This window comes from Crotalus tigris, unplaced genomic scaffold (genome assembly GCF_016545835.1).
Source record: "Crotalus tigris isolate CLP2741 ecotype Arizona unplaced genomic scaffold, ASM1654583v1 scf7180000017576.4783729, whole genome shotgun sequence".
Taxonomy (NCBI): Eukaryota; Metazoa; Chordata; class Lepidosauria; order Squamata; family Viperidae; genus Crotalus; species Crotalus tigris.
The window spans coordinates 208929-452721 of record NW_024096487.1 but is presented as its reverse complement, the minus strand read 5'-3'; the positions used below and the strand labels follow the sequence as shown (position 1 = coordinate 452721).

The 243793-nt window shown below is 39.2% G+C and overlaps 9 protein-coding genes across 26 annotated transcripts; 4 read left to right on the top strand and 5 right to left on the bottom strand.

The window, feature by feature from the left end:
• Positions 1-4368: 4368 nt before the first annotated feature.
• On the top strand, positions 4369-32754 carry LOC120314412 (transmembrane protein 178B-like). Its single transcript, XM_039357480.1, has 4 exons — positions 4369-4864; positions 25944-26057; positions 28952-29089; positions 31778-32754. Exons 1-4 carry the CDS (start codon positions 4471-4473, stop codon positions 32020-32022), a joined length of 891 nt encoding a protein of 296 aa, XP_039213414.1. The 5' UTR covers positions 4369-4470; the 3' UTR covers positions 32023-32754.
• A 3024-nt stretch (positions 32755-35778) lies between these two features.
• Positions 35779-51239, bottom strand: PSMC3 (proteasome 26S subunit, ATPase 3). The gene is made up of 12 exons (XM_039357466.1): positions 50925-51239; positions 50661-50741; positions 48874-48999; positions 47922-48026; positions 47117-47179; positions 46227-46364; positions 45918-46061; positions 45078-45226; positions 36930-37026; positions 36514-36659; positions 36020-36101; positions 35779-35889 (listed from the first exon to the last, which is right to left on the bottom strand). The coding sequence occupies exons 1-12, from the start codon at positions 50949-50951 to the stop codon at positions 35779-35781; spliced, it is 1269 nt and encodes a 422-aa protein (XP_039213400.1). The 5' UTR covers positions 50952-51239.
• Positions 51240-56062: 4823 nt separating this feature from the next.
• RAPSN (receptor associated protein of the synapse) lies at positions 56063-88544 on the bottom strand. 2 transcript variants are annotated; one of them, XM_039357418.1, is made up of 8 exons: positions 83286-88544; positions 78850-79188; positions 77110-77268; positions 76384-76482; positions 76186-76308; positions 74653-74706; positions 69982-70181; positions 56063-57338 (listed from the first exon to the last, which is right to left on the bottom strand). In XM_039357418.1, exons 1-8 carry the CDS (start codon positions 83499-83501, stop codon positions 57266-57268), a joined length of 1263 nt encoding a protein of 420 aa, XP_039213352.1. In that variant the 5' UTR covers positions 83502-88544; the 3' UTR covers positions 56063-57265. The 2 variants fall into 2 exon arrangements, with proteins under 2 accessions (XP_039213352.1, XP_039213360.1); XM_039357426.1 differs by having other exon boundaries at positions 77110-77235.
• Positions 88545-88797: 253 nt separating this feature from the next.
• On the bottom strand, positions 88798-147165 carry CELF1 (CUGBP Elav-like family member 1). Of its 16 annotated transcripts, none has more exons than XM_039357389.1 (16): positions 146845-146950; positions 135640-135743; positions 119116-119229; positions 117011-117142; positions 107153-107340; positions 105779-105861; positions 105256-105304; positions 104560-104694; positions 104274-104353; positions 103396-103557; positions 102226-102307; positions 100765-100893; positions 98933-99046; positions 98609-98794; positions 97414-97557; positions 88798-96671 (listed from the first exon to the last, which is right to left on the bottom strand). In XM_039357389.1, the coding sequence occupies exons 5-16, from the start codon at positions 107328-107330 to the stop codon at positions 96544-96546; spliced, it is 1470 nt and encodes a 489-aa protein (XP_039213323.1). In that variant the 5' UTR covers positions 107331-107340; positions 117011-117142; positions 119116-119229; positions 135640-135743; positions 146845-146950; the 3' UTR covers positions 88798-96543. The 16 variants fall into 16 exon arrangements, with proteins under 16 accessions (XP_039213323.1, XP_039213239.1, XP_039213230.1 ...); XM_039357305.1 differs by lacking the exon at positions 117011-117142 and having other exon boundaries at positions 88798-96394; positions 96504-96671; XM_039357296.1 differs by lacking the exon at positions 117011-117142 and having other exon boundaries at positions 88798-91564; positions 96504-96671; positions 146845-146948.
• PTPMT1 (protein tyrosine phosphatase mitochondrial 1) lies at positions 147150-152350 on the top strand. Of its 2 annotated transcripts, XR_005558426.1 has the most exons (5): positions 147150-147421; positions 149431-149511; positions 150747-150938; positions 151162-151492; positions 152214-152350. XR_005558426.1 is itself a non-coding variant. In XM_039357449.1 (4 exons), the coding sequence occupies exons 1-4, from the start codon at positions 147185-147187 to the stop codon at positions 151333-151335; spliced, it is 684 nt and encodes a 227-aa protein (XP_039213383.1). In that variant the 5' UTR covers positions 147150-147184; the 3' UTR covers positions 151336-151812. The 2 variants fall into 2 exon arrangements, 1 of the variants encoding a protein (XP_039213383.1); XM_039357449.1 differs by lacking the exon at positions 152214-152350 and having other exon boundaries at positions 151162-151812.
• KBTBD4 (kelch repeat and BTB domain containing 4) lies at positions 151589-161216 on the bottom strand. The gene is made up of 4 exons (XM_039357266.1): positions 161048-161216; positions 158338-158982; positions 154301-154407; positions 151589-153096 (listed from the first exon to the last, which is right to left on the bottom strand). The coding sequence occupies exons 1-4, from the start codon at positions 161064-161066 to the stop codon at positions 152236-152238; spliced, it is 1632 nt and encodes a 543-aa protein (XP_039213200.1). The 5' UTR covers positions 161067-161216; the 3' UTR covers positions 151589-152235.
• A 58-nt stretch (positions 161217-161274) lies between these two features.
• NDUFS3 (NADH:ubiquinone oxidoreductase core subunit S3) lies at positions 161275-173010 on the top strand. Its single transcript, XM_039357437.1, has 7 exons — positions 161275-161428; positions 162306-162371; positions 164607-164704; positions 165186-165335; positions 168443-168568; positions 171628-171747; positions 172747-173010. The coding sequence occupies exons 1-7, from the start codon at positions 161386-161388 to the stop codon at positions 172918-172920; spliced, it is 777 nt and encodes a 258-aa protein (XP_039213371.1). The 5' UTR covers positions 161275-161385; the 3' UTR covers positions 172921-173010.
• Positions 173011-175952: 2942 nt separating this feature from the next.
• Positions 175953-186335, top strand: FAM180B (family with sequence similarity 180 member B). The gene is made up of 3 exons (XM_039357254.1): positions 175953-178706; positions 182110-182177; positions 183983-186335. The coding sequence occupies exons 1-3, from the start codon at positions 178586-178588 to the stop codon at positions 184430-184432; spliced, it is 639 nt and encodes a 212-aa protein (XP_039213188.1). The 5' UTR covers positions 175953-178585; the 3' UTR covers positions 184433-186335.
• Positions 185971-207624, bottom strand: C1QTNF4 (C1q and TNF related 4). The gene is made up of 2 exons (XM_039357244.1): positions 207106-207624; positions 185971-187751 (listed from the first exon to the last, which is right to left on the bottom strand). The coding sequence occupies exon 2, from the start codon at positions 187747-187749 to the stop codon at positions 186628-186630; it is 1122 nt and encodes a 373-aa protein (XP_039213178.1). The 5' UTR covers positions 187750-187751; positions 207106-207624; the 3' UTR covers positions 185971-186627.
• Between the last annotated feature and the right edge of the window lie 36169 nt (positions 207625-243793).

Below are 243793 nucleotides of genomic sequence, written 5' to 3'. Positions count from 1 at the left end.
AAAAGCCAATAGGAATTGTCCAGGCTGTCTCTGCCCTGCTGAGCCCACCAAAAGTCCCATTCTGCAAACGGTGCTGCACCAGTTGAGTAGTCTTCGACTTACAACCGGTTGGGGGTCGCAGCATTAAAAAGGTTGAGAACCACTGATCTACAATGACAAAACAAGCGAAACATCTTATAGAAAGTGAGGATATTCTCCAGACCATTAATATTCTCAGTAATGTTGGAGTGTTGACATCCATTAATTTTAATTCTGAGATGAAGCAAACAGTATCCGATAGTATACATAATTCCAGACTATCCAGTGAGATTAACTTTATTGGGATTTAACTCTGAAAGAAGCAAGTGGGTCTATTAATAACAACGAAAATTACATGGCTGAATAGTGGAGGTAATCTTTCTACATTTAAAACTATCAAATCAGCTTGTTTTACATGAGGCTTATTTATTTTTTTAATTTTATTTTTTAAAAAAAGTAGATCTAGTGATTTTGATTAGACGTTTGGGGAAATTTATGCAGTTTCCATGCGTTCTTTCATGCAGGATATAAAAAGAGCACTGCTGGGTTAGACCACAAAATTGCAAAGTTCATTGGATGTAATTTAGTCCAAATCTCTCCTGATATAAAAATTGTTCTGCTTCAGAAGAAGCAGGCAATTTAAGGCCACGAGTCTTTACGTGGTTCAGTCCCTTCCCCTGCTTTTGAGGCTCCTACAGTCCTCACCAATTACACTTGCCAAAAAGTTGGTGTCATCTTTGCTTCTATTTGGAGATTATTTAGCAAACCTTTAAAAAAAATAACCTCTCCAATTTCCCTAGCTTTCACTATAGGTGCGGCGTGGCCCAATTCACTTTATATAATGGGTGGCCGTTTTTCTCCAAAAAGGACTTTATTTTACCAATATGCCACAAGGATAAATTGACCACTTTCCAAAGCTGGCAATTCTCTTGCTGACCAGGACACCTTTTTACCATTTGGACATTTTTCTCTTTGGGGTAACTCAGATCTATTTCTCTTCGTTTTCGTCCATTGATTTTATTCCTGCCCTCTAGCTCACTGAAGATCAAATCCATTTAGCTGAATATATTGCTTCTCACTGAAGGCAACCAGATGGTTGGAAACATTGGCGCCTTCTTATTATTGCTCTCTAGAAACTAGTATTCCTGGGCATTGAGCCTCTAAATGCAGAGATTCCATGTAGCCAATATGGCTAATAACCATTGATTGATACATTTGTTGGCAAGGTCTCCAGTTTTTGTTGCAGAGAGACAACATAGCATTCATGCAATCGGTGCTATTACATGTTTTACTGCAGTGGAATCCACCATAAATCATCCATCTCAATGAGAACAAGAGACCATGATGGATTGTACATAGCTTTTTACATACTGTTTTTCCTATTTCTTTCTGCATTCAACTATTGCCTTCCTCTGTTTATTGAACCTTGTGCTAACTATGAGAAAATGCAGAAGTTTCAAAATCTGCAAGCACATCCTTAAAAAAAAAAATGAAATAGAACCTCTGCAATTTCAGAATATTTCAAGAATTCATTGTCTCTTTCTTAAACATTTCTGTTATGATGCTGCTCTTCTATTTGACAATAGTTAAAGAAGCTTTTATTGCAAATGCACCCAATAGAATTCATAAGACTAGCTAATGAAGTGCAATATATAAAGGAATTCTCTCTAAAGAGTAGTGGTTGGTATTATTTGCTGCAAGGGTGGTGATATCTTTTCCCTTTTCAGAATTAGTGCCATATACAGGAATTATTGTTATGATGCATTTCCACAGAGACTCCAATGTCCGCAATTGTATACAAAGAAGAAAACATTAATTTTGTACTGGAAGGAATGGCCCAGATGAGGCATGGAGGAAAATTCAGACCAGCAGACTTGGAGTTTACTGACATTCTAGACTTGTGCTTTAATTTTTTTAAAAGTTGTCCATGCAGATGGATGAAATAATTGCCATAGACCCACAACAATCACTGCACAAATACAGGGCTACAAGAGCCATTGCATTTCCTGAAGCTCCTTCCTCATGAAAATGAAAAGACCAAACACCCACTTCTTCGAAGGATTGTCTTTTTAGATTGGTTTTCATTGACTTAGCAATAGCAATAGCACTTAGATGTGTACGCCACTTCATAGTGCTTTATAACCTTCTCTAAGCGGTTTACAGAGTCAGCATATTGCCCCCCACAATCTAGGTCCTCATTTTACAGACTTCGGAACGAGGGAAGGCTTAGTCAGCCTTGAACCGATGAGGCAAAGAAAACAAAAAGGAGGAAAAGAAATAAAATTGGTTTGATGATTTAAAGGAATGGCAGTAACATCTGGATATCTTACAGAATCAGTGATAGGAATCAATGTGCAGATACTGCATGGGGCAGTAAGCAGAGACCATAAGGCACTTTTTAAAGTCACTACAAGATTCTGAAATAGTAAACTTTTGTCTGATCAGAATACTGTTGACAATACTTAGATATTAAGAGAGAGGGAGAAACCCCTTTCTGTATACAGTACATTTTTGCCATACCATGTATAATTTCATAACCCCTTATTTTATCTCCTCCTCCTCCTTCTCTTTCTTCTTCCTCCTTTTTCTTCCTCCTCCTCCCCCTCCTCCTGAGTGGGATAACCAAAATGGTCAACTATTTGGGAGGATACTTCCAGGTACCTAGATCTTGGAGGTTTCACCTACATATGCACACATATGGAGATACACACATACACGCACACATATCTATCATACTTCTCTTTCTCCTCACACATACACTTTTTCCTGCTCTGGAGAGCATCTTTTCTAATGGCTGAAAAACCACTGATTTCTTGCTCCATTTTGAGCCCTTTTCCCTAGGAGGAAAAAGGAAGCCATGACGTTTTCATCCCCTAGTTCCCTCCCCCAACAATCAGGAGCACAGTGCTGTAGTTCTGCTGCCATTAAAAGCAGCACCAGAATTATTTTGACTGTTGAAAGCACCTGTTTAGCAGCATTTTGGCACATTTCCAAAACTCAGAGCTGCAGCTCAGTTTTAAATACAAGACAGCACGAGAGTCTAGGGTAATGTGCAGTTCAAAGATCCCTGCATTAAGCATTGATCATTTTAAGTATACCCAATTTCCAGCTTTAGGTCCCTGAGACTATCCATTTGCTTTTACACCGATGGGGTAATGTTGTAACAGTGTCCTCTTCCTATTACCTATAATAGTTATGGTGGTATTTTGACGTCCAGTGTTCCTGCTTCTCTGCTTTGCTCAGTCTAAGAAGGACAATGGAGCAGCTTTTCAGAGTTATACTCTACCCACTCCACCTCTTCTTCAAGTCTCTACCAAATGGTAGATATGGACTCGGAGAAGGAAATCTAACCCCTCCCAACCCCCCCCCCGCCCCAGTGCTCCAAAATCTCCAATAACCCAGCCAGAAAAACTGTTGATGGAGCAGCAAGGGCAGACCCAACTGAGGAAGCCAGGGATTGATACAACTGGCTGACATGTGTCCATTCAACAATTTCCACTGGAGCTGAGTGCAGTTCCTATTGATGAAAGCATATGCTCTGTTCCCCCCCCCCTCTCCCATTGCAATTCCCTAGTTGCTCTGAAGGTCAGCTTTTCTGCTTCCCTCCAAAAGGGCCATTCTCCCTCCTCAAGAAAAATAAATGTAAAGGGAGGAGGATGGATTATTTTGGGCTGCTTTTTTTTTTTTTTTTTTGCACTCTTGTTAGCAGGTGAAGAGAGTGATGCCAGGGCAAGGGAGTGCTTATATGGGAAGACAGAACCCAGCACATGGGACACCAGCAAAATGGTGCCAAAGAAGCTGAAGGGCAAAGGCTGTCTGAAGCTGGCCTTGGTGTTCTTTGCATATAGTGAGATGAAGAGAAAGAAGCCATTTTTTTTTAACCCCCTTCAGAATATTTTCCCATTCAAAACATCCTAGAAGTGTGTGGGCCTGATACTCAGAGGTCAAAATCAGCAGCCTGTAGCAATTCTGACGACGTCTTTCACACTCACACCACTGGGGCACGCGCACGCACACACTTACACACCTCGATTTGAGCAACATGAGCCTAAAATTGAATCCTGTCAGTCATATATTTAAACAGACATTTCAAACACAGAATAAAGACTACTCGGGGATTCATTAAGCAGAAACTCGTCCCCAGGGTTGAAATAGCCTGGATCCGAAGTCTACTTTTTGGGTGGGAGGGAAGGCGAGGGGGGATTTCTCTTTCTCTTCGCCAGCCGTCCCTGTCTTGCGCAAAAGAAGCCTGGCACTGGTCCCGTCCCATCCCACCCGGTCCCGTAATTTAAGCCCGGGCTAAGGAAGCCACGAGAGCCTGCAGGGGCGGGCGGGGAGGAACGGGTCCGGTGGCTGACTGGTTGGCGCTGTGGCCCCCCGGCCGGGCTGCAGGGGGAGCAGCGGTGGCGGGCGGCGCGACTCGGCGGCGGCGGCGGCGGCGGCGCGGGGAAGATGGCGGCCGCGGCTCAGGCGCTGAGCTGCTCGGGGCTGCTGCTGGCCGCCGCCGCCCTGGCCCTGCTGACGGTGGCCATAGGTACCGACTCCTGGTATGAGACCGACGCACGGCGACACCGGGAGCGCTGCCGGGGCTTTGGCCACAAGCGCAACGCCAATAGCAACGACCCGCCGGGTTCTATGTCAGCGCCCAGCCCGCATCTTCCACTCCGCGCCCGGCAGCCGCGGGCCCTGGTGGCCGGCCAGACTCCGCCATCGGCTCGGCTCCCGGTTATTGCGGCTGCCCTGGAATCGCAGTGCGGCCGCCGCTTCAACTCCACCGTCTCCGGCTTGTGGCGGCGCTGTCACCGCGCAGGCTTCGAACCCGAGAGCGAGGAGCTTATCCGGAAAGGTGCGGAGGGCAGGAGCGAGCGATGCGCCCCATTCAGTGGGCAGGTTAGGCAGGCTGAGCTATGGGCGAGGGGCTCGGGCGCCTTTCCCTTCGAGCTACCCTTTAAGGCGCCCCGGGAATGTCGCTGGCCAGGGTGCTGAACCGCTGAGGGAGATGCCTCCAAGTGTCGCTCTTTAGCTTAGCTGTTGAGCTCGCTTGTGATATGATAACGATCCCCATCCCTTTATTTGGAGGGTACCCTCTTGATCCCTCCTCCCGGGGATTATCCTCGAAATATCAGATTTCCGAGGTCCTGAAGCCTTTTCTTTCATCAGATAGTGGCTAGAAGGCTCAGGAAGAGCTGACCATAGAACGGACTCTTCACAAGTAATAGGATTCATAAAATGGGTCTACTTCCTTTGCTCCGCGTTTCTAGTGTTCAGACTCTATAGAATTTTCTGTTGCTATGTGCATGCACACCCCTAGCCACCTATAGAGTTGCCATGAACGTAAAAATAATTACAGTACAAATTCTGTACAAATTCTTGTGACTTTAGATGAACCCACGGATTGTGGATAAGATTGGCAAGGTTTTCTGTGATTGCAGCATTTGGGGGAAGCACTCCTGGTGCTGGATGTATATATGATAAGCTGATTTGATTTTTCATATTTTTTTTTCATATGAATGCATCCTTTACCAAACGTCTTCCATCTGCTTAGAATTAGGAGTCCTTATTTGATTCAGTATACCCTTGGAAACATTACCCTTCTATTAAATCAAAACCAAAGTCTTCTATCATCATGTTCAGCAAATGTACTTATTACTGCATAAACATTATGGAATACAATCCATCTCATCAGATCCTTAGAATATAGTCGTGGATCATGTCTATGTGATTTGGAGGGGAAGAGAGAAACTAAATTGTAGAGTCATAGAGAAATGAAATACAGGAGTTGTAGAAAATGATAATTGCTTATTGATAGGAACCATTCAGAAAACAATTGCTGAGTCTGGCATGCAAACATCCTGGCATTGGAGAGTTCCCATCATTTAATCAATTTTAATTAATTCTAGCTCGGATATTTTATAATGAAATAAATCTTTGTTATTCTTTTGCTGCAGAATTACTATTTTGAGATCAGTCACAGATTGTTTCCCTCATGTTTTTAAAATAGTGACATGTCTGATGTCAGATTTCTATCCATTTATTCCTCTATCCAGGCATTGGATACTTTGTTCAATATAGTTAAGACAGGGGCTTGTGGTGTTTTGTATGTAACAGGTTAGTTAGCCTATGCAAGTCTCTTGACTCATGCATATAGGAATATGACAATTTATAGGAGATTAATTTGCCTGACTAGGTGGGGATATTCTTTCTGCACAGTAAACACTGAGATGAGATTATTCAAAGAAATCTACCTGCTCTTCTGGTGTTGAACATCAGATTAGAGCATCAGATCCAAACCCTAAGCAGTTGCTGTATTATATAGTATATCCAAAAAGTAGTTTTTTGATCTGGGAGAGACTCCAAGGGGTATGGCTAATGATATTATGATATCACTGACCCAGCTAGGTTGAAATTTTTTTATACCTGTTTTCTGTGCTTCTCAGGGCTTGGAAGAGTTTTAAGGGGCTACGTGATTCATAAGCTTTTGCAAAGCTGTATGGCAGCCACTTTGCTCAGTAATCTTCCCCAACCCCTCAGAATGGAAAACTAACCCAAACTAGGGAAAGTTTGAGAGATTTTAGGGATGCGGGGGTGCCTTACATCTTCATTCCTAAACATCTGAAAATACAAGTTTTCCAAAATTGAAAAAAAGAGTAAAAAATAGTATCAGTTGTACACCCACCTTGGGGACTGGGAATTAGGGCATTGTGTTGCAGTGGTTCCCCTCCTTCCCTCTCCAATTGATATTAATGGGGGAAAGATCTAACCCTAGACCTGTTTGCTTAGGTCTCCATGCTCTCTCTGCTCTGAAACTATTGAGTGACATGATCAATCAGCATGGGGTTAAATATTGTCAAATGCTATGTTAATTAATGATATATATCTACCTAGGTCAATCAACTGATGCAATAAAGGGCTTTACCCAATATCTGGAGGCTGTGGAAATCTGGATGGGGACGAATAGGCTTTAAGCTTAATCTAATAGTAAAACCAAATCACTGTGGCTTATTTTTTATACATTTGCTTGTTAATTATGCAAATTTATATGCCCCTCCCATGTCTCTTCTATCAGCCAAAGCAAAGACCCTCAGCTGGACTCTATTATTATCCTTGCCTTATGGTCTGATGGAAGAAACAAATTTTTAGGCCTTACAAAGATTCAACACAGTCAAAGCACCTAGAACTTCAGGACACAGGCTCTTCTTTAGGGCAGACACAGCCACAAGACAACAAGCTTCCTAGATCCCATAAAAGGACTCTGTTCTATAGAGAAGACCTGGAGCATGCCCCATCCTGCATGTTCCGGGGAAGATTGAGGGAGTGCAAACCTAATTAGATTTAATTATGGAAACTCTCCATATCTAGGACTCCCCAAAACCCAAAGCCATTCAGTCTTCCTGGGGTTCAGATGAAACCTATTTCTCCCATCCAGACTCTCCCAGACTCCAGATACTGCGAGAGAGCATCCTTTGGGCAGCCCAGGAAAAAGATGTATAATGAAATATTATCAGTACACTGATGATACCTAATGTGCTGGTGCATGATCTAACCCAGCAGTTTGATGTAGATGTTATATAGAAGTGGAGACAGAATTGAGCCATGGGCTACTTCACAGATCATAGGCCTAGGACTGTACCTCTTCATCCACCAACACTGATTGAAACCAACCTCAGAAAAAGGAAGAGAACTGCTGAAGGACAATGACCCTCATTACCAACTTCCTGGGGGCCAGAACAGAGACACAATCCCTTGCTTTCCACAAGCATGATTAATACTACGTTGGTGCTATATTCTGGCCTGAATCTACACTGAATGATGTCCAGATAATCCATTTCCTTCAAGCTCCTTTGGTATAATGAGCTTTTCAACTTTACAACAACTTTCCTGAAAAAAGGAGGGTTGGAAATGGGATGAAAATTGTCCAAAATTGTTAGATTCAGTAATGAGCTTTTGAGGAGAGGGAAAACTGCAGCTTCCTTCAAAGCAGGCAGCACTGTTCATTCCCACAAGGGAGGGACCACTACCAGCTAGACTCAATGGCATGTTTTCTCAGCTTTAGTCAACCTGAAAGGACATGAGGTGGCATGCAGGTGGCAGGGCTCAGCTTTCTAGGACCCTGTCCTATACCTCAGGATCATATAGATGTTAAACAGTAGTAATGAGTATGTGGAGCCCCAAGCCTGCCTCCAAACATGGTCTCTTTGGGCTAGATTGCTCCTAATCTGTGAACATGACTGTAATCAGCCACAAAGAAAGGAGGAGAATCACCAAAACACTGTGCTTCCTATTTTCATACTCCATAGCTGGTCCAGGAGGATACCATGATCAATGGTACTAAAAGTCACTGAAAGGTCAAAGACAGCTGTCTGAGAGAATGGGTTCACCAGAAGTTATCAATAAGTGTGATCTTTATACTATGCATTGGCCTGAGCTGAAGGGGTCTAGATAATAGATTTGCTCAAGAAGCCTCAGAAGCTGTAGTCTGACTATCTTCTCAACAGCCTTATCCAAAAAGGGAAGATTGGAAATTGGATGAAAATGTTCAGAACCATTGGATCCATCAATGACGTCTTGAAGTGGGGGTGCATCACCATGTCATTCAAGGAAAGCACAACTGCCCCCTCTCTCAAAAATGTTTACACTGCATAGATCCAACCATGTATCATATCCCCAGAGGCTTTAACTAACCCAAAGGCTGGGGATCTAATTAAACAAATGACTGGATTAACAGCCTCAAGCATCCAGTCCATTTTCTCAGAAGTCATAGGACATATTAAGAGTGGAAAAATAACTGTTTTATTAATTCAATGTAATTTTAATGATGGGTCTTACACATGCTCAGTTGGATTTACTGTTTGTCATTCTCCAATAGTGCTTTAGGAATCTATTTTGGTGTTCATCTTCCAATATCCCAAGGAAAACTAAACATTCCTACAGAAGGCCACATCAAAACTCCCAGAGCTGGGAATATTACAACTTTAATTTTTAATGGGACAACACTCCTCCAGAATGCCATTATGCAATTTGGGAAGCCTGTTAGATTCTGTTATCTTGTTTGAAGAGCAAATCCACCCTATGCACCAATCTGTCTTGGGTACAAATTCCACATTTTCCTAGTTTAGGAGACTCTACTGAGGGTTGCTCATGCCTTGGTCACTTTTCATTTCTACTATTGTAATACTTGTACATAATGCTGCCCTTAAATATTATCTAGAAGTTACATTTGGTGCATAACTAGAATGAAGCTTCTAGATCAGTGATGGCGAAACTTTTAGAGACCGAGTGCCGAAACTGCAACCCAAAACCCTCTTATGTATCATTGGGTGCCGGGTGGGTATGGCCTATTGGATAGGTGTGGCCAATTGGGTTGACGTGGCCCATTGGGTGGGTGTGGCTTTGGTGGTAACGGCAGACTGGGTGGGACTAAAAAGTTCAATCAATCAATTCCAACTTTGTGAGATTTTTTTTTCCTGCAAGAAATTGAAATTGATTGATTGATTCTTTTTTTTTTTTTTGCACACGGTATAAAGTGAAAAGGTTTTATAAAACCCAGCTGAAGGCCTATGACTGGAATGATGGCATACGTGCCCACAGAGAGGACTCTGCGTGCCATAGGTTTGCCACCACGGTTCTAGATAGTTTTGTGCATGTATGTGTGTTAACTAATTAATTAACTCTGGTATACCCATATGGTATATCCACCACTTAGTCAACTATTGTGGCTCTCATAGGCTAATATGTGCAATTCAAGGTACTGGTTACTGTCTATAAAATCTGTCATACCACAGGTTGGACTACCACCTATCCCTGATGACTTATCTCATAAAATCTGATTGGGTAGACATACTATGTGTCCTTTCTATGAAGGAATGCCATGTGATGGAACCCACAAGGCACCCCTTCTTTGTTGAGGCACCTGCTCTTTGGAATAGCACACTCCCCAAGATTCAGATACTTCCAATTTTATTGGCCTTCTATAAAGCCCTGAAAATATGCCTTTCCATTGGGCATTGTGCCAGGGTGTTGGGTGAATCCATTCTGCAATGGTTTGGGATTATGAATATGTTTGTGGTTTGGCCTTTGTTGTATTCTATTTGTGGTTTATGCCTTTTATTGTTTTACTGTTGTAAATTATTTTTTGCTTTTTGCTTTAGGAGCCAATTGCAAGTTGAGTGGCTATATATAAGTCACATAAGTAGTTAAATAAATGAATGGCCTGCCCACTTTCAGGCCCACTTGGGGGCCAGTGAGGGGGTTCTTGAGTTGCATGTTCTAGCTATAAGAAATAATCCCAATTATGATAGTGGGCACCATTATTGATTCTTAAATCCAGATACAGCTGTAGGCCTTTTCCAGAGGACTAAGTAGTGGAGACTTAAACAAAGCATTTTTGATGTACTGTCTGGCATTTGTTACTAAGTGATTTGGTTCTGACTGTTAAATAGTAATGGATGTGTCTCACAGTCTATTTTCTTCTTTTAATTTTTGAATTTTAATGTTTTTGCTATCCAATCTTACTAAAAAAAGAACATTTTTCCCTCAATCCTGTTATTCTTGACATGCCCCCAGCAGCTTTTTATAAAGCACGGCTATTACCTTGTGTTACTCAAAGGAGATAATGGTTATCTTCATTTTTCTACATCACTGACTCAGGAGCCAAAGGCCGAGACTGTTGAGCTTCTTATGATAATCACTGAATAACACAGTTTTTCCAAAGGATATCCTTCAGATGAAACAGATGTGGAAATTGCAAAAATAATGGATTGGTTATGATAAATATAATGATGTGTTAGTCTGATATAAACAGAAATTTCACTTGATCTCCTTACCTTTCTGGAAAGTACAGATAATGAGAATGAATAATTCTTCTGCTTCCTAAAATATATATCTTGCTCTTCAGCATTACCACAGGTAGTCCTTGCCTTACGACCTCAGTTGGGACTATAACTTCCATCTTTAAGTGATGCAGTTGAGAAGTAATAATAATAATAATAATAATAATAATAATAATAATAATAATAATAATAATAATAAAGAATCAAGATGCCCCACGAAAATAACATTAAGAGTCTGGATGAGGAAGAGTACTACAAATACTTGGGTATCCTTCAAGCTGACAACATCAAGCACACTGAAGTCAAGAAAAAGATTAGAGGTGAATACATCAAGAGAGTGAAGAAGATCTTAAAATCCAAACTCAATGGAGGAAATACCATAAAGGCAATCAACACCTGGGCAATCCCAGTCATTAGGTACACAGCTGGAATAGTGGACTGGACTCAAGCAGAACTAAAAGCAATGGATAGGCAGACCAGAAAAATAATGACAATGAATCATGCCCTTCATCCACGCAGTGACATTGATAGACTTTATCTACCAAGGCAAATAGGTGGGCGTGGAATGCTACAAGTACATCAGATGGTTGAAGAAGAAAAAATGGCTTTGGAAGAATATCTGAAGAACAATGATGAAGATGCACTGAAATTAGTATATCAGGAAGGCTTACTAACTACTGGAGAGACCAAACTGGCCTACAAGAAAGACCAAATGAAGAACAGAATAGAGGCATGGGAAGACAAAGCACTACATGGCCAATACATTAAAAAAATAGCTGGGAAAGCAGATAATAACAAGACCTGGCAATGGCTAAGAGCAGGAAAATTGAAGAAAGAGACCGAGGGACTAATTCTGGCTGCACAAGACCAAGCCTTAAGGACAAATGCATATAAAGTCAAAATTGAGAAGACAGCAACAGACAGTAAGTGCCGCCTATGCAAAGAAGCTGAAGAAACAGTGGACCACTTGGTAAGCTGTTGCAAGAAGATTGCACAGACTGATTACAAGCAGCGGCATGACAAAGTAGCAACAATGGTGCATTGGAAGATCTGCAAAAAATATCATTTGCCTGTAAGCAAAAACTGGTGGGATCATAAAATAGAGAAAGTTATAGAAAATGATAAAATTAAACTGCTCTGGGACTTCAGAATTCAAACAGACAAGCACCTGCAACGTAACACCCCAGACTTAACAATTGTCGATAAGAAAGACAAAAAAGTCTGGATAGTGGACGTGGCAGTGCCTGGAGATAGCAGAATAGAAGAGAAAGAACTGGAGAAGATAACAAAATACAAAGACCTACAAATAGAAATAGAAAGACTGTGGCAAAAGCAAGCAAGGGTAGTACCAATAGTAATAGGCTCCTTGGGGTGCAATCCCAAAACAACTGGAGCACCACTTGAACACCATTGGCATTGACAAATTCGCTATTAGTCAATTGCAAAAGGCGGCCTTATTAGGAACTGCTTCCATCCTGCGACGATATCTGTAATACCATCAAACATCCACATCTGCCTATCCCAGGTCCTGGGTAAGGACTCGATAGGTAGACAAAATGCCAAATCCAGTCTGAACATCTGGCTGACTATGCAATGATCGATAATAATAATAATAATAATTATGGATCATCGCACAGTCAGCCAGATTTTTCTTCTTCAACCATCTGATGTACTTGTAGCATCATCATCATCATCATCGTCGTCGTCGTCATTATTATTATTATTATTATTATTATTATAGTTGGAAGAGACCTTGGAAGTCATCTAGTCCAACCCCCTGTTGGCAGGAAACCCTATACCATTTCAGACAAATGGCTGTCCAGTCTCTTCTTAAAATCTTCCAGTGTTGGAGCATTCACTCGCTTCTGGAGGCAGAATTGTTCCACTGGTTAATTGGTCTAACTGTCAGGAAGTTTCTCCTTAGTTCTAGGTTGCTTCTCTCCTTGATTAGTTTCCATCTGTTATTTCTTGTCCTGCCTTCAGGTGCTTTGGAGAATAGCTTGACTCCCTTCTTTGTGGCAGCCCCTGAGATATTGGAACACTGCTATCATGTCCCCCCTCATCCTTCTCTTCGTTAAACTAGACATACCCAATTCCAGCATCTGTTCCTTATATGTTTTAGCCTCCAGACCTCTAATGATCTTTGTTGCTCTTCTCTGTACTCACACCTGATTTTACTACCTTTTTTGCTACAGTCATTAAGCAAATCTGGCCTCCTCCATTGACTTTGCTTGTTGGAAGACCCCTAGGGACATCACCAGTGGAGATCCCATGTCCCTGTTATGCTGCAACTATTGTAAATGGATACCAGTTGCCATGAGCCCCAATTCTGGTCACAGAATCACAGAGGAGCTGCAGTGATTATAAGCCAGGAACCGTTGTAAGTCATGTGTATGTGTTGTCATGACCTCAAATGGTTGTTAAAGGAATGGTCATAAGTAAAGAACTACCTGTATGTATAATAGCTAAAAACTAATTCACAATAGAAATAATTTAGACAACAATTATGGACAGAGCACATGCAGAGCTGCATATGTATTGCACTATTGGTTACAACTATTCATTTTGGTTACAATAATACTGAAAAAAGTGACTTATGATCACTTTTCACACTTACAACTGTTGCAGCATCCCCAGGGTCATATGATCAAAATTCAGATGCTTGGCAACTAGCATGCATTTATGACGGTCACAGTGTCCTGGGGTCATGTGATCACCTTTTGCGATCTTCTAACAAGTAAAGTCAATGGAGAAGCCAGATTCACTTAACAACTCTGGCGAGAAAGTCCGTAAAATGAGATAAAATTCACTTAACAGCCATCTTGCTTAGTAATGGAAATTTTGGGCTCAATTGTAGCCATAAGTCAAGGACTGCCTGTACATGGCCTTTGATCTTTACACGTCTTGTCTCTTTTTTTCTTTTAAGATCCAACTGATTCCATTCAACCACAATTTTTGAAGTCTTCCCCTTTCAACTTTCTACAAATGTAAACTTTCATCAACTTGCTCTTATTTTTATCCACTTGTATATAACTCACAATTGTTCTCTGCATTTTTTTTCTGTGAGCACAACTACTTCCATCATTTGCTAAGCGTTCCATTTATTCCCATTTATGCTTTACTTCATATATGGTTATATGATTCTTCTTACGTTCAGAAATCACCCTTCTACTCAATACCAATGAAAAATATGTTTTCTCTAAATCAACAGTCATATACTACTTGATGAGCTCCTGGAAAGCAAAACATGGATCTCGCTAAAGCCATAAAGACTTGTATAAAGCCATATTGCATTTACCAAATTTTCCTTGTTGTTATGTTTTATAGTCCTTTGATTAGAATTCTACCAAAAACTTTCCATGGCACATTTAACCAATTGATTCATCTATAGCTTTTGCATTGGGTTTTGTTACTTTTTGCTTTGCTGCTTTGTGGATCAACAGCGGCATTGTCAGGCACCCATGTAGCCTTCAGGCACAGACATTAAGGAAGCTAAATTGCATAAGCATACTATACCACAGTTGTAGAAATTGGGTATATCTAGTCTAGTGAAAAGATGGAGTAGAGGTGACATGATAGCAATGTCCCAATATCTAAATGGCTGCCACAAAGAGGGGGGGGGTGTCAAGCTATTCTCCAATGCACCTGAAGGCAGGACAAGAAGCAATGGATGGAAACTAATCAAGGAGAGAATTAGAACTAAGGAGAAATTTCCTGACAGTTAGAACAATTAATCAGTGGAACAACCTGCCTCCAGAAGTTGTAAATGCTCCAACACTGGAAGTTTTTAAGAAGAGACTGGACAGTCATTTGTCTGAAATGGTATAGGGCAGTGATGGCAAATCTTTTAGAGACTGAGTGCCCAAAAATTGCCCTACCCACCAGCCTACCCCCCACCCCACACACTCTGTCCCTGCCCCGACTCCACCCCTGCTCCACCCCCCACCCAGGCCCTGGCCTGCCCGCCCGCACGAGGGCCACCCACCGCCTCCATGGCCCACCACAGCAGATCGCCGAGGTGGCCCTGCAGTGCCATAGCAGCCACACCCTCCAGACACGCCCCGCAGCATCATCTGCGCGCGATGGGATGCAAGGGTAGAGTCTTGTCCCCGCTGCCTGGCTGCCATGTCCTTGGCTACGCTGCTCCCCGTGGGCCATGCCCAGGGGTGACTCTCCTCCAGGGGGGTTACTGGTGAGGAGGGGGCCACAGGGGAGGCGACCTGGGGCAATGGCACACATGCCCACAGAAAGGGCTCTGAGTGTTACCTCTGGCATGCGTGCCATAGGTTCGCCCCCATTGGTATAGGGTTTCCTGCTTGAGCAGGGGGTTGGACTAAAGGATTCCAAGGTCCCTCCCAACTCTATTGTTTTGTTATTCTATTACTTCTGCATTTGAACAGTTCTCCTGTTATACCTTCTGCTCCTAAAGCTTTACCAGTTTTCAATGTTCTACAGCATTTAGGACTTTGCTTCCCTTTTTTTTTTTTTCTTGGACACTAACATTGATCATATTTATTTCAATTGTTTGGAATTCCCATTCAAATCTCCAAAATACTTCATCTAGCATTTCTTCCCTTCAGTTTCGTTCCACATTAGTTTTCTTAAATCATTCATTCTGATGGCAACATTTTCTTTAGCCCTTTTCATCCGCTTCCAAAACTTTTTCTCCCCATGAAAATCATTCTTGAACAATAAACTATATGGCACACATAAAAATCTGAAGAAACTTGGAAGAAAACTGTCTGAGGTGCTTTGGGAATAATTCACAATGGATTAGAGTGCAAAAGTATTGCTGGTTGGAACCACTTGAAAAGTCCTCCAATTCAGCATTGCCTATTGCTTCGCTGGCCGAGTAATTCATGCCATTGGGCTGCCTGTGAAACACTCCACCACTAGTGCCATTCCACTGGAGTGGAAGAGGAAATTGAAATATGCTGGGACCAATGCTGGAGAGGGTGTCATTTTCTCTGGGATTGGTGTAGTACACTCTGTCCTATTACATTAAAGTGGGGGGGGGCAAAGTGCTTCTATTATGGCATCTATGAAAGAGCAGAACTATAAGTATGATTATGTTTTACCATAGAATTTCTTGCAGGGTCTAGTTTGGTAAGCTCCTCCGTAGATAGCAATTGCACTTAGACTTACAGTATATACCAGTTCACAGTGCTTTACAGCAGTTTATAGAGTCAGCATATGGCCCCCAACAATCTGAGACCTCATTTTACCAACCTTGGAAGAATGGAAGGCTGAGTCAATCTTGAACAGGTCAAGATCGAACTCCTGGCAGTCAGCTGAATTAGCCCGCAATACCGCATTTTAACCACTGGGCAGCACGGATGATTGTAAAGAATTCCAGTTCTCGTAAACATCAATTATATTTGTAAAGAAGCCATATATTATTTTCCTTTTGTAAGGTATGTGCCTTCAGGTCCTTTTTTTTTTTTTTTTTTTTTTACTTCTGGCACCTGCCCGGACAAAACCTTGCAGATTCCATGGTACAATTTCAGAAATGGTTTGAGAGAGAGAGAGGCTGACTTTGGGCCTAAGGTGGGACTTGAATGCCTGGCCTCTCCTTTGCTTTCCCTTAAATTTGGAATTCACACACATACACACCCCGCCTCCCAAAATGCATCTCTAGAATCCTTTCTCAAATTCATCCCTTTAGATCAGTGGTTCTCAACCTGTGGGTCGGGATCCCATTTGGGGTCGAACGACCATTTCACGGGGGTTGCCAAACAATGCAGTCTGCCATTTTTTCCCCCTTTTCCTTAGCTGTGCTATTCCCTTTTATTCTATTGGCTTTCGAAAGCCAATAGGAATTGTCCAGGCTGTCTCTGCCCTGCTGAGACCGCCAGAAGTCCCATTCTGCAAACGGTGCTGCAAGTTGTCTGCAGCGAAGGCGAGCTGTCTGGAAGTTTCCACCCCTCCCTGCTGAGCAACTACTAAAAATGTAAGTAAAAGAGAGCCAGGGGTGGGAGGTGGCAGGCCAGTGGGCGCAGAGAGGGTTGCTGGCGCGCGTGGGGCCCGGCAGGTGCCTTACCTCCCTTGGGCTGGGCCAGCTGGTGGCCCAGCTGGTAGTCGGCCTGCGCCATCTCTGCCGCTTGCCAGCTACTCCTCGGCCGGCACAGGGGACAGCACCACGCATGCGCGGTGCTCCCGGGCAGGATAAGTCCTCGACTTACGACCGGTTGGGTAGTCCTCGACTTACGACTGTTTGGGTAGTCCTCAACGTACGACAGGTTGGGGGTCATGGCATTAAAAAGGTTGAGAACCACTGCTTTAGATCTTTCTGTCTGGAAACAAATACAAGACATCAGCATTTGATAGAATATTGTGTATTCCATATATTACTCCTCCCTCCATTTTCCCTTTCCTGTTCCTGCCTGCTTGTATTTTGGGTTGTTTGTGTTTTGGGAAAGGGATTTGTCAAACGCTGCCTTTGTTAAGCCCTGTGGCGCTAAATAATGTTGAGATTCTTCTGTTCCTACCTTTGTAGCGAAGGTAAAGCTGCAGTATTCTGTTTCCAGAATCTATTAGAAAACCATCAGCTGCTCTCCTGCAATTAATCCTCGCACATACAGTATGTATCTTCTGCCTTTGTTAAGTTTCCATGCTGATTTTATCCACTGAAAGGCAATTCATTTATTTTATTAATTGATTTTCCCCAGCATAATATTTTCTTCTTACTGATATGCCCTCCTCCCTTCTAGCTAAAAGCTTTCTGTGTCCACCAATGATCTCAAGGAATTTAAAACCAATTCTTTTGGTCGCCCTCTCTCTCCATTGTGACTCTGCCAAAGCTAATGCACATATTAGATAATAGAGCTAAAATCCGATATCACATTAGGTGTGTATAAGCCCATTAAACCCAGCGTTTTAAACTTAACTCTATTTTGGATTGTGACTTCCATTTTGTGAAATAGATTTTGGAGGGTAACATGCCTTCAGATTCAGTCCTCCCAATAAAATATCACATCACTTTAGCCATTGTGGCTTTTGGACAGGAGGAGAATGTACGGATCCATGTTCACAGCAAGTATAGTAGAGTCCTGACCTCACAATTTGTATCTGGTCTCTTGGCTACAGTTTTTTCTTCTTTTCCTTGCCTAATCTTAGCACAGACCACAATATATCGCTCACCTTAGGCATACAGGAAGCAGTTTCCTGAGTGACATGTAATAAACCAACTTCTCCTGGCTAAAGGCACATTTTTAAAAGACAGTAGTAAGCTTCACTCTTAGGTTACAACTCAAAATAGTTAATTTTTAAATTAAAATTTACTGTTATTGAATTTTAGTTGCCAGCAAGGGAGCACAATCTAAAGCCCCAGAACTGAAGATGGTTCCTTGGGTGCAACTCCCAGCACGCTGTGGTAGTTATTGCCACTTTGTACTTTTTAACAGAATCCTGTTGGAATGGAATAGCATAGAGGTCCCAGTAAACGAATGAATGAATTAAAACAGGACAGGAGGGGGAAATCGTTAAAGATATGGGAAGAATAATACAGATAGTTCTCAGCTTACAACCTTGCATTTAGTGACGATTCAAAGTTACAACAGCATTGAAAAATTGACATGCATCACTTTACACACTTATGACTGTTGCGGCGTCGCCATGGCCACATGTTTAACATTAGGACACTTGACAACTGGCATGTATTTATGACCATTGTACTGTCCTCAGGTCATGTGATCACCATGTGTAACCTTCCCAGCCGACTCGCAACAAGCAAAATCAGTGGGAGAAGCCAGGTTCACTTAACAACTATATGATTCAACTGCAGTGATTCATTTAATAATGGTGGCAGAAAAATGTCATAAAATGAGGCGCAACTCACTTAACATCTGCCTGCTGAGCAATGGAAATGGGCTTAATTGTGTTTGCAATTTGAGGAGTACCTCTATTTATTCAACTTAGCTGCATTTAAATTTTAACATTAATCCGTTTTAGTCTTTCTTTTTCTTCCTTACATAGAGAGTACTCTGCCCTGCTACTTGCCATTCAAATTCTAAGTGTGATTCTCTGGTCAAAAAGGTCAGATTTCTTTGACAAATATCAATCCGATAAAGACAGATTTAATGTTAAAAGGCAAGCTAAGGGAAGACAAATGGGCCAAGGGAAGAAGAACATGATTCTGGGTAAGAATTAATAACTTCCACATTCCGAGGGTTCAGTTTAAATGAAGTGACATCCCTTCACACTGAGCTGGACATTACTGTGGGTATCGGCCTGATAAAGAAATTGACAGACGTGTGATATTTATAATGTATGATATACACTGAGCAAGGATGGTTTTCAGTTGAGTAAACTGGATTTGCTTTCCTGATATTACAAAACAATAGGTTTGGTGGACAGCGTTGATTAATCCATGTCTTGTTGTGATAAGATAATGCAGTTGTGAAGTATCCTCTCAGTGCTCTGGGAATATTATATTTATTTTTAGTTCCAGGTTCCTATGGGTAATGATCTTACTGAGCATTGAAAAACCACAGACAGAGCCATCTCATATGCGCTCCTATTATTTTAGTATCAGCGTTTCTGCCATAACCACCGATCTAGAATTTAATTCATAAGGTGCGGATTCCCAGCTTTTATTTTATACGTATCACGTGTAAAAGGTTTATAAAGGTAAAGGCAAAGGTTTTCCTCTCTCTAATCATTTTGGGGCAGTGATCATTTCCGTTGCTTAGCCGAGGGAGCCAGTGTTGCCCAAACACCCTACTGTGGTCGTGTGGCCAACATGACTACACGTATTACCTTCCCACCAAAGTGGTACCTATTTATTTACTTGAATCTGCATGCTTTCGGACTGCTAGGTGGGCAGGAGCTGGGGCAAGTACCAGGATTCACCGGGTCATGTAGCACTTGGGTCCAGCTGACAAGTTCAGGGTTTTTAACCACTGAGCCATCACTAATCATATAGCAACCACTGTAAGGTTTAAGGCCTATCGTATAAATTTGATACATAATAAATGTACTTCAAGAGTCAATATTGCAGATAACACCTATGTTTTCTCCAATATCCCCAGTAGCATCTGCAGATTGTCCCCAGTTAAACAATAAAAGAAATAATTAAAAAAATAGCAGAAATAATGGCAAGTTGCTAAACTTCATGACATATTGGTGGATCCACCTAAAATCCCTCAAACTTCTGAATAAGAAAATGCCCAAGATTTTGATAATTTTTGATACTTATTTTTATTTTGACACTTGCAATAGGGACCACCAGAGCACCAATGGTCCTTGGATCAGAAATAGGAAATCATGATACTACTACTACTACTACTACTACTACTACTACTACTACTACTACTACTACTTAATAATAATAATAATAGTTGGAAGGGACTTTGGAAGTCATCTAGTCCAACCCCACTAGTTAATTGTTCTAACTGTCAGGAAATTTCTCCTTAATTCTAGGTTGCTTCTCTCTTTGGTCAGTTTCCATCTGTTGCTTCTTGTCCTGCCTTCAGGTGATTTTAAGGGAAAAACTGTCCTCAGAACAAGATGATGTCCTGAATGTGTCACATCTGAGGGCAAATTACTCCATTACATCTCTGTACCAGAAACACTGAAGACACTTGAAAAACTCAGTAAAGAACGATTCTGCAATTCAGGACGAAATATGCAGAGAAGAAAAAATATACAGTATATTTATGTTTTGAAGTCCTGGATCCTCTGTTTTGTTGAAGTCAATCAAAAAGAGCACCAGAGCAGATAATTATTTTCCTTTAAAACACAGAATGTGCTTCTGCTTTTATCCAGAATTTGTAATTTGAAAGATAGAGAGACAGGCTGTCAAAAGAATTATTACTTCTTTCTGCACAGATGGGGAAGGAACAAATTATAACATTGTACCTAACAATAGCAGGAACCAGGCTAATCTCTCTATAATACACAAGCACCATGTCATGTTTAGCTACTGGTTGAAAATCAGACTAGGAGAACTGCAAAGAAGTTTCAGAAAGGTAACTAAAATGAAGAAATTATAGATAATCGGTTAAATAGCAGATGGGCACCCTTAGGCGGATGAAGGAGATAAAGGAAGGGCATGACATCTAAAGTTATAGAATAACTATTCTAAAGTTATTATTCTATTTATCACACAAATGCTGTGACTTAAATCCATGAGTCAAGTGGCAAGATGTAAAAATGCAAGTGGCGTTTGTATGATGATGTCAGCACATGCCTGTGACACCACTTTGGCAGAGCTGAGGACCACAACAGAGGCTGCTGAAGTGGCATTTTAAAAGAAATCAAATATCAGTAGACAATCTTCAACAAACTATGTAGGAGTCTTCTTTAAGTTACAAGAAAATAACCCAAAAAGGAAAGAGAAACATGGTAGGAAGAACCCTAATGTAAACAACTGGGTGACACTTGGAATATTGCATCCAGTTTTGGTCACCACGATGTAAAAAAGATGTTGAGACTCTAGAAAGAGTACAGAGAAGAGCAACAAAGATGATTAGGGGACTGGAGGCTAAAGCATATAAGGAACGGCTGCTGGAATTGGGTATGTCTAGTTTAACGAAGAGAAGGACGAGGGGGGACATGATAGCAGTGTTCCAATATCTCAGAGGCTGCCACAAAGAAAAGGGAGTCAAGCTATTTTCCAAAGCGCCTGAAGACAGCACGAGAAGCAACAGATGGAAACTAACCAAAGAGAGAAGCAACCTAGAACTAAGGAGAAACTTCCTGATAGTTAGAACAATTAACCAGTGGAACAATTCTGCCTCCAGAAGCAGTGAATGCTCCAACGCTGGAAGTTTTTCAGAAGAGACTGGATAGCCATTTGTCTGAAATGGTATAGGGTTTCCTGCCTGAGCAGGGGGTTGGACTAGATGACCTCCAAGATCCCTTCCATCATCATCATCATCATCATCATCATCATTATTATTATTATTATTATTTCAAAAACTGAGAACATGTCATTTTCTTTTTACAAGCAGAGTCTGGGCAGCTATCAATCCTGGATGCTTTAATTTGGATCCCTGCACTGAAAAACTCAACAGCACAAAGGCCTTTTCTAACTCTAAAATTCTGATTGGATTCCAGCCTGATGAGATTGAGGCTTATGGCTATGTAATGGGGCTGCATTATATCTGCATAGAAAGGTCTTACTACCATTCTGATGCTGAAGTATATCTATATACTACTAAAACTCTTGCGTCTATAACCTTTAACTGGCAGAAGTGCTGCATCAGAGGGCAGAGCTTTTTCAGCAAAGGCAACGTAAGTGGGCTAACTTACAGAATGCATCCAAAATCTGAAACCCATGGTCCCAATGGAACTGAAATTCGGCAATTTTTATAAAACGTTTTATGACATAAAAAATTACTATTAAGCATTTTATGACATGATACAAAATTTCATAAAACATTTCCTGTGGTCAACTGCTGATGTTTGACTGCTATACACTTTGTCTTGGGCTACTTTCAGGGCAGATGCATCTCTTCATAGCTCCCTGAATTTTGCAGAACTTTTACAGTACTTTAGAAGTTCTGGCATTGTTAAAAGCACTGAAAAATCTAGTGAAGAAATAGCTCTGAAACAATTTAACAAATCATGAATTATCTAGTTTAATAAAAACGCATTATCGTCACCATCGCCACCACCACATCCATAATTTAATCATGTTTGGAAAGGCCACTTATTCACATCTGAAACATCCATTTTCTGTCATAATTTCCCTTTGTAAAAAGCCAGCAAAGATGAATTTTTATACCTTTAAACTAAGAAGCAATGTAATTATGCCGTTTACTGATTTTCATTGTTCTCTTACAACTGAGAAAAAGCAATACCGCTTGCCTAATGTTCATTAAGCAGATATTTTTCTAAGTTTGCAAAGACTACATTAGATTGGACATCTCATGACTCAAATAAGTTAGAATCATACTTTGGAACAAGGCAAGAGTGTTGGGTGCGATCGTTCTAGGGCCAAACTAGGAGCCAGGTTGTTTCTAGTTCTGAGTTTTATTGTAACTGAAACAAGTGATGACAAATTAATCAGAAACAATGCTGGGAAGACAAATATAAGGAATTAATTCATGCCAGAATTTTAGATGCCTGAATCCTCTTTGACTTGCCAAAGTCAGTAAAATTTGTGCTAAGAGGAAAGCTGGGTTATGTAATGTACTGAAATTACACGATTAACAATAGAGTCACGCACTGCCAGTTCTGTGGTTTGGCTTCCTAATGATTATCTAGTGCAAAATAACTTATAAAAGGCCACTTATGGGCAGATTTAATAGAAGACCTTTGTGAGTCACATTGTATACAATACAGTTCCATTCAAAAGTGCTCAAGAGTGAAATCACAATATTAATTCAAAAGCTTCTTGAATTTTGCTCTTTTCTTCTAAAGCAGACATCATTTTTGCTCTCAATGTATTCACAACTGACAACCTAGCCCACTGCACATCAGTAGTTCCAGAATAGAATAGAATAGAATAGAATAGAATAGAATAGAATAGAATAGAATAGAATAGAATAGAATAGAATAGAATAGAATACTTTATTAGTCAGGTGTGATTAGACAGAAGGACTTTGCCTCTGATGCATACATACGTTCTCAGTGTACATACAAGCAACAAGTGATAAATCATGATCATAATCATCATAAAACACATTATGGGAGGTAGCAGCACAATAGCAACATCAACTTAGTATACAGGTAGCCCTCATCTTTCAACCTTTCATTTAGGGATGTTCCAAGTTACAACAGCATTGAAAAAAAGTGACTTACAACCCATCCTTACATTTACACTTATGACCATTGTAGCATTCCCATAATCAATTGGTCAAAATTCAGGCAGCTGGCAGCTGGCATGGTATTTAGGATGGTTGCAGCATCCTGGGGTCATAGGATTGCCATTTGTGACCTTCCTAGCCAGCTTCTTACAAGCAAATTCAACGGGTGAAGCCAGATTTGTTTAACATTAGCATGATTCACTTAACTGCAGTGATTCACTTAATAAGCAGGGCAAAAAAGTCATGATTCACTTAACAACTCCCTTAGTATGTAACACAGTGGTTCTCAACCTGTGGGTCGGGACCCCATTTGGGGTCGAACGACCATTTCATGGGGGTCGCCAATCAACGCAGTCTGCCATTTTTCCCCCTTTTCCTTAGCTGTGCTACTCCCTTTTCTTCTATTGGCTTTTGAAAGCCAATAGAATAGACTCTCTTGAATAGAGTCTAATTCTATTGGCTTTCAAAAGCCAATAGGAATTGTCCAGGCTGTCTCTGCCCTGCTGAGCCCGCCAAAAGTCCCATTCTGCAAACGGTGCTGCACCAGTTGAGTAGTCCTCGACTTACGACCGGTTGAGTAGTCCTCGACTTACGACCGGTTGGGGGTCGCGGCATTAAAAAGGTTGAGAATCACTGATGTAACAGAAACTCCAGTCCCAACTGTGATCATAAAATGAGCACTACCTGTACAGTAGCATAAAAAAAATGGGGTTGTTTGTTCTGTATAGTATCACAAACTTCTGAACCACTGCGGCTTGATTATAGCTAATGAAACAGGATATTATGGCTTATTTAAGAAACTAAAATCAGCTTGATTCCTCTCCCAACGGCTGCTGTAGGGTGAAAGTTTTCTTCTTCTTACCCATGATCTGTCATGTCTGCTGCCAGAACTGGGTTTGATGGGGGCACGTAAGAAAGACCCAAGATGAGTTTTGGACAGCTGCAGACCCACCCAAGGAGGGGAATCTTGAAGATTGCAACTCCTTGTGAAGGAGTAGCTGAAAAGTCAAGGGCCTTTTTTTACACCTCTTCTGACCAGCAGATGTATTCCTAAGCAAGCCAGGACTTTTAACTTTCACTTTCTGAACTTTTGCTTTTTATTTTTAAAATGTTAACTGACTGGTTGAATGCTGATTTGTTTCGACCCCTGCTGGATTCTTTCTGTTCTCCTTTTTTTGTTTTACTTCTTTGATTTATTTGACTGTTCCCATTCATTTCTGTCTTCCATACGGAAACAGGCAGAGGACTTTGGGTTTGTACTTTATTAACTTGCAAAAACATTTTGGATCAAATGGCCAGGAAATATTTTCCCTGTCTTTTTTCGCTGCCTCCCTGTTCCCTCCCTGCTTTGAGCCAACAACAGATCAGATTGCAGAGAGAAGGAGGAGGCTGACACCCAAGGGGGAAAACAGACTCTGGCTAACAGGGATGCAATCCTTGGCTGACTTTTTTTCAAAAGAGTTTAATGAATTTATAAACTTTGCGCAAAACATTTTTTAAAAAACAGACATCACATTTTTTAAGCCTATAAGAAGAATTTGTTTTTAAAACAGCAGATTCGTTGGGAAGAAATACAGATATGGGAATAACACAGATGGTGGAAAACGCTGAGAAGAAGAAATGTGATTTCCCAGTTATAAACTGTCCAGGAAGAAATATAGACTCAGAATATTTGATCCAGAACCAATTAAGATTATATTTGGGATGATTAGGGATTGAAGTGTTGGTAAATTTTCTACAAGTTGATTACAATAACAGCTTGTTAACAGAGGGTTCTGGAGTTTCAACTTTGTCTTTCTCCTATTACTGTTCACAATTTTTATTATTTTCATGTTCTTACATAATCCTGTTCATTATTATTGTTCTTTCTGTTAACTACTTGGTTATTAATATAGTTTATCAATGACAGGCTAAGAATTTGTAAGTAGATTTAATAGTTTAACAGTTTAAAATTCTTTTGGCCTGTTTCGCAAGGAGCGGGAAGCCAAAGTTGTTATACGATACCAATCCGCATTCAGCAAAGGAAGATGCTATGTGTATATGTGTTTTTTTAAGATATTTTTTTGTTAATATCCTTTCTGTTGTGGTTTTAAATATTTTGGTATTTTGTATTTTAATCTTTTTTCAATACACTAAAAAAATTGCAAAAAACTCTCCCTAAAATTAAAACTAAAATTAAAATAAATAGCGGTTTAGCATGGGGGTGAATCTAATCAGTAATTTCTTAATTCAGTTTCCTGGCTACAAAAGAAGTTTAATCTGATTTATGGACAGTAAAGGGAAAGCAGTGTTACAAATGTCATCGTTCAGAATCCCCAACTGCACACTGAATTTGTCTTTGCAGGAGTCATTCAACGATGCACAGCTGTGAAATATCACTACACATCATCTTCCCTGCCTCGCAACTTGCCTATTAATGTTACCAATACCATTCGCCAGGATGAATGGCATGCTCTTCGTAAGTGTCCCAAGCACATCCTTGTATGTGCACTATCAGAACCAAATTGCTATTTGGGGGAATTATCTTCAGGTCTCACCTAGAACTTTCTGCTCTCTCTCTCTCTCTCTCTCTCTCTCTCTCTCTCTCTCTCTCTCTCTCTCTCTCTCTCTCCCTCTCCCTCTTTCCCTCTCTCCCTCTCTCCCTCTCTGTATTTGCATGTTTTGTTTCTGTAGAGAATGATAAACATGAACATTAGCATCTCAATGAGAGATATATTCTTCTACTAGATGTATTAGTTTGCCATATGTGCCAAAAGCTAATATATGTGTCAAAAACAAGCATATTCCATATTTGCTCAAGGATGGTCTGCTGGATTGTTTACATATTTAACATTTGAATACCTCAGCAAGAAGTAGGTGGATATAAGTGGAACAAGTTGCTTGCAGGGGAATAGTTTGGATTCTTTTAGAAGCAAGGAACTGAATCAGACGTTTACCATCTTTCTTTCCAGATTTTTCCCCCAGAATTTCCAATTATTCAGTTGAAGAGGACTGAAATAAATATATGGTACTCTTTGATGGCTGAAAATCTACATGTTTACATCTAAAACGACCAGAAGGCAAAACCTCAAAAAGATGGTTGTAGGGAATTACAGTTCTTAATCATCTAATGGAAGTAGAGAAAAGAGCATCAGCAACAATTACTTATCTAGATTGAGTGAATCTACCTGTTCTGCAGTTACCATGTTTCCCTGAAAATAAGACCTATCTCGAAAATAAGACCTGGCTTGATTTTTACGCGTGTGCCTAATATAAGCCCTACCCCCAAAATAAGCCCTAGTTAAGACCCTGCCCACTCTGGGGTAAAAAGCCAGGACGAGAGTGGGCGGGTGGCCCCACATGCTCCACACCCACATACCTCAGGGCCCCCACAGCCAGGCCTCCCATGCCCCGATACTTGCCTTGCCTTGTGGCAGCAACACCATCAGCAGCAGCCCCATCCAGCAGGAGCCTGTGTGGCCACTGCTGGCCCACTTCTTCTCTGGCTGCTCGCCGCCGCTCATACGTATTGCTCATGGCCTCCATTTCGTTGGCAGAGGCCTTCAGGAAAGGCCTCTGCAGCCCAGAACGGAGCTCTAGGTTGACACATGCATTGCCCCCCAGGCTCTCTTTCACTGGCAGAGGACTTCAGAAAAGGCCTCTGCCAGTGAAATAGAGGCTGGGGGCAAGGCACGCTTGCAAGCAGCACCAACCAGCCACAGAAGAAGTAGGCTGCCGGTGGCCATGCGGACTCCTGCTGGACAGGGCTGTTGATGCCGCCACCGCAAGGCGAGATAGTGGGAGAAAAAAGACATTCCCCAAATAAGACAATGCCTTTTTTTGCAGGAAAAAAAAAATAAGACGGGGTCTTATTTTCGGGGAAAGGCTCTGAAGAGATAAAGCAATTTGGAGGAAATTCTGGCACATATTTCATTCTGGACTGAAAGATGCAGGAAGAATCTTGCATGTTTTTGTTCAAGTGTTCCTGACTTTCAAGCCAGCTATACCCATACAATGCTTATTATACAATGTTCAAGAGCTTATTTTTCTAGGATCATCATTTTGAGTTAGTTTATACCTTATACCAGGAAGGGAGTTAGTTTATACCTTATACCTGAGGCTGAATCATGATTTCATGCAGCTCTGCCAAAACATTTTGGCAGCCCTAAAACCACCTGAGTGGTTTCCTACTATTTTATGGTCACAAATCTGTAGAAATTGTTATGTAAACTCTAAAATAGCCTTGTCTCATGTGGTGAAAAAGGAAATCCTCCTTCTTCCAATCAGTGTTCTGATCCTATCCAATTGTGTGACACAACTTTATTTGTTGCAACACCTGCCTCTCAAAAATTAGAAAAAAGGTCAAAAGTAAAGTTCTATCCTGACTAAGCAATCTATTTTTTTTATATATTTTTGCCAAGGAAGCAATGGAGATATGATCAGAAAATCACTAGAACTCTAATTTCAGTGGAAGGATCATCTACCTTAATTCAGAGGAAAGTATTACTCCAACTTGTTGCTCTCCAGCGCAAATGAAAATCCTTCATGGTGGTTGAAATCCAATATATTTGGAGAGCATAAGATAGGAGAAACCTTAGCTTGCAATGCCTCCCCTCGTCTTCACTGCCACAATCCCGATCATTTATTAGGCCACTCCCATTATTCCTCTCCCATTTGCCTGGTCTGTTTACCTTCTTGAATCCTTATGAGCTCTTGTCAAGAGACAATCAGACTGAGACAGTGGCAGCATTACATCATAACATAGTGTCCTCTGAGACTATGGCAGTATTACATCCTAACATAATGTCTTCTGCGACCAATCATAGATGATCCCATATTCACAGCCTGGTTGCTCTGTATTGCACTGCACTACAGAACAGCCTGACTGCTTGAACATTTAAGGAAATTGCCTATTCATAGAGTCATAGATGATCCCAGAAAACAGAACAACACTAATCAACATATTTTCAGTGGGGCAGATTTACAGAGGTAATCCCTCCCTCTTTGCAAGATAATGATTCAGTTAAGAAAGAGACCTTATATAAGAAAGAGACCTTATATATTATAGGAAGTGCTAAGGCTTGGCTTGGCTGGCTTTCTTAATTGCTTTATACAGTTCTCAAAATTCACAAATATCCTGCCCTAATGTGTTGCAGATCTGTAAAGCAGCCTTTTCCACACTCATCTTTTCTATTTGTGTTGGACTTAGAACGCTAATCGGCTCTTGCAAGCTAGAAACCATAGTCCACATCAGTCTAGAGGGTGCCAGCTTTGAAAAAGACTGTCCTAAAGTTGCCCACATGACTCTCTGTGGGTTTTCTTCCTCTATTGTTCTCCTTCTTTCTTCCATGCACCAACAATGCCTCCTCTCAGACCTGCGGAGAATGACAGCTGGCTTCATTGGTATGGCGGTGTCCATAATCCTCTTTGGATGGATCATTGGCATGCTGGGTTGCTGTCAACAACATGAGCTCATGCAATATGTAGCTGGACTGCTCTTCCTTATGGGAGGTAATTTTTTTAAAAAATATTATTATTGTTCAAAATATTTTCGGATATAATCCTGGCCTTTGTATTATGCATTATATGCAATAAATCCATGCTTTAACAGAGGAATAGAGCCAGGGGTTCTCAACCTTGGCAACTTTAAGACTTGTGGACTTCAACTCCCAGAATTCCTCAGCCAGCTTTGCTGGCTGAGGAATTCTGGGAGTTGAAGTCCACAAGTCTTAAAGTTGCCAAGATTGAGAACCCCTGGAATAGACGAAAAGAACACGGAAGCAAGAATGCCATTATTTGTACTATCGTCAGTCATGACCAACCCTTGGCCACCCTATGGTACTTGTACCAACTCAAATACTTTTTAAGCAACTCGGCTTTAAAATGTTTGGAGAATTTTCATAGGAATGAATGAACAAAATAATAGTGTTCACCTATTAGGCTGTAACCTAAACTTCCCATACCGGTTAAATATGTAGAAAGCTCGCGCAATGTTGATTCGCGAGTATGAAGAGAGTATGCTGCGGTTTCTTTGCTAGATACAAGATTTTCCTCCCCTTATATGGGCATTGTTTAACTCTTCAGATACTACCGATCTCTGATTTTCACTAGCCCTTGCTAACGTACAGTAGCTAGTTTGATGGATGCTAGGAGTTGCCGTGCAGAATTAACGGAGCCCCCACATCTAAAGCAATCTTTCAGAGCTCTAGTAGTATGGTTTGCAGGAAGAAGTAAAGGCCTCAGGGTTTTCTATGGCAGTCTAGAGGCCAGTGTTGGAAGGCCACATTTCATTGAAACCATAGCTGTAAATTTTTTGCATCAACTGAACAGCTTGCCTCTGTGATATAATTTGTTTCCTGTCTCCCTTTCTAGGGCTGTTAGCTTTTCAACACTCCCCTATGGCTGTGCCATAAGCTGTAGTTCAGTGTTTCTCAACCTTGACAATTTTAAGGCATGTGGACTTCAACTCCCAGAATTCCACAGCCAGCAATGCTGGCTGTGGAATTCTGGGAGTTGAAGTCCACATGCCTTAAAATTGTCAAGGTTGAGAAACACTGCTGTAGTTAGAGGCAGGAATTAATACGTGAATAATCTTTCTCTTGTATGAAGATACATTTTAGCCAGAAGGAGGACTATCTTTTTAAAGTGCTGATTAAAATGTCTCCTCTTATTGCCTCTCCTTTGCATTAATTCAAACTTCAAATTTAGAAAAAAATTCTGTGCTTTGTTCATTGCTGACAGTCTGAGGGTTGCTTTTTTAAATATAATTTTATTTTTCCCAATTTATTTAAAAATGATGGACAAAACAATGTTTGTTTTTTTAAATGCAACCAAAAACTAAAAATACAAACTAATAAAGAAAAAACAATCAAACTTGTTTACCTATCAATAGTCACTGGTTTAGAAATTAACCCACTACTTTAATACAAACAGAACAATCTGATGATTATTAAAAAGGACAGCTATGGGGGGGGGCAATTAAAGAACTGATAGCTCAAAAGGAAGAGAACAAGCAAACTAAACTTCCTTCCTTCCTTCCTACCTACCATTTTCATATTGATAGGATTGGATGGTTAAACCTCTTAATAGAAAAAAATGAAGCAATGCTTGGCCACTGTTGTATTTACTTACCTGAAAGATAATTACAAACAAAATGATTTGTCTGTGTCGATTGGTTTATAACAAAATTACAAACAGATCACATGCATTTCAGGCATGGCTCAAAGCAGTAACTAAAGACTCTTATTTTTGTATATTTTAATATTAGTGCGAATGCATATTTATGCATAAAGTACATTTTGAGTTTTACAACATCAAAGCATATGAATATTTTTTTTTAAAAAAAAACAATGGTGTTTTAGCTGGCCAAAATTACATGGGACTGATGTCAACAAATACTACTAACTATTGAGATGTAGGAATGATTACTATTTACCAAGATAAGAGAGAAACACCACAAAGACTGTGTGTTTCCCTTCTCTGTTACTAGCATTTGGATTGTCAGATGATACAGATGTTAGTGGCTTTTTATGAAATTGCTATTTATAGGGTTGTATAGAAGCAGTGCAGTTCTATCATATGCTCAGTCTTTTTCCTTGAAAGTTTTACGGTAATCCCCAGAACCATTATCTAAAATCTGAATATTACAGTGCTTTTACTGAGTGTATTATGGTGCAGTTTTTGTGTGGCCAGATTAACACGCAGCCTGACGACAGTTGATAGAAGAGTTCAGACAAGCAGGGTGTCTACAGAATATGGTCCCAAAAGTCAATGGTGACCACAACAGTATGACTGAGGCTCCACCTTTTATTTATATGTCCACTGCATGTGCAGCACACACAAAAAATGGGCGAGATTCCACTGTGCCATCACAGCCATTTTGACTTTGGGGACTACACCCTGTGGCTCTCCTTGCAGATAAGTATTCAAAATGTAAAGATCAAAGAATCCAAAACAGCAGTAAAAACACCCAGTCAGTCAAGACAGCTGCATGCCAAGGAAGAGACAGGAATCAAAGAGTAATGAGCCTGAGGAAAAATCAGGAATCTGCCTGTACAAGAAAGTTATTTCATTTCTGTATTTTTGTGCGCTGCTGACAAAGATAAAAACTGGCAGCTTCACATGCCTGATTCTGCCTTTGGCAGGAAAGACATTACACATTGCTCTTGTTTTTTCTCTCTCTCTTCTCCTCCTTTTCAGGGACATGCTGCATCATTTCCCTTTGCACGTGCGTAGCAGGGATAAATTTTGAGCTGTCTCGCTACCCTCGGTACGTTTACGGATTACCAGAGGACATCAGCCATGGCTATGGCTGGTCCATGTTCTGCGCTTGGGGCGGCCTGGGACTGACGCTGCTGGCCGGATTCTTATGCACCCTCGCTCCTTCTCTCAATACCCCTCGGACTGTTGTACAGAAACCCAGACAGGAAAATGGAGCTGTGTGATGTGAATACCAGAGAGTCTTATTAGCCCACCGCCCGTTACCAGAACACAGTGTGGACATTTGAGATCTGCAAACCAGATTGGAACTAAGGGGTTCTATTGCTCTGGCAAAGTCGTGGAGGAATGCAGCCCGTGATTCTTCTGTCTGCCTGTTTCTGATTCACATCAACCGTCTGGGTTAATTCTTATTCCTGTTTTTTCTAAGAGGCAGTTTTCTGTTAAATAGGCTTGTGGTGCTATAAGACCTGTTGATCGTTTAAACGGCATCAGCTTTTTCTTAGGAGCAGAAGCCAATGTGAATTCTGTTTGATGCCAAGGAGTTTTATTTCCAAGAACTGGAAGGTCAATTAGAAGGGAAAGCCAAGGAAAAATCTGCCCAGTCTCAGAATTGATTCTCTTTTGAGCAGAGACCCAATGCTGGAATTGGCCCATTACCTTGCAGTAAACCTTGGTTTAGATGAAGGCTTTAAACATTCAGAGAGGGAAATATTCTCAGTCCAGGCTGTTCACTATCTGTATCTTGTTAGCACTGGAAGTCAATTATGCACTAAGTACTTTGGAGTAAAGTGCGTATTAGATTTCAGATGCTTGAAGAATATTTTCACAAGGGGGCAAGTTGCAATGATGTAATCACCCAAACTGACCAGTTCAGGGTTGCACAAATCTGATGTGGTTCTTTGCTCCCTTGCAACAAATCTTGCTGATTCAGTAGGAACCCTATGTTCATTTGCAAAGAAAAAAAAAATCACAGGCAAAGTGAGCAAGGGAGGCACGCCCACTCTTCAAATCATGTAGCTTCTCTAAAAGGCAACCTGAGATTTCTGGTCCACTTTCAATCCTTCCAGAATACAGAAGAAACTTTGTTTTGGAAAAGGAGCACAGACCCTAAAAATCTGACATTATCTTTTAACACATAAAGAGGCATAACTCATAAGAGGGGTCCACAGTATACAGATGATTAACAAGCTGAGCCTAACTCAGGAACATCAACAATGGTGCTGAAGGGAAGCCCTGGTCTTTCCTCATTGTAATTCTTTACCGTCTCCCCCAAAGACTGCACAGAACCCTTTGTTGAAGGGCTGTTTACATTGTATTTTGAAGTGGCATGTAATTAATTACTCAGTGCTAAAGTTAATGTATTCATGGCAAGTGTGATTTTTAAATGGAAGTTGTACATTTCAAGAGGCATTAAATTAAAAGGCTTGGTTACGTTAAAAGGAGAGAAATTCTCTGGCTTTAGATTTCTTCTACGTGTTATAGCTGCAAAAGAAAACCTGTTACATCATATTTAGTATCTCTACAGGAATAAGGAAGCACCATCTGATGAAAAATATCAGTCCTGGGAACCAAATCTCAAAGTAAACAGGCATTTGGAATCAGGACCAATTTGGCAGCAAAATAAGGAGCTGTTGACTTTTCCTCCCCCTTACTATTTTATATAATTTATCTAGGTAAGCAAACTGTTGTCTACCAATTACATATGTAGCCAACCTAACAAATGAACAGAAAGGAAGCAGGAATTGATAATTATTTACTGTAATACATTGGAGGCTATTTAGTGGCAAACTGTCAGCCTACTTATCAATGATAGCATATATTCCAACAAATCAGCAATTTACAGACTTGTTATATGCAAGAGGCCCACAAACAAATTTAACTCTAAGAACTTATTAATGCTTTTTCTAATGGAGTGATTTTCAGATAGGCAATGAAATTCAACAGCACCTATAAAAGAAGACCTTAATCTAAGATAGGGGTCTTAAAACTTGGTCCTTTTGACTTGTGGACTTCAACTCCCAGAATTCCTCAGCCAAGCATGCTGGCTGAGGAATTCTGGGAGTTGAAATCCACAAGTCATAAAAGGGCCAAGTTTGAAGACCCCTGATCTAAGAGAACTGTGGTGGCACAGTGGTTAAAATGCATATTGCAGGCTAACTCTGTCAACTGCCAGCTGTTCGATCCTGACCGGCTCAAGGTTGACTCAGCTTCTATCTTTCCGAGGTCAGTAAAATGAGGACCCAGATTGTTGAGGGCAATATGCTGACTCTCTAAACCACTTAGAGACGGCCACAAAGCACTATGAGGTGGTACAAAAGTCTAAGTGCTATTGTTAATCACTCTATTATAAAAACAGATGTTACACATGTTTTATATCCTTAAAGACAATTTATGGGCTAACCATAAAAGGAATGATTGTAGACTTAGAGAATATTTTCAAAAGGCAACTGGATTTTCTTGTTTTTTTCCCTTGAAAACTTTTCACTTCTCCAGTTTGTTTTTAAGGGAAAAAAACCAAGGAAGTCCAGTTGTCTTTTGAAAAGTACCTTTGGGAGAACCATGATCTGGACGACTGAGAATCTCCACAGAGACTTAGGGAGTACTAAGGTCCTATCAAAAAGTGATTGAACTGATAGGAAAGGGCACCCACAAAGCTACTGATAGGAAAGGGCACCCACAAACATACATGATTAAAAAAAAACTTTCTAAAGAAAATGAGATCATTTGTTCAAGAAAAAGGGAGAATCAAGAGGACAAGGGTCTCCAAAATGCCACAATATTACTTTAAAAATGCAATACATATTAGAATGTATATTGTGGATCAAATCTGAGAAAGTGCTATCAAATTTAAGAGGATAAGTTATCAAATCACATCAGAGAGAACATTAGAGTTAAGAAATTTTCTTCAATGAATAAGGGAAGTTTTATCCAAATAGAAAACTAGTGCAACTGGGGTGGGGGGGAGAATACATCCTTTAACAACACACAAACAAAATAAAAGATGAGTGAAAGATATCAGTGGGTATATATCAAATTAATAAACTAAATGACATTAACACTGTCAAGTGTATGTATGTGAGTGTATTCATATTCAAAGCAGGAAACTAGCTACAAAAATGGTTTGAGTCTTGGACAAGGGTACTAAATGTGGTCGAAGTCCAATTAATTCTTCACACTGGTCTTTACCAATGAGGATGCTCAGGCATCAATTTGTTTTTTCACAGCCAAACGGGTAACAAAGGAGAAAATTTTGGTCTGTGGTGACAGAAATAGATACATCTCTTGTTCTAGATCGGGGTGTCAAATTGCCGGCCTGCGGGCCAGTTGCATCATATGGAGGCCACGCCCACCACAGCTCTGGCAAAGCAAAAAAAGTTGTGATACATTGTGACACGTCATGTGATGCGGTGAGTTTGACACCTGTGTTCTAGATGGTATCTACTTCAGTTATCGTGTGTGTGTGTGTGTGTGATAAATTGAGATATTCCCAATCCCTACAGAAATCTTTGGCTCCTTGTTGCTCCTCCACCTTCAACTTAAATTAAAAAAAAAACCTAAGTTTTACCTCAGAGTTAAAAACAAATATAGTTTCATATCAAATGGTTTACAGATTTTGCCTTTAGTTGAAATTTTATATAGGTGTCTTCAGAATCCATATAGGTAAGAACTGAAATGCTTATTGTTAACAACCAAAGACAAATTGTGAAAGTGTACCAAAAATTCAAGCACAAAAGCAAGAGGGTTGTACACATGTTGGTGTTCAAGGAGATTAATGAGAGATGTTTCATATACATGAATATCCTGAATAATTAATATTTGTTCTCCATCTCCAACCAAATATAATAGCAGTCTCAGTCAGAGGAAACACTTATTAATTTTATTTTTTTCATAAGTGAAAGAAGTTCATATCATTCAGTTGCAAAAGTTACAACACTGAGCTTTTTGTATCAAGGCTTTACTATCCCATTCAGGAGCAAAAATCAGGCATAATATTGCAAATTGGCTTTCTTCTTGGCCTGCACCTCCAAAATTCCTTCCATGTAATCTTCATGGGTAAGTTCTGTTGCTCCGTGCCGAAGGGCAATCATTCCCTGACCCAAGGAAGTAAAAAGCATTCAGCAAAAGTGCAATATAGTTGACATAAGAAACTATAACTCTTTTGTTGTCCAAAGTCTCCATAGGTCAGCAGACTTCCAATGGAAACTGGCCAAACCTACTTACCGCTTCCACACACACAGCCTTGCACTGTGCACCATTGAAGTCATCCGTGCATCGCGCCAGCTCTTCGTAATTCACATCAGGACTGCAGAGAACAGAATTTCATTTTTTTAAAAAAAAATCTCAATGGGAAAGATATGATTTAATGTTGAACATAATCCACATAAACCATACCAATTTGCTCTTACTTTATTCTCATTTTTCTTGGAAATAGGGAAGGACAAGAAATAAAGACCTGACCTAATTCTGAAACTAAAATTCAACCTTTGTTGTGACATCTCGGATTTTACTACTGTAATGTTTTAGTACTATCTTCACAGTCATACAGATTAGAAACTTGCTTTTCACAAAATAGCTAAAATTCTGAAAAAGTGTAATAGTTTTTAGTTAACGGCACATTCTGAGGTAACTGATTGTTGCATACACTGAATAAAAATGATTCCATAATTCATAGTTCACCAACGTCATCCAAATTACATTCCCCTTCTGTTTAATACCTGACATTCATTTTGCGTGAATGGATCTGCATAATCCTGGCTCTGGCCTCTTCATTGGGCATTGGGAATTCAATCTTGCGGTCTAGCCGTCCTGAGCGTAGCAAAGCAGGATCTAGGATATCAACACGATTGGTTGCAGCAATCACCTGGATAAAGGACATCATTTTGTGGTTGGGCAGACACAGATTCTATATACCACAACTATCAAATCACGGTAATGGATGCGAGCAGTCCATAGTTTTCATGTATCCCCCAGATCAATTATGATACGGTGCATATTTTCATTTCACATTAAAAATAATGACTTAAAGCTATTAAAAAAACTTCAGTTTGGTCACCAATCTGATTTCTAACGTTACTCTATAATAATTTGATCACAGAACTGCTTCATATATTAACGACAGGCAAATAGTTACCTTGACTTGTGTGTTGGGTTGAAACCCATCAAGCTGATTAAGCAATTCCAACATGGTCCTCTGTACTTCACGATCACCAGCTTTTTCACTATCAAATCTGGTGGGAAAAACAAACTTTTCTTTTTTTATTATGCATTTTCTCTTTTGTTACTCATTTTCTGTAGAAATCCTCTTTCTACCTTTTGATATATATGTACAGATTTAATTAAAAGATTGCTTTGAAGTATAATCAACAAAAAAAAATCATTCCATGTTCTCACAGCCCATGCACTTAGCATACCATGTTATTATGTAAATATTGTTTCCTCCTATATCAGCAGTAATGGACCAATTGAGGAAAAGAATTTAATCTACTGTATTCTTCTATGCTGAGGCAGCTGAGGTCATAGAGTTTTGTTCTTCAGTTGACATCCACTGAGCCAAATACAGTTAATTTTACATAATTTGTTGCCAATGTACATTTAGAATCGTAATTGAAAACTATAAGGAAAAAAATCTCAAATACTGCCTTCTTCTACCTGAAAAGAAATACTACTAGGAGCCATGTATCTGGATTTCAGCATAGAGCCACAGCTGTAGAACAGAGGGCAAAATGCAGGGACTCTTCATAGTTTCTATCCTTTGCTCTTCCATCCAAGAGCATTACACAAATTTGAACAGAGCAGCAAAGAGCAACCAATAAAATCAATTTTAAAAAGAGATAACTGACAGATAAAAGTAGCTTCAAACTTTATTTTGACAAATAAACTTCATCTTTATTATGACAGAAAAAAAGGTAAAAGAACTTATCAAGATAAAACCGATTTGACTCTCTCTTATGTAGCCTAATCTAAGCCATTATCAGAATAAAAAGAAAAACATACATTAAGAAGCATGCAGGAAACTGAGCCTTTTCAAATACCTTGGAACCAGATATTAAGATCTATCAGTTCTTCAATTTATGCCGAGAAATGAGCTGGAAGTCAAGAGTCTTTACAGAACAGCTTCTAGAATCACATGCTCCCAGGGACAACCAGTTCACCAGACTAACCATTCTGAACAAACTGAAATCTAAACAACCTTATCAAAATGTGTCCCACATATATGACACTGCAGTTTTCTGGCCTATAAATCATACAACACCGGAGCTTCCGGTACAGGGCGACGGCGATGGTGGCTACTTAGTAGCCATCCAGCTGGGAAGGTGTCAGAATCGCGGAGCACAGCGTGTATCAGCTGGCCCGCGGTTCGGAATCCCCTTCCCGGGCAAAGGGAAGGGGTAGAGAACGCAGGAGTAGAGGTAGAACCCCTGAACCCCCTCTGGATTTATTCCTAGAGGGGGTAGAAGGAGTGTTCCCTCGGAGCTCCTGTTGATCTCCGCCTCCCAGCTGTTTTTGCTTCCTTTTGAAGCAAAAGAAACCGCCGCCTCTATCTCCGCGACTACAGCGTCTTGGTGAGTAATTTCCGAAGCGGACAGAGCGGTTTAAAGGATCTTTTTTTATATAGTTTAGTGTTTTATTTCTTTCTTTTAGTTAGTTTTGATTATCTCTCCTTTGTTCTTTTTTTTTGCTGGTATGGAGAGAGGAAATAAGATGGCGTTTTAAAAGTGTCGGAGTTTTTTTTTTTTTCCTTTTCTCTTTTGTCTTTTTGCTTTTAAAGTTTTGGACTTAAATGACTGCTTTTGATCTTTTTGTTCCTGGTATTGGATTTTTTCTCCTTTTTTCCTTGGACTTTTAAGGATTACAGTGTTTTGTCCCTTTTTTTAAAAAAAATTCTGTTTCCCTCCTCCCCCTTTTTTTCTTTGGGGAGAAGGGAAGAGAGAACTGCGATATATAAAATGGCTTCAAAGAGACAGCCGCCTTCTATAACATCCAAGGTGGTCTCCTCTCCCACAGCTTTAATTGCACAACCACAACAACAACTTAAACATGTACCACCGACCCAGCCACCACCCTCCCCTCCTTTGCCAGGCCCGTCAGTACAAGAGATTAAAGGCATAATGGGAGATGTTGTATCTCAAATTAGAGATGAAATGAAGCAACTAGTTACACAGATTAAATCTGAAATTAAGGAAGAGTTAAGTGGGATGAAGGTCTCACTAGAAGATAATAACACCATCTTGCGGCAAGATATAGTTGCAGCTGTATCAGGCTTGGCTACGGTGGTGGAGGAAGTGGCAGATAAAGTTGACTCTTTTGAGGAGAAATTCCAAGATATGGAAAGGAAGATGGAGACTTCACAAGAAGATATCCTTATGTTCCAGTATAGACAGATGGAGTATGCCCTGAGGATCAGGGGCCTTAAGGAAGATATGAATCAAGACCTGATGGAGGTGGTGCTTACTGACCTAGCTATTGCTCTGAATATGGATAAAGGAGAATTACGCAGAGAAGTGGAAAAAATTTACAGAGTTAACTCTTGGATTGCCAAGCAGAAGAATTTGCCTAGAGACGTGGTGATTTATTTTACAAAGAAGTCTCTGCGTAATGAAATTATACAAGTTTTTTATAATAAGAGATTCCAGATTGCTGCCCAAGATATCATCATTTTAAAGGAAATCCCATCAAAAATTTTAAGAAGTAGGAAAGATTTTGCTTTTCTAGCTAATGAGCTTAAAGCCAGATTGATGCCATTTAGATGGGAGATCCCGATGGGTATTGTTCTGAGCCATGCGGGGATGCGTTATAGGTTGAATATGGTTGATAAAGCCAAAGAGTTCTACAACACGGTCCTGGGTGCAGGCTCAGTTCCACCTGTTCAGAAACCCCTGAGTGGCAAAGAGTTGGAGCAATCTGAAGCACTAGGTCTGGTTTCTGCTGGGATGCTGCAAGCTGAATGGCAACGTCAAACGGAGGTCAAAGAGCAGAGAATGACCCGTGCAGCTTATAGACGTAAGGAGAAAGAGCAACGCAAGAGAGAGGCTAAAGAATCTTCTTCCGAAAGTGTTTCATCGCCGATGGGAGGAGCAAGACCCAAGAGTTCTGCAACACATGAAGGAATGGCAGATCTCCAGGGAGTCTTCTCCAGGCTCCTGGCCAAGGGAGATGGCAAAGTTCCTGACCTGGAATGTTAACGGATTGAATTCTCCACAGAAAAGAAAGAAAATCTTTTACTATTTGAAGCAACATAACAATGATGTTATTTGTCTACAGGAAACTCATATTTTACTTAAAGATCAGAAATACCTAGTTAATGCCCGTCTGGGATCTCACTTTGTATCTTCTGCTCCTGGGAAAAAGGGGGGAGTGGTTATCTATGTGAAGCAAAATTTACCAGCTTGTCTGGTAGAATCAGATCCCCAAGGAAGATATGTGATGATTGAACTTGGTTTGTATGGTAAGAAAATACTCATAGTGGGACTTTATGCATCAAATCAGCAACAGGAACAATTTTATAGATTGCTACATCAAAAAATAACTTTGCTGGACTATAGATCCGTGGTATTAATGGGTGATTGGAATGGCGTCTTAGATATACAAAGGGATAAGAAAGGTTCTTCTCCTCTTTTTAAACAGGCAAAACTACCTAAAGCTTTTTTTGATATGAAGGAGGATTGGGAACTAAGGGATTATTGGCGGGAATGTAATCAAGAGGAGAGAGATTTTACCTTCTTCTCAGATAGACACCAATCCTTTTCAAGAATTGACTTTTTTTTAATTACAACGGACTTATACAATAGAGTAAAGAATGTAAAGATTTTTCCTAGGTCGCTGACGGATCATAGTCCAGTTTGGATGGAGCTGACTCAAGAAAAAGAGGAGATAAGATCCTGGAGGGTGAATGAAAACTTATTTAGACAAGAAAAGAATATTCAAAAGCTAAAGGAGTCTTTAAAGGATTATTTTGCTTTAAATATGTATAAGGGGACTTCAATGTCAATGGTATGGGATGCAGGTAAAGCATTTATGCGTGGGATCTTGATAAAAATGAATAATTCTCATAAGCGAAGCCAGATTCAAAAACGTAAAGAATTGGAGGATGAAATTAAGTTAAAAGAAAAGTCTTTGATTTTAAATCCTTCAGATGAAAGCATTAAAGAATCTGTAAAGTTGTTAAGAGCACAATTTAATATGTTGCTGGTGGATCAAACTGCAACTAACTTATTGTTTATGAAACAAAATACATTTTGTAATGCCAATAAACCAGGGAGATGGCTGGCCTATCAATTAAGAAAGAAGCAGAGACAGAGGATAATAGATAAAATAAATTATAAGGGCAAATTAGTCTTTCAGAAGGAATTGATTAAGAAATCTTTTTTAGATTATCAAAAATTATACAAATCTACTAATGTGCAAATCCTAGATATAAATATTTAAGTGAGGCTAGTTTTCCCAAACTGACAGAGGATCAGAAACATGAAATTAATGGCTTAATTACTAAAGAGGAAATTGCGATAGCAATTAAACAATTGAAACTAGGGAAAGCACCGGGTACGGATGGGTTGACAGCTGTTTACTACAAAGTTTTAATGGAGGAGATGATCCAACCACTAGGCGATCTTTTCAATGATATCTTACAGGGCTCAGAGATTCCTCCTTCATGGCGTAGTGCTTTTATTTCTTTGATTCCAAAAGAGGATCAAGATCTTACTTTACCAAAGAATTATAGACCTATATCTCTTTTAAATGTGGACTATAAGATATTTGTAAAAATCTTAGTAAATAGGTTTTTGAGGGTTGTGCATCATCTTGTGCATAAAGATCAATCTGGGTTTATAACTGGTAGGTATATGAAAAATAATGTTAGACAAATCATTAATTTATTAGAATACTTAGACAAGAATAACCAAGTCCCTGCAGGGCTGATATTTTTAGATGCTGAAAAAGCCTTTGATCAATTGAATTGGCATTTTATGTTAAGAGTAATTGAAAAGATGAATTTTGGTGAAAAGATATTACAAGCTCTTACGGTAATATATCAAAAACAAACGGCACAACTTATTGTTAATGGAGGTTTGTCAGAGGTATTTACAATAGAAAAAGGTACTAGGCAGGGATGTCCACTATCACCGTTGTTGTTTGTCTTAACATTAGAAATATTGTTGATCAAAATTCGAGACTCGCAGGAAATTAAAGGAATAAAAGTTAATAAAAAAGAATATAAGTTAAGAGCCTTTGCAGACGACTTGGTGGTTACTTTGTCGCAACCTATTAGTTCTGCAGTAAAGTTATTACAGTTAATTCATCAATATGGTTTGGTTTCGGGTTTTAGGATTAATGTTAACAAGACTAAAATCCTACCTAAAAATATGACTATTCAGGAGAAGCAGACTTTGGCTAACTTGACGGGTTTTGAAATTGTTAATAAGGTAAAATATTTGGGGGTGATGCTATCTGTTTCTAATGCAAAATTATTTAAAAATAATTATGACAGGTTGTGGGTTAGTGTACAGAAAGACTTGAAGAATTGGGAGAAGCTGCAACTATCTCTCATGGGAAGAATTGCAGTGATAAAAATGAATATTCTACCCAAGTTTCTTTTTTTGTTTCAAATGTTACCGATTTTGAAGAATGAGACTAATCTAAGTGAATGGCAGAAGGGTGTTAATAAATTTATTTGGGCAGGGAAAAAGCCAAGGGTTAAGTTTAAAATTATGCAAGACTTCCGTGAAAGAGGTGGACTCAAGGTACCAAATTTGAAATTATATTATGATGCGGTGGTTTTAACATTAATTAGTGACTGGGTAAATTTGACAAATCTTGAGATACTCCATCTAGAGGGATGGGACTTACTTTTTGGGTGGCATGCCTATTTAATATTCAATAAAAAAGTGGATTGGGCTTTTAAATCTCACATTATAAGAACTTCTTTACTTAGGATTTGGAGAAAATATTATAAAAGTGATTTTAAAGTACCATTATGGGCTATACCCTGGCATGCGATAGAAGGAATAAAAAGAGGTGTTAAAATGGACATGGTGTCTTATAGACAGCTACTCAGATGGGATGGACAAAATTGGCAATTAAAATTACGGGAGGAGTTAGCACAAGAAAATATTATTTATTCTTGGTTTCAATATAGGCAATTAGCAGACAGATGGAAGGTGGATTGCAAGGTGGGTTTTCTTAGAGAAGATGAAAATCTTATTAAGCAAGTGAAGGATCAAAGACAAGCCCATATTAAGAGAATTTATGGGGTGCTAGTTGAATTGGACTCAGAAACGGAATTAATTAAAGATTGTATGATTAGATGGGCCCAAAACTTTGGTGAATCAGTCCCATTGGATACATGGGAAACCATTTGGGTAAGAAATGTCAAATTTACACAGGCACAGAATTTAAGGGAGAATTTTTATAAAATGTTTTATAGATGGCACCTTGACCCACAAAAAATGTCTTTCATGTACCCGGACTTACAGCCTAAATGTTGGAGATGTGGTTGCTTGGATGCCACCTATTACCACATTTGGTGGTCGTGCAGAGAGATAAAAGCATTTTGGATTAAGATATGGTGGAATATTCAGAGAATTTTTAGAAGGAGGGTAAAATTTACTCTGCAGTTATTTTTGTTGGGTATAGTTACTGATTGTGATACAAAGGAGGTTATATTGATGTTAAATTTGATTACAGCCGCAAGGCTGTTAGTAGGACAATATTGGAAGAAGGAATCCTTGCCTACACTGCAGGAATGGTTTTTTAAAGTGTCTTATTTGGCGGAAATGGCAAAGATTTCGGCTTTTTTAAAGGAACAAACGCAAGAGAAATTTCTTGCTGTTTGGGATAAATGGATAGAATTTATACAATTTAAATTGGATATAAAAAAATATCACATTGCCTTTTCATAATTCTTATTTCTATATACATATACATATATTTCAGTCTTATTTTTTTTTCTCTTTTATATATAATTTTTTTAATTCTTTTTTAATTAAGCCTATATTCTGCTCTGGGAAGCTCGGGGGGGGGGAAGGGGGGTGTTTTGGGGGGGGATGGGGAAGGGGATGTTATGTTTAGTTTTTTGTATATGTTGTTTTCTGTTTTTGTATTGTTCTATTTTTTTCTGTTTTTTTGTAAAAACTTATAAAAATTTTCAATTAAAAAAAAAAAATCATACAACACCAAGGCTGGATCTGACTTACCCAGGAGCAGATATACTTGGTGTTTAAGGCAGAACTGTGCAAAAGCACATCTGGCCTCGGTTACCACCTAAGACGACCAGAAATAAAATGGATCTAAGAGAACTTATAAGATAAGCTTGATTTTTAAAAAGGAAAACTATTCCTTGATTATCAGCTCTCCTGATAAACAGCATTCTTTAATTTACTCATGCTCGAATTACACATTGTAAGACTCATTTCCTCAAAAAATAAATTCTCATGAGTTTAGAGCTATGTATCTACTGTTCATAAAAGATGTAATACTATATTTATATTTAATAGTAAACACATTGACTGTGTGACTTCAAAATGACAAAACACGCACAAGAGCATTTGTGTTTGGCCCAGGGCCCGAGGGGAATGATTACCACTGGAGGAAGCTGATGGGGTAAGAAGACCTCATCCCTGTCCCATCCATCTCTTAATTCTGGTTTCAGTATAGTTTTTGTAATCTTAATCTGTTTAAATGTTTTAATATTTTAATTATTTTTCAACTTCTTTTATAACTTGTAAGCTGCCCAAAGTCGCCTTACAGGAGACACAGGCAGCATAAAAATTTAATAAATAAACAAACAAGAGAATATGCCAGCAGGTGAGTGCAAACCTAAGAATTGCAGGGGTATAATATAAATTAAAGGGGAAGAAGCTAAGCAAGAAAAAATCTAAAAGCATCTCAATCCGATTTGAACATGTTCAAAGCTACAGAACACTGACAGATTAAAAATGAAGTTGGCAGTAACAGAATGGACTGTCTCATAATTGCTCATAAATGCTTGCTATTCAATAGGTACACTTCACACTAGACTTTACTGCAAACAAAAAACTTCTCAATTATTATCTGGTTTTACTACTATAGTAGCCAGCATACAGCATGTGTAATCCTCTGAACTTTGTTCCCTACCACATGCTAATTGTAGGTTAGATAAAAAAATGTATACAGTATATATTCTTGAAGAGTTGGGAGTGATACTAATTAAGAACCAATCTCCAAAGGAACACCATTGCCATAGTTGGGATATATGAAGAGAGCCGGCTCTATCTTAAAACTTGTAGACTGAGAATACAGCTCCTACCTCTTTGTGCCAATGGCATCAAGTTCATCGATGAAGATGATAGAAGGTGCTTTCTCCTTGGCCAATGCAAAGGCATCGCGGACCAACTTGGCTCCGTCACCAATGAACATCTGCACCAATTGTGGACCAGCTAATTTCAAGAATGTAGCCTAAAACAAGGCAAGAAATAGGATATATGTTCTCTATGTTCTGCCATAGTGCAGTACTCTAGTTAACAACAGAAATGGTATTAAAGATAATATTTTGCAATCTATAATGTCAGAGCAATTTCGTTCAGCCCTATATTCAGTGTGGAAATCATTAAATCACAGGTAGCCATCCAACTCCCAAACTGAAAACATATGGCAAGAGGGAATCTACCACTGTTTTAAACAAATCTTTCCATTGCTCAATAAATCTAACTATACGTTCATCTTAATAGACTCGGGTTGGTTCTTGTCTTGTTCTTAATTAAAACAGAAAACATGTCCATTTTTTTTGGGCCATATGCTTTTTGTGGATTGCTAACACATTTCCCATTACTCTCCTCTTTTCTGCAAGCAATCATCTGCAGTTCCCTCAACTCCTTCTCCTGAAGTTTGGTTTCTAGGTTCCTTATTGTGTTGGTTACCTCTCTGTTTCTTTATAGCCATTTTAAAGTGTTGGAGAACAAAATCCAAGAAAAACTAGCCATGCAGAGAATACATTTTCGTAGACCACAGCAGAGCTATTAGAAATCTATCAAAGACACAGAATACTAAATTAAAAATTAGGGGAATAGGTTCTCTGTCAGTACAATGTCTTTAGTAACAAAACTCCCCAGAAGCATTACATACACCTTGAGAAGCCATCAGGTTTTACCTTTGTCTGTGCAGCACAAGCCCTGGCCAAGAGAGTCTTTCCTGTTCCGGGAGGTCCATACATGAGCACCCCTTTAGGAGGCTGGATTCCCAGGTTTTCAAATTTCTCTTTATGATTCATTGGCAGAACTATCGCTTCTACCAGCTGTAAAAACAAAAAGTAAACGAAATCATCTTCGTAACTGCTGAATTGACGCTGGCTCAGTAATCCTGATTACAGAACAGGTTAAAATTACAAAGACATCTAAAATGTTTTCAAAGCTATGCAAATATTAAGCCAAATAAATGGAATTAGTTAACATCTCCTTACCTCTTGGATTTGTTTATCTAGCCCTCCGATATCACTGTATTGTTCTGTAGGTCTCTCATCCACTTCCATGGCTTTCACCCTTGAATCGTATTCTGTGGGCAAGGTTTCCAAAATCAGGTAGGAGTCTTTGTTTACTCCCTGCAAAAAGAAATCCACAAAAGGGCTTTTTTTCTTTTTTAATTCTACCTCTCCCCCATTTTTCTCACATCTTACTTATGCAGTTATTGAGAGGGTGGAGGAGAGAAATGTACTACTATTATAAATGAAATAGACTCACTACATAGTAACATGAAAAAGCAGGTGAGGAAAAAAGAGGGCAGAATCCATTATTTTCAGTAGCGTAAGAAATATTAAATTTTCCCTTAACATTATTATTTCAGAACATTAAATGTGATAAGCACTGCTGTCTCTATTTATTCTATTAAAATGAGAAAGAAGATGTAAGCTTTTTTGTTATTTTATGGCACTAAACAGCTTTGAGATGAGAGAAAAGCAATAGATGATACAATACAAAATGGTAATTTAAATTACAGCTGAAATTAACTATACCAAGATTTAGCCTTAGAGAAAATACATATTATTAAATATATATTATTAAAACAATATTAGGCCATTTTTCTGTTAAAGAACTATAGGTGTTTGCAATCTGAATTCATTATCTATCATACTTGAAACTACTGGTCAGCATAAAATACTTCCCAACCACATTGCAAGAGAGACCTACTAAGGATTGAATAAAGACTGCATAGTCATAAGGATTAACTGGAATAAGCAAACTTACAAATATTGTGAAAGTGATAGAAACACTGGGTTATCAATGAACTTGCTTTGTTTTTAAAAAACAAAGTATGTTTGGTTATTCATTCTTAAACAGCATAGTAACTACTCACCACTAGATCGCCAGGCTTTAACTTTTCAGCATCAACTAACCCAATCACAGGCAGAAAGTAAGTCTGTTGAAGAAGAGGCAACAAAAATGTTCAGCTTGACCTAAATCTTATCAAAATTGTTCATATACCTTATTTTGTGAACTAGCAGCGATTTTCACTTTAGATGCAGCATGTGCTGGATTAAAATTGCAGATGCTTGTTAAGAACAAAATAGTTTATCTTAATTACAGTATTTATTTCAACTTTGCCTTTTTATGCAAAGAGGCACAAAGCAGTTAAAATATATTCTGCATCTAACATATATTCTTAAAATGACAGAAATCAAAGTAGAAGAACATTTCAATTTAAAACCTTAACCTCAAAAATGTCTGAACTCATACATTTTAAACATGAGTGGGAACATAAAAAGAGAAGGCTCTTAACAGATCACACTATGATCTAGACTAACCTTCTCCAAACTGGACTTCTAGATATATGAACAACTTTAGAATTCTCAAGCATGGCCACTACTGAGAAATCTGGAAGCTGAAAGATGCATATCTGGAGGACATCCATTTGGAGAAGATTAATTTTGAATATCATGAGATTTACCAAATCAGACCATATAGGAGTATCACTCAACTGTTTTTTCCACGTTCAAGAAATTATATTCAATTCTAGGTATCATTAGTGAGAAGGATGTCAAGCACCACACATTGTTGAGAGCCTCTGCCAGTGGAATGGTCAATATTGAGCTGAATTTTATTAATATAAGGCAACATCATGTATTTATATAATTAAAAACATTTTATTATGCTATTTTCACCTGTCGAGTAGAGGTTTTGATGACAGCACACTTGCCCTTCCTTTGTGAATCAAGGTCAATATTTGCTCCATCTTCTTCCTGGTCATTGGGATCAACATCCAGCAGCTAACATGCAAACAGATCAGATGTAAACATAGTTACATTGGTCAAGCATACAATGCTATCGCAATATGTATTCCTATCATTCCCAGCAGCGGATAAAAGCATTAGATATTTAGTCAGAGTTAATGCAGAAGTTCTTCTATACAGGGTCTTCAAAATGTTATAGACCCACCTCTCAAAAAGTGACAGTTTTCTTTTATTGAGAAAAGCAGGGTCCTCACAGAAATAGGTAAAATAAACTATAAAGTAATAAAATAATCTATTTATTGTTATAAATCCTAGTTGGTGTAATCAGGCAGTAGATCATTTATTTTAGCCTAGCAAGCAAATTATGGCAGTGATCCTGTTTCTTCCTGAAAGGCAAATGTTTATGGAATCAACTTCACCTATAACAACCTAACTGTACTAAAAAATATGCACTTTTTATATTTACCTTTCTATGAAAATAGCCAGGTTAGCAAAATAGAAATGAATTTGACTCTTGTATTTGCAACCTGTCATCCCATAAAACACTTCAAAAATAATTTCTTCCAGCATTTTCCTTAGTTTTTTTTGAAAAACAGGATTCCTGATTTGATTGTAATCACTGATGTATACATGCTTACTCTGAAATAAGACTCATTATTCTCTTTTACAAATGTTTTAGATTGCACCTGAGAAATTATATCAAGAAAGAATATCAAGTCAGATTATTAAAAAGTGACTTCTTTTTTAAGCAGGGCCAAGTTATAATAATCTTCTCAGTTTTGCCTACCCCATTTCCTATTCTTTTCTTCAAGGAATTCACTCATACCAAAATTACAATATTTATAGATGCTATAGGCTATATATTTTACTGTAAGAAACATACCTCTATGACATTGGATACAAGGTATGGCAGAGTTTTATTCACTTTGATCTTTTCGCTGTTTTCTTTAATCTTGTCTTTCATTGCCTGTAACTCATGAGTTACTCTTAGAACTTCACTCTTCATGATCTGAAAATCCAGAACAATTATTTTTTAAAAAATATTTCCTGCAAATCCTGAAAGAGATAATAAAAATGGGGAAAAGGCTAGGAACTGAATGAGAAAATGAAATAGCAAAATTACTTGGCTTTAATAGAGGTAATTGGTTTTGTAGAGTTTATTTTCTTGGGGAAAAAAACCAAATCAACAATTATTTTTAAAATGCGGTGTAGCAAGTCCCTTTGAAAACTAAACAAGGAGCAGTATATGGCCATCATACATTCATGTGATAACAAGGGAAATAAAGGCCACTTTATTTCATACCATAACACAGATGTAATGTTGTATAAAGCTAGGAGACACAGCTTGTGGGAATATACCAGAATGGGCAACTTTCCATGAGTCAAGTTAAGCTGTGTATCTGTTATCTCAGTGAACAAATTTAGAATTGGATTGAAAGGTTGACTTTTAAATGGTAGAAACAGATTGCATCAGAGATATGCAACCCATAATCCTGGCCTGCACAAATGCAGCCCACCAGCATTTTTTTTAAAAAAGTAATCTGTCCCAAGAAACACCCTGCCGAGTGCATTCAAGCCTCACTGCTACCACCAGTTCCAGCACTGCTGCCATCCCACTAGTCATCTAGCAGCTGATTGACACACCAAGTATTTCTTTGCAGAGCCAGTTAATTATCTTTATCAATGTGGCACTTTCTCCTCTATGAGTTATGCAGGCCTGCCATAGTCCTAACAATGATTTCTAGAGAACATGGTGTGGCCTCACAAAGAGCTCTGGTAGTACTGACTTGTCAACATTGTAACAGGGGCCACACCAAAGGTAAGCTGGGGAGAGAAGTCTCCAATCTGCCTTCATGTCACTTGGCTACCTCCAGAAGGTTTGGGCATCTCCTAGTTGCCATTTCTAACATTTATAAGACTGAATCTTTTGCTCTCTCACCAGGATTGCATGCTATTGCTTACCTCCCTGTAATCTTGTTTAAAAGCCTAAATCTGCCCTTGAGCAAGCTATAATCAAGGCATTCTTTCTCTCCAATAAGTCTGCTTAAGAATCAGCACCAAGGTTACAGAACAGCCTCCCCACAAGAGGCTTTGCCCTGGAGCAGAGTTTCTCAACCTTAGCAACTTGGATGGACTTCAACTCCCAGAAAGCATTGATTCCCAGACAGCGCTGCTCGAGTCAAAGGAGCCTCAACTAGCTGCTTTTAAAAAGGCGTTGGGAGCACTTTGGGGTCAGCCCGTTTTAAAAAACATTTGCTTGTCCATTCTGTCTATAAAAGCAGATCAAAAGAAAGGCCTGCTAAGTGTAACTTTTAGTGGTGGAGGAAAAAAATGAAATACTCAGATGCCCCGAATCACAAAGATAAGATAATCTTTATTGTCATTTTTCACTATGAGCACACTGGCCAACGTTAAAAATGAAATTCTGTTGCCTGCTCTCAAAAGTATATATCTATCCATACACATGCATGACACACATATACACACGCTATATACATACACACACACGTTAATCACTGTCCATTTTGAATACATAGTGGAAAAAGGAAACTTCACAAGGCTGATGCTATATGGAACAAAAAGGCACCCATACAATTTGTAGGCACCCTAGAAAGAAGAGAAACTTTTTAAGTCCAGGCCTCCAAGGCGGGAACCCCCGGCTAAACCTACCTTGATCTCGCTATCCAGCAGGCGGGTACGCTGGACGATCTCTTCCGTGGACATCTTCAACACCTCTTCCCCGATGCCATCCTAGAAAGAAACAGCCAGTCATGGCAAAAGGCAACACGCAGCCTCTGCCGACCACGGACCTTCCCAGCCAGGCCGGTTCCTGAGGGAATTTCTGCAAGCCTCGGCCACAAGGCAACTGCTCTCACGACTATTGCCCACCGGCCTCTCATTCTCGGCAACAATCCCGTCCCCGGCTTTACTTACCTCCGCCTCATCCCAAACTGACGCCATTTTTTCTCCTCAGGAGAAGGCCTGACGTTTGAATTCCGGGTAGCAGATACCACACGCTGGACAAAAACAGCACCAAGGGTCCTGTTCTCTGCCGTGAAAACTAAAACTTTTCTGTTAGTGCCGCCACCACGTTGGTCTCCGGCGCCCTTTCAATTGATCAGTTAGCTTGAGCGACTTGTCGAATCTACCAAGTTTGCGGTGTCCTGATCACGTGATCGCGTCCAAATGAGCTGAGTGATGGCATTTTCTCAGTTCCGCGGCGGTGATCTCGCCGCCATCTTAGTCAGGGGCAAGAGCGGAAGCCCGCCTTGAGTCAACAGAGATAAAAAATAGACAGAGTCGCACGTGGCTCCACATAGGCCGATTTTCTCGGGTATCCGGAGGAAAACGTTACCCGTGTGAGCGGAGCTCGGACGCCTTCAGTGTTGTTCTGAAATTTCACCCATGGTTTTCAATTTTTCAAACCCTTTTCCTTTCACAAACAATTCCCACATGCTGACTGGGGAATTCTGGGAGTTGAAGTTCCCACATCTTAAAAGTTGCCAAGTTTGAAAAAACACTGATTTAGACTAAGAATACCCTCAATTTAATCTGGCGTTCTTATAGGTTTCGAATCTTAGGCCTGGATAGCTGTTGCAGCATGTATTCAAAGGGAAGAAATGTTTTGCAAAAAACTAACTTTGCCTTCTCGCAATAGTGCCTTGGTGGTTTCTTTTATCACCATTTATCTCCAGACAGCGTCTCGTCCCTTAATTCCAGAAAGTATGGGGGGGGAGGGAGGAGAGAAGGCTGATAACCTGCAATGCTTTACTGCCAATGTAAAGGTAAAAATGAAATCACTCATCTAATGGCTTGGTTTTATAGTGTGAAGGCTGTAAGAAGGCCATAGTGTTATAAGAGGTTTCAGCCATTCTCCCCTTCTGTGAGCTAAATCAATCTTACTAGAGAAAAAATAATAATCAAACTATAACATATTTTTAATTTTAAAATGCAAAGGCTTTTTGATGCTGCAGAAGTTAGATACAATTGTTTTAATTTTTTAAAAAAATCCATTAAAATCTAATGCTCCCAGTAGATCAGAAGATGGTGCTATGTTAAGTAGAATTTCTCCAAGCTAATTATTAAGGTGACCAACTGTCCTCCTTTAGGGAGGACAGTCCTCCTTTTGTAAGTTCTGTCCTCCCTCAAAAAGTGTCCTCCAGGATGAAGGGATAGAATTAGAATGGTGGGCATACCTGCAACTGCAGGCGAGATATCGGAAAGACAAAAAAGAGTTAGGCATTAAATTAGAACCAATAGAATTGGATAAAATAATTTTGGGGTCGGAGGATAAAATTATTAAAAAATTATACTACTATTTGTTAGATCAGGCAATGTACGAAGAACAAGTAAAAGTGACTATGTTGAATTGGAGCAAGGACTTTGGTCTTAATTTTGATCTGCACATTTGGCAAGAACTATGGGCAAGAAACAAGAAGCTTACTTTGGCCACCTCTTACAAAGAGAACCTTTACACAATGTTTTATAGATGGCATCTCCCACCCACAAGATTGGCTAAAATGTGTACCAATGTCTCCCCTAAATGTTGGAAATGTAATTTGACAAGTGGAACTTACTATCATATGTAGTGGGAATGCACGCGAGCTTGTGATTTTTGGAACAGGATTAAAGTATGGTTGGAAGAAATATTAGAGCAAGTGGTAGAACCAAAACCAGAACTCTATTAGGTTTAACTACGCAAAAGCATGACAAAGGCATACTTTATTTAATGCTACACATTTTAACGGCTTCCAGACTGGTTTTTGCTCAAAATTGGAGGAATAAGGGAACCCCAACGGAAGAAGAGTTCCTGCATAAAATTCTATCATGTGCTGAGATGGACAGGCTTACAATGATTATGAAAGACAAGACAGAACATGAATACTTCGAAATCTGGGGCAAATTTTACCGTTGGTATGAATTAAGAACTGCTCGGACTTTAAGTTAATGGTAGAATTAAAAGATATACATAACTGTACATATAATTGTATATATAATTGTATTGTATAGAAGATGAGGCTTATATAGAGGTTAAGAACGATGTATTAAACTTTTGTACATGATAGGAACTGATAGGAAAATGTATTCCTGAATGTCATGTTTGTCCACTGTTGTTTTAATTGTATTATGAATAAAAATTTAAAAAAAGTGTCCTCCTTTATGTCCTCCTTTTCGATATTTGAAGACTAATCTGCAGGGCTTTTTTTCCCCCCTCATATAATGCTCAGAACGGCATTCCGGCACCTTTTTTTGATGGTTTTTTTTTTCAACTTTTGCATGAGCTGTGCTACTCCCACTATTGGCTTTCGAAAGCTAATAGGAATTGCTACTGAGTGCGCCAAAACACCTGGCTGGCAAACTTTGTACATGCAAGTTGTCTGTATTATTGTTGCAATGAATAAAATGTTTCTTTTATTTAGGATATTTTTTTCTTCAATTTGTGTCCTCCTTTTCATTGTAAAAAAGTTGGTCACCTTATAATTATGGTTATTATAAGATGTTAAAGAGAATACAAGGACATGCCTCATATACAATTCCAGACTGTTACAAAATGCACTTATATAAGGATAGAACAAATATTAGATGTATCAAAAGAAGTAGAACAGTTTCTGTGGGTAATTCCAGCTGCTTATCAGAGCTTTTGAAGAGAGAATATTTGTAGTTTCTTTCCAGCTGACACAACAGCATACTCTTGTTTTCTTAGGGCTTTGCCTTCAGTTTTAAAATAACAAACCACTTTATCTACAAAAAAGAGGGGTAGTAGAGGATCTCCTGAATTAAATCTCATGCCCGAGAGGTGTATATACAGATTCAGGTGCTATTTGGCATTTAGAAATACTGAGAGGCTACAATCTTTCAAATGCAGACAGGTTCCAGGTATTCCTAGCATAGGCATTGCAAGTCATGCTCAGCTTTTCAACCATTGTAGGTGGACCATGGCATACTCTTATGGTTTCCACACTAATCTGCATCATAGGACTCATAACTCTGAATTCTACTGTACAGAGAGGTTTGCAATAATTCCTTCCCCAACTATCAGGAATTTGTTTAAAATCACTGTCTACTCCACTGACTTTTTCTATGAGCAATGTCATGTATGCTAATATTTTTCTATGTTTCAGTATTGGAGTAATGGTAAAATTAAGCACGCATAAGAGAGATTACCAATTACAAGGAGAATCTGATTGCAGTTACTCCAGCTAAAGGTGGTGCAACTGAATGTAAAGAGATTATTATTCTGTTACATGGAGATTTCACACAATTCATAACTTTATGGAATATATGAAACAAGCACCAAACTTCGTTTACTCACATCCCCTTTTTAGATTGGTAGGAACAAGATAAAGCTGATAGTATTTAGTAGCAAAGACATGCAAAAATCTGGAAAATCCAGATAAGAGAGGTAAATATGTTTCCATAGAACTTTATCAAGAAAACTTTTATTTTTAGTAGTCTTGGAGGTGTAGTCCCAATAAACCTAGAGAACACTAGATTGGTATCTATGTTTTTATAAAGTATTTTTCAGCTGTTTAAAGAAAACTGATCACAAAAGCTGATAGTTTTGTCTTAAAAATGCTACTGTTTACAGGATTGGAGACAGTTTATGTAAAAAAAAGTATGTTTATTAAGTAGTTAAACGCAAAATGCTATTGGGGATTATGTTTTCATTTTTCCATTAACAAATTAACAATACACATACTTGCTTTTCTACTGCATTACATCAGTAAAAAGATGGTCAGCTCAAATGAACAAAATGGCTGCCTACTTGTGGAATTAGAAAAGAAACTGGAATGTTTGTGCAAGTTACTAGGCTCTCTTTATCATGATGGGAGCATTACTAAGATTGTTGTAGTTCAGGGTTGGTACAAACTTAGGAAAAACAAAGACAGTGGTTCATTAGAGAGGAGGCAAAGCTTTTTATAGGTGGTGACTGATTTCTGTTCTTTCCCTTTCCCAATAATGAGAATTGTGTATTGTTAGACATCAAGAATCAGAAGAGTGAGTATATCTGTTAGAGCAGTTTAGTGCTGAGTAAACTTGGTAGTGATAAGTTCACAGATGTTCATCCACAACTAGGTTACAGAAGGGCTGGATTTTCAACAAATTGACGAGTACGTGTCAAGTAAACTTTGAACTTTTGCTATACCTTTTCAGCTACACTTTAATCATTACGCCATTGCTCATTCCATAGCTTTTATTATCTTTCATACATTTGTTCTTTATACTATATAATTTTGTATTTTTATTTCTATATTTTGTTTCTCTGCTATCTTATTTCTAGCTTAATATCTCTGCAGTGATAACATATCTTAATTTATGAGACTAGCAGTTTACTTTTACCTAGTTGGATTCAAACTAATCTATGGTCTATTAACTCTTTATTCTCTTAATTTTATAATCTCTTCTAAAGCTGTATTTTTTATTTTTCTATCTCCTATTTATATCCATGACCCTTGTATCCCAGTTGCTTCAATTCACTTCTGCTTTTATTTCATACTTCTCATTTCCTTTATATTGGCATTTTATCTCCTTCCTCCTCTTAAATCCCTACTGATATCTCTCTCCCACACTCCTTCCTCCAACATCCAGCCTCCTGAATTCTGCCTCCAACATATAATTCTCTAAACTATTCTGGCTCCCTAGTATATTGTAGATTCTAAATCTGCCTTTATCTTGATGTGCTCTGGGCACACAAGCATCCATCCTTGACCTTTCTCTGCCAGTGCCTTTGGGCCATCTTTCAGATGACTCACTCATATATATCCTCCACAACTCATATATATGTATCTCCCACAACCAACATTTAGAATTTCTTATAATGTTCTTCCCACTCTTCTAAAACAGCTTCTTCACAGAATGTTATATTGTATTTTTGGTCAGGGTGACACTTACTAATAACACCTATATTTCTTAGTCAATATACATCTTTCTCTTTCTTTCTTTCTTTCTTTCTTTCTTTCTTTCTTTCTTTCTTTCTTTCTTTCTTTCTCTCTCTTTTTCTTTCTTCCTTTCCTTCCTTCCTTTCTTCAGTTTCTAAAAGATGAAAACATAGCTACAACTTTAGAAAACACTGACTTACAGGCTGCGATTTTATTTATTCCAGTATAAACAGTTTACAGAAAGTATAAATACATTGCTGACAATTCCATGATTGGACCAATCACTGCCCATATAACATTACAAGATGATGGCAAAGGAATACAAGGCAAGAAACATTCCCTGGGACATTGTAAGGCTTCCCCCCCCTAGTCCCATGCAGAAATTGAATGTTCTGTGAGAATGTAAGCAAACTAAAGATATCAGATACTTCAAGAAGAACCTGAAGGATACAGCTGTACAATGAAAACAGAGACATACTGAAATAATTACATTGCTGAGAGGCAGTCTCTTAACTCTGACATATTAGTTAACCAATCTGACTCCTTCCAGACAATTGGACTTTGAATCGCAAAATTTGTTACCTAAAAATTCTGGAAATCATTTGAAAAGCATCAAGTTGAGAAAAGTTCTTTGGAAATGGAAAAAGACGCATTATGAATGGCTTAGTTGTTTTAAACCATAAACAGCTGTTAGGTACCAATATAAATTACGAAAAATATCAGTCAGAATGTTAAGTCGAAGTAACTTCAAGCAATGTCTGGAAAAGAGTAGCTGTCACTATACCTACAAGAAAGTAATACTGTGCCAGTTCAAGAAGCATTATGTAGGTAGGATCAGTATGCTTCCCATGAGGAATGAATAGAATAGAATAGAAAAGAAATAGATTAGAATAGAATAGTTGGAAGGGACCTTGTAGGTCATCTAGTCCAACCTTCCGCCCAAGTAGGAGACCCTACACCATTTCTGACAGATGGCAATCCAATCTCTTCTTAAAAGCTTCCAATGATGAAGCTCCCACAACCTCTGAAGTGAAGTATGAGTGTCAGAGTTGGCCCTGAAGGAAGCTAGCAAAAGAAGCAGAAAATTAAAATTAAAATCAAAATCAAATTGAGATTGTGGAAGATCAAGCTAACAAGTTGTTGAAGGAGCAAAGGTGGCTTATTCTAGCTGGCTTTGAAAGAGGAGATGATACAGAATTCCTGGAAGAGGTTCACAACTCAGATGTGTGAAAGGAGATGACAAAGATCTAGGTGTGCATTTTCCATCAATCCTGCAGGAGATTTTGTATCTATATGATGGGTTTCATCTCTAGATCCTGTAACAGAACTGCTCCAGTGCTCTGTCTTTTCACACCTAATGGATGAATTTTCTTAAGTCATCAATTCATCAGCAGTTCACACAAACCCTGGTTTAACTGATGAACGCCGGCAGTTGGGGCAACCTCGTGTTCCGTTAGTCTGCAGGCACCTGCAGTGGGAAAAGACAGTAGGGGATATCTTAGGCAGGAGTCTGAGTAATACTCAATTTTATATTCCAAATTCTGATGGAGAAGGTCATGATTTTTTCTGCTATGATTTCCTGCATTTTTCATTGAAGTGATTGTTTTAAATACTGTAACATATTCCTTAATATCAGTATTTTAAGGCTATCTTACCTTTTTGTTCCTATAAAGAAATGCAACATAAACAAATATAATTAAGACATGCTTAAAATAAACAATGATAATTGAAACAATAATTTAATTGGAATTTCACTCATTTAAAATTATTTGAAGAATAAAGACCTTCATTGAGGTCTTTTGCAATGATTACTTCAAGAAGGGAACCAATAATACGAATATCATTTTAACTGCTGCTTTTTTGTGCTTTGAGGATAATATATAAGTATTGCTATAACATTTGGTCTCTGAAAGATATTTAGGTACTTATATTTTTAAAAATTAATAGTTATATCAGCAATAATGAATCCTTCCTTTCTCTCTTCCACCATCCACTATACCCGTGGTGGCGAACCTATGGCACACATGCCACAGGTGGCACGCAAAGCCCTTTCTGTGGGCACTCGCGCCATTGTCCCAGTCCTAGGCCTTCAGCTGGGTTTTATAAAACCTTTTCACTTTAGGCCTCCGCCGTCATGTGCCCCCCCCCAAAAAGATTCAATCAATCAGTCAGTCAATTTCAATTTCTCGGGAAAAAAAAAGATCTCGCAAAGTTGGAATTGATTGATTGAACATTTTAGTCCCACCCAGTCTGCCGTTACCATCGCAGCCACGCCCACCCAATGGGCCACACCCAGCCAATAGGCCACGCCCACCCGGCACCCGACGACACATAAGTGGGTTTTGGGCTGCAATTTTGGCACTCGGTCTCTAAAAGGTTCGCCATCATTGCACTATACTATATATTCACAAGCTACTTGGGGATAACCCAGCTCTCTGTGCTTAGCAACATGACTTGTTGCAATGCAGAATAAAATTTGATGAATGTTAGTCTCTGATTGCAATAGGACTAGAATTATAAACAGTTTGTTCTGATTTTAAAGAGACCTAGTACAAAGCACATTAGATCCAATTTATTTTCTTCTTGCATTACATTTTCTCACCACATAAAACGATCTGATTAACACTGGAACCGTATACCAGCCAAACTAGAATGGAAACATAATCTGGCTTGAAGGGGTTCAATTGCTCTCCAGGACATCTCTACAGGCTATATATCAATGAGTGGGTCTTAAAGGAAAATAGCCTCCTCCCCTTTGTCAATGCCCCCATCCCTGATTAATTTATTTATTTTACCATATTTCTACAACATCCATTTTGTGAGACTCACAATATAGTGAGCCTGATCAAAAAAATCCTTCAAGGCAGTCATTTTTCTCTGCAGAGAAAGAGAAGGAAAAGAAAAAAGAACCACTACTTTTTATTTCTACCTGTAATGGTTTCCTCTGACCCCAGGGGAAAGAGTGGCTTGCAGTTTGCAAAGTATTACAAGCAGAAAACATCTGCACATTTCTTCTGTAGGGAGTGTTGAAATATGGCACTGGTGACTAGTTTGGTTGCCATGGTGTAGAAAAACATTTCCGGCTTTGTGGACCCCGGGGGGGGGGGGCGGGGGGAGGGATGGTTTGTGCAAGCGGCTGGCAAGCACGTGTGTGCAGCTCCATTTGCGCGAGTAGCATGCATACCGTCTGCCACTCACACAAATGGAGCACGTGCGCTTGCCTGCTGCTCATACAAATGAGCATGCATGTGCGCTCACTGGCTGTTTCCGCGGCCAGTTGCAAACCCCTCACAGCACACTAGTGGTCCACAGGTTGGGAACCTGTGGTCTAGATTACTAACATGAAATTATACAGATAGGCAGAGAGTGGTTGTTGATAACTTTCTCTTCTTATAAGGCAGGACCTCTTTGGGGCCATGTACAACATGTATAAATTCACAGATTTTCTGGAGGGGAATTTAAACTAAACAGCGGGGACAGGAAGTTAATTGATACGGAACAATCCTGTCCCCGGCAATCTAAAAATTATAGGGCTATCAGTGCATGTAGCATAGATGTGTGTGTGGACACGAATACCAACCCTGCTATCAAGCAAAATGAAGCCTCTAATAGCGAGTGCTACACAAAGTGCACTAACCAAATAGGTGGTAAGACAAAAAGGGAACTCAGGCACCACACAGGTTATGTAGAAAGGACTCAAATGTTTATACACCAATGCACAGAGTATGAACAGCAAACAGGGTGAACTAGAAATTCAGGTTAATGAGGGCAGATACGATATTGTTGCCATTACGGAAACATGGTGGGATGAAACCAACACATGGAACACACAGCTAGAGGGATTTAAATTATTTAAAAGAAACAGACCAAATAAAAGAGGAGGTGGAGTTGCTCTCTATATAAGAAATAACTACATCTCTACAGAAATAGAGTACAACAATGATAAAAACTGTCTTGAATGCATTTGGGTCAATATAAAAGGGGGGGGGGGGAATGACATTGCCATAGGTGTATACTACAGACCACCCAACCAAACAGAGGAAATAGATTAACTTTTTGTTAGTCAGCTAATTAAGGTATGTAGGAAGCACATCAAAATAGTAATGGGGGACTTTAACTACCCTGACATCAACTGGGAGACAAACTCCGCACCAAGTGGAAGATCAAACAGGTTCCTGGTAAACCTAGCAGACAACTTTGTCTCCCAAAAAGTAGAGAAGGGAACTAGGGGATTAGCCATTTTGGATCTAATTCTCACTAACAGAGATGAAATGATAGACGGTGTTGAAGCCATAGGACCCCTGGGAGGAAGTGATCATGCAATATTAGAATTCAACATTATAGAAGCACAACCAATAGAACACAGTCAAACTAGAGTCTTGGACTTCAAGAGAGCTAATTTCAATAAACTTAGAGAGGGCTTGGGAAGGATTCCATGGATGAGAATCCTCAAGGGGAAAACAACTCAAGGAGCTTGGGAAATTTTGACAAATGAGATAATAAAAGCACAGTCTAGCACAATACCAACAAAGAGGAAAAACAACAGCTCTCAAAAGAAACCAGCATGGCTGCATAAAGAACTCTCTGACAAATTGAAAGATAAAAAGGACAAGTATAGAAAGTGGAAAGAGGGGAACATAGCTAGGTCAGAATATCGGCAGGTGGCCCGAGCCTGCAAAGATGAAGTAAGAAAAGCCAAGGCTCAAAATGAATTAAGGCTTTCGACCAAAGTCAAAAATAACAAAAAAAGCTTCTTTCAACATGTAAAAAACAAGAAAAAAGTGAAGGAAATGATTGGTCCATTAGTGGGTGGAAGTGGCAAGAAGGTGACAAGCAACAGGGAGAAAGCAGAACTATTTAACTCATTTTTTGCATCTGTCTTTACACAAAGGGAAAAAAAAGACCAACCTATCAAAAATAGTGCCACAAAAAACAAAACAGAAACACAAGTTAAGATAGGCAAGAAAATCGTTAGTGAGCACCTGTCCAGCCTAGATGAGTTCAAATCGCCAGGACCAGATGGATTACACCCCAAGGTTCTCAAGGAACTGGCAGATGTGATATCGGAACCACTGAACTATATTTTTCAAAGATCCTGGAACACAGGGGAACTACCAGAGGACTGGAAAAGAACTGATGTAGTTCCCATCCTCAAAAAAGGAAAAAAAATGGATCCAGGAAATTACAGACCTATCAGCCTGACCTCAATACCTGGGAAGATCCTGGAAAAGATAATCAAACAACGAATCAACGAACACCTAGAGGCAAACAAAGTCAAAAATAGATCATGCCAGACAAATCTTATTGCATTCTTTGACCAAGTGTCAAAATTAGTGGATTAGAGGAATGCTGTGGACATAATTTACTTGGACTTCAGTAAGGCATTTGATAAAGTAGATCACAACCTACTACTTGATAAGATAGAAAAATGTGGGGTAGACAGAATCACCACCAGATGGATCTGTAGCTGGCTTACCGGCCGTACTCAAGAGAGTGGTCCTCAATGGAACTGCATCTATATGGAGGGAAGTGTGTAGTGGGGTGCCCCAGAGCTCTGTTCTGGGCCCAGTGCTCTTCAACATCTTCATCAACGATTTGGACGAAGGGATAGATGGGGAACTCATTAAATTTGCAGATGACACCAAGCTGGCAGGAATAGCCAACACTCCAGAAGACAGCTTAAGATATAGAAGGATCTGGACAGACTGAACACTGGGCACTAACTAACAAAATGAAATTCAATAGTGAAAAAAGCAAGGTTCTACATTTAGGCAAGAAAAAACAAATGCACAAGTACAGCATAGGTGGTACCATGCTCAATAGTAGTAACTGTGAGAGGGACCTCGGAGTCCTAGTAGACAATCACCTAAATATGAGCCAGCAGTGTGCTGCAGCTGCCAAAAAGGCCAACACAGTGCTAGGCTGCATTAACAGAGGGATAGAATCAAGATCACGTGAAGTATTAATACCACTCTACAATGCCTTGGTAAGGCCACACTTGGAATACTGCATCCAGTTTTGGTCACCACGATGTAAAAAAGATGTTGAGACTCTAGAAAGAGTACAGAGAAGAGCAACAAAGATGATTAGGGGACTGGAGGCTAAAACATATAAGGAACGGTTGCTGGAATTGGGTATGTCTAGTTTAACGAAGAGAAGGACAAGGGGGGACATGATAGCAGTGTTCCAATATCTCAGGGGCTGCCACAAAGAAGAGGGAGTCAAGCTATTCTCCAAAGCACCTGAAGGCAGGACAAGAAGCAACGGGATGGAAACTAATCAAGGAGAGAAGCAACCTAGAACTAAGGAGAAACTTCCTGACAGTGAGAACAATTAATCAGTGAACAACCTGCCTCCAGAAGAAGTAAATGCTCCAACACTGGAAGTTTTTAAGAAGAGACTGGACAGCCATTTGTCCGAAATGGTGTAGGGTTTCCTGCCTGAGCAGGGGGTTGGACTAGATGACCTCCAAGGTCCCTTCCAACTTTATTATTATTATCGATCATCGCACAGTCAGCCAGATGTTCAGACTGGATTTGGCATTTTGTCTACCTATCGAGTCCTTACCCAGGACCTGGGATAGGCAGATGTGGATGTTTGATGGTATTACAGGTATCGTCGCAGGATGGAAGCAGTTCCTAATAAGGCCGCCTTTTGCAATTGACTAATAGCGAATTTGTCAATGCCAATGTGTTCAAGTGGTGCTCCAGTTGTTTTGGGATTGCACCCAAGGAGCCTATGACTATTGGTACTACCCTTGCTTGCTTTTGCCACAGTCTGTCTATTTCTATTTGTAGGTCTTTGTATTTTGTTATCTTCTCCAGTTCTTTCTCTTCTATTCTGCTATCTCCAGGCACTGCCACATCCACTATCCAGACTTTTTTGTCTTTCTTATCGACAATTGTTAAGTCTGGGTGTTATGTTGCAGGTGCTTGTCTGTTTGAATTCTGAAGTCCCAGAGCAGTTTAATTTTATCATTTTCTATGACTTTCTCTGTTTTATGATCCCACCAGTTTTTGCTTACAGGCAAATGATATTTTTTGCAGATCTTCCAATGCACCATTGTTGCTACTTTGTCATGCCGCTGCTTGTAATCAGTTTGTGCAATCTTCTTGCAACAGCTTACCAAGTGGTCCACTGTTTCTTCAGCTTCTTTGCATAGGCGGCACTTACTGTCTGTTGCTGTCTTCTCAATTTTGACTTTGTATGCATTTGTCCTTAAGGCTTGGTCTTGTGCAGCCAGAATTAGTCCCTCGGTCTCTTTCTTCAATTTTCCTGCTCTTAGCCATTGCCAGGTTTTATTATTATCTGCTTTCCCAGCTATTTTTTTCATGTATTGGCCATGTAGTGCTTTGTCTTCCCATGCCTCTATTCTGTTCTTCATTTGGTCTTTCTTGTAGGCCAGTTTGGTCTCTCCAGTAGTTAGTAAGCCTTCCTGATATACTAATTTCAGTGCATCTTCATCATTGTTCTTCAGATATTCTTCCAAAGCCATTTTTTCTTCTTCAACCATCTGATGTACTTGTAGCATTCCACGCCCACCTATTTGCCTTGGTAGATAAAGTCTATCAATGTCACTGCGTGGATGAAGGGCATGATTCATTGTCATTATTTTTCTGGTCTGCCTATCCATTGCTTTTAGTTCTGCTTGAGTCCAGTCCACTATTCCAGCTGTGACTGGGATTGCCCAGGTGTTGATTGCCTTTATGGTATTTCCTCCATTGAGTTTGGATTTTAAGATCTTCGTCACTCTCTTGATGTATTCACCTCTAATCTTTTTCTTGACTTCAGTGTGCTTGATGTTGTCAGCTTGAAGGATACCCAAGTATTTGTAGTACTCTTCCTCATCCAGACTCTTAATGTTATTTTCGTGGGGCATCTTGATTCCTTCAGTTTTCACTATTTTTCCTTGTTTGATAGTAAGTGTGGCACATTTGTCCAAGCCAAACTCCATTACAATATCTTGGCTATATATACGGACAGTGTTGAGCAGCGATTCTATTTCAGATGATGTTTTTCCATACAGCTTCAGATCATCCATGTAAAGGAGGTGGGATAGTCTAGCAGATGTTTTTGATGTTTGATAACCATGTCCTGAGTTATTCAGTATTGTTGACAGAGGAAACAGTGCAATAACAAATAGTAATGGTGATAATGAATCTCCTTGAAATATTCCTCTCTTGATATTAACCTCTCCCAGCCTCTCACCATTGATCTGCAACTGTGTCTTCCATTGTGCCATCGATCTTTGCACAAATTTTCTGATGTTTCTACTGACTCCTGTTATTTCTAGGCACTTTATTATCCAATCATGTGGCAGAGAGTCAAATGCCTTTTTGTAGTCAATCCATGCCACATTCAGGTTGGTCTTCCTTCTCTTGCAGTTTTCCAAGATCATTTTGTCTATTAGGAGTTGATCTTTTGTTCCTCTGCTATTGGGGCGGTTTCCTTTCTGCTCAGGTGGAAAGAGATTGTTTTCAACTAGATGCTGTTGTACTGCATCAGCTACCACACCAGTTAGTAATTTGAAAGTTGTTGGTAAGCAGGTAATTGGCCTGTAGTTACCTGGTGTTGCCCCTTTTGCTGGATTTTTCATTATTAGGTAGGTTTTCCCAGTTGTTAGCCACTTTTCAATTTCTCCTCCTTGTAGTATATTGTTGAACTGCTTGGCAATGAGTGGGTGTATAACAGTTAGATGTTTCAACCAAAACCCATGCAGTTCATCTTCACCTGGTGCTGACCAATTTTTGATTTTCCTTGCTCTTTTTTCTACCATTTTTGTTGTTATTACTAGTTCTTTCATTTCAACTTCTGTTTTATTTGCATCCACCTCTTTTAACCAAGCCGCATCCTTGTTGTATTTCTTTGGGTTATCCCATATCTGCTTCCAGAACTGCACTGTTCTTCCTTGTCAGGTACTGACTGATTCCTTGCAGTTTCTCCATTGATGGATTGGTAGAAACGTTTCTGATTGGATTGAAATTGGAGGTTCTGCCTATAGTTTGCAATTCGAGCTTCATATCTACTGATTTTCCTGGCTATAGCTGTTATTTGTTGCTTTATTATTTCCAGTGCTTCCTTGATCTTCTTGTTTCTAAGTGGTATTTCTTGATTAGGTATTCTTTGGTCTTCTTGTTCTTCAGCTTCTTTTCTTTCATCTGTTCTAGCTTGCTTGCATGTGATCTTAACTTGCTGATCTTATTTTCTAGTCTAACCTTCCATTTTTCTGGTGCACTGTTTGTTTGTTTTTCTTTTTTGTTGATTTTGCATCCCAGGTATTCTGTTATAACTGCAGCTGTGCTGTACATTAGTTGGTTTGTTTCTTGCAGTGAATTGGTGCTTATACTTGATATTGCAGTATTTGCATCTTTTAATGCTTGTGCTAGCTGTTTCTTTGGAACAAGCTTCAATGCAGGTAGCCTTATTCTGTTGTTTTTGTGCTGTTCTAGATGCTCAGTTATTCTTTGTTTCAATTCTTTTATTTCTTTAGTTAGAGGGTTTTGTTCTTCCTGAGGAAGAGGTGCCTGGTTTCCAAATGAGAACAGTTGTATATCTCTGCTGGATTCCTTCACTGCCAACTCCCCCTGGTTTGCCTCTACATTCTGAATTACTTCTGGTAAGGCTTTGATTTCTTTGCCCTGGGTAAACCTTTGCAGTTCGTCCAATTCTGTTTCTGTGAATACTTTATTTCGTGTTATAAATCGGCGTTGATCTGCTAGTCTCTGTTCTGTTATTTCTGATTCTGGATGTTGTTCTTTCCAGAACTGGTGCATTCGTTTTAGATATCCTCTTCTTGTTGGACTTGATCTGTAGTAACAGATCATTATTTTTTTGTTTTCCATCACTGTGTATCTGCGACGGGTAAACACCTTTTCTTCCAGTAGTTCTGCAGCTGCTGGCCCTGGTTGCTCAGCCAACAGTCCTGAGTCCTGTAACCCATTTTTCACCAGATATCCAGGAACTCCAATATCTAGTGAGGACCTTGTTAACCCGGGCGACGTCCGAGCCGGTATGGCATTCTGAAATTTACGTCTCACCATATTTTTTATGGGAGAGACACTCTTTGTCTGACTCCTCTGATGAGACCTGTCCAGTATGGTTGAACCTCTAGCATAGCTCTCATCTTCCTCAGAGTACACAAGCCCCACAACCACGTCAAGGTAGTGCCTCACTGGGGGTTGTTATTATTATTATTATTATTATTATTATTATGAGCTGAAGATTCCTTATCCCTGAACTAGATCTTTTACATGGTTCTAATCTTCTTTCCTTCATTTTTCTCAATAGGCAATGATTAACATGTTAAGCAGTGAACATTGTTCTTAGAGCATCTAACTTTTATTTTAAAGATAGCAGTTACTTGTTTCATTTTGCTATTTTCCAGAAGTATTGCAGATCCTGTTTTCTTTATTGAAGAAGTCTAAACAACTTTGCAACAATAAATGCTCATTCACTCTTTGTCATGGCCAGTGCAACATGTTCACAGAAGTATTTTTGTTTTGGAATATTTGCCATGCTACTTAGTGCACTCTAAAGTTAACCTCACTGTAAGACATTGGCTGCCAAAAACACTTATCCATGAGTTCATTTGCTATTTTCCTTGTAATGTAGGCCATGACAGCTCTTCGTTTACAAAAGCCTGTCCAAGTTTCTCTCTTCAGAATGAGTGCTCTGTTTGAACAGAAAACAGGATAAATACATCAACACTTTTCTAGATCTCATGCATACTTATTAAACATTATGCTTCACCTATTTGATCTGCCAACGTGCATCATTTCTCATGATGCAGCAGAGTTAAATCTCAACAGATTATTTCTTGCCATTAATTTTAGGCATTTCGTTTGAAGCAATTCTTTCAATCCAGAGGTTGATTCCGAATCTATTTATATTTTGCGTTTATGATTCTACATATTTATTTCAGTTGGGGGGAGGGGTAACACAAGTTATCAATTCTTAACAATATTTATTGTGCACAGTACAAATTAAAACCTATTGTAATTTAAAAAGTCCATCCAATGAAATTAGTCTATAACTTTAAAGTCAAACCATTAAATAAAGATTATCAATGAAAACTGCCCACCATACATATTTCAAACAGTACCCTTCAATAGTGTTGGGTATATATAAATCTATAATTAAATTAAAACAAGTATTAACTTACAATAAGAATCTCAAAAGCTAAGGAGATAGGGTGAGATGACCAGGCTCTATGCTACTGTAACTAACTACTCAAATAAAAAAAGTTTTTAAAACCTCTAAAAGCCATTAAACGTTCATGAAGAGGAGGAGGGAGCTGATCTGAAAGTGCACAAGGCTAGGCCCCTGAAAATTGGAATCTGGACACCATAACTCTGGAGGGAGACCTTGTTCAGAAAAACATCTGGAGCAAGCAGGACTGTCAAGAGAAGTAATGAAAGACTAATACTGGCAGGCTTGTCACCCAAGAATTCCAAACAGAAAGACCAGTGGTTAAATTGGGCTCTGGCTCAAATGGGGAACCAGCAAAGACCCCTGAGTTATAATGAGATATGAGAATAGTCTGGAAGGTGCAGAACAACCTGAATGGCGCTGTTCTGGATTAAGATGAAGGGACAGAAAGAGGACTTGTGGACATCTAACATGTGACTATAACAGCAATGTAGGTGAGAAGCTACCAAAGCATGAACAAATAAAGCTATAGTTCTCCCTCCCCCACCTCTTACAAATAATAACCAGATGAAAACTAGGAACCCTCACTGTAAATTCAATTAAAGGGCACAAAGTCAGCTGATCACAACTCAAGACCTTCCCTTGTTCTAGTAGTGCTATAATAGGTGCCCTAGGTGCAGCTATGTACTGAACTTCAGTATTCTTCCTTGTCTGCCTAATTACCATTTTCATTAACAGCAATAATAAAATATCAATTCACTCATTAATAATGGGATTGAATTATTCAAGGCTTGAAAACATTTATTTCCATTCAAATTAATTGTTCTTTCCACTGGTGTTTTAAAATCTGTTTCTTAATGAGAACCTAGCTCTAATTGACTTCTGTTACATCACTGTTACCAGACAAGACATTAATTGCCTTGCTTTGTTCATGAAGCTTATGGGGTGGAGGTGGGCAAATGAAATATTTGTGTTCTATTTGGGGCATTTCTATATTTTTTTGCCTTATTTGCATCATGTATGTAGCAAGTTGAATAGTGGGTAGCAGGCTAACTTCATTTTCTACAAAGCGTGTGCCAGTGAAAATGAGTATGTGTGTTTTGGTTGCAAGGAGGAATGAGGTTATTCTATCAGTTGAGTGCATGCAAGTATAGAAAGGATGTTGCAATAATAATAGTATTACATTGAGATGTCGCCTTTTCTTAAGAATTGATGGTAGTGTACATGGCAAATCTCCCCTATTTTATCATAACAGCAGCCCTGCATGGTATGTTATGCTGTTAATACCACTTTATAATGCCTTGGTAAGACCACATTTGAAATATTGCATCCAGTTTTGGTCACCACAATATAAAAAAGATATTGAGACTCTAGAAAGAATGCAAAGAAGAGCAACAAAGATGATTAGGGGACTAAAGGCTAAAACATATGAAGAACAGCAGCAGGAATTGGGTATACCTAGTTTAATGAAAAGAAGAACTAAGGGTGCCACAATAGTAATATCTAAGGGGCTGCCACAAAAAAGAGGGGATCAACCTATTCTCCAAAGCACCTGAAGGCAGGACAAGAACCAATGGATGGAAACTAATCAAGGAGAGAAGCAACCTGGAATTAAAGACATTAGAACAATTAATCAGTGGAACAACTTGCCTCCAGAAGTTGTGGGTGCTCCAACATGGGAGGTTTTTAAGAAGAGACTGGACAACCATTTGTTTGCAATAGCAATAAGACTTATATACTACTTCACAGTACTTTACAGCCCTCTCTATGTGGTTTACAGAGACAGTGAATTACCCCCAACAATCTGAGTCCTCATTTTACTGACCTTGGAAGGATGGAAGGTTGAGTCAACTTTGAGCTGGTGACAATCAAACTGTTGGCAATCAGCAGAATTAACCTGCAATATTGCATTCTAACCACTATGCCACCACAGCTCTTTCCCAATGGTATAGGCTTTCCTGTTTGAGCAAGGAGTTAGACTAGAAGACCTCCAAAGAGTGTGCGTGTATGTGCATTTCATGGATCCAGTGAGTTTTTGAGATTAAACTAATCTCATGTGTGCAATACTTTCTAATAATGATATTTTAACATGCCTTATAGTTTTATATCTTTATTGTAGGATGCCACTTCTTGTGAGGCAGTTATATAAATTTGATAAATATTTTAGCATGGTACATACATGTTTTGTATATGTAATAGTATTAGTTTTGACTGAATATTACATCAAATGCATATTTTAAATGAAAACCACATTTGTTAACATCTTTGCAATTCTAACTTGGTTTTTTTTCCCCCTAGCTCTCAGCTTTCTAATGCAGAGATGACTGAATGAGAAAGCACCAGGAAAAAAGGGAATAATCGCAATACACATTCAATCACATTGCGTAGCACAGGACTGGACAACTCGTGATGTCTAATTAAATTCAGCTTCTAACCAAGTTAGAACATTCTGCTGCATGCTTAATATATACCTGGTTTTTCTATTTTAGGATAGGCAGTGTAAACAGGGCTGCTGGCAAGTTGTTAAGCCACAGCTGATAACTGTGTTTGGCTCCATGGGTCATGAGTTTTGTGACTCTCAAGCTTGTTCCCCTGATTCAGCACGCTAAAATTTACTTCTAAGTACACAGATATTATGCCTAAGTCAGAACTCATTAAAATTGGATTGTAAGGATATAAGAAACCAGCTAAGATGTTGATAAAATAATGTATTCTTGAGAAGGAAATCTAAGTAGCAGATTAAAAATCAATTTTGAGAAAAGTATCCCAGCCTCAAGGATAAAAACTTTAGAGATAAGGAGTTGTTTCAATGGAGTGGTAGAAAGCATTTTAAAAATCATGAATGCCAATATAGAATGTCCTTGTTTCATTCATTCTGGAGGAATTACCTCCCCTTTTTTGTCTTTAGGATTTTGTTTTTTCTTATTCCACCATGGTTTGCGTTCATCCCTTTTGCCCCTTACTTTAAATGGAAGACATGGGAGCAGGGCAATGCCTGGAGCTGGTGGTTTCTGTCACCAATGGATTCACCACACATGCCACAGTAGAGTTCCATTTCTTCAACACATTCATGGAACTTCACCACATGATTACGAAGTTCCCTCTGCTGACCCTTTGTGCGATAGATCCCTTCACACAGGCAATGAACTTTCAGCAGGCAGAGCTGCATAAAAGAGAAGACAGAGAAAAATAATCACATGAAAAGAATATTACAAAGGAGGCAATCTATGGGCCCAACACATTCCTAGTTCCTGATTACCCAAAATATGGCATCTTTTAAGCTTTTGAAATGTGATGTTCTTTTCCATCCCTTCTGCTTCTTTTTATTTTACTTAGCAGAAGCTCACCAACTGTCAGACAGATCCTTCTTTTCTTTGGCCATCTGTTGCCTCCTCTTCCCAAATTGTGCTTCTTACCATTCCTATTTGTACTGCTCTATAGCACTTTGGGGGAAAAATGGGTGATTTCACTCTTTGCTTACCATTTTATCTTATACATTCAGCAATCACTTCTTTTTTCATAGTTACATAATTGTATACCCTGCAAAATTCCCCCTTCTGAAGAATTTCACGTGAATAATGCTAGCAATATAGAATGTTTAAGGCTTGGATTTCTCAGTGCAAGAAATTTTGTGTGGCTATCCCTGATACCCCCAAAACCATAGGTTCAAAATGTTTCAGGATCTTTGGGTTAAGATATGGTCTTTTCTAACATCATCTTTCCAAAGCATAATTAAATACCCTACCACTCAGAAAAGTCAGGAGCTACACATATTCCACTTTAGGAGATGCCCCATTACCCCAGAATCAAAATATCTGATGCTAGCTTTACACTCTGCTATGTAACCCCCACAAGAGAGCTATTAGTGACAGAATCTCATCAACAACGTCTAAAGGATTGGAACACAAATATGGGCCATCACTGTTTACCCCTCCCTCATGATATTAATGGGTTATTAATAATTCAACCCCCTTTATGGATTACTGCCTTGTCATGGCGAAGGGGCTTGTGTAACTCAATGAAGCTATAAGCTATGCCGTGCAGGGCCACCCAAGACTGACAGGTCATAGCAGAGAGTTCTGACAAAATGTGATCCACTGGAAAAGGAAATGGCAAACCACTCCAGTATCTTTGCCATGAAAACCCCATGGACAGTACTAAAAGGCAAAAAGATATGACACTCATTGACTATGCTAAAACCTTTGATTGTGTGGATCACAACAAATTGTGGCAAGTTCTTAAAGAGATGGGAATACCAGACCATCTTATTTGTCTCTTGAGAAACCTATATGCGGGTCAAGAAGCAACAGTGAGAACTGGACACGGAACCACTGAAAAGGAGTCCGGCAAGGCTGTATTACTGTCGCCCTACCTATTTAACTTATATGCAGAGCACATCATGAGAAAGGAAGGGCTAGATGAAACAAAAGTTGGAATTAAGATTGCCGGGAGAAATATCAACAACCTAGGATAAGGCAGAAAGTGAAGAGGAACTAAAGAGCCTCTTGATGCGGGTGAAGAAGGAGAGTGCAAAAGTTGGCTTCAAACTCAACATTAAGAAAACCAAAATCATGGCATCCGGCCCTCTCAATTCCTGGCAAATAGATGGGGAAGAAATGGAGGTAGTGACAGATTTTATTTTTCTGGGCTCCAAGATCACCTCAGATGGGGACTGCAGCCAAGAAAATAAAAGACGCTTGCTCCTGGGGAGGAAAGCTATGGCAAATCTAGACAGCATACTAAAAAGCAGAGACATCACCCTGCCAACAAAAGTGCGTATAGTCCAGGACATGGTTTTCCCAGTTGCAATGTATGGCTGTGAAAGTTGGACCATAAGAAAGTCTGAGCGCCAAAGAATTGAGGCCTTTGAACTATGGTGCTGGAGAAGACTCCTGCGAGTCCCTTGGACTGCAAGGCATTCAAACCGGTCAGTCCTAGAAGAGATCAACCCCGACTGCTCTTTAGAAGGCCAGATCCTAAAGTTGAAACTCAAGTACTTTGGCCACCTAATGAGAAGGAAGGATTCACTGGAGAAGAGCCTAATGCTGGGAAAGATTGAGGGCAATAGAAGAAGGGGACGACAGAGAATGAGATTTATTTATTTATTTATTAATAAAATTTATATGCCGCCCAATCCCTAGGGACTCAGGACGGCATACAAAATTAAAACAATAAATATAACAATAAAACAGTAAAATAATTGCATTCATACAGCATGTCCCAATCGTATCCCGGCCCCCCCAGGGACATCAACCCTAGGCCTGCTGGAACAGGAGAGTTTTAATGGCTTTCTTAAAGGCCGGCAAGGTGGGAGTAGTTCGAATCTCGGGGGGAAGTTGATTCCACCAGGTCGAAGCCACCACAGAAAAGGCCCTTCCCTGAGGGCCTGCCAGCCGACATTGTCTGGCCGACGGGACCTGAAGGAGGCCCAATCTGTGGGACCTCACCGGTCTCTGGGAACTATGCGGCAGTATGTGGTCCTGTAAGTAACCTGGTCCTAAGCCATGAAGGGCTTTAAAGGTGATAACCAACACCTTGAATTGCATCCGGAGACCCACAGGAAGCCAGTGCAGCTCGCGGAGGATAGGTGACACGTGGGTGTACCTTGGTGCACCCACAATCGCTCTCGCGGCTGCATTCTGAACCAACTGCAGCCTCCGAACGTTCTTCAAGGGTAGCCCCATGTAGAGCGCATTACAGTAATCCAGTCTTGAGGTGACAAGGGCATGAGTGACCGTGAGTAGAGCCTCCTGGTCCAAATAAGGCCACAACTGGTGCACCAGGCGAACCTGGGCAAAGGTCCCCCTGGCCACAGCTGATAGATGTTGTTCCAAATTTAGCTGTGAGTCCAGGAGGACACCCAAGTTGCGTGCCTGCACTGAGGGAGGTAAATTTACCTCCCCCCCGGACTAATGATGGACCATCAGGATGACCCTTGGGGGGCAAGACCCAGAACCACTCGGTCTTGTCAGGGTTGAGTCTAAGCCTGTTCACCCCCATCCAGACCCTCACATCTTCCAGGCACCGGCACATCACGTTGACTGCTTCACTGAAAGGGCACGGGTTGGAGATATACAATTGGGTATCATCCGCATACTGATGATACCTCGCCCCGTGTCGCCGAATGATCTCACCCAGCGGTTTCATGTAGATGTTAAAAAGGAGGGGGGACAGGACCGAGCCCTGAGGTACCCCATAATCGAGGTGCCTAGGGGTCGATCTCTGTCCGCCCGCCAACACCGACTGCGACCTGTCAGAGAGGTAGGAGGAGAACCACCGCAATACGGTGCCGCCCACCCCCACCTCTCTGAAACGATGCAGAAGGATACCATGGTCGATGGTATCGAAAGCCGCTGAGAAGTCAAGAAGCACCAAGACAGAGGAATGACCCCTATCCCGGGCTCGCCAGAGGTCATCAGTATGATCAAAGCAGTCTCAGTGCTGTAGCCGGGCCTGAAACCAGATTGAAAAGGGTCCAGATAATTCGTTTTGCATAAGTTCGCCTCTTGCACCAGTTGCGACCCTACCTGGACCGGGAGGCTCTCCTTACAGTCACTCACGCCCTTGTCACCTCACGTTTGGACTACTGCAACGCGCTCTACATGGGGCTACCCTTGAAAAGTATTCGGAGACTACAGTTGGTCCAGAATGCAGCCGCGCGAGTGATAGTGGGTGCTCCTCGATACACCCACGTTACATCTATCCTCCGTGAGCTGCACTGGTTGCCTATTGGTCTCCGGGTCCAATTCAAGGTGTTGGTCATTACCTTTAAAGCCCTATATGGCTCAGGGCCAGGTTATTTGCGAGACCGCCTACTACCTCATAGTTCCCTACGTCCGGTTAGATCCCACAGGCTGGGCCTCCTTCAGGCCCCGTCGGCCAAGCAGTGCCATTTGGCGGGGCCGCGGAGGAGGGCCTTCTCTGTGATGGCGCCCACGCTTTGGAATCAGCTCCCCCTGGAGATTAGGACCGCTCCCACCCTGTTGGTCTTCCGTAAGCTACTTAAGACCTGGATTTTCCGGCAGGCCTGGGGTTTATAAAACCTTACCCCTGGATGATTGTTTTTGTATTGTTGTTTTGTTATGTTTTATGTGTCTTTTATTGTTAGCCGCCCAGAGTCCTTCGGGAGTGGGGCGGCTTATAAATTTTAAAAATAAAATAAATAATAAATAATAATAATAATAAATCCAAGGATCGCAAGAGTTGGGACGCCACCACCTTCTCTACAACCTTCCCCACAAAGGGGAGGTTGGAGACAGGACGAAAGTTCTTCAAAACAGCTAGGTCCAGGGAAGGCTTCTTGAGGAGGGGCCTCACCACCGCTTCCTTCAAAGGTTGAGGGGAGATGGCTGGATGGAGTCACTGAAGCAGTAGGTGTGAACTTAAATGGACTCCAGAAGATGGTAGAGGACAGGAAGACCTGGAGGAACGTTGTCCATGGGGTCGCGATGGGTCGGACACGACTTCGCAATTAACAACAACAACAACAATGATTCAACATAATATTTGGGCATGTAAGTACATTTTCAAAACCTTGGAGGTCTGTTATCAGGCAGAATTATGACATACATATATTCGCACACATTACAAAGAACATGACTAGAGTAAAAAAAAATGCAGATGAGACAACTTACTTTGTTTCCTAGTCCCTCTGCCAGCTCATGAGCCCTCTCGATATTTTCTAATGCCTATAGAAAGCAGAACATATATGTATTTGAGTCAACTCCATAAGACTTAGGGCAGCTTACAACGTTAAAAGATAATACAACAATAAAACAGTATGAATAGAAATCATGTGCATCCCGGAAAAAAAACCCAGACACATGAAATCTAGGGCATCATCAGGGCAGGAGCCATGCAGGTCTAAGGAGGGATGCTATTTAAGAGTAAAGTGCTACAACAAAAAAGGTATGCTTCCTGGGTCCTGATATACGACATTGTTTAACCAAAGGAATTTGGATTGTCAGTCCAATTGTATAGGACAAGCAAAAACTATAGTCCATCAAGTAATCAGGCCCCATGCCATGAAGTATTTATAGGTGAGGGGAGTGAGGTGCCAAAGTATGCAAGATGATGTCTTGAAATACGTGGTGGTTCTGAAGACCTTGTTGCTTGAATCTATGATAAGTACCTGAGGGTGCCAAGATAGGGAAAACTGCATTAACCTAATCCCTGGAAGTCTAGATAATATTAGGAAACATTTACTCCCTTTATTTTATAATAGCTACATACTATGCATATTCAAAACTATTTGTGTATATACTCTATAAAAATACATACACATATATACATATACACATACACACATACACACGTACACAAACACACACAAATCAGTTTGCTGCAGTAATTAAAGACACTGGACTAAGAGCAGGAAGACAGCAAGTTTTCATTGTCTCACAGGAATAGAGGCCAGATAGATCATTTAGTGTCAGTCACTCTCAGCCCTAGACCTGAGAGTCAGCCCTAGGAATTTGAAAAACACCCTGGAAGAAAAAATGTCAAACTACTTCCACAATGTTTCCCAAGAAAACTGCCAATGTTTATGAAATTGCCAAGAGTCGAGATTTCATGGTACCCAAATTATACATAACTGTTTATATTTATATATATTCTATCAGTAGACTCTGGGCAGTATACAAACCATAGTTAATTAACCTAATAAAGGTTCATAATGTTCTTCACCCATATAAAAACAACTTAGCCATAAAGCTAGCTGGGTAGCCCACAGGTTCTAATTCTGGGCCTAAACCCTGCTTATAACCAATGTTTTTTAGTGTCTTCCGCAATGTCATAAGGAAAACAGCATATATACTTCTGGGGGCAGCATATCTTATGGAGAAACAATTTTCAGTTGATCATTTCTAGATGCTCAACTACAACAAGTGAATCCTAAGGTAATCCATGATGAATCCCAGCTACTCCATTTATTTAACTGCTTAGAAATAACTGTCACACACCTAGTGTATTCATCTTGCAGATCAAAAGGTACATTAGATAAACAGCCTAAAATACATGCTGAATACTCATTTCCTCAGTATGGATGTTACTATGTGGATCGAAAGACTGTCCATAGGAAAAAACATCATGCATTTTTAGAGCCTATTTTGTTGGTTCATAACAATGCAACTGTATCTAATCAGTTTCTTATACAGCCTATTACTGACCTTGTCGAGGTCCTTTTGAATCAGCCAGCACTTGGCTACACCAAGCAACACCTGAACTTGTCCCAGACGGTTTCCAATCTCAGTCATGATGCTCATGGAGGAATCATAGCGGGGAAAAGCTGCCTGGGTTGTAAGAAAAGGTTGTCAGTCGCTGTCCACTACTGCCCTCAGACAGCCTGTCATAGGAGAGGGTCATACCTGTACATCTTCACGGCTGCGATGGATATCAGCAAAGCAAAGCAGGCACTGTGCTTGCAAAGGACGATCTCCATGCTGAAGGGCAATCTTCATTGACTCCTAGCAAGATAAGCTTTCAGAATCACAATTTGAACTTTTATCACATATTAAGTTCTAAATTCTGACTATTCTAAGAAACGGGTGCCTGAGTGAAGGAAAAGGGGTGTCTTGTCCTGTTTGCAACCCACATTAAAGACAGCATCCCTTCTTTCAACAAAATAAATGACTGAAGGAAGAGGTAGTTTATGCAGTTTGGATCTTCCTCAAACAGTCAAAAATACTTTGCCATTGCTTTGGAGTTTTATTGGGTTCCTTTGCAATTCAAAAGCCACTTTCTTTCACCAAAGGAAAGAATCTGTGTTCTTATAAAAATAGTGGTGTGTACTGATACTTATAAAGATGGCTTTCAACTTTTTTGCCCCACACCGGGGCTTCATAACCAAAAACAACTTGAATTGGCAGTTGCTGCAAGATGGCTGTAGTATGGCCAACAAAACACACCAAGAACTAATCAGTTTGCTGCAATAGTCTAAACAAAAAAAGTTATTAAAGTATGACTCAGAGTGGTCAAATCTGCCTTCCTCAGAAAGTGATGCAACTGACATACCCTCCCAAACTGGATAGCCCTTTAATTTTACCCAGCAGACTCCCCCCACACACACACACTCCAAGAAGCCATGCTTGTACCTCACAGCATTCCATAGCATCTGGCAAGCGCCCCAGCTTCCGATAGGCTACAGCCATGTAGAACTGGCTCATGGCTCGGTACTTCAAACTCCAGCCTTTTCCATAATCATTCACCAGCTCTGCTGCCTTGCATGGGAAAAACAGAGCTTTTTCATGGTCCTTGAAAAGAGGAGTGAGATTGAGAAGAAAGAAAAAGAAAGGCTGCAGAAAAGCTATGATTGTTTGAAGTTATGAAATCTTTTAAGCTGTTTTGATTGATTCTGATTTTTCTATGGTAAACTGTGGGATGTAAATAAGGTTTATGACATAATAAGGTTTATGATAATTTGTAACCTAGATTGATTGATTTAAAAATTATGGTGAAAATAGCCATGGTTTCAACCCGCTTTTACAAGAAGCACCCAGTATGGAATTTGGAATGGTGAGCTCTTTGGAATATACTGTAAGATTACCACATTAATTATATTTTTCTGGTTAAAAAAAATGAATTGGTGATAGTACTGTAAACACGTGCATTATACATGTACACATTGTGAAATACATAATGAGAGTTTAATATGGCAAGTTTCCACTAAGTAGTAAAACTATAGTCTATATATCCGAAGTCTTTGTTAAGATAAGGCTTGTCCTCGCACTTCATTTGAGTTCACAGTGAGAAGATTGAAAAATGATTATTGTAAGTAAACTTGTCCAAATTTACACCAAAATAAGCAATGTTAAAACTGATAGTATGTATTTTCCTAGAAATAGCAAAATGCTTTAACTTTCATGTTGAAAACATTATCAAAATAAATATTACTGTTCAAGAGCTTTACATACTTCAATATATAATAGATATTAAGTTATACATTTGATAATCTTTTCTCACAAATGAATCTATAAGCATTAACATAGAATACTTTGCATGTGATAGCAGATAACATATTGTGTGATTCCACCTTAAGTTATATTATGAAAATGATTGTGTGATTAAATCCTTGAAATTAGCAGAAAGGCTTTTTCCTTTCTTTCATTTATTGTTAGACTGTTGAAAAATATTACTGGTACATACTGTGATTTCTCAGTGTTTTTTTTGTTTCATGATATCCAAAAATAAATAGACTTTAATAAAATAGAATGATAAAATTAGATGGCCAAAATGTATAAAAAAGACTATTTAAGTTTTTCGATTAGCTAATCAACATTTTTCTGACAAATAAATAATACCCATGTCCACAAATGGCAGTTTGTGATACAACAACTTTTTCTGGAAGATTTTCACCATCTAAATATATGAGTTGAAACAATAGTTTCACTGAGGCAGGATATTACAAAGGGTTGTATCTAGGACCTTGTGTGAGCACTGAATAGCCAAAATTCCACAATATTACAAAACCATGTAATATTTTGGTATGTTTTCCCTAATGTCTCAAGATTTTAGCTCATAATTCTAAAAAGTTGAGAAACTAAGCAAATTTGCAAGATTTCGGGCCTCACCTAAACAAAACATTATTTTTTATTTAATGTTGACATCCCATAGATACCATTTTAGAGGAGTCATGTATGTGGCATATACTTGAGCTCTGATTTATGTGATGGTCCTGACAAGCTTCAGATCACGAAGTTAGGGTTCACAGAAAACAGGTGGAAACCACTGCACTCAATCTACCATCTGTACAATCTTTCACATAGTTGGAAAAGTTGCATTTTTTTAAACTTCTGATCTACATTCTCTTCCATTGGCATTTCTGCAATACTCACTTTGAGGTGTGTGTAGAAATTTCCTAGACTGCAACAGACGCGACACTCCAGCATCTTGTCATCATTGTTGTGTGCGTACCGTAGAGCTTTCTCAAAACACTCCAGAGCTTTTTGGAAGACACTGAGGCCAAAGTAGGCATTGCCCATGCTGAGGTTGACTTGGCCATTCAGTTGCAGGCCCAGTGTTGTACCTCGCATGTTCAGGCAAGTCTTACAATAGGAGATAGTTTTGGGGAATTCACAGAGCTTCTCGTTGCTCCGTGCCAAATTCAGGTAGCTCTCAGTAAGGTAGTCAGGATCCTCCAGTTCTCGGGCAGTGTCAATCTGCATGACTGCAAACTTTTAGCAAAAGAACACAATACTTAAGAATCAACACATCTAATCCTAAACTTCAGTCATAATGAATTTGTGTAATTTTATTGATGAATTTTTTAACAAGATGCAGGCATTAAAAAAGAAACAAAATAACAAAGAATAGTGAATAAGTAAAAGAAAATAGAAAAAGAAATATTATAAAGAAGTGGCTTCTGATCTTTTGGGCAGCAGTTATAAATACATTTATATTTTACACTTTTTTCTCTAAGGTTACTTCATAATTTCCTTCTTTCCCTAAGCTATCCATAAACCTGTAAGACATAAGTTCAGTTTTTTTCAGCAAAAGGTTCAAAGGGGGTTTCCAGTCATTGATAAATGTAATTATTAATCTCTCTCTAATCAAACTGGCTAATTGTGACACTTTTACCAACCATAATGAATTCACATTAATCATATCAAGACTGGAGTTGACAATTTGGACCTACTCTGTGGCAGACAAGGCTCAGGGCTACAAAACTACCTTGGTTTTTGCTATAAAGTTAAGCTCCACCAAATAGTGCCATGTGCAAAATGGTGGCTCAGGAAAGCAGTCAAATTCTAAAGAATATGGTATCCTATTTGCACATGCTTTTGATAAAAAAACCATCTAATTTTTAATTTAAAAAATCCATAGAAAAAAAGGAAAAGGATATGGTCTTTTTTTTTACTTAAATGAAGTTTAGAAATGATAAAAAGAAAACGGTGTAAGCAAGCTAAACAACTATAATGCAATCTATTACATTAAATAACTTGTTATTATTTCCTATTGATGTGTTTTTACAGAGTCTTGTGCAAAGCCAATCCTGGTGATTTTGTTTCTCTGCACATGATCAAGAAAGAGATTAAATGCATCTGGACTGCAGATGCCTGATATTCATGCTAGACAAAACTACTTCCACAGCATCCGGATATTGAGGAGTCTCTCTTTTGGTATAAACAATAAAATGCTTTTAAAACCAGTCTTCAGTTAACTTCTGGCAGAAAAATGAAATGCTGTCCTGAGTGGAGAAGGTTTAGAAGAAGCTCCTTCCTCTAGACATCTCTAACCCTGATGAACAGTTTGTTTCGAAGACAAAGGGGAAATCATATGAAAAGAGGTCTGTTGTACAGTATTTCTGAAGTACTATTTAACTCTTATTCTCATAGCACAGAAGAAAATGCAATTTCTTCTCTTTCCTAATATCCTTTACCGATTAAAGTAAAGCCTTATATATTTGCATACTCAAACCATATTTTATTTTCTTTCCTACAGGCCTTCTAATTCCATATCATCTCCTTTCATATCATAGTCAGTTTCTCGCTGATCTGTTCTTGCCTTAGCACTCGGGGTGATTTACAGTTAGTGCCGCTATCTTGTATGTATGTTTGTATGTATGTATGTGTTTCTGAATTAGTGCTGTTTTGTGGCAACTGCCTGAACAAGCCCTTTAACCCCAAAGATAAAATGTATTTTGTAAACCAATTACTGAACATTAGGGTTGTGCAAAGCATTTGAAACAGGCATTTTTGCATATGAGTTAGTACTAGTAGGATACCTGTGTGCAGAGTGTTGAACGAGCCATATTCTTTGGAATGTGCTTTGCGAAGGGCCTCTTTCAAACGCTTCCCATAGCACTACTAAGCAATTGTCTGTGATGAAATCACAACTGTCTGCCAGAATGGACTAAAGAGCTAATTCAGCACAGAAAGTACTGTTATACCAGAATTGTGCAGATATGGACTGAAATACTCAACTGGCAATGGAGTTCACAGAACAAATTTCACTTGAACACTTTGGAGGAAATAAGGATAAAAATAAATTATAATAATCAGAAAATCCGTTTAAGATCCCAATAGATTTTTCTCCTTCAATCCCATTTAACCTGTTTACTTTAATATGTTACCAATTTAAATCTTATAAAAGCTGTATAGATATTCTGAATATATACAGTCCCCTTCAATGCACCTGAAACAATATCTACTTGCATATTATATTTTTAAGAGTGCCATCCATGGACTTTATCCTAACAGTTTTGAGAGGAGTCAGATCATCATATCAGGTTCAAACTACTGCGAAGATGGAACTTCGGAACTTACATTTTATGAACATGCAGATATACTGACTTCAACATTAAATCTTTTTATTCTTCTCCCCCAGCTTTTTGTAACATCTTATTAACAAAGAGAGTGGAGGATTTTAAACACTTGCCTGAAAGTTAGCTTGATAATGCAAATTTGCAATCCAGGATGCTCCTCAAAATACACATGGATGGATGAACTCTTTTCTTATAAAATAATGTGGTTTTTTTTTTGTCATCCAATCAGCATATGGTATTCACCGTTCAAACAATACTCTATTCTTTTGTTCTATGCATGATCTCTCACGGCTAGTTTAAAAAAATCTTCCCATAAATTGAAAAATTAACATTAGAAATCTCTAATCAGCCCCTCCAAAAATAGTTGTACATCTCTCCTTTGCTTACTGTTTATAGATCCCATTTGAATGTATATGTAAATCCTAAAACCCTGTTCTACAACCTAGTTGTTACTACATCTGCAAGAAATACTGTTCCTAAATGTTTTCGTCAAGGGGCCCATTAACACAAATGTTCCTTAACTGAAAGCCCACGGGCTTATCAGTCTCGATCCCTTAATAAGCTTCTTAAAACCATTTACAACCCATATTGTACAGTATACATATAGTAGCCTATATAACTTTTAACCAAATATGGGGATGTTTCTAAACTGCAACTACAGATGGTCCTTGATTTACGACCACAACTGAGCCCAAACTGAGACATTGGTTAAGTGAATTTTGCCCCATTTTACAACCTTTCTTCCACAGTTGTTAACTGAAAGACTGCAGTTGCCGAGTCAGTAACACGATTGTTAAGTGAATCTGGCTTTCCCATTGACTTTGCTTGTCAGAAGGTTGCAAAAGGTGATCACAGGACCTTGGGACACAGCAACGGTCCTCAATATGAGTTGGTTGCCAAGCATCTCAACTTTGATCACGTGACCATTGGGGATGCCGCAATGGTTGTGTGAAAAAGTCTAAGTTATTTTTTCAATGCTGTTGTAACTTTAAATGGTCACTAAATGAATTGTTATAAGCTGAGGACTACCAGTAAAACACCAATGGGGGTTCAGGGTTCTAGCTCAGTACTACAATACTGAGATTTTCCACAGGTTTCTTTTTCCTGTTTTCCAGAAAATCTAAAGTTGCATCTGCAAGAGATTAGGAAAATCCTAATTCGCATCTCATTTCAGCCATGGCTCTCTGGATTGCCTCATAAAAACCCTTCTCACCCCTCAAGCAGAAATAATAATTAAAAAGAAAGGACTTTTGGAATCAAGGCCATGTATAATGAAAATGATGAAAGATTTCCACAGTATTTCCCCAAAAGTTAGATCTTAAACTTAAGATCTTCCAAAGCAACATTTAAAAGAAAACAATGTCTCAGTGAATTTGTTTATTTATTAGATGTATATGCTGCCCATCTCACTCTGAAAAGCAATCTGGGCAGCTTCTAGGCGGACAACCATCACAGTTTGACAGTAGTGATTTGAACAGAAAAAAAAAAAGAGAGAACGTTCCATTCAAATAAATAATACTGAAAAAAATCTAGTGATGTGCCATTTGGAAACATACCTTCTCTAGCCATCACAGTACAAACTTTGTGTGCACGTGTGTTTGTGTACACACATGTGCACATACACATATTGTTTAACCTACAGTTATCTTATACAGCTGATAATTCTGCGAAACAAAGGTGCGCCACAGCATCCCGCGTCTCAGCTTTTTTGCAAAACCACACAACCCTCAGGTAGGCATGCAAATGGCTAACATTGTTAACACCCATCATTACTTAATTCTGTAGATAAGAAACATGTAAATTGCTCATTAGGTCTAGGACTGCAGGTGGAAATGCAGAATGGCAATTTTCAAAGGTAAAAATTTGTCAGTATCTGCAATTTTAACCAGTGCTACACTTGCTGTTTGAGTGTGGCCGAACTGTAATCTGGAGCCCTACTTTTCTATCCACCACCCTGTCTGTAACATAGTAAGAGAAAAAGACACGCAGCCAATCAGAATGTTTTACCTTTAACATATCTTTGTACCTGCCCATCTCCGAGTGAGCAGTGATGAGGCAACCGAGGACTCGAAACCTGCCAGCTGGATCTGTGCTCTTTTCCAAAACCCGCAGCCAGACTTGAAGGGCCTTTTCTGTCTGACTGGACTGATACAGCTGGAGTCCTTTTTCTATCTGCTGCTTTGTCTGGTCCTGTCCCATTGCCTTCGTGCTCTGGAGCTGCATATACCAACTTGTCGGAAGAGCAGCAGACCTGTCAGAGTGGCTGTATAGATGGGCTAAAAGAAACGGTGACAGTGAAGTTGGTGCTCAAACAAGAGGATGGACTGCTTGGTGCCAAAGCAGGGGGCCCACCAGGATCTCAGATGGCTCAGCCTGGAGGAATGTCCATCGGAGATGGGAAGAAAGGCCCACCCAAATGTTGAAGCAACCACCCTGATCGTCTAGAATAGCATCCTCGGTGCTGCTATCCTATCAGAGCTTTTCTACAACCCAAGTCACAAAGAAAGTGGAAGACAAGAAAAGCACAGCCAGGAAAGAAGGAAAGAGCCTAAGTGGCTGGAGTGAAATTCAATCGGAATGGCCCCTCCCGAGCCCCTCCCTTCCATTGGGGACAGCTGTGCCCGCCAATCCTTGTCATGTGATCTCACAGGAATGTCAGACTTGGTAACCCCCAAGGTCAGAAAGCAAGCCTGAGCAACCAATCTCCTTCCCTCTACGCTGCCTTTATATAAATACATCAGAGAGGGCAAATGGAGCCTTTCTTCAACGAGTTGTTGTACAGTGGCAAACGCAAAATGAAGGAAGTTGGAGCTGAACTTTCAGAGCTTGAAAACGAAAAAGCTTTTCCTCAATCAATTAACAGAAAAAACATTATTCACTAGAATTATTTCTAGTGGGATGACCACTAGATAGAGCTAGAAACAAGCCTTTTACGTACAGTATTTTGTTTCAGTTTTGACAACTGGATTTTTTTTAAAAAGGAATGCTATATGACTGATAAAAATGCAAAAAGGAACAGTCAAAACAACCAGGAGATTGTTCTATCTACCTTACAAGGGAAGTTGCAACCACTGGGAGATTTTTTAGCTAAGAAACTACTTTTGGGAGACCATGACAGAGATAAATCAAGAACGGTTTGAGAGAGAGAGAGAAGAAAGCAGGCTGTTTCTTGGCAACCAAGGATTGGGGGAAGAAAGAGGAATAGCTGAAGAACTGCTGCTTGTCAATTTTCATTATTCTAGCTAAGTATTTCCGCTGTTCTCTGTGTCAAGTCACCTGCCAGTGACTTGACAGTCATCCTAAAACCCCATCCTAGCATGGTGTATCTTACTCTATAATGTGAAAGAAAAAAAAAGTATGCCATTTCCTTAAGACAGCATTTATTCCAATGGCTGAACTGCAATCAGCTTTTTCTGAAAATGTGAGCCCAAAGAACATTATTTTCAGAATGCAAGAGGCTGTGAGAAGCTAGATAATTTATGGATACTTCATTGCTATTTCTGTTTTCTTGGGGGAACAGAATGTGCAGAAATGAACATAGGAATATATGAAACATGGAAGCGTAAAGGAAAAAATGAAAAGGGAACTAAGCAGAAATAAAAAACATTGACACTTGGAGTGGAAGGGATTAGAATGAAACAAAGTAATATTCTTACAGTATCTTTGAATCTACCAGCAGATCTACAAGCCACTGTGACTTGTTTGCTAGGCATTTTCTGGATAAAATTGCTCATGTAAATTGGATACATCACGGGCAGAAAACAATGAAGTGACTGAGGCAATCTCTTGTGAAGTCACCTGGCACTCTTTTGAACCTGTTGAAGCCAAGGAAATGGACAGCTTTACATTGTGTTAGCTCAGCCTCCTTGGGAGTTTATTGAAGATACCAGAGAAAAGAACAGGCAACTGCATTTTAGGAGTAGTAAATGCTTAGAAAAAGGGGAGTCATACCAACAACCTGTAAGGAAGTTGTGATGCACTTCTTCCTGAAATCATCAGTTGAACTAGCAGTGTTGGACAATGTTTAATAATATATATCACGGGTGTAAAACTTGATTGCGTCACGTGACGTATCATGAAATACGTTTTTTTACCTTTGCGGAGCCGGGGTGAGCGTGGCCTGCGCATGACACATCCAGCCTGCAGGCCACCAGTTTGACACCCCTGATATATATATATTTGCTTTTAAAACAAAATGGTGCTATTTCTTCCTAACAAAATGGGGCCTTATCAGGAATGCTGGAGGAACGAGAGGTTAAGTACCTGACCACCCGTCTAAGATACCGCAGGGTTTGTCTCTTTTCCAGTTAACATTATAGGAAACAACTATGAAAGGTCATCTATTGGCTTGGGGTGAAGCATAATTGAACCATTTTTTGAGGAATGGGATCCTTCTCTGCCAGATTTACAAAGTGTAGGTTGTTAAGACACAATGTCTGTCAGGCACAAGCAGCTAGGTCCACACATGTAGAGTTCAAGCTAACTACTTTATTACATTCTGCCTATTATACAGGAATCTTCCCAGATTGCTTGCCTTCTCTTGGGAACTGATAGATAAAGTTCTACGGAGCCTGGGAGGAGGGTAGTGGTGTCAGTTCTGGTTCTTTTGTGGCTCTGCAACAATTCAAGGCTAACCCCCAGCGTAAGTCCTTCCTGCTTGGGCATTTCTCAACATCTACAATATATTTATGCAGTTGTTGTAATTTTAACTTTATTGGATTTTATGCTGAAATGCTGCTTTATGTGTTTCTCTATTTTTATAGTGAGTCACTCAGAGTCTGTATCTGGGGCAGCATGGAAATAATGTAAATACACGTATCATTTTATTGGATATCACCCTTCCAAATTTGTTAAAGCAGTCCCAGTACATTGGAAAGACTGATACTGGGAGACAGAAGGTTTACTTGACAGTAATATAGAATTCCCAATTGAGTCAGACTGAAAATCGGATTTATGGTATCTAATTTATGCACAAATGTTAGTGATAATGCTGTATTTTCAACTTTGTATTAACTTTTTCTGCAGTGTATTGGAAGAGCAGCTTACCTGCAGGAATCAAGTTAACATCACCTGAATGTGATTTAAAAAATTCTGCATATCAAGCTAGTTTATATGTCAGCTGGCAATCCAAGTTCCTTTTCGTTTCAAACATCAGTAGCTGTAGAGGTGCTAAGACAGTTAATGACACCTATGTAAGACAATACTCTAAAACTGCCACTGCAATGTTTTATTTTTGAGACTAGAGAGAAAAAAATTTCTCTTGGAATTTCTTATTATTACCTTGCATTATATCAAACATGTCAAACTCGTGATGTCACGTGACATCGCACAACGTATCGGAGCCTTTTCACCATTGCCGGCAATGACGTGCCCGGCCTGTGGACCGACAGTTTGACAACCCTGCATTATACAGCTCAACCCTCAGAGCCAATTAGAAATGTGAAATTTGCCTACTTTAAACATTTAATTCTAATATAATCTACTTAGAAATGCTTTTAATTACTCTAGGCATACAGCATGAGATTACATCCCAGATTAGAAATAATCTATTTTCAATACTTCTCTGTATTAAAAAGGTAGTATTCCATAAAAATTATACTGTAACCAACTTCATTTAATTTGGAATAGAATTAAAAACCAGAAATTCCTTCACCTGCAGTTCAATTCACTGTTATCTCATTTTGTTGCAAGTGAGGACCAGGCTAGAGTTAGTATGTGATAAAATGCCATATGATTTTTTTTTTACACATGATGGCAATAGTAGCTAATAAAAACTTTGGGAAGAGATGGAATTTAGTAGCTATGTAAATACTTATAAAATGTATGAGATCCGATTCCAAATCAGATACATCCCTGTCTACATTCTTAATGCCAATTGAACCACATGGAAAATTATTCATCTCAGAATATGATAAATACTTATAGTGGTGCTGGGATTTCAATGGAATCAAATTTTTAATTCTTAAAAATTGTTTATTAGAATTCAAGCATCTAGATCAGGCTGGAACTAAAAACTATAAAAGTACATTTAATAACCATATTATGTTTTAAGGGATCTGTGTTCCTATGCTGGCTTTGTCTGAGCATCACCTTTTATTCAAAAATACAGCATGAAATCTTGAACTGTGTCTTTGATTGACTGAAGTTGTATGGTTTATCTAAAGATTGATTAGTTTTTTTAAACATTTAGTTGGGGGAAGATAAGAAACCAATAGCACTCCAGAGGCTTTTCTTACACAGTTCTTAACCTCATTCAACATTGGTTTCACTTTAGTATGAACTTATAAGAACTATGTTTGTAATAATCTTTTATCAATGTCAAATTGATTGTTCAAGTGTTTCCTCAGTTTCCACTCACGCTTACAAATGATTTCAAAATAACTTTTCAACCTTCTGCTGTTTAATGTACCACAAAACAGGTGATGCAGAATTTTGTTATGATCCAACAGATGGCTGTTGACTGATGACTAAATACTCACCCGATACATTTGAAATTAAAAAATTTAAAACGTTTCCAAACTCATTTATAGGGATTATTCTAGCAGGAAAAAAAATTGCAGAAATGGTTCATGCACACTCATAAAAAGTTATTGTAAGAACAAATATGACACCTTTCTCATTTTAACTTGATCCAAGGAGGAATCCAAACAATTATTATTTTGGTAATTATAAGGTGATAGGATTTAGTGCTTATTAGAAGATAAAAGTTAAAAAAAAAAAATTCCAGTTAGCTGACTTTTAAATTAATTTCTGCTTAAATGTCATTATCTTATCTTGTAGGATTTTGCTTCCTTTATTTGGTAAAAAGTAAAAACAATTTTAAGGAACTATATTCTGCAATATAGGCCTTAAGATTTATTTGCTTGTAGTACAAATAATTATAATCTATATTCAATATAAATACCTATAATAAAGTTATAATAGGAAGGGCACTTAAAAGACGCAAATATAGTTGCAGGAATTAGGAGAAAGAATCTATCAAATTACTTATATTATTTTTATGCTGTAAAAAATATGGCAGCTTACTCAAGGTGATTTAAACAAGATAAACTTACCAGAAAAAAACTGAATGGAGAAGCACTTTTCTATAATAAATTATTCCTCATGTGTATATTTATATTTCATATACTAGCTACCAGAAAAATCTTTGATGAAACTGATCTGGGCCCAGCCAATTTACATCAAGTGTAGAAAGAAAGTAAACCTTAAAGTAAAATCCTCAGAAAAATAATTTAAATTAAGAGAGGGGGGGGGGGAAAGGTGAGCTTTGTGTTTGGGGAAGCAGCATGCCAGTGACAGAAAAAATGATGTATATATTCCTCATACATTTAGACTAAGCAACCCTTTTTTCAAATACCCGGATACCAATTTGCCTGTTCTGTATAAGTAAATACAAGGATGACACAAAATTTCTTCTCAAACAGTTTAATAGCAAATAAACAAAGGGAGATACCACACTTGGCATATACAAAATGACTTCTTGTCTGTGTGTCTGTGCAATTAAAACAGCTTTAAGTTCCCCAGTGGGACAAAAAGAAACCACACACAAAAGGAAGAAAATTCCTTAATACATACTCGCTCGTTCCAAACTTGTAACAAAACTTTCATTTTTAAATCCACTACACAAACTCCGTGATCAGAAAAGCAACATGTGCTTCTTTTTTAACCACTAAAGTAAAATCCATAATTTTCTACAGAGTACAACACAATTTCACACAAAAAAGACATTTTGTTTTGCAAATCAAACAAGAAAAAGGAACAGTTCAAACAGGGTAAAGAAAAGCATTGCTACAACAGAATCACGACTTTGAGTTGATTAAATCCTGTTAAACTGCAGAACAGATTCTACATTTGGTCATAGTGGCAATTTGTTTTCTTGTCACATTTGTGAATCACTTTACATTGTTTTCTAGTAGAAAAGGCAAAAAACTGTACAAAACCCCTAGTGTTAAATACAATGTTTGTACCAATAAAAAAGCCCACAGGTTTTTTTTTCCAAAATGTAAATTTTCTTTTTTTTAATTATTCACAAAAAGCAGCTAGAAATAAAAGGCAGCTGCTGCTTTACTGTCTCAATTCCATTAAAACCACCACAGAATTATTAAAACAATCAAAGGAAAGAAAGGAAAGGAACATCTAATGTTTGGCATTTTGGTTTTCTCCGGAGATTTTTTTTTACCACAGGATTCTCCAGAGTTTCTCATGAAACAGTATGCACATTATAAAGAAATGTATTGGCAAAATTAATTAATACACTGCAAGGCCTTGACTTCCCCGCCATCAGACACCCCTGTGCATTGTGACTGTGAGCCCAAGGTCAATCATCTCACAGCTGTACCCCAAATAACACAATGATATCCCCTTTCAAGTCACTCTCATCCTTAGAGATGCTGATCACAAGGTTGAGAGAAAAGCAAGTACGGAGAGAGATGACCCATCCAGCAAGAGAGTTGGCAGCTGGTGTTTGCCAACAACAGAGTGAAAGCTTCCTAAGGCCTAGATAGATCTCTTAGATGTTTCCACTCTCCAAATGTTTTGTTTCACATTCCTTCCTCCTGTTAAAATTCCTTCATAGCTTCTCCTCCACCCCGTTGCCTCTTGTGCTTAGGCACCTACCACAGGACTTTTTGCAAGGTGCTGTGAAGTCCTGGACTATATCTCAGCTTCTAAAGCAGATCATATGTGCAGCAAAGCTGAAGCATGTTTCCCAGAGAAGGATAATCTGTCCTGTTTTTCTTCATCAGGCCAGAAAAAAAAAAAGAAAGAAAGAAAGAAGAAAGAAAACTGCACGTCTCCTAACCCAATTAAAGAACAAAACTTTTTTTTTTTAAAAAAATTCTCCACAGAGGAGATTCCCCCAGCTAAGGCCCCTGAGAAAAGGAGCCGGGGTTGGTACCCTGTTCAGGTAACAGCCAACGTGCTGTTATATTGTGCTTGTCACTTGGAGAAAGAGCCAGCAGTTTTGTGCCTAGGCTTACAGATTCCTTCTATGGGATATATACGACATGCTATTTCAAGTGTAAGAACTGGAGAGCAATCAAGCTTCCATTCACTGAGAGTTAGTGGTGTTAAAATTTCACAAAGCAAGTCGCATATTAAACAAGAGGTACAAATTAAGGCTAACCCAAAGGAGCCTGAGCTCCAAAGGATTTCAGAAGCAGTATTACGCAAACATCCCACATCTTTCTGTTAAACTTGTATCCCTGCCGCTGCCACCATGACCATCTGAACAGTGCAATCAAGCCCCTGAGACCTTTCCATAGCTGTGATAATAGAGCAAGGTGCAGATACTGTGTAAAGCAGTCTAAATGCACAGGAGATGTCCTTCCATGACATATGATCACAAGTCTGGCATCCCAAAAAAAGGACAGCTTTGAAACCTAATAAATTGCTCAGTTTTTGCACCAACTATAGAAAACAGAGGTGAAGGGTGTATATATACAGGATTGTGAAGAACACAGCAGGAAACATGCAAAACATTTACAGGGGCATTATTTGAAATTTTAAAAGAAAAAAAAACAAAACAAAAAGAAAAACTCACATTTTGTTGAGGAGATTGTAGTTACAAAAAACTAAGCATGCAAAGGTTTAACAAAATACAACACCAACTTTGATTAAATTCTCACTGCAGACAAAGGCTGATAATCACACAGGAAGGAAAAAGCGGTTAAGTGCCAGGGCAAAAATGCAGCTACAATCAGGAAAAAGTGTAGTTCAAGTGTTTTCTGCTGAAGCTACTCAAGTCAAAGAACGCATGCTCTCTTCTCAAGCATGGCAAGTAGGTTCAGCAAAATGTGACCAGAAGCCTCCTGAAAGCTTTGAGTTGCATCCTTTTACTTTTTCCTTCAAAGGTTTTTGTTGAAACTAAGCACACAGAAAAAACTAAGCCTAGAAAGTGATTGGCTGTATGTTCACAGAAATACAAATACTCCACGAGGTATGCTAGCAAGGCTGCTCTGAAGACAATTACAAAGAATCAGAATCACAAAATCAAGTGGTTATCTTATGAAGTTCTAGAAAAATAGAATTCTTTTATATTCAAATGCAAGTTTAAATATTCCCCATCAGCAGTCTTTCTAGCAAAACCAATTTGGCAGCACAAAAAAAAAGAAGGAAAAAAAAGAAGAAACAAACATAATAAAATACACATCAGCATCAAAAGTCAACACAAGGTCAAAGGGTGAGAGTTCAAGCATCAGAGAAGCTGAAGAGACAAGGATTTGGACGATGTACTTGAACGCCACATCGACATGCTTTAGGCACAACGATGAACAAACGGCAGGAATCTAGAAAAAAACAAACCAGAAAGAAGGAGACCTACTGAGTTACACAGAACAGTACATCCAAACAGAGAGAGAAAGAGAGAAGAGAGTGAAACAGGAATGGGCACTGTACAATGAGACCTCTTGGGGAGGGGAGCTGACGAGGAAGGGCAGCACATGCCAACAATGAACAAGTAAAAGTTGAAGTGCATAAGACACCAAATAAATGTAAAAACTGTCAGAAATTAAATGGAACAGAGGCCTGGGATTCCCTTTAGACTCTGGCTACAGAATGGAGTCTGACTTAGCGGCATACAGCTGTGCATTCAACACAGCTCTAAGTCAGTGTTCCTGTTACCTTTTCATGAGGAAGGTAGCAGCCCCCTCTTCCACGAGAACCTGACTTCACAAAATGCAATTGTAGGACAGTTCACATGACAGGTGGGAGGACAAAGCAGAGATCACTGGGCAACTGGGCACTGAGAGTTTAACACTTTCTTCTTCTTACTATGGGGCATACTTAGGCAATTGGAACTCATATGTATGCGTATGTATGCACATGTATGTAGATTCTGGCAGTAAATGACATTAAACACGTTTTTACAATGTGAGTAAAACTGATGCCCTCACAGAAAGAATTAAGACTTGATTGCAAGTTAAGACTTGCTGCAGTTGAGCCCTTTTTACTATGATACTTGCAAAAAAAAAAAAAAAACCCACCACCCTCATTTTGCAACTCTTTTCAATACATAAATCTTGCTCTTTTGATTCTGTGAGGAGGAACTCTGGACTCTCAAAAGTTCTATAGTCACCTCTGCCAGTTTTGAAAGGAAGGATTTTTATCTGCAGAGACTGGTAAAGAGATTTTCAAAGTGACAGAATCTCTAACAGGATCACAACACAAGAGGCCTAAATATCAAGGACAAACACATTAAAGCATTCTCTTAACATAGTGTTCATAAGAAATTGTCTGAAGCAGCATACGATTATTGGAAAAAGTATTGTTCTTAGATTTGCCCTCACTTCCATCCTAATTATAATAAATGCATGTTACAATATTTTGATTTAAATACAGAGATCTATTTCAGCTGAGTAATACGAATGAAGAATACATTTGTGTGAATATAATTTACTTTTTTTTAAACAAATGTCAAGCTACACTATGTTATTTAATTTTAAACTTACTTAGTTTAACAACACTGGCTTGGAATCAAAATGAGTGAAACAAACCATCCTTCCGTTAGTTGATGTTTTGGATCTAGGGCAACGCTTCTTCAGCTGAAACAAGGGAGGGGTAATCCTTGTTAACTTTCCTTCTCATTATAATTCACTATACCCCTGAATATCCTAGGACTGGGGAATTCACTGGAAGAATTTGATAGTAACACTAAGAGAAGTACATTAGTAAAGCCACTTCCCTGAAGTATCCTTAGTGAACCCAAGAAGACTCCCACTGGCAGAAAAATCTCTAATCTTAACTATAGGTGTGCAATGTTCAGGTTCAAAGATGCCAAAGATCTGACTTGGGCACCCCTCCCTACTTCTCAACCTTCTCCTTTAAGAAGCAGTGTCTTTTGCCCAAATATGTTTGAATTAAGGAAACAGCAAAGATTACACTTGCAGGAATCCTACCTTTGGGTGTGTGTGTATGAGATTATGAAAGTTAGTTTGCTGAAATAAAATATGAGAGTCTTTATTTTTATCATAAAATACATACCCAAAAACTTGAATAGAACATTTTTCTCTTTCCCAGAATCCATCCATTCACATGAATTAACAAAATACGTAGTTAAAAAGCTACTTGCAAAACCATGATGACTATTTATTTTAAAGTTATCCACCCTCCCTCCCAATAACTAACTCAGGCTCTTGTTGTTGCACAATTTGGTTCATGAATGCCAACTCTGGTCAATATAATTTTCAGTATAACTTGGGAGTTCTTTATCAATTTCAGTGTTCTGCATATGTATTACCAAACTCACTATTTTAATCTGAGAATGTATGTATAAGCAATTATGATATCAAGTAACTAAATGATTAGGTTCCAATTTGATTGGCTTCACTGATTTTCTACCAAAAATTGGGCGGAGGGTGAAGGCAGAGTAACAATCTGTCCAGAAAATAGCATGATATGTGGAAGCAAAACCTCAGAGGGGCATCTATATGTATCCTTGTATAAACCAGATTCATTTTCTTGCCAAGTGGGACTCTCCCTGGGAAACAAATCTTCATTATTTGTTTTGAAAAGCATTTGTGGCCAGGTCACGGGAAATTGAGAAGAAACAAGTATTTTGGTTGAAGCATACTATCTTAAAGTTCAGAATGGCACCACTGAAGGCACAGGAATTCTGCCAATCTATTCCAAAGATCCCATTTTTAGAATTTAACCTGCATTTTAAACTTTGGTAACTCTGACAGTGGAATTAGGGCACTTGCGCTGATCATACCTATGAAAGGAAATACTGTATTATAGGATAAGCATAACACAAATATTGTGTTGCTAGTTCAACAGGAGGAAAGTTGCCCCATAGCGGTCATAATGGAAACATACAGAAAAGTTACAAAGTATATGGACATTGAATAAATAGCAACAAAGTATTTAGAAAAGCTAGTAATAGTGACTGAGAAGAGTAGTGGTACTGGGAGGAGTGACTATAGCAAAAATTGAGCACAGCTTTCCTCCTCCACTGGTTCACAGCATTAATTCTTATCCTATTTAGCAGTTTGCCCCGTTACACACAGGCCACTGAAAGTCAGTAGTTTCAATCATGCACATTGTTTATGTATGCATTACACAATCACATTCAGGATTATGCAAAACCCTGGTCTTATCCAGTGAAATAATTTAGATAATAAATATTCTCCACCCTGGAGCAGTATAAAACTTCTATAAAAATAGAAACAACATTCTTGGTTATATCAGGTTGCAACTGGAGCAACTGCTCCCAACCATGACCTCTTTTTTTTTTCCTGAAAGTATATTTTTATTTTAAAAAATCCCTTGACAATTCTGGGACCCTTAGCACTCCAACACTCCCTCATCCTAATAATATCAGGATAAAATTTCTCCTAGTGCACAAACAATCAAATGGTATACAGTTATCTAAGTGTATGCATATGCTTCTAAATTAGACCCCAAATATTCAACACTGAAGGATACCACATGCCAGCACAAATGGAAAATTTGGCAATCTGACCATTCCACCTTTTTATCACCACTGTACAGTATATGCTTTTTTTAAATAAACGCTGTTTAAATTTTTACTATGCCATTCATCAAGTTATAAATCTGCAGTGAGATTCCAAATTCATCAGAAAAACAACTTGAATCACAGATGGGTAGCCTTACACAAATTATAATGCCTCAGTTTTAGTAAACAAGGGGACCCAGTCCCTAGTAAACATCTGGTTTTCCCACTGAGTTTTATCTTATACAATGGCATTCCAAATTTGATGAGCTTTTGAATCTTCATTGGAGATTTTTATCTTATACAATGGCATTTCAAATTTGATGAGCTTTTGAATCTTCATTGGAGATTTTTTCCATCCAATGTAGCAATACACTGAATCTATATATAACACTGTAAACTTTCCTAACAATAGGAGTAGCTTTTTGTAGCCTCAAGACTAGATTTTACATAATTTCTTGCCATGGCTCAACTCATACTGTTAAAAATTCCCTTTGGACTCAGACTTACAGTGTGTATAAAAATTTAATGCTTTTGGCATACACCCACGTGAAAAAAAGGATGTGTATTAGAAGGGAAAGAAATCTGACTTTGAATTATTAGGCACTAGGCTCAGGCAGTATATAGACCAGATCCAAATCCTGCACAAATTCAGACCTTTGAATTTATTCCTTTGTACTGGCACACACTCAAAGGAAAACTGCTATGTAATAAGCTGACAATATTTGTGAAAAATAAATCTATATAAGCAACAAGAAAAAATCTTTGGGCCAGTATTATTCTGACACACGCTCACACAAGTTGAAAAAAAAAAAAGAATGTCAGAAATCAGAGCAATAAGAGCTCATTTTAAAACCAACTGTCAGTTTAACACTAAGGAGGTTTTAACTTGTACTTTATGAGCACCATTTCTAGTTACACCTTCATGTACAATTTCTAGAACGGGGAAGAACAAATTTTATCATGAAACATTGGATTTGTAGTAATAAGATTGTAAATTAAATCCAGGAATTCCTGGATTACAGCCTGAAGTGTAGATAGCTGCATTAAACCAACTAACTTCAAGTGTAGTTTCCAAGAAATTGAAACACTAATTCATATTATCCAATTTTAAAAAAGATTGTTCTGTCCAAAGTGTAAACAGCTGATCAGAAAACATCACTGGATACTTTTATAAGCTGCAACCACACACATTGCACTATACAAACGTATTTTAGCATTATAATTACTGCATTTTTCCTTTACCACGTGAATATTTTTGCCCAACTATTATCCTCCAACTGACTGATTCTGTATACAGTTCTCACATAAGGCATTTACTAAATAAATCTAGCAAATAGCTTGGCAAAGTTCCTTAGGGGTTGTTCATTAACCAACCACCATATGATTTGGATTCAGCTTCCTGCTTCACCCTTTCATGAGTATCATTGGGGTCTCCTCATATCTAAGTCATGCAGTGTCATTTCCAATTGCACTTACTATTTTCCTTTGCTCTCCAAGGTGGCTGGCATTGGTCCTTCTCAAAAACACAGTTACAAACACAGCAAACTTTTTTTTTTAAAAAAAAATAGTGATATGGCACCTAAGCTCCAAAGTAAAACACTGGAAACAAAAGCACAAAGTTGTCCTCCATCCGCAGAATTCCCAGTAGAGGCTGCAGCTGAGTCTTCAGGAGAAGATGTGCCAGACAGAATGGTATCAATCAGCTTCTGTGACTGTAAAAATACAGCCTTAAAGAGTTTTTGAATCCCTAAGTGGGCTCCTCCCCAACTTACCAGAAGATCCTTCTCACTCCAGTTCCAGGGGGAGGGGCACTCAATATGGCTTGCTGTCATTCTTAGAGCGCTTGAGCTGAACTTTCAGTCGCTTCATGCCAATTTGAAATCCATTCATTGACTGGATGGCAGCTTGTGCAGAGACTGGATTGTCATAACTTACAAAACCTAAGAAAAGAAAAACTCAACAGTTAAGTGCAATTAGAGGATAAGAATATCTAAGTACATCATCATCATCATCTCTACCCACCATCACCACAGCTTGCATTTTTGCTTTTAATACAAAACCAATCTTAATCTTTAGTGTAATTACAGATAAAGCATATGAGATAGAACTTTAAAAAAAATACAACTGAGGCAAAATTTCCCTACTCGACTCAAACAAACTAGCAGATGTTAGTGTCTTTTTAGAGATACAATCTGTAAATGTCAATTCTTCTACTGATGTTTAATTTCTTGGAAAAGAAGGGCTAGAATATTCCAGATGCCATCCAAACCTGTAATTTTTAGTGAGTATAATTGTTAAATATATGACTGAGCAATCATACTAACTCTACTTTTAAGTTTAGAGTCATGTTGCTTTATTTACCTATGTTTTGCTTACATATAACTTGCTTGCACAAGCAAGTGGATATATTTTCAGCTAAAAGATTTTAGTTACTTGAAATACTACGATGTTTTTTTTCAATGCATCTATTTACTTAAGCTGCTAGCTACAAAACAGCAACTTACTGACTTAAATGTTTCACAGTAAGTTTCTGTACCAGTTCATTATACATCAGCTGGTTATTGTTTTCTGAGGGGAGAAGCTGAGAGAAATAATTAGAGGAAGAAGGTGGGACAAACCTTCCGAACAACTGCTTTGATATGAATATTCTTCTTTTACGAAAAACAATGTAACAGAACATACCAAAACATTTGCTTAGATTGGTCTGCTTGTCAATGAAAACCTTGGCAGAGACAACGTTCCCAAAAGGCATGAACATCTGTAGCAGGTCTTGGTCCCCAAATTCCTGGGGAAGATGGTAGATGAACAGATTGGCTCCTTCTGGACCTTTAAAATATCCATTTAGAAGGAAATTAAAAGAAGTAGAACTTCTTGGATTTTAATACAGAAAATAAAGGAGAGGTAAAAGCATGTTTAATTAACAGTCAAAACTCATGATATTAGTGAAAAATCTGTCTGCAGAAATTAATTATCTTGCGATGTTAAAAATGATACCTAGTGTTCATTTTTAAATAAGAACAAATAACAATAGAGTAAAAATAAAAAAATACTTAAAAAATAAAGGACCATTATTTGTAGTTTCAGTCAAAGACCAGAAATACAGAAACAAATCTTGATAATTAAATACGTAGGCACGATAAATTCTAGCCCACTTCAGGAAGTTGTGATGCTTTAACGTTGATAAGATGACCAGGCTGTACTTCCTTAATACAATTCAAAATAAGGATGCAGAGCACCATCACTCTTTCCATTTTAAAGCCTACACCTTCAGATTAATGTTTCAATAAGGTTGTCGTGTATTTAAAATGTGATACAACCACAATAAATATATGACCTATGAGACAATATGATCCATAAAATAACAGCACTCTCACATCAGGTAAAATTAATTAGATAACCTTTCACTAAACCATTTTTTTCCCACTAAATCAAGATTTTGGCAATTTCAACCCTCCAATTAGCAACAGTTAACAGCACTGGCCAAATAACTTGCAAAGCATCTGTATAGATTAAGGATACTGTATGCAAAAAACTGCTACGTACTTTCTCATAAATAAGAAATGATTAATGATGGTCCCAAAATGTGACTGAAAATATTAAAAATAACACACTGTATATATCAATTTTAAAAATGAATTTCTTGGTTGGGTGAAAGATAAAACTAAACAGGATTTTAGAATTAGATGTTTCAGAGTAACCACAATATTCTGTAAAAATGTCTGCAAAATGCACTATAACATGTTTATAAGTCCCATGTTTTATCCTTAACTTCAGATTCCGTATCACTGGAGAAGAGTCTTTTGAGTATAATATGATACCCAGGGCTTAGTACGACACAGCTAAAGAACAAACTTTCTCAACACTGCCTCCTACTTACCTTCCTTCTGACTTCCTGCTGCACCAATACTCTGCTGTGTTAAAAGACTCTGATTGTAAAGTGTGGGCAATGCAGCAGCAGCATATTGCTGAATCCCAGAGTATGCCTGAGTTAGGGCCTCCATTGTGCTCCCTGTGCCGTTTGAAAGGCCACCGCTGCCTAGCCCTCCATTTAAGGCTGCCATTCCTATACAGAAAATATGAATAAATATTTTTTCCCATAAGGTTTCAAGTAAGATAATGGATCAAGTAGGGGAAATTGAGGCATGTGTATGAAGCAAACAATGATGGAGTCTGACTTCTGCTTACAATGTACTGGACTTGCCTGCTAAAGAGCCAACATTCAGGCCTGCAGTAGCCCCTGCCAGTGTTTGCAGCGCTCCAAGAGAAGCCATTGGGTTTACTGAGGAACTGCTACTGGAACTGGGTGATGAACCTGCTATTTAAAATGAGAGAGTTAAAACATCAGCAAGAACTTTCAACAGCATCAAAATGACCTAGCACTATCTCTGAAAGGCCTAAATAAAGCACATTCAAGATTCTTCTAAAATATCAAGTGGAAAGCGGCATAAACTTTCCTTTTTCTCTCTCTTCTATTTTCCCAAAAGAATTTTCAGTGAACAGCAATCCCCAGTCTTCAGCCTTGTATCCTCTAGGTTCCAAAATGTATCTTTTAATTTGTGGGAAGTATGAGTCAAGTAAGAAATAGCAAGACTTTTTACCAACATTCAGAAGCAATCCTGCTATTTTTTGCCTAGATGAAAATTGCAATGAAGAAAAACCTCTGGAGTATCCATGTAGTATCCAATGAAATGCTCATCCAGTGAGCCAGAATCATTTGCTACTTACAGACTCTCAATTTATTACTGTTTAAGCAGAATGACCCAGGCCACAGTATTCTTTCTTTTTTGCCATCTCAGAATACTCAGTAACTAACCCTGTTCCATATTATGGGTATACATACCATAGTCTGATATCATACCTTGGTATGGCAACAAAAAGAAGAGGTGCAAGAGGTCAGTCAAGCACAGGCAAGTTTAATTTTAAATTCTAGTGATTTTCTTAAGTTTCATTTATTTTATTCCATATCTAAAATTACCATCATTTAGTTCCAATCAGCAGAAATAAAAGAAATTTCCAATATCAAGCCAAGCAATTGTGTGGCTTGCTTTTTGCCTACTATGATATGTAAATAATATTAGAAGTAACAATCCCTTGTTTTACAGCAATAAGCCACACGTTAAAAGAAATCTGCTACTGGCTTGCTGTGATTTCTGCAGAGGCGCCTCATTTGTGATTTTATGTATTATTCTTGGTAGGTTTTTCTGCCCCATCCAGTTCTGAGATCTTCAAGTTAAAAACTACTAAATGGAAATAAACCATTACTACATTTATCTGTAAGACCAACTGGCTTGTTCAAAAAGCATGATTAAAGCAAGTCGTAGTATAAGGTACAAATAATGTCACTGTAAAACCAAATTTCTCCAAATTCTATCTCAATTTTCAAAAAAATTGTATCTGCAAAGAAAATTCAAGAGAATGTAGTAAAACATTTCAGACAATGTGTTTCATTGAACAAATGGATCAATTACACTTACAAACAATAAATATCCTCTTGTGAAATTTAAGTTTTCTGTGTGTCCTTGTAAATATGAATGCATGTATACATGAGCCATGGTGGTGCAGTGGTTGGAATGCAGTACTGCAGGCTACTTCTGCTGACTGCCGACTGCCAGCAGTTTGGCAGTTCGATTCTCACCGGCTCAAGGTTGACTCAGCCTTCTATCCTTCCAAGGTTGATCAAATGAGGACCCAGACTGTAGGTGGCAATATGCTGACTCTGTAAACTGCTTAGAGAGGGCTGTAAACCCCTTAGAGAGGGCTGTATACTGCACTGTGAAGCGGTATATAAGTCTAAGTGCTATTGCTATATTCCTGTAATTACGTAGCAAAATCACATAACTATTCAGCAAATCAGAAGCACCTGCTTCCTTGTTTTTTTCAATCATAAACACATGTTTTGGGATGTAATTTTTATCTTCATATAGGGCAAGGTTTAATAATTAAATCATGGCAACTGGTTCTATTGTTATGTATGCAAAGAGGCAAAAATAGGTCAATTAATCAAAAAACACATAAATAAAACAACTCCCTTACCTGAACTGGTGAGAACACTTAATGGACTATTGGAAGAGTTGAGTGCAGTTGTTCCACTTGGGGTATTCTGAGCTGCGCTAGCTGCAGCTGCTAATGCAGCTAGATTCTGCAACTGCATTGCATTCAACCCTGAAATACATCAATTAATGCAGTGTGTCTGCCATTAACCACTGGTGGACCCAGCATCATCATCAATTAGAAATGGGTTTTGATGGAAGAAGAAGTCCAATAATCTTACCCCCTTTCTTCCAAGCTAAATAACTCTTACTTGCTGATATCTCTAGCCCCTCTATCATATTGACTGATATTTTTTGCTCTTTATTGTATCAACAATTGAGCCCAGGTGGCGCAGCGGTTAGAGTGCAATACTGCAGGCCACTTTAGCTGACTGTGTTCAGCAGGTCAGCGGTTCAAATCTCACCGGCTCAAGGTTGACTCAGCCTTCCATCCTTCCGGGGTAGGTAAAATGAGGACCCAGATTGTTGGGGGCAATGTAAATATATATATACATTGCTTACTGGTGTACACCGCTTAGAGAGTGCTTGCACTTAAAGCGGTATATAAGTCTCACAAATAAATAAATAAACAATTCTTCTTTCAATTCTCTTCCTAATGATTCCTTGCATGAAATTCATTCACTCTATTTTTTTTAACAGCAGCTCACATTGGACTGATTTTTTTTTACTGAGCTCTCCATTGTAATTTCAAGATCCCTTTTCTGGTCAGCCTCTGTCAACTAGGATCCAATAAATATACAAGTGAAGTTTGGATTTGTGTGCCAATTTCATTTTACGCTTATTTACGCTGAAGTACATTTGCCATTTTGAAGCCAATTTACCCGCTGTGGAGACCTCCCTTTGTACTTCAATGTAAAGTTTAAAAAGATATTGGCACACAAATCTTTAAAAACACCACCAAGCATGTTCATAATAATTCTGTATCAAAGACTTTATTTATAATCCAGTATAAAGTTACCTATGGAATCAGCCTTGTCCCCGCACTTGCTTACATCCTAAAATAGTCTAGAAAAATCAATGAAAAAGACTAATCTTTCTGAAAATCATGCTGATTTCTTTTCAGTAAGTCTTCTACATATTTTTTTTAAAATTCTAACAATACTTTCAACCATTCTTCTTCGGAACAGGTGTGAAATTAATTGACCCATAATTTTTCTTTAGTATTCTTTGATTCCTTTTTAAATAGTGAAGTCAGATTGGCACCTGTTCCCATAAAGTAGAACATAGCAAGTTTTAAAGAGAAGGTGCTTACATTTGTGAAAAGATCAGCTATTGCATATTTGTATTCAAGTTAAAAACCTGAATATGTCCTTGAGTTCTTTTGTATGGGCAACCAAGATCTGTCTTCACTAATATTAATATATCACAGCACATCAATCATTTTTCACTTTGTTACTGACCCTATTTATCAGATCCCAAGCGGAAAGAATAGAAAGAAACTTACCTCCCATTGGATGAAGGTTGCCCAGTGTGTTCAAATTCCCAGAAGAAGCAGCTGCTGTCTGCTGAAGGAGCTGTAAATAAAGCTAGACATTACACCAAAAACAGAACAAGAGTGAGAATGAGGGCTGGCTCCACTTCTGGGAGACACTGCACTACACCACAGCCAAAATGCCGTTACAAGCACAATTCTTACTGACCACACATATCACCAATACACACAAAGCAGCAGTGAATCCATACCAAGAAGGATGCTATTAAAAAAGGAACAATCCAATTGCTCATGCAATTCAAGATGAAATATTCTTCATTTACTCATGGCTAGTGTGCCACCAACACTGGCTACAAAGGTTTCTAACACTGGTGAAACATTTATCTGCTAACTCCTCCCTACTCAGATACCATAAAAGTATTCTGAGAGGAGGCAAGGTAAATAAAAACAAGGGAAGAAGGCTATAAGGGCAAACCCACAGGTAACAGTAATGTCTTCTGTCAAGGTAATGACTTAATAGCTAACCAGCTCATGTAAGATGTAATGAAGGGAATGACTCAGCAGGGTCTGTATCCCTTTAAGAAACAACTAGGTCTGTGTCTCTTTAAGAGCTTTTGTAAAAAAGGAAGGCTCCACAGCTGTGTTCTCTCTTCCATTTTCCTATTGTAACCATGGTGTGTTTGATCCTGCTGTATTAGCACATATATGTATATTGTTCCTGGTGTATGATATTGTGGGTAGTGTAAGATAAACCACCCTTTACTATAGACCACTGTTTACTGTGTTTATTCCTGGGTTATCTCGCACAATTAAGACTATGCACGTTCTGACATCTTCATATTGTGTATATGGCAGGGTACTGTGCAAATTGGTAGAGTATTGTATATTGGTACTGTAGTAAAAAGAAAAATAAACGTTCATTTCCCTATTTACTCTATAAATGCATAAGTTCTACAACATAAATCCTCAACTAAGTGCCACATTCCTTCTTACAATAGAAATCCTAACACATGGCAATACTTCAATGTTAAAAAACATTTCAATCATCTATACTTACCACTCCTACCACTACCAATTTTTGAGCTTGTAAGAGAGTCTCAGAATGAGAATACTTGCAAACAAGAAATGTGTGTTAAATTATTTAGAAAATAACTCTGATCAGAAACTGTCAAATACACTCACTGCCAAGTACTGGGGTCCAAGTGTGTTTAGTCCAGCCAAATTTCCCCAAACAGAGGCAGCACTAATCTGTTGCATCTGTTGCTGGAGTTGTTGTGCGATTCGTTTCTGTTCTTTATCTTTCTGAGTATCTGCAAATTTCACTACGATGGGAGAAGAGCATCCCTGCAATACAATTCACACAGCTGTAGCTTTTGTCATCTTTCCAAAATCCTAACAATTTACATTCTTTAAATAATTGCTTTAAAAAGAACATACATTCTGAAACTGTCTGCTTTTTAAAGCAACCTGTCACATTCCAGAATTCCAATGCAGATTCATGTATCTTATTTATATTTCCTATTTTGCACAGAAGTGGAGAAAAGTATGGTTATGTGCCATGCAGGGGGTATGAATGAAGAGATGTTAGCATAGTAACTAGAAAGCTTAAACTAAACATTTGTGTATTATGATTTGGATGTGTTATTACCACTCATTGACGTTATCAATACAATTTTTAAAAAAACCTTTAAAACTCAAAAACAGTTGAAAATATAGTGCTTTAAGTGTTTCTACAAGAATTTTAAGGGATTTTTTAATATAAACTAAAATATCTGGCTGTGATGGGAAGTATTAACTCCTTTGGTAATACTGCAAAAGAGAGTCCAAGTGCATTCTTGGAAGCTAAACATGAAGAGAATCTCAAGTGAAAGTATCTTTAAGAGGGTGTATTTTGTTGACTTTAATGGGTGTCAATAAAACTCAATCATCAGATAGTAGGCCCTAAACGGTGTAGGCTTTAAAAGTTACAACTAACACTTTAAATTGTCCTTAGAATACCATTAGCAATACTTAAATACAAACATAAAAACCTCTCAAAATTGGTTTGTTTGTTTTTTTACCTCCATGGTCTGTGCTTGATGCATTGCTTTGATTGCTGTTTGTGCCATTGCTCTTGTGGTAAAAGTCACAAAAGCACAACCTAGAAGGGAATACAGTCAAAATTAAATAGTTTATCCAAATTATCTCCTGAACAGAAGAAACATCTTGCCCATTTCTAAAACTTCCCAATTAAATATAAGGGGCTTATATGTCTATACAGATGGGGAAGACAAGGGATGGGGAGACAGGAGGAGAAAGAGAGGTCTGAAGGGAAGAGTTATCAGTTGCAAACAGGTCTGTGTGTACCTCGGCTTAAGCCATCAGGACCCCGTAGAATTCTGCATTCTTCAATTTGGCCAAAAGAGGAAAACATCACTCTGATATCATTTTCATTGCACTTCTTTGAGATCATCCCAATGAATAGTTTCCTATCTTCCACCGCTAAGATGAAAAACAACAACAAAAGTTGAAAAGTAGCTTGACTATTTTACCTGATTGGGTAAGTTTCCTTGTTCCTTTTATAGAACAATCCAGAAAAAATTATCAGTAAGTTTCCCCAAAATGAACATTATCATAAGCATCAGAATACTTTCTTTACCCTCCCACCACCAATCTAGAATCTTCAGTCTAGAGCAAGAGTCAGAAAAATCTATTCTCTCTCAGTTTAGTAGAAGAGCTGTGTGCAAAAAGCAATGAACTGAAAACAAACGTTTTGAGTTTCAAACAATCTATTTTAACATTATCGGAAATGTTTCAAACTTCTGAAGCTGTCTTCTTTTGAATATGAAATAAAAATGTCTGCATTTCTTATTCTGATTTTCAACAGAATAACATGAAATTGCGAGAGGATGTTTATTTCATTGATGGCATTGTTGGGATCTGAGCTTTTAATATTTTTTTTAAGTGTCCATAAGTTGCAATTTTGGCATATAATGCAATGAATGTTGCTGCAACAATGTGATAGGACATACCAAGGCCAAATAATCTTTTACACACACTCACCATTATTCTTTTCACTGTCAGCTGGCTTCATTTGAATGGGATGGTGCATCTGTGATAAGAAAGTAATGGAGGAACATTTTATTTTATAAAGTAAACTGTTTGGAATATGCAAAACAAATTCAAAATGTTTTCAATATAAAACAATCATTTCAAGCTCACAATGGCCTGTACTGTCCATTTATAAACTATTTTGAATTTGTGCTTAAATCACTTCCAGGAAGGTTTGGAACTATTTAGTGACTAAAATGGGACATTTCAATCTTGAAAAATGTTGAATTCAAAGCCCTGAGAACATCCTACAAAGCATCACCCATCACTTATACACAAAATAACTGTATTAATTTGAAACATGTTATAGTCAGGTACTTATCATTTTATTTGTAAAAAAAATTGTTCTGAACAAAGAGATACAAAATAAGTCATAAATATACAGTAGGACAAAGGATTCCACACAATCTACTAGGGAAAATGTAGCATTTCCAATGTGGTTTTGCTGATATAGAAATTATATAATTTGTCATACCCCTGGGAGGATCTTCATGTTATGAAGAGCATTCTGTGCTTCTAGTGCAGCTTTACGGGTATAAAATGTAACAAAACAGCACCCTACGAAATAAACACATTCTGTAACACATACTAAAAGCCACTTCAAGCTTAAATTACTACATTAGTTAATTATCTAAATTGGGCATTTTTAGCATCCTAATTCTGAACTTTTTTGAGACATGTAATATACATTTGAATGCCACATATTCCAGGTGTAGCCTTCACATGACCACCAACAATTTTTTTTATAAGACTGAAAGCTGTTTCTTTCAAGAATCTTGACTAATTAGATGTTAATTTACAGTAGAATGTATGATATGAAAACTACCTACTTACAGACTATGTTTAAACAATCTAGTTAGATCTAGAGATATCCCACAAAAAGGGGACAATTTTATTGGAGGAAGGGGAGCTTTATTAACTCACTCTGTCCTATGCAGTTTCCTATGCTACAATGATTTCAATCTTCTACTAATAATGTTTCAGGGAATGAGAGAATAAATTTGTTCTGCACATGAATTCCTTCTAGATCAGACAGTATATTTAAAATGTTATATGTTTATTAGGTCTTGTTAATATATGCTTCCCAGTAAGTTCGTAAAGCAAATAATATAATTATTTCTTCTGATTTTATGGGGGGAAACCCCCCAAATATCCTACAAGTAAAAAACAGAACAAGATGGCTTACTATATTTTTCTAAAAAAAATTCCCAGTATTACCTCTTCCCCAACACCCTCTGCCCACCATCTGAAGTGACACAGATTCTATCATTCTACTATATAAGACCACCAAACTGTAATTCCTAGAATGTATAACTGGCCCAATAAAAACTCATCTGCTCTTGAAATAAACTGCCCACACACCTCATTTATGACTCACATATTTTAATAATGTCCTCGTCCTCCTAATAAATTAGTAGTTTATAAACTGGACTGAAGGTCAGGATAATTTTCAGTCTTATAAAATGATTCGTTTGAGAGCCTTGTGTATATTATGAAACCAGTATTATAGAAGATGCGCATTGGATATTAAATGGACAATGATTATTTATAAAACTTAATTAACACATATCATTGTGGATAACAAAATTAAAAATGTTCAATTTACTATTATTAAATATTTACTATTACTATAGTAATTTACTATTATTATTAAATATAGAAATGAATGACACCAGTAGGTGCCTGGAAACACTCATGTTTGTATAAATAATGGAAACAACTGGGTGAAACTTTTAATGTACACAACGCTTGATGCCAATCATTAAGTCACTTGGTTCTATCTGTGGCCCTACGTGCAGCCAAATGTTGCCTTTCTAAAACTTGATGGGAAGAAAAAAAAACCTCTCACCTTTGCTCTGAGGTGGGTTTTGGCTTCTGTCTCGCAGGACATTAATTTCATAGACAGCACCATACTGTTCAAATAGATCTCGCAAGTCTTTTTCAGACCAACTCCGTGGGACTTGGCCCACAAACATCTTGATAGCATCTAGGTCTGGTTGGTCAGGATGATCCAATGTGCCATTCATTTTCTTTGAGCTATATGAGTCAATGAGAAAAATGTGATAAGCGATTTTACTGGCAAGGTCCTGATCAACCTTTTACTTGATATACAGTATTTAAATTGCTAAAATTCAATGTATTTAAATATAAATATAAATATAACACACACATTTGAAATACTAAGGGAAAAAAGTTCAGGGTAATATTTTTCTATACAAAAAATATGGTTGGCTGATGACTCACTACCTTCTCCCAAATATACCTGAAAGTTTCTAATTTTATTTAGCAGCTTATAAATGAAAATGTTTTAGGATAAATAATCATCTGAAAACAAGTAAGAGCTGGGCACATACTTTAAAGTGACTGTAACTCTCTCTAAAAGTGCACAGAAAGTCAATATTATTTAATGTACTGTAATTTAAAAATCAGTGATGGTTGTTTGAGCACATCATGAGAAAATATATTTCAAAATAATTAACTTAAAAAGAATTAGAATTCGGTTCCTCATAATTATTTTTAAAGTATATGCCTGCTTTTTAGGTACTTAATTCATTGTTCCATTTTTTTAAAATGTAAATTAATCTGAAAAAAATATAGTTGCTCTATATTTGTACTTCTAAAAATGAAACTGCCTCTGGATACTGAAGAATAATTATCCACAAGGATGAACTCTCAGAAAGCTTTTCCTCTTGAAAAAATGATTTAAATTAGATTCATCCTAAAAATGCTTCTAATTTGGCAAAATGTACCTAAGAACTGATATTCTTTTAACCTAATTGAATAAGAAAAGTAATCAAATAGAATGAACAGAAAGATTGCTTTATAATGACGAAGGCCGAATAATGAAAATATAATGAATGCTGACCCAATTAAAGCTAAAGGTATTACATGTGCCTGAATCCTAAAGTTAGAAAAGACATATTTAAAAACAGAAACCTAAAGGGGAACCACAGAATGCAGCCTAGTATCTATAGGTCAGGGGTAGGCAACCTCAGCTCTTTTATGACTCATGGACTTCAACTCCCAGAATTCCTGAGTCAGCATAGCTCAACTGTGGTCATAAGTCAAGGACAACGTGTATTGCAATAGCAAAATGGAATGATCGCTCCAGAGCAACGGGCAGCTGAGCTCAGCAGAGTGATACATCTTTGTAACATAGGAGATGGCCAGCACCCATTGGACCCTTAAACCCAACGCTGCTGTTCAACGCAGGAAACTTGTGATCACCAACTCTGGACCTGGCAAAGGTGGACCGTATCATTCACAGAAGATAATGGGAATATTTCTAACTGGTGAACTAAACAAATAAATTAAATAGTATTAAGGGAAATGTCCCAATAATTTATTTCAATTTATGAATCTTATACTTCTTTCTACAGTATTTAGACCACAAATTTTCTAATGGAAGGTCCTATTAAAACTGAACAGAAACTTAGGAAAAAGGAAGCCATATTTAATTCCAGAAGACCTAGATTTAACATATGGTATTGCAATCCTACACTGATGGACAGATACTGACAACTGAAATGTAGCAAAGTTGAGAATGACTACTAATCACTTAAGGATAAGCATTAACTTCAACAACAACAAACAAATTCTAAAATCCTGAAGAGAAAAAGACTTAGAGAAAACTAAAGAAGGAATGCATAATGAAAGATAAAGCAAAGTACTCTCCTTAATTTTTCCTCCATTGTAGGAACGGACTTTATAAATTGTGTCAGAAAGATTAAATCTCGGGATGAGCTGGAGTTACTTAGAAATAAAAGATAAGTCAAAATGCTCCTCTGCAAAGAGAAAGCATCATATTGGTAATAAGTGATGAGAAGGCAGAACTTTTAAACTCCTATTTTATGCCAAACTTCTCCCAGAAGGGGAATATAGCTCTAACTGGTCATTATTATTCCACAAGAGGGAAGGAGGGAACGGAAGAGTAAACGAACATTTAGCTAATTTAAATAAATTCAAATTTCCAGGGTCAAATGGATTGCATCTTAAGAGTAGTGAAAGAGTCACAAAACTACTCTCAATAATCTTTCGGAACTCTAGATTAGAAGACCGATAAGGCCCAGCAAATGTTACTGACATCCTTGAAAGGGAGGATCTGGGAAACTACAGTTCTGTTAGCAATTTCATGTATAATACTCTAACACAGGGGTAGGCAACTTTGGCTCTTTTATGACTCCTGCACTTCAACTCCCAGAATTCCCAAGTCAGCATGGCTCCGCTTGGAAACCTCTCGCTTTCCCCTCAGCAGGGCTGGCTCAGGAATTCTGGGAATTGAAATCCAAGAGTCATAAAAGAGCCAAGGTTGCCTGCTCTAACAGATTGTTAAACAGCATTTTGGTGAGTATGCCCTAATTAACAAGAGTAAGCTCACATTATATGCGGGTCAAGAAGCAACAGTGAGAACCGAACAAGGAACCACTGATTGGTTCAAAATTGGAAAAGGAGTCCGGCAAGGCTGTATACTGTCGCCCTGCCTATTTAACTTATATGCAGAGCACATCATGAGAAAGGCAGGGCTAGATGAATCAAAAGTTGGAATTAAGATTGCCGGGAGAAATATCAACAACCTAAGATATGCAGATGATACCACTCTAATGGCAGAAAGTGAAGAGGAACTAAAGAGCCTCTTGATGCGGGTGAAGAAGGAGAGTGCAAAAGTTGGCTTGAAACTCAACATTAAGAAAACCAAAATCATGGCATCCGGCCCTCTCAATTCCTGGCAAATAGATGGGGAAGAAATGGAGGTAGTGACAGATTTTATTTTTCTGGGCTCCAAGATCACCTCAGATGGGGACTGCAGCCAAGAAATTAAAAGACGCTTGCTCCTGGGGAGGAAAGCTATGGCAAATCTAACAGCATTCTAAAAAGCAGAGACATCACCCTGCCAACAAAAGTGCGTATAGTCCAGGCCATGGTTTTCCCAGTTGCAATGTATGGCTGTGAAAGTTGGACCATAAGAAAGGCTGAGCGCCAAAGAATTGAGGCCTTTGAACTATGGTGCTGGAGAAGACTCCTGCGAGTCCCTTGGACTGCAAGGCGTTCAAACCGGTCAGTCCTAGAAGAGATCAACCCCGACTGCTCTTTAGAAGGCCAGATCCTGAAGTTGAAACTCAAGTACTTTGGCCACCTAATGAGAAGGAAGGATTCACTGGAGAAGAGCCTAATGCTGGGAAAGATTGAGGGCAATAGAAGAAGGGGACGACAGAGAATGAGATGGCTGGATGGAGTCACTGAAGCAGTAGGTGTGAATTTAAATGGACTCCAGAAGATGGTAGAGGACAGGAAGACCTGGAGGAATGTTGTCCATGGGGTCGCGATGGGTCGGACACGACTTCGCAATTAACAACAACAACAAGCTCACATTTGTTGCAAACGTTATCATGCTACACTATTTCCTTTCTTTCTTTGATAGAGATTACTAGCTTAGCACATCAGGGGAATGTTTTGGACACAGTGTCCATTGACCTCAGTAAAGCTCTTGAAGAACTATCTCATGATGCTTTCTACTTGGAGTGTAGTTATCAAGTGGATGGTTAAATGCTGTGTCCTAAGCCCTATGCTGTTTAACACTTTAGTCAATGATGGAGGAGGGAGTCGAGAGGACACCTATTAAGTATGACACAAAGCTGGTAAAGATGGCTAGTACAGAGAGGACAGAAGATTCAGAGAGTCTAGAAAAGATTAGGTAATGGGCTGAAATGAACAGAATGGAATTTAACAGGGAGGAAATAAAGCTCTATATCTGGCAGGAAAAATGAAAAGTACAAATATGGAATGGGAGAGATAGATACGTGATAGTAATATGTATGAAAAGAATCTGGGAGTCCTTCTCAATCACTAATTAAACATGAAATAGCTGTGTGATGCATTAATTAGAAAGGAAGATAGTATTTTTTGGGGGGTGGGGAAGAGATTAATAGAAGCACAAACTCCAGATCATGGGACTTGATTTTTCCAATTACACTGCCTTGATCAGACCCCATTTGCAATACTCTTTTAGTTACCAAAGGTCGTGGGGGTTTTTTTGTTTTTTTTTTAAGGAAGTGACAAATAGAAGCAGTTTCAAAGACAACTGAAGTAGTACAATGTCTGGAAATTAAGACTTGTAAGGAGCAGTTAAAAGATCTATGTTTAGCCGATAAAATAAATGATGTTAGGGTCAGGGAGATGAGACAGATAGTCTTCAAGTATCTAAATAACTATTATGCAGAAGATGGAATAATCTTATTTTCTATTGCCTCAAAAGTCAAAATCAGAATCACTGTGTTAAAAACCTTAAGAAAGCAGGCTCTGGCTACAGTCAGGAAGAGTTTTTTGATTCTATGAGCTGTCAGTCAAGGCTGCCACAAGAAAATTGTTATTTTCTTTTGCTGGAAGTATTTGGCACAAGGTAGATGTTAATCTGTTAGAGATGATTTAGAGCAGTGGTTCTCAACCTGTGGGTCGGGACCCCATTTGGGGTCGAATGACCATTTCACGGGGGTCGCCAAACAAGGCTGTCCGCCATTTTTTCCCCCTTTTCTTTGGCCACGCCCTTGGCACCCGGTGATGTATAAGTGGTTGGGGGTTACCACAACATGGGGAACTGTATTATGGGGTCGCAGCATTAGAAAGGTTGAGAACCACTGATTTAGAGAGAAGGACATTAGACTAGATGACTTCTAATGTCACTTCTAATTCTCTAATTTTATAAAAACAATTCTTTTTTTCGATAATGATTATATACCTATTTTACAAGAGCAAATATCCATTCAAGGGCTTAGGGCCCTGTCTTCCTAAATGTTTAAAGGCCACTGTCTTCCAAACTGTGCATCTCATAAACCATAAAGTCTTTCTCTATGGTTGAATAATAGGAAGGCCCAACTTGATTGCAGTAAGAGAAAGAACCTTAACTTAGCATATCTAAAAAATGAAACTTTTCTCCAATATGCTAGACTGTACCCTTTTTATTTAGAATAATCTTTGTAAGAAATGTAAAACACATTTAATATATTATTTCAGATGCTACATCTACGTGCTTTTTGTCCACTGTCCTTTTCCTTCGTTTTACCTCCTTAATAAGTAGAGATTTGAGAAGTATTTATTATGATTTAGTATTAAGATTTGATAAATGTGCAAGCACCAGAATAGCAGTATAAGTTTGAGATTAAATAGAGGAAAAGATTACTTGTATTCATAAATAAGTACTCCAAATACACAAGTAATCTTTTTCCTTGTATAAGAGCCAGAGATGGACAGCCATATAAATTGGATAAATATTAATGAAATTTCTGCTGGTTTAAACAAAACAAAACAAAAAGGATCTTCCATGATTTTATACAGATACAGTAGCTATAGAAAGTCTACATACCCATTAAAATGCCAGATTTTTGAAATGTAAAAAAAAAAAATCAAAATAAATCACTTCAGAATTTTTTCCACTTTAATATAACATATAAGCTGTACAACCCATTGAAAACCAAACTGAAATCTTTTTGGGGAGGGGGGGGGAAATAATTAAAAAACTTACAATAATGTGGTTGCATAAGTTGCGCACCTTAAATATACTTTGTTGAAGCCCCCACTGATTTTATGGTAGCAGTTTTTGGAGTAGGAGCCCATCAGCACGGCACATCTTGCCTTGGCAATCTTTGCCCACTCTTCCTTGCAAAGGCACTCCAAATCTATCAGATTGTGAGAGAAACTCCTGTGTAAATCCCCTATTCAGGTCACCCCACAAATTTTCAACTGGATTCAGGTCCAGGCTCTGGCTGGGCCATCCAAAACTTACTTATCTTCTTCTGGTGAAGCCATTATTTTTTTGTTGATTTGGAGATATGCTCTGGATCTTCATCATGTTGAAAGATAAAAATTCCTCTTCATCTTCAGCATTTTGAAGAGCTGTGATGGTACAGTGGTTAGAATGCAGTGTTGCAGGCTGACTCTGCCCACTGCCAGGAATTCAATTCTGACTGGCTCAAAGTTGACTCAGCCTTCCGTCCTTCTGAGGTCGGTAAAATGAAGACCCAAGTTGTTGGGGGCAATATGCTGACTCTGTAAACTGCTCAGAGAGGGCCGTAAAGCACAATGAGGCAGTATATAAGCTTAAGTGCTTTGCTATTGCTATTTTAGCAGAGGCCTGAAGGTTTTGGGCCAAAAATTAACTGATATTTGGAACTATTTATAATTCCTTCCACCTTGACTGAAGCCCCAGTTCCACGTGAAAAAAAAATTAATCCCAAAGCATTATGCTGTCACCACACTTCACTGTGAATATGATGTACTTTTGGTGATGTAGTGTTGTTTTTGCACCAAACATACTTTTTGCATTTTTGACCAAAAAGCTCAACCTGGATCTCATCAGACAGTAACACATTTTCCCACATGCTTTTGTCAGACTTGATGTAGGTTTTTGCAAAATGTAACCAAGCTTAGATTTTTTTCTTTGTAAGAAAAGGCTTCTGTCTTGCCACATACCCTACAGCCCAGAGACATGAAGAATACGGGAGATTGTTGTCATATGTAGTACAAAACCAGTATTTTCCAGAAATTCCTCCAGCTCCTTTAAGGTTGCTACAGGCCTCTTGGGAGCCTTTTGGAACAATTTTTTTCTTGTTTTTTCATCAATTTTGGAAGGACATCCAGTTTTGGTAACGTCACTGTTATGACATATTTTCTCCACTTGTTGATGACTGTCTTCACTGTGTTCCATGGTATAGCCAATGCTTTGGAAAGATTTTTGTACTCTTTTCCTGAATGATATCTTCCAACTATGAGGTCCCTTTGATGTTCTGAAAGCTCTTCGCAGATGATGGTTTTTTGCTGTAAGAGGCAACTGCATAAATATTAGAAAAATCCTACTAGAACAGTTGAACTTGATATGGGCTTCATCAGAATCACTTTAAACGATGAAAGATGTGTTACTATTTATTATCACTTTGAATGTGACTGGTTAATTCTGAACACAGCCATATACCTACTTATAACAGCATGTGAATACTTATGCAGCCACATTATTCTAGTTTTTAATTTTTATTTTTCCTCCTAAAATATTTCAGTTGGTTTCAAATAAATTGTACGGCTTCTATGTTATATTAAAGGCAGAAAAAAATCTGAAGTGATTTTTCTTGGTCTGATTATTTTACATCTCAAAAACTGGCACTTTAAAAGGGATGTGTAGACTTTCTATGTCCACTGTAGTCCTCTATTAATGAGCACTTGTTCAGCGACTGTTTGAAGTTACAATGGCACTAAATTACAATTTTTCCTTGAAATTCCAGCTGTCCCAGTATCCCTGCAATCATGTGATTGTGATCCCGATGCTTGGCAATCAGTTCACACTTACAACAGTTGCAGCATTCCATAGTCATGGGATCAGTTTGCCAGCTTCCCACAAGTCATTGGGGAGGCCAGCAGGGGAAGAACGCAAGTTGCTTGGATAAGTCTCTTCCACCCAGGCACCTTGCTGGCCACCCATTCTCCTTGAACTGTGTTGTACTCACTACTCTGGCACTCGCGCACCCTCTCCCACCCGGCAGCAACCACCTCAAGCCCTGCTGCACTTGCACTGCATCTTCCCTGCCACTTGTGCATCTTGGTGCACACTCCCCAATTCTTACGGCACTCACACTGCACCTCCCCCAGCCATTTGCACATCCCCTCTCAAGTGCAGTAGTACTTCAAGTCCTGCCATATTAGAGCTGTGCCTCCCGGGCCACCCACACACCTCTTTTCTCATTCTCTCACCTAACAGCAGCTGCTTATCTGTCTGTCAGCCTCCTGTAAGTCATCTGGGACTTCCAACTTCCCGCTACCTTCTCGACCTGGTAGTTGGAAACTGGCAGGAAGTTGCTGTCACTAAGCAATACAGTCATATGATGTTGCGCTTTACAACTGCATCACTTAGGGACAGAAATTCCGATATCAAATACCCTGGTAACTTGAGGGCTACCTGTATATCCTGCAGTTGTATTGGTGCTAGTGAAATTTCTCCAGAGAAATGTTTAAGAACCTAAAAAAGACTACCAATGCAAGCAGAACTGAGCTTCAGCAAAAATAATAAATTATTTTTAAAATATAATGATTACAAATATGTTATCTTTTGATTTTAAACTAGAAACTCTGGATTTTAGCCTAGAGATAACATGAAAAAAATCACAGAATCCACATTGGTATTCCAGCTTCATGAAATGTTTGTTTATGATAAAATAGGGAATCAACTAGCTGGCATGGCAGTTGTAATTTCAGAGAAAGACACTGTTCAGAATATCAAACACAAACAGTAAACAAAGTTGATTATTAAGAGATCCAGTTTCTTTCCATTTTGGGGAATTTTACATAAACATCCTAGTAAGGTATTATTTCTACTGTGGACAAACTGTATCATTTATTCTAAGGTCTTAATTTCAAAACCGTTAAGCATCTAATTATAAATTATATAATGGCCTACAAACAATTGGCCTTCAGCCATGAACTTTTCATCATACAGAACACTGAATGACTAAGTCTATGTGATTTTCTCCTTTTGGAGAAGTAAGTAAAAAAGTTTGAGGGGTAGAATGCAGGCACATACATTTGATATGGGAATTGAATTACAAAGGAATCTTTGTAAAAATGTAAACCACCCATTTTTAATTCATCAACTTTGTAATTGGTAGAAATGATAAAAATGGATGTACTTTAAGTAACAATTGCCTTAAGACAGGGGTAGGCAACCTCAGCTCTTTTATGACTCATGGACTTCAACTCCCAGAATTCCCGAGTCAGCATGGCTCAGCTTGGAAACCTCTCCCTTTCCCCTCAGCATGGCTGGCTCAGGAATTCTGGGAGTTGAAGTCCACGAGTCATAAAAGAGCCGAGGTTGCCTACCCTGCCTTAAGACAATCATAATAAGACTCTACTAAATAGATTCTTCCTCAGATACTGCTAGTAGCAAGATGCTAAGCTGCCATGGATACTATAAAGTACTCATTGTGGGTTGCACAGCTTTTGATGACAGCTGTCTCCTTAATCCGTTTATATTTTTCAATCAATAAAAGACATTTTTAAAACTCCTATTTTTCTTGGAGACAAAAATAAAATTTGAACTGGATATACAACATTCATTCCCTTTTTCTTGACAGCTCTCAATTCTGACAGTTCTCAATTCAGGTTCCATTTCTATTATGTGCTTCAACAGGTTTAGCTGAAAATCATGTTATATATGAATCCCACTGTGATGTTAATCCCAATATTCTACATCTAAAAAATAGTGAAATAATTTAGATTTATTTTTTAACTGGATATTCTTTCGATATGTACTCACTCTTACTGAAGTCCAACCTTCACCTCATGGGATTAATGTGAACTACCAAAGCCATCCATCTAGCTAGCAGAACTTCATCTGGAGCAGGGGTCCCCAACCCCCAGTCCCTGGACCGGTACTGGGCCGTGGCATGCCAGCAACCAGTCTGCACAAACAAGCAAAGCCCCATCTGCGGGATGCAGGCAGCACACAAAACCACACGCCCTCTGGTCCACGGAAAAACCTTTATCCACCGAATCGGTCCCTGGTGCCCAAAAGATTGGGGATCTCTGATCTAGAGCCTCTTGTACGCCTACCTGGGAGAATGTTTCAGAGTAGTGTTACTTCATGGCTCCCACCTTGCTAGGCTTTCTTTCTCAAATATATATGGTAGGACATGTCAGATACAAAGATGTAAGGGGTGACAGCAAGAAATACCTTCAAGTATGGCTGTTTGGTGCTTCATCCATCTTAGACCATTCCTAAAGATATTATTTTTCTGGAAGGAGCTGCTCTAGAAGTAAGTGTCTGAATGAGAAGGGTAGTGTTTATATTCTTTGCTCCTTCAGTCTACAAGAAAGAGAGGACTTAATCCAGCTATGGGGCTCAAGCCGGTTTTTATAACTTCTTTAAATAGCCACCTCAAAGGAATAAAGTATGCTAAATTTTATTTATTTATATTTATTTATTTATTTAAAAGCATTTTGAGAATAATTTTAACTAACAATTTCCCTTACATTAATCCTTAAAAGTAACAAAAGACTGCAAAGGCTAAGAGTCTGAGCAAAAATTACTTAAGTATTCTTCTTTAATCCTCCTATATCGTACATGATCTTCCTTCTCTTTTAAGGTATATATTTCATATTTGAAGTTTAGAACTGAAGTAGAATATGCATATGGGGCATTTTTTTAAAAAATTATCTAAGGAGTATGCAGCATAATTTCCAGGGAAATGCCAATTTCTACATCTTTACTGACCATCAGGGTAAAAAACAAGGATAATTCAAGTGAGGTTTGAAATATAATTTTAATGCTACTTTCAATATGTTGTCTAATGGCTGTTATCATCTTATGCCTAATTTGTGAAACTCAATGGACAAATTTAATGTACTGTTATGAGTTCTTGTACTTTAAACCTCAAATTTTTCAACTGAAAAATATTTACTTTTTAATTAATTCAAAGCTTAAGAGATATATTTAAATAAATATGCATCTTATTTAAATGAAAATATGGGATAAGCTCTACCAAATGGAGAAGCAATTACATTTGATATTGAACATAAAAGTTTAATATCAGCGAGGTATTTCAGCGAATCATGGTGGTACATACAATTAACACTGACAGCTTAACAAAAATGCCCTCTGGAACATTCTCCCTTCAGAGATTAGGATAGCCCTGACCCTTTTGTAAGATCTTAGACCCAGTTATGTGCTGGGGCCCCGAGTGTGTTAAGAGTCCCATTTTCTGGTTATGTTAACATCTATGGATTGTAATTTCTTGGCAGCTGTATTTATCTTGTGTTGTGCTTGTAATTTGGCTTTAATTGATTTTATGATTGTTCACCACTCAGAGTCATTTGTTTGATATGGGAGGCCCTACAAGCTGAATAAATAAATAAAATGCATGCCTGAGAATTTATGCCTTAAACCATTACCAAGTAAAACTAAATACATCTATAATCGTTGACTACTATCTGATAGGCAATTTATTTAGCATATAAGTGGATAGACACATTTCCATATCTGGTGTGATTCATTCTAAATATTTTCAACTGAAGTAAAGCATTATTTCCTATATAATTCCAATTCTTCTTCCCCTTCCCAGGTTTTCTTTCACTGAATTAAGATTCCTCAAGATATTTGAGGAAGGGACTTGATCTCTTATATTCTGTAAAGCTCTATGGACACACACAACCATGTCAAACTACTAGTTCAGAGAAGTTATTATATACTGATAAAGATTGAGGGACCCTAATGTACTTTACATAAAGCATACTGAGAGTTTATCTGAAGAAAAATAAGTCAACATACTTTGCACACTTACCTGAAGCCAATTTATTCCAATGTAGTGAATACTTCAATAATAAATCATAGATAACTGAAATGCTTTGATAACTATATTACCCATAGTAAATTAATTTTACAACATTTTGAATTTAAAATATAATAAATTATGAAGAAATATAGTACATTAAATTGCATATTTAATGTGCTAAATATCAAGCTATAGAGATTTACATATATTTAGGGCATTACTTCCTAGATTAGAATGACATGCCAATATACAGCTTTATTACTATTAGCTGTATATTTTCAAATAAAATGTACCTCCCTAGAATTAGCCCACTATGGAACAATTGGCTATTTTGCCCAATATCAATCTAACTAAATATATTTCAGGCTCTATTTTTATAATCTAAATACATGTATTTGCTTTTTTTTTTTTAACTCATTGAGCAAATTTCCCACCCCCAAACCCTTCAAAATAACAAACTCAAAGCAATCAGTATCAAGGTAGATGACTTTGAAAACAAAATACTTACATCGGGCTGGCATTCAAGGAGCAATGATCCACCATCATTTCTGGGAGGAAATCCAACTTAAAAGCAGCCATCACTTCTCTGCTTACCACAAACCACTAATGCTAGATCACTGTCCTGTCGAACCAATTGAATACCACCACTTAAGTTCTGCAGGTCTTAACACACTGAGCCACATAGAAAAACATTCAAACCACAAGAACATAAGCTCAGAGAGACCAGCAACAGACACCACAAAAACAGGCTGGACTGGGAAAGAAACATGAGGACCAGGATTAAAAAGGGGATGTGACCATATGAAGAGACTCAGCTCGGTATACAATGAAAATGCTGATGCACTGGACTTGTTTTGTGCAATTTCCCCTACTCAAGCAGTATTGAGTGCACTGTTAGATAAACAGTGTCAGATCCACAACGATGTTTGTGTGCAACAGAGCAGAAGGAACACTAACTTACTTCATAATTCTAATCATGCTTTCTAGTAAAAAAAAATGATAGTAAATATTTCAATTTTAAATGGAACAATATTACAAGACTCAGTAATACATCGAGTTCCTGATGTGTTACTCATTACATTATGCTCCTGATATGAGGCAAGATAATATTATAAAGCAATACATGCTGATTTGATCCAGGAAAAAAAATAATATGTACCTAGTCTCACCATACCTGCTATTTCTCAGTAAGATTTATAAACCCAGATATAAGGAGCTATAAGGGAAATGAGTGGCTTAAAAATGTGAACAATAACTAAATAAACACTGTATTTCTGCCTTGAACCTATAAGTATATGAGAGACACTATATATACAATTTGCAACTGTTTAATGATATTTTAAAGTTATGATGGCCTTGGAAAAAGTGACTGATGACCCGTCTTTGAACTTTCAACTCTTGTACCACCTCCACAGTCATGTGATCAAATCTGGGTGCCTGGCAGCTGATTTGCATTTATAAAGACTTCAGTATCTTGCAATCATCTGACTATAATTTGCCATTTTCCAAGCCAGTTTTAACAAGAAAAGTCAATTGGGGAAGCTAGATTCACTTAAGGATCTTGATGTTTTATTTAATGGCTGTAGTGATCACCCTAAAAACCATGGTAAAAAATAAAATTGGGTCTAGTCTAGTCTAATGATGACTTGCTTTAAACTGCACCAAGTGACAATGGAAATTCTGGGCAAAATTGTGACTGCAAGTCAAGGACTAGCCAGCTCCCCAAATTCACTATTAAAGAAATTCAGAAACGACTGGAATATTCTTGAAAATATAAACAAATTACTAGTATGGTTTTTCCTCCATAGAACTGAGCAATACTAATATTATGTTGAAATTATTACTTTGCGTACTGAATGCTTTTCTCAAGATACAAGCTCTATTGGACTCAAATTCAGGGTTTAGTCCTGTAAAAACAGTGCAGCCTCTAAAAATGCTGTTGAATAAATAAATCTCTGTAATCTAACTGTCTGCAAATATTTTTGAGTATATAATTGTCCTTATTTATCGTGTAGCAACTAAGCTGTGTAGATACTAACTAAATAAAAACATGCCATAAAATGTTCTATGTAAAAGGCTTCCTAGCAACAGGAGCCATGGTTGCCTGTCTTATATCTACTTCCAACTCCCCTTTGCCACCATGAGATAAAGAGATACACACACACAATTCTATCAAAATACATGTTGTGTACGCTACCTAAGACAGTCTAATTTTAAAACCCTGCAAATTTTCCGTTTTTTAAAATTATTTTCATTAGAACATTCAAGGATATAATTTTATACTTTTTTTTCCCAAAGTGAACTGCCATACACATTTAATGCATTAATCTCTATCTAGTTCAAATATATTTACTTGTTTACAACTGCGTTTTATATTTACTGATTCTGGATAGCATCGCGATAAGTTATAATTACTGATTCAGTTGCAATTTTACTCCACAACATCTTAGGGCAAAAATTATACTCACATTATTTTCTTCTTTTTTCCCCCTTGGTAAAATGAATAAACATCTGCATTTAACATGGCAAATACCAAGATGTTAAAATATATTTTTAATATCACTCATGTATTAATTCTTATTGATGTATTATAACTATGGTTTTCAAATGTAGCTTGATTCTATCTCCCATTAATCTTACAAATAAAGAAGAATGATTAACTGTGAATCCAATAATCTGGAAAACTGGAGATAACACAAATTTTCTTCCTACTTCTACATAAATGAGAAGACAGAAGATGCCCCTATAAAAGAGTATAAGAGGGATAATCTGAGAATTTTAGGTAACAAAATACATCCAAAATTTGGACTAGGCTTTTTCACAGCTGGGGTTATTTATGAGTATATATGTTTTAAAATTAGCCATATATCCTATACTCATAGTTAATTCCATCCATGAATAAGCAATCCCTCAAATTTTTACCATGAAAAATTTGCCACCCATGGATAAACCAATTGTGAAAATTAAATACAAAACTTTTCCATGGATGACATTTTTATGACTTTTTTTGTTAAAAATCAAGGATCAGTTTATACATAAATGGGCTTATGTGAATATACACAATATTTTAAATTCACAAGCAGAATATTAATATAACAGCACTTTCCCTCAGGTTTCTCTCTATTATTCAATGGCACACTGACCTTTAATGTTGCAGTAAATGCCATTATGTACTGATAACTACTAGTAGAAATCTGCCCTCTTAAAGCCATGAACTAAGTGGTTATTATCCTGTTGTAGTAAATGCTGTAAAATAACCACTTGCTTTCCTAGGTGCTTCTTGTCAACTTCCCAAAGACACTGAGAGAAATGAGACACTGGGCTATATATAAATCCTAATTCTGACATAATCTAACTAAGAACTGAGATTTAGCAGAATTCAAATGCAGAGCTTCTTCATATAAACACTCTTATTGTACAGGTAGTTCTCAACTAACAACAATTGAGACAGGAATTTCTGTTGCTAAGCAATGCGGCTGTACAGTGCAATGCTTAATGACAGCAACTGCTAAAATCCCAGTTACTATTACTTGAAATCCACATTCAATAGGGGTGGCAAATTCCTCCAGCTTCCCACAACCAAAGTGGGCGAGTGGGCAAGCCGGCAGGAAATTGCATGTCTCAAGCCCATAAGCAATAGGCTGATGCTGCTGGGTGGAAGAGGGAAAGGGAAGGAAGTATGAGAGGTGCCATAAGACCTGGTCTTATATATATATATTTTTTTTGCCTCCAAAAGAGGCACTAGGTCTTAATTTTGGAGAATGTCTTACCTTAGGAGCAACACGGCCAGGCCTCCCACACCTCGACACCTCTCGCGCCGCTGCTTGACCTCTTCTGTGGCCACTTGCTGCCGGACACCATGTGGCGCATTGCACCGTTGCCGCTCCTCCCGGAAGGATGCTGCATGGCTCTTTGGGCCATTTCTGCAGCGGAAACAGCTTGAAGTCCCAGGTGGCTTCCTGCCGCAAGAGAAGCAGCCCAAAGCGTGGCACAAGCAGCAGAAGTGGCCCGAAGTGCCATATGGCGTCCTGCCGGGAGGAGTGGCAATGACACAATGTGCCACATGGCATCCGGCGACAAGTGGCTGCAAGCAGACGCAGAAATAGTCAAGTAGCGGCATGACAGGTGTCGGGGTGTGGGAGGCCTGGCTATGGTGATCCTACTGGTAAAATAAGCGGGCGCGGGGCACACGAGGCAGCTTCACCCCGCTTACCTCCATCCTAGCTTGATTTTTAGGGGTGCCCATCACCCCAAAACTAGGAGTAGACCTTATATTAGGCCCACCCCCAAAAATCAAGCTAAGGCTTACTATTGGGCTGGGTCTAACTTTCGAGGAAACATGGTACATCAAGAAGTGTGTGGGGTTGGAGGTATGTGGTTTGAGAAGGTACACAAGAGACGCCATATGGCTTGGGGTGTACAGTGACGCAGTGCGTATTGGGGAGTGTGCATGGGAATGCATGAGTGACTTACGCAGAGTGAGTGCACAGGGGATGGGGAGGGTGCATGAGTGGGAGACATACCTCAGTGACCTTCCCTACCAATTTCCCTCTTGACTTTCTGGGGAAGTTGGCAGGGTTACCAAATGGCGATCACATGATTGTGGGATATTTGGAAACCAGTTGTAAGTGCAAATAGTAATCACATGATCATTAGGATGCTGGTACAGCTGGAATTCTGAGGACCAGTTGTAACCCATCATTCATTCATTGTTGTCTTAACTTGGAATAGCCAGTTCATAGGTCAAAGGTCACCTGTACAGACATGCAGCTGTTTGGATCTTTAGAAATAGAAGTGTAATACACTTTTTAAAAGGCTGTGCCTTTTTGGGGATTTACAGAGTAACCCCCACAATCCCACAAAAATAAATGTTACGTCCCTTACTCAAACACTCATTTTCATTAAAACTGCTTTGCACTTTCTTTTAATTCATGTTTCTGACCTCTTAATACCTACTTTACAACTCCTTTTCTCTATATGCTTATTATACATTAACTTTGATTCTTATTTTCCAATGGTCATTTTTCTTTGCCTCCTTCATCTCATTTTTCCATGAAGCATTTTTTTCATAATTCTTATTTGCATAACTCTACATATGCAAATGTAGAGTTCCACAATTAGCAAAGTAGTTCCACTTCTGTGGACGTATGTATTTGCTCACTCTGTTCTAAGCAGCTTTTACATTCTCTTTCCTGATGTCCATTTTCTTTCATTCAATTGAGTGATGAATCTTCTAATTTCTTTTTTAAATAGAACTTCTTGTCTAATAGTCACTCTATGCTTGCTGCCATCAAATAATGGATTTCCTAAATTTGGAACCTCTTAGTACCTGTCTATCCTTTACTAATTCTCTAAATTGTTCATCGTAATAAAATCACATTATGTTCATTTGTTTCCTTCTTTATACATGAAAAGCCTGTTGGTTAGTCCACGTACTTATAATGGAGATTTAAAAATAAAAATCTAACATCCATCAAATAATTATTGTTCGTATTCATTTCTGGCTTTCTGAAAGGGCGTTGTCTTACCTGAACGCCTTTTCTCAGCATACGATGGAGAATCCACCAATGGGTTTTGCTTGCCTTCTGCCCGTATAGACTAAGTCAGCCAAATTGCCACGCCCCTCTTCCTGGGGCCATCCCCCAGTCTCAACTGAAGCGAAGCTGTTGGCTATGATTCAAGTGTGTTGGGCTCAATCCTTTCCCAGAACAGGAGCTGACTGGCCCTAAGAGTGGGAGTGGATTCGCCATTGTCATGCTGAGAAAAGGCGTTCAGGTAAGACAACGACCCTTCTCCAGCATGACGAATGGAGAATCCACCAATGGGACGTACCAAAGCCTCACTATCCCTGTGGGTGGGAAGCCGTCTGGGCCTGTGTCCCACTCTCTGACACAACGCATTGGAGGACCCTCCTGCCAAATGAGGCCTCTGCCGATGCGAACCTATCTAACTTATAGTGTCTTATAAAAGGGAAGGCGACACCCACGTCACTGCCCTACATATTTCCTCAATCGGTGCCTGAGTCGCCCACGCTGCTGATGTTGCAGCGCTGCAAGTGGAATGGGCAGTGATTTGTTTAGGAACTGAGAGTGATTGCCCTTGGTATGCTTCTGCTATGCAATTCCTGATCCATCTGCCAATTGTGGACGGTATGACCCTTCGACCCCTTGAGTGCGAATGGAAGGATACAAACAGGGCCTCAGATTTGCGGAAGGGTGCAGTTCGCTTTATGTATTGCCTTAAAGCTCTGTGAACGTCTAAGGTTGCATTTGCGCTCCAATTCATGGGAGGGCTGAACGCAAAAATCTGGTAGCACCACCTCTTGTGTCCTGTGGAATAAGGAATTGACCTTGGGAATGAAGGAGGGGTCCAGACGTAGGACCACCCTATCCGTCTGGAAGGTGCAGAGATCTTCCATAACTGGTAGTGCTGCCAACTCTGAAATGCGTCTTGCCGAGGAACGGCGACCAGAAATGCGACTTTAAGTGTCAAGTACTGTAAGGTGCAGGTCCGGATAGGTTCAAATGGAGGTGAGGTGATGGCCTGTAGGACCTTGGACAGGTCCCAGGAGGGATATCTGTGGACCACGGATGGTCTGTTGTTTGTTGTGCCCTTTATGAAGGATCGCACCACTGGGTGCTTGGCCAGTGGTTCAGAGTTGCCATATGTAAGTATAGTGGACAGGGTGGCCACCTGTCTGCTAATTGTGTTGGGTGCTAAACCCCTGTCAAGTCCCTCCCACAAGTAGTCTAAGACCCTTGGGATAGCAATCCTAAAAGGGTCTAGCTGCTACTTTGCACACCAGCTGCAATAATTTCTCCACAGATTCTGTTAGTTGTAGGCCTTCTTGATGCCTGGATCGTCTTGATGACCTTTTGTGAATAAGCCTCCCCTTCTAGGAGGCTCTGTTCAAGTGCCAAGTGGTTAGTTGGAGCCACTATGGCTCTGGATGTTGTAGGGTGCCCTGGCTGAGGGAGATTCGGTCATGGGGAATCCTCCAAGGAGGAGATATAGAAAGGCTTACGAGGTCCGCAAACCACGGCCGTCTTGGCCAGTGTGGCGCAACAAGTATCACCTCTGCTTTTTCCTGCAATATCTTTCTGATGGTTGATTGCATCAGAGGAAGAGGTGGGAAGGTGTATAGCAACCCCTTCGGCCAGTGTCCCTGAAGTGCATCTGCTCTCTCTGCCCTCGGTGATGGGAAGCAGGATAAGAACCTCGGGAACTGGGCATTCCTGGGGCTGGCAAATAGGTCCAGCACTGAATGGCCGAACCTCTCTGATGCTTCCCTGAAGAGAGCTGGGTGTAGGCTCCACTCCAAGTGGTCTACTGTTGCCCTGCTCAGAAAGTCCGCCTGCTGATTCGCCTCTCCTGATATGTGTTCAGCCTCGAGGGAGACTAGGTTGTTCTCAGCCCAGGCTCCCAGCGATTGGGCCTTGGTAATGAGGGCTCTGGACCGTGTGTCCCCATCGGTTGACATGGGCTTTTGCCGCCACGTTGTCCGTGAGAACTAGGACGTGCTGATCCGCCACTGCATTGCAGAAGTGGTGGAGGGCCAGGTGTATGGCTCTGAGCTCTAACCAGTTTATGTTGTATCTTAGATCCTCTTTGGACCATTGGCCCTGTGCCAGTTGTGATTGTAGGTGTGCTCCCCAATCGAATAAGCTGGCATCCGTGGTCAGTGTGACTCGGGTGGGTTCCTTGAACATGTGCCCCTTTCCCATGTGCCCTTTCGCTGGGGACGACCACCAATGGAGCGACATCAGAACCTTTGGTGGCACCCTTACCCTCTAGTTGGAAGAGCTGGTTCCTATTTTCTGAAACAGAAGCAGAAAGCATTGCAGGTCTCTGGAGTGTAGCCGTGCCCAGGGCACGATGGCTAAGTATGAGATCATCTTTCCCAGCAGGTAGCAGAGTATGGCCAGTGTGGTAGCCTGTTTCCTTCGAATCTGCCTGACCAGGGCTCAAATGCTGTCTTGATGTTCTCAAGAGAGGTAGACCTCGCACTTTAGTGTGTCTATCGCGGCGACCAGATGAAGAAGATGGGTCGATGGGACTGTCTGACTCTTTTGGAAGTTTACTGAGAACCTGTGGTCCTGAAGGGCTCTTAGGGTCAGTGTCAGATCTGACTGTGCTGCCTGAACTGACGAAGATTGGATGAGAATGTCATCCAGGTAACACTGGATGCGCACGGGGATGATTCGTAGATGTGCGGCGAGTATCGCCAGTACTTTTGTGAATACTCTGGGGGCCGAAGAAAGTCCAAAGGGAAGGGCCCTGTATTGAAAATGCTGGCCTGCATGGCAGAACTTGAGAAACTTTCAGTGCTCCAGAGGTATGGGGGTGTGAAGGTAAGCCTCCGTCAGATTTATGGAAGTCAGGAGGTCTCCCCTTCTGACACCTGCTAATATTGACTGGAGAGTCTGCATTTGAACTTTCTGTATGCCAGGTGGTTGTTCAGCCTTTTTAGGTCTAGAATTGCTCTCCATCCCCCCGAACTCTTTGGGACTATAAATAAGATGGAGTAGGATCCTTGTCCCTGTTGTCCCGTCTGCACCAATTCTATAGCCTGGATGTCCAGGAGGTGCTGGATGGCCTCCTTGATGAGGCTCCTTTTGGTCGGATCCTTGGGTAATGGGCAAGGGACGAAGTGGTTCGGGGGCTTGGAGATGAATTCCAGTGAGAGGCCGAATCTGACAGTATTTAGGAACCAAAGGTCCGTGGTGGTGGCCTGCCATCTGTGTGCGAAGACAGCCAGCCTACTACCAATGGGGGAGCCCTCCCCGCCATCACTTGCAAAAGGGACGGCCCCTGCTTCTCAAAAGGGCCTCTTTGACTGGAATTGCTGTCTGAATCTGTCCCTGTTACTGGTTCTGTCGCCTTGTCGATCTGATCTGGGCTGATAGGGACAGGAAAAAGAAGTAGGCTCTGGGCCTGCTTCTGATTGGAAAGGCTATCTGCGAGGGAAGAAGGAGACTCTCCTCTCCACCCTCCTTGAAAGGTGGGCCAGGACCATGCGTTTGTCCTTGTTTTCTATCAGGTAAGAGTTGAGGGCCTCACCAAAGAGTAGACCACCCTTGTTAAGTCGTAACCGCCAACTTCCACTTTGCCTTACTGTCGGCTCGCCAATGTCTGAGACACAGTAATCTGCGTGCTGCAGTGTTGGACGCTATTGCCCTAGCAGAGTAGTTTGCTGCGTGTAATGATGAATCTGCCATGAATTCTGCTGCCACCACTAACCTCCTTAAGTCATGGTAGGTTCTCTCCTCCTCTGGGGAGATCCTGGCCTGGAGTTGGCACAGCCAGAGCAACGAAGTCCTAGCGAAAAAGGAGTTGGAAATGGCTGCCTTGATCGCCCACGCTGACGCCTGGTGTGTCCTGCGGAAGGTGAGTTCTGCCTTCTTGTCTTCAGACTTCAAGGCCTCCGCCGCATCCCCGGATACCGTGGATGGTGAAAAAAGAGCTGCTAGAGGCTCATCTACTGCCGGGACCTCTATTACCTCTGATAAAGCCAGATCTATGTTGAACAGCTTCTTGTCTGTCTCCCCCCCCCATTGGAGGGAAAGACCCCAGTGCCCCCAAATTATTCTGAATTATATCAAAGAAGAGAGGGGGGCAGGGAATAAATTGTTGCGTGTAAGTGGGCTGCAAAAACACCCTGCTGTTTGTGTCCTGACATGTTGAGGGTCCCTCCTGGGGAAGCCTTGGTCTCTTAACTTTTGCGGTGCTGCTGGCCTTGTGGAGCAGGGATATGAATAGAGTCGGGATGAAGAGACTCACGAATGGTGGAGGATCTGGGGATATATCATCATCCTCTGACAGCCCTTGATCCATTTGCTCATAGTCCCCCGTGGGGGACTTCCTGCTTCTGGAGGAACAAGATGGAAAAATTGATCCCTGGTATGCTGAGGCTTCCTCTTGGGAAAGGTAGGATCGACCTCTTGAAGCCACAGACCCGGCTCTAGAAGAAGAGGCCATGAAGAGCGACTGCCTGAGATATCAGGGATTGTAAGTGTTCTAATGACAAGGCTCCCTGATTGTCTGAGGGACGAAGCCCTGCTGCTGCTGAGTGTGCATTGGGTACCCCTGGGCTCTCAGGCCCCTTGCTTAGGGAGGATCTGTCTGCCTGGTCTGCGTCAGCCTCTGTTTCCAGAGGTTCCTGACTAGGCTGCAGCGGGCCAAATATTTCCTCCTCTATGTAAGCAGGTGGGACTAGACCGTCTCCTGCTGTGTTTTGCCTATTTTCGGCTCTAGATGATTGTTTCTCCAGAGCCTGGTGGCAACGTTTGGCCTCCTGATCCACTGCCTTGGAGGATCTTTTGCCAGATATTGCTTTGGCCTTGATCCTGCCCACTGCTTCCTGGTTGGAAGATCTTGGCCTCTTATGTCCAGGACTAATGGTGGAGTCCTGCACTGCCTGAGCAGCGTTGGTATCTGCCATTGGCAGAAGAGATATCTCAGCGCTAAGACTGGACGAATCTCGTGTTAAGAGGCTTGGTAATGCAATCTGGTAGTGACTGGAAATAGTTCCGGTGACAATGCCAATTAATGGTACAGACACCCGCTGTACTCTCCTGTATCAGCCTCTGTTGTGTTGCTGGCAGAGGTATATCACCCTTGAAGATACCTCCCGCTCACATGTATTGGTCAGACAATTCGTCCTCTCTCTCTTCTCTTTCTCCTTTTATTTTTATAATAACGTGGTACGTTGCCTATGGGACGGGCAGTGACTAGGTAGGAGCGAGAAATGGCCTTAATCTGTTGAGAAGGCACTGTAAGTGAAGCAGGGCGGCATTCCCTGCCTTTTCCCTCCAACATTCAACCACTTCAGCCCTATTCTCTCTATTAGGGAAGATGAAAACTTAGAATAGCTCGTCTAGTGCCTGTTCGAGCCAGCAGCGGTTTACCGGCGTCTTGCTTTGAGGAGTCTGAGCGGGGCTGGCAGCTGCAGTTTGAAAAGCACGGCCTGAACGCTCGGCTTGAAATGGCGGTCGTGAACTAGTTCTATTAATTGCAGCCGCTCCGCCTCTACGGTTGGGGTGCTGAGCCCTTGAATAGGCGGTCCAGCTGTTGCCGTGGGCTGGAACTGTCTGCCTTCCACTCAGGGATAGGATTTGTTCCCCCCGCTCCGGAGGTCACGCGGAGCTAAGAAGGCGACCGGCCTCTTTGTCTGCTCTCCGCAGATTAGCTGGGCTTCGGGGAAGCCTCGCAGTCGCTCCACTTGGCTGGAAAGTAGTGATGAAAGTTAGCCCAGAAGGAAATATTAAAAAGGGCAGAAAAATATATGTTTCCTCAAGCCTTAAGTTACCAGGAGGGATTGTTTTAAGTTTATCTGTTGGAAAAGTTTCACTTGCATTTACTGTATGTGTTTTATCTATCCTTTCCCTGAAAAATGTGTGTCTATCTACAAGAGCCTTTTGAAGTTCAAGTCTGCTTGTGTGGGGAAATAATTTCCTTAAGTTACTTTTCGTATCCTATCACTTATTGGTGATGCTACTATGAAACTTTTCTTATCCCAAATATATAAGCATTTCTCAATCTCTAAAACGATGTGGTCTATTTTAGAATAAATGTTCTCCTACCCTTGGCAAGTTGCACATCTCAAAATATTAGGCTTTTAAAATTATTTGGAGTTTTCAGCATTTTCAAACTGCCTGCAAGCTACCCCCCTTCCAATTCTTTTCCTGCCCTTTGTTCTCCATACCTTTTGTCTGCCTCTCCTGGTAGAGTCCACCCAGAAAGCGGGGGGGGGGGAGACCTTGTTCTTGTATCTTTCAGCCCTGAATGGAAGCAGAACACACAGACCCAGATGCTGTCTATTGTGCCATGGAATTGAGTTTTGAATCCAGCCATCCACTAAAAAGCCACCATGCAATCTGAGTGGGGAACATCTTCCCAAGTCCTACCATTTACCCAGATGCCTGTGAGAGCTGCAGAAGGAAGGTGGTGCCATGTGAAGCCTCAGAAGAGAAAATTCTGGGGGGAGGGTGGAAACTCATTGTAAACTTTTCTTTCTTGCCCCATTTGTATTGTAACAAGCCAGTTGAATGTATTAGTGGAGAGATGGCATTTAGGAATAGGTGGCTGAACAAGTATTGAACACCTTGGACTTCTATCTGGTGAGAGGGAAAATTTATCCAGAATGTTTGTATTGACTATTTTGTAAAAGTAGCTGCATATACATGCACACACACACAGACACCATTCAGAATCACACTTGAGTCTATCCCCTTCACCTACCTTTAGTAAAGTTCCTCAGGCTGATTTTTGCTCTATTGCACCAAAGCTTTGTGGGACCAACTTCCAACAGATTCCAAGGGGGAGGGAACTAGGCCCCCTCAGGTGATTTGCAATTCGTATGCCCTGACTAAGGAAGCAACAGAAAAAATCCCAAACTTATGCCCTGAATATTTTGCACTGTTGAGCTCAGATTGGGATTCCTAGAGCTCAGTATGTGTAATTTAAAGAAAAATTTAATAGCCTGGCATATTGGACATTACAAACCTGGATGCACTGAATTAAGAGCTAAGGCAGGAAACAACCCTTGAAATTGGGCAGTCAGTGGTCATGTAGTAAGGAAAACCATGGCTGTGAAGAATTTTGGGAGGTATACAAACCTGACTGAAAGCTAAAGGTGATATCCAACATTTGAAAATGATTGGCACAGAATATTGGACACTATAAATTTCTTTTCCACTTAACAAAATTTTGCCCTGACTTTTAGAACTTTATGGGTGCAAGCTCCCCTTTTGGGAGCCACTAAAGGGATCTTTTTCTGCTGCCTCCATTAATGTCCTTGCTTAACACTACCAAGTCTCCCTGACCAGATCAATTTTAATGTTGTGCCAATAAGTGTGTTAAGGCACAAAGCGGGGGATTGATGAAAGTTAGCCCAGAAGGAAATATTAAAAAGGGCTCCTCAAAAGGACTTTTTAAAACCAAACTTGGCCCCAAATCTATCTCTCTGCCCCAAGCAAGACTTTAGCCCTATACAAATGCAAATGTAAAACCATCAGAAAGTTGGAGCTAGAGCAATCAAGAAGACAAAAGAGAAGATCTGCTCTCTAGGAGTCAGCCCCATCACCTGGGAAGCAGGATATGATCTAAACCACAGATATCAAGGCCTAGACAAACACTCAGAAACAGCCTCAAGGTTCATGCCACAGGAACAGGAAACTATTCCAAACAAGGCGGTATAAAAGCCTACTGCCCCATGTGCTCAGCCCTTCTCCTTCGCTCTTCTTCTCTCTCCTCTGTACTTTCCTGAAGACCATCTTTCTGCAATAAACTGTAACCTTCTTCCCAAAGCAGTCGCCATGTTTGCTTATTTATTCCCGGCTTGGATGAACCAGGATGAAGACTTTACTCCTAACAGTAGCTAGCAACACTGTCTGCTTTACTACCCCCCCAGCCGCAGAAAGGTTAGAAATAGAATTTTTTAAGAGTTTTCAATACGACCTGATTTTTAGATCCAAGGTGTGTGTCCTGTGGGGCGAAAGACTAAGTCAAGACTGGGGGATGGCCTCAGGAAGAGGGGCGTGGCAATTTGGCTGACTTAGTCTATACGGGCAGAAGACAAGCAAAACCCATTGGTGGATTCTCCACTTGTCATGCTGGAGAATGGCCCAATCACTTTTTTGTAATTAATTTGTTTCCATCCTTCCCTCTTGTTACAAAATAACTTTGTACTCAAGCTGATGTTCATACATCATGCATATATGAATTTCAGAATAAAACATTATTACATATTTTTTGATTGGGCAAAGTTAATAAATCTTGCATTCTTTCTACTCCTCTCCCATATGTGCCCATTGATCTTCCAAGATCTGTTTTTCCTTTACCAGTATTACACTCATTACTGGAAAAACGTCTATCCAGAATATGCATTTCAGTCCAAATAGAGACCACCAAACTCTATCTGCTCTATGCTCAGAACAGCATATGCATGTTATGTTCTAGACCAGCATAACCTGAAAATAGGAAAATTATAGAGTAAATGGCACTGGAATAAACTACCTTTAACTATGTTTTCTTTCCTTTTTCTGATCTTGAGCCTTTAATGTTTTTGTAATACTTACTCCTTTTCAAAGATTCACACAATGTTGCTTATCTTGAAAGAGGATAGGAAGATGAATATGTCGGGGGGGGGGGGGAATTGCACAATTTTTACCAAAACTCAGCCTTGGTTCTTCTAATATCATCATTTATACTCCCATAAAAATATACAACATATAAATTCCTACAATCTAATTGATATCAATCACATGTTCTGTTATTTTAGTCTTTTCATTCATAATTAAATAAATCTTTCACTTCCCTGTATGCATTTATCAACTCTGCTCCACAGAATCAGAATATTTTAATATTTATTACATCTTTTTTTAAAAAAATTGTTTCATATACCTGGCTTTAGTAATCCATGACCTTTTCCATTTCTTACATTCTAAGTCTCAATCTTCCACATGTGTGGCAATTATTACCAGATAGGCCAACAGTTCTTCCCACCCATCATGATTTTGTTCAATCAAACATTTAGTTAACAACATATTTTACTGAGATAAAGAACATTTAACCTTCTAAAACAGACATGTCAAACTCGCGATGTCACATGACATCGCACAATGTATTGGGACAGTTTTGCCATTGCCAGCAATGGGGTGGGCACAGCTTCCGCATGATGCATCCAGCCCGTGGGCTGGCAGTTTGACACCATTCTAAATTATTTGTATTCATACTACATTCAACACTCTTTGAAAATATCAAACAATTTTGAATATTTTGGCTAACATGCCATATAGTTATACTATCTAGAAATTGTCTTGTGATTGTTGTCCATATGCTACCAAAACTTGTACAGGAGATAGAAATAGTCCTCGACTTACAACAGTTCATTTACAGTGAGAGAAGAAATTATTTGATCCTCTGCCGATTTTGTATGTTTGCCCTCTGACAAAGAAATGGCTAGTCTATCATTTTAATGGTAGGTTTATTTTAACAATGAGAGACAGAATAACAACAAAAATCCAGAAAAACACATTTCAAAAAAGTTATAAATTGATTTGCATTTTAATGAGTGAAGTAAGTATTTGATCCCCTATCAGCAAGATTTCTGGCTCCCAGGTATCTTTTATACAGGTAACAAGCTGAGATTAGGAGACTCTCTTAAAGGGAGTGCTCCTAATCTCAGCTTGTTACCTATATAAAAGACACCTGTCCACAGAATCAATCAATCAATCAATCAGATTCCAAACTCTCCACCATGACCAAGACCAAAGAGCTGTCCAAGGATGTCAGGGACAAGATTGTAGATTTACACAAGACTGGAATGGGCTACAAGACTATTGCTAAGCAGTTTGGGGAGAAGGTGACAACAGTTGGTGAGATTATTTGCAAATGGAAGAAACACAAAATAACTGTCAATCTCCCTCGGTCTGGGGTTCCATGCAAGATCTCACCTCGTGGAGTTTCAATGATCATTAGAACAGTGAGGAATCAGCCCAGAACTACATGGGAGGGCCTTGTTAATGATCTCAAGGCAGCTGGGACCATAGTCATCAAGAAAACAATTGGTAACACACTATGCCGTGAAGGATTGAAATCCTGCAGTGCCTGAAAGGTCCCCCTGCTCAAGAAAGCACATGTATAGGCCCCTGTGAAATTTGTCAATGAACATCTGAATAATTCAGAGAACTGGGTGAAAGTGTTGTGGTCAGATGAGACCAAAATCAAGCTCTTTGGTATCAACTCAATTAGCCGTGTTTGGAAGAGGAGGAATGCTGCCTATGACCCCAAGAACACCATCCCCACCATCAAACATGGAGGTGGAAACATTATGCTCTGAGGGTGTTTTTCTGCTAAAGAGACAAGACAACTTCACCGCATCAAAGGGACGATGGACGGGACCTCCTTCCCTCAGCCAGGGCATTGAAAATGGGTCATGGATGGGTATTCCAGCATAGCAATGACGCAAAACACATAGCCAAGGCAACAAAGGAGTGGCTCAAGAAGCACATTAAGGTGCTTCTAGCCAGTCTCCAGACCTTAATCCCATCGAAAATCTGTGGAGGGAGCTGCCAAACGTCAGCCTCGAAACCTTAATGATTTGGAGAGGATCTGCAAAGAGGACTGGAACAAAATCCCTCCTGAGATGTGCACAAACCTGGTGGCCAACTACAAGGAACGTCTGACCTCTTTGACTGCCAACAAGGGTTTTGCCACCAAGTACTAAGTCATGTTTTGCGCAGGGGTGAAATACTTATTTCACTCATTAAAATGCAAATCAATTTATAATTTTTTTGAAATGCGTTTTTATGGATTTTTTTTGTGTTATTCTGTCTCTCACTGGTAAAAAAAAAAACTACCATTAAAATTATAGACTGACCATTTCTTTATCAGTGGGCAAACATACAAAATCAGCAGGAGATCAAGTACTTTTTTTCCTCACTGCAGTAGCCATTCAAAGTTACAGCAGCACTGAAAAATGTGACTTATGACTGTTTTTCATAGTTACAACCTTTGCAGCATCCCCATGATCATGCAATGAAAATCCAGATGTTTGGCAACTGACTCATATTTATGACGGTTGCAGTGTCCTGGGATCATGTGATCACCTTTTGCACCCCTCTGACAAACAAAGTCAATGGGGAAGCCAGATTCAGTTAACACCCAGGTTACTAACTTATCAACTGCAGTGATTCACTTAACAACTATGGCAAGAAAAGTCGTAAAATGGAGCAAAACCACGTAACAAATGTCTCCCATAACAGAAATGTTGGGCTCAATTGTGGTTGTAAGTCGAGGACTACTTGTACAAGTTTTAATAAAAGATACAGAACTCTTTAACTGAAGGATTCCAGCCTTTCATACTCAGAATTTAGCTGTTGTGACTGTAACTTGCTTGCCAGATACAACATACATTCCCCCCACCTCCCCAGGGAAACATGGTTCTTAATCATGTGCAGAGTCGGATTACCTGAGCCCCTCCCTCTCCTATAAATACAAAAGGTTGATCCTTTTACAACAAAGAACTCACCCGAAGTCTGTGGACTGTGGCTGGAAAAGAGCAAGGTTTTCCATCTCTTCATCAATCTCTGAGTAACAGTTTGTATTTGCAAGAAGCTGGAAAAGTCTAGGAAACTGAGGTAGAAATACATTCGCTTCAGAAACCTGCTATTCTATTTGAAATCCTTAAATTTTTCTGAAGATTGTAAATTTAAACTTTTTCAAATAGTGTGGCTGATGGTGAAATCTGCAGGGAAAATGGCTAGAGCAGGGGTTCTCAACCTTGGCAACTTTAAGACATGTGGACTTCAACTCCCAGAATTCCTCAGCCAGCAAGGCTGGCTGAGGAATTCTGGGAATTGAAGTCCACAAGTCTTAAAGTTGCCAAGGTTGAGAACCCCTGGGCTAGAGGCTTCTTCAGGAAGCTTTTTATGTCTTTGTATCCTTGTTTATTTACTATTTTTGGGACAACAGTTTGGTAGTCCCTGTTACCACCACCTATCCAGCTCCTAAACCTGTTTTGTGTGAGAGGTAGGACTTTTATGCCTTTTGCTATTATTCTGGCAATTAAAAAGTCATAATGCAAAAATTTCACTCTGAAGCTTAGAGGCACGGGGACAGGATTTACCCTTTCCTATTGACTTTTGTGAGCTAAGCCAGTTTCACAAAGCGTAAGCAAAATCAAACTTTTTAAAGGAAAAGTATAATGTAAGTAAAAAAAAAACCTCTCTTAAATTTAAGTAACAAGGTGTTAACATTCACTGTTGAAATAAATTGCAGAACTGTCCGGATCAGATTATACAGACATTGGTAAATTGTTCAAAAGGAAAAATCTAAAATACACATGGTGCTCTTCTATTAAAATTGGAGGTCTCTATACCCAAGTTTCCAGAAAAAGACTAGCAAAGTTACATATTATTGTTATGGATTACAAGAATTTCCAAAGAAAAGCACGTCTCTTCATGCAGGCAGCCTAAAATATAGATAAAAGGTCAAATAAAGCTCCAGATATCATTCCCTATGTGAAATTGAGGCACTCAGCACCAGATAAAAACATTAATACATAAAAAAACAGACACAAATGCCTGGCTTGAGATTTTTGCTATTTACTACAGAAAAGGGTTGTCACTCAATAATAAAGCACATATTACGACAGCCAAAGGTCCCAAATTTACTCCTGGGCATAAAAGAAGGCCTGCAAGAAGGAAAGTGTCTGCCAAGCAATGTCAATAAAAAAGGCTAGATAGACCACTAACCTCTCCCATATTAAGCAGCGTACAATTTTAAGTTAAATTCAGTCTACAATAGCAATATTGCTTGTTCAAATAATTTATTTATATACTGACTTGTCTCCAGGAACAGTAGAGATATTACTCCCTCCGCCCATTTTTTCCTCACAATAAAACCCTATAGGCAAGTGGACTGAGAGGGACTGATTTACTGAAACCTACCCATAAAGCAACCCTGGTTGTGGTTAAACCTAATTCTCACTTTCCCCAATTTTAATTCAACTCCCTAACCATTACATCTCACTGATAATTGAGACACGGCTTCAAAGTACAGCACATACAACCTTTTATCCAGTACCCCTGGCATTCCAGTAACAAGTCTTCTAACCTTCTGTTTAATCCAGGACAAAATGAAGCAAATTAAGCCACATGGGTGGTCTTTCATCACCATGGATAAAGATGCTTCCTCTAACAATTTAAGAGCATAGCTCAGGGGTAGGCAACCCAAAACACTCAAAGAGCCACTTGGACCCGTTTCCCACCGAAAACAAAACACTAGGAGCCGCAAAACTCTTTTGATATCTAAAATATAGATATACATATACATACACACATACATATACACACATATATATATGGTATATATATATATTAAAGGTAAAATTATATTATAAAATTATAATATATATTATATATTATATAATATATATAAAAGGTAAAAAAGGATATATGCAGTGTTATCTTCATTTTAGATGTCAAAGGGGTCTCTCTCTCCCTCCCTCTCCCTCTCTCCAATCTTCTGCCCACTTTTTTCACACACACACACACACACACACACACACACACACACACACACAGAGGGAGGCAGGGAAGTGTAAGTGCCTCTCTCTGTCTCTCTCTGCAAATGGCAGAGGAGGCTGGGAGCTACAGGGGAAGGCTCAAAGAGCCACATGCGGCTCCGGAGTCGCAGGTTGCCGACCTGCGGTATAGCTAATCATGCCAATACAGTACAATTCTATGTTTTTTGCCTTTGTAATTAGCAGCAAGCTTAATCAATTGGTGAATATTTTTCAAAGACAGCAGAAATTATATTGCCTTGTAATTGAGAGGACAACAGATGAGAGTTAAGTGCAAACTGATGCTAACTGAAGCACATCTTAACTTCATACTTACAAAGATGCAATCTGAATTAGCTATAGTTACTACCGAGATGCTAGGGCAGAAGTAGGCAATGTGTCTTGGTATCGGTAAAGTTCCCGGCCCTACGTGACATTAACCTCTTGGCTGGCTGAGACTGCTGAAAGTCCTGGGCTTCTACTTCAACCTCCACACCACTCACCGAGGAATGCCACTGAGCAGAGTGGCCACAAGGGCAGAGATTGTCGGGGAGGGGAGATAGGTTGATGAGGAGACATGAAGTTGTAAGTGTAAGTGGGCTGCCAAACGCCCAAAGTTTGATTACGTAATCATGGGGGAGCTGCAGTGGCCATAACAGATGTAAGTACCATTCATTCAGCAGCACTGTAATTTTGATCAGTCAGTGAATGAATGGCAATTAACTGAGGACTACCTGTAATTGAAAGGAAAGGACTGTTATGTGACAAACATAACATAAATATTACTCTGCACTGTACTTAGAAAGCAGTAGAAGCAGCATAAATTTTGTTTCTGCAGCTACAAAGTCCAATGGAGGGGGAAAAAAAACTGACTGCCTCTTCTAAATGTGTATTTGCTATGCAGTGTTTCTCAACCTTGACAATTTTAAGGCATGTGGACTTCAACTTCCAGAATTCCACAGCCAGCCACCGTGCTAAAGAATGCAGAGGAAAGCTGATCTCAAAGTGGAACAAAACTTGGCTGTTTCAACTAGCACCGTTCTAGAATTCTGGCTGTTCTGAATGCTGTGATGTGGTTGCTATTTTACGACTCATTATTGATTTTCTTCCCTTTCAAAGTATTTGTATTTGTTGTCTGTTGAGTCTGGGATAGGATAATGAGACTCTAGAATGCCTTGTAATGCAAATTCATGCAGCATAAATTGATAAGTTACCTTGCATTTTGAAAATGTTGAGAATTAAAATCTAGTCTAGTATGTTTAGTGAAAGAAATATTCAGTTTACATAACCAATAAATGTATCAAATATAAGTGCAGGACAGCAAAATGAAAGTATTAAGGTCACCTACATTCCAAATTCAATTCATGAGAGGTAGGCTTCTGATGTTCAGACAGGATATAAGGCTCTGTCTACATGCCATCTCAGTAACATATAAACATGGAATAAGATGACTGACAAATTCCAGGAAACTGCCTTCACTTGTCCATAATAGCAACATGAGAAGAATTACTAAAGCACTAGATTTAATGAGAATGCCATGGAGATTTTATCTTCCAGGACAAAGGAAAAAAATAGCAAAGAGCCAGGTATTAAGAAAAATGTAGCATGTAGTAATAAGAAACAGTTATTTAGTAATACATTTGTGAGAAGTACTCAGGAAACACATCAGCGGTAATCTGAGAAAAGATATTTAACAAGTAAAATAAAAATTAAAGGAATGGGGGTATCTGTTATGCTTCTGCCTCAAAAAGCTGCCTGGTATTTTCTATAATATTTGATTCCTTCTTTGTTTTCCAAGGGGCTGTTTCTATTTTGAAAAAGTAGAAACAAGTGACCATGAAAACAAGTGAAGCAGAAATGGACAGAATGACATACAGTAGTTTGGTATAAGCCTAAAATTTGTGTTTTAATGGAAAGTTTTAGACTAGAGATTGATAAACTGACCATCATAGAAATCCTCATTATTGGCATGCTGGCTACACTGGAGGGAGTTGAAATTCAGGAGAATCTAAAGTAGTGGTAGTACACCTATGACACTGGTCTCAATGGTGACATGCCACAATGTTTTGGGAGACATGCCAGCATTCAACAATACACCTAACAACTGCTGTTATTCTTGAAAGTATGATCTGTCCCAGTGTGATTTTTGGAGGCTGCAAAGGCCACGCGAGAATGGGATATGCTCTGTGGACTCTGGACTCTCTGAAAATTGTGTGAGAACAGGGCGTGCTTTCTTCCAGTTTTCAGAGGCTGCAGAAGAATATTCTCTGAAGCCCCAAGCACTAAGGCCTCGGGTAACCCGCAGCAGCCTTGGATAGGTTACAGGGGCCTGTCAACAAAAAGAGAATACTGACTGAAGATAACCAGCACACAGCAGATTGGGGAACACACCAGGTGACCTTTTTGAGTGGCAGCAGTGAGGTTAGGGCTAAAACTGAGCCCCGGGCCTCTATTTGAGGCTTAGCATTAGCACTGTCTCCACATGCTACTGTTAAAGGTGGCCTAAATGGGGAGAATATAATTATGTCTGTCTGTCTGTCTGTCTGTCTGTCTCTCTCTCTGTGTGTGTGTGTGTGTGTGTGCACGCGCACATGCCTGTGTAACATGCCAGCACAGCAAAGTTTGGCATTTTCTGAATTTTTGACATGTCAAGCCTAAAAGGTTCACCAACGCTGATCTAAAGGATCATGAGTTACACATCACTTTCTTTCAAACTGATTGGGCCAGTTTTAGCAGGTGAGACTCAAGTGAGACCAAACATTAAGAAATCAGGGTAACTTCTTTTGACAATAGGTAACTTAAATCATGCGAAATCTGCTCAGATAGTTTAAATATAAATGGAATGGAATGAACTATATCTAGAGAAAAAAATATCAAAACTCTAATCACTAATGTCATCTAGATACTTGAGAAAATAAAACAAACTTCAAATTAGTCTAATTCTTAACTCCAAAACCCAATTCCAATTCTGTAACATTTGTGGCAGTTCCAAAAATATATATAAAGGATAAGTGCATATGGAAAGGACTAGATTTCACAGGCTTTAATGTCTGTCAAGGACTTTATGCACTCTGGGATATCAATTTTACACAGGACAAAGATACTTTCATGAACCTACCAATCAGCTTTCATTCCAAGCATACATATTGGATTACCCCTATCTTTGCATTGAGAACTACACATTAGCAGGCAAGAAATGACCAAGTTTCAGGCTGCAAATGCAAACAAGTGAGCAATTTGGGTTAAATGGATTTAAAAAGCCAATTTGCAATACAAATGTTATGAACACCTATTTTTGATATGCACTTATATAGTAATATAGCAAAAAATTAAAGAAAACATTTCTACTCACTTTAAAAGCAAACCTCTTTGTTTATTCTATGAATTACACTAGTCTATGAATCTTGCAAGACCCATTATGGCCTCTGTTGGCTTAAAACCCCTCATAAATAATTGATGTTTGCATTTAGACTTGGATAAGCAATAGTTTTACTGTATTTGGCATTATATAAATAAAAATAAATAAACACAAGTATTTTAAACCTCTAGAAATATAAGGCTTAAAGACATTTTAACCTCCCTGCTTTCTAACTCTAACATACAATATCAATAACAACATTGGTAATTGTAAACTGAAAATACCACCTGATATATGGCATGTTTGTGTATATACAGACCTACTGTATCACTTGGATTCTAAGTTATGCATTTAAGCAAAGTATGTACAATTTTATAATACAAGACAATAAGTCTATTAATATTGTTCAGAAAAACACCATTATCAATTATGATTTTATTTGGGCAATTTTTTGCATAACTGCATCCACACACCGCAATAAACTATAAAGCAGTTTATTTGGTTTCTGCTGTATGAATGTAATCAGTGTCATTTCTCAAGATGCTGTTACTAAGGTATGTTGATATTCAAGTCTCAGCTGGCAGCCATTTGGTATAATTTGGAACTAGATTAGGAAAACTAATAAGCAGTTGTGTGTTCCCAAACATACATCTTTTTGGCTAAAATCAGGAAGAAGCTTCTATGGCTTGCTCACTGTTTCCCAGAGTTTTCTGCCACTTGCAAAAACCAACTAGGTATTTATATTGTTAAAATTTGGTTTAATCTCATCCTGACATGTTGCTTGCCCTTCCTGGTGTTTTTAGTGTTGAAATTAGATTGGTTGATTCATATATATACATATATGATATGTATCTACATACATACATACATACATACATACACACACATACATACATACATATCTACATATATATATATATATACACACACACACACACACACACACACACACACACACACATACTTACATACATACATATATATAGATATATAGACAGATAGATAGGTCTTTATTCGGGTTTTCTCCCGCATAAAATTGGAAGTGTCTTGGCGACGTTTCGCCAAGACACTTCCAATTTTACACGGGAGAAAACCCAAGTAACCAAAGACCTACATACAAACACCCGCGAAAACCTCAGAAAATATATATATATATGATGTTGTTTTAAAAAGGGTGCTCTTTAGATGCTGTTTCCTATCAAAGTTATAACCAGTAGAATAGTATAAAGTGTGCTCTTGGCACCCTGCATATTTTAATACATTTGAGATAGATATGCTAAATATTACATGTTTGATCATAAATTCTAACACTTGCAGTTTATTATTTGTAACTGGATACTGAGCTTGAAATATTTGCTTAGCTTATGTCACTACTAGGTCTACTAGATGGCCAAGAAGATAAGAGCTTGGCTGCATTCTACTTCTATACTACATTAAAGTCACAACATTTTCTTTGGGTGCTGGCTTAGCATACAATGTGAACTCAGCTATGTTTATGGCTCAGTATTACATAAAATTAACTTGGTCATTATAATTGCTTAATAAACCAAAGTTAAGTACAACATACTGTGATGTGTGAAGCCAGCTGCTTCCTTTTATCAGAAAGTGTTCCAAAAACACTTTTGTTAAGACAAAACTAAATCAGGTTATATTCCAATCTTCTCTGAAATACTAGACAGAGAAAGAAAAAAATATTAATGAATTCCTTCTGAAGACTTTAGTGCTCAATGCACTGAACAAGACAATCAACAAGCAATAATAAACATGAATCTTCAAAGCAGTATTTCTGGTATTAAAAATAAAAGCTTACGAGCTGCACTGTTAAAAATGTATCAGAACTTAGCAGCTCAAACATTAACCATGTTTAGCATGATGGATTTTACCTACAGCAAACCTTTTTGTTTGTTTCCTGTTTCAACATGATTCTAAGATTAGTTATTGCTTTCCATTTGCAAAAACTCAATTATTATCTTTAAATTTAGTTTTTTTTTTAAGTTTTAGAATCTAAAACTGGCTTGTTTCATGCAAACTATAGTTTTGGGATCTGAGTTATCTGACAAACTATAATTAAAATAAAGCTTCGTAGCATAAGTGAAGAAATGGGTACTAGAATTTTTCTGGTTTGGTTAAGAAGCAAGCAACCCATGAAGCACATGAGACCCTCAAGTCCCTTTTTGTGACATATAAATTGGTCAGCAAATTGCTAATATGTATGGTATGTCTTCTATTAAAATTTTGCAAAACAACAAAAACATTTCAACACAAGTTATCTAAAGCTGATTTTTTTAAAGAAACAAAAACAAAAACATAAAATTAAGATAAAAGTGCTGTAGTAAAAACCTGAGCTGTCCACATTCTGGTGATATTATTGTTTATGCACTACCTCCCATCCAAAATATAGTTCCCTATCTCTAGTTGGCTAAACACATCACAGTAATGTACTGTTTGTGTAATAGGATATAATATCCTGATTCACAAATATTAACAAGCCATGAATTATAGCCCAAACTGGATTCACACATTGCCCTAAATTATATTTGGTTGACTTTCTTGCATGAATCAACAATTGCTCAGAAAACTTAAATTGTGGTTTAGCATACTTCATTAATCAATGTTTTCTCATATCATTCACAATATTTGTACAAAATGGAACTACTACGAAGAGAATAAATAACACAAAATGTAAGGCTCTGCATATAGTAACAAAACTGTAAATTTTTTCATCAACAAAAATTTCAAATATTTGGAGGAAAAACATAAGGCTTGAGGCCCTCTATAAAAGAATTCTAGAAGAGGAAGTTATATCATCTTAATGTAATATACTGTAGTAAAATACTAGCAAAATGTTTTGATTTGAGTGCAAAAAAAAAAAGGTTCCTACAAAAAAATATTTGTATTGTGGGGTCCTTGTTTTATCTCTTCTGTGTCTTCTATAGAAATAATTGCATCCTATTCAGGAAGGCTGATTTCTTGAATTAGATATTTAAAAAGCAATATATTATTTTAAAAAACTCCATTAGCTACAAAAGCCTATATGATTCAAAGTTGAGCCAAGATACTTTTTATCAGATGACTCTGTCTATATCACGGGTGTCAAACTTGCTGCATCATGTGACGTGTCGTGGCATATCGTGACTTTTTTTGCATTGCCAGAGCTGGGGTGGGTGCAGCCTGCGCATGATACAACTGGCCCATGGGCCGGCAGTTTGACACCCCTGGTCTATATGTTCTTCAGGACTGTGCTTTATTTATTTATTTGGCCAACCATCTCATCAATGTGAGTGACAGGCGCTAACAAGAATTAAAATACAATAACTATTTTAAAAAAACACAGTTCTTAAACAACTTTCCAAAACATCATTCACTAATAGTTTGGGCTCAATTACTTTCCTGGCTCCCATGCCAAAAAGCAAACAGAGCCTGGGCCAGTCAAAACCTGGGCAATGTGGTGTTCCAGAGGGTAAACACAGCTACAGAAAAGGCATGTTTCCCAAGTTCCATTAGATAACAATCCCTAATAGATGGGACCCTGAGGCATGCCCTTCTTGCCAAAACTAATAGATCGTTACAAATTATGGGAGCACTGTAACAGAATCTTCAAATACTCTGGACTCATACAATGTAGGACAGTGATGGAGAACCTTTTAGACACCGAGTGCCCAAAATACGCCCCACCCCGCCCCTGCTCTGCCCTGCCTGCAGGGCCACCTACCACCTCCATGGCCTGCAGATTTCCCAGGCGGCCCTGCAGCACCATGGTGGCCAAGCCCTCTGCCCGCACCCTGTAGCATCATCTGTGCACAACGGGGTGCGAGGGCAGAGTCTTGTCCCTCTGCCCATCTGCCATGTCCTTGGCTGCGCTGCTCTGTGCGGGCCACGCCCAGGGTGGCTACTCTCCTCCGGGGGTGGCTGCTGGTGAGAAGGGAACTGCAGGGGAAGGCAAGGATGGCGGTGCCCACAGAGAGAGCTCTGAGTGTCGCCTCTGGCACGCGTGCCATAGGTTCGCGACCACTGATGTAGGGCTTTGTATGTAATATGGTAGCACCTTCAATTGCATCTGAAAGCAAATTAGAAGCCAGTTCAGGTATAACATGGGCATGGAGAGGTATAGCCATAATTGTCCACCTATCTACATTCTGGACTACGTGAAGCTTATTGAGTCTGGGATATGTCCTAGAATTATGTAAAGCTGAATTATTTTTCTACTGACAAAACATTTGTTTCACTCCTAAGGACAAATAAAAGCTGAATGGTTTTATTGAAGTTTTTAACATTTAACAATTTTCAAAATTATCTTTGCCATTTGAAATAATGTCTGGTTTGGCTTTCATTTATAACTGCACTTTTTTCAGTCAAAAGAAGACAAGGAAATGTTAATATATAATAGCTGTATTCAATTCCTTATATGTGACAAAGCACAGTTCCAAAAGTATTTGAATTATTTAATTTATGCAAACTCTAATAAACTATAAGTAATACAAGATTACGTAAAACTGTGCCACTTCTCTTCTATGCCAAAGTATTCTAGGAAGTTACTTCAACCAGTAGAATACCACGGAACACATCAGGCCATTAAATGCTCTTTTAAAATTATTCCAAGGACATACATCTTTCCTAGCGTGCATCATAAAATAATTAGCTCATACCTTACTGTTTTGAACAATGTACCAAATCAAAATAAAAAAAAAATTATTCACTGCCTTTATTTTAACATTTTTGCCTTTGGGACTTCTTTGGCATTTTTTTTTTTTTTAATTTTTAGCGGTGTTGCTTTACAAGGCAAGTTTTCTAGAATCTAGCAGCCCCTAAATTACATTTAGTAAACAAACACATTTTCTTCTTTTAAAAAAAAAAAGGGGGTGGAAATCTCTCTCTCCCCTTACCGTTTCCTCATCTGTCTCATATTTAAGTGACTGTATTCTATTCTGACTACTCCGTCGTTCAATGCAGACCTTGCATCACCCTAGCTTGACCCAGCCAAACTCCCAGGGGGAGAACCCGAAGGTTTCCATCATAAATCAACGCGAAGTTTCACCGGAGCCGGGAAATCGTCATTTCCACCGTACCACGTGCCCAAACCTCCAAGGGATTCCCACCCTCCTCTTCTTGACCCATCCGGGTTCTCTGCAAAGGCCAGGAATGCATCTTCCTTCCCCCCCTTTCCACCACACTTCGGGGTCATTTTACCCGAGCCCAACTGCCATGGGATCCGCTTACCGCCACCGGGCAGGGAGACTGAACTGCCTCCGAGCCAAGGGAGAGCTTCCTAACGGGAAGAAGAAACCTCCTACGCGTCGAGCCTTAAAGCGGCCACCAGAGGACGAGCCCCGCCCCCTCCCCCTTTGCGACGACGCAAAGTTGCAATGCCCCGAATCTGCGATCCGTCTCTTCACACACACCCCTTAAACCCCCCACGGAGACAGCCCAACCCACCCGAAAGGGGCGCCTGGCTTAAGAGTTTTGCTTCCCCATAGTCGTAGGCTGAGAAGGCAGCTTCCCCCAAGGGGCTCCCTCCACCCTTCTTAGTGGGCTTGGGACACTCACCAGCTGGATACAAGGAAAGCACCCCGCGCAGCTAGATCAAAGCCCCGGCGCTCAGATCGTGGGGGGGAGGGGGGAAAGGGGGCAAGTACGGTAGTCAGCTGTTCCTCCCCCTCCCACTGCTCCCAACCCCCACCCCGGCAGGGGGAAGCCAAGCCAAGCGGTTCGGATAGTAGCGAGGCCCAACTAAAAGAGAAAGAAGAGCGTTCTTAAAACGGAGAGATCCAGTCGCATAAGCCACCCCAACGCTGCCGACCGAGCCGCACGCTCACCGTCACTCGCGCGCTGTCCCTTCCCTGCCCTTCCCGGGCTCCTCCTGGCGGCCACCGCCCTCGCCTGCCCCAGGGGATCCGCCCGCGCTCGCTCGCCTCCCTCCGCCTCAGGCCGGTTTCGCAAGATGGCGGCACTTCCGGGAGAGACCATCGAGAAGCTGGAGAGACGCGCAAAAAAAAAAAAAAAAAAGGCGCAAGCGCGGTATTTCTCTCCCCCCCCCCCATTTACCAATGAGAGCGCTCAGCTGGTTCTCTAATCCGGGACTCCAGATTTCGGCTCCCGGCGGGTGGCTAATGCTGCCGAGATGTCCGTCGCCGCGTCCCTTCTCGCCCGCGTGTCATGAGCTTCTCTAAAGACTCTTCACGCCCACCTCGACGGTCCTGGGAAGCTCTGACCGATCTGGCCATGGTAATCTCCGCCGCTTTGGGCCCCGGGATTGCCCGCCTCTTTTACTACCCGACCCTCATGTACACGCTGGTGCGGGAGCAGCTGCCTGGCTCGCGACGTTCGTGGTTCAGCCGCATCGACCGCGCGGTTGTCTTGGGGGCTCTTCCTCTGCGGGGACGCTGCCGCCAGGTACGGAACCGGGGTCTGCGGGATTCCACGGTTGCCCCGCGGAGGCCACTCCAGGGACGGGGCTGCTGGGTGGCCTCCCTTAGCCAGTCGGGGGAAAGGAGGAGGGGGTGGCATCCTCCCCCCCCCCGCAAGCTTCCCAGGAAAATATTTAGGAAATGTTTTTTTTTTTCCAGCCAACCTTGCTGCCCGTTGCCCTAAATGGCATCATCCAGCCGTGCGCTTTTCTGCACCTCAGGAATGTAAATGGCTGCCCGGTCCCGTTTGCTCTGAGTTCCTTTCAACTCAGTGCCGGTCGCTTCTGGAGACTGAAGCAACATTTGCCCTGCTGTGAATGGTGTGGTGGAAAAGGGCAAGAATTGGCGCAAATGAAGTAACCGGGGGGGGGGGGTAAAATCATTTACTCCACCGACCCCCTTTAAATACCTTTGGTGGCCATGGATCGTGGCCACGAACCCCCCCCCCAAAGACTTAACATTTAAATCATAACATTTGTTCAAGCCTTCACAGACCCCTGTGACAACATCATGGCTCCCCAAGGGTCTGCGGGCCACAGGTTGAGAACCACTGGTTTCACTCTATTACACTAAGATAAGGTGAAGAGCGTTCAGTAACAAATTTGGTTTGAAAGGCTTCTTCTGTACAGTATATTAACACATTATCTTGGGGCTAGACTGTGCAGACTGGGGGTATTAAACAATGACTTGCTTTTTGTTGTTTCTCTAAAGCAGGGGTTCCCAAGCAGGGGTGCTCGCACCTCCTGGGGATGCGAGACGATATTCCAGGGGGTGAGAAAACGTGGGTTTTCAAAATTATAGTGTATATGCATAATTCTTTGCTGTTATTTCAAACTTTTGTAAGGAGTGCGAGAATATATCAGAAGCGTACTAGGGATGCGGGGTATAGAAAAGGTTGGGAGCTGCTGCTCTAAAGGGTAAGTCAGGGACACCAAGACAAAGATTCCTTCGGAGCAGTTTAATTCTAGCTGTAGACATTCTTCCATGCCATACAAGATGACACCTCGGAGATGTTCAATGAAACTGATTTACTGACTTTAGTCATCTCAGTTTGCTTGTTAGTTATTGGGGGAAAAAAGCCTAATCAAAAGCATACAGGTAGTCCTTGACTTACAATGGTTCATTTAGTGACCGTTCGAAGTTACAAAGGCACTGAAAAAAGTGGCTTATGACCATTTTTCACACTTATGACCATTGCAACATCTCTATGGTGACATCATTTGCATTCAGATGCTTGACAACTGAATCACCTTTATGATGGTTGCAAATATCCCAGGGTCATGTGATCACCTTTTGTGATCTTCTGACAAGTAAAGTCAATGGGGAAGCAGGATTCACTTAACAGACATGTTACTAATTTAACAACTGCAGTGATTCACTTAACAAACATGGCAAGAAAAGTCGTAAAATGGGGCAAACTTCACTCAACAAATTTCTCTCTTAAGCAACATAAATTTTGGGCCCAGTTGTGGTTGTAAGTTAAGGACTACCTGTACTTTTAAAAGAAGACTTCCTTACCTCCTATCACCTATTTCATTTGTTTTTATAGCCATAGAGAGAGAGAAGTCTTAAGTGAATAGTAATATCTGAGCTGGGAATCAGGGCATAGTTGGATTGGACCTGGTTAGTATTTGGATGGCAAGTTGTTAAGGAATTCTAAGGTGAGGGTTAAACTGGAAAAATGAACAATTCAAGAAAAATGTAATTGTAAGCTACTTCAATACTATAGTAAAAAAAACCTTGAATGTATCCATGTAACCACCAGAGCCTGAACTTGACTTATTTTTTTTATTGGAGAACATAACCAATAAAAGAGCTCTTAGTCTCCGATATCTTACAGATTGTTAGCTGCATTTTGCCAACTTCCTAGTCAGTTTAGAGATTAATTAAGAATTCTCAGAATTGTTAGCACTACATATGGACAATGCAAGTTGGATGTTAAACTAAACCACATTTAGAACATTTGGGCATGTTGTGAATGAATTCTTCTTGCAGCTGATAGAACAAGAGAATATCCGAGGAGTGCTCACCATGAATGAAGAGTATGAGACTCGCTTTTTATGCTGCTCTCCAGAGGTACGTTCTGCTCATCATCACCAGCATAGCACTATGAGGATGCAATCACAGTTCAATAGAGTACAAATCCTAGTACGGAGTACCAATTCTTTGCGAGGAAACAATATGGTTTAATACAGGGGTCCCCAATCCCTGGTCCGTGGATCAGTACTGGTCCGTGGCATGCCAGAAAATGGTCAGCACAAACAAGGAAAGCCCCATCCACGGGATGCAGGCAGTACATGAAACCACACCCCCTCTGGTTCGTAGAAAAACCTCTCTCCACAGAACAGGTCCATGGAGCTCAAAAGGTTGTGGACTTCTGGTTTAATAACATCTGTTTGACATAGCAATGCCCTGACAATGTTTGTATAAAAGCCAAGGAAGAGATTTGTAAGTAGCAAATAATTTGAAATAGGAAAATCAAAAGGATTTATCCAAGCAAGCCAATTAAGTTTGATGTGCTGAATGCAATCAAGTGTTAGGAGACTTCCTCAATTTTACATATACTATCATGAGGTTAAAAGGTGCATAAAAGAACAAATTGACACTACATAAGATTTACTACAAAGAATTAAAGCATCGGCTTTTTTTTTTTTTTTTACTTAAAAAGCACGATAGCTTTTTAATCATGCATGGTGTAGAATTTTCTTTTGGCACCCTCATTCACTGAAATGAAATACCAGTAAAAGAAAATACATCTTTATGCAACACATTTAACTATAGAATACACAACTCTTGGGTGCACGGCTTTAAGAAAAACACTTAAACACACTCTTGCTGGCTTTACAGTGCCTTCTAAGTGAAAGGCAGCATCACTTAAAACACCATATGTTTGGGAGCAGCAGTGACCCTCCATGTTCACTATTAGGTTCCCAATTCATCTGGTTGGTTGCCATGTGACACGTGTAGGATTAGACAGGACTTTCACTGATCCAAAACGTTTTGCTTTTTTAAGATCCTGATCTGATTGCTGCCTTAATCTACGATACTATATTCATTTCTAACAATTCATGGTATCATCTAATGTTCCAGCCTTATTTCTTCTTAGCTTCTTTTTTGAACTTTTCCTTGATGAGCTTTTAATTATGTTGAAATAGTCATGTGCTATTCTAGATGAATGTTTATTTAATTAAATTTATATGGGCACCCATCTCAGAATGACTGTGGATAGTGTACATCTTTTCCTGCCGTCTACCCTATAGCTCCCTATAGTTTCTCCTTCAATCTGATTCTTCTTTTGGGGTTAATTACAGGAATGGGAGGCAATGGGTGTAGAACAAATGCGTCTTAGCACTGTGGACTTTACTGGAATCCCTTCACTAGAAAATCTCCAGAAAGGTGTCAAGTTTGTATTGAAACATCGTGAATGTGGAAACAGTGTCTATGTACACTGCAAAGCTGGACGCTGTCGCAGTGCCACCATGGTTGCTGCTTATTTAATTCAGGTAAGAATGTTTTTTTTTAATGAACAGGCTAAAAATGGAATGGCATAATATCTGATTAGGAATAAACCGTTCAAGGTGTGAAAGAAAAAATGGGATTCACTTAAATGGAAGGGACTTGCAGAACTTTATCTGCTAGGTGCTTTCCAATTATAATGCTGGAACATACAGTATTGTAGTTTAACAATAAATAGAAATTACGTATGGATTTTGTGGCTTCTCATAGGTCCATCACTGGACTCCTCAGGAAGCAATTGAAGTCATTGCTAAGATTCGTCCTCATATCATTGTCCGCCGTAAACAGTTGGAGTTATTAGAAGATTTTCATAAGTCTGTAATTGATGAAAATCCTGCACAATCACAGCAGAAGCCGACAGATACAAAACACCAACTACCATAGAATAAACAAAGAGAGAAAAAGTCACCGAAAGATATTCAGGATTCTCTTCTGAAAACATCTGGTTCCTAATTTATCGTTTAGGAGCAAATTATCAGTCAGTGTGTTTCTTCAGTGGTAGAATAAGAGTTTTAATTACTGCCTGATTTGCAATCAATAGGTGAGTATACTGTCTCTATGTTTAATTACTTTAGAATAGATGCCTAGGACTTCTTGACAAATCTTTTCTCAGATATAAAATATTCTGAAATCATAGTGCTGTTGCAGTAAAGGCCTTTATTGAGATTTGTACCCAAAGTTCTTACAGTATGTATAAGTGAGGTTGACACCTAATAATCGGGATGATGATTCAGTACAATGATGTCAAGGGTAAATTTGCTATTAATATCAGGTGGAAATGTATTAGTAACAGCAACCCCTTCTTGTCCTAGAAAACCAAGAAATCTGAAATATGTATTACTTAAAATAATTCTACCTCAATAGTTGTCTTTTGCCGTTCTAATTAGAAGGACTTTACCGGAAATCACTTATTGGAAAGATACATTTGAAATATTGTTGTAAAATTCACAGCATGTGCCCTAGCTCTAGATGGCTAGTAGTCTAGTAGTTTATTTACTTAGGACTGCTGCTAGGAGTGGGTTCAGGCCTTGATTGTGGGAGGCAAGAAACTGACCAGTAGGAGAAGCAATGCTAACAATAATCCAGCCATAACCAATATTCACTAATTAAGTGCTAGTGAAAATAAGTGTACAGCTAGGATATTGGTATTTGTGAAAAGTAAGAAACCTCTCTAAAATACTATGATCAGCCTCAAGAAAACAGAGCTATAAGGATCTACGCATTTCTCTGACCTACTGAATGTGATGTTTCCATTGTCCTAGCTCTGAAAATATCCTGGGGTTTTCAAGCCAACACAAACTGCAAATTTGTAAGTAGCACTTTGAGGCCACGGGTGACGGATACCACAGAGGTGGCTGGATTGAGTTTGAAAGTGCTGGCATCTCCCTTTTTGTAACAGTCTCGGAAGATGTAAATATTACCATTGCAACTGGCAATTTTCCAAGGGGATGGGACTGAACTCCAAGCATCTGCCAAGCAGAGCCGAGTGAAGCTATCCAACAGAGGGTTATAGCACAAAAGAGAATCTCCCTGTGCTACTATGAACACCAGGTCCTTGTACACAGCAGCGTGCATGCACCCTGCAAAGGGCAACACATAAGGCTTCACGTAACACTTCTCTGTTTTAGTGTCATAGCACTGAATCAGCCGAGAGGGTTTGGTAAAAAAATCAGCGTCATTCTCTTCACCACCCAACAAGTAAATGACACCATTAAGATTCACGCCTGCAGCCCCAGACACTGCTACTTCCAGCTGGCTTGTTTCTGTCCACACATTGTCTTTCACTTTGTAGTATATGATGGCATTAGAGAGGATGTCTTGCAATGTTTTGCCACCCAGTGAATAGATTGCATCCTTGTTGAGCACAGAAACAAGAGTATGTTGAAGCCTGTCTCGTGGCAGAGGCGCACACCATTCCCAGTCTATTGTAGTGTTGTTACACTTCCACATGCGCCGTGGAATGGATCCTCCGACGACATAGAGATCACTGCCGTGTTTGCAGGCTGCAGTGATCTGGTGACATAAACTGTTCTGACCGCTAACACTGATGGAGTCATCATCAGCACAATGCAATGAGACAGCAAGGGAGTGTGTACGAGAGGATTCCTTTCCAATCAGATAGATATGAACATTCTCTCCAATTTCCTAAGGAAGAAAAGGAACTTTTCTTAGCCTTGCATATATTAGTCAAAAGGAAGCATGCCGTTAAAAATCCCCTACAAGCAAATCAAGACTTTTTGATATACATGAGAACCCTTTTTTTATTAAAACATCCTGCATCTCTTAGTTTTGTCCACATGAAGGGTCATTTCCATCCCTATAAACTCATATTAAAACCAAACCATAAGAAAGCCAGTTTGGACCAGTGGTTAATGCATTAGGCTAGAAAGCAGAAGACTGTGAATATGAGTCCCGCCTTAGCCATGAAAGCCAGCTGGGTCACCTTGGGCCTTGGCCCAATTCACCTCACAGGTTATAGCGGAGAAAATAAGAAGAGGAAGGTGTGTTGGATATGTTTGCCACCTTATTTGTAAAAATAATAAAAGGTGAGATACAAATTAAAATGTTACCTAGGACTGGAAATACATAACCTAGATTAAAATACTTTTCATACTTTAGCGCAGGGGTGTCAAACTCAATTTCATTGAGGGCTGCATCAGCATTGCAGTTGCCCTTGGGGTGCGACCGGAGGGGGTGCGGCCTACTGGGTGGGCGTGGATGGAGTGAGTGGCCTACTGGGTGGGTGTGGCCAGCTCTACATTCGCATCAAGGGTGCCTGTGGGGGCTGTGCAATAGTGAGACAGATCTGAGGGTCTCTTGCAGAAAGGGGTGGGACCAGGGCAAGCACCAAGGCGTAATCCATTTCTTCATTGCTCACAAAGGGTGACACCTCCCCAGCATGCACCCAGGAGGCGGGGCCGACTCGCTGTTTCTAGACGGCCTTGTGGGAGCTAAGACTGAATGCGTTTCAGCATAGATGGCCACCACAAAATTGGCTCCTGGCCGGCCTGGGCCAGGGCCAAGGCAGCGGGGGCCGTTCCCTCACTGTTTCCAGGATGGCTTCGCGGGCCGCATGAAATCACTTTGCGGGCCGCATCAGGCCCCCGGGCCTTGTGTTTGACATATCTGCTTTAGCGGGATTAATCATACTGTTGAAATCTCATTGGAAGAACCAAGTATTTAAAAACTGAAAGGGAATGGGGACGTTGCAGTGAATATTATTCCAAAAGAAGGGAAAAAGCAATCAAATGCACTTTTGCAGTTGGCAATTCCTAAGCAAGGGGACACAGAATCTGAACTCAAGTCTTATGGGGTGGGCAGATACAATATGGGGAGCGCATGACTCTACCTTTAAGCTTGATTGCAGTAACTCTAAGAAACCTGCCCGCTCTTCTTTACTGAAGCCAATCCAGGTTTCTATTGCAGCTGTAGGATTCTGAGAGCAGGGGACCCCATCTGAATGATTGTAGAGGTAAACCAAACATACACACACTTGTAAAATGGCCAGAACAAATAATCTCTGCAGATCCTTTTCCATCCATTTAAACTGCACTTGAATACTATAGTTCTATTCTACAAAACTCTAGAGGCAGCAAGAATACACTCTATTTCCTAAGATTACCCAATGAATGTGTGAATCACCTGGGAAATGTGACTCAATACTGGCTAAAGAAGCAACTTACCTTCCCCTGGCACTCTTGTTCGAATACGAGATTTTTATTTTAATTGGATATTCTCAAGAGTTCAATATTTTTTTGTTGCAGTTAATAGAATTAATGATTATGAACATGCAGTTTCAATGTAATACAATGCAATGCATTATAATGTTACTCTAATGAGGTCCATTGTTAGATGTAGTCCCAGACCCGGCTTCTTAATCATCAGTATAGGAGACTATTGTGGAAAAGTCTATGCTGTTTTGCTGATCTAATTACAACCAAGAAAATCAATGGCTGTAAGGCCAGCACTATTAAAAAGATTTCAGTTTAAGAAGAATCACTATCTAGATATAAGGAAAACTTTAAATGCGGTATACTTGTTACAAATTTATTTTATTAAAATAAGCTATACATATTTAAGAGTAAAGCTAGTTTTCATGTACTTTATAATGCTTTTGGAAACTTCTAATGCCCCTGCTATTAGATTTTGCATATCATGTATTGTATTGTAATGTATATTTCATTACAAAAGCTTATATGCCATGTTTATAGGGATGTTTCACATAGCTAATAAAAATGAAATACAACAAAAACAAAAATGTTACAGGTAATCCCCGAGTTACGAGGGTTCACTTAGTGCCCGTTCAAAGTTATGCGACAACTGCCCCCTAGTGCTTATGAGCAAGTTCCCAAATCACAAATCTTGCAGCACCACGGCAGTCATTCGCTCTTACAAACAACTGCAGAGGCTCTGAAACATTCACCCAATTCCCCTTCCCTCCCCACAACTGCTTCCCCCTCCTTTCCTGCCTCGCTGGACTCAATTACCTTGTAAAAATCCTCTCCGCCACCTTTTCTTTCCCTTTGAGGGAGAGGAGAGTGGGCTTGGAAATGCTTTTCACGCAGAGAATGGAAATTTCTGGAGTCCATGATCTCACACGAGTGTTTGAAGTTGTCCCAAATCACAGACCTCAGAAACTTTCATTCTCTATACCAGGGGTGTCAAACTGCCGGCCTGGAGGCCGGATGCATCATGCCGAAACCATGCCCACCCATTGCCGGCAATGGTAAAAAAGTCACGATACGTTGCAACACGTCACGTTGCAAGTTTGACATCCCTGCTCTATGCGAAAGATGTTTGCGGTGCCTGTCTCCTGCTCCAATTCCTTTCTGCCTGAGGGCAGGCCCGAAACCTTCAACTGAGGGAGAAGGCCAAGCCCTTCGCACCCACATCCAGCCCACCGGAGCTCACCGCGCCGGGGGAGGAAGTGATCCAGTTGTCCCCGGAAGCTTCCTCCAAGCCGTCCGGAACTGAGGTCAGGAAAGCTTCTGCATGCTTGTGGAGATCAGATCTAGGCCTCAGAGGCCTGCTCCAAGCCGTTGCTGCCCAGAATGGAGGTTGGGAATGCTTCTGTGTGCCTCTGGAGGTTGGATCCAGGCCTCAGAGGCTTGCTCCAAGCCGTTGCCACCTGGAATGGAGGTCAGGGGAGGCTTCTGCATGCCTCCGAATGTCTGTTCCGGGTGGCAGCAGCTTGGAGCAGACCTCCGAGGTCTGGATCCAACCTCCAGAGGCACACAGAAGTCTCCCCCAACTTCCATTCCGGATAGCAACAGCTTGGAGCAGGCCTCCAACGTCTGGATCCAACCTCCGGAGGCACACAGAAGCCTTCCCTGACCTCCATTTTGGGGGTAACAACCATGTGGCTCTGGAGTTGGGGGAGCAGGAGGCAGGCACCGTGAACAGTGAGAGTTCAGGCGCCCGTTTTCTACAAAAGAAGACTGATGCCTGAACTCGCACAATATTACAGTACCCAGGAACTTCCATTGACTCTTCTGTCTCTCAAAAGCAGGAGCTGTGGCAGACAGGAGACAGATCTTTTCAAGGTTAGTGAGTCCCAGTGGGGCAAGAAGAGAGGGGAAGCATGATGTATCTTAGTGGGTCAGGGAGGCCTTGGGGGCCTGTTCTGCCCTGAGATACCTCATGTTTACTTAACGAGCTGTGTGCGTCTTAACAAGCAGGGAGTGATCTCCTTTGAGGTACGAGATTCGCTCCCATGAATTTTCGAGTTACAAATGGAATGGGCAGGCTCCATTACATTCGTAACTTGAGGACTACCTGTACCTGTTGCTCTCTGAGCTTGGTTGTTTCTTTTCAGACACTTCGTTACTCAACTAAATAACATCAGTGCAAATAATTGTGGGGTTTGCCCACATCCCTGCTAAAGGTGGTATAGTAAGCTACTGTATATAAACAGGGAGCAAACCCCACATTTATTTGCACTAATGATGTTACCTAATTGGATAATGATGTCTGCAAGCAAACACCAGACTCAGACAGCACCAAGTACTCAGTTCAACCATTCTCTTCAATTAAAAATAAAAATAACAAACCAACATTAAAAAAGAATCACACAGTAAGATGTTAACAAAAGTAAAAAAATGTAGTTCAGCTATTCATGACACATGGAAGGTTACATAAAATTTTACTTAAGCTAATGAAAAGACAAAATGAAGCTTCCACATAGCAGGCAGTTTTGGAAAAAGCTTTCTCTGAAATTCAGTTTCTTAGATTGCAACTGACAGGAGGCCTATATGATGGTCTTAATGTACGGATACGCTTAAACAGAACCCTAAATAGTATAAGGCTATAAATGTCATAGCAGCATCTTTATTTAGTTAATAAACATATTTATATGTCTATTCATCTAATCAGTAGAACTCTACAGTGAACAGACATTGTTCTGAAACAGGACAAATAAAACAGTTTTAAAAATACAGTTGAGGTCCATGTAAAAATATCACTGGCATATAACAATATGCACATGCTTAGCCTTGTTCAATTCAATGAAAGTCACTGAGAGGAGGAGGTTTCTGACTGATACACCAACCTGCCAATCTTGCTAGCATAATCAATAATCTCAATAATATAACCTGTCCCAACTGAAATAGATCCAAATGATCTGTTTCTGCCAAAGCCCTTTTGAATTGGACCTGGAAATAATAAGGCAGCAATAAACTTGTTTTTCTAATGGAGTTTATTCTCAACACTAGTCTCTAATCATTCTGGGCAATAAATTGATGAACAATGAAGGTTCAAAGTAAATTCTATATGGGATTTGATTTTTTCAATTGCAGGGCAATTAGACAATGTATAAACACCGTAATACCTTTTCTTCTTTACAAAAAAGATTAGTACACCATTCTTAGCTCATTATTGAAACTGAATAGCCAGAGTCAAAACTGTAAGGTACAGTTTACTTTTTCAAGAAAAATTCTATCTCATCTACTATAAAAAGCACCTCTATTATTAAGAAACTCCATAATACAGAGTCCAGACTTTGTGTAAAATTGAAATTTTTAAACCATAACTTAATTGAAGAAACACTTTATACAAAACCACAATGACTGGTGTCACATATTGCACTATGTCCCAAAGATGACTGTATACAATGTGTGAACATAATAAATTTTTCCAAGTCTCATTCACAGCAAATATTGCAGAAGACACAGTTGTTGATTGCACTGAAAGCTGAAAAAAGGTTCAGGAGAAACAACGGGGAGGTATTTCTCGACCCTGTATAGACATGTCAGTTTAAACAAATCTTTATCTGTCCCAAAACAGGGCCTGAAGTAAACCTGAATTTGGCCACGTATCAGAGTAATATATATATTAAAAATGAGTTGAAATACCATGATTTATCATCACATATCTTAGTAACTGTCTTACCTGAGACAATGTCTGTCAAGAAACGAAGAGGAAGGTGCAGAAACTCCTCTGTTTCCTGAAGCTGTGCTAAACATGATTTAGCACAATGTTTGGCCGCCGTGTAGAGCTCTACATCACTATGCTGATCAGCCAACCACATAATCTGCAAACAATTTTTCACTTGCACTGTTCGAGCCAAGAAACGAGAACACTCCTCAAAAAGGGCAGTTAGCTGGTACATATCTGCTGCTTCATAGGTCTCCTGCAAATAATCTGCCCTTAATTTCACAGTTCCATGGTAAATATAGTCTACCACAAGTTGAAAGACACTTTCACTAACATCTTGTAACTCAATGATACGGTTGTGTGCCTCTTTAAGGTTGGAAGTGAACATAGAACGAAAAAAACAGCTTTGAGCTGAAAGGACTAGGCGGTGCAGTTGGAATTCTTTGCCTTCTACAGAAATGGTGACATCAGCAAAGAGCTCATCTTCAAGGCACAACTTCATAATTCCTTGGGCCACACGGCTAGAATGTGAACGATCAGTGAAGGTGTAATTCACAAAGTAGTTTTCCTCATTTGAGGAATTTCCAGTATCCCCTGTTGAGGAACTTCCTGTTTCTTCCAGTGAGTTCATGTTGTTGCTGTGATTTGACCTCCAGTAATCTGAAATACAATAGACATTGGGAATTCTAGTATTTTGTGCCTTATGTAAACCAAATCTAATGTTAAATTTACTTAAAATACAAAAAAAAATAGAATTTGGGAAGTGGAAAAATGTATTTTACTGTGTAAGAGTTAATTATTGGATAATGATTTCTGCAATTTCTTGCAATAGGCAACTGCAACAAGAATCAATTTTTTACACAGTACACATTTTATTTATAAAATCAAAAAATAAACCAGGTAAGTATCTCAAAAGACAACAGGTATGTTTGGTAGTAGATAAACACTAAGTACCATATTTTATGAAGTACTGTATATGTTAAATATACCTTAATGTGGTGTGCTGGTGTTTAAATAAAAAAAGAAACTAAAATAGAAAATAAGTACCAGAATAAAAAACTAGAACTTAACTATGTTTATAAGAAATGTACTCAGGCAAGTGTGTTTTCAGTAGGTTCATGTCACTGGCAGGAAATTTTGTGTTTCTTTCATAATTCTATCATGTTAGAGAGATTACCAGTTACATTTTCAGTATATAAAATTCAATACAAAATCAAGCCCAATGAATGCTGGATGTTTTATGCATAGTTGTATATGCTAAAATCTACAGAGATAAACAGTCTTGAAAGAAATTCTGTTTTTAAGGTGCTAGTTTGCATTCTGCCAAATACATGCAGGAATAATCATAACCAGGGCTTTTTTCCCTCAGAGAACGTGCAAAATGGAGTTCCGGCACTTTTTTGGGATGGAACCTTATAGGGTAGGCAAGGTGGGTAGTATGACGTGTGAGTTCCGGCACTTTTTTTTTTTTTAAAGAAAAAAAGCACTGATTATAATTGTAAAGACAGCATACTAAAAAGCAGAGACATCACCCTGTCAACAAAAGTGCGTATAGTCCAGGCCATGGTTTTCCCAGTTGCAATGTATGGCTGTGAAAGTTGGACCATAAGAAAGGCTGAGCGCAAAAGAATTGAGGCCTTTGAACTATGGTGCTGGAGAAGACTCCTGCGAGTCCCTTGGACTGCAAGGCGTTCAAACTGGTCAGTCCTAGAGGAGATCAACCCCGACTGCTCTTTAGATCCTGAAGTTGAAACTCAAATACTTTGGCCACCTGATGAGAAGGAATAATTCACTGGAGAAGGGCCTAATGCTAGGAAAGATTGAGGGCAATAAAAGAAGGGGACGACAGAGAATGAGATGGCTGGATGGAGTCACTGAAGCAGTAGGTGTGAACTTAAATGGACTCCAGAAGATGGTAGAGGACAGGAAGACCTAGAGGAACAGTGTCCATGGGGTCGCGATGGGTCGGACACGACTTCGCAATTAACAACAACAACAAAATAATTGTAAACATATTTAAGCCATATCCATTGTGGGCTAAAACACGGTTGGGTACTTTGCCACTTAATGTATGGTGCAAATCCATTGAAGCACACTTTAATGTGTTAAGCAAACAACTTAATATTATATAGTACTCAAACTTGGAAGACTATGATTGGTTTGCAGTAGCCTAAAATGTATTTAGGCTTTAAAGGCATTCCTTTTTTTATATATTCTACGAAGTGGACCATTGAAGCAACAGGTTATCTCTAAGGAAAAAAAGAAATCAGAGGATAATAAAGTATTGGCGGATTAGAAACTATCCAATCCGACGCAGTCACTTAGAAGACCGAAGAACTCGCGACCTCCAAAATGGGCTTAATAGGGTTGCAGGAGTTGACCACTTTAAGTTATGGGGGTTGTGTGTATTAACGCGTAAACAAACCACAACCAAGGCCATGAAATCAGGCTGGCCTGAGTGATCTCTCCTGAGCCGCCGCAGCTAGTCCCACTCCTCAACCATACGAACAGAAAGCTTGGATCGAACCCAAGTTTCTTCAGCATTCCGACGCTGTGCGGGAGAAGCTACTAACGGCTGTCATCCACAACGGCACCGGCATGCCTTTTCTTAAGTTGGCTTCGCAGAGTTACCGCCCCCACCCACCACCTGCGGACGGCTACCGAACCTTCCCGCCCCCTCAACAGGCAGGAAAACGTCCCGGCTTCGGCCAACGGCAGCTCTTACTTGCGACTCCTCCCTTCATTTCGCCGTCTCGGGGCTGTACGGAGGGATCGGTCCTGAGGTACAACAACAGGAGGAGCTGCGCTTTCCGATTTGGAGATGAGCATACCCGGAAGCCAGCTGTAGTGATCGTCCGAGCCGCGCGCTACTTTCATTTCCGGATCATTTTGACCGTCAGGTGCGTGATTGGCTTTCTGCGGTGGAAGCTCTTACAATCTGGTCACGATACTTCCTCTCCGTCGGGCCAATCAGAGGAGCCCCAACGCTGCGCAAGCGCATGATGGATCAGTATTGAAGTCCTTGAAAATCTGGACTGTGAATTGGGCTTCTGAGACGGTGGGATGCTTGCGGCAGTTCGAGGGCTAGCCCGGGTCGGGCTAAGAGGTGATCTTGCTTAATTGCCTGATTCTAATGAAAGAATTGGGTGAAGTTTCTCTTAGTTGGTGAGGCAATGTTGGTCACTAGTACTGTTGGTAGAAGGGCATCGATTGTTATTTCTGGAGGACATGTCTTTTTTTTTTCCTTTCCCACGGGTTGCCGGGTATTGTAGTTCGCTAAGGAGATCAGGGATCGCTAACGGAGTCTTTGTAATTCCGTCAACAAAACTACAATTCCCTTGATTCTGTAAAGATGGAGCCATGGACAGTTACTGTACATACACCGTAGTGAGAACAAACATTTCTTTCTATTATGAGCATGAACTTAACCGTAGTGTCTCTTCTTTGTTCTGTCAATTTCTTCTGTTCTGGGGTTTCGAAACCTGTATTTGTCCACCGTTTTAATCTATCACTGCTTGGAATATAATCTATTCCAAATAAACGTACAAATTACAGTTCACGTGTTTTTACCATGCTAAAATGAAAACTTATATCGGAGCAATGTGATTTTATTGTTTTCCCGAATGAACAATTTTAACAGCTGCCTAGTATTTTAAAACATCTTTCTATAGAAATATCTAATAGAAAATTCATTTGAATCCCACATACATAGTCTTTACTCCTTAGATAAGAACAATATTTCAACATAATATTTTTGTGTATGAATCTTTAAACTATGAAGCAAACTTTAGTTAATAGTTGTTCTGAAGTCTTTTCAGTAGCATTATCTTTTCAGGGATTTCCTGTTGATTATCCAATGGAAAATTAGCTTTGGTCCACGTCCAGCAATTGTGATAAGATACGTAGGCTAAATATTACTGATTATTTGTTTATTATCGTAAAGAATAATATATGACTTTATAGACTTTTTTTCAATTTTGTAGCTGCTGGGCGTCCTGCAGTGCTATTACAGACTCGGTTTGAAGGAAATTATTCTGCTGAAACTAAGCGTAAGTCTGATTTACTTAATATTCAACTGGCATTTTCAATATGGACAGTTTAGTCTATTTCAGTGCATCTAGAATATTGATTTTGTGAGTGGCTAGAATAATTCCAAAATATTCTATCTAATTTATGCTTAAGATCCTGCTAACACTGCAGTGTTTCCCTAATTCTAAATATTAAGATATTGCTAGACTATAATTCCTTTTGTTTTTGCTAGGGATTGTGGAATTTGTAATACAGCAATATACGGACATCCTAGAATGGAATCACTAGTTCCTTCATGTTAGTACATTTGACTTTCAATCATTGCAAGGCTTTATGTTACATGTAAGGCATATCATAATTTGTGGCTGAGTTTAAATATTTTTAGGATTGTTTTAATGGTTTGTATGTTTGGAATATCTCAGCAGAAAAAATAATTATTTGTTTTTTTAGCAGTTCTTTTCAATACTGTTAATTGCATTTTTAAAATATTAAAATATCTTGAGCTAGTTTCTGCAGGCTATGAAAGATAGGGGAGGGGGATAAAACGTGCTCAGATTAAATTCTAGGATAGGGGTGTCAAACTGCCGGCCCATGGGCCGGATGCATCATAGCAAAACTGCACCCACCCCATTGCCGGCAACAGCAAAAAAGTCACGATACGTCGCAACACATCAGGTGATGTTGCAAGTTTGACACCCCTGTTCTAGGACAAAGGAGTTACTGAAACATATTGGCTCTAGTTTGGTTTCAGTGAGATCTCTGGATGAGGTTGCACTCTCCTTCCAGGTTTCTGGACTTAGAGTAAGGCTCTGACTAAGATAGCCTTTGTGTAGGTTCGGCTGGTACAACTGTACTTGCACTATGGAGCAATAGTCTCAGTGATCTATGGTTACATGGTTAGATTACTGCAATGTACTCCATATGCAGCTGCTTTTAAAGATGATGGAAACGGTATAGGTAGTGTAGATTGCATCAGCCAAGCTGCTAATGAACATGTTCCATTTTTTTGCAACATAAGTTGCTCTTTGGCAACTTATTTATTTATAAGTTTCTGAACTGAATTCAGAAATACTATTTTTGACATTTTACATGGTAGTACGTCAAGTTACTGATGAGATTCTATTTTTCCTTCAAAATGATTATTTCTGCTTGAGCATCACTTGAGAAACCTTTTAGGGTTCATCTCTCCAATAAGTAAAGGGAACTTGGACTTGGAGGCAGGCTTTCTCTGTGGTTGCCTGCCTCTCATGACATGGATCTCCTTACTCTTGTAACATATCTGAACCCATCTTCTGCAAAGCCCACATTTGGTTTGTGTGGATTTTTTGTTTTAAATTGTTGACTTGTTTTAAATCATGTTGTTGTAAACTGCCCAGAGTTAGGAGATTGTGGCAATGTTCAGATAATATAAATTGCATTTTGTTACTTATTTACAAACAACATTTACAGTAAAAACTCTTTTAAACTTGTCTCACTGAGACAATAGTACATTACCTTTATGGAAAGCTGAATGTTTCAGGCACCAATCCATTTGGTAAAAATAAAGTTCTTACTTCATCTCAGCCGCTGATCCTAGCATAGTTGGAATAACGTTAAGTTTGCTTTAGTTGTAAAATGACACACTAAGAAGTGGTAAAACATTACTGACACAAACACACAAACATGTAAACTACATTCACCATCAAATCTATGAGATGTCTCCCCATCCCCACCCCATACTTATTGACTGGCACCCTTGAAGGAAACATTCACAGCAAGCTGAAGTGTCCCTGAGTGATGACAGGGAAAAAACTCAGTCAGAAACCTGTGACCTAGTAAACCAAACTGTTTCTATTCACTGATTATAACTCAAACATAGCATAGCTAGCATGCTACCCTAATAAGAAGAGATGAATAATAAAATAAGTCAATTTGGATGGGTTTGTCTTAAAATATTCCAATGTCATATTGTAATTTCCAATGTGCCTTTGAAATGTAGTGGGCAAAGTTATATAAGCTCCGGTTCTCCTTTCACTCACGGTCACTCATCAAAGTGTCAAAGGGGTTCAGTATACAGTATACTGTATTATTGCTTATATGCATGCACATGTGGTATTTTTGAAATTGATGTGGTTGCTTTAGGTGAGCCAGATTTTGGGCACAGCTATTATTTTCATAACTTGTTAATTTTATTTTTATTGTTTTTAATTAATAAAAGAAAAGCAAAATGGAAAACTATTATTTTCCTAAGTTACCCTTCTAAATTTTATTTTTAGCCACAATTAGACCAAAGGATGAAATAGCTCAGAAAAAGCTGTCTGCTTTTGGAGAATATGTTGCTGAGATTCTGCCTAAATATGTTCAACAAGTCCAGGTGAGTTCTGCCAATTATTTGTCTTATACTACGAAATGCCAGCTCACTTTGGAATGAAAATGTGTGCTAAAGAGAGTCTAGAAAGGCACAAAACCAGCAGCGGCTGTCCGAGCTTCCCTCTCCTCGGGCAGGCTCCTGCAAAGCCTTTCAGCCAGCCCCACTACGCGCGCGCGCGCTGACACACACACACACACACACACACACACACACACACACACAGGTATTTATCATTGACTTTAAAATTCCTCCATTCTTCAAAGCTTTAATTACAGTTCTACATATGTGCTACCACTTTAAACCCTAGTTATTTTTATACCGAGTAGATTAAATCATTGGCATAATGGTGGTTTTAATTTTAAGATTGTAAATTTTGCTACTGAGTGACTGAAATAAAAGATTAGTACGAAATGAGCCTGCTTAGCATTGCAGTTTTCATAAGAAGCTGATCCCTTTAACATATTACTGTTTCTATCTCTACCAGATAACATGTTTCAATGAGCTGGAAATTTTAATTCATCCAGATGGAATCCTTCCTGTGATAACTTTTCTGAAAGATCACACAAATGCTCAGTTCAGAAACATAGTTGACCTGACAGCAGTCGATATTCCAAGTCGGCAATACCGTTTCGAAGTAAGATCTACTTTTCAATATGTATTACCCGTAGAATTCTACGATAACTTTAACACAAAGGCTACTGAGGTTAAAGTGTAGTTACTGGTTGTATAGCTTATCTATTCAGAAAATGTGAGAGTATTCTTCTTGCTTATTCACATACCTATGATTATAATTATATAATTATAATTAATTATAAACTTTATTGTCATTGTATGTGTATACACAGTGTACACATACAACGAAATTTACTTGACACCCAAAGACCAGGTCCCACACACATAATCCCCAAACACACTCCCATCCACCTAGCTTCATGTTTACTGATATCCCATCAGGAAGTTTTGGGACAAAGGTGCTTTCTTCACCTTCTATAGATGGAAATCATTACCAATGCAGAAATATTTCTCATATTTCACATTATGTATCATATGTTTGTGTGATACAAACTATTAGCCTTATATATTTTGTAAAGTTTACGAGAAAGTTCCTTGGTTGTTTAAAATTGTCATGGGAAAGCGGTTTTTCTCTTTCCACCAGGAGATATTATAAGCAGCTTCATTTGACTGTAGCTGAAAAAAAGCATTAGCTTCCCGGCAATGATTTGCTTGTGTAAATTTTCTGAGGTGAATCTGACAACCATTTAGGGTTCAAAAGTGAGATTCAAGGGTGCAAGGAGAAGATTCAACGGTGCCCGAGGGTGTGAGGGAGGTGCAGGGATGGTCTGAGGGTGGTGCATGAGTATACAAAAGGGGTACAGTGAAGGTCGGAGAAGGTGCATGAGGTTGGTACGTGGGAGGTGCAGTGAAGCTCGGAGAAAGTGTGCAAGCCTGTAAGGGAGATGCAGTTCACCTGATGTGTGTGTGTGTGTGAATGAGTCTGCTGTGGAAATTAAATCTTCACTGAATCCATTCAAAACAGCCATGGCTGGTGGTGAATGTTTTGGTAGAGTCCTCATCTGCTCTGCTCATTGTTTCAGTGTCTTGAAAAAGCTGTGCGCCTTAGCCTGAATGAGAAGAAGGCTAATTGGCATCCTCTTTTGTTTAATTTTAATTTTTAAAATCCTCTTTAATTCAAAATATAACATTGGCATTTTTTTGCTATCTTATAACTGCTTTAGTTCCTGGTGATCTTTTCATTGCCACTCTGATCCTTTTCCTACCCATCAAAACTGTCAAGATGTTGGACTGGGCCAGTCCTTCTTTTTGTGCTATAATATTCACATTCTTTCTGGGATCATGCGATTTGATGATCTTCACTTTCAAATCAAATCAATGAGTTTCCTTTGCTTCTTTCTTAAAAGCTGAACTTTCAGCTTAAAAGCCACTTTCTCTTTTCCTTTGAAGATATTGCAAGCGAAAATAAGAGCTAGGAGCCCATTGCAAAATATTGTAGATAGAGAGATGAAGAGATATTTTAAAAAATAGTTTAACTGGTTCAGAACAATTTATCTTCAGTGTTAGAGTAAGGGGAAATAATAATTTTCCTTGCCTGATTGTGTAAATGATCACTGCTAGCCAAAGCATATTTTAAATATTTATTATATTAAATATTTGGTTATACATTCTGCCTTTGTTCGTATGTGGCTCTCCCCTTCATGATCAGGGTTTTTTTTTTAATAGCCTATGCAACAATTTAATTTTTGACTATTGGAGAGAGTGAACAACTGTGAAGGTAGGACTTTACAGACAGTCTATTTGTGAGGAAAAGAGAGGGAGGGAGGGAGGGAAAGCATAAGAGTTTGCTGCATTGACTTATGTATTTGTATCAAAGAAGGGAGAGACAAATGAAAGAAAATTACCAAATACAAATTTGTCACATTAACAACACATTAAATAAGTTTCAAAAAAGGCAGTGAGACATGCAATCACATAGTTAAGGGGTCCCCAATTCCCGGTCCATGGACCAGTACTGGGCCGTAACATGCCAGCAACTGGTACACACAAACAAGCAAAGCCTCATCCCTGGGATGCAGGCAGCACCCAAAACCATTCACCCTCTGGTCTGCAGAAAAATCACTCTCCATGGAACTGGATCCTGGTGCCCAAAAGGTTGGGGATCTCTGACATAACTAATACAAGATGGATCATGTAGAGAATAAGACAATGCAAGGGCATTTGTTTCAGTGATTACAACAAGGTCTTTGTGTAGATCCTGCCAGAATGTGGAATGTATTAACCTTAGTAGTTGCCAGAAACCTCAATATTTATAATAAAAATTCAATGTCTTATTATATAGAAACAGAATAGTACAGAAAAGGAAAGAGGATTAGCCAAGCATGGATATTGTTTCCATAATGTTTAATTTATGTAGTGAATATAAGAGTGACAGAATTGAAAGAGATGATGGCTGCAATTAAAATTATAGGTGAAAATATTAACAGTTGGAAATATATGCAAATGACATCACTTTGTTAGCTAAAAAATTCTTAGATTATTATGGAAGTAAAAAATGGAAAGTGAATGTTAAATATTAAAAAAAAACAATGGTAAAGTCTGGCATTATCAAGATGAGTGGAGTTCTGTGAAACCATGCTTCTTCTACAGCAGGGGTGTCAAACTCCCGGCCCACGGGCCAGATGTATCATAGTGAAACTGCACCCACCCCATTGCCGGCAATGGTAAAAAGTCGTGATATGTCACGACATGTCACGTGATGTTATGGCTTCTACAGTAGCCAGAGAATTTTTTTCAGCTAAAGTTAAAAAAAAAAAAAAAAGCCAAGTCTGTCAGACACTACAAAACATCATTTTGTAAAACACTTATATTAGAGAAGCAAGATCTGTCTTCCATCCCATTTTGGATGGGTGTGTATCAGACTGTTAACTGTCAAAGTGGAAGTTAGTGAAACAAGAACTCTTGATTCTCAGCCAAATAAAGTTGTTTGTAAATAAAGATTAGATGACAGTTTGCTTCAGAATCAAGAAAAGATCAGCTCAAGGTTCGCAGAGGAATCAGGGTAGAATTTGACCCTTGCGTCAATCCACCTTTCAGGATTGTCATTCCAATATTCATTTTGTTAACTTAACTGAGCAAGCATCTTTTAATCCATCACTTTATTTTTTTTCTTCTTTTTTACAATGTATAAAATCTGTCCACCTCACTATTTTCCCTTTTTTGTCATAGATTGTCTACAATTTCTTATCTCTACACTATAATTCCCGAATTCGTGTGAAAACATATACTGATGAATTGACACCGATTGAGTCTCTAGTACCATTATTTGAAGGGGCAAATTGGTATGAAAGAGAGGTAAGCCTTAGGGATGGTAACACTGGGATTGGTTTCTGTCTCCATTGCTATTTATTAACATGTCTGAGAATATTTACTCATTTATTTATTCAAGAAAATTTATATTGTCGCTCAACTCATTCACAGGGACTTTGAACACCTTACAGTAGTTGAGCTTCTGATACCAATATTGCTTAAAGCCCAAATAGTGCTAGCATCACGGCTTCAGTGATATTATTCCTTATTTGCAGGTCAGCCATTCTGACTCTTGCAGTCTAGATTCTTTTAGAAAGTGATGAATTTCATTCCTTCCATTTTTTTTCACACATGCTAATATTCTTATTCCAAGGAATGTACTGGTGCAGTGGTGGCAAACCTATGGCACACATGCCAGAGGCGGCACTCAGAGCCCTTTCTGCGGGCACGCACACCGTTGCCCCAGCCCCGCTTTTCCCCGTGGCCCCCTCACCAGCAGCCCCCTGGAGAATAGCCCCCGGGCATGGCCCGCACAGAGCAGTGCAGCCAAGGACATGTCATACGGGCAGCAGGGACAAGACTCCGCCCTTGCACCCCATCGCGCGCAGATGCTGTGGGGCGCAGGCAGAGGGCTTGGCCGCCATGGTGCTGCAGGGCCGCCTGGGCAATCTGCGGTGGGCCATGGAGGCGGTAGGTGGCCCTGCAAGTGGGCGGGGCAGGGGGCAGAGTGAGCGGGAGCAGGGTGGTTTTGGGGCACTCTGTCTAAAAGGTTCGCCATCACTATACTAGTGCTTCTATACTGTGGAATACCTTCTCAGTGATGCTGATTGTATATTAGAAATGCAATCTAAAATCTTCATATAAATACAGAGGAGAACTTCAATCTTCCAAAATGTTTTTTTTCTGTTTTGATAAGCAGATGTTATCAATGGTAAGATTTGGGGTGAATGAAGAGTATTCCAAATGGGGGGGGGAGTTTTATGTTGACTCAAGCCAAAAGCGAATTGGGTAATTCAAATAAGCACCATCTTTTTCATATTACAGAGCCAATCTCTGTTACTGTTGCAAAAGGAAACTATAGCATCATAGGTGAATGGCATGCCAAAATGAATTGTGATGGGCTATATTTGATGACTGTAAGTCATTCCAGATGTGCAGGATTTGCGTTTATTGTTTTGGAGATCAAGAAATTGTCTTATTATGCAGGGAAACCTTTAAAAAAACACGTGACAAGACTAGATAATAGTGTTTATGTATAATGCATATTTTGCAAAACCGTGTTTAATATAAGCGGTTAGGAAAAAGAACAAACATGAACTGTTTTAACTCACACTTAGATTCTATTCATTTTCAAATATTTCCCTTCAGTTTGAACCTGACCTTTTGAAATGGCCCACTTTTTAAATATAAAAGTAACTTTTAGAATTCTTTAGTATATCAACATGGAATAGTCCCTTTTAATTAACTAAAGATCCATTTGAATTTCAATTCTCATCAAGAGAAGTTGATCCAGTTGCTGCTCAACCAATAAAAGTCATCTGTCATATGTATTTGGGGTTGGTTCTTTGCTAATAGAGAGTCTGCTTTAAATTACCAAACTTTATATTGGAAGCATCATCCTTTCCTTTTTACAGATTATTTGTTGAAAACAAAGCTACTTTTGCTTTCATTGTTTACACACTATTTTGCTAATATTGTAGGATGATTTAAATGGATTAGTATTATATTTTTTCCCACTTGTATTTTATATATAATTCAAGGCACTGAACATAACATAATACTCCTGCTTCCTATTTTCCCTACAATGCTGTAAGGTGGGTTGTGCTGGTCCAAATTCCCCCAGCTGGCTTTCATGCCTTTCTTTTCTGGGCCAGCATCTTCACCACTATACTAACCTGGCTTTCTACAGTAGAATGCACAAATTGTTCCATGGGTAAACGATGTGGTACATGGAATAGCTGGTTTGGGGTGGCCTCTTTATATGAATGGAATAAAATGGGGATGCTCTGTTCCAGGCAGAAACATTGGCCTAGCGGAGTATAGGGAGTGGGGGGGGGGGGATTAAGGACATCAGTGTCTCAGAGAAAAGAAGAAAAATAGGGGAAAGTGGACTGGTAGGACACACCATGCTGGGACCCTGGTAGCATCAGTTGAGGGCAAGGAAGGAACAGTCTATGACAGGGGCCATGCTGGCTCAGGAATTCTGGGAGTTGAAGTCCACGGGTCATAAAAGAACCAAGGTTGCCTACCCCTGGTCTATATGGCAACTCACCACGGCCAACTTGCTGTAGCCAGCTCGCCATGGCCAACTTGCTGCAGGACAACGTGCCGCAGGACAAGAGTTACACTAATATCGAAGAAATTATGGAATAGAATCATTAAAGAAAGGATGCCAAAGGGAGGACAAGATGAAATGTGAATGACAAAAATTAAAACATTGTTTAAATTATTTTAAATAATTAAATTGAATTGTTGAATTGTCTGGCAGCAAGTTGGCCATGACGAGTTGTCCTGAGGCGAGTTGGCCATGGTGAATTGGCCGTGTCGAGTTGTCCCATTCCGAGGAAGGAATACAAGCTGTTGGGAAAATGGGAGGGGGTGAAGCAGATCAGTGGAATACACTATGTCAGGAGTTGCTGAGTGAAGGGGGTGACACCCGCCAGCCTTGGCCTATGCAAGCCATCTAGATTTTGTTTCATCTGATACCTATAGCAGGTAATGTATTTTCTGGATTTTGTTTTTTCCAAACTGGCTGATCTGGTTTGTTCCAGTTTCAAAACGTTTTCCCCATTTTGTGCTCACACCTGGTGATTTACTTCAACAAATGTTAAATCAAATCTGTTGTACACTGCCCAGAGTAACTTCTGGTGAGAAGGGCAGCTGTATAAATGTGATAAATGAATACAACGACTGATACTTTCCTAATTCTCAAGCATTTGTTAATTTAAGTTCCGGTTGTTTCTATCAGCTGCCTACATTCCTAGCAATTAATAGCTATTATTTGGGAAATCGTAATCCAGGCCAGAGAAATCAGACTAATTGACTAGAGTCTGTAAAGTCAACATATACTGAGCTGTTCACTTACCTCATTTCTGTTTTTCTAGGTCTGGGATATGTTTGGAGTATTCTTTGCCAACCACCCAGATCTGAGACGAATCCTTACAGATTATGGTTTTGAAGGTCACCCTTTCAGGAAAGATTTCCCCCTTTCTGGATATGTGGAGGTATGAATAAGATAAAGAATTACAAAGTCATTTCATAACAGACTGAGCATCCCTGATATGACTTTTTTATTTTGAGGATTAGAAAACCAGGCTGTTGTGAGGGAGATAGGAGAGCAATCAAGATATGGCTAATCCAGGAGTGGGAAATGTGTAATGTTTGATGAATTCTGGCATCCGTCAGTGTCCATCTGGGTTGGAGGTGACTGAATGGTCACAGCAATATTTGCACCGCCAGAGAGTCCCTCTTCCTTCACCAATTCACTAAAAAGCAGAGCCAGCAAACTGGACCTGAGGAGAAAGTGGCCTTCCCCATACATAGAATCTGGCCTCACCCATATAACAAACATCTTGCGGGCAAATTCAGGGTATGAAATGCAAGCGTGAAATCATTTCCCAAAGGAACTTTGAGCAAACCAGTCCATCTCACCAGCTTCCTTCACCTTCCTGAACACTGCACTGAGCTGTTGGCTTCTGGTCTTCTCTACCTATTCAGTCATAATAACAAACATAAACAAAGAGAAGCCCATCTGATCCTGCATTGCAGAGGCCACCCAGATGCATTCAGGAAGCTCACAGCTATACAAAGGAGATGATAGTCTTCTTCTGTTGCTGTTGTCTGGTAGCTGTCGGAAGTATACAGCTGTGGTTTGCCAATTCGGAAATAGTTTCAAGACAAATTGCCTTGAAAAACCAGATTTTCTATGCGCTTGCACAGGTTCTACTGTAGTCATGCTCCACTTCTGACTGAGGTTACAAATGAGAATTCATTCATTGGTGGGGCTGTGAAACTGAGGACCAAGAATGAAGATCTAGAGTAGCATCCCCTTAAAAGACGGTGGCGTGAGGTTTTATTGGCAAAGATGACATTTTAGTATTGAATAACAATCCAGTGCATGTGTGAAGGGAAAAATGACTTGCAAAAAAATTCAAGTGCCTCTTGTAGCCACCCTAGAGAGTCTACCCCCTCCCTTCATTTTGACATTATTTCTCGGTTATTAGGTCAGATACGATGATGAGGTGAAGCGAGTGGTCGCAGAGCCGTTGGAATTGGCTCAAGAGTTCCGCAAATTTGATCTGAACAGTCCTTGGGAGGCTTTCCCTGCCTATCGCCAGGCTCCCCAAACCTTGAAGATAGAACCAGGAGAGAAGAAAGGAGATGGGAAACAACAGTGAGAAGGGGAGGGTGAGGTGAACGGATACATTTGCCACCTCTCTGCCCAATTATGTATTTATATATATAATAAAAAATAAATAAAACTTGATGTGAAGTTTTTGCTTATCTCATGTATGGGAGAAATTGAGCTTTCAGATTGGTTGTGAAATGAAAAAAAATATTATCTATAAAGTGAAACGAATTGCTAATTGTGTGTTGGCGCAGGGGTTAGAATGCAGTACTGCAGGCTAATTTTGCTGACTGCCAGGAGTTCGATTCTGCTGACTCAAGGTTTACCTTCTGAGGCCAGTAAAATGGGAACCCAGATTGTTGGGGGCAATATGCTGACTCTGTAAACTGCTTAGACAGGGCTGTAAAGCACTATGAAGCGATATATAAGTCTAAGTGCTATTGGCTACTGCTGTTGCTAAGACCGCCTGTCACTCATTGGCTTTGTGGGGGAGCCTGATGGGTTCTAGGCAGGGATGCATGGGGGAATAAAGGAGGGGAGAGACAATGAAAGGAGTTAAAGGAAAATGAGCATGTAATGAGTGGTGAGCTGAGCTTCTCTTCGGGAGAGCAAAAAGCCTCCAGGCAATGAATGGGTGAGCAGATCTTCAAGGCCTTATAACTATTCATCATTCACAAGTGTATTCATGCACACTATATTTTGATTTATGTTTTCACACTTTTGATAAAAAGCTGTCCGGAGTTTCTATAGGTAGAAAGTTGGGAACATATATCATAGAACTGGACTGTTGAGACTGTGTGTCATTCTGAATTATAGCTATAATGATGCAGCCACCATTACTTGGAACATTAATCAGAATAGCCTTCCCAGGATTTCAGTGTCTATTATTGAGGAATATGGGAAGTCATGAGCGAGATGCTCGCCATCTGCCAGCATATATAAAGGTTTTTAAATGTGCAAGAAATTCCAAGCTTGAAATGGTTGCTCCAAAAGCTTCAAGTTGGGAACAGAATCTCATGGCTTGACAGCATTGCCTTATACTTTATTAACACTGTTTTGAGTGTTTTGAGAACTTTTAATCTTGTAACTTCTTTTGTAAATTGCAATAAGCTTGGTTTTTAGTTTTCTTTTTCAGCAAAGCCAGAAAAATAAGAGGAGCTGGTTTTATCTAGGCTGCTATTGGCAAAGAATAGAGTGAGAAGAGTGAATGGGAAAAATAACTGCTTATTTAACTTAAAGACAGATGCTGGCTGGATTCTAATCATCGGCTTGCCTGACGCAAGCAGGGAGTTATATCTGCAATTTTGGATGACCAGCCCAAACATAGCCACTATTAAAGACTGCTCTTGGTTGACAGCCAGCTATTGCAACTTGTGATTGATTTGTGCAATGGACTGTGCTGGGCATGAATGTTGCTAATGGTGTTTTTCTAGTTTTTAACTTGTAACATGGAACATATACCTGGTCTTGTTGATCTGCTTTGAATCTGTATAGTCAAATGTCAAGGCCATATTGCTTTTTTGTCTGCTTGTTGAGTATTGGTGCCAGATTGTCAAGTACAGAATTGTTTCTATAATTCTGCACTAGGAAGAGAAAAACAGCTTGAAGTCAATGGTCAAATAAGTTATTTTTTTTTCTTTTTGCTGCTGTCCATGGACTCTGTTCAAGTGAATAATGCCATATGCATTCTTCGCTGAGTTTCTGTGAATGTTTATGCAAACAGACTGGGAAACGTGTTCTTAAAGCTTTGCTTCCATTGTCTCCTATGAAAATGTAAAAATTGCATATAAAAAACAAATAATCACCTCAATAATCACCTCTTTCGCTATTTTTTTTTTTTTAGGCCTGATGGCAAGGTCTTATTACCATCCTTTCTATTAACTATATAGATTTGGATTGAAAAACAAAAGAGCAGCTGGTTTGCTTTCTTCATTCTAGCTGTTCCACACTTGAAATGTTTCAAATTTTCTTCCATGTGGAACACATGAGAGAATATTTCAAGTTTTGTTTATTTGGAATACGTCCATTTCAAAACATTCTGATCAGAGTATTTTGAGTATAGTGAGTTTAGAAAGTTACACTAAAAGAAGGATGTTATGATAAAGGTGTGGAGAATTGAACTGGAAGCTGAAAAGATCTGCAAGCAAAGTATTTAACTTGACTTCAAATAATAATTAAAAATGTTTCTTATCACTGGGATTTAGAGCCCAGAACAGCATCTGGAATACAGATGTTTTAAGTTACATTAATATTTAATGCACATTAAATGTCAGAAATCTGCAGCAACATGTGAAATTTCTAGAAACAGCAGAAGTCATGCCAAGTTCGGAGCAAAAAGTGAAGCAACATAAGGTGATTGGATGTGGAAAGAATCCATCACAATACTGTGAGCTTTGTTTCTAAGAGATTGGGGTGCATGAATCGTCATCGGTCTCTTTCTCCTTTTGGAGATGATGTGAAACAGGCTTGCTTCCCCATAATTTTGGTCTCCAGATGTGGTAGAAGAAAATTGTGTGGCTCCCTTAATTCCTACTGTCTTGAGCAACAGTGGCTATAATTTAATATATCTGGAGTGATTATGGTTGGGGAAGGAGAACACTTGAATGTTTTGTAGTATGTTTGCAATTGAAGCAGATTTTCCTCCCTACTATTCTCATCAGTGGTGAAAGCACTAAAGATAAAGAGATGGCGGTATATTTGGATATAGTATCAACAATCTTCCTCAACCAGTACAGAGGTGAATGGAATATTGTCTGACTCTCTTTAGCTCAGTGGTTCCCAACCTGTGGGTCGGGACCCCATTTGGGATCGAACGGCTATTTCACGGGGGTCGCCAAACAATGCAGTCCGCCATTTTCCCCCCTTTTCCTTAGCTGTGCTACTCCCTTTTATTCTATTGGCTTTTGAAAGCCAAAAGAATAGACTCTCTTGAATAGAGTCTAATTCTATTGGCTTTCAAAAGCCAATAGAAATTGTCCAGGCTGTCTCTGCTCTGCTGAGCCTGCCAAAAGTCCCATTCTGCACACGGTGCTGCACCAGTTGAGTAGTCCTCGACTTACGACCGGTTGAGTAGTCCTCGACTTACGACCAGTTGGGGGTCGCAGCATTAAAAAGGTTGAGAACCACTGCTTTAACTGATTAGAAAAATTTAAAAGCTTGATGTCTGAGGGATGGTAATGTTGCTTTAATCATTGTATTATATACCCCCTGGTATATATTTTAGTGGGAAGATTATAGGAAAGTAAACTGTTTCAACTCTAGTGGGAAAATCATAATCCCTGTGCTAGGCAATCTTTTTTTTCCAGAAATGTTAAAATCAGCAAAGATGCTTATGGAATTCAGGTATCTTGCTAATGATTTGAGGTTTCAAATTACAACATGAACAGCATACTTGTGTTTTCTAATGCAAAGCAAAGGTAGATTTGGGCAGGTGGGAAAAATCCCACTTCATCCCCTTTGAACACTTCTAGCCTATATAGAATCACAACTGGTTAATACCATGATGGAAGAAACAAAGCTGGCTATGCCCTGAGGCCACACCTGGCTTTGAATGGCCTGCTAAGGTCCATAACCCAAAAGGAATAGATAGGGCCATGCTTGAATGTAATGTTTAAAATTAATTAAAATGAAACAGTTAATATTACTTTCAATAACACATTTAATAATTTCCCCCCTCAAGGCCACATTTTGGTAACAACTTTGGAAATTGGAGGAGGTCATTCCAAATCTTTTGGGCGTCCCATGAGACCCTGGAGCCTCTATGTTTGCATCTCATTTTTATTGAAAGAGCTATGACTATGTGGTTTATCTTGTTGCTACCAAGTCTTAGTGGAGTCATGGTGAACTTTTTGTCCTCAGCGTGTCACAAATTTGAAAAATGACTAACTTGATTCTGTTGGCGTATGCCTCAGGATCTGTTGTGTGATGCTTACCTTCAGACAGTGTTCTGTTGACAGCCAGAAGGCCTGTGGCCTACCTGAGACTGCTTCAGTCACACAAGGCCTTTGTTTTTGAGACAGTTTAAGAGAATGCTCTTTTGCGGCCTTCGAAAACCATGCAGTATTAATGGGCAAAATTGCCCAGAATTACCTTATGGGGGAGATGGGCAGCATATAAATTTAATAAATATTTTTAATTTAATAAATAAAATTATGCCCTACTTTTTAGCAAGTGGAATTCATTTTTTAATTGCCTTAGTGTACCTTCCACCAGTTCTTCTTGCTATGTGACCAGCCCATTTCCATTGCCACTTGATGAAAAGCATCCACAATTGATACCTAAAACAAGATGGATCGATGACATCAGCAAGTATTATGGGCCCAATTGGCAAAAGAAAGCTCAAGATCGTGCTGGTTGGAAACATGTGGAACAAACCTTCATCCTGCAGAGGATAGACAATGGCTAAGATGATAGCAATAGAAATAGCACCCAGACTTATATACCGCTTCACAGTGCTTTACAGCCCTCCCTAAGTGGTTTACAGAGTCAGCATATGGCCCCCAACAATCTGGGTCCTCATTTTACCGACCTCAGAAGGATGGAAGGTTGAGCCAACTTTGAGTCGGTGAGACTCGAATTGCCAACCTGCTGGCAGCTGGGAGTCAGCAGAAGTAGCCTGCAGTACTGTATTCTAACCACTGCACCACCAGGACTCTTGATGATGATGATGCAACACTTTTGTGTGATTTTTGAAGACTCCAGAAGCTGTGCAAGGACATTCTTGCGTGGCATCCTCAGCCTCTGAAAATCACACAGGAACTGGGCGTGCTTTTGAGAATAGTTGTTGTTGAGTGTTGGCGAATGCTGGCATGTCAGCCAAAACATCATGGTGTGTCTCCTTTGATGTGTGACATAGATTCACCATCACTGTCTTAGTACATAGCTTTCATTCTTTCAGTCACTCCAGCTGCAGAAACACAAGGCTTCAACGTCTCGTAATCCTGTTGGGCTGAAATTCTAAAAATAATATAATAATCAATAGTCATCTGCTACCCAGATGGTTTCTGAAACTTTATGTAGGATGTACTCACAAAGACTATCCAGCTTCTTTCATGTGTGGCAATAACCCGGCTGATGTTAGAAGATGGTGGGGAGAGCTGTGTTATGTGACTAAGTTTCCTTGAGGGACACGGCTGTGGATTTGGAGAGCAGAAGTAACTTTCCAGTGAAATATGTGTGCTGGATGCTGCAAAACGGAGGCATTTGACAGATCCACCCTCCCATGGTATGTAAGGATTGGTCTTCTGTTAAACTGCTGGAAAGCAAATGTTAGAAGTAATGGTTTAAACACAGCAATGCAAGCTGTTGCCTGTCTTGAAGGGAAGCATCTTGGCTTTTGAAAAAGGGCTTGTTATGACTCTGTTTTAAATATTCAATACGAACTCTTAGTTTCTAAAGCATGCACTTTGCTCTAAGAGCAAAAAAACTAGTATCCTTTCCATGGGGAAAAAAAAAAGTCAGAAACTTAAAATGAAATGCCAGAAATAAAATAAGGAACAGCCTGGTGCTCCAAGTGGGAAATAAATGGGACTTGTGTTGGCAGAGAGTTCTGAGCATTTGCCCTGTGATGGAAACTACCTTTTAGGAACAGAAGTCAACTGCAAACTCTTCCCAGCACTGGAACAGAAGCGAAGAAACTATTCCAGCAGTGGCCTCTGGGATTGAAAAGAGGGGAAAGAATTTGCAGTAAACAGAATTATCTTCACCCAATTTGTATGGCCGCAGAAAGGACAAGGATTCTTTTCGACATGGCTCAAAGTCTCCAGCTACATTTCAGACCTTCTGTCTGGGCAGTTCTGCTTCTCTTTGTGATTGCTGGATCCCAGAGCCAGACAGGTAGGTTGTTTGTTTGTTTGTTTATAAAATGTATTGGCCACCCATCTTGCCACAGGGTAATTCTGGGTGGCTTACAATATTAAAAGATAAAACTATACAAAACCTGAAAGATATACATCAAATATTGTAAAGATCCAAATACTGAGCCTCAATTAAAACACGGGGATGGAGGGGGAAGGATAAGAAGGGGAGAACTGGAGCCCCAAGCCAGTTGGCAGAGCCAGGTCTTTAAGTTCTTATGGAAGGTCAGAAGGGTGGGAGTCAACCTCGCTCTGGGAGGCAAGATGTTCCGAAGGGCTGGTGCCAACAGCAGAGAAGGCTCTTTTCCTGGGCCCCAACTAGCCGGATTCCAATGGGGCCCATAGCATGCCTCCTCTGCTGGCACTAAATTAATTAGCTTAATTAATTACACTAATTTAGAACCGAAGAAGCTTCTTGGATGATAAGTGAAATGTTTTCAAAGAAAAAAAAACCCAAGAAAGTCCAGTTACTTTCTGGAAAAAGTACCTTTGGAATAACTTGTGTAAAAGGGAGAAGTTTGGCAAGGGCAGAGAATCCTGCATTCCTGTTACTGGAGGGCTAAAACATATGCCCGAAAGCTTCCCATTATGTGCAGCTGTGTAGGAAATTGTTGATTCCTGCCATATAATCCCAAGCAATCTTAATAGATTGAAACCCATGCAAGGATGTTTGCAAAGGTTATTTTTCTTGCAGGAAAGCCACTGGGCTTTTGCTATACGTGGAACAAATTCAACTGATAAAGGGTTTCCACTGCGTGCAGATTTTATGAAAGGATGGCAGGAGAATCTGCATTCATAGTTTTGCTGCTTTTTATGCAGCTATAAATGCCTGAAAGTGTGAGACTAGAAATTAAAATGCAGCCTTTTGACTTTAAGCAGAACAAAAGCTCAAATATTTTTCACTTATAATCTTAGAACTTATTTTCCTGTTTAAGATATTAGATTTCTTTTCCTGTTTAAGTTCTAGAATAAACAGAGGCAGATTTTTCCTTGAAATAAACATTTCTTATAAACTGGGAATATTTATTCATTTATTTAGATTTTTACGGCCGCCCATCTCAACAAAATTTTCTGGGCAGAGTACATTATAAAACAAAAACAATTACAATGATCTATCTCCATGAAAATTTCTAATAGTTTCTGTTTGGCTGCTGCTCTCCTTTTAAAATCACATCAGAATTGTGGTTCACTTCCTTTTCAAAAATAAAGAACATGGAATTATTGTAGAGAATATGATTTCATTATAAATGGGTTATAGAATATGAAACAGTTATATTTGGGACAGATGAAGAGGACAATGTAAGAAACTCTAAAAATTAGTCATTTTGAATTCAGGAACGTTAATATGTTATTTGGCTCTTAGAGGCAAAGAAATACTTTCCAGTGACAACTTTCTTTTTAAAAGTCATGCTAGGCTGCCTGAGATGATAGCTATCAGGACCTAATCAGTGTCATTTTATCAGAATATATAAAACATAGCCTTTGAACCTCAAAAGTTATATATTAGGAAAAAATAAATGGTTCTCCAAACCAAATGTTACTCAACATTACAAACATCTGTCTTTAATCGAAGTGCCTGTAACTCCCTCTGGAAGGAAGTATAGATTTCTTCAAACAGAATTGCATGATTTAGTTATTAAATGGTAAGCACTCCTGAAGTTAAAGAATTTAGAATGAAATCTTGATAACCATACAGTATTTTTCTATAAGCAGTCAAAGAAATACAACAATTTATATTTCTTGTATATATTTATTAGCTTCACCTAGCAGCTTCAAAGGAGAATGTAAGAAATAATTTTGCTCTATCAGCAGTTGTGTAGTTAATTCTCCTCTTTAAACTCCTAATTCTAAAATGACTGTTGTGATGGTGAGTGGAGGATTAATGGAGACAATGTTGTCTGTCTATTCTAGTCATGCACAGAGCAGAAAGGATAAGCCCAAGCCTTTGCCTTTGTTAGAGCTGCTCAGATTCCAATCATCTTATTTATATTTTGCTTAAAACAGACAATCCCAGAGCTCTAAGGATTGTAATAATTGCATCAAAGCATCAGATAAAGCAACTGCCAGCCAATGAAGCTTCCATACTTTCGTGATGCCACTCACAACTTAGGTGCTAATACTTCTTTTAGTTTGTAGGTTCCCATTGGGTAATTAGCTGTGAACAGGAGTGATCTGGGACCTTGGTGAATTATAACATTACTTTAACTTTTTATTAGTGCTTATCTTACTTTGTTTTATTTAAATCCTCAAACAATAAAAGCAAATCAGAAATCACTGCCGATGAATGTTTTATAGATGGCATCTGGATCCTAAAAAGTTGTCTTGTATGTACCCGAATCTGCAACCTAAATGTTGGAGATGTGGTTGCTTGGATGCAACCTATTTTCATGTTTGGTGGACTTGTAAAAATATTAAAGCCTTCTGGATTATGATTTGATGGAACATTCAAAAGGTTTTTAAAAGGAAGATTAAGTTTACTCCCCAGTTGTTTCTTTTGGGTATTTTTGTGGATTTTGATGCCAAAGAAACTATCTTAATGTTGAATTTAATAACAGCAGCAAGATTATTGGTGGGTCAATATTGGAAGAAGGATACTCTGCCTTCTTTAGAAGAATGAGTATTTAAGGTTTCTAATTTAGCAGAAATGGCTAAAATTTCTGGTTATTTAAAGGACCATTCACAAGAGAGATATTTTAATGTATGGAGAAGATGGATAGAATATGTTCAGAAGAAGTATGGAATTACAAAGTTTCATTTATTTTATGAGTAATGAATTTGTTTATAAACTTATGATGTTAAAGTTTGAAGAGAGTTAAGGGTTAGTATGATTTTGGTTATTGTATAATTAGTAAACTTAAATAGATTATGTTTAATATGTTTGTATAACCCTGTACTTTGCTCTGGGAAGTGGGGGGAGGGGGTGGGGGGAGGATGGGTTGAAGTTTAAGTAGTTCAGATAAGTAGAAATAGTTTTATTGTATATAATATTGATGTTTCAATTTGGAGAGAGGAATTGCTTGGGCATTTCCCCTGGACCACATCCGGAGTGAGAAGATAGAAGAAGGCGAGAAGCAAGTAGGAAGGTTGAGGAGAAGGAGGAGAAGGGGTGAGTGAGGAAAAGGAAGAAGAGGGAAAGAGGCAAGTTGGTTAGAGGGTGGATGCGGTTTGGGGGGAAATGGGTGAGCAATACCGAAAGTGGTGTGTATCAATTTGTTTTATTTTTTATCTGAAGTATTTTTAAGAATGTAATGTATTATAAAATTGAAAATAAAAACTTTTTACAAAAAAAAAAAAAAGAAATCACTGCCGATGTGAAGGAAATTGGTCAAAGGATATTCTTAATCCATGAAATCAAAATGTATTTTTATTTATTTATTTTCTAGATGAGCAATTTCACCTTAAGAACCTGACAGATAAAGATACTGAAGAGAATGCTGAGATCATATTACAGGTAACAAAAGTAAAATCCATCTCTTTAGCAGAAAAATGAGGAAATCCAGTACTGCTCTCCAATGTGGGATTATTGCTCCTTATTATTCTCTAGTGTTTATGGATTTTTGCGTCCAAATTGTTTGCTGCTATCATTGGATTATCAAGTTTATATTAATCACTATTCAAATGATTCTTCCTCATTTCCTAGTTCTGCAAGATGTGATGGGGTTGTTGTTCTTTAACAGAAATCATTTTGCTTAACAGCACTGGGGTTTTTTAAGCTTTGTATGGCTAGGGATCTCAAGTTAACTGTTATTTAAATTAAGGCATTTAAGTTTCAGATGAGATAACTTCCAAAACATTAGGAGAGGTCTCTCCAGCTTTATCTCACATTAGATCCAGGTTCATAAATAGAGCAATTGGCAGATCACAGACCTGTGCTGTTAGATGGGTTGATAGGTGACTAAAACCTCTCCACCCCACTCCTCATTCAAAGCATCACAATACTTGGAACACACACACACACACAAACATACACACACCCATTCCACCTTAAGGAGAGTGGCCAGTGCTTCCTTTTGCTGCCAGCAAGTAATGCCTGGTAGGAAGGGAAACAAAGGTAAAGAAATCCCACTCATCTCTTTTGTTAACTTGTTCTACCACAGTGGTTCTCAACCTTTTTAATGCCGCAACCCCCAACTGGTCGTAAGTCGAGGACTACCCAACCGGTTGTAAGTCGAGGACTTTCCCTGCCCGGGAGCGCCGCGCATGAGTGGTGCCGCCCCCTGCGCCGGCCGAGGCTTAGCTGGCAAGCGGCAGAGACGGTGCAGGCCAACCACTGGCTGGGCCACCAGCTGGCCCAGCCCAAGGGAGGTAAGGCACCCGCCGGGCCCCATGTGCGCCAGCAACCCTCCCTGTGCCCGCCGGCCTCCCACCTCCCACCCTGGCCCTCTTTTACTTACATTTTTAGTAGTTGCTCAGCAGGGAGGGGTGGAAACTTCCAGACAGCTCGCCTTCGCTGCAGACAACTTGCAGCACCATTTGCAGAATGGGACTTTTGGCGGGCTCAGCAGGGCAGAGACAGCCTGGACAATTCCTATTGGCTTTTGAAAGCCAATAGAATTAGACTCTATTCAAGAGAGTCTATTCTATTGGCTTTCAAAAGCCAATAGAATAAAAGGGAGTAGCACAGCTAAGGAAAAGGGGAAAAAATGGCGGACTGCGTTTGGCGACCCCCGTGAAATGGTCGTTCGACCCCAAATGGGGTCCTGACCCACAGGTTGAGAACCACTGTTCTACCAGCTCAAGGACTGGTGAAATTAACTTTTATGGCTGCGACCTGTGTCACTCTTTTAGCAAAGAGCCAGGAGATGGCATCCTAGAGTTAATTCTGCACATTAGATTGCTTCTGAAGGGATAGATAATGCCGCCCAATCTTGATCTTTTCATAGCTTTTTTTTTTAAATCTGCATTTATTTATTAAATTATATGCTGTCTATCTCCCTGTCATTCCCATTATTATTTTATATTTTGATAATTACTGTAAATGAAAGAATACATAAATATTTTAGATACATATACAAAATATTCCTTAACAGGCACTTAAGTATTCAGTTTTGACCACACTGGTTTCAACGTTGCCTAATCCTGTTAGCAGTTTTCATGCTTCAGAACAATGAGCTTCACTCGGCATGGTTTTGTTCAGTGTGATATCTGAATGCAGGCTGTAAGCTAGATAGTTGTTCAGCACTGAATATTACCCAAGCTCAAATTGAGAAACTTGGAAAAGGTCTCTGCTACTCCCTCATACTTCCTCTTTTTCAGTTACTTTGGGGAGGAATTGAAATTACGGCAAACGAGACCCTCAAGATAGAAGATGAAGAACTGGCATCTCTGCGTCCTGCAAAGCGCCTACTCTGGCTCTTTCAACATAAAGTTCCCAAAAATCCATCAGGAATTGAAGAATACCTGGATCACTTCTCTCAGTCTGACACCCCTATCACTCCGGAGGAATTTGAGCAGCTTGTTTTCACTACCATCTTTACTGCTTACCAGATTCGGATTGTCCAAGGCCTGGATAAAAATCTGTGGATCAACCTTTTCTCTCAGCTGGTCAGTGAAATTCTTCGGGAGCTCTGCAAACAATTCTGTCCTCAGGAACTGACTGATTCTGTTCAACATTTAGCCTCCAGGCCTTGGCAAGAAATGCCTGTCTACGTTAGTGCATTGAAGAAATTCTATCAGCCCAGCTTCGTTATGACTCAAGGAAACTGATTTTCATGCACAAAGGGCCCAACTTCTTTCATCCCATAATCTGCACACTAAAATGCAGAAATACATTTGAAGTTGTTTGATCTCTGTAGCATTATCCTAAGACTCTGCATGGACCAAAGTAGCAATCTTCCTGCTTTGTTTTCCCAAGTTCAGTCCTTTGTTCTTGAATGTATCTAATTTAGGAGAGCCTTTCCCAATGACCTTGAAATATACTATAATTTACAACTCCCAGTCATAACTAGTCTGATAAAGAATTTTGGGACTTATAGCCCTTACACATATGGAGAATGCCAAGTTAGAGAAGGCTGATCCAGGAGCTTGAACACAGCTCTCCCTCTTTTTCTAGGCCTAGGGTGTCCCATTCAGAGATTACTTTTATGCTACTTTTTTATTTTTTTTGCTGGGGAGGCCTTTGCTGTTGGCTGGGATTGTGTTTCAATGAAAACAGGACTATATGTCCCTCCATGCTAACTGCTGTTAGAAAACACAACTTATCTTCTTGTGTAGCATAAATGTTAAGAAAGCAGATGCATGTTAAAAGGAAGATCTTGTCATGAAAAGAGTAATGATCTGTTTAGCAGGATCATTTTGAGAAACAGTGCTCAAGCAACAACATTTCTTTCATTTTCTTTGTTACATTGTTGCAATGGCCGGAAAACTTTACAATTACAATTACAAAAACAGGATCTGCATAAAAAGGGAAGAGAGAACATCCACAACATTTGAAAGAAAGAGTTGGGATGGTGTTGTTGTTTCACCAGGCAATTTAAAATGCTAAATATCCTATTTGTTCATGATTAATAACAAGTTTTTACATATATAGTAAATGAGGTGAGGACATTCCATATGTTTGCCCTGGAAACTGGACGCTCTGAAGGCTATGTGATATTTTAAAATACAAATTTACAAGGTCATGACTGTACGATCATAACTAAGAAATATTTTATATTGCCATCTTAACTTGATTGCTCATTAGTGAAATAGATAATTTAATACCCAAAACTGGTTGGTTATGCCTGGAGTCTCCAGTTCTACCCTTTCCCCCCAAACAATTTCTTTGTGGGCAAAATAAAATATAGAAATGCTCTAGCAACTAAATCCTTAAACAACTTATCTTTTAGCTTTTGTTTTAATATAGCCACCAAGGAAAGTACCATAGAAGAACTCAACAAACTTATCTTTTTATTTGTTACACTTCGGCCACTGTAAACCATCATATAAAATGTGTATATAATTTCTTTTTGAGGCATATAATTCTCTGTTGGGCTGCTTTTGTAATAATCCAACATGCCAACACACAAGTGAGTATTTTAACTGATAGATCAATCCGTTAAAAATATCCATAGTTGATTTATCAGATGGAATCAGTTTTAATCACTGATCTAGTTAAGAGATATTTCTTGGATTTTTTTAAAAAAAATGTTTTTGGTCTGTTGTATTTCTGCATTAGATGGAGAAGACTTAAAGAAGCCTATAAGATAGTATTTCCTTTTAATACTAAATGATGAATAGCTTCATTGATAAAATTCGATTCCCTGCGATAGTTTTGTCAAGGATTTGACAGTAGGCAATTTTTTTTAAAATATCCAGTACTTTTTAATTTATCAAACATCAAATGATTTTTCAATTATTGGAGATACACTACAAACATACCGCACATTGAAAGCTTGGGATTCTTTTTCATGAATGGAAAGGTTTGAATATCGTGACATCAAATGTACAAATACACACAGTCCTTTTAGTTTCAGGCTTTATTTGGTGTTCCATTATATCTGTCCCTCTCTTGTGATGCTTGCCAACAGTTGAACAGAATGCAATCAATTCTCAAACGTTCCACAGAGGGAGCCTTTTACCGTATAACCCTTTTCAGCATTTTTAAAAATTTCCTTATTTGCATATCTCATTTATCTCCCCCTATTCTTTTATTCCCCAAATTGTCTCATGCTTTAGTCTTATGTCTAATAGTAATGATGAACAAAACACACCAACTTGTGAATGTCATTCTAGGGATGAATGAGAGAAATCACAATGGCTCTGCAGGCAGAAAACACAAGGAACGTGTCCATAAGGAATACGCTGGACATATAATAGCATGCTTGTAGCTTCTCATATGAAGAGTGATATTTGTCCAGGACCTGCACAAGAGTCTGCTGCATCTGGATTGCTCTTATGCCTCTTATGTTGTATATGCACATTTAGAGATTTGACCCTGGAGAAATGTTGGAATTTGAAGAGGGATTTGTCTTGGTCTCTGGATAGACAAGGAAGCCGGTGAAGGTTATGTATTTGCCATGATTGCTATAAGCACCATAGCCATCGTGCTGGTGACTGTAGAGCCAGACAATGTCACCAGACTGAAGAGGAAGCATAATGCTCTGGCTCTGCATCTCACGTCTTTTGGAATGGTTGTCGTCATAGATCATGGCCTGAACTTCATTGTGGTTCTTCATCAGCTTTACTGACATTGTTTTGAAAGGCATTTTACCAATGGTAAAGGAAAAATAGTAGGCGCCTGAAACACGACATGTGAAGATGCCAGTTGAAAAATTGAAGTCACTCCCAATGTTCACAAACTCGGTGTCAAATGTGATGGGCTCATGCTGGGCTTGCTTTTCATCCGATCCTAGGAGGCTTTCAGAACGGGCGGCTGAAAAGGCAGAGCGAGGGTCCTGTGGTCTTTCTGGTTCATCGGAAAGCAGGAGTCTTTCTGAGACTTGGTTTTGGTTGATGGACAGCTGCTGAATGACATGAGAGGGAGGCTGAGAAGGTTCTTTGCCTAGTTCTGGAGATCCTACTCTATTCTGAAAGTAGCTAGAGGTGTCTGGATAAATGAGGTACCCATTGAAAGTTGTATAGGGGCCCACATTGCTATATAGGGCATACTTTGGATCCCCATGTAAACGTAGCCACACAGTATCACCATAGTCCAATTGCAGCATGGCACTTTGGCTGGCCACTTTTCGCTCTTTACGGTGATGTTCATCATATACAATTGCCTGCACTTCATTCTTGTTTCTCATTAGCATGACTGACAAGTTTTTCTTGGGGTACTTTCCAACAGTGAAGGAAAAATAGTAGGCTCCAGGGATACGACATCGAAATAGTCCAGCTTTGGGGTCAAAGTCATCCCCTATGTTTACATAGACCTTATCAAAGGTGATCACCATCTCGGTGCTTCCTTCCATGCTGCTGGTCCTAGCAACAGAGAAGGCAGACCGGAATTCAGTCCCGGAATCAGCAGGAAAGCCATACCCAAAGGAGCAGACCAAATGGAAGAGAAGGCCAAAGAAAATTTGATCTTTCCGCTGGGTCATCATATCTAAAAAAAAAAAGAAAGAAAAAAAAGAAAAGGGAGGGGGGAGGAGACAATTTAACCAATGTATTCAAAAACTGTTTTTCAATCTGAGAGTAGCCTTAAAGTTCCACCTACTTTTATGTAGACAATAGATGATAGTTGAAACCTAGACACTGCTAGATCTCATTGTCATGATGTTTCAGCCGTTTCTGTTTCTTGGCTTACCTACAGATCTGGGGTGGGGGTGGGAAATTAATGGAATGTGCATTTGCAGGTTGTGAGCTGTGAAGTCTGGGAATCAAGGTCATTCATATTATTTATGAAGTAATGAAAGAGTTCTCTCATAAAAATTGTCTGATGTTTAATTGGGGAATGTGACTTGCACTATCAGGGGAAAGGGGAGTTTCTATTCTTTTAATTTACTGTTCTGGCACCAATTTAGCTAGACCTGGTTTTCTATTCATCAATGCTGATATAGTGTGCTCAATAAAGTTTTGCTTTAGAGATTGGAATGTCTCAGCTGTGCTTACTACGTTGGGATCATCAGTCGGAACCTTGACACTGATACCAGCTCTTCACTGGAAGCATAACAGAAAGAAGTATTTTACACTGAAAATGCAACAGATATAATACTTAGTAAACATGCAGAAGACATTTTCAAAGAGTATGTCTGAATATAGATATGCTGTCGCTATTAAATCTCAAACCCGAAGAAATACCTGTTAATTTGTGGAAACATACTATGGCTACACCTTTGTCCTCATTGAAATGCATTTAGGTAGACTTAATTTGGGGAGAAATTAGGTTTGTACTTAGCATTGACAGGATGTCTCCAGATAAATGTTTTGAATACTGATTTTGTATCAAAACACTGTTGCTGGGGTAACCCAGTTGAGTCATATAGTTCAGTTTTTAAAACATTCTTAATTCTTTTTTCCCCATCTAATTTACCACTGTAATCTTCTTCAGTTTTCAGAAATTATTAAGGGCTATGTATTGCAATTATATCATTTCATTTCATTTAGCTGGCTAGGCAAAAGCTGTTAAGTTCAGCTGGACACAAAACATGAATATTCAGATGCTGATTCTTTGTCCTATTATATTCACTAGATTAAAGAAGAATGCAGAACTGAAATTGCCACTTTCTGCCTCTTCCCAATTCCCACGAAGTTGGCCTAAATGACACATCTCATTGCCAACAATAATAAGGATGATTCAAGAAATCTGAAAAAAGGTTTGTGTGTAAGAATATAAAGGGAAAGATATTCCTATCATAAAGCAAAATAGGTTGTTAAAGTATTAGATCCAAACTTTGTGACTGTAGTGAATCTTGCTGGTTGGATCTAAGACAGTGGTTCTCAACCTTTCTAATGCCGTGACCCCATAATACAGTTCCCCATGTTGTGGTGACCCCCAACCACTTATACATCACCGGGTGCCAGGGGCGTGGCCAAAGAAAAGGGGAAAAAAATGGCGGACAGCGTTGTTTGGCGACCCCCGTGAAATGGTCATTTGACCCCAAATGGGGTCCCGACCCACAGGTTGAGAACCACTGATCTAAGAAAAGATAACACCTAATGCATTTCTCTTGCTCCAGTATTTAAGATTCTAATGACAAGAGGCCAAAACATGATCTGTGGTCACTTTCAATCTGAGAACAAGCCTGTCAGTCATTTCAAAGACATAAAGCTCTGTACGCTGTCCTTCTTCCATGCTCATTCAAAGATCACTCAGTCAGAAGGCCTGGAGGCTGGGTTCTCTTGTCTGCCATCTCTGTCTCTCCCTGTCACTTCAAAGCTGGTGTACTGCCATCAACAGTCTCCTTTCATCAGAGCCAAAGAATGTCTTCAGTGGCAAGTTGGTATTGCAGACATGCTACTGCCATATGCGCTCATCCTACTTCTAAGCAGAGAGAAAGTCAGAGGAAATACTACTTACTCAGGGTTCAGTTTCTTTGGAAGGTGGCACTATTTCTTCAATAAGTCCTGTATATGATGGTTCACCAAAGGACAATACTCTCCAACAGATTCGAGAGAAACTCCAGAGCCATAGGTCTTCTTAAGGGAAACCAGTGCAGCCTGATTCCTACCACACATTTCTAGTCTCAATCTCAGAGAAATGGAAATATGATAAAGGAAGAAAAGAAGGAAAAATCCCTATTCTTATTGGTTCATCCCACTATCCAAACTACTTTTGGGGGCTATTCCAATCATAAATCTCATTGGGCAGAATGAAGGTTTTTGATTGAAGAATAATGTTAACTTTGCAATACTCTTTTAACAAGCCATGATAAAGCTCATAACTGAATCCAAGAAAAAATGAAAAAAAGACTCCACTCAAGAGTGTGCTTTATCCATCTTCTCGCTCTTCCTATGACTGTGCCTTGGAAAAGATACCTTGCACATTTCTGGTCTTTTAGCCTAGTTATAGGTTGGAAAGGACTATTGCAACAGCAGGATGGGGATAGCGATGGAGATCTTGTCCCAAAGATGCTTTTTCAAGAGGCAACTGGACTTTCTTGTTTTTTCTTTGAAGATGTTTCCCCACCGTTCAGTCAGAGCTGAAGAGGCTTCTTGGATGAGAAGTAAAACTACTTAAAAGAAAAACAAGAAAGGCCAGTTGCCTCTTGAAAAAGCACCTTTGGGACAACCATGACCTGGATGACTGAGAATCTCTGTAGACATTTAGCAATGGAAAACTTGTTTAAATGCTTTCCATTTGTAAAAATGTTCTTTAGACCAATGTTTCTCCACCTTGGTGACTTTAAGATGTGTAGACTTCAACTCCCAGAATTCCTCAAGTAGCATAATTGGGAACTGACATTTACATATCTTAAAGCTGCCAAGGTTAAGAAACAGTGCTGTAGATCAGGAGTCCCCCACCTATGTCCACGGCCCAGTACCAAGCTGTGGCCTGTTGGCCACCGGGCCATGGGAATAGCTGGCAAGCTCCCCCTCACAATAGCACCACTGCGTGAGTGCTAGTGTTCCCGTTTATGCATGTGTGAGTGTGCCAGTGGCCTGTTTGTGCGTGCGTGCAGGCATCAGCATCCCATTTGCACATGAGCGTGGGTGCCAGCAGCCTGTTTGCATGGGTGCCAGTGGCCTGTCTGTGCATGTTTGTGCACACTAGCGCCACTGTCGTGCATGCGCCTGTTTGCATGTACATGCGCAGGGACCATGTGCAATTCAAACCACCCTTTAATTGCTCCAAATTTTCCCCAAATGCTCCCACGTTTCTGGCAAGCCTCCAAACAAAGGAAGACACATACACCTTCAGCTGCCTCTGGCTGCAAGTAGTTTCACATACAGACTGATTGGGAGAGGAATTTACTCAAGGCCATGGAGATAACAAGGAACGACACATACATCATAAACCTAACAAGTCTGTGTGAATACACACTTGCCTGAGCAGTTTCAAAAGGGAAGCCAAAATACAGTCCGAAATCTTTGAACATCCAAGCAATGTTGTCAGCCAGTCCAATGGTCAGAGTTTCCAGGTTTCCAAGCAGAAGTCACAGAACAAGAGATCAGCAATAACACACACAAAACTCCAAGGAATCAGCATTTGTACCCGACAAATACCTCTCCCCACAGCATCTCCTTAAATCTCAGTCTCCAGGTGTGCCTTGTGGAGAGGGGCAGGATGCTCTTCTCCCGAGTAGTTGAGCCTGCCTGTGTTGTTCCCTCCTTCTCTCCACTCTCCGTGCTCTAGGTTCAGGTGGGTGTGGCCCTTGCTCATCGCCTGAACTCAGTCTCTCCTGTTCATCCTGTCCCAATCCTGAAGGGCCCTGGCCTGCCTCGGCCTGCTCTTCCCCACATTCCTCTGAAACCACAAACACCTCTCCCTTGACCTCCATAGGGTCCCATTCCAGCTCATTTTCTTCCACAGATTCAGGCTCCAACGGAGGCATGACACCTTGGTGTTTTTAGGGATGCACTGATGTCCACCCAGGTTTTTAGTTTGCAAAGCAAATGTATAGACTGAGTGAGGAGGGGTACATGTAGCAGTAAAGGTGATAGCAAATGACACAAAGACGGAGAAGTGGAGGCAGCATGTGGAGGTTGGCAGCTACTATAAGCAGGCAAGAGGAATATTACTCAACTGGCAAGATCATAAGCTACAGTGAGAAGCATATCTTGTCATGGTAGTGCAGGGGTTAGAATGCAGTATTACAGGCTGACTCTGCCAAGTCTCGCCGGCTCAAGGTTGACTCAGCCTTCTTCCTTCCGAGGTTGGTAAAATGAGGGCCCAGATTGTTGGGGGCCATGTGCTGACTCTGTAAACCTCTTAAGAGAGTGCTGTAAAGCACTGTGAAGCAGTATAGAAGTCTAAGTGCTGTTGCTGTTGCTATTACTGGGAGTCCTGCCTGGAGCTTGGATTTTACACTGGAGCTCAGCAGCAACTAGAAAACTGAAACACGGAAACAGCACCCCATCCCAACCAGTGCAAGAACTTCTGGAAAAAAGGCAAATGCTGTATGCTACTTTGAGACTTTTGTTTGGCTGAGTATTAACAGCCTGAGTATTAAAGACATAGTTACATGGCAGCATCACCTTGCAAAGTCCTAGAAGTGTGGACCCAGAGCAATAGACTATTGATGGGGAATGTGTGTGCTGCAATAAAGCATGATGTGCAGATATACTACACCGTGTTCAGTGGTGGGATTCAAATATGTGAACAACCGGTTCTCTGTGTGGATGCCGCTTCCAGAAGAAGTCCATTCTGGGCCTGGGCAACATAAAATTAGCTACCAGTTCTGCCGAAGTGGTGCGAACTGGCTGAATCCCACCACTGACCGTGTTGTGTTCAATCATTGGAAAGCAAAGAACGCTCAAATTACAGTTTATGTTTTGTGGTCTGATTATCAGAAGCCAATGACCATATGTCACTAATCTATGTAACAGCACAGGACAATACTTTGTTTATCTTTGCTGAAAAGTCCCAAAGCATATAATAATAATAATAACAACAACAACAACAACAACAATAAAAAAGTTGGAAGGGACCTTGAAGATCATCTAGTCCAACCCCCTGCTCAGGCAGGAAACCCTATACCATTTCAGACAAATGGTTGTCCAGTCTCTTCTTAAAAACTTCCAGTGTTGGAGCATTCACCACTTCTGGAGGCAGGTTGTTCCACGGGTTAATTGTTCTAACTGTCAGGAAGTTTCTCCTTAGTTCTAGGTTGCTTCTTTCCTTGATTAGTTTCCATTCATTGCTTCTTGTCCTGCCTTCAGGTGCCTTGGAAAATAGCTTGACTCCCTCTTCTTTGTGGCAGCCCCTGAGATATTGGAACACTGCTATCATATCCCCCCTCGTCCTTCTCTTCATTAAACTAGACATACCCAATTCCAGCAGCCATTCCCTATATGCTTTAGCCTCCAGTCCCCTAATCATCTTTGTTGCTCTTCTCTGTACTCTTTCTAGAGTCTCACCATCTTTTTTACATCGTGGTGACCAAAACTGGATGCAGTATTCCAAGTGTGGCCTTACCAAGGCATTGTAAAGTGGTATCAATACTTCACGTGATCTTGACTCTATCCCTCTGTTAATGCAGCCTAGCACTGTATTGGCCTTTTTGGCAGCTGCAGCACACTGCTGGCTCATATTTAGGTGATTGTCTACTAGGACTCCGAGATCCCTCTCACAGTTACTACTATTGAGCAAGGTTCCCCCTATACTATACCTGTACATTTGGTTTTTCTTGCCTAAATGTAGAACCTTACTTTTTTTACCATTGAATTTCATTTTGTTAGATAGCGCCTAGTGTTCAAGTCTGTCCAGATCCTTCTGTATCTTAAGCCTGTCTTCTGGAGTGTTGGCTATTCCTGCCAGCTTGGTGTCGTCTGCAAATTTGATGAGTTCCCCATCTATCCCCTTGTCCAGATCGTTGATGAAGATGTTGAAGAGCATGGGCCCAGAACACAGCCCTGGGGCACCCCACTACACACTTCCCTCCATGTAGATGCGGTTCCATTGAGGACCAGGAGTAATTCATATCATTTATGCATGATAATAATAAACCACATGGGATTTCAAGGTTAATATGCCACAGCTCAATGAGCAAATCCTCTATAAGTAGTTCAAAGAAAGCCTAATGCTTTCACTTCAGTGTTTTTTGTACATTTGGTACAATTATTTCAGCAGTTGCTGAACAGCTTTCTGGTTCCAGAGAGACCCTCTCTTCATATTAGACATTTTTTCAGTGCTTAATCAAGGCAGAAATTCTCAGCTGTTCCTTCTGGTACCAGAGGACCTTTAGGTCTCCCAGAACATTATTTAACTGATGGGAAATGCTAATGCTGGCAAAGGAATGACTTGTCTCTCTCATGAGAATTCAAAAGAAATCGAAATAAAATAAAACTCTCTCTCTCAGGATTTTAGAGCACGCAGAGCAACACACTATTTGAAGAGAACCATCACACTTCCTTTGCCTTATTAGGAGTGCAAACATTTTCCAGTGTGCCAAAGATATAACAAACACCAAAGAATAAAATGTGTGAATTATTTAAATTCCTACTCTCTCTCTCTCTCTCTCTCCTGTATATATATGTACGTATGTATGTACAGTGTGTGTGTGTGTGTGTGTGTGTGTGTGTGTGTGTATCCTTAATGATACATTTCAACCAGGATTGGGTTCTAGCTTCAGCTACTATTAATAGAAGCTTCTTTTTGATCATTGGAGATTTCAAATAAAACAGAGACATTTTGCTAGTAAAATGTAGGGAGATGACCTTTTGGACAATTCCCTTTCACACTGTAGGCTTCTACAATTCCAGACAATTCTATATAGGAAAATTCTGGAGAAGATTTTTGGAGGGCAATTCAGGAAGAAGTACATTCCTCCCCATTTCTGCTGATAGGAGCATTTGACTAGGAAAATTCTTCTCACAAACTACTCACTATTGAAACCAAAGCCAGGCACGGTGTGACTATGATGCCTTGCATTCTCAAACCTGGCTTCCTGTACTTGTATTAGACCCACAACTCTTGAAATCTCTTATCTGAGGACAGATTGTGTAAGCTTACCAAGAATGTTTGACTGCCAAGTTTCATTTAGGTTTCATTTCTTGCTTTAATTGACAACTTAAATAATACCCACAAGACCAATTATTATTACTAATTGCTATCTCAAATATTCAAATGCAAGCCTGTACTGTATGTAACTCAAACAACACAAGGAGATATTAACAGACTTAGAGTAACAAACACAAAAAAATTGGGGTGAGAGACAACCCAGGGCAGACTTCCCCATGAAGTAGGTCAGCAAAGACCGAGTACACAGCAGGAGAGGTTGTGAAATGAAGAGCAAGGTGAGTAGCAGGGGTGTCCGACATAGACATAAAGAATATACAAAGCTTCAATTATACAATTTTGGTTGCCATCTTGTTTTTGTTTTTTTAACCTACTTCGTAGACTCCCTTGGTTGGTAAAGGGCAGAAAACAAAAGAGAAGAAAAATGAAACGCCATTGCTGGCCTCCTGACAATAGTCAGGAGCATTCCATTTTCCAAGATTTGATTGCAGGTCACTATTGTTTGTCACAGCACTATAAAGGGTCACCATTAATATCTTGTTTCTTTGCCCCAAAGGTCAGTGGGCACAGTTACAGAAATGCTAGCCTCATAATTGGACTGACAGTCTAAGCCGGAAGGCCATTTCTGTTCAATAACAGCTGTTTATAGAATTCTAAATGCTGTTATGACTGTATCCAGATTGAATGGTTGCTTAGAAAATAACACAGAGGAGTATGTTTGTGTGTTTGCGCATGCATGCAAAGTTTTTCTGCCAAGAGGTACAGATGTTTAGCATAAGGGATGAAAACTAGGCCAGTGATCTCATCAGTCCGCCCAACCTACTCACAGTCACCACTAGGCCTGGCCGAATCCTCTAAATAGATGTAAAATTTGATGCTTGCAAATCTGTTTTCTCCAAACACTCAGAACTGATAAGACCATTCAGGGTCAGGTTGGTTTAGTTTGAGTTTTCGTGGCTATGTTTTAAAACGACGAAATATAGTTGAGGTGGAGATTTTTCATTCAATGAGGTACAGGCAGTCCTCAACTTACAATGGTTCATTTAGTGACTGTTCAAAGTTACAACAGCACTGAACACAGTGACGTACGACTGTTTCCCCCCCTTCTGACTGTTGCAACATCCCCATGTTGGGTGGGGATAAAAATTCAGATGCTTGGCAACTGACTCCCATTTATTGCGGGCTGCAGTGTCCTGGGGTCATGTGATCTTCTTTTTGTGACCTTCTGACAAGCAAGGGGAAGCTAGACTCACTTGACAACAGTGTTACTAACTTAACAACTGCAATGATTCACTTAACAACTGTGGCCAGAAAGGTCGTAAAATGGGGCAAAACTCACTTAACAAATGTCTCACTTAGCAACAGAAATGGACTCAATTATGGTTGTAAAGCGAGGACTACCTGTATTAAGAGTGAGATACAGACTGTCAATTCTTTCTTCCTCTGCTGTTCCCACATCTTTCCCCAGATGCTGTATTTCAAGGGTATGTGGATTACAGTACCCAAAATGTACCATGTGAAAACTAGTCTATGTAATTTAATTTAAAGGGCTTATTTTCCTGGATTTGCACTATAGCATTATTTCCTTTGAGTGTTTCATAAATAATTTGGTGGCCTCTGTGCACTGCTTAGGATTTTATATCTTTCTATATAATACTGTTTTCTTTGCTTTCTCATATAATAAAAAACATGTTTATCTTAAAGTGACTAATGCTATTTATCACACTTGTATGTTCCCCTTTTCCCAAGAATCTGAGAGCGGCCCACTTGGAGTGATATAAATGATGAGATAGGAATTTGCTCAACGTCATCCACTAATGAGATTTCCAGAGCTTAGAAGTTATTAGATTCTCAAGCCCACTTTATAATTGTTGGTTTAGATATTTTGTTTGAACAGGAACTGTATGTAAAGAAAATAAGTTGTAACAATCCCTGCTGTCCGGAGATGCTTGTTTGCAAACACAACAAAGATCATTTTCCTAAGCTCTATCTTCCCTTATTTTAATATAGTGTTATGATGCTTTAATGAACCAGCCTTTTAAACAATAACAGTTTTGTTTTCATGTTAACATTTTGTAATGTAGGTTGGATGATAAAAAAATAACAGAATAACAGTTGGAAGGGACCTGGGAGATCTTCTAGTCCAACCCCTTGCTCTGGCAGAAAACCCTATACCATTTTAGACAAATGCTTGTCCAATCTCTTCTTAAAAACTTCCAGTGTTGAAGCATTCACAACTTCTGGAAACAGGTTGTTCCACTGATTAATTGTTCTAACTGTCTAGAAATTCCTTCTTATTTCTGGGTTGCTTCTCTCCTTGATTAGTTTCCATCCATTGCTTCTTGTCCTGCCTTCAGATGCTTTGGCAAATAGCTTGACTCCCTCTTTTTGTGGCAACCCCAGAGATAATGGAACACTGCTATCATGTCACCCCTAGTACTTCTCTTCATTAAACTAAACATAGCCAATTCCAGCAACTGATCTTTATATATTTTAGCCTCCAGTCTCCTAATCAACTTTGTTGCTTTTCTCTGCACTCTTTCTAGAGTCTCAATATCTTTTTTACATTGTGGTATCCAAAACTGGATGCAGTATTCCAAGTGTGGTCTTACCAAAGCATTATAAAGTGGTATTAACACTTCACATGATCTTGATTCTATCCCTCTGTTAATGCAGTCTTGCACTGTGTTGACTTTTTTTGGCAGCTGCAGCATACTGCTGGCTCATATTTAAATGATTGTCTACTAGGCCTCCAAGATCCCGCTCACAATTACTGTGATTGAGCCAGATACTACCTTTACTGTACTTGTACATTTGATTTTTTTTTTGCCTAAATGTAGAACCTTACTTTTTTCACAATTGAATTTCATTTTGTTAGATTTGTGCCTTCTTCCTAGCCCTGGGAGAAAGTGACTGGCTCAAAGTCACCCAGCTGGCTTCATGCCTAAGATGGGACTAGAATTCATGTCTCCCAGTTTCTAACTTGGTGCTTTAATTGTTTTACTAAATTGATTTCCCATGTAGGTGGATGAATACAAATGGTTAAGCTTGAATTTTCTTCATGATATCTAATTGATGACACCCTTTTAGCAGTCAATCTTCAAGGTTTACTAATAGGACCTCAGCAAGGTGTTCCCAGCAACAATGTTGTGCCATTATTGTCCTCATACAGACCTTGTGTAGTTGCTTCCTCTTATGAGATATGCTTCTTCTAAGCCCTGACTATAATTTGGGCAATAAAGATAATTGTTGATTGTTGATACTATCTTCCTGTTGGAAAAAGATTTCAAATTTTGCTTATCATTCATGAAAGAGATTAATCTGATGGTCTGGCTTCTTTTTCACCAATGAAACATAATAGCAAACTGAATGGTATATATGAGCTCAGGAAATTCCAAACCAGGCTACCGGTTGAACAGATCAACTCTTTCTCCTTTCAGTAGCAAAATTATTTTTAAAAACTGTTTAGCCAGAATTATTTTGAAAAGATTGCTTGTTTTATTTTTTATTGCTCAGAATGTGGCTGTTATCAATACCTTTCTGGTCTTTTAAGACTTACACACAATAAGGCTAATTGCCATGAAGTCTTATTTGGTTGAGGACACAAAATTCAGAGGTTTTCATATTTAAATGACTTTACAGGTCCTGTTGAAACCAGCACACTAGCACAAAATTTCTCCTGCTCTAATGACATTCCTCCTACACCTTTTGATCAATGTCAGACTAAAGATAAATTACATGCTTTCTAGATCAAAGAATTTCCTTCAGCAACTTCTCTCTGTCATCCAGTACTCCTTCTTTCTCCAAATCTCCATTGAACCTTCTCAACTTCATGCTGTAGTCAATCAGCACACTTCCTTAGTAATTTTCCAGTTAGAAAAAAATCAAACTACCCCTTCATATGAATTAACATTTATCACTTCAAGAATAGCACCAGTCTAGTTGCTTTACTGTATAATTCTTACTTAATTCATGCCAAATAACCAGTCTGTAACAATAAGTCAGCTCCATGAAATGTCCTTTTTCAAATAGATTTATGCTTCTGGAAAATTTCAGATTCAGGTCTTAGTAGTACAAATCCATTGTCCTTGACAGATACACTTACTGTACTAGCTCTTCTATATTATTTAGAATACATTTAGGAATTAAGGTGTGAACTCCACAAGATCGTTGAGTCAGATTAGCAACAGATTCAATCCAGAGATACAAAAGAGATTAAATTATATGACTTACAAATCAGTTTCTTTTTCTATAAGAATAAAAATAAATAATTAGTGATTCATCATTATCTGCATTGTCCTTCTGATGATTTTGCAGCAGGAATAGCCTTTATAAAGTTGATAAATAAATCAATCCATTTCATTTTTTTTCAGATTTTAATTTTTGGAAACTTAAATGCAGCATGTTCAATTTATGCATCAGTTTGAGAATTTAAAGGAAAATGATATACACTTTCATACTGGTGTTCTGACAATCCTTTTTAAAAACTAATTTTCATTAATATATTTTCATTTGTTACTCTCATTAATACATGGATTTATATTTCTCTCCCAGGAAACAGCAGTACAAAATCCAAAAAGGCTATTTCCAAGCATAATTTCAAGATGAGTTTGGCTGAGAGACAGAATGTCTACTCTAGCCCAAGGTCACCCAGCTGGGTTTCAAGGCTAAAGTAGGACTAGAATTCACCATCTCCTGCTTTCTAGCCTGGTGTCTTAGCTACTAAACCAAACTGGCTTCCAAACATACAAACCCCCATGTATTTCTCTATCATTCTTACTATTTGGATTAGGTTGCCCCAGGGCTTTTTTTCTCATAGAACACCCAGAATGGAATCCGGGTACCTTTTTTGGGATGGAATCTTGTAGGGTAGGTAAGGCGGGTTGTATGACGTGTGTGAGTTCCGGCACCTTTTATTTTTTAGAAAAAAAACCACTGGGTTGCCCAAAGAGAAAGGGAATTGTAATTCTTCCTTTCCATTTAGGAATGCTGGCCCAGGCTGCATGGATGCCAAGCTCAATCAACGATTTTCCTGTAGTCAGCATCTATCCTCTCTTTGCCCGTTGAAACTACTCAGCAGTTGTGACTTGAAAAAGGTGTTTTCACATTTCCCAAGGGCCTGAGGCTGTCAGTGGTGTTAAGATGTCAGTGGTGTTAAGATGCGTGGATATGTGTAATACAATGATGGTGAAAAAATTCTCTCTCTCTCTCTCTCTCTCTCTCTCTCTCTCTCTCTCTCTCACACACACACACACACACACACACACACACACACACACACACACACAATCTGTCAGATGCTTTAATATTGTGATCATTTCCTTTTCCTGGCTGAGTTATTCCTACTGGAAGCCTCAACCCTTTGATCCGACACAGCAAGGATTTACTTTCTTGTTCTTTACTCATTAGAGCAAAGGGGATTAACTTACACAGTGACAGTAAAATGTTGGAACAGGCTTGAGAAAATACATACATCAGTAGGCCTGGGGCATATCTTAGTAGTATATTTTACATGGCTGAGTGTAAAAAAGGAAAAAGTGCTGGACAGTGTGAATACTGTATTTGTACGCGGAAAGCTAAACTAATTAAGTAAATCTCAGACTCTAATGTGGCAATGTTGGCATTTCAAGATCCCACCCAGCATCCTATTGTGTTAATAGGAAGAGTTTTACTTGTCTTACTAATTGATCCCTCTGATTCTGCTATAGCGCTTGCATCCTGATCTCCAATGGGATAAGGATGTGCTACAGAAGGATCCTTGGCTACGCTGGCCAGGAATTACAATGAACAGAGTGCAGGAATGAGAAAGCTGGATCATTGTCTTTAGTCCACCATCCTCTGTGGTCCTTTCAAGTGCTTACTAAGTGAAGGGGGAAAAAAAAGGTATGATGGGAGGGAGGGGAGGATATTCCCAGTCATTTCTTCATTATTTGGATAGGCTGCTATAGAACAAGGCACAAGATCAAGCTTTTAGATAGCAATATCTTTCTTATTCATATCACAATCTGAGCTTAATTTCTGCTGGGAATCTGATGAACTATGGAATTTCTCAGGAAATCCAGAAGAAAGAGGAAACAGGTCCAAATATGAGAGTGGGTATGAGTAAAGTCTGTGCTGATGTGGACTTTCCATATTCACTCTATAAGTGCAACTCCCTAGTAAATAGCCCATTCTTACCAAGGCAGTGATTAATAACTTGGCCAAACGCAGTATTGGTAGGCTAACTCTACTAAGAAATAATGTGATGCCTACAAGCAGATGTGGAATATTGCCAAGCCTTTACTGTTGCCTCTTCTCATATCCCTTTTAGTTCTTCTAATTACTATACCGTGTTTCCCCAAAAGTTAGACCCAGCCCGATAGTAAGGCCTAGCTTGATTTTTGGGGGTGAGCCTAATATAAGCCCTACTCCAAAATTAAGCCATAATTTTAGGGTGAGGCGCACCCCTAAAAATCAAGCTAGGGTGGGGGTAGCAGGGTAAAGCTGCCCCATGCGCCTTGCAACCACTTATCTTACCGATAGGACCAACACAACCAGGCCTCCCACACCCTGTCACTTGTCGCACCGCTACTTAACTTTTTCTGTGGCTGCTTGCCGCCACTTGTGACCCGCCACCATGTGGTACATTGCACTGTTGCCACTCCCCCTCGCAGGATGCCACATGGTGTTTCGGGGTGCTTCCACTGCTTGTGTGCTTCGGGCTGCTTCCATTGCTTGCGCAGTGCTTAGGGCCACTTCTGCGTCTTGCACAGTGCTTCAGGCTGCTTCTGTTGCGCATGCATTTCGGGCCACTTCTGTTGCTTGTGGCAGGAGGCCACATGGCGCTTCAGGCTGTTTCCACTGTGGAAACAGCCCAAAGAGCCACACAGTATCCTGCCGCGAGCAGCAGAAATGGGGCAAAGCACCATGCAGTGTCCTGCTGGGAGGAGCAGCAATGGTGCAATGTGCCACATGGTGTCTGGCCACAACAGGTGGCAAGCAGCCACAAAAGAACTCAAGCAGTGGCGTGACAAGTGTCAGGGTGTGGGAGGCCTGGCTGTGGTGGTCCTAAGGTAAGACATTCTCCGAAATTAAGACCTAGTGCCTCTTTTAGAGGCAAAAAAAAAAAAAAGTCCGGATCTTAATTTGGGAGAAATATGGTAATATAGGAATATAGAAATGAAACAGGCAAAAATCTAATTAGGTGAAATCTAATTTCTGTTTGCCGTGTTAAGTTGGGTTTGGTTCATATAGAAAAAATCTTCCCTAACATGGTTACTTCCAGATAAACATGGACTTGTGACTCTCAGCTAGAGTTCTCACCTCACAATAAGGAGGCTGTGAGTTCAATCCTAAGTAGTGGAAGATATTTCTCTTTCTGCGTGCAGTGAGTAATTGTCTGCTGCAAACTCAGGCATCAGGAAGGGCATCTGGCCTGTAAATGCTCAAGTTCTGTTCAGTCACTCCAACTTCACCCTGATGCAAGGGATTATAGGGTTGTTAAAAGAAAAATAAATCGGGGAAATTCTGAGCATTTTTAGCACTGGCTAACTTCAAACTGAATAATAACACAAGAAATGCTACTTGTGGGGTTACTTTAGTTCACAAAGAACTAGACAGCAGTGCTAAGTTCAGATTTTAGTTTCTTGAATTGAAAATGTGCAACACCTATACAGTTGATTTAGGAGAAGAAGCATAAGAATTAGATCAGGGGTAGTCAACTTTGGCTCTTTTATGACTCGTGGACTTCAAATCCCAGAATTCTGGGAGTTGAAGTCCACGAGTCATAAAAGAGCCAAGGTTAACTACCCCTGAATTAGATGGTAGATATGACTTAAGCTCTGCCTTACCCACTTAGTACTAAGTGCTAAGTGCCATTAATGTGAAATAACATAGAATTGTAGGACTGGAAGGGACCTTGGGGATCTTGTAATTCAATCCAAGTTTTGGTCACCACGATGTAAAAAAGATGCTGAGACTCTAGAAAGAGTACAGAGAAGAGCAACAAAGATGATTAGGGGACTGGAGGCTAAAACATATAAGGAACGGTTGCTGGAATTAGGTATGTCTAGTTTAATGAAGAGAAGGATGAGGGGGGACATGATAGCAGTGTTCCAATATCTCAGGGGCTGCCACAAAGAAGAGGGAGTCAAGCTATTTTCCAAAGCACCTGAAGGCAGGACAAGAAGCAATGGATGGAAACTAATCAAGGAGAGAAGCAACCTAGAACTATGGAGAAACTTCCTGACAGTGAGAACAATTAATCAGTGGAACAACCTGCCTCCAGAAGCAGTAAATGCTCCAACACTGGAAGTTTTTAAGAAGAGACTGGACAGCCATTTGTCCGAAATGGTGTAGGGTTTCCTGCCTGAGCAGGGGGTTGGACTAGATGACCTCCAAGGTCCCTTCCAACTTTACTACTACTACTATTACTACTACTACTACTATTACTATTATTATTATTATTATTATTATTATTATTATTATTATTATTATTATTGCCTGCCCAGGACAAGAATCCTTGGACCATCCCAGACAAATCTCCAACTAGATGATCAAGGCAGTTGTTTAAGATTGAGCCATATTTGCTGTATTTAAGAAGAAGGATTCCCAGAAGATTTGCATAAATGTTTATGGTTGGATTCAATCAGAAGTGTCCAGTGTATAAAGTATTACTCAATTGTACATAATGCTCTTAACATATGGGCTAATTACAGAAGAAGCTGCTTGGCTTCTTGCTTCAATATTGTTTATTTTCATGAAGATGTATTAAAATCAGTGGAGAGATAATAATTCATATAAATTGCAAGACTTTAATCTGTTTTTTAAAGAAGACATTTTTTGCTGCTCTTGGTATGCTTAGAAATGCCTCATTGGTTCCAATATATCCAAATAAGTAATAAAGTTCAAAAGGAATTATAAACGCAAAATGGAAGACCTAGAGACTTGAGCAAATTTGAAAAACACAACACAAATTCAAAACATCTACCAGGGCATAAATGTTATTGAATATGTTTCAGAAATTGAACAAGTCAGAAATTACATTATTGTATTTTTGCAAATTAAACAGGGCAATTGATATACAACAATGGGAACACCAGCAGAAAGTAAATATTAAATTTACTGTGATTATTGCACTCAGAGAAAACTGGAACAAGATCCTTCTTTCTTTAATACAGAACTCCAGTGTTGATTCCCAAAATATCTATATATATTTTTAAAAAAAGAAGGAAAAAGATATAGTGAGGCTTTTTTTTGTTTGTTTTAAAAGAAACTTCTTGACAATGAGATTTCTTAAGAATATCAACTTCCACATAAACATACAAAACAGCCCTTAAAGCAGTAGAGAAAGGTTTGGAAACATATGGCCAATGGTTATATTCTTGCCAAATTGTTCCTGCTATTTCGTTGTCGTCGTCGTCATCATCATCATCATCATCATCATCATCATCATCATCATTATCATCATCATCATCATCATGGCATCTTTTTGGACTGTCTTCCAGCATTAGGATTGTGGGCACTGTTTTGTAGTGGTTCTGCTCCCTCCTTAGGTAGCAGTTTCGGTTGGAGGAGCAGATCAACCCAGTAGCTGTTTTCTTGTGGGTCTTCTCTCTCATTCCCTGCTGGGACCTTTCTCCCTTCCTATATAATTTTTACCTGAAGTAACTGGGAAAGATCATCTAGTGGTCTGGAATTTGGTACCAGCAATAAGCTGATGATAACCAGACAGAATGGTGATACTGTTGAAATCTATGAGAGTCTGGATATGATAGAACAGGTCTAAACTGAAATTTAGGATGGAGATGCTGTTTGTTCAGCAGGAGAGACAAATGCTTTTCTTCATCTCTTCCTATTTTGATCCTCTTCCTTCCACTTCTTAACATTTCATTTTGCCAAGAAGGGATAAGACACAAACCTTAAATGGGCTGAATCATAGAAGTTGAGTAGATCTGCATTGATTGATTATGTTACCTATTAATTCAGTCTACTGAAACTGGATGCTACTCTTATAAAAACAAAAGAGTGAAAAAATACTGGATGAGGAAGTGTGACAAATTACTAGTCCAAATTACTTAATCAAGATTTTATGGATTATATTTCAGAGAACTGAATGAAGTAACAGATGAGAGTACTACCATAAGTATGTTCAGAATTCCAAAATACCAATTTGTTATTCTGGTTCATGAAATTAGAAAATATCTGAATTGGAAAGAACCAGATCTGAGAAGTTATGGATCTTTTAAAAGGATATTATAAGAAGTTATATCTTCTAAGGATGAAAACCAGTCCTGCTTTAGGCACAAAGCCAGCTTGGGTGACCTTGGTTCAGTCACTCTCTCTCAGCGCTAGGAAACAGGCAATTGCAAACCACTTCTGAAAAACCTTGCCAAGAAAACTATAGGGACTTGTCCAGACAGTTTTCAAGAATTGGATATGATTGAATGAAAAAAAAAAAACCAATCAGGACTAATTCCTGAGGACTCCTGCCTCTGCTTTCCCCTTGAATGTCAAACGTAAACTTACGAGTCTCATAATGAAATACAGAGCAATCTAGAGCAGAGGTCCCCAACCCCCAGTCCGTGGACTGGTACTGGGCCGCAGCGTGCCAGGAACCGGTCCGCACAAACAAGCAAAGCCCCATCCATGGGATGTAGGCAGCACACAAAACTATGCATTCTCCAGTCCATGGAAAAACCTTTCTTCACAGAACCGGTCCCTGGTGCCCAAAAGGTTGGGCTGATCTAGAGAACAATCCAGGCCCAGGTTTATTTTCTTACTATTATTTGCTCTTATTTCTTTCATTCATTATAAACACTGCAACAAAGACAGTTACTATATGGCTGAATGGGACGATAGCCTCAAAAACAAAACAAAACAAAACCCCATAAGCCTCTTGTTATACATCAGATCCTAGGAGAAGAGAAGCTGCCGGAAATGACCGTAGCATCAAAATGAATAATTGAAGCAGAACACATTCAATTCCTGCATTAAATACAGAGGTCAGAGCACAACTTCCTAATCATTTAGCTGTGCAAAAAACTCAGAAAGAAAGTGCTGGATAATTGCCCCACCTTTACCCACTAAAGAAACTGACCTACCTTCCCAGCAACTTTGAGAGAGTTGAGAAAGAGGTCATCGTAAAAACTATGACCATGTAATTCTGTATTTGACCAACATTTTAATCAGAAGACAACCCTTTTGTAAAGCTATAGTGTGCTGGTGAATTAATTCAGTAAGAAACATCACCTTTTGCAGCTCCTTATCTGCTTGAAAAATTGATGCTTTGGATGATTAGGTTTAGCTCCAGGACTGAATGTGGTAATCTTCTGCTACAAATGAAATGAACTATCTCCTCCCTCCAGATATGTTCTATATTCTATCATTCCCCAGAATGTCCAACCTCTCTCTTATTATAAATCCCTACCCCACATGAGAAAAAGGTGGGCAAGAAAGGATAAAGAACAGGTGGTGTCCACTCCCGATGTTACAGATAATAGTTTGGGGGTTCTTGAGTTGCCAAGTATCTTAGACATAAGATATGCTTTCAATGTTTTAAAAATGCTCTTTAGTTTTATTGAAACAATTGCTAGTCGGCAATATCTACCTTTCCTCCCAGCTGTATATGGGAGGCTGGTCCCTTCTTTCTGCCCCCGGCATCTCCCTTTGGTATGCATAATTATACACCATGCTTTCTTTTTGACATTTTATTAGGCAGCTTGCAGACAAGAATGAGAAAGGTAGATGTAAGTGCAAAGGGGACACCAGGAGAAGTTGTCCTTGGGGTGAATAGATAAATCTGACCTAAAGACCAGACATTGATGTGATAAAAGAGACAGAATGACCCCTGCTTTCTCCTGCTCTGGCTCAGATGCCAGGATTCTGCATGAGAATTCAATTCATTTTATCCAGACCCAATTCCAGATAGAACAAAGCCCCATAAAAACAAATCATGCATCAAACGGTAATCCCATCTGTCCTGATTTCCCAGGCACTCCCCCCCTTTTTTTCTTTCCTCCATAATGAGATGCCCCCTTCCCTTTAGAAGGATAATGCCCAGGAGAACCAACCCCAGGTTCTAGGCAACCCTTCACACACCCTTACACATAATTCATCCGAGCAGGAAGGGACCACTATATTGAGGCGGGGGTGAAGAGGGGACGAAAGAAGGGGGAGGGGTGAAGAGTCCATGAAAAGAATCCAGAGTGCGCGGGCGCGCGCGCGCGCGCGTGTGTGTGTGGGGGGGATGTCTTTTTTTTTTTCTCTTTTACCTTCCGTGCTCAGGATCAAGCATTAGACTCAGGAGCCCCGGGGACGGGGAGGGGGGGGGGCTGATGCAGCGGGGCTGGGTTTTGCCTACCTGCTGCCCAAGGCGTCGTTTTCACGCGCTATAGAGACTGGAGGGAGCCGTCTGGAGAGCTGCTGCCGCTGCTGTCGCCGCCGCCGCCGCCACTGCGAGCCTCGCCGCCGCCTCTCCCGCACTGCCACAGTGTTGAGGCGCCGTTGCTAAGAAGGGCGGGCGGGAATGGGCGTAGGGAGCGCAGTGGCTCCGGTGCAAGAGCGGTGACCGAAGGTGGAGCCTGCCCGGAGAAGGAACGGAGGTGGAACGGCGGCGGGGCGGGGGGAGCGCGTCTGCCAGAGCGGACGTGGCTACACCTTACACTTCTTGGAGGTGTTGTTAACCCCGGATGGGAAGCGCCTTCCGATGGTGCGAGGAGCCCGCTTTAGGTCTGCCTTCTCCCCTGCGGCAGATCGTGCCTGTGCAGAAAGCCAACAGGTGCAGCTCTCTCTAGCCGGAAGGTGCAGAGATGGGAGGCTGCGCCAGCTGAATTTCCCGTTCTCGAATGCGTAGGGGGTGGCTGGTCATTGTCCCGACTTCTTCCTCCAGCCACAAAGCGGCTGTCCGTCAAACACGGATGGAGAATTGCCACGAGTCGGGCTTATTTGGGGGGAAGTTGGAGTTGCTTTCACCTCTCCCTTCACAGATGCTTTGTGACTTAACCTACGGGAGATGCGGTGTGGCGAATTCTCACTATACTGATAGTGGGTGCTTGTTCCTGGCTGCTGTTGCATCTACAGGACCCTTTGAACCGCAAATTAGCCAAACCCTTTTGAGCTTCCACCTTGTGCAGAGGTAGCCCTTGATGAATGGATGAAAAAGCTTAGTGGAAGCAAGAAGCACTGTTGAATTTAAAAAAAGATGAACTTATGGTTCCTCCTCAAGTAGATAAGAAAAATATTGCTGAGATGTGACATGTCACAATTATCTTCCAGCCACCTTTAATATCCAGGACATCATTCTGACTGATGGAGTTTATCTCATCTAGCTTAATCTATTAATATGTGCATAGCACTGTTATTCACATTGAATATAAGTATCCTGGCCAAAACCAGTAGAAATGTATCAGTAAATGTTTATTTTTTAATTTTTTAAATTAAATTTATTGACCGCGCATCTTGCCACAAGCTAACTCTGAAACCTACATTCTACAATAGTTTTGCATCATTCCATATGCTCTAAGGTCTTGGATATGATGGCACTACATATTGCCTGTACATACGCTTTCTAGTAGCTGCAGTGCCACAAATGTCTTTTACAAAATGAGTAACATAATGTAGTTTTCTTTAAACTTATTGTAAACAAGATAAGTATGCTGCACTTTTATTTGTGCTAATCAAGACAGCTTTGAGCCATATAAGAAGCATCTACTGATATAAGAGAATATACGTATCTTAAGACACTCCCACCAACACTGACAGAGTAAGCCACTTGTATGTATTGTGTATCTCTCTTATCTATCTATCTATCTATCTATCTATCTATCTATCTATCTATCTATCTATCACCTCTATCATCTATCTATCATCTATGTATCTATGCATCTATCTGTCTATCTATCTATCTATCTATCTATCTATCTATCTATCTATCTATCTATCTATCTATCTCCTATTAAAATGCAGCAAATATATCAAATATTAAAATATGTCACTTGCTGTATCAAGTTGAAACTATTTAAATGAAAAAAAGGCTGAAACTTAAGAAAATGGCCTTACTTATGACCAACATAGAAGGAACTTGTTCAAGCCATATCTAGTTGATGTTATCTGCACTAAACCATGTGCCCAAGTTGCATCTACAGTATTTCTCACATTACTCAGTCTGAAATTGTTCCTGCATAAAGAAAATGAATTCAGTCATTCTGATTAATTTTGGCAGCCCTGCGAGAAGTTGGAAACTTAGATCATAAGGATAAGAATAATCTTCTTTTTCTGAAATCCTTGCATGTCACTATAGATTTAAAAGGAGTGTGTGTTTGTGTGTTGTGTATTTTATTTTTAAACTTGACATATAGCATACTGGATGCAGGAACGCTCTGCTTCTGATCAGTTCTCTTTTCCATCATGTCGTAATCATTCTAGTTCTCCATCCAAAATGTAACTGAATTTTGTTTGCCCTTTGCACAATCCTTGGAAACTATGTGAGTGGTTTGTTCGAGGTTGCCTTTATACCTCCTAATTGTCAGTATTCTAGCCAATTGTGCTTAGTATGTTGACAAGATCACTGTGTATTAGTGTGCTAGTGTTCCAATTGTACTCAAAATAATCTTTTCTGCTATACTGTTTGCCTTAGGTAGTGTTCAACAAGCAATTACAGTAAAAGTAATACAACCAATGCACATAATTTAAATAAAATATGTATAAAAATCATTTCCTTCCCTAATTATATGTGTTATTAACTTCAGTGTATGTTTAAATTGACAGCTAAATCTAGACTCTAAATTAGTTACACATAGTTAATGGTTAGAACATTGGACAATTCTAATTTAGGCTCTCTTGGGTATAATAAGATGTTTTCATGAGTAATTTACATGTTTGGGCCATACACATCTAAGAGTTTCTAAGAAGATAAAAGCAAAGGCTTTATTTAGAAATTCTTTTTGTATACAGCTATTTCAAAGTATATGTGGTAATATTCTATTCAAATCTCTGCTCTTTTTATTTTCATAGAAGTACAATGGGATGAATATGCTTTTTCTTGTGAAGATTTGTCCCCTCCTTTAAAATGAAGGAAGCAACTCAAAATGTGAAGTAACATATATGAATAAGATTAATTAAACTCCTTACAGGTACAGTAAATCCAGCCTTCCCCGTGGCTTCAGTTTAGCTATACAAATCCAAACAAAAGCTATTCAGCTTTTTGTTTATCTCCATTAGCAGTTGGACAGCTAAATGGCCATTATCCAGAGTTAAAGTATCCATGTAGAATAATCTTTCAAGATTAGGTATACATCTAGATATATAATAGGTCTAGATTGACTCCCTTTGCACTCTGCTTGCCATCCATTCATCTTTTTGGCTATCATATTGATGAATTATCATTGTGTTCTTTTTTATTGTTAATTTTATTGTTCTAGTATTTTACTTCCTTTCATTTTCATTTACCATTGCAAGCTGCCTAGAGTAGCCCCATGGCAGAAAAATTTAACAAACAAACAAATAAATAAATCTATGCCTAATGGAGGCCTTGGAAAGTATATTCAGATATTCAAATGTGGTGATCTGTCTTTATCTACAAAGACCAGAACTGTGCAAACCATGGCATTTCCAGTGTACTCTATGGAAGCAAAAGTTGGAATTTGAATAAATAAGATAGGAAGAGTATTACTGCTTTTGTATTTTAGTGTTGGAGAAGATTCCTAAAAAGACTATGAACAGCCAAGAAAACAAACAATGGATCATCAAACAAATCAGAATTCTCACTCAAGGCACAAATGAGAGTTCAAAGTTATTCCACTTTGGATACATCATGCAAAGACCCAGTTCTCTGGAGAAGGCTCTAATGCTGGGAAAGATGGAAGGAAAGAGAAAAAGACAACCTGCAGCAAGATGGGTGGACTCAGTTATAGTGGAGATGTACAGTGGAAGCGTCATTGAAGATTCTGAAGGACCAGGTTAAGGAAAGATTGTCATGGAGAAAATCTATGAGGATGCTAAGAGTCAACAATGACTCGATGGCATTTTTGCAATTGGTAAATATATACCAGACCTCACTATTTGCAGTAAAGGGCTTTGCATGCCCATGAGCTTAGGTACATGGCTCTGAATCTATATGTTCATCCTCATCCTGACAGAAAATTTTATTTCCTTCACAATTAGAGCATGTGACAAACAGGACTCTGCTAAAAGACATGGCAAGTACTATTGCAGAGTGGGAAAGTGAAGCTGTTGGATATGTTGATTTGTAAAACAATGTGACATCTATTACATGCCATTACAGTATCAATGAATCTACTGTCTCTTCCATAAGTAAAAGAAAAGCAAGTGTCAGTGTAAATATGGTGGTGGCATGTCTCAAGGGTATTCGATTCATATAATACCCACAGAGAATGAATGGACAAAGTTCTCAGTCTACAGATGGAGGTCTACATTCAGAAATCGGACTAGGATTTTCTGAGAAAGCATTGTGGTTCTACAAGCAGTTTGTGGCAGAAGGTGATTAAGCAGAAGGAACATATGAAGGGATACAGTATGATTACCAGGCCAATAAGGGCTGATTTGAAAAATTTAAGCACATCTACAATCTACACAGCATCAATATGGCAATGTAAGGACCACAGGGTGGTACAAAGATTAGGGAAGGAGACTGAAGAAAACTTACAATATCACATTGTTGGAAGAACTAAGAAGACTTGCTGGAGAATGGAGCAGCAGAAGTTCTGAAAGGTACAGTGCTGGGTTCCATCCTTATTTTTTTTTGCTTTTGTCCTATATTTTGATGTGGGGGTTTTTTAGCCATTTTTCAATGCTCTGAAAGTTCATGTCTCAATTCTCATTGACTCAAGGTCGTGCTATCTGAAGTTTCAGTTACAAGGAAATTCCCACAGATAGCAATAGCATTAGCTCTTAGCCCAGTGGTGGTGAACCTATGGCATGGGTGCCAGAGGTGGCACTTGGAGGCCTCTCTGTGGCACATGTGCTGTTGCCCCAGCCTTGCCTCCCCCTGCGACCCCCTCCTCATCAGCAGCCCCCCTGGAGGAGAGTCGCCCCCGAGCATGGCCCACACAGAGCAGCACAGCCAAGGACATGGCAGACAGGCAGCGTAGACAAGACTCTGCCCTCACATCCCATCATGCAGTTGATGCTGCAGGGTGCAGGCAGAGGGTGTGGCCGCCATAGCACTGCTGGGCTGCCTGGGCCATCTGCAGCGGGCCCTGGAGGCGGTGAGTGGTCCTGTGGGCAGGCGGGGTAGGGGATGGGGGGCAGAGTGGGGGCAGGGCAGGGGGTGGAGCTGGGGTGGGGCCAGTTTTTGGGCACTCGGTCTCTAAAAGGTTCGCCATCGCTGTCTTAGACTGATATACCGCTTCACAGTTAAGGTCATGACCATCTGCTTATTCCTTGAGAGAAAGAGAAAAAAATGTGATTGCCAGGTAGGGATGCTGTCATTCCTTCGTTACAAGTAGAAGCTTCTTATAAGCTACCAAGGTGGAATGACAACCAGCCAGCATTTCTGAAACCAGGAGCTTTTCCTGCTGTTGCAACCATAAATTATTGAAATACCTGGAAAGGGGGAAATACATTGTAAGCCATGGTGGGATTCAGCCGGTTTGCACCACTTCGGCAGAACTGGTAGCTAATTTTTTGTTGCCCAGGCCCAGAACAGACTTCTGGAAGCGGCATCCACACAGAGAACCAGTTCTTCACATATTTGAATCCCACCACTGATTGTAAGCAATGCTTACAGACAAACTTTATGAATACAACGCTGAAGCTCTAGGGGAGAAATGAGGAGGAAAAATAAGGATATTGCTAAGGCCAGCAAAGGTTAATGGCCTGCCACGAGGTTCTGCAGCTCAATTTTTCAAGCCAACTGATAGTATGAGATCAGGTAGATCCAAGGCTGGTTCTAAATGGTTGCCGAAGCCACATATACCGGTACTTACAATCTGTATCTATTCAAGGTAAATGTTGTATACATGTTGCATAGCATCTGATCCAGAGGACTTAAAACAACTTCTTTTTGATTTCCAGCTTTATGCGAGTTCTCTCGGGAAAGTTATTATTGGAGTTCTGAGAATTCGGGCTTGCTATTTTTCTAATAAAGCTGATTATTCCTGGCTGGCTGGAGACTTCTGGAAGTTGAAGTCCCCACTTCTTCAAGTTGTCAAGGCTGAGAAACACTAAATTAAACACATCTTCTTTTTCAGCATTGGATGAACTAGATGTTGCTCCCCAGAAGTTCATGTCACAACTTCTCTGGTGCTAGAGGGATCATTGTTGCTTTTTAAAAGCAATGTTCTCACTACCTCCCAGGAATTTCTTGACACCAAGATTAAAAACAACCTTTACATTAAACAACTTTTCTTAATATTTTCAGAATGTCATTTTTTTCAGTCATGTTGTCTGTTATTCTGACAAATAATATGTTGTTCTTACAGATTCATATAACTTGGTTTGCTACGTGCATTAATGTCTAAGTTTGAATCTAGCTGAGAAATTGGCTATGGAAAGGAAAAACAACATTTCAGCAATTTGGCATTAGCAATTGTCAATCATTAAAGCTACTTTTCTGTTATTGTTTAAGGTTTTTTTTAAAACAAAAATATACGAATATGGCATTACATTGCCAGCAAGCAGTAATCTGTTATTATAGTATTATGTATGTTATAGTATTATGTATAGTATTATGTATGTTTATAACTATAATGCCATGTTCCATTTTGAACTGAATTTCAATTAAGTTGTTTCTTGTATTTATTCTTTTGATTGGCTTGTTTTCTGTTGGTTTTTTTTACATGCCATAATGGAAGGTGGGATATAAATCAAATGAATGAATGAATGAATGAATGAATGAATGAATGAATGAATGAATGAATGAATGATCCAGTCCTTCTAGATTGGCAGTTGAGATAGAGATTATATTCTTGTACTTTGCTTTCTTTTTCATTTGGAGAAAATTAGGACTTCCGGTTCTCTATTTATCCAGTCAACATTCATAGAACTTTTCCAGTGCTGTCCATTAATATATTAATTATACCTAATGTTCTGGCTTTTCTTCCAGGGACAATTGCACATTCATTGTTGATCAGCTCAGATCACACTATTTAAATGAGTGTACCTATTGTTGGCTAAGGCAGTTGTTGGAACGCAGCAATATTATTTTTGCTCTGTTAATGCAGCTATTGAAAAGTAGCAATGATAACAATCACTGGCAGTGTCATCCCTCCTTTTCTACCTTGCCATCCAACTTCATATAGTTTTTCCTTGGTTTTGTGCATCTTTTGTTGCTCAGAAGAGAAATAATGCTCATGTGCACAGAATAAATACATTGTAGGAGAACATTGTCTCTTAACAACAACAAGAAGAAAGATGTTTGTCATTGGACTTATAATGATGTAAACTCTGCTGATTCTTTTTGTTCAACTTGCAACTTTTGAATTGATAAAGAACCTGGGAACCTGACCTAAATAATGCTTTGAGGTATCTTAGCAGCAACTATTGAAAATATAATTTGTATCCATTGAAAAGAGAATTAAAAGCAGTATCTTTCCTCAATCATCCCAGAGATGCTTTTTCATGAGGCAACTGGACTTTCTTGTTTTTCCTTTGAAGATGTTTCGCTTCTCATCCAAGAAGCTTCTTCAGCTCTGACTGGATGGTCAGGAATGGAAAGATGTATAAGATTTATATAAATTGTATAACTCTTTCCATTCCCCACCATCCAGTCAGAGCTGAAAAAGCTTCTTGGATGAGAAGCGAAATGTCTTCAAAGGAAAAACAAGAAAGTCCAGTTGCCTTGTGAAAAAGCATCTTTGGGATAACTATGACCTGGATGACTGAGAATCTCCATAGACACTTTCTTCAATCACTATAGCAGGAAAAACTAAAACTATTTATGTCATTATTATCTGTGCCAACCTTGGAAATGGTTTATTAACCATTTACATTGCTGTAGTCCCTTAGTTGGAAGATAACTATATTGTTTATTGATTTTCTGTTTCTCTAGATTAAAGTTTTGTGTATATTTTCTATAGTACTGTAATTTGGATTACATTCATACTCTCTTGTAGCTGTAACTATGATATCTAATGTTACACAATATTTACTTATTTGATTTGATTTCTATTTCAAGAAGTGATTCTGGTCAGTGTACATCAAAAAACAAAAAAAATTAAAAACAATTAAAACAATACAAAATATGTATGAGCACAGAATAGAACTACTGCCATGGATGTTAATACAGCCAAGAAACGGGGTCCTTAATACACTTGGGGCCTCGGCCTGGATACACAACCAAATCTTCATGGCCTTACAAAAGGCCAACAGGATAAGGGTCATTCTGATCTTCGAAGATTGAATGCTACAGAGGGCAGGGGCTATGGCAGAGACTCCTGGTTCCTGCCAGCCAATTTTCCGTGGCCGATGGGACACATAATTACATAATAATTAAATAATTAATATTAATTTCCAATATCCAAAGAAAAATAAACTTTGAGTCCCACCACTATTACCGGGTTGCAGGAATCTTAAGTGATCACAGATACAACATATTGATAATTGCAGGAAATTTAGGGTTAATTTCTGAAAACTAGCTAAGAACATAACAACACAATCCTAAGTTTTGATGGGCCTAGCAACCATTGATTTCCAACCCAACTTTTGAAATCATTGAAAAATAACATTGAATTTCATTCTTCTCCCTTCCTCCAAAAATGTTTACAGAATTAAAAAAAATAAAATCTAAAGACTATTACTGCTTTATTCAATTTTAAAGACCTTTTAGATCTGTAAAGAAGCCCACATGAAGAAAAAAGTCTTCTTTGGTCAGTTTGGATATTGGATTACTTCATAGATATAAGCTGCTTTTTTTGGCAATAGTACATAAATGGTTTGCTATTGCTTTCATCCAGGATGTGTTTTCAACTTCCCAGTTGAATTTGTAGCCTTAATATTTTTTTTTGATAGTCACCCACCCAAGAACTAATCAGCTCTGATCCTGCTTACTTTTGGATGTGAATTTCATCTGAAAGCAGTTTTCTTCTGAATCATGTTTTACTGCTGTTTATTTAAAATGTTAGAATGCTTTTTGCAACAAAAGAAGAAGCATAAGCTTTCCTTTTTATGTATTAGTTTCTTTACAGCTATGTGATTTCTTTTAGTCTCAATCAACTGCTTTTGTTACTGCTTGAATCGATTTGGTTGACATTCCGTTCTTTATAATTCTCTAAAGATCAGAGCCTGATTTTTATAGCTTAGACAAGCAGTACATGCATGCATTCTGGATCCCATTATATTAGCTAAGAAGTGCTCATTCACTTCTTTTTTGTGAATTTTTTACAATAAAAAGAAGCTTCATTAGCTATATCAATCATCATAAACATTATTTGATTTTATTCATCAAGGAACTGCATAGGACATAGAAAAAACAAAAGATACCACAAGTTTGACTGGAGTTTTCTGAAATTTGGAGTTCCAGCTGGGAATCCAAGGATCTTGGTTTCATGTTATAAGTCAGGGGTCCCTAAGCCCTGGGCCGTGGACAAGTATCTGGCTGCGGCATGCCAGCAACCAGTCTGCACAAAAAAGCAAAGCCCCATCTCCGGGATGCAGGCAGCACACAAAACCATGCCCCCTCCAGTCCGCGGAAATACTTCTCTCCACAGAACCAGTCCCTGGCAGTGGTGGGATTCAGCCGATTCGCACCACTTCGGTAGGTAATTTTTTGTTGCCCAGGCCCAGAATGGACTTCTGGAAGCGGCATCCGCACAGAGAACTGGTTGTTTACATATTTGAATCCCACCACTGGTCCCTGGTGCCCCAAAGGTTGGGGACCTCTGTTATAAGTTATATGTGCCTAATAAAGTGTTACATTTTTTTTGTTTTTGCAAATCCACAGTTGATAGAGCTGTTGTTATTCTTGTAAAATATTTGTTTAATCTATTTGTTACAGAGATTGAGTTTTCTAGATCTTTACAAAATCTACCTATTTTGATTGTTAGAAGTCTACATCATGTCATTTTTCTAATCCATTTTCCTCTATTCTGCTTTCCCTAGGTATTGCCACATCTACAAAATCCATTGTTTCTTTTCAAGTATTATTATATCTGATGTATTCTAAATGATTATCAGTTTGTATATGAACACCTAATAAAATGTTAATATCGTTTTCAGCAACCTTCCCAATTTTGTGCTCATACCACTTTCAAGAAATTTTGAAATTATAACTTTTGCACAGATGCCAATGGATCACAGTGGGTGCTCTGTCATGACATGGTTTATAATCAGTCTAAGCAATTCAGCATGTATCGAATGGCAGCAAATGCAGATTTTGTGAAGAAAAACGTGGAAACCACAGATCACATAATTAATAGATTAGGTGATTAATGGTTTTGCCTTCTTCTTTAAAGACTCTGAATATGCTGCTGCTTAATACATGTTGAATTCTTGATTTTATAATGTTGGTATGCAATGTTTACTCTTGAGACAGCAATAGCAATAGCACTTAGACTTTTATACTGCTTCATAGTGCTTTATAGCCCTCTGTGAGCGGTTTACGGAGTCAGCCTATTGCCCCCAACAACCTGAGTCCCCATTTTACCGACCTCAGAAGGATGGAAAGCTGAGTCAACCATGAGCCAGTCAGGATGAAATCCTGGAGTGAACAGTGAGTTAGATCCTTCTGTTTCATTCTTAATGGTGCCAGCTTGTAAATATTACCAATTCCTGAAGTTTTCAATTTGTTTTATTTCTCCAATTTTCTAAAGAATTTTCTTTTTTTATATTTATTTTTTTGCTTCTGCTTCTTTTAAGGTTTTTTTTTTTTTTTACTTCAGTAAGTGTTTTTCAATGCATTTTAACAGGAAACATAGATAGGAAAGCCTAGAAAAGTCAGTGCCCTCCTAACTATTCCTAAGCACTCCGAGTTTCTTGACGATCTCCATTCTGCTCTCCGAGTTCATGGAGACCTAACCCTAATCCTAAATGGAATTTTCCCAAATAGGATTTTCCCATGTATTTTACAATATATATATATTGTATATATATATCAATAAGTGTTTTTATCTTTGTTGTCTTGGCATAATAATTTGATCCATGTTTCTCTTTTTCTGTCTTACTTGCATTAAATTATAGCCTATGACTTTTTTTCAATATATAACCTGAATATTTGCTAATATTCTACTTAATAGGATGAACATTGTCGGCAAGCAGTGTTGGTTTGTAATTGCTTGCAATTACACCTTTGTCTCTTTGTTTTATATTAAAACTGTTCTACTATTTTGCAACTTTTCCAGTTTACAATATTTCATTAAATTGAGCCAAAGTTTAAGCCAAAAGAGAATCATCAGACTTAAGTCAAACTTATACTTCAGCTTTTCCTGGTGTGCTCCAGTTCTTATCTTTTTTGCTTTTTTTTCCCTTAAAAAACCCCTATCCGGTGTTATGATTTACCATTTTGAGTCAATGTTCTTCTCAATTTCTCTTATCCATTTTGCATTTTTGCAGTTTTATGTTTTTTTTAATTCTCTCAGATGTTACTCCAAAATTTCAATGTTTCATCTTTATTAGGTACTATTTATAGCAGGGGTTCCCCAACCCATGGCCTGTGGTCTGGTACCAGGCAGTGGCCTGTTGGTCACTGGGCTGCGGGAATATCTGGCAAGTCATGGTAGCAACACCACCAGCGTCACATGGGTGCCAGTGGCCCGTTTGCGCATGCGCACAGATGCCAGCAACCCATTTGCATGGGTGCGTACGGCCTGCTTGTGCATGCATATGTATGCTAGCGCCACTGTTGTGCATGCACCCATTTGCGCATGGGCACGCAGGGGTCGCACAAATGCACATTTCCCTACTCCTTCCTTTCCTTCTGGGCCGTCAAGCTGGAAAGGTTGTGGAACTCTGATTTATAGTATCTCCCAGCAATGCTTTATAAAACAAATGCTGGTTTGTTCAAAACTGCCAATTTTGTCCAAACTGATTTCACATTTGTTTGAAATAGCCATTGTTTTAATTAAAAATTATTTGAAAACTTTCCTTTATTTTTTTTAATCTTCTTTCCTTCAAGTTCTTCAAATTGTTGATACCAGGTTGTAATTTATCCTTTTTTTTTCCCAGCTGAGCATTTGGAGGTTGATTTTGTTGCTTTTATTTAATAGCATTATCTCTGAAGCCTATTATCATAGCTACTGTGCAATACATTAGTTGATTAGTTTTAGCCAATTTGTTTCTATCATTCCATTTTTTTATTTCATAACTTTTCTACTTGTCTTTTTCAATGGTGGAAGTATTTTCCTATACTCTGAATTTTTCATGTGTTAAATATTTCAGTAGTGCAGGCTAATTCTGCCAACTGCCAGCAGTTCGTTCCTGACTGGCTCAAGGTTGACTCATCCTTCATCCTTCTGAAGTCAGTAAAATGAGAACCCAGATATGCAATATGCTGACTCTGTAAACTGCTTAGAGAGTGCTGTAAACAGTGCTTTTTTTCTAAAAAAAAAAAAAAAAGGTGCCGGAACTCACACACGTCATACAACCTGCCTTGCCTACCCTACAAGGTTCCATCCAAAAAAGGTGCCAGAACTCCATTCTGGGCGTTCTATGAGAAAAAAAGCCCTGGCTGTAAATGAAGTGGTATATAAGTCTAAGTGCAATTGCTATTATTATTTTTCCCTTTCAGTTCCATCTCTCTCTGCCAGTGTAATGGTATGTGAGAAAGAACTTGAGAAATAGGACAACAATATATAAGAAAGGGCATATCTTGCAGCTGCATAGTGGATGTAGAAAGAAGCTCCTTAATTTCTTAGGCTGTAAAGGAATCAGCGGGAGATTTGTACTTTCAGACTTGCAATATGTCTGTTAACATAGACTTAATAATGAAGTAGAATTAGCTCATCTGGTCATATTTCCTGTCTGGTATATAAGGGAAGGTTGACAGCTAGACAGATGATGTTCTTCATTCCTTTCCTCAGAGTTTTCATGCCTTTCCTCGGTTGTTTCAGAAGTTAATAAAATGTGATGTTGCTGTTCCTAAATTTCATTCTTTTGATGATCTTGATCTTTTGTTTCCTCTGCATTGTTGTTGGCAATACTATTGCCTGATTGTCTAATAAAACCAGCTCATTCCTGCAGATCATTTATCAACTGATACTAAGCTAAGGTGACCAACTTTTTTACAATGAAAAGGACACAAATAAATTGAAGAAAAAAATATTGTAAATAAAAGAAACATTTTATTCATTGCAACAATAATACAGAATACACTATAATATGATCAATGCATAATAAAAACATTTGTAACAATAACATTTTATATTGTAATTATGCTTACATGCCTATTCATTATTATTTAAATGAGTACTTTTCCATTGAATGAATATTTTTTGTCAATGTATCATCTTCTAACAATATATTGGAAATATCTGAACAAATATCTGAACTTCATATTGAATTTTACGGCAAGTGCTGCAGCTAGAGTATCAACATTCAATCTCGATTTCTCACATTTCCAAAAATCATTAGTAATTGAAAAAACCCTTTCAACTGCTGCATTAGTTCCAGGGCAGCACAATGTAAATTGAACAAGAATAAATAAATTTTCAAATGGAATATGTTCATTTTTGAAATGGCTGAATATTTCCACCCATCTTTTATCAATTTCAACGTGTTTATTTTCCCATTGTATTAATTTTTCAGAATTTAAAAATACATTCAGTCTTCTAATTTCTTCAAAGAGACAATTGTCGTCTATTTTAATGTCTGGCATTTCTTTAGATAAAAACTCAGCACAAGATTCAATATCTGTCCAATATACTTGCGATGAAGTCAAAAAACACCATTGAAAACTGTTATTTCCTGTGATGTTTGTTTCAAACCATTCTTTGATATATTGAAAACATGTTTGGAAAAATTCTGCACTTCTTTGATAAACTTTTCCGTTATGCCCAGATTTGATTCCTCTAAATCTGACAATAAAATATATTTGATATAAAACTTCTCATACCTCCATCTGCAGGCATAGCCTTAAAATCAAATATCATCCGTCTTTTGAGTACCTTGGAGGAAGGGAGGTTTGGGCTGTTTTCACAACAGTAATCATTCAAACTTTCTAAATTGTCTGCTTTTTTTTTTTACTTCATCTATTGACAGCCAAGATTTATGTTATTTAACTTATTAACTGATTCCAACAATTGGCTTCAAATCTATGATCATTGCAACAGATAGATCACATGGCTCATTATACATTTCTGTTTGAAAAGCACATTGTCAATTCTATATTATCACTTAGCAAATGTTCTTGAAAAGAAAGATTGGCTGGAAAAATGTTGTGATTGAAAAACCATCCTTTCTGATCCTGGCAAAAGTAATTTCATATACATGTAGGCCTAGGTCCATGGTGGCGAACCTATGGCATGGGTGCCAGAGGCGGCACGCAGAGCCCTCTCTGTGGGCATGCGTGCCGTCACCCCAGTCCTAGGCCTTCAGCTGGGTTTTATAAAACCTTTTCACTTTAGGCCTCCGCCGCCGTATGCAAAAAAAAAAAGAAAAAAAAAAGGTTCAATCAATCAATTTCAACTTCAACTTCTCGCAAAGTTGGAATTGATTGATTGAACTTTTTACTCCCACCCAGTCTGCATTACCACCGCAGCCACACCCACCTAATGGGCCATGCCCACCCAGCATCCGATGATACATAAGTAGGTTTTGGGTTGCAGTTTGGGCACTCAGTGCATTTTTGTACAGCTTTTTGCCGTAATTTTGTTGCAGAGTCCAAGAAAATCGAGCAGTTATTGTGCTCCCCCTTTCCCCCCCTCTTTGTCCTCCTTTCCAATTGTCCTCCTTTGCTAGGAACCCTAACCACTCAATGAGAAGGCAACTCCAGCTTTTGAAGAGTATTCATGAAATACTTTCTCTGAAAAGGGAAAACATTCAAGCAACATTTGGCCACTGAAACAAGGTAAAACAGGACAACACAAAAATCACAAGGCTTTTTCAGGCTACGAGATCATATTTGTGAAAGATTTCTGGGTGGAATATAAAATACTATTTTTCACACTGTCCAAATCGAATATGTAGTTTGGAATTTGTACAGGTAGTTCTTGACTTATAGCCATTCATTTAGCAACCGTTCAAAGTTGCCATGGCACTGAAAAAAGTGACTTCTGGCTAGTTCTTGCATCACAGCATCCTACTCATGTGATTGAAATTTGGGCGCTTGGCAACCAGTATGCATTTAGGATAGTTGCAGCATCCCAGGGGTCATGTGATCTCACCATTGGTGACCTTCCCAACTGGCTTCTGACAAATGACCACTTGATTCATTTACCAGCTGCTGGGATTTTGCTTAACAATCCTGACCAAAAAAAAAGATTGTAAAATTGGGCACAATTTCACTTAACAACCGCCTTGCTTAGCAACAAAAATTCTGATCTCAATTGTGATTGTATGTTGAAGAATACCTGTACTCAATCAATCAACAATCAACATATTACGTGACAATAGAGATTTATGCAATAAACTACAGTATGTTAAAAGTACCACGACTCCATATATTCTGTGAATTTGGTGAAAGCAGATGAGAAATATTGTACATTCTAGCCCTATAGCTGTTTTCCCAAATGATATTACAGCTCAAGGAAGTGTTTTAAAAATGTTTTTCATGGAACTATACATTTTAATGATAAAACGCATATCACCTACTATCTAAAATTAAATCTGTGACATTTCAAATTGAAGTATCTTTGGAAACAGACTCTTCCAGCTGAATTCTTGGAGAACGGCTTCATTCCAACTTTGACAATTCTGAGCGGAGAATCTTGCAGATGTGGGTTGTCCTTGTCTTATCAACTCAGCACATATTCTTTGACTTTGATAGTTTAATTACCGGACTACTCAGCTGTTTTCTTAAAATTGCTTTGGTTAAATTTTGTGCATGTCAGTTGCTGCCTACTGATATATCTCTATAGTGTGCTGGGATTTTATAACTCAAGATCCATTTTATAGGATCAGTGTATGTGAAATTATTTATTTATCTCAATATGCCGGATGATGATGATGATGGCAGCAATGGTGATAAGGATGATTTGTTTAATTAAATCCTGTCTTTTTTCCCCAGGCTCAAAATTCTGGAAATTGTCATTTTAGCAAATGAAAGATTTGGGATAAATTGTTCGTATTTTAAAGTACTGAAGAGGTAATGAAAAACAGTTAACCAACCATATGAATAAAAACATATATGAAAGTACAATATTTAGTTGTATATTTTGAAAAAAAGTTGTATATTTAAAAAAAAACACAACTCTCCTAAATCCATAACTCAGAAGCAATTGTGGTAACTATCCACCATCTGCTGGACAGTTAGGGAATTGTTTCTGGAAAATTCAATCCATTAAACATCCCTTTAAATATGGGATAGTAATAATTTCTAGGTTTTCCTACAAACCTAGAAACTAATTACAGTGACAATCAAATGACAAAACATATGTCAAAATGCATAATACAAGCCCGCTCTGTGTCTCCACACCAGGTACAAATACATAAACTGTAGAATATGTGTGATGATAGCCAATGCACATTTTGTCTCCACTTTCTGCTACTATGCCAGCGCTGGGCCTGCAGAGCATTTTTAAAAAGGAATTTAGTGCACCTAAATGAAGGGACGGGGTTGGGTTCGGATGAGGGTGGAGGATAGATAGGCACCTGAAGTTATTGACTTATTTCCTCTGCATTTGCTTTGCTTTGCATACTGTCTGATACACACCGTGTTTCCCAGAAAATAAGACCTGGTCTTATTATTATTTTGCCTCCAAAAGAGGCACAGGTCTTATGTTCAGGGGGGTGTATCTTTTCTACTCATCTCTGGCAATGACAGCCCCACCCAGCCGGCCCACTTCTTCTGTGGCTGAAGGAGCAGCTTCATTTTGCAGCTCAGAATGGAGTTCAGGCCTGCATTTTATAGTCAGGCCTTTCCGGAAGGCCTCTGCAGATGATAACTGAGCAATGGATTCAATCCATAGCTTAGTTGTTGGCTGCAGAGGGCTTCTGGAAAGGCCTAACTGCGAAATGCAGGCCTGTGGACACCGGAGAAGAAGGGGGCCCGCAAGGAGAGGCCTGGCTGCAAGGTAACTGGGTGCGGGGCAGGTGGGGCAGCTTCATCCTCCCATTCCCTCTCTAGCTTGATTTTTAGATATGTGCCTTGCCCCAAAACTAGGGTTTATTTTTGGGGTAGGGCTTATATGAGGCCTACCCCCCAAAATCAAGCTAGGGCTTATTTTGGGGGTAAGTGTTACCTTCAGTAGTAAAAGCTTTGAGTGTCAATGAACGGTCTTGAAAATCATACTAAATTATGTTTCTTTAATTCATGCTTATTGAATAAACCATAGTTTGAAAATGCAGGATAGGACAATGACTAATTTAACTATTTTTACTTATTAGATTTTAATCCCAACCTTTGTTACTTTATTACTAAGTCAAGGAGGCAACCATACATAACACTCCTTCCTCCTATTTTTTTTTTATAACAACTCTGTGAGCTGGGCTGAGAGAGAGTGAATGACTCAAAGTCACCCAGCTGGCTTTCATACCCAAGGTACTCCAGCACTTAACATCTACACCAAACTGGTTCTCTATCTATCAAGTTCAAAGTTCTGTAATATCCATAATGGCACAGTGAAAAAACATTTTAGGATTTTATAAAAACCAGCTTTAATGTATATGGTAAAAATAGCTCTTGCATTCTACTAGACCTTTCAAGAAACATATTGTAGAATGGGATTTGTGTGCTATTATAAAGGGTAACAAAAAAAAAAGTTTAGGCAAAAATGTTCAGATAAGATAACCTTAAGTGTACTAAATACTTTCTTTAAATGTTGTAAACCTGCATTTATTATTTTTATAAATAATTCAAAGCAGCGAACATGCCCAGTTCTCCTTCCTCTTCCTATTTTCTTCCACAACAACATTGTGAGGTAAGCTGGACTGAGAAAGTGTGTTTGGCCCAAAGTTTCCCAGCCAGCCTTCATGACTACAGTAATTCACAGTCTTCTGGTTTCTATCCTGGTGCCTTAACCACTAGACCAAACTGTCTCTCTTGGTGTCATCCAGTATACTAAGCGTCACTTACAAATCATAGTGACTGAAAATATATGATTTGCTAAGCTAAACTGACTCTTGTATGTCCTAGAGAGCACTATACCACTTGAGCCAATGACAATAAAACATACAGTTATGCCCCAGAACTCTTATTTGGTAACATAACTACAAGATCTGGATTGCAAAAATTCACATAACCTCTAGATGACAGAAAAGAGCTACAGTATATACCAACTACTTGCTGCCATGTAGTAATTATCCGGATTATTACAGCCTAGCTATGATATATCCATGGTTTCAACTAATTTAAATTAATTTCTCATTTTTGGAAATAAAGTAGGATTACTAAAGCATAATCCTGTGCTCTAGATGAGGTACGGAGCTATTGATTGTATAGTCCAACTCCTTAAGGAATAAATAATTTGGGAAAAATATTAACATATTGAGTCCTGATGTCTTCTTTTTTTCTGGACATTCTCATTCTGGACAGAGAGGACCACTGGTTTAAAAGAGGGGTAAAAGAGGCCATCTATATTAAAACTGAAAGAGGGGGAGGGATACAACACCACCTATCTCCTACCTGTATATACAACACAGTCCTTTTAGCAGTTCCAAGAAGGTTCCACACCCATTTGCACTATTCAGGTGACCCTCAGGGCCCAGGTAGCTTCTCAGGGGGCCTCAAGGACTCTCAGAAAGCTAATGACTCACATTTCAAAATGCTAACAACCAGATGACTGGTTGTTGAAATCCTTCCATTCCCCAACATTCAGTCAGAACTGAAGAAGCTTCTTGGATGAGAAGCAAAACATCTTCAAGAAGAAAAACAAAGGAAGTCTAGTTACTTTTTGAAAAAGTACCTTTGGGACAACCATGACTTGGATAACTGAGAATCTCCATAGACATTGTTTTCTCTAGAACTGATAGCCTTGACAGCTATATAAAACTGCCATAGCCACCATCTCTAACAATTGTTGTTTTTCTAACAATTCTGTATATCATGGGCAGGTACAAGGCTATCTTTAGTCAGGGCTGCACTAAGGTTGAATCACATATAATGAATGAAATCATTAAAGGCTATTTTGAAAAACAAGCCCTTAGAGAACAACACTATTTATGTCTATTTAGAAGTACACTGCATCTAAGTTTAATGAGTCTTATTACAGGAAAAGTGCATATAAGATTGAAGCTTCAGTAGTAATTTTGCAATTTATTTAGCTAAGTTTAGCTAAATGGTTAATTTGTGCAATTATCTGAGAAACATAGTTCCAGATTCTTTCTCCTTTCCTCCCTCCTTCATTTTGTAATCTGGCCAACAGTTTTGTTGGTAACAGGGGAAAAAAAGGAAATGTCTAAAAATAAAAAGTGAATAATAAAAAAATGATATTACTTAAAAATTAACAAGGTAATCCAATTTCCATGGCAACATCAATTGGAAAGGAAAACTATTTTATTTTCTAGTTTTTCTTTAAGCCACAGATATGCCAAAAGGTTTAAAGGTTTAAAATTCTTGCCTTCCATTTTGTCCTATCTTAGGTCTCATATTTTATTCAGGCATATGGCATAACCATGGTATTTCAGAGTTGTTTCAACCCATAATGGCTGTGTCCATGCATTACTAAAAGTTTAGTGTGATATGAGCATCTGGTTCTTCTAAAACAGACATGTCAAACACAAGGCCCGGGGCCCGGATGCGGCTCGCGAAATGGTTTCATGTGGCCCGCGAAGCCATCCTGGAATCAGTGAGGGAACAGCCCCTGCTGCCTTGGCCCTGGCCCAGCCAGCCGGGAGCCAATATACAATTTTGTGGTGGCCTTCTATGCTGAAACACATTCAGTCTTAGCTCCACAAGGCTGTCTAGAAACAGCGAGGAACCAGCTCCTGGGTGCATGCTGGGGAGGTGTCACCCTTTGTGAGGAATGAAGAAATGGACCATGCCTTGGCATTTGCCCTAGTCCCACCCCCTTTTGCCAGAGACCCTCAGACCTGTCCCACTCCTGCCCAGGCCCCCACAGGCACCCTTGACGCGAACAATGTAGAGCTGGCCATGCGCACCCAGTAGGCCACACCCACTCCACCCACCCCCACTCAGTAGGCCACACCCACCCTAGTCACACCCCCCCGAGGGCAACCACAATGCTGATGCGGCCCTCAATGAAATTGAGTTTGACACCCCTGGCCTATACCATTTCAGACAAATGGCTATCCAGTCTCTTCTTAAAAATTTAAAAACTCTTCCCATAGATGGCTTTGCCTACTTAATCTTTTTTGAACTCATCCATCACTAGATGGTGCTATTTAACTGGCTGTAACTGCAGAAACTGTAGCTAATAGAAATATGACTAAAGTTGAAAAATTGTAGATTTAATATATAATATAACAATTTAAGTTTAAAGTAGTCAATTATGTGTTGTTTATTTTTAACAGTACTTTCTACAATAATGATGGATGGAGATGAATCATCTCCATATATATTAAGCAGGTCTGTATAATATCCCTTACTGTAAGGTGCTCAGGTTCCTGTATGAAGTGCGTTTTCTAAAACATCCATAAGATGGAGACATTGTATGGTAAATTTTAATTTGTGGTGATTTATTTATTTTGCCCAAAGAAAAGTCCAAAATGAAATAGAGTCTAGTGATGGGTGTAGATGTATAGTGCAATACTTTGAAACTTCCTAGGGAAAATTTCTTGAAATTAATAAGATTTGCAATATTTTTTCTTTTGAATCCCATCAAATTTGTCTTATTCTAATTTTTACCAGCTTTATTTACTGCACTGAGGAAAACCTTTGGATGTGTGTTTGTGTGTGCTGGAAAAAAGAAATCACATCAATGTTACTGAATTGAAGAGTAAAATGCAGGTTAAATTAAATTATGCTGCCTGGAACATCTACCACTTTTCATGAGGAATGTAATGTAACTGCTATTAGTGAACTGGCAATTAAAGACAAGGCATTAATGTGCTAAGATTGTGCATCTGGAATTAAAATAGTGAAACATTTCAGTGTTGTAAACTGGTTGCACATATCCTAGTCACTAACTATAATATGGATTATTGCTCAAATTGAATTGCTAGGTCAATTTATGATAGTATTTTCAATCAATATTGTATGCAACTCTAGTAGGTTATCTTGGAATTCTTAAAGAAAACTTCTAGTGGGATAATTTGAGATCTGACTTTGATGAATCTCATTGGAATCCTTTGTTATATAAAATTTATTTTAAATCCATATTGGCAGTTCATCAAGAATTAATCATGAAGATAACCTATGGGTGGATGATATGGAAAGTGGAACATGAGATTAGTCCTTTTGCTTTAAAAGGTTTTGAAGAAAATGGAAAAATCATCCAGCAGCCTTTCCTAATAAATCCTGCTTAATTAATTATCTCCATTTCTTAAGACCTACACATTTGATACAGATTAAGAAATTGATTGCTATTGTCAGTTGCCACATTTGTTCTAACTTAAAATTAATACAATAACACCGAGATACCGTATAGACAGTCCTTGACTTACAATCATAATGGAAATGGCCCATAACAGTCATTAAGTCATTGCAAAGTCATGTGACTGACCTGGTTTTAAGACCTTTTTTTGCAGTGGATTGTAAAACGAACTTATTGATCACTATGGACTGTTTTGCTGAAAACTGGAAGTAAATGCCAGTTTTTGGAAAAACTATTGTAATATGTGGTCATGTGACCATGGGATGCTGCAACTGGCCATAATGCAGTCATGTAACAGGGGGTAGGCTGTAACACTGGGAAGTCCAGAGTTGTAGCTTTGAAAGATCACTAAGTGATCAATCAGAAGTTGAGGACCACCTGTATATATTTATTCAAAAACAATCTTTTTTAAATAATCTCCTTCCGTTATATATTCAAGATGGACAATATTTAATATTTATTTATATATAGGGATGTGGGTCTATACATACGTTGTTCATAGTATGTTTAGGTGTGTGTCATGTATGTGTTTCACTTTGAGAGCGGGCAACTAAATCTCATTTTTGATGTGTGCCATTGTGTCCACAGTATAAAAATGACAATAAAGGTTATCTTATCTCATCTCATCTCATCTCATCTCATCTTACCTCACCTCACCTCACCTCACCTTACCTTACCTTACCTTTTCCATTTTTGGGGGGTTAGAAACAATGAATCAGAATGCTTACAAGTTACAAATTCTTACAAGTCACATATGTTCTCAAGGTTGATGTTTCTGATTTCTCTTTTCAGCTTTGTGCTTGATGTCTTGATGTTTATTTAATTAAAAAGTATTACTCCCATCTCTGTTTTCATCTGTACCTCAAATTATGCATTATTTATTTCACTTAATAAAAATAATTAGGTTGAAACTTCTTAATAAATTTAAATATCATGAAAGATTTCCTACAAAAATGTGTGTTGTATTGGTATAGGTAGAATTTAATGGTTAAAGAAAATTTTTAAAAACTTCTTGGTCCTATGATAATTACAAAGTTCTTTTTTCTTAATAAAATAATTTGACCTCTACTTATTTGCAACTCTATCACCAACTTCTTAATGAATGATAAATCATTTCCATTAAGGAGATATTATATGAATAAATCAGGTATCTTGGTACAGTACCTGATGCTGCAAATTATTAAAAGGAGACTACAGAATCTATTAAGAATACATTTGCATGATTTTATGTATGTCCTCAGAGGATCTGAAAGAAAAGATCAAAGAAAGTGTAGCTAATTCAATAATAAATTTAAGACTGAAGTTACATAGTGAATGGAACAATGATGAAGGTTTTAATTTAGAATGATTAAAATTATCTGAAAAAAATTGTATGTTCTTGGCTACCTAGTAAATTTCATGGCAGAAGAAACAGGTTAAATAGGACAGAATGTTACAATAAAATTTTGAATATGTTTCCTAATTGGAATGTATACTTGAAATGCTGCCATTTAAATTTCTCACAATGAATTTATGTAGTAATTTTCTATATTTAAAGTTATAGGATTTTAGAATATAAATCAAGTATATGACAATACCTGCATGAATTTTATTAGAATGATAACTTATTAAATACAAGCAAAGCCTAATTTTAATGATTCGTTTGGGGAGAAAAAGGTGTCTGCTAACTCTGAATGTTTGTTAAATTGAAATTATATCATTTGCATCAATTGAATCTATTTACATAACCATGCAATTCATGATAATGCAAATAGCATAAACATGTCCATTGCATAATTATATAAATGATTTAAGTTGGTAGAAATGATGTAAATGACATCAGTTCTCCAGACTGCATTCGAAACAACAGGTACTTTTCATCATCTGAAGTGAAGTCTGAACAAAAAAAGTCCAATGGATCTATAATCCACGGAACCAACATTTTATTACATAACACAATATTTGACAGGTGAACTTTTCAGCTTGAGCCTATCTGGAAGTAAATCCTGTTGATTTCATTGAAACCTAGACATAAGCAGAGCCAAGCACTAAAACTTGGCTGTAGTTTCCTGACACACTAAGCCAGGGGTCTGCAAACTTGGCCTTTTTATGACTTGTGGACTTCAACTCCCAGAATTGCCTGGCTGAGGAATTCTAGGAGTTGAAGTCCATAAGTCATAAAAGGGCCAAGTTTGAAGACTCCTGCACTAAGTGAAGAAGCTCAATTAATGATTGCTTATATAACGATTGCTATATAGCACCATTTAAACCTCCCCCTCCAATCTGTGTTCCCATTTTGTCTGTCACTCTGCTGGCTCTTTGTCATAGAGACTGATAATCTGAGGCATTTCCTTCAGCCTTTCTCCCCAACACAGACCACCTGCCCGTTGACTCTCTTCCTGTAAGGAGGAGGTGCTGGGGTTTGCCTATCCATATCAGGCATTTCTTGGAAATTTATTGATTACGTGACCATGGGGATGCTGCAACTGTCCTAAGTGTGAAAAACAGTCATAAGTCTCTTTTTTCAGTGTCATTATAACTTTAAATGGTCACTAAATAAACTGTTGTAAGTCGAGGACTACCTGTATTATGGTTATAAAACCTGCTTAACTATACTGAGGAATTGCTCTCTCTCTCTCTCTCTCTCTCTCTCTCTCTCTCTCTCTCTCTCTCTCTCTCTCTCTCTCTCTCACACACACACACACACACACACACACACACACACACACAGAATGTTTTCTGCCAACGTACTAGCCAACACATGAGATTCCTCAGCAGCTTTTAGTAAGGATACCCATGGTAGGCCACGTGTGTGATTCTGGCTGGAAAAAAATATTGGCTGTGTGGAACTGTTCTGAGAATCAGCTTTTCCACAGAAACAGCTGCATCATGAAAAATTGGTTCACTTTGTGAGATGCAGGCTATTGCAGTTTTTGCCTTTCTATTAAGAACCGTAAGACAAAGCTTGGCTGAAACTGGATGTTCTATTCTACATTGTTTTTTTAACATGCACAGCGGCATTTTTTTTTAAAAAAAACCCTGCATGCATATTGATGTTCATTGTAGTGGTTAAGACACTATGCTAGAAAGCAACAGACTGTGAGTTCAAATTCTGCCTTAACCATGAAAACCTGCTAGATGACTTAAGGTAAGTACCAAATTTGGATGGCATGCGTAGTACTATGCCATGTAGAGAGCTTCTACAATATTTGAGCTAATTGTAATCCACAGCCTTGTAAAGCAGTGATATTATTTTTTCTCCTATTGCAAGCAAGGAGACTGAGGCTGAGAGAAAATGATTTTGAGGTCATGTGGGCTACTAGACATTAAATAGTGTAGTACCTCATATTTGACAACCTAGATTGAAAGTAGGCACAAACAGGCATTCAAGGACATAAACAGCTCAGCTAAGTAGATTGATTATAGGTAGTCCTCGGCTTAAGACTCAACATTTAGCGACTGTTCAAATTATGATAGAACCTGACAAAGGGACATATGACCCCTTCCCCTGAAGGTCTGACCATTGCAGTGTCAAATGTGACAAACATTTGGAGGCTTGTCAGCGTGCCTGCTTGTTCGACTGTGGGAGCACTGCAAGTCTCTCATTCTCCTCCATAGGCAGCCTCAGATGGCGTCAGAAGTCCAACAGTACATGGAAACCTGGGGAATGTCACTATGTTCGGAGGCTTTTTCTCTGGAAACATCACGAGACAAGTGCCAGCCCTCACAATGTTCTGAGGCTCTTTCTACCTTCAGAATCATTGCGTTGGCCAGCTTTCTATAATAGCTGTGCCTCACATTTGTCAACAGCTGCATAGAAAGGGAAGGGAAGGATTGGGCAGGGAGGGGCCTAAGCCTTCCAGGAGAATGGTGGGATGGGGGGGGATGCCCAAACCTTCTAGGGCAGTGGTGGGGATGGACAAGACCTAAGCCTTCTGGGCGAGTGGTGGGGCAGGGAGAAGGTCCAAGCCTTCCAGCAGTGGTTGGGAGGGGGGAAGACCCACACAAAGGTGGGCCTAGTTGGTTGAGGCCTACCAGGGTCTCCCCCAGCCCCTGAGATACTCAGTCACTTAGTGATTGCAATGGGTGGAGATGAGGTTGTGGTTGTTGAGTGAGGTGATCGTGTGGGCACCTTGCTTAATGACTGCAATGACCCAAATTGTAGGAAATTCAAATTCAAGGACTACCTGCATAGAAAACAAAATTGCTACAAAATAATTCTGTTGACTCTAAGCCAGGGGTGTCAAACTGCCGGCCTGCAGGCCAGACACATCACATGGAAGCCGTGCCCACCCGATTGCCGGCAATGGCAAAACCAGCCCGATACGTTGTGCAATGTCACTTGACATCGCAAGTTTGACATGACTGCTCTAAGCCCTACTTTTATGGAAATCAAGGTTTACATCTTGGATATTTCCTGCCCCTGCCTCTCCTACAATGTAACAAGTTTGGAGGCCTTTTATTTTTGGAAGAATCGATGATTTCCACCTGGTTTGTTGGTCCTGGAGTCTTTGCTTTTGACTTTGTAAGACTGGCTCTCTCAGTGGTGTTTGTTTTTGGCTTAGTGTACTTTGTAAACAGCCAATCTGATTTTGTAAATCATAGTTTATGGCTTGAACTTTGGGGAAACTGAACTGTTCATTGTTATTTAATAAATCATAAGTTAAACAAACTATTGGCTAACGTAGGAATTGACCGCTTTTTCAAAGGGGAAGTGTCATTGTGATAGCGCTCTCTCTCTCTCTCTCTCTCTCTCTCTCTCTCTCTCTCTCTCTCTCTCTCTTACACACACACACACACACACAGACATTTTTAAAATTGGCTAAAATCTCATGAGTTTTCAAAGTAAGGTTATAGAAATCTCAAGAGAATTTTTCTACTTTGTGAGATAGTGGCAATTAAAAGAGAAATAAAGTAAAAAAATTACATAAGTTCCATAGTATGAATCCCATCTCTGATAGCTCATAGAAAAGACAAAATACAAACTGTGTCACTTCCATTCTGCTCTTTCAGGTATCATCCAAATGGGTCATAATGCAGAGCTGCCTTCCATGGACTTGACTTAAAGCAATTATTTCAAAGAAAGGAAAAGCCTGTCAAGTGTGAGTGAAGTTGTGAAATTCATAGAGAGCCTTTGTAATGTGCAAAATGTGTACGTTAATACGACGACAAATCCTTGGAAAAAAAATTGCCTGCCATTTTGGTTTTCAAAAAAGCAAAAAAGATTACATTTGTTCTCTGGCAGAAGTCACATCCAAGAGAAGAGAATCAAAATGCTAATAATAGCTTAAGTTCAACTGACGGTTCTGAAGTGGATAGCAGAGTAGCTTTTTTGAACGACCCTGAATAAAAGGTCATCTTAAGTAGACTTTGTTTTATTCTAAAACAATAATTAAACTATCCCTACCCTAAGGCCTTCCTGCTGATGCTTTTATCTCTCCTCCTGCTAGAAAGAGTCTGTTCTTCTCTCACCCACACCAGCAGGTAGGAGTTCAAGCCCACTTTGACTGTTATGCATTTCAGAAAGAGTTAGTATTTTCAGTTTCATAGATCACGGGAATAAAAGCTTTGCTTGGATTTTCATTTATTCTCAGTCTTGTTTCGGGTGTTACAAAAGCTGTGTGCTCATCCTTTGGGCAATTCCACCACTGCATGCAAAACTGCACTCTTTCAAACCAGCGTGGGATGAGGCCAGAGTCATGACAAAGATAAAAGACTGGGATAATAATAATAATAGTAATAATAATAATAGCCTTTTGATGACTCCTAAACAGATTCAGAAAAGCCACCGAACTGCTTCCATTGACAATATTTTCTTCCAGAATGTAAAAGACATAGTATTAATTAATGTATTAGACAGCACTGGTTCACATGACTATCATTGTTTCAACTACTATTAAAATCAAGCTTATTTATAAATTCCCTTTCTGCAATTACAATCTTCCAAAATGTTTTTCAGCAGATAGGAAAAACAAAGCTAAGGGTCACCTTGGACAGAAAGATGGGCAGCATATGAATTAAATTAAATAAGGTATTACCAATTGTGCTCCTTGCCAAATGAAGAATCAAAACTAACCTAAATTCAACTAACAGTTTTAAAAATCCATAGAGGAACATCAAGTTCTTAACATTTCATTATCTTGGAACAAGCAATAGTACTTCTGTGAATTCAAAAACAGCACTTTGCAATTTGTTTATCCAAATTAGCCAAAGTCATCAGTAGAAATATTATAATCTTTATCCATTGTATTTATTTTCATTCTTCCATTATCATTGCCATCAAGTTGGGGTCAACTCTTACCGACCACATAGTTTTTCTCCATAACAATCTGTCCCTAAGAACTGTGGTGGTACTGTGGTTAGAATGCAGTATTGCAAGCTAACTCTGCTCATTTTGCCAGGAGTTTGGTTCTTTCAATCCTGACCTGCTCAAGGTTGACTCAGCCTTCCATCCTTCCAAGGTCAGTAAAATGAGGACATAGATTGTTGGGGGCAATATTCTGACTCCGTAAACTGCTTAGAGAGGGCTCTAAACCATGGTGAAGTGGTACAGAAATCTGCTATTGCTATTGCTAATTTGGTCTTTCAGGTCTTTTAATGAGGCGCTCATTGCCATTGTAACTTCCATCCGCCTTGCTGCTGGTCATACTCTTCTCTTTGCTTCCATCAATTCTAGCATCAGAGCCTTATCCAGACAGCTAAAGTCTACTAGTCTTTTGTTTTCTGGTGGCTATTACAGTCTTTGTAAGGATTGTTCTTTCCAGAACTGGTGCATTCGTTTTAGATATCCTCTTCTTGTTGGACTTGATCTGTAGTAACAGATCATTATTTCTTTGTTTTCAATCACTGTGTATCTGTGACGGGTAAACACCTTTTCTTCCAGTAGTTCTGCTGCTGCTGGCCCTGGTTGCTCAGCCAACAGTCCTGAGTCCTGTAACCCATTTTTCACCAGATATCCAGGAACTCCAATATCTAGCGTGGACCTTGTTAACCCAGAAGACATCCAAGCCGGTATGGCATTCTGAAATTTACGTCTCACCATATTTTTTATGGGAGAGACACTCTTTGTCTGACTCCTCTGATGAGACCTGTCCAGTATGGTTGAACCTCTGGCATAGCTCTCATCTTCCTCAGAGTACACAAGCCCACAACCTCGTCAAGGTAGTCAAGGTATGTTATTATTATTGTTATTGTTATTATTGTTATTATTATTAGTATTATTATCATCATCATCGAAAACCTATGAAGGAAACAAAAAGATTAAAATAATCCTTTCCAGCAGTCAATACTCAGATAAGAAGGGATTGATACCAGACAAACAATCAGGCAGAAAACAATCTCCTAATCAAGGAACCACCAAAGAACAAACCACATCCCACTGAAAGTGGCAGGGCAAGTTACTATACTGTACATAAACAGACAGTAAACTCCATACTTACTTATAGTGATGATGTTATCTAGTTGGGTAATGATATGCTTGTTAGCAAACATCCAAGTTCAGAGAACACCAAATATTCCACAGTTCAACCCTGAGCTACGTTTATATTTTTTCTGTTGGATCCAAGATCTCCAGACAATTATAATTTTACAATTCATAAAGCTCTAAATCCATTTCTAACCCTTAATTAATAGTGAATCTAATCCCTAAACACTCTTAAAATGCTCGTGATAAAATATATGTTTTCACTTCCCTCTTACATTAAATTAAAGCCACCCAGAATCACTTGGCTAAGAAGAGCAGCTATAAAAAATAAATACACACACATACACATATTGCAAATGCCTCATGGGGGTGGGGTGGAGGTGTTAATTAGGTATAGAAAGACAAGTAAAGCAGACTAACTACAAGTGGCTTCTGATTGTTCTTGATTACAGCAGTATGAGATGTCTTGTTGAGTCTGTCAAATGTCAGAAGAACACATTCAAGGCATTTATGTAACAGCAACCTTTGTTATTTGAATTTCCCCCAAGTATGTAGTTTAATACCACTCTCCCTGCCTTTTTGTGGCCAGTCATTATGAAAATATAGTATAAGATGACCATAGCTAAGAAATATTAAGAAATTCAGTAGTATAAGAAGAGGGTAAAAAGTTTTGTTTGTTTATTTGTTTTTTTAAAAAAAACTGTCACCCAATTATTATTTGACGCTTTGTGTGAAATACATATATCATAGAGATTTCCATCAGCATCAAGCCTGAACTACCGAGAAGGAAATACAGTAGCAAGAGTTATGAAAATTGAAAAACAGTATAAGGCTTTTTGTTTGTTTTATGCCCAACGCAGAGAAATTGCAATAGTCAGGAAGAGATGTGGAATGGGAGCAGAGGCACAAGATCTTGATTTTCCAAGTGAATATCCAATAAGTGGAGTGTTTTTTAAAAAAATATCTTCTTTTTATACACAGAACTAGCAATATTTTACACAAATTATTACATATAATATATGTATATTATCTATATTGTTACACAATGCTTGTGTAAGGCTACTTGGGAGATGATTGCATTGGTGAGGAGGGTTAGCTCCATTTTTCGGTGTGTTTTTCTATATGAATGGCATTTCTTTGACAGATCATTGTGTACAGGACAGCCAGGCAAAGTTTCAGCTTTCCCCAAATATGTAACACATACATCCTCCTCACTTAATTGAACAGTTTCTCACCCAGCTTCGCTCATGAATATTATCTCTTCCATTTAGAAGTGCTTTGTCAAGGCCAGTGATCAGATAGGGAGGGCTGAATGGAAGTGTCTCAGATAAATTTTTATAACTACTGGGCCACTTGTCTAAACAGTATATATAGGTGATTAGAAGGATGAGTAATTGCAACAGAATAGTACATAAGCTTTCAGAAACCTACCTGAGGGGGGAGGGAAACCTCAAGTATGGGTCTGCCAAAGATTGGACTCACTTCCTTCAAATTCAATTCTGGATTTGAGACTGGATGTTTTAGGAGCATTGGAAACAGATATAATTCAGTAAATGGAGAATTCAATAAAGGTTGTTTATTTCAGGCTTATTATTGCTGTTCTTTTAGGAGTCGTTTTACATGGTCACTGGGAAAGGTATTGTAGGTAGTGGTTTGTTGTCATGCTTTGCAATAGCTGAAAGATCTGAGTCATTTATTAGGGTAGAGTGTACTACGGCAATCCAAGCAGCAACTTACCAGCAGAGATATTACAGCAGCTGGTCCATCCCTCTCCAGAAAGGGTTGTAATCATCACATCAGAATATGTGCAAACTCTTGCCAGTTTCCCTAATGACAATTAACGTTTGTGCTTTTAATCTTGTACGATGTTATGTCAGCAGTCATGCTTTGTATAGTGACCTAGCAATATGGCAAGAGACCTTGCCACAGCAGAATATACATAGATGTATGTTTTGGGCTCATAGAAAATAATCTCCTGTAGTATTGCCTTCTGCTTGCACCAAAATTGACATGATGTTAAGCAAGCTGTACTGTAGTAACTGAGCTGAGTTTCATCTAAAAGTAATTATATCAGATGGTGCCTGGAGCTACATCTTTCTCATGTCTGATTGTTGTTTCCTGTATGTTGCAAAGGAGAAAGAAATGGAGAAATCTATAGGTGGAAAGCAAAGATAATATTCATTTTTCCCCTTTAATAGTTTAGTGCAGCTTTGTTCCCCTTGCCTCACGGCTCTCCTTGACCTTCTGAAACACAGCAGGTCCCAGCCTTGCAGATGGCAACTCTCCAGTCAGATTCTATCTTCTGCATTCAGTCAGGGTACTCTTCCTAACAAAGTAAACAAGAAATAATAAGGATGCATTGAACTGCCAAGAGAAAAGCCACTGAGAATTTTAGCATGTAAAACTGCTTCATGGATAGAGATAAAATCAGATACATAAACAGGTGGCCACAGAGATCTGTCTTAGCAGCAAGACTTCAGAAGCGTGCCTGTTTTTCTTAATTATGTCAAGATCAATACCATAGCTTGCTGTGCAAGGCAAAAGATGGGTAGGGCAGATGCTAAAGCTCTTATATTAAGAGCAAAACAAGCCATTGAATAATACTGTCACAGTCCAACTTCTACCAATTGTTATTGCCAGTGTTATTCAATGGCTTCTACTAATTTGGACTGGGCAGGCAGCTCTCATAATATTTTAGCAAGTAAATCTGGCCAAGGAAGAGGGAAAGGAGCTCCATAGGGAATGGGAAAGCTTGTGAGCTGGCTGCCTTAACACTTGTTTTTTTGATTTGTGTTAAGAATGTGTTAGGATCACCCTCTTAATCAAGGAGATTTTGTAAGCAATGAAAGGGAGTGATTAAATATTTTGATCTGAATTAATACAAAGCTGTATTTTTTTTATAAAATTATACAGTAGTTTTTAAGCTACCATCACATAAAATGACAAAATATATAGGAGTTGTGTGTAGAAATATGTAGAACTTCAGACTGAATTCTTATCTGCTCCAGAGAAGTTTGAAAAGTCTGAGGAAATTGTAAGGTTATAGGTCTTCTTTTCAGTTCCTACATGAATCCTGATTAAAAGGGAGAAATTTCTGCCTTCAGTGGAAATATGAATAATAGATCCCGAAATATTATGAGCTATTATTTCCTGGTTCTATATACTGTATGTTAAATACACCTTTATATTTTCCAGCATAGGAAATAGGTTTAGAAGTGCAATCATTGGTTGAGTTCTGCTGGTAAGACAGACTGGACCTATCTTCTCTACTAGAAGAAAAGAAAATAAATTGCAAGGGCATTCAGACAATCTCAGCCAGTGTCTCTAATGAGTTTAAAAACATCCTCCAAAGCCATTATCCCTACTCCTGTGCAGGCTGCTATATATAGCTGTATGTACACAATATCAAATGTTTATTGTCTGCCAGTGCTGCTTCAAATGGATGGCCACTCTGTGTTCAGCACAAGGCTTTTAAAAGAAATTGATTTTAGGTGAGGGACATGTTACAAAAACAGGCAGATTTTTCTCCTGGTCTCATGGAGCTTCAGAATGGAGCTTTGCTAGAGCTCAATCTCTTTGACTTTGTTCTTCTTTGGAGGTAGATGGTCCTAAAAATAGTCTTCCCCAACGAAGGACAAAGTGTATGATGCTTATTGTTCTGTATATGGTTTTGCAAGCTTATTCACAGAAACAGCAGTTGAGGTTTCTTGCAGATGGAAGTATGCACAGCTGAGATCCCCCCCCCATAATTGTTCACCCTGTACATAGAAAATGAGATATAATGTAACAATGAAGAGCTTTCTCCCAGATATCCTAGTGTTATGTGCGCACAATTATATAGGAAAGAGACCGATTTTGTTCTAGTGTTTAAGGCACCAGGCTAGAAACCTAGATGGAGATCCTGCCTTAAGCATAAAAGCCAGCTGGGTGACTTTGGGCAGTTACTCTCTCAGCCCAACTCACCTCACTGCGTTATTATGAGGAAAATAGGAGGAAGAGCAAGTACTAAGTATGTTCACTGCCTTGAGTTATTTATAAAAATAATAAAAGTGGAATAAAGAAATGAAATAAAAAAAATAAAAAGACCTCACAATAGGTCAATGCCACTAGCAATGGTTGTCATCTTGTTTGCTATATTATATTGTATATTTTTGGAATTTGGGGTATTGAAGTGGCTATTTCCTCTGAGAAAATAAATCTATCTAAGCTAAGGCATAAAGGAGGTCACTGGAAGCTGAATTAGTTTATCCTTCTCAGTCTTTTATATTGAGGAAGGTCCAGAGATGTCAGAAAAATGTGACTTTTCAAGCATAGCCACTTAAAAAGCTAGAATGATTGAAAGTTGAAATTCTCATATTTACATAATGAAACTTCTCACAATGGGCTAATCTTCCAGTATCACCAATATAACAAAAGCCACGCTATGAATATCAAGTGGATTTGTGAACAAAAGGAAATAGCCACAGAAGGACAGATTCTTAGCTAGTGCTCATACATAGTGTGAATTCTGCATGTGACTTCAAACATTATTAACTGGTGGAGATCAGTTTGAGCTGTTCCCACATAGCAATTTCTAAAAGGATGTTTCTGTTAGAAGCACTTTACATTTGCACTTTTATTGGGTTTATTGCTATGTCTCTAAGGCATCATTTGTTTTAAATTCATGGGCTGGTGCCTGGTACCTTGACCCCAGTTTCAGTCTGAGAGAGATGAAAATCAGAGACCAGCTGGGCCCTGTAATTAGGAATATGCTGGTGCATAATTGGGCAAATGAGAATATGAATGAGCTCAGCATGACCATAACTGAGAAGATGGAGCATAAGAAGGCTGAGATCATAAATGTTCCCAATGACAGTGGTATTTGTAGGGCCACTTATTAGCACTCAGCATCTTTTTTTCAAGTCTGGATAACATGCTTACTACGACCAATCAAAATAAATAAAAAGATCTCCAGAGATGTTATCAGAAAAACAATTCTTAAAAACTGGGGTTAAGGAAGAAGCAAGAAAGCTCAGACCAATGTATAAGCCATGAGATCTGCTATTCAAGCCCTAAGATTTTTTTCCCCATGGATTCACCTGGCAATCATTGCTTTCTTTGTTTGTAAGAGATTCATTTTAAAAATAAATAAAATGGGAAGTTGGCATGTTGCTAATCACCAGTCTTTAGTATGATCCTTATTTTCAAGGAACACACTGGAGGTACATAAGCTCCAGATGAATATTTAAAAATAGAAATGGTGGTAGATGAAGATAAGAAAGGAAGAAGACAATGGTCAGCTGGATTGGTAGAGAACCATCTTGTGAGGCTCAAGACATGGCAGAGAATATTTTTCCTAGTTTGTCTTATGGCTTTGACAATGGTGGCTTGTAGGCTGCCCCTTTTAACCATGCTTCATCATTCACACATACCCATGGACTGTAGGCATAAATATCTGATAAAGATCAGACTAGAGAAATCTTTCCAAAAGGATGGCTGTGCACCTGTTTCAACAACTATATAAAATGATTCTTCAGGTTGGATGTATTAGTGTGTGAAAAAAATAACATATTGCAAATTTATTTTATTACCAGTCCAAAATCAGACTTTGTACAAGGTGTTGCTGGCAATTCACAGAAGAATATGCTACAAAGCACTGCAAGCGACTTCTGAATCAAAAATAGTTTTTTCTGATAGTGAATCAAGCAAATTAATGGGTAGGAGATTTTAAAGGAAAATTCTAAGTTTGGGAAAGTAGCCAAGGAAAGAGATTCTGCAGGCTAGAATAGCAAGAGTGCAAGCAAGGGAAACAATGTGCAAGAGCAAAAATTCACAAATCATTTTTCTGCCAGGTGCCTTAATTGAGCTTTGCTGATTTATTCTGGAAAGGCTGGCAGTGTGTTAAAAGCAGAAAAGAGAAAACGCATTGAACATATTGGGATATGTTATAAGGTTTACATTATTTTTATGTTTATTTTGAAATAATTCCAGAGAGCATGACTAATACAGGAGGTTAATAGAGAAAGATTTCTTCCTGCTTTGCATGTAAAATTAATTCCCTGGTGATTGAACTATGATCAGGAACCTGTAATTGTGCAAAATTTTAATGCAGCTCCTTTGGGTCTGTGGATGGGCAACTTTCAAAGCAGTGGCTCTCTTCAAACTGACACACCCAAGAAGCAGATAAACAAAAATCCAGAATAATCTCACCAAAAGCTTGGCCACTACCTTTTTCTTTCTGAAGAGAAAAGGAATTTTTTTATTTTCACTTGGAAAAAACAGGAAGTGCCAGCTAGTCTATTACTAATTAACTCTGATCAATTTCTTTTGTGTGGGTGAATATTGAACTCATAAATAAAAATTGCAAGAAAGGCAAGGCAAGAGACAATTTTGGAAAGAACTGAAACAGTCCAGATCAATCTTAGACTCGATATGGGGATCAGAAGACAAAAAGGCTGAATATCTGGAAGTACCCAGGGAGACAACTGCAACTGACTTTCAATGGCTATAGATCACAAAGTATTTTGCTAACATTAAGGGCAAAAACTGGGCTCCATTGTTTCAGTTATCAGATAACAGCGTTAATGAATTGCTGCTGCATTGTTCTCAAGTCAATATTTGTCAGGTTACTATGGCTAATTCTGCCATGAAGCATGATTTAATATCTGATTAATGTGAAATTCTCACTGCTGCATGTACTTGGTAAACATGCTCCACTTAAATTAGAATTATATTCTGTCTATTTCTTAAATTCTGCGTGCCCTACTTCAGGATCAGGGTTTCAGCTGGGTGGTTACTCCTTCCTATGTTAAACTGAATTTTCCAAATGGGCTAGGTGGGCAAAGGCGGACATTGCAAATGATCAGATCTTGATTCAGGTGGGAGGAAATAATAAGACAATGGCCAACCTGAAACAGAGAAAAAGTCAATTTTATTGGGAATAATTAGATGCAAATTGAATGGATAGGAAATAAATACACGTTTTGTATGTTTTTGTTTTATTTTCAAATACGCTGCATTTCAAATAAGGGTGGAATATATGTGTAGAAGATTTATATATAGATATAGATTTTAAATGTAGGTCATTGAAGAATCCTATAGTATAGTAGATCTCTGCAGTGTATATGTTTGTGTTTTTATCTACTTATATATTAAATTTATAGAGACTCTGCAGTGTACAAGATACTTTGCAGGGTCCCTTAGGACTTTGCACCTTTCCACTCATGTCTAACATTTATATGAAGCTGCTGGATGAGATCATAGATTGCCATGAAATTAAGTATCATCAGTATGTTGATGAAACTCAGACATACATTTCCACCCCTGTTGACAAAGTGATGCCCTCAGGATAGTTTCCCAGCATTTGGAGGCTGTGAGGGTCTGGATGGCAAAGAACAGATTTCAACTTAATTCTAGTAAGACTGAGTAGCTCTGAGTTTTACAGTCCCTGCATCCAGGGATTTTCCACCTCTAGTTACCCCAGACAGAACTTACATGCACTTTGGATTCCTGTTAGACTTTTGGTCTTGCTGGAAGAACAGAAAGCAGCTGCAGCCAAAAGGGCTTTGCACAAGTTCACCTTGTTCCTAAATCAGGAGGCCCTACTCATAGTTATCACATTGTTTCCCCAGCAACCTTTTAAATCCATATTTTTAATTAACTAAAAAAAGGAAGATTTTCCCCTGTCAAATCATGTTCAACTCTAAATGCTTATTTCAATTTCCTAGCCAAGGTAGCCAGCAATGTCTGAAGACGCTTCAATGGTCATATGGCTGGCATGACTGTTTGCTGAGGTGTTATCTATTTATCTGTTTGTACTTGCATGTTTCAAACTGTTAGGTTGGCAGGAGCTGGGGCAGAAACAGGAGCTCGCCCTGTCATGTGGTGGCATGGGTCTTGAACTGCCAACCTTCTGGTCAACCAGCCTAGCATCTTAACCACTAGGCCACTGCACCCCCTGTTAAAAAGAGGGAAAAAAGGGAATTATAAAATTATAAAAGAAGAAAATAAAGCTGGAGAAAAAGAACAAAAACATACAAAGATACAAAACACATAGTTAGAGACATAAATATATCAATAGAGGCATGATTCATTATAGTCATTTGTGGTTTATCTACATTAAACTCATA

Bases quoted from the DNA above. Each gene is read 5' to 3' on its own strand.
- LOC120314412 (XM_039357480.1), top strand. From the start codon at position 4,471: ATGGCGGCCGCGGCTCAGGCGCTGAGCTGCTCGGGGCTGCTGCTGGCC. The intron at 4,865-25,943 runs GTGCGGAGGGCA...TTGTCTTTGCAG, and splicing joins CGAGGAGCTTATCCGGAAAG to GAGTCATTCAACGATGCACA. The intron at 29,090-31,777 runs GTAATTTTTTTA...CCTCCTTTTCAG, and splicing joins ACTGCTCTTCCTTATGGGAG to GGACATGCTGCATCATTTCC.
- PSMC3 (XM_039357466.1), bottom strand. From the start codon at position 50,951: ATGGCGTCAGTTTGGGATGAGGCGGAG. The intron at 46,365-47,116 runs GTGAGTAGTTAC...TTCTTTTTGCAG, and splicing joins TAAAGCCTGGCGATCTAGTG to GGAGTAAACAAAGACTCCTA. The intron at 46,062-46,226 runs GTAAGGAGATGT...TTGTTTTTACAG, and splicing joins TAGATAAACAAATCCAAGAG to CTGGTAGAAGCGATAGTTCT.
- RAPSN (XM_039357418.1), bottom strand. From the start codon at position 83,501: ATGCAGCTCCAGAGCACGAAGGCAATGGGACAGGACCAGACAAAGCAG. The intron at 76,483-77,109 runs GTACAAGCATGG...TTATCTTGCTAG, and splicing joins ATGCTATGGAATGCTGTGAG to GAGTCAATGAAGATTGCCCT. The intron at 57,339-69,981 runs GTAAGGGGCAAA...TTCCCACTGCAG, and splicing joins TCCCATGTCTTCCATTTAAA to GTGCCTGCAGACTAACGGAA.
- CELF1 (XM_039357324.1), bottom strand. From the start codon at position 119,186: ATGGCTGCTTTTAAGTTGGATTTCCTCCCAGAAATGATGGTGGATCAT. The intron at 105,862-107,152 runs GTGAGAGGTTTT...TTTATTTCGTAG, and splicing joins AAACCCACCTCAGAGCAAAG to GGTGCTGTTTTGTTACATTT. The intron at 102,308-103,395 runs GTGAGTGTATTT...TGTAATGTCTAG, and splicing joins TTGGACCCCAGTACTTGGCA to CTTTATTTACAGCTCCTTCA.
- PTPMT1 (XM_039357449.1), top strand. From the start codon at position 147,185: ATGAGCTTCTCTAAAGACTCTTCACGCCCACCTCGACGGTCCTGGGAA. The intron at 147,422-149,430 runs GTACGGAACCGG...TTCTTCTTGCAG, and splicing joins TGCGGGGACGCTGCCGCCAG to CTGATAGAACAAGAGAATAT. The intron at 150,939-151,161 runs GTAAGAATGTTT...GGCTTCTCATAG, and splicing joins TTGCTGCTTATTTAATTCAG to GTCCATCACTGGACTCCTCA.
- KBTBD4 (XM_039357266.1), bottom strand. The intron at 154,408-158,337 runs GTAAGACAGTTA...ACAATCATTCAG, and splicing joins CTTGACAGACATTGTCTCAG to ATGGGGTCCCCTGCTCTCAG. The intron at 153,097-154,300 runs GTAGAGTCATGC...TTTCTTCCTTAG, and splicing joins TACTGCAATCAAGCTTAAAG to GAAATTGGAGAGAATGTTCA.
- NDUFS3 (XM_039357437.1), top strand. From the start codon at position 161,386: ATGCTTGCGGCAGTTCGAGGGCTAGCCCGGGTCGGGCTAAGAG. The intron at 164,705-165,185 runs GTGAGTTCTGCC...TATCTCTACCAG, and splicing joins AATATGTTCAACAAGTCCAG to ATAACATGTTTCAATGAGCT. The intron at 168,569-171,627 runs GTAAGCCTTAGG...CTGTTTTTCTAG, and splicing joins CAAATTGGTATGAAAGAGAG to GTCTGGGATATGTTTGGAGT.
- FAM180B (XM_039357254.1), top strand. From the start codon at position 178,586: ATGGCCGCAGAAAGGACAAGGATTCTTTTCGACATGGCTCAAAGTCTC. The intron at 178,707-182,109 runs GTAGGTTGTTTG...TTTATTTTCTAG, and splicing joins TGGATCCCAGAGCCAGACAG to ATGAGCAATTTCACCTTAAG. The intron at 182,178-183,982 runs GTAACAAAAGTA...CCTCTTTTTCAG, and splicing joins ATGCTGAGATCATATTACAG to TTACTTTGGGGAGGAATTGA.
- C1QTNF4 (XM_039357244.1), bottom strand. From the start codon at position 187,749: ATGATGACCCAGCGGAAAGATCAAATTTTCTTTGGCCTTCTCTTCCAT.